We start from the raw sequence: 288,358 nt of genomic DNA on the forward strand, positions 1-288,358 counted from the left end.
GATGTCATGAAGTCCGCTAGGCATGCAACAAAGCATAGAAGAAAAGGAAGATGGTAATTGTGAGACAAGTCGTCTTCTATATTTGTGATAAAACTGAAGTCAGAAAACATAATAATAGTGATACCAAAAAACACAAGTTAAATTTTGAGTGCTTTACTGATACATACCTATGTCTCAGATGTCACCATTCCAGAATACAACCGACAGTGGCCTCTACAACAAACAGATGCCCGCTCAGCAGTGCCTTATAATGCCATCGGACCCCTTGTCTGATCACTGTGACAACAGCACAAGGTGTAGGGGAGGATGTTAGCCTTCTTCACAGGTGGCAAGTGTCTCTGGAATAGGATTTATGAGACCAAGAGTTGGATGTACTTTTGTGCAGAGAGATTAATGTGGTTGTAACCACAGACTGCCCTGAAGTGTTAGACCTATTTGTGTTATTCTACTTCCAGCATAGGTAAATGGAAGTTTTAAAAGTTGACTTTAATAGCTTGAAAATAAGCATTTATGAATAAGAGTTTCAGTTTAGGGAAGGGAGTGCAATGGGTCACTTGTTTCAGAGGAACTTATAATAAATTAATAATAATAAAAATATGAATTTTAAAATTGACTAATAAATGTATTCACAAAATAATTTCACATGATAAGTTTTCTCTTTCCTCCAAAGAAGTATTTATTTATTATTACACACATATGAGAACTTCCCTGGTGGCTCAGATGGTAATGAATCCACCTGCAATGTGGGAGATCCACATTTGATCTTTGGGTTGGGAAGATGCCCTAGAGAAGGGCATGGCTGCTCACTCTAGTATTCTTACCTGGAGAATCCCAGGGAGAGAGGAGCCTGGTGGGCTACAGTCAAAGGGGATCACACAGAGTTTGACATAACTGATAGACTAAGCACACACACATATAAATTGAACAATTATTATAGCTCAGCCTCTAGACTGGGTTTACATCTTGGCTTTTCCATTAATCCTGGGGAAGCACTGACTGGATTTTCTTGACTTTCTTATCTATACGCACAGATCATAATAATTCTTTATTCTTGTGTGTGCAGGGAGGATTCATTGCATTAGTGCATGTAAGCCAGTAAGCCATTCTATAAAAGTTAGCAATTATTATAATTAACATTGCCATCACTATTAGCCTTTTGTAAAAATTGTAATGTCCTCAAAATGCTCAACACAGAATATTATGTAAATACAAAATGAAAGCCAAAAGTCTATATGCATATCTATCATATAATTTGAGTTATTTTAAACATGTGCCTGCATAGAAAAATAAACAATTGCTTTACCTTAGGTGAAGGGATCTAGTAGAATCAGTATAGACTAGACTAGTGTTTTGATGAAATTATTCTGCATGTGATCTAGAAAATGGATTAGTAGGGATCAAATGTGGAGGGAAAAAGACCCGGATAGAAGGAAATATATTAGTTAAGGTCATAGTTATTTAAAAATTGAATTAAGATCATGATGGTCATGGAAATAGAGACTGTCAGTCTGCGAGATTATTTTGGAAGTACAATGGATGGGTTCAGGGATACATTGCTGTGGAGCCTGAGGTAAAAAACCAGTCATTTTCTGGCCAGCAGGATTGTGGAGTGTCTGGATTACTTCTAAAGATATTGAAAATTGGAAGAAAGACAGGTTTCGTGGGAGGAAAAGTCATAAGAAAATTTGGAGCTTGCTGAAATGGACCTAACTTTGTACATTCAAAGGGTAGTTATAAGGAGTGTGTATGGTTTAGTGATGAGGGGTTTGGGCTAAAGATAAAATGTAGAAGTCCTTGGTTTAATCCAATGTGGCACAGTAGTAAAGAATCCACCTGCCAATGCAGGAGACATGAGAGACACAGGTTTGATCCCTGGGTTGGAAAGATCCCTTGGAGGAGGAAATGGCAACCTGTTCCAGTATTCTTGCCTGGAAAATTCCATGGACAGAGGAGATGATGGGTTACAGTCCATGGGGTTGCAATGAGTCAGACACAACTAAAGTGACTTAGCATGGCGCATCACAGACTGTAGGCTGCTGGCTCCTTTGTCTATGTGATTTCCCGGGCAAGAATACTTCAGTGGGTTGCCGTTTCCTCCTCCAGGGGATCTTCCCAACCCAGGGATGAAACCCACATCTCCTGTGGATCCTGCATTGGCAGGTGGACTCTTTGCCACTGAGCTACTTGGGAAGCCTGGCAGGGGTTGATAAGGCCATCATATCCTTGGTGACTTGAAAATTCTGGCTCCTTCCCAAGATTATATCACCATGTGAACACATGGCTTTTAGTGTCAGTGTGGCAGGAAAGAGAGAAACTGAGGAGGCCCACGGCCCTTAACTACCTGAAACCCAAAGTGACATATCCCAGAAAAAATAGTCCACTGGCCAGAACCAATGAATGATGCTCAACCCACCTGCAAAAAAGGGTTGGCTGCACAAAGCGTCACCAGATGCTTAGTGAGCATTGTTATTGCCTCAACTTGTCTTCCTACTTTTATATTCACCCCCAACTTCTGGTTAATACTTTTAACAAGTTTCGTTAGCATTATGGAATTCACATTTAAGTTTTTGGACTTTTGGAATGATTGGCTTTGCTAGCATATTTAGGCATATTTTAATTGGTTGCATGTTTTCTTAACATTGTTAAAATTACTTTCAATACTTATTTAATTAGTGACAAAAATATTGAATGAGTCTTGAGTTTAAATTCCTTATTTAACATGTATCCCCTACATAATATATTAAACTACTATATAGTTTAATACAGGTCTTCTTGGCTATATGAAAAATGCAACAGAAATCTCTTCTATTTTTAAAAGTATTATATAGACTTAAGCATAAGAAAATATTTTAATCTACATATTGCAATACCTATATTTCAAGAAAAACATTATTAACAGATTATTAGGACCATGAATGCCTGATAATCTCTTTTTAAAATTCTAAACATTATGATTTTTTGCCTCCCTGGAATTGTATTTACAGGATTAGGCTTCTTCTGGTAAATCCTACTTAGTAATACATTTGCTTCTTTAATATGAATATATACCATTAAAATATTCTATTAACTTTAATAAGCTTGTTGAAGTAAAATTTTCAGTACTCTTGTAAGCTGTATGAGAAAAACATATAAGGAAAATATTCCTCTTGCATTTATACAATTATTAATGCAAGCTTTCAATTAATCTGTAATATTTGTGGTGGGAAATACTAATGACTAAACAAACCAACAAATGAGAATGTACAACTTACTTGTTTAAATAAATGAAATCTATTCTTGAATAAAAAGACATTTTAGAAAGAGCTCTTAAAAGTTAGCCTTTCTGCCCTTTCTTTTTGTCTCTCACACATGCTACAAACCTTTCTTCAACATCTATTAAATGTTGGGTTCTCTGTTGAGCTCTAGGTTCACACATACACACACACACACACAAACACACACATACATACATGATATAATCTCTGCCCCTAATCATGTAACAGTCTAAGAGGAAAATTTAGACTTGGTCACAGAGATACTAATTTAAAGCCATTACAAATTCTGCACCAGAGATACAGAGAGCCCATTAGAGTTAGTGCTTAAGAGACCCAAAATGATAAATGATGAATCACATTTTCTTTATGACTTGATTGCAATTTAAAGTTGCATTTTCACTTTTCTGCATTCAATGTCTTTATGAACTTTTCCATCACTTCAAAGAACTTGAAGTTTCGGGGCAATTCCAGAGACACTTTGAAATTCCTCCCATGCACTCTGCTTTTATTGCAAGTGTCTGTCAGTAGGTGATTAATGATTGTTCATTAAGTATAGTTACTCTGGCCAGACTTTTCATGCATAAATAAGAAAGGAGGAAATAGGAATATTACTATTTAAAATGCTCACTGGTTCCTTTTTATAAATTAAAACATATATTTTATATGTGACACAACTTATTTAGTGTTGTTTCTACATATAATATGTAAAAAGTGTACTATAAATGTTTAAAAAAGTAGCAAATAATTCTTAGAACAAATCATATATCTTGTTACTAATTTATACTGGGATCCATTGTTTCTAGAACTATTCAGATGCTTGTCTGTTGAATCTTTAGGCTTCCCAAGAATACATTTTATTTTTTTGCTTTTTAAATAATTAGTTTATCATTCAAGTTTCATTTTTAAAAACATTTTAGAAGTAATGTACTTATTGCGAGGCTTCCCCTGAGGCTCAGCTGTAAAAAATCTTCTTGCAATGCAGGAGACTCAGGAGATGCACTTTCAATCCCTGGGTCAGGAAGATCCCCTAGTGGGGAATGGCAATCCACTCCAGCATTCTGGCCTGGAGAATTCCATGGACGAGGAGCCTAACGGGCTACAGTCCATGGGGTTACAAAGAATTGGACACCACCAAAGCCAAAGCAACTGAGCACGCATGCACGTACATGTTGTTGTTATTCACTAGCTCAGTCGTGCCTGACTCTTTGTGACCCCATGGACTGCAGCATGCCAGACTTCCCTGTCCTTCACCATCTCCTGGAACTTTCTCAAGCTCATGTCCATTGAGTCAGTGATGCCATCCAACCATCTCATCCTCTGTTGTCCCCTTCTCCTGCCTTCAATCTTTCCCAGCATCAGGGTCTTTTTCAATGAGTCCGCTGTTTGCATCAGGTGGCCAAAATATTGGAGCTTCAGCTTCAGCATCAGTCCTTCCAATGAATTTTCAGGGTTGATTGTAGGACACTGCATATCCTTTCTCTTTGAATCTCTTTATTATTCACTATTTATATTCTTTCAGGAAATATGATCTTAATACTGGTTAAATGTTACTCTCCTCTAAGTTGCCTACTTAAGGATAGTTCAAGTTAGTTTGTGCCCCATTACCTCTTAAATCTCTCAACTTTTCCCATTTCCTTAACTTTTTCAGTGGGCTGAATCAGTAGACTTCAACCTTTGGTTTGCTGTGTGTTAAAATTCTGTAGGATTCTTGTTAAAATCCAGAATACTGGAACCTGTCTTCCAAGTTCTTTTTCCTTAAAGCTGGGTGTGATCCTAAGAACAGGACACACTACTGCTGATTTTTGATGCAGGTGACTTGCATGATACAGACCATACTTTAAGAAAACTGTAAAAAGCTAAGAATAGTCATGTGTATTGCATTTATTATTAAGCTAGCAATTTAAATATCATTATTTTAAAATTCACCTTAAGTACTAAAACTGTAGTAGACAAAATAGCAGCTTTCTCACAGATGCCCACATTTGATTCCCTTGTGACTAGTTAGTTAATATACAAAGGGTGAGTTAAGGCTGCTAACCACCTGGCTTTAAAATAAACAGATTAGCCCAGATTACCCAGGTGGATACAATGTACCATGAAAGCCCTTAAAAGTAGCAGAAGGAGAAGGGATTGAAGTGGCAGAAGGAATCACAACAGTAGAAGGGTAGTCGGAAGGGCACAACAGGGTAGGCTTGGAAGATGGAAGAAGGGAGCCTGAGTCAAAGAAGGTGGGTGGCCTTTAAAAGCTGGAAAAGGCAAGGAAAGAGATCCTCCCCTAGAACCTCTGGCAGAGACACAGCTCTGTCAGCATCTTGATTTTGGTCCCATGAGACATATGTCAGACTTCCACAGATGTAGAAGGTAAGAAGTTTGTGTTATTTTAGGTCCCTAAATTTGTGGCAATGTGTCCCAGTAGTGATAGAAAGGGCTTCTCTGGTGGCTTAGGGGTAAAGAATCTGCATGCCAGTGCAGGAGACCCAGCAAGAGCTGTGGGTTCGATCCCTGGGTCGGGAAGATTCCCTGGAGGAGGAAATGGCAGCCCACTCTAGTATTCTTGCCTGGAGAATCCCATGGACAGAGGAGCCTGGCAGGTTACAGTCCATAGGGATCATAGAGAATCAGACATGACTTAGTGACTAAGCACACATAGTGACAGAAAACTAATGCAAATACCTGGCAAAACTTTTTGAAAAATCACTACCCACGAAAATCAGGTCTCCTTTCCAATACTTTACTTTTCCAGCTCTGCTTCTAGAGTGACTCGTTTTTAATCAGTTTTCTCTTTAGTGTCACTGGTGTTCATTTTCAAAGTTGTAAATATTATTCTTATGCTTCTATTTTCTGATTTTCTTAAGTGAGGCAACATCAACCTCTGGCTAAAAATGGTGAGGATTAAAAGATATACACTTGCCTCCAGCTCCCATTATCTCTTCGGAGAAACAAAAAAACTTTATAATTCATTCTTTGTTTGTGAATGGGCTTCCCAGGCTGGTAAAGAACCAGCCTGCCAGTGCAGGAGATGTAAGACATACAAATTCGATCCCTGGATGGAGAAGATCCCCTGGAGGAGGGCATGGCCTCCAGTATTCTTGCCTGGACAGAGGAGCCTGGCAGGCTACAGTCCATAGGGTCACAGAGAGTCGGACACGACTGAAGCGACTTAGCACACGAGCATGCATGCATGTATGACAAAAAATAGCACAAAGTGTCAGAGAGTAAATGGAAATAGTGTTTTGTAAGGTACTTATATTTCAAATTAGTGGGTAAAAATTAACTCTAAAAAAAAGTTAACTCTAAAGTAGACTAAATTAGGAATGAAAATCCTAACACCTCATAGGGAAAAATGATGGAAAAGGGGTAGCTAAATTTCCTACAGAAGGAATAGAGTAATAAAGAATATTTCTTTAAAACAGTGAAGGCAGGAGAGGAGTTACACAGAAAGAAAAAAAAAAAAAGTAGTGAGTCAAGTATAAAGAAAATAGTGAAAAGATGTTTAACTGAACTCCAAACCTATCCATAGTTATTCCAGTAACTATGAATGGGTAAGTGAAGTTTTCAGATATTCCAAACATAGACAATTTTATTATACAATATAATATCACACCGACCACTTCTCAAAAGCTTTAAACTTTGGTAATCTGTCAAAATCGAGTGGTGGCTAGAAGTTGCCAACAATTTTAACATTTTCTTTAAAAGCTTGAATTGTATCATTGGCTACATGTGTAGCCAAATCCCTTAAAGTAACAAGTTCAATTCATTCATTTTTAAAGAAAATATATACCAAATTCCCAGGCCAGAAACACCATAGTTTGTTTGGCTATCATGTATTCTTCCATGCAAAACTGGTATTCCATAATGAAGCAGCTGGTCTTTTTTTTTTTTTTAATTTTTATTTTATTTTTAAACTTTACAAATTGTATTAGTTTTGCCAAATATCAAAATGAATCCACCACAGGTATACATGTGTTCCCCATCCTGAACCCTCCTCCCTCCTCCCTCCCCATACCATCCTTCTGGGTCATCCCAATGCACTAGCCCCAAGCATCCAGTATCGTGCATCAAACCCGGACTGGCAACGTGTTTCATACATGATATTATACATGTTTCAATGCCATTCTCCCAAATCATCCCACCCTCGCCCTCTGCAACAGAGTCCATAAGACTGTTCTATACATCAGTGTCTCTTTTGCTGTCTCGTACACAGGGTTATTGTTACCATCTTTCTAAATTCCATATATATGTGTTAGTATACTGTATTGGTGTTTTTCTTTCTGGCTTACTTCACTCTGTATAATAGGCTCCAGTTTCATCCACCTCATTAGAACTGATTCAAATGTATTCTTTTTCATGGCTGAGTAATACTCCATTGTGTATATGTACCACTGCTTTCTTATCCATTCATCTGCTGATGGACATCTAGGTTGCTTCCATGTCCTGGCTATTATAAACAGTGCTGCGATGAACATTGGGGTACACGTGTCTCTTTCCCTTCTGGTTTCCTCAGTGTGTATGCCCAGCAGTGGGATTGCTGGATCATAACTATTTCCAGTTTTTTAAGGAATCTCCACACTGTTCTCCATAGTGGCTGTACTAGTTTGCATTCCCACCAACAGTGTAAGAGGGTTCCCTTTTCTCCACACCCTCTCCAGCATTTATTGCTTGTAGACTTTTGGATCGCAGCCATTCTGACTGGTGTGAAATGGTACCTCATAGTGGTTTTGATTTGCATTTCTCTGATAATGAATGATGTTGAGCATCTTTTCATGTGTTTGTTAGCCATCTGTATGTCTTCTTTGGAGAAATGTCTATTTAGTTCTTTGGCCCATTTTTTGATTGGGTCATTTATTTTTCTGGAGTTGAGCTGTAGGAGTTGCTTGTATATTTTTGAGATTAGTTGTTTGTCAGTTGCTTCATTTGCTATTATTTTCTCCCATTCTGATGGCTGCCCTTTCACCTTGCTAATAGTCTCCTTTGATGTGCAGAAGCTTTTAAGTTTAATTAGGTCCCATTTGTTTATTTTTGCTTTTATTTCCAATATTCTGGGAGGTGGGTCATAGAGGATCCTGCTGTGATGTATGTTGGAGAGTGTTTTGCCTATGTTCTCCTCTAAGAGTTTTATAGTTTCTGGTCTTAGTTTAGATCTTTAATCCATTTTGAGCTTATTTTTGTGTATGGTGTTAGAAAGTGTTCTAGTTTCATTCTTTTACAAGTGGTTGACCAGTTTTCCCAGCACCACTTGTTAAAGAGATTGTCTTTAATCCATTGTATATTTTTGCCTCCTTTGTCAAAGATAAGGTATCCATATGTGCATGGATTTATTTCTGGGCTTTCTATTTTGTTCCATTGATTTATATTTCTGTCTTTGTGCCAGTACCATACTGTCTTGATGACTGTGGCTTTGTAGTAGAGCCTGAAGTCAGGCAGGTTGATTCCTCCAGTTCCATTCTTCTTTCTCAAGATAGCTTTGGCTATTCGAGGTTTTTTGTATTTCCATACAAATTGTGAAATTATTTGTTCTAGCTCTGTGAAGAATACCATTGGTAGCTTGATAGGGATTGCATTGAATCTATAAATTGCTTTGGGTAGTATACTCATTTTCACTATATTGATTCTTCCAATCCATGAATATGGTATATTTCTCCATCTATTAGTGTCCTCTTTGATTTCTTTCACCAGTGTTTTATAGTTTTCTATGTATAGGTCTTTAGTTTCTCTAGGTAAATATATTCCTAAGTATTTTATTCTTTCTGTTGCAATGGTGAATGGAATTGTTTCCTTAATATCTCTGTTTTCTCATTATTAGTGTATAGGAATGCAAGGGATTTCTGTGTGTTGATTTTGTATCCTGCAACTTTACTATAATCATTGATTAGTTCTAGTAATTTTCTGGAAGCAGCTGGTCTTTATGCTTCATTGAAATGTACAAATGTGTCTTCTTAGGACAATCATCTTCTATGTGCATCAGAAGAGCTTTATACCTATTCACACTTCATCAGATATTTTATTAAGAAGATGCATATTCAGAGGTTGAGATTCAGTGTCTACCAATTTTATTGCTTAATCAAGGATGGATTTGAATATATTTGGCTTTTTCTTCTGCACATTTGTGAGAGTGGAAAATGCAGTAATTAATTCCAGAGTTTAGTGCTATTTTCTTGATTCATGATGTACCAACAGTTTTACTACCATATCTTTTGAATCACTAGTGGAAATATCACCATGGTGAAAAAGATCACTTTTTCTTGTTATTAATAATATTGTTAATAGCATGATTTTGATTTCACCAAGTCTTAAAGGTATCCTGTGTCTTGACTGTATTTTGAGAATTACTGGATTAAATACTAGTATTGTACTAATCATAAAATGTCCAATCTTCATAATTATGTTGTAGTTATATCATGCATTATCCTTGAGTGTAGAGAGTACACAATAAATTACTTAGGGTATACTATATCACAGTCTCAGCAATTTTATAATATTTACATGCATATGTAAGTATGTACATACAAACATATAAAATATATATGTATGTGTGTCAAAAATCCAGAAAAAGAAAAAGGTAGACCATTAGATTAATAAAACAATTACTCAGGGTTTATTTGTTATGTGTGTGCACATAAAAACAGTTTGCTATCTGGCAGCTCTAAACCAACAGTGAAATGCAACTCAGAGGTAGATTATTATAGAACAACTTATACAGTGAAAACCCAAGGCTTTTTATTCTTATAATGATAGATTATAAAATAGAATTTTCATAATGATAGGGAATCAGTTAAAAATGTTGCCGAATGCCAATTTAGAGAAGAGCTTAAGTTTTATTTATGATTTTTAGACACATTTATAAGAAGCAACCCTAGTTTGACTTATTTTGCAGAATAAGGTAATTAACTTTTGCTTATGTGGTATAACTGGTTTTGCCTGCTCAGGGAATTTTCATGTCTGGTCTTCACTTTGTATTTAATTATAACATGTAATATAAATGAACTATATATGTGTATGTGTATAATATGTAAAGTGTATGTGCACTTATATACATATTTCATATTTCTACAGTGAAAAAACTGGGCAAAATATAAGTCTGGTTAAAGGGTATATAGGAGTTCCTTGTACCATTCTTATGCTTAAGACTTGAGATTATATCACAATTAAAAATGGACATCAGGGGTGGTGCTATAGCAAAGTGCCAGATTGTCATATCAGACACACCAGAATGAGAAATGAAACCAATTCTAAGCATTTTAATAATATTATGTGTATAAGTAAATATGCAGCAGAGGGAAAATACAAAGCAGTCCAAGATTTCAATGCTACCTCCCAGGTCCTTTCTTGCCTTGTGTAAATGGTTTCTGACCCAGATTCAACATCTTAAATTGCTGAGTGAGACAAGTGGTCCTTCTTTACATAAAAGGAATCTGTCTCAGTCATAATGCGTCCCTGGTAGCTCAGATGGTTAAGAATGCCCCCTGCAATGCAGGGGACATGAGCTTGATACCTGGGTTGGGAAGATCGCCTGGGGAAGGGAATATCATCTCAAGCCAGTATTCTTGCCTGGAGAATTCCATGGACAGAGGAGCCCAGTGGGCTACAGTCCATGGGGTTGCCAAGAGTTGGACACGACTGAGCAATTAACACTTTCACTTTCTCTACAACTCAGTCGTAAGACCCTTCCAATTTTTACTCCAACAATTACATCACTTACATGAAAATTTTAAGGAGCCATGCCCCTTAAATCCATAGACACTGGGTTAGTTTAACATAATCTAACTTAGACCAGATAAGGACTATCCACTAGTAAATAACTTTATATATTTTCCAGGAGAGGTATAATAAGCACTTATAAGGGGATTTGACTAGATCATCTTTGTTACTTTGACTGGCTGTCCCTGATAAAGGGTGAGAATGGATTGCAGGACAACTAATAATCATTTTGTTCCCAACTGGAAGGCACATATGTGTATGTGGGCTCAGTCCTGTCTAACTGTTTGCAACCCCAAGGACTGTAGCCCACCAGGCTCCTCTGTTCATGGGATTTCCCAGGCAAGAAGACTGGAGTGGGAAGGCAAATGGGGGAGTGCTACCTTATTTTTAACAATAAGTAATTCTATATTAATGAAACTAAAACAATTAGAGATACTCATGGAAAATTTCTTAATTGATTTTATGATGTGGTACTTTATATGAAACCAGAATTTAACAAAAGCTTCACATACACACAAAGGCTAAACATATGTGTATATAAACACATATGTTTAAGTGAATATGTGTGTTTATTCAGCATTTTGACTCACATAAGCATTGATTACTTTTATTTTTCTTGGGAAATATAAAGGAAATTATCAGCCTGTATACAGAGTTTTCCTACAGAGTATTTATAAGTAGATCTTGCTTCTTAAAAAAAAAAAAGTAATTATGAATGATTTTAACTACATTTTAGGTTTAAGTATGAACACAATTGTGTTTTAAATGTTGATGTTCATAAGGATTGTATTGTCCCTGATAATTTTGAATAGTTTATTAAAATAAATTTAGGAACTTATACCAAAAAAATGAAACTCCTATATTTTTAAGTAGACCATAAGAAAAATAAGTTCATAAGAAATAAATCCACTTCTCTGAGTCAAAAATTCTTTCAAGAAGCTGATCCCTGTATCAAATGCTGCAGTGCAGTTAGGGTGAGAACTAAGAATGACCATTGAATTAGGCAATGTATTGCTGACCTAGACAAAACAGAATTAGCCATCCATGGGAGAGAAAGCACAGATTTCTGTGTGTCTGGGGGTGAATAGATCAGAGAAATGCAAAAGTTTTAATAAAGGCCATCAGTGTTTTGCTATAAAGACAATCAGATTAGTAAATGGAAAATCACATGGATTTGTAGAATTTTATTTAAAATGGGAGATGGTATACTGTATTTCTATTCTGATAGGAAGGTTCCAGTAGAAAAGAATTTCATAATGTAGGAAAGAGTAGGATAAGTTGGAGGATCATAATCTTTGAGTAGATCAAGGAATACAATCCAGTAGAGGAAAGAAGAAACGTGAGCAGCAGAAAGAATCCATCCACTGTTATTGGCAGGAAGACAGAATATGGGTGCAGGACTTTTATGGAAATATTTTATGATAAAATGATACTGAGAATGCCTACTGAAAAACAATGAAAAGCTTGTGTTTTGTTTTCCAGTGAAATAGAAACCAATTTTGTGTTGCTCATTGCAGTTTTATTCATAAAATCAAAACAAAACAAAAAAACTGGACATAGTCCAGAAAACTAGAGAAATAAACTGTGAAGCAATGGAATAATACTCAGCAATAAAAAGAAAACAATTACTGATAAATGCAACCATGTAGGGGAACTAAGATTTTTGACTGAGGATTATGACTGGGAATCTTGAGGTTTTAAGAGAAGGTGTGACTAAACTAAGCATAAGAGAAAAATACTCAGCAAAGTGTAGGATAGTCAGGTAGGATTCTGGCCAGCAGTAGGTTTGTGTATTGAGAACAACGGAGATGAGTCAGCATGGTTGGCATGTCTCAGTTGCTGAAGGACAGCAACCTTGCCTAACTCATCTCTATATATTCAGGATCTATCATGGAACCAGACATACAGCAAACATTTTCTTGGAATGAATTAACTATATTTATCATATTGATAGGGCTTCCCTGGTGGCTCAGACAGTAAAGAATCTGCCTGCAATGCAGGAGACCTGGGTTCACTCCCTGGGCTGGGAAGATCCTCTGGAGGAGGGCATGTCAACCCAACTGCAGTATTCTTGCCTGGAGAATCCCCATGAACAGAGGAGCCTGGCAGGCTACAGTCCATGGGATCACAAAGAGTTGGACATGACTGAGTGACTAAACACAGCACAGTACATATCATTTTGACAAATGCTAATAAAATATGCATTCTAATTAAAAGAGATGAAATATTCAAGCAAACTAAAAATAGAATAAAATCCCCTCAATATTATGAAGAGTATTTATTCAAAGAAAAGAGCAAACAATCTTCTAAAATGCTAGAAGCTGTATTTTTTAAGTGTGACTCTCAGGAAAACCACCCCATCAAGAGGTGAAGTCTTTTCTTCTCTTGAATATGTATGAGCTTTTGATTGGTCAGCAAATAGAGTACTTTGGAAATTATGCATTCTAACTTTCATGGCTAGGTTGTAAAAGGTAATAAAGTTTCTGCCTTGCTCTCTGGAATATTTGCTCTTGAAGCCTTTGGGTGTCAAGTAAGCAAACTAAATGCTCTGAGCATAGGATGCCTTAGAGGAAGCCCAAACCAGCCTTTGCAGAGACAACAAGGAGAAGCCATAGGAAAAGAAAGCTATACCTGGTCAGCCACCATCCAAATGATCCCCCCATCACCCACCACTACTGTAGCTTCTGTTGGCCAATATCTGACTACAGCCATATTGGAGACCCCAAGCAAGAAACACCTAGCCAAGGACTTTTTGAATTCCCACCCAACAGATTATGAAAAGTAAATGATTTTTTAAACCACTGATTTGGGTGGAGAATTGTTAACAGAGCAATAAATAAACAGAATAAAATAATGTAGTCAGAAATGAAAGTATTTTATTTCTTATTTTTTAGTACATCTCAAGTTTTTTCAGTTTGTATTTTATTATGGAGTAAAGTTGATTAACAATGTTTAGTTTGAGGTATACAGCAAAGTGATTCAGTTAGACATTTACAAGTATCTATTCTTTTTGGAATTATGCTCCCATTTAGGTTACTACAGAATGTTGAGCAGAGTTGCCTGTGCTATACAGTAACTCACTGTTGGTTTTCTATTTTAAGTATAAGAGTACGTACTTGTCAAACTGAAACTCCTAATCTACCCTTCCTTCTTACCCTTTCTACCTGGTAACCGTAAATTCATTCTCTAAGTCTGTGAGTCATTGTGTTTTGTAAATTAGTTAATGTGTATATTATTTTTAGATACAAGTCATATCAAATATTATGTCTTTCTGTCTGACTTACATCTCCAGGTCCACCCATGCTGCTACAAATGATAATCTTTTAAAACTTAGTGGATACTGTTCTCTCATTTAAAAATCAGAAAAAATGTGTGTGTGTGTGTGTGTAGAGAGAGGGAAGATATGAACTTAAACTTACTGCTTTCAAAATTTGTTACATTATGACCTAGAAGGTAATAAAAAAAAAAAAGCAAAAGAAAATAAAAATATCAATAAAAAGTATTTTGACCTGATAAAAGAAACTAGGTAAATGCATATAAATCAGTTTTATTTTTCATAACTTAAAAATCCCATGACTAAATACAACAAGAAAATAATTTTTTAAAATAATACAATTAACAGTATTTAGAAATAAATTAACAGGTACCTAGGAATTGTATTGAAGAAATGTTAATGTATAAATGAGACATAAAATAAGACCTGACTCAATGGAAAAATTATGTTTTTCTAAACTTGAAGCTCTGAGATTCTGAATATTTCATTCTTAACACACTAATAGGTCAAAGTTAAGGTAATTTTTCAATGTAAACCAGTAAAGTGATGATAAATTTCATTAGGGTAAATAAACAGCAAAATACAAAATTTCTCTGTATTACCAGAACGGGCAAATTTAATTCAGATGGCCATTATATCTACTACTGTGGGTAAGAATCCATAAAAAGAAATGGAGTAGGTATTATAGTCAAGAAAAGAGTCTGAAATGCAGTATTTGGGTGCAATCTCAAAATTGACAGAATGATCTTTGTGGTTTCCAAGACAAACCATTCAATCACAGTAATCCAGGTCTATGCCCCAACCACGAATGCAAAAAAAGATGAAGTTGAATGGTTCTATGAAGACCTACAAGACCTTCTAGAGCTAACATTAAAAAAAAAAAAAAAAATGTTCTTTTCATCATAGGGGACTGGAATGCAAAAGAAGGAAATCAAGAGATACCTGGAGTCACAGGCAAGTTTGGCCTTGGAGTACAAAATGAAGCAGGGCAAAGTCTAACAGAGTTTTGCCAAGAGATCGCATTGGTTATAGCAAATACCCTCTTCCAACAACATAAGACAACTCCACACATGAACATCACCAGATGGTCAATACTGAAATCAGATTGACTATATTCTTCGCAGCCAGAGATAGAGAAACTATACAGTTAGCAAAAACAAGAGCAGGAGCTGACTGTGACTCAGATCATGAAACCCTTATTGCAAAATTCAGAATGAAATTGAAGAAAGTAGGGAAAACCACTAGACCATTCCGGTATAACCTAAATAAAATCCCCTGCTATTATACAGTGGAAGTGACAAATAGATTCAAGGGATTAGATCTGATAGAGTGTCTGAAGAACTATGGACAGAGGTTCATAACACTACACAGAAGGCAGAGATCAAAACCAGCCCCAAGAAAAAGAAATGCAAAAAGATAAAATGGCTGTCAGTGTGAGCCTTACAAATAGCTGAGAAAAGAAGTGAGAGACAAAGAGGAAAAGGGAAGATATAACTATCTGAATGCAGACTTCTAAAAAATAGCAAAGAGACATAAGAAAACCTTCCTAAGTGATCAATGTAAAGAAGTAGAGAAAAACAACAGAGTGGGAAAGACTAGAGGTCTCTTCAAGAAAATTAGAGCTACCAAGGGAACATTTCATGAAAGATAGGCACAATAAAGGACAGAAATGATATGGATCTAAAAACAGCACAGGATGTAAAGAAGAGGTGACAAGAATACACAGAACAATACAAAAAAGATCTTAATGACTGATATAATCAAACTGGTGTAATCACTAACCTAGAGTAAGATATCCTGGAGTGTGAAGTCAAGTGGGCATTAGGAGGCATCACTGTGAAGAAAGCTAATGGAAATGATGGAATTCCAGTTGAGCTATTTCAAATCCTAAAAATGATTCTGTGAAAGTGTTGCACTCAATATGCCAGCAAATCTGGAAAACACAGCAGTGGCCACCGGACTAGAAAAGGTCAGTTTTCATTCCAATCCCAAAGAAAGGCAATGCTAAAGAATGTTCAAACTACCTCACAGTTGCATTCATCTCACATGCTAGCAAAGAAATACTCAAAATTCTCCAAGCTAGGATTCAACAGTATGTCAACTGAGAAATTCCAGATGCTGAAGCTGGATTTAGAAAAGGCAGAGGAACCAGAGATCAAATTGGCAGCATCCACTGGATCATTGACAAAGCAAGAGAATTCCAGGAAAACATCTACTTCTGCTTCATTGACTATATTAAAACTTTTGATCGTGTGGATCACAACAAACTGTGGAAAATTCTTCAAGAGATGAGAATACCAGATCACCTGACCTGCCTCCTGAGAAATCTGTGTGCAGGTCAAGAAGCAGCAATTAGGACCAGTCATGGAACAACAGCCTGGTTCAAAATTGGGAAAGGAGTATGTGGAGTCTGGATATTGTCACACTGCTTGTTTAACTTATATGCAGAGTATATCATATGAAATGCCAGACTGGATGAAGCGAAAACAGAAATCAAGATTACTAGGAGAAGTGTCAATAACCTCAAATATGCACATGACACCACCCTTATGGCAGAAAGCAAGAGGAATTAAAGAGCCTCTTGATGAAAGTGAAAGAGGAGAGTGAAAAAGCTGGCTTAAAATTCAATATTCAAAAAACTAAGTTCATAGCATATGGTCCCATCACTCCATGAGTAGTAGATGGGGAAACAATGGGAACAGTGACAGACTTTATTTTATTGGGCTTCAAAATCACTGCAGATGGTGATTGCAGTGATGAAATTAAAAGATGTTTGTTACTTGGAAGAAAAGCTATGACCAACCTACACAGCAGACCCTACACATTCTATTAAAAAGCAGAGACATAACTTTGCCACAAGGTCTATCTTGTCTGAGCTATGGTTTTTCCAGTAGTCATATATGGATGTGAGAGTTGGACTATAAAGAAAGCTGAGCACCAATGAATTGATGCTTTTGAACTGGTGTTAGAGAAGACCTTTGAGAGTTCCTTGGACTGGAAGGAGATCCAACCAGTCCATCTAAAGGAAATCAGTCCTGAATATTCATTGGAAGGACTGATGCTGAAGCTGAAGCTCCAATGCTTTGGCCACCTGAATTGAAGAACTGACTCGTTAGAAAAGACTGTATCCTGGGGAAGATTGAAAGTAGGAGGAGAAGGGGATGACAGAGGATGAGGTGGTTGGATGGTGTCATTGACTCAATGGACATGAATTTGAGTAAACTCCAGGAGTTGGTGATGGACAGGGAGGCCTGGTGTGCTGCAGTCCATGGGGTTGCAAAGAGTCAGACACAACTGAGTGAATGAACTGAACTGAACAGGAGGCCATTGTCAAGACCACCCCCAAGAAAGAGAAATGCAAAAAAGGCAAAATGGTTGTCTGAGGAAGCCTTACAAGTAGCTGAGAAAAGAAGAAAAGCAAAAGGAAAAGGAGAAAAGGAAAATTATACTACTTGAATGCAGAGTTCCAAAGAATAGCAGGAGACATAAGAAAGCCTTCCTCAGTGATCAATGCAAAAAAATAGAGGAAAACAATAGAATGAGACAGACTAGAGATCTCTTCAAGAAAATTAGAGATATCAAGGGAACATTTCATGCAAAGATGGGCACAATAAAGGACAGACATGGTAAGGACCTAACAGAAGCAGAAGATACTAAGAAGAGGTGGCGAGAATACACAGAAGAACTATACAAAAAAGATCTTCATGGTCCAGATAACCACAATGGTGTGATAACTCACTTTTCTACTGTGGAACTATTAATATGTTCGGTTAAATTATATAAATGCAGCATGATAAACAGGTTTTAGTATTGATAGGAATTTTGTTTTTCTTTGAGATTAAAATTGAACCATAGAGGTGTGATTTCTTTAGTCTATAATGGAGTATGTGGGAAAAAGAACAATCAGAAATTCTTGGCACACGACAATTTCCATCCCTCCCAAATGCTACCTTCTATTTATTCAACCTCATAAATGTTTGGGAAGGAATTTATGACTCTAACTGCTGTGAAGTTGCATTTATGATGATGCTCCTGAGACCACTTTATCTGGTGCCTCATAAATGTCAGTGAAATGTTTATTTTTAAAACATGGGTTTTAAAAGTTAACACTGCATTTTTATTCGATTTAATCTTTCATTTTATGATGAAGAATTTGCATTGCCAATAACTTGGCATCATGGTGTATTAATGAGAAGCATGAAAAAAATTATATAGACCTTTCAGAAATTGTCAGTGGAATTGTATTTTGATCCACAAAGTATTGGCATTTAAAGTATTCCTAAGATCAGTATTCTATTTTGTGATCCATAAAAGCAGGTAAATTATTATACGGTACACTGTAGAAAAGAAATTCATTTTTTATTGGCTATTTCCTTTTATCCCAAAATTTGAGATTCCTGTTGGTGGGATAATAGTATAAAATTCTGCCTGTAAATTAGTCCTTAACCCCAATGTAATAGAGCAGGGATTCCCCAGCTTCTAGGATATAATGCTTGATGATCTGAAGTGGAACTGATGCAATAATAGGAATAAAGTACACAATAAATGTAATGTTGTTGAATCTTCCTAAAACCACACCACCCAACCATTCATGGAAAAGTTGTCTTCTACAAAATCAGTCCTGGTGCCAAAAAGGATGGGAACTGCTGGCATAGAATACTCTGCACACACTTTGTGCAGTGGATTTGGGGATGCACAAGTGACAATGACTAAGCCTTTAATTTTTATCTTCACTGTCATTTACATTAGATTATAAAACAGATATATACACACACACACACACATTATATCCAATAAATAGCACTGTATGCAATCTGAGTTTTCTACTTACTGTTAAATATGTGTATACATATACAAATATATAAAGAATCACAATGTGTGCAATATTTTATAATGTAAAATGTATAAAGAATTACGTGTGTAATATATATTATATATCATATATTATCAAAAGCTATAATATCATAGAGATTAATTCTCTGACTTATGGTTTACAAATGATATATTAACTTACTTAATCATTTAATTAATAATTGATGAATTTATGGAAAAAATTACACGAAGCTAACTCCATTGGCACAACACATTATTATATCCCAAACATGACAACTATTAGATTTATTTTATTCAATATAGAAATTAGTATCAACTAGTTTGATGACATAGTCTATCATTGTTGTTCAGTCACATCAGTTCAGTCGCTCAGTCATGTCCAGCTCTTTGTGATCCCATGAACCACAGAATTCCAGGCCTCCCTGTCCATCACCAACTCCCAGAGTCCACCCAAACCCATGTCCTTGAGTCGGTGATGCCATCCAACCATCTCATCCTCTATCATCCCCTTCTCCTCTTGCCCTCAATCTTTCCCAGCATCAGGGTCTTTTCAAATGACTCAGCTCTTTGCATCAGGTGGCCAGAGTATTGGAGTTTTAGCTTCAACATCAGTCCTTCCAATGAACACTCAGGACTGATCTTCTTTAGGATGGACTGGTTGGATCTTCTTGCAGTCCAAGGGACTCTCAAGAGTCTTCTCCAACACCATAGTTTAAAAGCATCAATTCTTCAGCACTCAGCTTTCTTATGGAGAAGGCAACGGCACCCCACTCCAGTACTCTTGCCTGGAAAATCCCATGGACAAAGGAGCCTGGTGGGCTGCAGTCCATGGGGTAGCTAAGAGTCGGACACGACTGAGCGAATTCACTTTCACTTTTCACTTTCATGCATTGGAGAAGACAATGGCAACCCTCTCCAGTGTTCTTGCCTGGAGAATCCCAGGGACCAGGGAGCCTGGTGGGCTGCCGTCTCTGGGGTCGCACAGAGTCGGACACGACTGAAGCGACTTAGCAGCAGCAGCAGTAGCAGCAGCTTTCTTAGTTTAGATTAAGTAGATCAATAGATAATAGACAACTGATGGATGGATAGATAAATGAACAGATAGAGTCATACAGAATGGATGGAGGATGAGAAGGAGGGAGGAAGAGAGACAGAGAAAGAGAAACACAGACAAAGGAGGAAAGGGGAGGGAAGAGAAAGGAGAACAATGATAGAAAAGAAAATGCTTAAAAGGAGTTAGAAGTGTTAGAGGCAAATAGATATAAAAAATACAGTAAGGAACACCAACATATGATAGGTTAGAGTCTCCAGTGGAAAAAAAGTAAGCTAGATTGAAATAATTTACCTAAAATAAAAGATAATCAGGTCTACATACTTAAAGAGCATACCATATAGTGTGGAACACTGAGGTATAACAATTAACACAAGGATACACTATCAAAGGTATTATTCTTCAAATATAAAGTAAGAGTTCTTGAACATGCAACAACAACAACAACAACAACAACAACAAAAACGAATCAAATTACAGAGAGAAAAATCATACTGATCACAGGTTTCTCCATCTAACACTGCAACACTGGAATACAAGAACATCTTATCCATCTCCTAAGAAACCTATAAATGATTTAAGAGGAAAAATTTAGAATTGGATATGTAACAACAAGCTGGCTCAACATATTATTATATCCCAAGCATGACAACTATTAGATTTATTTTATTTAATATAGAAATTAGTATCAACTGGTTTGATATCATTGTCTGTTGTTGTTGTTGTTCAGCCACATAGTCATGTCTAACTCACTGTGACCCCATGGACTGCAGCATGCCAGGTTTCCCTTTTCTTCACTACCTCCCAGAGTCTGCTCAAATTCATGTCCATTGGGTCAAGGATGCCATCCAGCCATCTCATCCTCTGTCGTCCCCTTTTCCTCTTGCCCCCAATCCCTCCCAGCATCAGAGTCTTTTCCAATGAGTCAACTCTTCGCATGAGGTGGCCAAAGTGCTGGAGTTTCAGTTTTAGCATCATTCCTTCCAAAGAAATCCCAGGGCTGATCTCCTTCAGAATGGCCTGGTTGGATCTCCTTGCAGTCCAAGGGACTCTCAAGAGTCTTCTCCAACACCACAGTTCAAAACCATCAATTCTTCAGTACTCAGCTTACTTCAGAGTCCAACTCTCACATCCATACATGACCACTGGAAAAACCATAGCCTTGACTAGATGGACCTTTGTTGGCAAAGTAATATCTCTGCTTTCCAATATGCTGTCTAGGTTGGTCATAACTTTGCTTCCAAGGAGTAAGCGTCTTTTAATTTCATGGCTGCAGTCACCATCTGCAGTGATTTTGGAGCCCCCAAAAATAAAGTCTGACACTGTTTCCACTGTTTCCCCATCTATTTCCCATGAAGTGATGGGACCGGATGCCATGATCTTCGTTTTCTGAATGTTGAGCTTTAAGCCAACTTTTTCACTCTCCTCTTTCACTTTCATCAAAAGGCTTTTTAGTTCCTCTTCACTTTCTGCATAAGGGTGATGTCATCTGCATATCTGAGCTTATTGATATTTCTCCTGGCAATCTTGATTCCACTTTGTGTTTCTACCAGCCCAGCGTTTCTCATTATGTACCCTGCATATAAGTTAAATAAGCAGGGTGACAACATACAGCCTTGACATACTCCTTTTCCTATTTGGAACCACTGTTGTTCCATGTCCAGTTCTAACTCTTACTTCCTGACGTGCATACATATAGTAAAATAAGATTCTGTGTTACTCTCTTGATACATCTCACCATCTCCTCCCCTCTCCGCATGTCTGTTAAGTCTTTCCTCTATGTCTTTTTTCCAGTGCTTCCCTGCAAATAAATTTTTCAGTAACATTTTTCTAGATCCTGTATATATGCATTAGTATATGATATTTATGTTTCTCTTTCTGACTTACTTCACTCTGTATAATAGTCTAGTTATCCACATCATCAGAACTGATTCAAATGTGTTCCTTTTTATGGCTAATATTCCATTGTGTATATGTACCACAACTTCTTTATTCATTCATCTGTCAATGGACATCTAGGTTGCTTCCATGTTCTATTGTAAATAGTGCTACAATGAACAATGGGATATATATGTCTTTTTCTATTTTGGTTTCCTAGGAGTCAAATTGCTGGGTCATATGGTGGTTTTATTCCTAGTTTGTAAGGAATCTCTATACTGTCTTCCATAGGGGCTCTATCAATTTACATTCCCACTAACAGTGCAAGAATGTTCATTTTCTCCACACCCTCTCCAGCATTTAATGTTTGTAGACATTTTGATGATGGACATTCTGACAGGTGTGAGGTGATACCTCATTGTAGTTTTGATTTGCATTTCTCTAATAATGAGCGATGTTGAGAATCTTTGCATGTGCTTGTTAGCCATCTGTATTTCTTCTTTAGAACAATGTCTGTTTAGGTGTTTTTCCCATTGTTTGATTGGGTTGTTTGTTTTTCTGGTATTGAGTTGTATGAGCTGCTTGTATATTTTGGAAATTAATCCTTTGTCAGTTTTTTCTTTTGCTATTATTTTCTCCCATTCTGAGGGTTGGCTTTTCACCTTGCTTATAGTTTCCTTTGCTGTACAAAAACTTTTAAGTTGAATTGGGTTCCGCTTGTTTACTTTTGTTTTTATTTCCATTACTCTAGGAGGTGGGTCATAGAGAATCTTGCTTTGATTTGTCATTGAGTGTTCTGCCTATGTTTTCCTCTAAGAGTTTTATATTTTCTAGTCAATGGCAGCCCACTCCAGTACTCTTGCCTGGAAAATCCCATGGACGGAGGAGCCTGGTAGGCTGCAGTCCATGGGGTCGCTAAGAGTTGGACACGACTGAGCGACTTCACTTTCACTTTTCACTTTCATGCATCGGAGAAGGAAATGGCAACCCGCTCCAGTGTTCTTGCCTGGAGAATCCCAGGGACAGTGGAGCCAGATGGGCTGCCGTCTCTGGTGTCGCACAGAGTCGGACACGACTGAAGTGACTTAGCAGCAGCAGCAGTCTTACATTTAGGTCTTTAATCCATTTTGAATTTATCATTTCATATGGTGTTAAGAAGTATTCTAATTTCATTCTTTTACATGTAGCTGTCCAGTTTTCCCAGCACCACTTATTAGAGAGACTGTATTTTCCCCATTGTATATTCTTGCCTCCTTTGTCAAAAATAAGCTACCAATATGTACATGGGTTTATATCTGGGCTTTGTATCTTGTTCCATTGGTCTGTATATCTGTTTTTGTGCCAGTACCATACTGTCTTGATGGCTATAGGTTTGTAGTATAATCTGAAGTCAAGAAGGTTGATTCCTCCAGCTCCATTCTTCTTTCTTAAGACTGGGCTATTTGGGGGTCTTTGTGTTTCCATTTGAATTTTGAAATTTTTCGTTCTAATTCTGTGAAAAATCCCATTGGTAATTTGATAGGGATCACATTGAATCTGCAGATTGCATTTGGTAATATAGTCATTTTCACAATATTGATTCTCCCTATCCAGGAACATGAAATATCTCTCCATCTTTTTGTCGTCTTGGATTTCTTTCATCAGTGTCTTATAATTTTCTGTATACAGTTCTTTTGTCCCCTCAGGTATGTTTATTCCTAGATATTTTGTTCTTTTTGTTGCAAAGGTGAATGGGATTGATTCCTTAATTTCTGTTTCTGATTTTTCATTGTTAGTGTATAGGAATGCAAGTGACTTCTGAGTATTGATTTTATATCCTGTAACTGCTAAATTCACTGATTACCTCTAGTAATTTTCTGATTGTATCTTTAGGGCTTTCTATGTATAGTATCATGTCATCTGCAAACAGTGAGAGCTTTACGTCTTTTCCGATCTGGATTCCTTTATTATTGGACCCTTATTATTATTGTGTTACTGCCAATTTCTCCTTTTATTTATGTTCATGTTTGTCTTATGTATTAAAGTGCTCTTATGTTGAATGCATAGATATTTACAATTGTATGACTTCCTCATGGATTGACCCCTTGATCATTATGTAGTGTTCTTCCTTATCTCTTGTAATCTTCTTTATTTCAAAGTCTATTTAGTCTGATATGAGGATTGCTGCTCCAGCTTTTTTTGTTTTAGATTTGCATGGAATATATTTTTCCATCCTCTCACTTTCAGTCTATATGGGTCTTTAGGTCTGAAGTAGGTTTCTTACAGACAGCATATATACAGGTCTTGTTTGTGTATCCATTCAGCCAGTCTGTATCTTTTGGTTGCAGCATTTAATCCATTTATATTTAAAGTAATTATTGATATATATGTTTTTATTGCTATTTTCTTAATTGTTTGGTGTTTGACTTTGTATATATTTCTGTTCCCTTGTATTTCCTGACTATATAAGTCCCCGTAACATTTGTTGTAAAGCTGGTTTGGTGGTACTGAATTCTCTTAACTTTTGCTTGTCTGAAAATCTTCTGATTTCTCCATAAATTTTGAGTGAGATCCTTACTGGGTAGAGTATTCTTGATTGTAGATTTTTGCCTTTCAGTATTTTAAATATATCCTGCAATTCCCTTCTGGACTGCAGAGTTTCTGCTGAAAGATCAGCTGTTAAATGTATGGGGTTTCTCTTGTATGTTACTTGTTGCTTTTCTCTTGCTGCTTTTAATATTCTTTCTTTGTGTTTAATCTTTGTTAGTTTCATTAGTATGTCTCTTGGCATATTTCTCCTTGGGTTTGTCCTATAGGGGACTCTTTGTACCTCTTGGACTTGGTTGACAATTTCCTTTTCCATGTCAGGGAAATTTTCAACTATAATCTCTTCATAAATTTTCTCATACCCTTTTTTTTCCAGTTTTTCTGGGACCGCTATAATTTGAATGTTGTTGAGTTTGATATTGTCCCAGAGGTCTTTGAGACTATTCTCAGTTCTTTTCATTCTTTTTTCGTTTATTCTGTTCTTCAAAGATAATTTACACCATTCTATCTTCCAGCTTACTGATTCATTCTTCTGCCTCAGATATTCTGCTATTGATTCCTTCTAGAGTATTTTTAATTTCAGTAATTGTATTGTTTGTCTCTGTATGTTTATTCTTTCATTCTTCTAGATCTTTGTTAATTGATCATCTTACTATCATTATTCTTAATTCTTTTTCAGGTAGTTTGCTATTTCTTCTTCATTTATTTGGACTTCTGTGTTTCTAGTTTGTTCTTTCATATGTGCAATATTTCTCTGCTTTTTCATTATGTTTGTAAAAAGCTTACTGTGTTTGGGTTCTCCTTTTCCCAGGCTTCAAGGTTGAATTCTTTCTTCCTTTTGTTTTCTTCCCTCCTGGGCTTCCCTGGTGGCTCAGAGGTTAAAGCATCTGCCTGAAATGCAGGAGACCTGGGTTCGATCCCTGGGTCAGGAAGATCCCCTGGAGAAGTAAATGGCAATGCACTCCAGTATTCTTGCCTGGAGAATCCCATGGATGGAGGAGCCTGGTGGGCTACAGTCCACAGGGTCACAAAGAGTTGGACCCGACTGAGCGAGATATATATATATATATATATATATATATATATATATGTGTGTGTGTGTATATATGTATGGTACAGTGTTTTGTGTAAGCTTCATATAGGGTGTACACAAACCATGGTACAGTGGTTTGTGTAAGCTTCATATAGGGTGAGATTTGTGCTGAGGGTTTTTTGTTTTTTTGGGGGGGGTTGCTGTTTGTTTGTTTGTTTTTCCTCTGATGGGCAAGGCTGAGTGAGGTAGCAATCCTGTCTGCTGATTATTGGGTTTGTATTTTTGCTTTGTTTATTGTTTGGATGGGGCGTCCTGCACAGGGTGCTAATGGTGTTTGGGTGATGCTGGGTCTTGTATTCAAGTGGTTTCTTGGGTGGTAGTCCTCACCATTAGATACTCTCTAGGGTTAGTTCTCTTGTAGTCTAGAGTCTTGGAGTCTGTGCTCCCACTCCAAAGGCTCATGGCTTGATCTCTGTCAGGAATGAAGATTCTGCAAGTGGTTTGTTATGGCATTAAACAAGATTAAAACAAGTACCGAAAAATGAGCAACCAAAGATGAACCCCAGACAGATGACAAAGTCAGGCAAATAAAAATTAAAATAGTGGAATACACACATATACATATACACCCATAAGCAACAGTCCAACAAAAATAAAGTATAATAGATTTATCTGGCAAACAAAGGAAACCAAAAAGTATATTTACCAGTTAAGAACAAAACTAACTAAAGCACAAATGGGAAAACAAAACTAAAGCAAGGTGCCAAGTGGGGATTAAAGCAATGAAAACAAAACTAACAAATATGTTGAGAGGAAAAGAAAGAAAGAAAAGAGAAAAAGAATAGATATTCAAGGTTAAATAGTTAATAAAGAAGATTTATATACATTAAAGATTAACTGCAAGGGGAAAAGAACAGTAGGAAATGCAAACAAATGAATAAGTGAGAAAAAATAATAATAGATTTAAAAAATTAAAATTAAAAAAAAAAAAGAGCAAAGAGGAAAGAAAAAAGAAAAAACTTCACAGAACTACAAAACCCAAAATAGAAGCAGAGGTTTATTACAACAATAAAAAGTGTGATTAAAAAAGACAAACCTCCAGGTTCAATGCACGATACTGGATGATTGGGGCTAGTGCACTGGGATGACCCAGAGGGATGGTATGAGGAGGGAGGAGGGAGGAGGGTTCAGGATGGGGAACACATGTATACCTGTGGCGGATTCATTTTGATATTTGGCAAAACTAATACAATTATGTAAAGTTTAAAAGTAAAATAAAATTAAAAAAAAAAGACAAAACTCAAAAATAAATGTTTCTCTTGAGTCACTGCTGTCAGGGTCCTTTCCCTCACTGGGAGTCACGGTCCACCTCACCTCCAAAGGATGCCCTCCCACACTGTGCTGGTCTCTGGACCTGCTGTGGGGGCAGCTAAAATTCTAATCTGGTCCTACTCCTGTGTTTTCTTACCTCCAATGTCCATAGCTCTCCGAACTAGTATGTTTTCTTTTTGGGGAGCTCTCAGTGTCCTTTTACATATTCTGTAGACACAGATTCTGTCTAGTTGCTCATGTGGATTTAATCTGCAGCTTGTACAGTTGGTGGGAAGGTTTTGGGTCTTCTTTTTTAGCCACACTGCCCCTGGGTTTCAATTGTGGTTTTATTTCCACGGCTCTACATGTGGGTGGTCCAGTGGGGTTTGCTCCTGAGGGTGCCTTGGAAGACTTGGGTCTGCCCCAGTGAGAACAAGTGCAGAGGTGGTGCAGCTGCTTGGGTCACAGGGGTTCTGGCAGCACCAGGTACTCAGGGGAGTTGGTGGTTAGGGCAGCAGGAGGTATAGTACTCTAGAAGGGTATGACAATCAGTATTGGCAAATACACTCCAGTACTCTTGTCTGGAGAATCCCCCTGACAGAAAAGCCTGGCGGGCCACAGTCTACAGCATCACAGTGAGTTGGGAACTGCCTAAATGACCCTGAATGCATAGATATAAAACTTTTTTTGCCTCTGGCTGCTCTGCCCCAGTGAGGGTTGAGCATGAAGGTGGCACAGCTTCTTGGGTCGCGGGGACTCTGGTGGCACCAAGTGTGCAGGGACCCACACTGTCTCAGCCACAGGAGTTATGGCCCTGTCAGAGTCTTTTTTTGAGTCTCTGGTAGCTGGTGATCAGAAGGTCTCTTTTGCTAGTCTTTCTCCATAGTCCACCCATTCAGGCACTTAGAGGTCTCCCTTGTCTGGGGTCCTTTTCTGTTGTTCAGCGTATCAGGCAGATAGAGGGCCCACACCCCCACCCTCAGCTGAGGTCTGGTGCATCAAGCACTTAAAGGGGCACCCTGGGTGGGGTCTTACTCTGTAGTTCATCAGGTGCTTGACGGGCCAGCCCCTTTATTGTTCAGCTGCTGATGCTGGCCTGAGGGGAGGGAGAGGCTATGGTGATGGCTCCATGGGCTATGCATGACTCAGCAGTATCGCCTTGCTTCCATGGCTGCCTGCCATTTCCACCACAGTCTCCTCCCTCACATCCCCTTGGTCCATCTCTCAGCAGTCAACAGCAGCCCTCACCCTGGGATTGTTCCACATACCTAAACTCCAGCTCCCAACTACGGCACCTTCTAAAGGACCAGCATCCCTGTTGGGGTACGTATGGCTGCGGCAAGGACTGCTTAATTTCAGTCCATTCAGGTTGCCACAAATCAACTATTTCACTCTCAGCCTTAAATGTTTCTCCTCTGATTCAGACAGTTGGCCTTGATGTGGGGATCAGACCCTTGTTTCAATTCCCCCACCCACCGAGGGTGGGTCCAGTCCTAGTAACACTCCTGTTTTTTCCCCTAGTTCCTTTGTCCTACTGAGTTTTTGCGTGGTTCTATACATTTTCTACTGGTCAGGTACTCCTGTCCACTCTCTGGTGTTGTACATGCACTTCTGGCTCTGAAGGTATATTCCTGATGTATCTGTGGAGAGAGATGTACTCCACGTCCACTACTCCTTTGCCATCTTGTTCTCCTCCTGGGCATAGATTTTCTACTTGCCATGGAGTGATGGGACTGGTTGCCTTGATCTTAGTTTTATGAATGTTGAGTTTTTAAGCCAGCTTTTTCACTCTCCTCTTTCACTTTCATCAAGAGTCCCTTTAGTTCTTCTTCACTTTCTGCCATAAACGTGGTGCCATCTGCTTATCTGAGGTAATTGATATTTCTCCCAGCAATCTTGATTCCAGCTTGTGCTTCATCCAGCCCAGCATTTCACATGATGTTCACTCATATAAGTTAAATAAACAGGGTGACAATATACAGCCTTGATGTACTCCTTTTCCTATTTGAAACTAGCCTGTTGTTCCATGTACAGTTCTAACCGTTGCTTCTTAAACTGCATACAGATTTCTCAGGAGGCAGATTAGGTGATCTGGTATTCTCATCTCTTGAAGAATTCTCCACAATTTGTTGTGATCCACACAGTCAAAGGCTTTGGCATACTCAATAAAGCAGAAGTAGATGTTTTTCTGAAACTCTGTTGCTTTTTCGACTATCCAACAGACGTTGGCAATTTGATCTCTGGTTCCTCTGTCTTTTCTAAATCCAGATTGAACACCTGGAAGTTCATAGTTACATACTTTTGAGGCCTGGCTTGGAAAATTTTGAGCTGTACTTTGCTAGTGTGTGAGATGAGTGCAATTGTGCAGTAGTTTGAACATTCTTTGGCATTGCCTTTCTTTGCGATTGGACTTCCCTGGTGGCTCAGACGATAAAAGCATCTGCCTACAATGCGGGAGACCTGGGTTCGATCCCTGGGTTGGGAAGATCCTCTGGAGAAGGAAATGGCAGTCCACTCCAGTATTGTTTCCTGGAAAATCCCATGGACAGAGGAGCTTGTCAGGCTGCAGTCCACGGGGTCGCAAAGAGTCGGACACAACTGAGCGACTTCACTTTCACTTTCTTTGGGATTGGAATGAAAACACCTTTTTGAGTCCTGTGACCACTGCTGAGTTTTCCAAATTTGCTGGCATATTGAGTGCAGCACATTCACAGCATCATCTTTAGGATTTGATATAGCTCAACTAGAATTCCATCACCTCCATTAGCTTTGTTCATGGTGATCCTTCCTAAGGCCCGCTTGAGCACATTCCAGGATGTTTTGCTCTATGTGAGTGATCACACCATCATAGTTATCTGGGTCTTGAAGATCTTTTTTGTATATTTCTTCTGTGTATTTTTGCCACCTCTTCTTAATATCTTCTGCTTCTGTTAGGTCCATGCCATTTCTGTCCTTTATTGTGCCCATCTTTGCATGAAATGTTCCCTTGGTATCTCTAATTGTCTTGAAGATATCTCTAGTCTTTCCCATTTTATTGTTTTTTTTCTATTTCTTTGCATTGACCATTGAGGAAGGCTTTCTTATCTCTCCTGTCTTTTCTTTGTAACTCTACATTCAGATGGGTATATCTTTCTTTTTCTCCTTTGCCTTTAGCTTCTCTTTTTTTCTCAGCTATTTGTAAGGCCTCTTCAGACAACCATTTAGCCTTTTTCCATTTATTTTTCTTGGAGATGCTCTTGTCACCACCTCCTGTATAGTGTTATGAACCTCAGTTCATATTTCCTCAGAAACATTATCAGATCTATTCCTTTGAATCTATTTGTCGCTTCCACTGTATAATCATAAGGGATTTTATTTAGGTCATACCTGAATGGTCTAGTGGTTTTCCCTACATTCTTCAATGTAAATCTGAATTTGACAATAAGGAGCTCATGATATGATTGACAGTTGGCTCCGAGTCTTGTTTTTTGCTCACTGTATAGAGTTTGTCCATCTTTGGCTGCAAAGAATTTAATCAATCTGATTTTGGTATTGACCATCTGGTGATGCCCATGTGAAGAGCCTTCTCTTGTGTTGTTATAAGGGTGTGTTTGCTATGATCAGTGCATTCTCTTGGCAAGAAAATGAAGGAAGGCAAAAGCTAACAGCATTTTGCCAAGGCTCTAAGATATACTTTAAATAATTCAAAACATTAATGAAGAAAGAAAAGGAAAAGCAGAAAGATATAAGAAAACACAATTTACAAGCTAAAAGAGAAAAATATCAAAGCTGAAAGAGTAGAATATTTTTAGATTCAGATATTTTGTAAGATCAATCAATATTCAGCATTACCAATGGAGAAAAAATATTTTTAAATACTAATACTGAAATCCATTAGGAGAAAAATGTATACATTGATTAAGATTCCAGGTAAATATTATGAGTCCTTATTAGAAAAATCATTCTTTATTACCAAAAACTTTTCATAAAATTTTCTACATTTAATTTTAAATGTTTTTTCTACAGATTTTGATACTTAAACTGTATTTATGAACATTTACATTCATATGGCATCTATTAATAGTTTTTGAAGTATAACTGGCCTCATTCTGTTTCTCAGAGCTGACTAACAATGAAACCACTTAGGGGCTTTTAAAAACTTGCATATGGGATCTATTCCAGAACAACTAGATAAGAATAGTTAGATGTATTCTTTAAAAGCTTCTCATCTGATGATCATATTCACCAGTGCTAGGATACTTAGCTGTGGCAACTCTGCAGATTCATCCCACCAGTGAACTCATGTCCTTCCAATACAACTTCATCTCATTCAGCAGCTCCTCCAACAGACATGCTACTCTCTTCCATCTAGTTGCATGAGCCAGCCTGGGAAGTCTTCATACTTACCTTTCATCTCCTGTATCAGATACATCATGGAATCAGCTTTACCTCCTAAAATGTTTTGTACATTTGTCATTTGTTATGTTTACATCTCTAACATGCCAGTCCACCCTCACAGCTAGCAGCTGATTTCTTCCTGCCCTCATTGTTCCATCTGTTATACATCAAGACAATTCTCCACAGTCAAGGTATTTCTATTAAGAAAAAAAATAGAATACCTAACTTTAGTGTAACTATTATCTACTATGTAACTTTCTTCCATACAATGTCTGCTGCTGCTCCTGCTGCTGCTAAGTCGCTTCAGTTGTGTCTGACTATGTGCGACCTCATAGATGGCAGCCCAACGGGCTCCCCAGTTCCTGGGATTCTCCAGGCAAGAATACTGGACTGGGTTGCCATTTCCTTCTCCAATGCATGAAAGTGAAAAGTGAAAGTGAAGTCGCTCAGTCGTGTCCGACTCTTAGCAACCCCATGGACTACAGCCTACCAGGCTCCTCCATCCATGGGATTTTCCAGGCAAGAGTACTGGAGTGGGGTGCCATTGCCTTCTCCGGTACAATGTCTATTAACATAAATTTCAAATGCATCATACAGAGATATTTTATTAAAATTAAATCATAATAACTTTCATGCTGTGAAGCTATTATTTTCTAGGAAAAATAGGCTTGTTTTACAATGACATGATCAGCTTTATGTAGCAAAATGTTCTTTTAATAGACATGGGAGGCTATTAAATTACACCCTACTGAACCAGAATTGGTACTGAAATAATGTGCAAGTACATATGTATACTAGGTTTCTATGTAGTTGAAGTGACTTGATTTTTAAATAATTTTAACAGTTTTTACAGTGTCATGAATAGTCATTTGGTAAAAATGAAATTAATAATCATTATAATCTTAAAATTAAATATTTTATACTGAAAGGACCCTTAGAATTCACAAAGAATCAACAGGACAGAAATACTTTTAGGTATATTCATAGTAGCTATTTTCTGTCTAGTTATTTTTATAACATACCTAATACTAAATGCAGTCTTTTAATTTAGCTGTTTTATTTTTATTTACTTTTAATAAATAATTCCTTAGTGATAAATATGCACTTGCTCCACCTAAAATATATGCTTTACACTCCACAGATAGTCATTTGCCCTTATCATCTTATAAGCCTCCTGGCTCTGGGATTTGGAAAAGGTAATTAAATATAAAGCAGAGCGTATTTTTGTGGAGAAAGCACCTAATAATAGAGGTTAATTAGCTGCTTGAAAAGCAATAGGGCTATAATGAGAAACCACAAAGGAACGCACAAGCAATTAAAAGCAGAAGAGGTACACTAGAATCCTAATGTATTTTATACGTACCTAATTTTATAAACACTGAACAAGTGTTTTCCAGGATTCACACATCTATTTCTAAAATACAACAGGATACCATATTTTAAAAATGAAAATTGTACATCTCACTTTGCAGCTTAGTTTTATTTTTTGATTATAATAATATGTTCTCTCTTTACTCAGTAATATCTAACATATTTCATAGGTTTTTGCCCTTTGAAACTTCATATCTTCTTGCTGTAAGTGCATACCTCTTTATATTCTCTGCTTAACAAAAGATGCAAAAAGGGTGGCAAAATTTCTGTGACACCTATAATTATAGAATTCAAATTAGAGTGTTTTAAAGTGGTACTGCTTGACCTCTTTTCATACCTCATTTCATACATTCACTGTTTTATGTTTCAGTTCATATTACTGCTCTATTACATCTCTCTATTTAGTTGGATATTTTACTAGCTTGAAACAAAGAGTATGATTATACAGAATGTTGATAGATACTACATAACAAGAGGTTGAAAAGAGTTCATCATTCCACTTTCAAACACAATAAAATAAGAGTTCTCAACTAAAAATGGAATAAGAGTTCTCAACTAAAAATGACGATAATGAAGTAAACATTGATTGCCTTTTTATTCCAGAAACTATGTCAAGAACCCTCAAGAGTTCTTGGGGAGACAGCCTTGCAACCCCAACACTTGGATGACAAAAGTTATTGTATTACTTAGTTTGTGAAACTGTGAATCCCTCAAGATAATGTTCCTCTATAACACTGTGCCCATCCACTGTGGTCCAGGAGGTTATCAGATAGGGAGGAAACCCTGTCTCCATAAGGTGGATCAGAGAACAGTGGATAAGAGAATTCCTCTAGAAAGTAGGGTCCAGTCTAATGAAAATCTTTCTTTTGCTTGAGGAAATGTTTCCTTAATGTTTCCAGCAGGATTTTATCATTGCATTTGACACCAAAATAGTGAAAACTATATCTCAGTGTGAAAAAATGCCCTAAGGTATTTCAATATTTCCCACTAATATTAGTTATTGATGAAGTTAGTTGAAAATATATTAATAAATTATCTTGTTGTTGTTTGGTCCACACTAAGTGTTGTTCACACTAAGTGTGGACACTTGCTGCTAAGTCGCTTCAGTCATGTCCGACTCTGTGCGACCCCATAGATGGCAGCCCACCAGGCTCCCCCGTCCCTGGGATTCTCCAGGCAAGAACACTGGAGTGGGTTGCCATTTCCTTCTCCAATGCATGAAAGTGAAAAGTGAAAGTGAAGTCGCTCAGTCGTGTCCGACTCTTAGCGACCCCATGGACTGCAGCCTACCAGGCTCCTCCACCCATGGGATTTTCCAGGCAAGAGTACTGGAGTGGGGTGCCATTGCCTTCTCCAAAGTGTGGACACTTAGTTCTGTCTAACTCTTTGCAACCCCATGGACTGTAGCCTGGCAGGCTCCTTGTCCATGGGATTTCCCAGGCAAGAATATTGAAGTGGATTGCCATTTCCTTCTCCAGGGGATCTTCCTGACCCAGGGAACAAACCTGTGTCTCTTGCATTGCAAGCAGATTCTTTACCACTGAATCACCTGGGGAGCCCCTTTTAAATTACCTAATTATGTTTATTGATTTAATTTTTCTCCCCCACCATTTTTTTTTGAGGAAGTAGATTCTGAAAGAATCCCGTTACTGCTCCTTGAGCTGTTTGACCCTTTATTGAGAAAGTCTAAAATCTCCCAACTTGTTCTTCATCTCCACTATAGATAAAAAGAGAATTGGAGCTGAGTACTTCCTGTGAGAGCCTTGCTAAGGGTTATTCATGAGTTTCTAAGAGATCGGTGCCCCAAAATTGCATCACCAAATTAACATCATGGGTATGAAGCAATGCAGGGGACAGTGGAGAAGAAAGTTCAGGCTTCTTAACAGTGAGGAAACAGGAAGCTTTATAATATCCAGACCCCTAATAGATGATGAGATACTATCCTAGAATTCTCTGACCATGCTATGCTTTTCATTAGCTGCAAAAATGCCGGCTTTGCTGCCATAGGAACATAAAGAATATGACTCTATATGAGACCCATGAACTACTAGCAAAGGAATTTTTCTTTTTTTTTTTCCAAAGGAAATTTTCTAACCTTAAAAGAGCGGTTGCCCGTTTTTTCAAGGGGTGTCTTTTGATGGAGAGTAACTCATCTTACATATATGCACCAAAATTGATGAGAGATGATAGTGCCTTTACAAAAAGAACTTTCAGTGTTGGCTGAATAGCAGGTGTCATCAACAAGAAAGTATTCTTTCCATGGGTAGTTGAAATTATTCCCTAGGGTAAGGTCATGCTAGTTTAGGATTATAAAGATAAATAGGCAATGATCCTGAAAGGTTTTTTGCCTTGTGTTTGAGGATGACCCTGAAGCAGTACCAAACCCACATCTAGTAACATGACACCAATTGTCACTACCAGTTCAGTTCAGCCACTCAATCGTATCTGACTCTTTGTGACCCCATAGACTGCAGCACACCAGGCTTTCCTGTCCATCATCAACTCCCGGAGCTTGCTCAAACTCACAGCCATCGAGTTGATGATGCCATCCAACCATCTCATCCTCTGTCATCCCCTTCTCCTCCTGCCTTCAATCTTTCCCAGCAGCAGAGTCTTTTCCTATGAGTCAGTTCTTCACATCAGGTGGCCAAAGTATTAGAGTTTCAGCTTCAGTATCAGTCCTTCCAGTGAATATTCAGGGTTGATCTCCTTGCACTCCAAGGGACTCTCAAAAGTCTTCTCCAAAACCACAGTTCAAAAGCATCAGTTCTTTGGTGCTCAGCTTTCTTTATAGTCCAACTCTCACATCACTTCCCTGTAGCTCAAATGGTAAAGAATCTGCCTCCAATGCAGGAGACTAGGGTTCAATCCCTGGGTTGGGAATTCCCTCTGGAGAAGGAAAAGGCAATCCACTCCCATATTCTTGAATGCAGAATTCCATGGACAGAGAAGCCTGGCAGGCTACAGTCCATGGGTTCGCAAAGAGCCAAACACGACTGAGCAACTAACATACACACTCATATCCATACATGACTATTGGAAAAACCATAGCTTTTACTAGATGGAATTTTGTCAGCAAAGTAATGTCTCTGCTTTTGAATATGCTGTCTAGGTTGGTCATAGCTTTTCTTCCAAGGAGTAAGCGTCTTTAAATTTCATGGCTGCAGTCACCATCTGCAGCGATTTTGGAGCCCAGGAAAATAAAGTCTGTTGCTGTTTCCCCATCTATTTGTCATGAAGTGAATTCACTACCAGAATTAGAGCTAAGAAGTGAAGGATGTTGTAATATACTGTCTCCAATTTTAAGGAAGTGACAAAGGAAGGGGAGCAAAAACTCTTGGCATGAGAATTTGAGTTCATTACTTTTTATTGATGGTTTGTGATAAGAAGTATATGATCTTTTCATTGATGAGTTTATTACTTTTAATATCCCAGATCTAGACCCCAAGTCTTTGAAAGAGGCAAGAAAACTTTCAGATTCAATCTTGCTGTATTGTTTTTCCTTCTCTAAGATTTAGGCCCAAGTCAGTTTATTCAAACTTCAATAGCATTGTTTCCTTTTTTCCCCCCAGAAATCCATAGATCACACATGCTGCTAAGTCGCCTCAGTCATGTCCGACTCTGTGTGACCCCAAAGATGGCAGCCCCCCAGGCTCCCCCATCCCTGGGATTCTCCAGGCAAGAACACTGGAGTGAGTTGCCATTTCCTTCTCCAATGCATGGAAGTGAAAAGTGAAAGTGAAGTCGCTCAGTTGTGTCTGACTCTTAGCGACCCCATGGACTGCAGCCTACCAGGCTTCTCTGTCCACGGGATTTTCCAGACAAGAGTACTGGAGTGGGGTGCCATTGCCTTCTCCGTGAGCCCCCTCCTATTTTCCTGTCCTTGAACTAAGGCTCTTCTCTACGTGAAGACTTTACCCACTTTATTGGAGGAAAGAGCTAGAGCTTGTGAGTTATAATCACTTGATCTTTCTAACCCTCTGTTTTTGTCTTTGCAGCTTCAGGAAAGTGAAAGTCACTCGATTGTGTTTGACTCTTTGCGACCCCATGGACTGCCTTCCATGGAATTCTCCAAACCAGAATAATGGAGTGGGTAACCTTTCCCTTCTCCAGGGGATCTTCCCAACCCAGGAATTGAACCAGGTCTTCTGCTTTGCACGTGGATTCTTTACCAGTTGAGCCATAAGCTTCTTTCAAATCATAGCATCATAAACGTCCCCCCCACCCAGCTCACTTTCAGAGAGATTTTACTTTTCCATAAGTTGGTTGTCTGAGCACAATAGACTGATGATAGATAAACATATATGCAGATAGATAGCATGCATATTACAGACTGTTTACATGTAAACACATATTTTATATGCATACACACCTGGTTTATATGAGTTTTCGTAATTTCTAGACATATATATTTTAAATATAAATGTATGATTCATGGACTAAATATAAACCTTATACATAAAATATATGTTATAAAATATTCTTCAAAAGCTACTAAAAAGGAAAAGTTAAGTTGCCTTGTTTTAGAAAATTTATTAAAGGTTTTTTAGTAAATATTCTAATATAATGAAAACATTTATAAAGAAAACAAAAACAGTTTGATAATTTTGTTCAATGTGAAATAAATGTTGCACAATCATATAAAGTCTGTACTAGTGAATCATATTAAATAACAGAAAAAATAAATTTCTATGTCTGATAACAAATATGATTACAGGTGTATTGTTTTTATCCATACAATGAGGTATTTCTTGGTATTTCATGAAACTTAACATAATTTTTCCTAAAAATTTGATGTGAATTAACAAAAAGTTTGTTTATTTCATGTAAGTATATTCAGACTTGAGTGGAAATGGCAAATAAAATACTAGATTTTCTCGTATTAGAGTTGTGCTTTAGAATATCATGGGCTCCCCTGGTGGCTCAGCAGGTAAAGAATCCGCCTGCAGTGTGGGAGACCTGGGTGCAATCCCTGCATTGGGAAGATCCCCTGCAGAAGGGAATGGTTACCCACTCCAGTATTCTGGCCTGGAGAATTCAGTCCATGGGGTTTCAAGAGTTGAACACAACTGAACAACTTTCATAGACATTTTATTATATTGTGAATTATTATGAAAGAAATATAGTGATGGCCTTGATTTTTAGAAGGTATTAGATAGAAAGATAGAAACTTTGCAAGGAAAAGTTCACTGGATTGGGAATTTCTAACTCTGGCACAATTCAAGTAGAAAATCTCTAATGCCTAAGAGGAAGACAGGTGCATTTTATAGTTGCAAATAATATTTCTCAAAAGTATAAAAATAAATAGACCTTTTGGGTGACCGATAGGATAAATGGAATAGTGATACCTTGTGGGATTTTTTTTTAAGAGATCTCAATCATTTATGGCCATAAAATGGTAGATTATATTTAGAACACTAAATTTATTTCTGTCAATTAGTAGTTTTTCAGTTTCATTGGGTGAGACAGAGGGAACGACATAATGCTTTTCTGAGAAGTTTGAGATATAGTGGGCTGTTCTATGCAGTTTTTAAAAGTTCTGATAAAAGTTCCAGGTCATGAATTCATGACTACCTTAACAAAAACAACTGAATAAAAATTAAGCAGATTTGTATTCAAAATATTCAAATCAGAAGGGATGGGAAAACATCTTTTCTTTACAATTTTTTATAAATAAAATTGATGGGAAAACAGCTTTTCTTTACAATTTTTTAAAAGTTGTCTTGTATAAAAGTAAGCACTGTTGGAAACTCAGGACTTAGGAAACAAAGAATAAAAATAAAATGAGAGACATAAAGAGCACATAAGTGATCATTAAGGTTTTTGCAATCTATTATCACAATTTTCTCTGATATTAAAACAGATTCACATAATTAATTTGAGGTAATATATCAGAGATATGATAAACATTTGTTGTTTTCTAATAACTTTTCAAACAATAGCTTCAAAGAAAATCTTAAAAGCTGTTTAGTTATTAGTATAGAAAAAAGGTGAATTAAAATTAATATAAACATTTATTCAAATACAGATTTATGAATTCGTATAAAGTTTATCTGAATTCTAGCAGTTGGATTGCAGTCTTCTCAAAATCCTGCTCATTTATAAAACCATTTTATGTAATTATATCTCTTTAAACTAAACAGTCTAAGTAGTGAATATTCTGTACCTATTTTTACATTTCCTGCTTATTTGATGAATTTTAGAAATTTATTGAGGGAAAATTTGTCAAATATAATTGTATATATTTCAAGTGCACAACATGATAATCTAATGTACACACACATTGTAGAATGATTACCATATTAACATAATTAACATCCATCATCTCTGTGTATGTGTGTGTGTGTGAATGTGTGTGTGAATGTGTGTGTGATGAGAACGCTTAACGTCTACTCTCAGGAACATTCAAGTTTATGATGGAGTATTATTAATCATTGTAGCTATGCTATGTGTTAGATCCTCAGAATTTACTCTTTCATAACTGAAAATTTACATTATTTGACCTATACTACCCTATTTCCTGCTCCCCCAGCCCCTTGGCAATCAGCATTCTTACCTCTTTTTGTTTGATAATTAGCTTTTTTAAAAAAAGATTTCACACATTAGTTATTCCATACAGTATCTGTCTTTCCATGTGTGACTTATTTCACTTAGCCTAATGACCTACAGATGCATATTCATCTTGCTTTGTTATGGCAAGTGGCAAGACTTCCTTACTTTTTATGGCTGAATAAATAATATTCAACTATATATACTTATATGTCACTTTTTCTTTATCCAATCATCCATTAAAAGACATTTAGGTCATTTCCATGTCTTAGCTATTTTTCATTGCTGCAATGAACATGGTATGAAGGTATCTTCTTAAGATACTGATTGTAATACCTTTGGATAAATAGCCAGACATGAAATTTTTGAATCATAAGGTAGTTTAATCTTTGAGAAATGATCCTATTGTTTTCTGTAATGGCTGGGCTGTTTTACATTCCCACCAACAGTGTGTAATAGTTGCCTTTTCTCCACATCCTCACCAGTGCTTTTCACTTGTCTTTTTGATAGTAGCCATCCTAAAATGTGTGATGTGATACCTCATTGTGGTTTTGACTTGCATTTTCCTGATGATTAGTGGAACTGAGCCCTTTTCATATATCTATTGGTCATTTGTATGTATTCTTTGGAAAAATTCCTACTCAGATCCTTTGTATATTTTTAAACTGCATTCTTTTTTCTATTTTGCTTTTGAGTTGTATGAGCTTTTTATGTACTTTGGATATTAATCTCTTACCAGATATAAGATTTGAGGGCATTGTCTTCATTCTGTAGATTGCCTTTTCAACTTTCTGATTATTTCCTTTACTACACAGAAGGATTTTTAGTTTGATACAGTCCCACTTTTTCTCTTTTGTTGCCTTTGCTTTCAGTGTCTTGTCCATGAAATCACTGCCAAGGCCAATATCAAGGATCTTTTTTCCCAGTGGTTTCCTCTAGAAGTTTTGTAGTTTCAAGTATTATTAATACATTGAAATCTTTTATCTATTTGGACTTAATTTTACGAGTGGCATAAGACTGGGGTCCAGTTTCATTCTTTTGCATGTGGAAATCAAGTTTTTTCCCAGCAGCATCATTTATTGAGGAGATTGTATTTCTCCATATTATGTTCTTATGTTCTTGTCAAATACTAGTTGACCACATATGTGGTGGCCTATATCTGAGCTCTGAAGTTTGATTCATTAGTCTGTGTGCCTGTTTTTAGCCCATACTTTATTGTTATGATAACATACCTTTGTGGTATAATTTGGAATCAGAGTATGACATCTCCTGATTTCTTCTTCCTCACAATTGTTTTAGCTATTCAAAGTCCTTTTGCTTCTGCACAAATATTTGAATAGCTTTATTTTCTACTTCTGTGAAAAATGCCACTTAAATTTAGATAGAAATTACATTGAACCTTTAGAATTTTTGAATACTTTGGACATTATCACAAATTAATTCAATTATTTCAATCCAAGAACATGGAATAGCCTGACGTTTATTTGTATATTTTTAATTTCCTTGCATCAATATATTTAGCTTTCAGTGTACAGGTCTTTCACCTCCTTCGTTAGATTTATTCCTAAGTATTTTACAGGTTTTAATATTGTTGTGAATAGGACTGTTCCTTAATTTCTCCTTAACATAATTCATTAGTGTATAAAATGCAAGCTTTTTGAAGTTAATTTTATATCTTGCAGTTTTATTATTTTATCCTAACAGACTGGCTCCAAATAGGAAAAGGAGTATGTCAAGGCTGTATATTGTCACTCTGCTTATTTAACTTATATGCAGAGTACATCATGAGAAACGCTGGGCTGGAGGAAGCACAAGCTGGAATCAAGATTGTCAGGAGAAATATCAATAACCTCAGATATGCAGATGATACCACCCTTATGGCAGAAAGTGAAGAGTAACTAAAAAGCCTCTTGATGAAAGTGAAAGAGGAGAGTGCAAAAGTTGTCTTAAAGCTCAGTATTCAGAAAACTAAGATCATGGCATCTGCTTCCATCACTTCATGGCAAATAGAGAGGGAAACGGTGGAAACAGTGTCAGACTTTATTTTTCTGGGCTCCAAAATCACTGAAGATGGTGATTGCAGCCATGAAATTAAAAGACACTTACTCCTTGGAAGGAAAGTTATGTCCAACCTAGACAGCATATTAAAAATCAGAGACATCACTTTGTCAACAAAGATCTGTCTAGTCAAGGCTATGGTTTTTCCAGTGGTCATGTATGGATATGAGATTTAACTATAAAGAAAGCTGAATGCTGAAGAATTGATGCTTTTGAACTGTGGTGTTGGAGAAGACTCTTGAGAGTCCCTTGGACTTCAAGGAGATCCAACCAGTCCATTCTAAAGGAGATCAGTCCTGGGTGTTCATTGGAAGGACTGCTGTTGAAGCTGAAACCCCAATACTTTGGCCACCTTATGTGAAGTGCTGACTTATTGGAAAAGTTCCTGATGCTGGGAAAGATTGAAGGCAGGAGGAGAAGGGGATGACAGAGGATGAGATGGTTGGATGGCATCACCAACTCGGTGGACATGAGTTTGAGTAAACTGCAGAAGTTGGTGATGGACAGGGAGGCCTGGCATGCTGCGGTTCATGGGGTTGCAAAGAGTTGGACACAACTGAGTGACTGAACTGAATTGAACAGTTTTGTTTGGTGATATTGTCAAGTTTTTTATGTATAAGATTATATCATCTGCAAATAGATAATTTTACATCTTCCTTTCTCATATGGATAGTTTTTTATTTCTATTTCTTGTTAACTTACTGTGGGTAGCATTTCCAGTATTGTGTTGAATAAAAATGGTAATGTGGTCCATCATATGTGACTTTTACTATGCCAAGGAGTTTCTTTCTATTACTTGTTTGTTGAGAATTTTTATTATGAATGGATATTGAAGTTTTTCAAATATTTTTCAATACCTATTGAAATAATCATATTATCTTTTTCCTTCATTCTGTTAATGTGGTGTATCGTCTTTGGTGATTTGCATATTTAGAATCATCTGTATATTGCAAAATTAAGTCTCATAATGTAGATCATTTTATAACATATTCTTGAACTCAGCTTGCTGGCAAGTTGTTGAGAATGGTTACACCTATGTTATTAGACATAATGACCTGTAATTTTCTTTTTCTTGCCATGTCCTTGACTGTAAGTCTTTGTCAGGATAGTAAAGTCCTTGTCAGTCTTTAGTCAGGATAATGCTCGTCTCATTAATGAGCTCTTTCCTCTTCAATTTTTTGTTAGAGTTTGAGAAATAGTTGTATTTATTCTTCTTTAAATGTTTGGTAGAATTCATCTGTGGAGCCATCTACTCTTGGGCTTTTATTTACTGCAAGATTTATAAATTATTGGTAAAATCTTCTTGCTAATTATCAATCTCTTAAAATTTCTGTTTCAGGGTTCAGTCTTGGTAACTTGTTTGTTTCTAGGAATTAATGCAGTTCTTTCAGGTTTTACATTTTCTTTGTATATACATGGTTATAGTAGTATCTTACAATCCTTTGTGTTTCTGTGATATCACAATGATTTCCTCATTCATTTATAATTTCATGAAATGGCATCACATCTGTTTTCTTCCTGGTGAGTCTAGCTAAAAATACTTATCAATTTTATTGACTTAGAAAAAACTTCATTTTGTTGGAATTTTCATTATCTTTCTAGTCTCTTTTTCAGTTATTTTGACATTGGTTTTCATAGTTTTTCTTTCTGTAAATGTTGAACTTGGTGTATTCTTACTATTTTTTTCCCTTGAGATTTAAGATCAGGATGAGATAATTTGAGATTTTTTAAAAATGTAACCCTATGTCACTATAATCATCCATCTTAAAACTGGTTTTACTCCACCATGTGAATTTTGGTATGTTGTGTTTTCACTGTTTTTTATCCCAAGATAATTTCTGATACTTATTTTGATTAATTCTTTGATCCATTAGTTGGTCAGAGATGTGTTGTCTCATTGTTACATATTTGTGAATTTTTAGCATTTGTCCTGCTTTTGACTTCTAGTTGTGTTAAGAAAAGATATTTCTTATATTTTAATTTTCTTAAATTTCTTGGGACTTGTTTTGTGATCTAACATATTGTCTGTTCAGAATATTCCATGTGCGCTTGAGAAAAATGTGTATTCTGGTGCTATTGGATGGGATGTTCTGTGTATGTCTATTCATTTGATATAAAGTATAATTCAAATCTATTATTTTCTTTGATTTTCTACCTGGATGATCTAGCAATGGTCAGCAGTGAGATATTGATATTCTTTACCATGATTATATTGCTATATATTTCTCTCTTCAAATCATTTAATAATTGTTTGATATATTTATTTGCACCATATCGAGTTTGTGTATGTCTACAAGTTTTCAGTCTTCTTTGGGCTTCTCTGGTGGCTCAGTGGTAAAGAATTCTCTTGCCAATGCAGGAGATGTGGGTTCAATCCCTGGATCAGGAATATTCCCTGCAGAAGGAAATGACAACCCACTCCAGTATTCTTGCCTAGAAATCTCATGGACAAAGGCATCTGGCATGCTACAGTCCGTGGGGTCACAAATGAGCCAGATATAACTTATTAGCTAAACAATAGCACATCCTTTTCAGGAACTGACCTTTGTGTTAATATATACTGACTTTCTGTGTCTTGTTACAGGTTTACACTTGTAGTCTATTTTGCCTGAAATAAGTATAATTACCCCCACTCTCAGTGAAGATCTCTTTGAGTTGAATACCTTTGGGGATATTTGAGCTTTTGGTACCTGAATGGCCATATTTTAACCACAGTTTAGGGGAAGATTTTAGCCATTATTTTTTGAAATAAATGGTTTGTCCCTTTCTCTCATTTTAATCTAAATTTCCATAACATGTTTAGTTTTGTTAGCTCGTGTCCCGTAATTCATTTAGATCTTATTTACTCTCTTCACTCTAATATCTTTTTTTCCCCTCCTTCGACTGGATAATATCTAGAGATCTTTCTTGAAGTTCCTAGGTTCTGTCTTCTGTCTAATTGTGTCTGCTGTTGAAGTTCTCTATTTCATGTTTTATTTTGCACACTGTATCCTTCATTTCAAGGATTTGTTTAGTTCTTTTTTATGGTTTCTTTTTGTTGAACTTCTCATTTTGTCCATGCATTATTTTCCTGAGTTTATTGAATGGTCTATCTGTAGCCTCTTGAAACTTGCTCAGCTTCCTTAAATCAATGATTTTGAATTCCTTTTAGATAACTTGCAGATCAACATTTTTTATGTAGAGTTACTGCAAAATTGTTTTCCTTTGGTGTAATGTTTCCTGGATTTTTGTGTTTTTCATGTCTTTGTTCTGATATCTACACAACTGAGGGCACAGTCACCTCTTTAAGTCTTTTTGAACTTAGTTGAGTGGGGAAAGACTTTCACCCAACGGTGGCAGTGAGGACACCAACTGGATGGGTTGCAGTAGCTTTGGTTCTTTGTAAGTCATGGTGGCCCAGCAGCTCTGTAGCTGTAGCTCTATTAGCTATGGTACATGACTTGTGGGGAGGGGTGTCTTCTGCAGCCAAGACTTCATTGGTCCTTGGGGCAGTTGTAATTAGGGTTCTGAGTATCTTTAAAAACAAGGCTTGGAGAAGGAAATGGAAACCCACTCCAGTATTTTTGCCTGGAGAATCCCATGGACGGAGGGACCTGGCAGGCTACTCTCCATGGGGTTAGCAAGAGTGTCGGACACGACTTAGTAACTAAACCACCACCAACAGAGACAAGGCTACTAGGGTCCTCTTGTTTTGTTTTGTTTTTGCCTTGGAAAGGAGGTTGTAGCCAAGGGGATCCCTCCTAGAATCTGGTCTTGGGTGCTGGCACTCAGAGCAACAGCAGAGCTAGAATCCTGAGATCAGGCACATGCAGAGCTAACATATCACCTGGATACTGAGGTACAAGTTGATCTGCTACAGAAGTAGTACTGCTGTCTAAGGTGTGGCCATGTGTAGATCTCCTGTGGAACCAAGGGTCTGTGTCTCTGGAGATCACCATGGTAACTATGGCTGAGGGGTCAGTGCAGCAGCGGCAGGGGTCCTGAAATGACAAGGACTAGTGGATTAGGCACAGAGAGCAGGGTGTGGTATCAACACAGACTGGAGATGGTGGATCTAAGTCCCAGCTGGAGCTGCAGGGAACAGCAGCAGGAGAGCAGCAGCATGTCAAGATCCATCAAAGCCTTGTTTTGGGAACCTGTACCAGAGCTCAGCAGAGGCTACCCAGATATCCTGGGACAAATCTATGACCTGGAACTGTGAACCGGTCTGAGTATTGATAGCTGTGGTCTATGTGTGCTGAGGCACTGGAGAACAGGGCCCAGCACTGACTGGGGCCCCTTGCCAGCAGGTCTCATCAGAGCAACACGCTATCCCCTGGAGTAGGTATAGCAGGGGTTGCGGGGGCGGGGGGGTGGGGGGAGGCTCTAGGCAGCCCCATCAGCTGGCGTCAGCTTTAATGAAGATTGAAGGAGATATTTTTATCAAAGAGTGCAATAATCCACGTGGCTAGGCTTCCAGGGATCCTCCTGCTCTCTGTTTCCTGTGGGCTATCTTTCTTCTAAGGCAGTCCCACCTGGCACTGTGCTGTTCTTGACTGGAGGATGGGGTGATAGGGTGATGCAGGCAAAATGTTCCCTGTGATTTTCTATGTGGCCATTCTCAGTTTTTTATCTTGGTGGAATTTTTGCTGCTGCTTTTCTGTAATCCAGAGCTTCCCCTGAGCTATTTTGGCTGAATTGCAGCTGTTCATTTGTTGCATTTTCTTTTTTTTTGGGGGGGGGGGGTGAGTGAGATAAGTGTTGGAATCTCCTAGCCCTCCATTTCACTGACCTCACCTCCCCTAATGCATTTTTAAAATTACACTAATCTATGGAGATTTGGGAACTTAGGCTAGGGACACACAGGTTCATTGCCTGGAAAACATCTTATGGTTAAGATTCCATTTGGATTTTCCTGTCTTATATATTTTGGTATTGAATTAAACACGCAGAGACACAGCACATATTGTGCCTCAACTCATTATTCATCAAATGTAGAAAGAGCCTTAGATCAGAAACATCAATATCCAAATTATTATCGCTATTTTAGTACATACGATGTTCAAGATACTGTTTCAAGAACTGCTTCAACTCTGAAGGTCTATAGTATGATCCCTTTTCCTCTTGAGATGCCTAGTGTCTAGCTATGATACTGAAAATATACATAGAAGATTACTATGACCCATATGAGCTTTTAAAGTGAAAAAGCATTTATAATAGGAAGGAAAGTCTGTTTTGTGAAGGCATAGTGATGGATTAGGGTTATTACAGAATAAGTTTGTATTATAGTTATTGAGGCTTTCCTCATATAAGCATTTTTTACAGTAAGGATACATAATCTTTTTCCTTTCACAAATGTTTCCAATCCAGATATATTTAGGAAACTCAAGAAAATTGTATTACTGAACTTCTTGCAACAAATATGCATGGTGAACATATAATCAAGGGTAATTGTATTCTGATTTCCCAAACTAACATGGCAGGAGAATTCATTTTTGGGCACAATATCTCAATATTCTGTATATGATAGACTGAAAATTGTTGCCATTGTTGAATGAAATTGAATAATACTTTCTTTCAAATGCAATATGAAGGGAAAGTTATGATATTAATTGCATTGATTAATAAAACATTAATATATACAGGACATGAACCTGGTACCTCTGTGTTACAGATGAGATGTTAATCAATCTCTACATTTTCCAAGATTACACAATGGTTAGCATTCTCTAATCTCATGTATATAGTGATTTGTAGCATTAATGTTAACTGAGCACCAGAATGATGAATTTTCATTCAGCTGGTTAGTTCATAAAACGTACTTAAAGCTTGTCCCAGAGATGCATCAGAAATTCATGAACGCTTGCAGATAGATGGTTTGCTGGCACTCTGTTTCATCAGGGCTCTCATCTCTTCAAATATTTAAGGATGGATTTTACTCAGTTAATATTCTTTTTATTCTAGGGAAACATTTATTTTTTTGGTTGAGGGAAATTTGATGTACAGTTTTACCAGTTAAAAAGTGAGCTATACATTTGATTTTAAATAGACATGACTCCACACCTTTTATTTTTTGTGTTGTCCCATGGACACACATTTGTTTGATTGAACTTCTGTGAGTCAAGAATTTGAAAATACCTAGTTTTTTATAATGCAGTCAGCTAATCTCTTTTAACCTCCTTTCTCTAGTTCATATCAAAATTCTGACATTTATGGGAAAAAAGCATATTTTAAATAGTGCCACTAGCATAATAAAGTACATTTTTACCATTTTGAGTTTTCCAATAACAGTTTTTACAGTAAAATCATGAGTTTTAATAAATCTTAAATAGTCAACTGCTTTAGGAGGTCATTCATTTAAAAAAATATTTACTGATCATTGTCAGTCGTTCAAAGATGGAAGGTAAATTTTTGTGTGTCATTTTTATTTTTTAATGTTCAATTGATGCATATGTAAAGACTATGTATTTTACATTGTCACCAATAAAATTTATCTTTAATTTTAGGGGTCTCTCAAACTAAAAACTATGGGAGAGGGAGAGGGTGGGATGATTTGGGAGGATGGCATTGAAATACGTATAATATCATATATGGAATGAGTCGCCAGTCCAGGTTCGATGCATGATACTGGATGCTTGGGGCTGGTGCACTGGGACGACCCAGAGGGATGGTATGGGGAGGGAGGAGGGTTCAGGATGGGGAACACATGTATACCTGTGGCGAATTCATTTTGATATATGGAAAAACCAATACAATATTGTAAAGTTAAAATGGAAAGCATTTCCTCTAAAGTCAGGAACAAGACAAGGGTACCCACTTTCACCATTACTATTCAACATAGTTTTGGAAGTTCTGGCCACAGCAGTCAGAGCAGAAAAAGAAATAAAAGGAATCCAACTTGGAAAAGAAGAAGTAAAACTCTCACTATTTGCAGATGACATGATCCTCTATATAGAAAGCCCTAAAGACTCCACCAGAAAATTACTAGAACTAATCAATGATTATAGTAAAGTTGTAGGATACAAAATCAACACACAGAAATCCCTTGCATTCCTATACACTAATAATGAGAAAACAGAAAGAGAAATTAAGGAAACAATTCCATTCACCATTGCAATGGAAAGAATAAAATACTTAGGGATATATCTACCTAAAGAAACTAAAGACCTATATATAGAAAACTATAAAAGACTGGTGAAAGAAATCAAAGAGGACACTAATAGATGGAGAAATATACCATATTCATGGATTGGAAGAATCAATATAGTGAAAATGAGTATACTACCCAAAGCAATTTATGGAATCAATGCAATCCCTATCAAACTACCAATGGTACTCTTCACAGAGCTAGAACAAATAATTTCACAATTTGTATGGAAATACAAAAAACCTCGAATAGCCAAAGCTATCTTGAGAAAGAAGAATGGAACTGGAGGAATCAACCTACCTGACTTCAGGCTCTACTACAAAGCCACAGTCATCAAGACAGTATGGTACTGGCACAAAGACAGAAATATAGATCAATGGAACAAAACAGAAAGCCCAGAGATAAATCCACGCACATATGAACACGTTATCTTTGACAAAGGAGGCAAAAATATACAATGGATTAAAGACAATTTCTTTAACAAGTGGTGCTGGGAAAACTGGTCAACCACTTGTAAAAGAATGAAACTAGAACACTTTCTAACACCATACACAAAAATAAACTCAAAATGGATTAAAGATCTAAACGTAAGACCAGGAACTATAAAACTCCTAGAGGAGAACATAGGCAAAACACTCTCCAACATACATCACAGCAGGATCCTCTATGACCCACCTCCCAGAATATTGGAAATAAAAGCAGAAATAAACAAATGGGACCTAATTAAACTTAAAAGCTTCTGCACAACAAAGGAAATGATTAGCAAGGTGAAAAGGCAGCCTTCAGAATGGGAGAAAATAATAGCAAATGAAACAACTGACAAACAACTAATCTCAAAAATATACAAGCAACTCCTACAGCTCAACTCCAGAAAAATAAATGACCCAATCAAAAAATGGGCCAAAGAACTAAATAGACATTTCTCCAAAGAAGACATACAGATGGCTAACAAACACATGAAAAGATGCTCAACATCACTCATTATCAGAGAAATGCAAATCAAAACCACTATGAGGTACCATTTCACACCAGTCAGAATGGCTGTGATCCAAAAGTCTACAAGCAATAAATGCTGGAGAGGGTGTGGAGAAAAGGAAACCCTCTTACACTCTTGGTGGGAATGCAAACTAGTACAGCCTCCATGGAGAACAGTGTGGAGATTCCTTAAGAATCTGGAAATAGAACTGCCTTATGATTCAGCAATCCCACTGCTGGGCATACACCCTGAGGAAACCAGAAGGGAAAGAGACATATGTACCCCAATGTTCATCACAGCACTATTTATAATAGCCAGGACATGGAAGCAACCTAGATGTCCATCAGCAGATGAATGGATAAGAAAGCAGTGGTACATATACACAATGGAGTATTACTCAGCCATGAAAAAGAATACATTTGAATCAGTTCTAATGAGGTGGATGAAACTGGAGCCTATTATACAGAGTGAAGTAAGCCAGAAAGAAAAACACCAATACAGTATACTAATGCATATATATGGAATTTAGGAAGATGGTAACAATAACCTGGTGTACGAGACAGCAAAAGAGACACTGATGTATAGAACAGTCTTATGGAGTCTGTGGGAGAGGGAGAGGGTGGGAAGATTTGGGAGAATGGCATTGAAACATGTATAATATCATGTATGAAAGGAGTCGCCAGTCCAGGTTCGATGCACGATACTGGATGCTTGGGGCTGGTACACTGGGACGACCCAGAGGGATGGTATGGGGAGGGAGGAGGGAGGAGGGTTCAGGATGGGCAACACAGGTATACCTGTGGCGGATTCATTTCGATATTTGGCAAAACTAATACAATATTGTAAAGTTTAAAAATAAAATAAAATTTAAAAAAATAAATAAAAATAAATAAAATAAAATAATAAAAAAATAAAATAACCTATATCTTGTGCACACATTAGCAAGAATGACTGAATTGACTATATAGATAAGTTCCTTATTTTAGTTTTATCAATTCTTTTGATACCTTCCCAAGCATGACTATTGTTTCACATATTTTGTTGTTTCTTTACACTTGGAAGTAAATATTAACTTTGTTTATACCAGACAATAGATATTTTCAGCAATAACATGACAAGCTATAGTATGCTTTCAAGTATCCATCAATCATTAAGAAATTATGTTCCATTATGTTTACATTTGTATAGCTTTTTGCCATGTACTTTCATGTATATAGTTTGGTTTCAAACTTTACTTTATGTTCTCTTAGTTTTCCAAATTAGATTAAATTCTCATATTGACTTTTTTGACAAATGTAATAGCATATGTGGTAATAAACTTTTTGCAAGGTGTATATTAATCATTCAGACTAAAAGCATTTTTATTAATTTTATAATGAGAAAGCAAGAAAACTTTTAGTTATATATTATAGTATGATTCAACAACACCTTTTAAAGGATTTTAACTCCATTTTGCCTTTTTATTACTTTTATCCTCTTATCATGTCTCTGTCTCAGAAACAATCACCAGATTTCTGTGATAACAATTCACAATTACTTCCAAATTTCCTCTGGTGCTGTTGCTGCTGGTGCTAAGTCGCTTCAGTCGTGTTTGACTCTGTGCGACCCCATAGACCGGCAGCCTGCCAGGCTTCCCGGTCCCTGGAATTCTCCAGGCAAGAACACTGGAGTGGATCGCCATTTCCTTCTCCAATGCATGAAAGTGAAAAGTGAAAGTGAAGGCGCTCAGTCGTGTCCGACTCTGTACGACCCGGTAGACGGCAGCCCACCAGGTTCCCTGGTCCATGGAATTTTCCAGGCAAGAGTACTGGAGTGGGGTGCCATTGCCTTCTCGGAAATTCCCTCTAGTGATACTTAATTAACAAATGCACATATAATTTATAAATATCAGTATAGCTCTGCTAAGTTGCTTCAGTTGTGTCAGACTCTGTGCGACCCCATAGATGACAACCCACCAGGCTCCCCTGTCCCTGGGATTCTCCAGGAAAGAACACTGGAGTGGGTTGCCATTTCCTTCTCCAATGCATGAAAGTGAAAAGTGAAAGTGAAGTCGCTCAGTCGTGTCCGACTCTTAGCGGCCCCATGGACTGCAGCCCACCAGGCTCCTCTGCTCATGGGATTTTCCAGGCAAGAGTACTGGAGTGGGGTGTCATTGCCTTCTCCGAGTATAGCTCTAGTGTTCCATATTAGAAGAAAGAGTATCTTTACATTACTTTTTTTTTCCCCATAGATTATCTACTTTGACAGCTTGAGAACTGTAAACAAAAGGGTATTGTACTCTAATTAAAGACATGATTTAACAGAAAAACAAATGTACAGGAGTATTTTGAAAGTAAATGCAAAAGAAAGACAAGCCTAATAAAACTTTCAAGAGGTTAAGTATTAAAATGAGAAGAAGTATAAAAACATTTTTATTTCTATTTTTAAATAAACTTTTTAGGATGCTTAGTTTCAGAAAAATTAAAAAAATAATACAGAGAAGTCCTATATAACTACCTCACACCTAGTCTCACTTATTATCATCTTACATAAGTTTGGAAACTGTTACAATTAATGAACAAATATTGATAATATTATTTTTAGCCAAAATCCATAATTCAGATTTCTTTGTTTATTTACTTTTTTACTTTTTATGTTCTTGAATCCTATTCAGGATCTTACATTTAGTTATTATATCTCCTAGGTTCTACTTGGCTCGGATATCTCAAACTTTCTTTGTTTCTCATAAAGAAAAGAAAAGGAACTTTCCTTGAAATACATATACCTATGACTGATTCATGTAGATATATGGTGGAAACCAACACAATGTTATAAGGCAATCATCCTCCAATTTAAAATAAATAATTTTCTTAAAAAAGGAAATTGCATGGAGTATGTGTCAGCCATTTGTAACATGTCCTTCAATTGGGAATATTCCTGATGCTTTTCTCATGATTAGACTGCTCCTGTGTCTTTTAGGGAGAAAGATGACAGAGGTAAAAAGCCACTTTGATTACATCGTATCAAGGTTACATGCTTATCCATCTGATTTATGTTGATATTGACCTTGATCATGTGACTGAGATTGTATTTGACAGTCACATTGTATTTGATTGTATTTGAGATTGTATTTTCTACACTGTAAATTTATTCTTTTTTTCTTCCTTTTCATGCTATAATCTTTGGAAATAGGCCACTACACCCACTGGTACATATACACAATGGAGTATTACTCAGCCATTAAAAAGAATACATTTGAATCAGTTCTAATGAGGTGGATGAAACTGGAGCTTATTATACAGAGTGAAGTAAGCCAGAAGGAAAAACATAAATACAGTATACTAATGCATATATATGGAATTTAGGAAGATGGTAACAATAACCTGGTGTACGAGACAGCAAAAGAGACACTGATGTATAGAACAGTCTTATGGAGTCTGTGGGAGAGGGAGAGGGTGGGAAGATTTGGGAGAATGACATTGAAACATGTAAAATATCATGTAAGAAACGAGTTGCCAGTCCAGGTTCGATACACGATACTGGATGCTTGGGGCTAGTGCACTGGGACGACCAAGAGGGATGGTATGGGGAGGGAGGAGGGAGGAGGGTTCAGGATGGGGAACACATGTATACCTGTGGCGGATTCATTTTGCTATTTGGCAAAACTAATACAATTATGTAAAGTTTAAAAATAAAATAAAATTTAAAAAATAAAAAATAAAATAAAATAAAATTAAAAAAAAAAAAAAGGGAAGTTATGCTCCCTTTCCTCAAGGGAGGATTATTTACATATTTAAAAAAAGTTCTCCCTGAGATTTAACTCCAAATCTCCATTTATTTATTTATTAAATTAGTTATATCTTCATGAACTCATGGATATTTTATACTTTTGAATATAATCTAATACTTTGTTGGTCAGATTATTCTAGCTTTGACCGGGTGGAGCTCTTTTGCTTGGTTTCTATGCACCTTTGAAATGCCCTTTCTTAATGGATTGTGCACTTGTGTGTGTTTTATTTTGCTTTTGAAGACTTCCATAAGCTGATTCTTGTGTATTTCCTGTTCCTGTCCTGGAATCAGTCACTTCTCCAAAAGTTCTAGCTTCTTTTAGTAGGGAATGATATGAAACCACAGTCTTAAGTGCTTGATACAGTCGATATTATTTTGGCTTTACCAGGTCTTTTGCCTTTCCATATAGAATTTACAGGCAATTTGAGCATATGTACAAAATAGTTTTCTTGGATACTGATTGAGGTTGCATTGTATCTATAGGTGGATTTGGGATATACTAACATCTTAGCAATATCAAATCTTCTATTCCATAAACATGAAATGTAGCTCCATTTATTTAGAACTTTGATTTCTTTTATTAGAGTATTCTATTTTTCCATAAATAAATTCCATACATATTTGATTAGATTTACACCCACATATTTCACTTTTTGGTGCAGTTTAAATTTTTACATTTCAAATACATATTATGCATTTTTTTGTATATAGGAAATTAATTGATTTTTTATGTGAATTTTGTATGCTACAGACTGGCTATACTCATTTTTAGTTTCAAGATATTTTTGGTGATTCTTCAGAATGTGTTACATAGGCAATCATATCATTTGTGAACAAGGATAGTTTTATTTATTTGTTTCTGATCTCTATATTTTCTCTTTTATGACATTCTGCACATTGTTGAATAGAAGTAGTCAGAAAGGACCTTGCTTTGTTCCTATCTTTGGGGTCAGAATGTCAACTTTCTCTCATTAGTATTCCTTTAGCTATAGAGTTTTTGTAGAAGTTCTGAAGTCGAGGAAGTGTCCCTCTATTTCTAGATTTCTGAGAATTTTATAATAAAAGAATGTTGGAATTTTTCAAATCGTAGATGTTGTTGTTGTTGTTTACATTGATCAATACAGTCATTTGTTTCTTCTTCTTTATCCTGTTGATGAACTGGATCACTTTGACTAATTTTCAAATAACAGCCGGAATTGATCCCAGTTGGGTATGGTGTAAAACTTCTTGTATGCATTTTTATGTTTAATTTGCTAATACATAGTTGAATTTTAGGTACATTTTAAGAAAGCAAAAACCCACATAATATTACATAACATGCCATTTTTTGATATATGTTACTTTTGCTACTTATGTTAGTGAAAAACTATCTTCAATTATTGCTTTTATTTACCTAAGAGAGCCATGTATTTTTGTCATAGTTGTAATGTTTTTAAACATTTTTATTTTTCAAACTTTCATTTAAAGAATAATTATCATTGGCATATAGATTTTTGTCTACTATAAATATTCATATCTCTGGTTTACTCTTTATTTTTAATATTATAGGCTTAATATTAATAACCAGATGACATACTTTTTACCTTACACATCATTTTTTCACTAGATCTATTCACATTTAATTTTTTTATAACAAGTAATGTTAAAGGTTAAAGAACATTTTATTGTATGTATAAAACATACATGTATGAAGATAATTTCATTTCTATCCTTTGTAATTGTACATAAAATTAATATTTTTCTACTTGGGTTTGAATGTAGACAATATTTGAAGATTATAATTTAGAAACACATAGTCTGTATTATGGAGCTTCCCTGGTGGCTCAGTGGTAAAGAACCCACCTGCTAATGCATAAGACATGAGTTTGATCCCTGATCCAGGAAGATCCCCTGGAGAAAGAAATGGAAACCCACTCCATTGCCTAGAAATTCCCATGGACAGAGGAGCCTGGTGGGCTGTAGTCCATTGGTTGCAAAGAGTTGGATATGGCCTAGTGATCGAAGAGCAACAGTCTCTTATTATATTTTCAGTACATACCTTTGGTAATGGTCAATATAAAGTATATAGTATATCATGACTTTTCTTATGTTTTTATATGTTAATTGCTGAGAACCATTCATGTGCAGTTCTGCTAGATAAATGATGCTTGCACTATGCAATCCAATCTAACTATTTTTCAATGGATAAAACACTCAAAAGTCAGAATTATACAGTTATTATAGGATATATTTGAAAGTATAGAAATAAAACAAAACGTTCTCTGGCTTCATGCTTGTCACATATTGCAGGATTTCCTTCTTTTAAGGCTGAATAATTATAAGAGCCATGTTTTCTGTATCCATTCATCCACCCATGAATTTTTAGTTTGTTTCCACATCTTGGCTATTGTGACTAAGGCTACAATGAATATAAAAGTGTACTAGTTATTTCAAGATTTGCATTTCAGTTCTTGTGGATAAATACTCAGAAGTAGGATTGTTGGATCATATCATAGATAAATTTTAATTTTTGAGGAATCTCCATATTGTTTTCCATAGTGACTTTACCATTATAACTTTCTACCAATAGTGTACAAGAGTTCCAACTGCTCCACATTTTCCGAGGCATCTGATATCTTGTTTTTTGGGGTTTTTTGATAATATTATTCTAATGGGTATTAGGTGACATCTCATTGTGATTTGATTTCCATTTTCTTGATGAATAGTGATGTTGAGCATCTTTTTATATACCTGTTTACTATTTGTTTGAACATTCTTTGGCATTGCCCTTCTTTGGGATTGGAATGAAAACTGACCTTTTCCAGTCCTGTGGCCACTGCTAAGTTTTCCAAATTTGCTGGCATATTAAGTGAAGCACTTTCACAGCATCATCTTTTAGAATTTGAAATAGCTCAACTGGGGATTCCATCACCTCCACTAGCTTTGTTCATAGTAATGCTTCTTAAGTCTCAGCTGATTTCACATTCCAGGATGTCTGGCTCTAGGTGAGTAATCACACCATGAAGATCTTTTTTGTATAGTTCTTCTGTGTATTCTTGCCACTTCTTCTTAATATCTTCTGCTTCTGTTAGGTCCATACCATTTCTGTTCTTTATTGAGCCCATTTTTGCATGAAATGTTCCCTTGGTATCTCTAATTTTCTTGAAGAGATCTCTAGTCTTTCCCATTCTATTGTTTTCCTCTATTTTTTTGTATTGATAACTGAAGAAGGCTTTCTTATCTCTCCTTGTTATTCTTTGTAACTCTGCATTCAAATGGATATATCTTTTCTTTTCTCCTTTGCCTTTAGATTCTCTTCTTTTCTCAGCTATTTGTAAGACCTCCTCAGAAAACCAGTTTACATTTTTTGCATTTACCCCCCTTATGGAAGAAAATGAAGAGGATCTAAAGCGCCTCTAGATGAAAGTGAAAGAGGAGGCTGAAAAAGCTGCCTTAAAACTCAACATTCAGAAAACAAAATCATGGCATCTGGTCCCATCACTTCATGCAAATAGATGGGGAAACAATGGAAACAGTGACAGACTTTATTTTCTTGGGCTCCAAAATCACTGCAGATGTTGACTACAGCCATGAAATTAAAAGATACTTACTTCTTGGAAGAAAAGCTATTACCAACCTAGCATATTAAGACTCAGAGACATTACTTTGTTGACAAAGGTCTGTCTCTTCAAAGCTATGGTTTTTCCAGTAGTCATGTATGAATGTGAGAGTTGGACTATAATGAAAGCAGAGCACTGAAGAATTGATGCTTTTGAACTGTGATGTTGGAGAAGACTCTTGAGAGTCCCTTGGACTGCAAGGAGATCCAACCAGTCCATTCTAAAGGAGATCAGTCCTGAATATTCATTGGAAGGACTGATGCTGAAGCTGAAACTCCAATGCTTTGGCCACCCGATCCAAAGAACTGACTCACTGGAAAAGACCCTGATGCTGGGGAAGAGTGAAGGCAGGAGGAGAAGGGGACGGTAGAGGATGAAATGTTTGGATGGCATCACCAACTTGACGGACATGAATTTGAGCATGGTCTGGGAGTTGGTGATGGACAGAGAAGCCTGGCATGCTGCAGTCCATGGGGTCACAAAGAGTTGGACATGACTGAGCGACTGAACTGAACTGAACTGTTTATATTCTTGGAGAAATGAATATTATAGTGTTTTCTGCATTTTTAAAGAAACTAAATGCATAATTGAGAACATTTTAAATGTCTGTTGTGTGCCAAAAATAGGAATAACAGAAATCTTCATCAAGAGGGCATTGGTTAAAAAACATTTTAGAAAAGGAGATTATAGAGAAGAATTGTTCTTCGGGGCCTATTGGAATTGTTCTGTATTAGAGTAAAATGGCTAATTCTTTATGTCTTCTCCATCATTGAAAATGGACCATCTCAAGTGTGAGCTTGGGGCAGGTTAGCCCTTTGAAGCTGAGATGTACCCTGAAGGGACTGACAGTTACAACACTGAAGGTCACACACTGATGACACTCCCAGAAGTTGTGCATGGATTTTTTTCTTGCATTTCCATGTCCATCAAGGCTCACCTGTGATGCTTGCATCCATTACCTTATATGCCTTAACAAAGAAGCTCCTCCAGCAACCACATGGGCGTCTATTCCTAGAGAAAACTTAAAAGAAAGGACTAGTGAGGAGAACCTCAGATTCTGTTGCCTCAGCTTCCCCTGGGACATAACTGATAATTATGTTTTTCATTGTCTACTTTTATTCTAAATTTTTCTCAGCCTCAGCTGGTCACGATGTTGGTCTTGGTGTCATACCTGTTGGGGGTAAATTAGATGCTTATTATTGAAGCTTCTGAGTCACTGGTCACCATTGTATGTCTCATTCTGGGATTACTGCTGTTTTTAAGGTATTATTAGAATTGGATAAGGGAGCAAATAAATGGGGAAACAATGGAAACAGTGACAAACTTAATTTTTTTAGGCTCCAAAAGCACTGCAGATGGTGATTGCAGCCATGAAATTAAAAGATACTTGCTACTTGGAAGAAAAGTTATGACCAACCCAGATAGCATATTAAAAAGCAGAGACGTTACTTTGCCAACAAAGGTCTGTCTAGTCCAGTCTGTGGTTTTTCCAGTAGTCATGTATGGATGTGAGAGTTGGACTATGAAGAAAGCTGAGCACCGAAGAATTAATGCTTTTGAACTGTGGTATTGGAGAAGACTCTTGAGAGTCCCTTGGACTGCAAGGAGATCCAACCAGTCCATCCTAAAGGAAATCAGTCATGAAAATTCATTGGAAGGACTGATGCTGAAGCTGAAACTCTAATACTTTGGCCACCTGATGGGAAGAACTGACTCACTGGAAAAGACCCTGATGCTGGGAAAGATTGAAGGTGGGAAGAGAAGGGGATGACAGGATGAGATGGTTGGATGGCATCACCAACTCAATGGACATGAGTTTGAGTAAACTCTGGGAGTTGGTGATGGACAGGAATGCCTGGCATGCTGCAGTCCATGGGGTCACAAATCTTTGGACATGACTGAGTGACTGAACTGAAGTGAACTGAAGGGTGTACTGAGCAGTATTACCATCCATTTCTTCCTGCACCCATTGGGTAACAGCAATGCAATCCTAGTTCCCCTTTCAGAAATAGGAAGTACAGATTTCCCAAGGGAGTCTTTGGGAGTGGTAATAAGTGGGACCACCCCTGCTCTTGGCATCAGTATCATATATACTTCCAATTGGTGACACAATACTAAATAAGGAACTTTGATTCAACTATTAACTGCAAGTTTTCAATTAGTATTGTCAATAGCTTACATGTAACCTCTATCAGTCCCTCCTGTGAATGCAGTATGATACAGCCAGTGGATCTCATGATCATTAGCTGGTCTTACACCCCCTTGGTCTGATGCTTTTTTCTGTGGGATTACATGCTGGTGGAGCAAACACTCTGTAAGACCCTGGGTGGTTGTGCTGACTAAGGTCTGGAATAAAGTAGGTAAACTTTTATCTGGGATACGTATCTACTTTAGTCAAAATGCATGAGTTGTTTTCAAAAGGATAAGCAACTACGCCTGGCTGATGGCATGACTTTCTCTGGAACACTAGGGGCCCATGAGGTAGTTTTCCCACTGAGACCTTTCATGAATGTAGCACTTTTGTACAAATACGACTAGGTTCTTTCATTTTCTTGAACATCGTAGGGTCTGCCAGGTTGTGTGGCCCAAACAGCAGGGCTATTGTGGAGTAGTCTGCACTACTTGCGGATACTTTTCAGCTCCATGTATCCCCTCCAAATTAAAACCCATTGTGTTATTCATCATAAGACCCTAAGTTCCTCATATACAGATTGTGCCTTTTCTGGGATTTGAAGACACCTCCAGCATTGTCCTTCTTTCTTTGTGGCGGGAGATGTAATTGACAGTCATTTTTCTTAAGATGGGATGTCCTTGATTATTATGTCCCTAAATTTTACTGATGTGACTGGCCTCTGATCATTCTTCCTAATGATGGTGTGAGTTTAGTAGATCCTTGCTATTCTTTTTCCTTTGAATTCTTTGTTTTATACTAACTATCTCCACAATTTGCTGAAGCCTGGCCTGCTAGGTAAGTGAGGCTATCTTAATACTTTTCATCCAGTCTAGCTATTCAGTGTCATGAAGCACGCAAGAAGTTGTTCAGTCCTTTATCATCAGAGAAATGCATATCAAAACCACAATGAGTTACCATTTCATACCTTTTAGAATAGCTCTCATTAAAACACACACACATACACATGTGTAAAACCACAAAATAACAAGTGTTTTCAAGGACATGGGAAAAATCAAACCCTCTTGCATAGCTGATGGTGATGTAAAATAGTGTAGCCCCTGTGGAAAACAGTTTGCAATCCCTCAAGAAACAAATAAACAGAATTATTGTATGATCCATCATTATACTTCTGAATATATACCCAGATAAAAGACTTTAACAGATATTTGTACACCTATGTTCATGACAGCATTATTCACAATAGCCAAATTAGGAAACAATCCAAGTGTCCACTGATGGATAGATGAATATATACATGTATACAAGTGACTATTATTCAGCCTCAAAAAGAATCAGATTCTGATGAATGCTGTAATATGGATAGATCTTGAAGGCATCATGCTAAGTGAAATAAACTAGTCACTAAAGAAAAAAAATATTGAATGAATCCACTTAAATAAGGTACCTAAAGTAGTCAAATTCATAGAAACACAAATTAGAATGGTGGTTTCCAGTGGTTGGGGGAGGGTGGAAAGGGGGTTTAATATTTAATAGGTATAGAGATCCTAACTGGGAAGATGAGAAAGTTCTGGACATGGATGCTAGTGATCGTTGCACAACCATGTAAATATAGTTAATTCCACCAATTTGTCCACTTAAATATGGTTAATTTCATGCTATGTATAGTTTCACTTCTTTGTTTGCATACTCAGTTGTTTCCAACTCTCTGTGACCCTACAGACTGTAGCGTACATGGCTCCTCTGTCCATGGGATTTCCCAGGCAAGAATACTAGAGTGGGTTGCCACTTCCTCCTCCAGGGGATCTTCCTGACCTAGAGATAAAATCCACATTTTCTGCATTGGCAAGGAGATTCTTAGTTTACTAAAATATATATATATTACTAACCTAGATAGCATATTCAAAAGCAGAGATATTACTTTGCCAACAAAGGTTCGTCTAGTCAAGGCTATGGTTTTTCCTGTGGTCATGTATGGATGTGAGAGTTGGACTGTGAAGAAGGCTGAGTGCCAAAGAATTGATGCTTTTGAACTGTGGTGTTGGAGAAGACTCTTGAGAGTCTCTTGGACTGCAAGGAGATCCAACCAGTCCATTCTGAAGGAGATCAGCCCTGGGATTTCTTTGGAAGGAATGATGCTAAAGCTGAAACTCCAGTACTTTGGCCACCTCATGCGAAGAGTTGACTCATTGGAAAAGACTCTGATGCTGGGAGGGATTGGGGGCAAGAGGAGAAGGGGACGATAGAGGATGAGATGGCTGGATGGCATCACTGACTTGATGGACGTGAGTCTGAGTGAACTCCGGGAGTTGGTGATGGACAGGGAGGCCTGGCATGCTGCGATTCATGGGGTTGCAAAGAGTAGGACACGATTGAGCGACTGATCTAATCTGATATGTGCTATATAGTTTACTAATATATATTATATATTTGTTCATTTTCTAAAAATAAAAAGTATATCAATATTTTCTGTTCCTTCATCTCAAATGATACCACGTAATATTGCATGCTCTCAACATTTTGTGAAATTTGCCTTTCTCAAGATATTAATCCTACATACCAATTCATGAAATAATAATCTAATAACTTAATAAATACAAATGAAACATTCATTCAGAATTGTATAAATATTTTTTCACTAAAACATAGTGTTATTAACATTTGAGGTTGATTAATAATCTTCCCCAAAATATTAGTAATATTTTCTCACATTCTCTACAGTCTCTGGACTAATTATAGCATGACAAACTTGATTTTTCAAGACATCTAAGTATCTTCTCTGTCCTTACTCTGTATCAGTCACTTCCTGCTGTCGTATTACTTATTTACTTCAATATTTTGTTATAACAGAGGGTAAACTCCATGAGGAGGAAGCTTGTCCATTTTATTCACTCAAATAATCCCATCCCACTCTCTGCAAGGGTGCTGAAAATATAATAGAGTTCCTAATAAAATGGTCAAACAATTAAATAAATGTAATTTTCTTACTCTTAATTTCAAGTGATTATATTACTAGATACCACTCACTGGATGCTATTCACCTGTTTGGGCTTCCCTGCTAACTTGGTTAGTAAAGAATCCACCTGCAGTGCAGAAGATCCCGGTTCGATTCCTGGGTTGGGAAGATCCCCTGGAGAAAGGAAAAGACTACCCACTCCAGTATTCTGGCCTAGAGAATTCCATGGACTGTATAGGTAGTGGGGTTGCAAAGAGTCAGACATTACTGAATGACTTTCACTCACTCATTTATTTACCTGTTAGGTAAAATGTGTTATGAATTTTAACTCAATACATGTAAGCAATTGCAATTACTACATGTATTTATGAATTTTGCTATTTAAAGTGCAATTGTTTTTTTTTTTTTTTGGTTGTGCAGTGAGGCTTATGGGATCTTAGTTCCCCAACCAGGGATTGGACCCAAGCCCTTAGCAATGAAATTGCAGAATCCTAATCACTGGACCAGCAGGGAATTAGCAATACATTTATTTTAAACAAACTTAAACTAATATTTTTTGTTCGTCTTCCTGTGTTATTGACTGTTCCTAGATTCTGTATGCTTTCTTGGATTATTTTCAGAAATTCTGTGTTTGTAGCCAGACTCTGTTCAGAAATCTGAATAAATTGTTCTTTGGAAATATTTAGTTATGGTAGCATTTCAGTTGTACTTGTTTTCTGTTTGTCTATTTGTTTCTGTCTATGGTGATTCTATTGGATAATTTTGTTACTTCTCTTGAAAAAATCTCTAGTACTATATGGGAATTGATTTGGATATCTGGATAGTTATGTAACTAGGTGGAAACATTGGTGTGCAAATGTTCTTATGCTCTCAGTCCTGCCATGTCATGAGTCTGTGTCTAGTTCATATTTACCTCATCTGCAGTTATAAAAGATCCAGGTTCCAATGAGGTGAATGGATAAATAAAATATAGTGAAAACTATTATATAGGAAGCATCGTATTAAACTTTTTCTTTGTTACTGAATATTATTAGCTCCTAATATTCTGGACCTGTAGAATAGCAGGAACTATAATAACCAACAGTGTTTGTCTCCAAGCCTTGTGTGTACTCTGTGAAGCAAATTCTTTAAAACAACAGCAACAACTTCAAATACCTACCACTTATTTTTCAACAATCAGGAGTTAGTGTTAGGTTTATTCCTTTATTTTATTTCATGTATAGCTTAAATGTTAATAATTTGTAAATCATCCTTCTCTTATCTGTTAAACTTACAAGTAATCCAGTTGTTATAAACCATTTTATCATTGTCTTAGATTATTTTAAATTTTAATATGAAGACTTGGCTAAATCACAAACAGCACAGTTGTTTTCTCTAGTCAGAGACTTGCAAACATTTATTCCACAAAAGTATACTACTTGTCACCAAAGAAGTTAGATGCATGGATAGAGATTGCTCAGGGAAAAACTTCCACTGTAACTGACAAAACAAGGAAATGTGCTTGCCCAGTTGAAGGCTGGTTAATAGTGTTATCTCTATATACAAAGGATAGCATATTAAACACAGAGCGAATTGGTATGACACAAATAAAAATACTTATTTTACCAACATAATAATACTTGCATAGATTTTAATATTAAAAATATATTTATATACTATTTGCAGAAAACTTAATTAAAATGGAAATTGGATTTACATTGAGAGTAGAAAAAAAAATAGCAATATTGAGTAAATTTATTATTGCATGTATCTATGACATGTGACCACAGCATAATTTTGGCTGTATAATTGGGTTTCTTACAAAAGTCAAAGACACCAATTTTACCTTCAGTTCAAAGCAGAAAGTAGACATATATTATTGTGAATTTTATATGAAAAACAAATGATAGAATTTTACTTATGTTTGTTTCATGCTAGCTACTGAAAAATATGAACAATATATTTTAAAACAGGCAATATAATTTGATTATATGTTTTGGAAGAAAGTAACAAACACATTTGGCTTTGAAGCAATCTCGACAATTTTTTATAGTAATTTTTCACAATTATATATGTTTTTATAGTAATTTTTCACAATTATATATGTTTACTTTGTTAACTAACTACCATAAAAATGTCTCAAGTTATCACAATGAGAAAAATAAACATGCTGTTATTTAGTATTAGCCTTTGATATATGCTTTATATAAAGTTCTGTCACCGATTTTAATAATTCTAAAGACAAGGAAATAGTAACTCCACTTTCATATTCAAAATACAAATGTACAGGCTTAGGTATTAAATACCTTTCTCTAGTAAATACTGGTAGTATCTGAGACTCAAATTTACTAGATATTCAGACATGCTTTAACTTTGTAATGTCCTGATGCTTTTTCCAAGATATAAAACTGCTCCAGATTTTGCCATATTTTCTGACATAGTTCTCTAAAAACTAATGTAGCTATATTAGCAATATAAATTATCAGACCATGAAATAAGCATTAAAGTCAATTTTTAACAATATCACTATGTTTTTGCTAATATACTTAAAAAAATACTCTGAGTAGATAAAGCATAGCCATGGGTCAAAATTCAAAAGTTCCAGGGACTAAACATTTACAGTGAATCCTTTTTATGCCCTGGCCCCTCATAACATTGTTCCCTTTCCTAGGGCAGCTTTTGTTATCAGTTCTTCCTGAGTGTAACTAGAGACAATTTATTCATAGAAAAACAAATAATTATATAGTCTTGACCAGAACTGTTACTTCTCTTGATAGAATCTTTACTAACTTAATTTATATGCATTGATTTATCTATGGATGGATAGATATGATTATCTATGGATAGGTATTAAAAATAAAACTATGTAACTAGACAGATGTTTCAGTTCAGTTCAGTCACTCAGTCATGTCCGACTCTTTCCAACCCCATGGACCAGAGAATGCCATGCCTCCCAGTCCATCACCAACTCCAGAGTTTGCCCAAACTCATATGTCTCTATAGGAGGTTTTCTGAGAGACTATTTTCTTGTATTTAAGGGAGTGTCTGATAAGGACTGCCAGGTTTATGTGTGTGTGTTTTAACTCTGTGTTCTGTGTTTTTGTGATTTTTGATGGCCATTTTGCTTTGTCTGGCCACCATTTGGAGAAGGCAATGGCACCCCACTCCAGTACTCTTGCCTGGAAAATCCCATGGACGGAGGAGCCTGGTGGGCTGCGGTCAATGGGGTCACTAACAGTCAGACACGACTGAGTGACTTCACTTTCATGTCCATTGAGTCAGTGATGCCATCCAACCATCTCATCCTCTGTTGTTCCCTTCTCTTCCTGTCTTCCTTCTTTCCCAGCATCAGAGTCTTTTCAAATGAGTCAGTTCTTTGCATCAGGTGGCCAAAGTATTGGCTTTTCAGCTTTAGCATCAGTCCTTCCAATGAATACTCGGGACTGATCTTCTTTAGTATTGACTGGTTAGATCTCCTTGCAGATAGATAGATATGCAGAATCTGGAGAAATTGTCCTTTTCAGATCATAATGCTGTGGTAGTAATTCAGTCATAGTTTCTTTTCTTGTGTTGATTGGTTTCCGTCTGTGGTAATTCTCTTGGATAAGCTTTACCAAGTGCTGCAGTGATATTCAAGGTTCCACAAAGCCTGTGATAGGAGAACCCAGCCAGTCAGTGATTTACCAAAGTCTTCCTCATTAAGTCCCTTTTTAATAGGACTTGTTGCTACTCTTGACATTGAGTAGAGCTTAGCTGGGCAAGCAATTGAGAGTGAGGCTAAGGTTTCAGCCACTTTGAAGATCTACAGTTAGGAAACATGTTCAGACACCTTAGAGGAAGCCAATATGGATAAAGAGAGAGGTTTGGAGGGTGAGGTGCAACTTAGAGAGTAAGAAGTAGTGTTTCCATGTGTTAACTGTGGAAGAGTTTAGTATCCAGATAATGCAGGCCTTTCTCAGTCATGTGAACTATTTAGATAGCACGTAAATATCATGCAAGATTTTTGAAGGAATGATGGGACCAAATTAAGGAGTTCAAAAGTTCATAAAATAGTGAATTAGCCTTAGTGTGAGAAGTGAGAGAGACAGACACAAAAGGATAAATAGGAAGATGGCATAGAAATTGAGGCAAGATTTGACATAAGCCTTTAGAAAGTGGCAGCATTTGACATGGAGGGCAAAGGTTTTCAGAGAAGATAGGAAATTAAAATTGGTAAAAACGGTGGTGATGTGGAAGACCAAGTGAGAGCCTCTGTCAGTGCCTTGTGCTTTTTATCTGGCATGCTTCCCTGTGTTCTGGAAGAGAACAGACCACCCTAGTTTATCTCATGAGTACAGAAAATGGGAAGACTGGATCTGGGGACCCAGTGTGTGGTCCAGTTTTCTGGACTTGACACAATTCCTTTACTTTTTTTAAGAAAACATTTACCTGTTTTTGTTTTTTGCTTGGAGATTAAATCCTAAAAACCAGATATAGGAAATGAGGTAGAATGTAGCAAAAGGTTGCTTATGCCATATACTGACTTCTGACTGCCAGAATCCTCCCCTGAAATCCTAGTTCTTATTTCTAGCAGCCACTGTTTCCAGAGCACAACCCTCTCCTGGATTCAGTAGGCAAATCAAATTCTTTCTTTGCTGTCTTTGTTGTTGCTGTTCAGTTATCGACACATATCCTACTCTTTGTGAACCCATGGACTGCAGCACACCAGGCCTCTTTGTCCCTCACCATCTCCTGGAGTTTGCTCAGACTCATGCCCATTGAATCAGTGATGCCACTCAACCATCTCATCCTCTGTCACCCTCTTCTCCTCCTCCCCTCTGTCTTTCCCAGCATTACAATCTTTTCCAATGAGTCAGCTCTTAGCATCAGGTGGCCAAACTATTGGAGTTTCAGCTTCAGCATCAGTCCTTCCAACGACTATTCAGGGTTTATTTCCTTTAGGGTTGACTTGTTTGATCTCCTTGCTGTCCAAGTGACTCTCAAGAGTCTTCTCCAGCACCACATTTTGGCAGCATCAGTTCTTTTGCACTCAGTCTTCTTTATGGTCCAACCATCACATCCATACATAACTACTGGAAAAAGCATAGCTTTGACCATGTGGATATTTGCCAGAAAAGTGACGTCTTAACTTTTTAAGATGCTTTTTAAGGTTTGTCGTAGCCTTCTTTCCAAGAAGTAAGTGTCTTCTAATTTCAAGGTTGCACTCAACATCCGTAGTAATTTTGGAGCTGAGAAAAGAAAATCTGTCACAGTTTCCATTGTTTCTCCATCTATTTGCATTGAAATAGATGCAAATCACACTGTTGGCAATTTGATCTCTGGTACTTCTGCCTTTCCTAAACCCAGCTGTACCTCTGGAAGTTCCTGATTCACAGACTTCTGAAATCTAGCTTGAAGAATGTTGAGCATAACCTTGCTAGCTTGGGAAGTGAGCAAAATTGTCTGATAGTTGGAACAATTTTTAGCACTGCCCTTCTTTGGAATTGGGATGAAAACTGACATTTTCCAGTCCTGGGGCCACTGCTGGGTTTTCCAGATTTGCTGACATATTGAATGCAGCACTTTAACACCATCAACTTTAGGCATTTTAAATAACTCAGCTGGAATTCAGTCACTTAGACTAGCTGTACTGATGGTAATGCTTCCCAAGGCCCACCTGACTTTACACTCCAGGATGTCTGGTTCTAGATGTGTGACCACACCATCATGGTTATCCTGGTTATCAAGACCATTTTTGCACAGTTCTATGTAGATGGTGTATGGCTGAGTTTTAAAGGGTGAACCACAAGCTTTTTTCTTCAACTATTCTAGACAATTCTTTTCTAGCATTTAATATCTGGATATGAAGTATGATGATTTTCATTTTTTTTTGATTTTCATTTTTAAAATTATTTTTCCATACATGGATGCTTGAATGACTTTGCTCTATTTAAATTCCCACACTTTTAATGTCTAATAAGGAAAATTCCTCTTGTCAGATATAATTGTTAAAATTATAGCAATTAATTTTGATAACTATTCTACTGAGAGTCACATGTACCCTTTATTTTTACATCATTTTCTGTAAATATATTTGAAATAATAGACTTAACTGGAGGAATACAAGAAATAGTATTTAATACTTAAATAAAGTTATTCTATAACACAAGATAATTGGAATCCCAGAGAATCTCTCTCTCTCCTTCTTCATGGTGAATTCCTACATTTATGGGGTTTCATCTTGAAGGTGAAAAGCAGATTCTATCACTAATTGTTGTTTCTGTCACTAATTTTTGGAACCCATTAGTGCCCGTCTCTCTTAAATGAATTCCATAGCAGGCCCTATGTGTGTGTGTGTGTGTGTGTGCTCAGTCACATCAGTCTTATCTGACTCTTTGTGACCCCATAGACTGTAGCCCCTCAGGCTCTTCTGACCTTGGGTCTTTTTCCCAGCAAGAACACTGGAATGGCTTGCCATGCCCTCCTCCAGGAGATCTTCCCAACCCAAGGGCAGAACCCAAGAGTCTCTTGTGTCTCCTGCATTGCTGGCAGATTCTTTACCTGCTGAGCCATCAGGAAGGCCAAAGCAGACCTTGGATTGTATGCAAATAAGCCTATTACTGCAGTGCCTGCTATCTGCAATTCCCAGAGCAGCAGTCTTCTTTTCTTGTACTGTGTACTTCAGTTGTTCTGCTAAAAAGTGATATGTTATCTATTAATATGCATAAAATATTATAAGATTTTTGATGAATTCATAGTACTATATATATGTGCCAGCAATCTTTTTCATTGCCAAAGACATTGCATTTTATGTTTAAAATATATCTGTCCTTTATTTTGCTGAAGTACTTAGTGGACATACACATGGCTCTGATTGGGGTTCTCAAACTAGCAAGGAGATCAAATCTGTCAGTCCTAAAGGAAATTGGGCTTCCCTCAAGGCTCAGATGGTAAAGAATCTGACTGCAATGTGGGAAACCTGTGTTTGATCCCTGGGTTGGAAAGATCCCCTGGAGGAGGGCATGGTAACCCACTATAGTATTCTTGTCTGGAGAATCCCCATGGACAGGGGAGCCTGGCTACTGGCCATCCTGAATATTCATTGGGAGGATTGATGCTGAAGCTGAAGCTCCAATAATTTGGCCACCTGATGCAAAGAGCCAACTCATTGAAAAAGACCCTTCTGCTAGGAAAGATAGAGGGCAAGAGGAAAAGTGGACGATAGAGGATGACATGGTTGGATGGCATCACTAATTCAATGGACTTGAGTTTGAACAAATTGCAGGAGATAGTGAAGGACAGAGAAGCCTGTCATGCTGCATTCCAGGGTGTTGCCAAGAGTCAGACATGACTGAGTGAACGAAAATGACAACATGGCTCTGATAGTTTGGTAGACAGACACTAGTGTTACTTCCAGTTACAGCTGCTTACTGGCACAATTGTTAATCCTTCTTGCCCTTAGTGTTTGCTAGACTTACTGATTCATTTCTTACAAAAACTATGGCAGAAATTATGGGATGTCAGACTGAAATTAAGTTATCAAAATTGATGGCCATCAAAGCTGTCTTTGGTGTTGTCTTATCTTTGTCTTGCATTGTCCTACGGAAGCCATTTGCTGTGACATTAGGAAAGCTCATTGAGATATCCACATGATGAGAAACTGTCCTACCATTAACCACAGGGCAACTCAGATGCAGACTCTTACTCTCAGTCAAGCCTTCAGATAAGACCACAGCTTTGGTTAACATCTTGCCTGCAAGCTCATGATGAACACTGAGCCCAATACATGTGCTGAATCGTGATGGGTTTCCTGCACTGAGCTAAAGGATTTTGGGTATTTAGACCTCCTAAGTGTTGATGTAATTTGTAGATTAAAAATACAGTGTTTTTCCTGTTTAAATTATTCTTCTCTCCAACTCACTAAGAGTAATATTCTCACATACTAGGGTGGGGGAATCTATTAGAATACAATTAATCATTGACAACTTTTGTAGTCAAAGTAATTACCCAAATTAATCAGGTCAGTAGATAATGTCCTATGTCATCTGGCCTGTAATTTGACAATCTGATTCAATCTGAACTGATTTTGTTTTTTCAAGACTTTTCCTTGGTTCTCCTTTACCAATGTAAATTCCCACATTATTTTTGTTTTTGTCATTTCTGTTGTTATTGTTATTAATTTTATAGAAATTCATCAAGAGCTAGGCTTTATTCAAATGAAGCCAAGAACTAAAGTTTGGAGATTTATACATACTCTTACTTCCCTATTTTAGACTAGTTTTAAAAACAATGAAAATTGCTGGAATATTTCAGGATATAGCTCCTTTATGTAAATAATAAAAGTAAAAAGATCTAATGCATGTATATTTTATATGTCATTTTTGGGAATTGAAAACATAGACTATATCCATCTCTTTTGAAAGTTACCTTAACATATTGAAGTCATTAGAAAAAAGATTATATAATGCCAATGCAAAAAAATACCAACTGATTTAGGGTAATTGTGTATTCCCAAATTTATTTTCATTAATATTCATCTATCCTAAATTGCCCTTGACAAGCATTTTTAAAATGTTTTTGGTGTTAACATTGCTGTTTTAAAGTACCTCAGAAAGCTGTCATAAAAACAGCCTTCAAATGTCATGAAATGTTAAAACACAGTGTCAAATAGGAAGTTCATTAAGTCAAGAGGTCAGGATTTTTTAAAATGCCAGAGACTATGTGATACATGCTGTTATGCTGAGTGAAAATTAATCCTTCAGTTCATTTCAGATCAGTCGCCCAGGCGTGTCCAACTCTTTCTGACCCCATGGACAGCAGAATACCAGGCTTCCCCATCCATCACCAACTCCCAGAGTTCACTCAAACTCATGTCCATCGAGTGGGTGATGCCATCCAACCATTCTCTCTTGTCCCCTTCTCTTTCCACCTTCAATCTTTCCCAGAATCAGGGTCGTTTAAATGAGTCAGTTCTTTGCATCAAGTGGCCAAAGTATTGGAGTTTCAGCTTCAACATCAGTCCTTCCAATGAATATTTAGGACTGTTTTCCTTTAGTATTGACTGGTTGGGTCTCCTTGCTGTCCAAGGGACTCTCAAGAGTCTTCTCCAACACCACAGTTCAAAAGCATCAATTCTTTGGCACTTAGCTTTCTTTATAGTCCAACTGTCACATCCATACATGACTACTGGAAAAACCATAGCTTTGGCTAGACAGACCTTGTTGGCAAAGTAATGTCTCTGCTTTTAAACATGCTGTCTAGGTGGGTCATAGTTTTTGTTCCAAGAAGCAAGAGTCTTTTAATTTTATGGCTGCGGTCACCATCTGCTGTGATTTTGGAGCCCAAGAAAATAAAGCCTCTTACTGTTTCCATAATTTCCCCATCTATATGACATGAAATGATGGGATTGGATGTCATGATCTTAGTTTCCTGAATATTGAGTTTAAGTTAACTTTTTCACTCTCCTCTTATACATTCATCAAGAGGCTCTTTAGTTCTTCACTTTCTGACATAAGAGTGGTGTCATCTGCATATCTCAGGTTGTTGATAGTTTTCCTAGTGATCTTGATTATATCTTGTGCTTCATCCAGCCTGGCATTTCACATGATATACTCTGCATATAAGTTAAATAAGCAGGGTGACAACATATATCCTTGACGTACTCCTTTTCCTATTTGGAACCAGTCTGGTGTTCCATGTGCAGTTCTAACTGTTGCTTCTTGACCTGCATACAGATTTCTCAAGAGGTAGGTCATGTGGTCTGGTATTCCCATCTCTTGAAAAATTTTCCAGTCTGTTGTGATCCACACAGTCAAAGGCTTTGTCATAGTCAATGAAGCAGAGTAGATATTTTTCTGGGACTCTCACTTTTTCAATGATACAGAGGATGTTGGCAATTTGATCTCTGGTTCCTCTGCCTTTTTAAAATCCTGCTTAAACATCTGGAATCACATACTGTTAAAGCGGGGCTTGGAGAATTTTGAGCATTATTTTTCTGATGTGTGAGATGAGTGCATTTCTGTGGTAGTTTGAACCTTCTTTAGCTTTGCCTTTCTTTGTGATTGGAATGAAAACTGACTTTTTCCAGTCCTGTGGCCACTGCTAAGTTTTCCAAATTTTCTGGCATATTGAGTGCAGCACTTTCACAGCATCATCTTTAAGGATTTGAAATAGCTCAACTGGAACTCCATCCCCTCCACTAGCTTTGTTCATATAGGGCCCACTTGATTTTGCATTCCAGCATGCCTGGCTCTAGGTAACTGACCATACCATTGTGGTTATCTGGGTGATGAAGATCTTTTTTTGTGTAGTTAACTGTGTATTCTTGCCACCTCTTCTTAATATCTTCTGTTTCTGTTAGGCCCATTCCATTTTTTTTTTCCCCCTTCCATTTTTGTCCTTTATTGTGCCCATCTTTGCATGAATATTCCCTTGGAATCTCTAATTTTCTTGAAAAGATCTCTAGTCTTTCCCATTCTATTGTTTTCCTCTATTTGTTTATGTTTATTACTGAGGAAGACTTCCTTATCTTTGCTATTCTTTTGATCTCTGTATCCAAATGGGTATATCTTTCCTTTTCTCCTTTGCCTTCAGCTTCTCTTCTTTTCTCAGCTATTTGTAAGGCCTCCTCAGACAACCAATTTGCCTTTTTACTTTTCTTTTTCTTGTGGATGGTCTTGATAACTGCTTCTTGTACAATATCATGAACCTCTGTCTGTAGTTCTTCAGGCAATCTATCAGATCTAATCCCTTGAATCTATTTGTTATTGCCACTGTATAATTTTAAGGGATTTTATTTAGGTCATATCTGAATTTCCCTACTTTCTTTAATTTAAGTCTGAATTTGGCAATAAGGAGTTCATGATCTGAGCCACAGTCAACTCCAGTCTTGTTTTTGCTGACTGTATAGAGCTTTTCCACCTTTGACTGCAAAGAATATAATCAATCTGATGTCAATATTGACCATCTGGTGATGTCCATGTGTAGGGTTTTCTCTTGTGTTGTTGGAAGAGAGTGTTTGCTATTACCAGTGCTTTCTCTTGGCAAAACTCTGTTAGCCTTTGCCCTGCTTCACTTTGTACTCCAATGCCAAATTTGCTTATTACTCCAGGTATTTCTTGACTTCCTACTTTTGTATTCCAGTCCCTTATCATGAAAAGGACATCTTTTTTAGGTGTTAGTTGTAAATGGTCTTGTAGGTCTTCATAGAACTGTTCAACTTCAGCTTCTTCGGCATTACTAGTTTGGGCATAGACTTGGATAACTGTGATGTCGAATGATTTGCCTACAAATCAAATAGAGATCTTTCTGTCATTTTTGACATTGAATCCAAGTACTGCATTTAGGACTCTTGTGTTTACTCTGATGGCTACTCCATTTCTTTTAAAAGATTCTTGCCCATAGTAGTAGATATAATGGTCATCTGCATTAAATTCACCCATTCAAGTCCATTTAAGTTCCCTGATTCCTAAAATGTGAATTCTCACTCCTACCATCACCTTTTTGACCACTTCCAATTAATCTTTACAACTTTTTATTTTAACTTGACTTAAAAATACTTCAAGAGGTTACTAGTCTTCAACTTCATTTGAACTGCAACAAGTTAGACTCAGCAATTCATATTTCTAACCACAGATTCAAAAAAGAAGGCAGGTCTTAATTTATGTGTGATGTTAAATCTTTTAATCCTCTATGTTCTATTGTCTTCTTTTAAAAATATTTAAGAAAAGTTTAGGTACCAAAGTGGTCTTCAAGTCTTGGTTACAAGCAATGGTATTATGACTTGTAGATCACTGTTGAATAATAATGTTTTCATGTGCAAAACAAAAATATAACAAATGTGAGTTAAAACTTTACCCAAGTCCCTCTTCTCACTATATACCAAATATGTTTTGGTCAATATTGAGCTAGTATATCATTTCTGGACAGAGTAGTACAAAGAGTTAAAAAGAGAGAAGATTGCTCTTCAACATCATTTTTTCCCCATTCTTGCTGCTCAAGCTTGTGATTGAAACTGTCATCCAAACTCCTTGATAAATTTTTAAACCACAGAAGTGAAGATGTTATCAACCCAGTATTAGTCCACTGCAGTCTTTCAGGCTCCCCTGTCCATGGGATTTTCCAGGCAACCAACTGGGTTGGTTGTCATTTCCTTCTCCTGGGGCTCTTCCTGACCCGGGGGTCAAACCTGTATCTCCCACATTGGAGGCAGGTTCTTTACCATCTGAGCCACCAAGGAAGCATGTTGTAATTTTTTCAAACCCCACTGAATAAATAGAAGAGGAAACATATTGACTTCTGTAAATGAGAGTGGTAGGTAGTGAGTGGGCAATGGGGTGGTAAGGTAGCCACATAGGAGGACACTTAGGTGCCCAGTCATGTGCATTTTGTTTTTTTCATCTTAAAGACTGAATGTTTTCTCAATTTCTCTTTAAAGCCTCCAGGCTCATTACTTTTTACTTTCTAGGAATTCTTCTTCAGCTTTACCTAATTCTAGTCACACATAGTTTTCAGCAAAGTGATTTTTGAATGGAAGAAATAAGTGATAAAACAGAACTAACCATAAACCTCAAAATAAGATAAAAAAATTAAATTCTTCCAGTTCTTATGGAAATATTTTCTTATTTCACTTTGGTGAACATTGAGTCTTCATTTCATTGAACTTTTATTACATATAAACTTTATTATTTAACCACCTTTTTCTTACTTTGATCTACATAGAGTTTCAGTTCAGTTCAGTTCAGTAGCTCAGTCGTGTCCTATTCTTTGTGACCCAATGGACTGTAGCATACCAGGCTTCCCTGTCCATCACCAACTCCTGGAGCTTGCTCAAACTCATGTCCATTGAGTTGGTGATGCCATCCAACCATCTTATCCTCTGTTGTCCCCTTCTCCTCCTACCTTCAATCTTTCCAAGCATCAGGATCTTTTCAAATGAGTCAGCTCTTCACATCATGTGGCCAAAATATTAGAGTTTCAACATCAGTCCTTCAAATGAATATTAAGGACTGATCTCCTTTAGGATTGACTGGTTGGATCTCCTTGCAGTCCAATGGACTCTCAAGAGTCTTCTCCAACACCACAGTTCAAAAGCATCACTTCTTTGGTGCTCAGCTTTCTTTATAGTCCAACTCTTACATCCATATATGACTACTGGAAAAGACATAGCTTTGATTGGATGGAAATTTGTTGGCAAAGTTATGTCTCTGCTTTTTAACATGCTGCCTAGGTTGGTCTTAGCTTTCTAAATGTAGAGTTTAGGGGATATAAAATGCTGATCTTGTATTACCCATGAAAGGGAAGAATATGGTAGAAATGTAGAGAAAGTACATAGATTTATGTTATGGATTGAATGTTTGTGTCCAGCCCCAATTCATACCTTGAAATTCTAATGTCTAACATAATGGTATTAGTAGATGGGGCCTTGGGAAGTAATTAGGGCTAGATGAATCACTCAAGTAGAATCCCCATGATGAGATAAGTGATCCGATAAGAGGAGAAAGACACCAGAGTCTCTCTCTGTACTATATGAGGATATAGCAGGAAAACAAACAAACAAACATCTGCAAGTCAGGAAGAGTGCTTGCACTGGAACTCAATCATGCTGATACCCTGATCTTGGACTACTCACTCTCCAGAACTGGGAGAGATAAATGTCTAAATTCTTAAGCCACAAATATATGGTATTTTATTATAGTAGTCCAAGCTAAGGCAGAGATTAATACTTTAAATATAAGTGTGTCACATGACCACTTAATCAAATACTGAAGAATGTTTCTGGGATATCCACTTGTTCACCACACTTAACAATTGTTTGAAAATTTTATGAAACAGCATGGAAACTGAACAGAGCTGAAGAGACTTTGATGACTTTAAAGTACTCTATTGGAAATAGCAACATACAGGGCACAGCATTTTGTTCAAAGACGCACACCTGGAATTGTTGGAACCATGGTCATTGCTTCGTGAAATCTTGTCCAATGAACTACAGTAATCTCTCATTTAATAATCTGAAATAAAAGTGTGATTACTTTTGTCATTTTCTAAAATTACAAAATAGATGAACTATGTAACCAGTTCTGATGAAAGAAGCATAATAGTGCTGCATTAGCAAGTGGAAGCCTAATTAACCAAATACAAGTAACAACTGAAAAATTACTTCTAATATTAAAATAATTATAATTATATAGCTTCAAAGAGACAAAAATGCATTGTATGAAGCCCATCAAAAAGTAAATGTCACATCTTACTGTGTATAATTAAAACCCTGTACAACACTTTCATTTTATTTATAGACAACTATATGTTAGTACTTTATTTTTTAACTGCATCCATCATACTTTATAGAACTAGCTTTTGGTGTCAACAGATGAAATCTCTAATGAATTATGATCAGAAAAAGGAATACAGATGTACTGTACATCAAATTTTCCTTTCCTAATTAGCACAGCAGCTGTTTGGCTGACAGTTTGAATGATGTTTTTTGTGTTTATTCTAAATTACCTGTATAATTTATGGACGTTTTGGTTGGAACTTGCCATATTCTTTTGATTTCTTTTCAAAAAAAGCAGGATAAACTAAGCTTAGGTGAATTGCCTATTCTATTATTAAACTACGGTTATATACACAATGACCAAATAACCAAATAGTATAAGTTGCATTATAAAAATGCAATCAAAAAACAAAAGACAAAAATATATTTCAATATATAAATTTTTGTGATTTGTGAAATCTGTATGACTATGTAACATCCTACATATAAATATAAAATAGACCTACATATAAAATATAAAATATAATATAAAAATATTTATATAAAATATAAAATAGAATATAAAGTAGACCTATGCATCTTAACTATTTTAAGAAATACATTATCTCAAGCATATTCCTGTACACAATAAAATTTAAATAAAAAGCTAACTGAGATTTACATGAGAAAGTGATTAAAAATTTGTAGGACTTATGTGTATGTTAAAAATGCAATAACAGTCTAGAAATATCTGGAATATAGAAAGAATATTGTGGACAAAAAAATACCACCCGCTATTTCAATAAGCCAGCAGTGTTGCATCTATCAAGCCATCAGCAACCACAGTTGCCCCCATGGCTATACCCTGATGGGAAATCAGGATGGAGAAAAACAGGATACTGGTCCTAGATAGTTGAGATGCATATCAAAGGAATAATTTTAATGAGCCCAGACTCTTGCATCTTCCTATATAGTAAAGCACTAAAATCATTAACTTGAGATGTCTGTTTTTTGTGATTAGCTGTAATCTTTGGATGTTCAGTACTTCCCTGGTGGCTCAGACAGTAAAGCTTCTGCCTACAATGGAGGAGACCAGGGTTCAATCCCTGGGTCAGGAAGATCTCCTGGAGAAGGAAATGGCAACCCACTCCAGTATTCTTGCCTGGAAAATCCCATGGATAGAGGAATCTGCTAGGCTACAGTCCATGGGGTCACAAAGAATCAGACATGACTGAGTGACTTCACTTTCTTTCTTTGGATGTTCAACTACCTGTTTTATTTTCAGCAAAAACTCCTATATATCCTAGCACCTGGCTTATCTCTTTAGAACAGTTCCTCAGAGCTATCTGAGAGCTGTATCCCAGGCTATAGTCCTTACTCATGCCCTGATTAAAACACAATTCTAAACTTTCAGGTTGTGTAATTTTTGTTTTTCACTTGATAATATACTACAGAATAATTTGTCTTAAAATGTTACATAAAATATATAACTAACAAGAACCTACTATAAAACACAGGAAATTCTATTCAATACTCTGTAATGATCTGCATGAGAATAAAATCTAAAAAAGAATTGATATATGCATAGGTATAACCAACTCACTTTGCTGTACAGAAGAAATTAATACAGCATTATTGATCAACTATACTGCAATAAAAATAATAAAAATGAAATATTACAAAATATTACTTATTGGTGCAGAGATGGGCATACATATTGTGAAAAGATAAAAGATGCAAATACAGTTTCAATTTCATATAAAATGTACTATATGATACAGTTATCACTATCAGTTCAGTCTCTCAGTTGTGTCCAACTCTTTGTGACCTCATGAACTGCAGCATGCCAGGCCTCCCTGTACATCACAACTCCCAGAGTTTATTCAAACTCATGTCCGTTGAATCGGTGATACCATCCAACCATATCATCCTCTGTTGCCTCCTTCTCCTCCTGCTATCAATCTTTCCCAGCATCGGGGGCTTTTCCAAGTCAGTTCTTTGCACCAGGTAGCCAAAGTATTGGAGTTTCAGCATCAGTCCTTCTAATGAATATTCAGGACTGATTTCCTCTAGGATTGACTGGTTGGATGGACTCTCAAGAGTCTTCTCCAATACCACAGTTCAAAAGCATCAATTCTTCGGTGCTCAGCTTTCTTTATGGTCCAACTCTCACATCCATACATGACTACTGGAAAAACCATAGCTTTGACTAGATGGACCTTTGTTGGCAAAGTATTGTCTCTGATACAAGTAGCACTTGAATGAGAAAATGACACTTTATATTAAATCTACATTTATTCCTGGTGTACTAAAGAGTTATTATTTCTTTTTAAATCAGCCATGAAATAATAGGAAAACACATGTAAACTTTTGCCTCCATAGATTGATTTAACATTAAAAGATAATTAGTACAAGTGACTGGCCAAGGGAACCTTAACATTACCCATAGCTTGACTTAATTTTAAAGAGGCTATTTCCTGACTCTAGACCCCTGACCTCCCTTTACTTTAGAAAACTTGTCACTATAAATCCTTTCTCTGCATCTTTGAAATGTAATCTTTTAAACAGCCTTTGCCTGTTTTACAACCCAGGAATGTCTTTCTCAAGGACTTGGGAGACATCCTTTTGATAGGTAATCATCAAGAAAGATAGCACCTCTATCTCCCATTTCCTGTGTGGGAAGGTAGGAGCCTAACTTCTCTAGACAAAGGTTCATTACTCCAAGCTGCAAAATTGCTTCTAAACATGAAGCTAAGAGAACACTGATTTTTTTTTTTCAGCAAATTAGTAAACACAGAGCAAAGTAACATTAGTAAAGTAGATTCATTCCAACTTTTAAAACCCTATCATATTTTTCTTTTTCTTTGATTTTCTTTATTTTCTCTGAAGTATAGTTGATTTACGATGTTGTGTTACTCTGCCCTACAGCATAATGATGTGGTTATATATATATAGATATTCTACTTTATACTATTTTCCAATAGGTTTTATCACAGGATATTGAATATAGTTCTCTGCGCTATACAGTAAGAACTTGTTTTTTATCCAACCTATAGGATGTTTTGCTTTTTATTTCAGTGGGAGTTGAGTTTAGACTCAGTTTTGGCAAGTGTTCCTTATTGCAGTAGTCTTAGATTAAGTCTTCCTTGTCTGTTTGTTGGGTGCAATTTTTGCATTGACACAAGACTTCAGACCAGTCCAAGGACGTTGTTGTTATGGTTGTAAAATTGGAGGAAAGATTACATAGCAACTGTTTAATTTACATCAGAACATGCATAGATAGTAGTAAAATATAGTAAAATAATTTGAAAGTGATGATTTTTTGAGTGTTTTTTATCTTTGCTTTTAATATAATGTATTTACTTGAGATTTGTTTGGCCTGAGAAGGAATTTATGCTCTCCTGTTTACTCCCATTGCTACGGATTCTCCAAGCATTTGCATACAAGGCACAAGTAATTGATGACATCTTCAGAACATTGTTGAGCACCTTCTTGAAATAACTAATGAAGAGTTAATTGAAGGTCATTTTCCAGGCTGACCAACACACTAGCAAGAATAAGTGACTTCTATGCCAGGTGCTGTGATTGAAAGAGTAATGGTGCAAATGAATTTATGTGATAAATATAGGTAATCTGCTACTAAGCTAAAAGAAATTTGAAACAGTTTGGGGCTAAGGGAAATTCAGTGTATAAATTGATATAAGGATTAAACACATAGTGTAGGGAGGATATAATAGACCTTGAATTGGGTATATAAATTCATTACAAAAAATAGTTTTAAAAATTCAAACAAACTCTTCTCCATATATATCATAATTATACCAAGCTTAAACACATGACTGGAAGAATTTTTCTGAAAAATGTTTTTACTGCCCAAATGCATTGATAAATCTGACTTCACTCTTAGAAATAGTGACAGTAGTTCTTGAATATATTTCTTTCACTATATTTCTCTAACAGGCAATGATAAGTATTCATGGTGACATATTAGAATCTTAGGTTAAAAAAGTCACTGCAAACCTGTTACAAACATGAGAAATTTATATTTAAATAAATACCTACAAACCTCATTCCATAGTTAATCAGGCACTCTATGTATCAGATCTAGGCCCTTAAATCTATTTCTCACTTCCACTATATAATCATAAGGGATTTGATTTAGGTCATACCTGAAGGGTCTAGTGATTTTGCTTTTGAACTGTGGTGTTGGAGAAGACTCTTGAGAGTCCCTTGGACTGCAAGGAGATCCAACCAGTCTATTCTGAAGGAGATCAGCCCTGGGATTTCTTTGGAAGGAATGATGCTAAAGCTGAAACTCCAGTACTTTGGCCACCTAATGCAAAGAGTTGACTCATTGGAAAAGACTCTGATGCTGGGAAGGATTGGGGGCAGGAGGAGAAGGGGACGACAGAGGATGAGGTGGCTGGATGGCATCACTGACTCGATGGACGTGAGTTTGAGTGAACTCCGGGAGTTGGTGATGGACAGGGAGGCCTGGCATGCTGTGATTCATGGGGTCGCAAAGAGTCAGACGTGACTGAGCAACTGAACTGAACTGAAATACTTATGAATGTAGTTCTTTTGTAAAGTGTTAGGATAGTGTTTTAAACAATTTTTGAACTTTATGTATTTTACCCATCTGAGCCTAAGATCCTTAATAGTTTTGTATACAGTAGAAGCAAATGAGTTGTTCGGTTGCTCAGTCATGTCCTACTGTTTGCGACCCATGGACCGCAGCACACCAGGCTTCATCATCTCCCGAAGTTTGCTCAAACTCATGTCCACTGAGTCGGTGATGCCATGCAACCAACTCATCCTCTGCTGCCCCTTCTCCTCCTGCCTTCAATCTTCCAAGGCAGCAGTAATTTTTCCAATGAATTGGCTCTTCACATCAGGGGGCCAAAGTATTGGAGCTTCAGCCTTATTCCTTCCAATGACTATTCAGAGTTGATTTCCTTTAGCCTTGACTAGTCTGATCTCCCAAGGGACACTCAGGAGTCTTCTCCAGCACCACAGTTTGAAGGTATCAATTCTTTGTTGCTCAGCCTTTTTTTATTGTCCATTTCTCACATCAGTACTTGACTACTGGAAAATCCATAGCTTTGACTATCTGGACATTTCTTGGCAAAGTAATATCTCTGCTTTTTGATATGCTGTCTAGGATTCCCTAGTGGTTCAGATGATAAAGAATCTGTCTGCAATGTGGGAGATCTGGGTTTGATCCCTGGGTCAGGAAGATCCCCTGGAGAAGGAAATGGCAACCCACTCCTGTATTCTTGCCTAGAAAATCCCATGGATGGAGGAGCCTGGCAGGCTACAGTCTATGGGATCACAAAGATTTGGACATGACTGAGTGACTTCATTTCCTTTCACTTCTAGGTTTGTCATTGCTTTTCTTCCAAGGAGCAAACATGTTTTAATTTCATGGCTGCAGTCACCACCCACAGTGATTTTGGAGCGCAAGAAAATAAAGTCTATCACTGTTTTCACTGTTTCCCTGTCTATTTGCCAGGAAGTGATGGGATCGGATGCCATTATCTAGTTTTTTTGAGTGTTGAATTTTAAGCCAGTTTTTTACTCTCCTCTTTTAACTTCATCAAGAAGAGTTTATGTATAATTATATTGAAATATTGAGCCATTGAGTTAGTTGTAGGAAATGTTGATTTGAGGTTGAACACACATGATAAATTATTAATTTTTAAATTTCAGATTCTGTCAATGGCAATCAAATTTCTATGCTGATTCAGGATGTTTTGCTTCATTCAGGTGAGTGATTTCATTTTAACACTGTTAATAAATATACATTTAAAGCTAGAAAATTACATTGGTTTAAAAATGTTAACTCTTACTAGAGACTTTACTTCAAAGTATAAAATGACAGAAACATTGCATCATATAATTTATCCTTATTTGCATACTAATTTAGTAACTTTCATTTTAAATAACCCTTAGACAACTTAAACTTTTAAGAAAAATGTGTTAGATTTTGTTTTAAAAAGTGTAACCCATAACAATTTTTAAAAAATTAGGAAAATGCAAAAAAGTATATATCAAAAAATTATGTGAGCTTATTACAATTCAATATGTTATACCTACTTAGCTTTTAAAATTTTTATATGACCATAGAGAACAAGATATTTACTCATTTCATAGTATTAAAACATTCATAAGCTTTCATTTTTACTTTTATTCATGTGACAAAATGTTTTCTTTATCATTAATGCATAGCCTAATATGGTTTTCTATGCATAATCCAGAACAAGTATCTACATTACATAGATACTTAATTTGTCAGTTTCCCTGATTACCTTACCATTGTTATGTCCTTGGGTTAAGTCATTTGTTTTCTTTAAAATGAGAGAATGAAGATTTCTTACAATCTCAGATACCTGATGCTGTCAGAGGAAGTCACTTCCTTTCTCTTGTACATAAAGCATCTTGTAATAAAAACAAGCAAAAAGAATAGTAAAAATTTCTTCTCCTGAACAACATTGCAGGAATAGTTTCATTAGAGCAAATACCTTCATGTTCTGGTGGCTCAGATGATAAAGAATCTGCCTGTAATGCAGGAGACCCGGATTCCATTTCTGCATCAGGAATATCCCCTGGAGAAGGGACTGTCAACCCATTCCAATATTGTTGCATGGAGAATTCAATGGATAGACTAGCGTGGTGGGCTACAGTCCAGGGGGTTGCAAACAGTTGGCCACGACTGAGTGAGTAAACACACACACATCCCTTCATTTTTATTTCTGTCTAGGTATTGTTAGAAATTGTGATTTAATTTACAGCACCTATGGTATAGAGAGTATTAAAATGTATTTACAATGTATGTGTATAATTATCATTTAAATAAAAGAACAAAAGGATAGTAAGGAAATGGAGTAGGAGAAAACTAAGATAGTTTAGAGTCAGTGAGAAATGTACTTATGAAGGATAATCATTTTCACATTCCTAAATTAATTTGTTTATATGAACAATATGTTTTTAATAGACCAGGCACATAATCCAAAGTTTGTGGAGCATAACACTCTAAATATACCAAATGTTTACTTTTGAAGAGTATTAGTTGTACTTCTTCAGATTGTCACATTTTTAGATTGATTTCACTTTTATGTGTCAATATTTGATCATGAAATTTTATGGACAAAATTATAAAAAAGAGTATGGGTAACAGATTCAGAGAAAGAAAAACATTTAAATGTCAATTGAGAGTACTTTGCTTCCGTTTTAAACCTATAGGAACCCAAGGAAAATATTCTGAATTGTAAATATGAAAGCAGCAAAATCTCAAAACACATAGCATCATTGAAATGCTAATATTTTTCTGGGTTAGAACATGATTTCCTAGCTTCTGCAACAACCCATTTTTTCCTAAAGATGTATCTGAAATATACACTGTGTTTTAAACATAAAATAGTTTTATGTTACTAGTTGATACATTTACTTTCATCTATTTTCTTTTCATTATTTTTATCTTTTTTACTCTTTGTATATGTTTGCTGTTCTTTGAATTGTAAAAACTCAGAATTATTAGTAGGTTTACTTAATTTTTCCCAAGTCAATTTACCACTGATGCTTTTGCTTCCTTTGCAATCTTTCTAGAAATTTAATTGCAGTCAAGTAGCAGCATATAAAATTGTCTTCTTAAAATAAATAGAGCATAACAATACAAAATGTCCTTAGAATCCACCGGCAGCCATAAACCTAATTTGGACACTCTGCTCTGGTTATTATTATTGTCATTTTCAATTCCTTGTTCAGTTGTTACATAGCCACTTACCATTTCTATAACTATATTTGATGACAGTAGATTTTTTTGTAACATACACAATTGTGAATATATTGCAAAATTAGGAAATGTAAGAATAAGAATTTTGACCATAGTATATTGTTCATTCAGTTACTACAATAAACACACTGTCTCATAATACATGCACTTTTTAATCATCAATTTCTTTGGTCATATAGTTTATAGAGTAGCAATAGTGTTCCCCAATCACCACTAGTGTGGATCTCTAAAATGCCAGACAGGTATTTGTGCCACAGAATAATGTTAGCGTATTTAATTTATGGGTCTATTATTTTTCTCATGAAAATCTTAAGTGGAAAATTTGTGTTAAAAAGTAGAATTCCTCAGGAACCATTGTTATGCAATGAATTCCTTGTGCCTGCAATGCCTGATGCTTTATTCCTTGAAATGGTCGGTGCATGATGTGATGCGGGTTCAGTTCCATATTGTGGCCTGTGCTTGTTGAACTCCGAGTTGGTACAATTTGAATGTGGAAAGCAGAAAGGATTTTCCCTTGGAATCATCCTCCCCTGATGTAGTCGACCTTCCCAGCACAGGTGTTTCTTTCACCTCCTTTCTTGTACTCTGAGTATTCTGCCTCCTCTGGGAGGCACTCAGGGGCTGTTGTCGCATTAGACAACCCTCTACATCAGTTGTCCCCAACCTTTTTGGCACCAAGAACCAGTTTCATGGAAGACAGTTTTTCCATGGAGTGGGGGTAGAGGGGAATGGTTTTGATAATTCAAGTGCCTTACATTTATTGTACAGTTTATTTCTGTTATTATTACATAAGCTCCACCTCAGGTCATAGCATTAGATCCTGGAGGTTGGGGACCTCAGAGTCTAAATAAAACGCAAAACCTACAGGAGTGGACACAGACTCAAAGCCAGAATGGTGCGGTGGGAGTCCTTTCCTGGTGTCTCATATCACTCTTCCTTTTAACAGTTACTAAGTTCTTCCTCTCTCTTTGCCTCCTTTTCCCCAGATAACTATGTCCTTTGGGGGTGGTGTCTCCAATATTCTTTTGGAATTTATTTCTCTTTTAGTTTCATCAGAATGCTTTTAGCCTGGTGACTTCCTAAATATCTTACTTTAATTTAATAGATAGACTTGCAGTAGAGAAGAAGACAAATATTAAAATTCCAGATAACATTTTTTACATATAAAGGAGAAGTAAAACATGTTGGGATAAGAAGTCACATACAGAGTTAGATAACTAAGAAAATAAAAATGAGATGTAATCATTTTATACCATTTTGATCGAAAAAGTTCTAGGTTATTGTAGATTATAAAATAAACTCCTGGGAATGATATGTTTTAGATATTATAGTAGATTTTCAGCAATGAGAGTGAATTAATAGACATTAGAATGCTTCCTCAAGGAATTATTTTAATGGTGAGATTTTTTATTTTATTTTATATCATCTGAAGACAGATTATATGCTTAAAATTACCTTTAAATCCAATGAATTTGTGTACAGAATTTGCATTTGTTAATTTCCCCTTTTAAGGACATAAGCCTCTTATGAATATGAATATGATTTAGACCTTTTCATGTGTGGGCCATTTTACATATAAACACATAAATAAACTTTCTATCAGTGTGAATAATATTTAGAGATTTTCATGTTTAAATTAGTTAATATTTGAGTGTCTTCTTTAACATCATAATATAATAAATAGGATTTAGAGTATATTAATGATTCTTTCATTGTTAGTAAGAAAAGCAGAGCCAGTCTTCAAAACTCCCTCTAAAATAATTAAAACAGTCTTTTGCATGTGAACACCTACATATAAATACACAAAGGTATATATGGGATAGTCCAAAGAATACATAGTAACATATAAATGGCAACAACTTCTATTCAAGATAAATGTGGAAAACAGGGATGCTTAGAATACCTATACTGGACAGGCAGGGGGAAAATGGCTCATTATTGAACTGGGAAATCAGAGAGGACTAGATGGAAGAAGCCACTTCTGATTGGGCTTGAGAATATGGGCAGTTTCATAATGTAATGTGTTATTTGTGAGGCAAATTAATTGCACTCTTTGAATCACACAGTAACCAGATGGTATAATGGATTAATAATATAAATTTGCTCACAAAAGCTCTGAAAGCTATTTGAGCTCAGTCAGTTCTGTTGAATCTCTCCACAAAGTGCTTTGCGATGAGAATGGCTCTATGCCTGGTGATATTAAATTAAGTTGCTTTTGAAAAAAAAATACTGCATATTTTGATTACGGTGAAAATGAACACATTTTAAAGAAGGCACCCTTATAGATGGTTGAAAATAACATCAGTGACCAAATATAGCTGACCTTTGAATGTCACAAAATGTCATTCTAATCTTGAAGCATAGAGTGAAAAAGTTCCATTTCCTATGGTTAGAAAATGATACATTTAGTTCCTGGCTTATATATTAACATGCCTAGAGCACCTAGTAAAAGTCTATTTCATGTTAAATGAAAAGAACCACAAGTGCTATCCTTTCAGTGCAAAGATTTTTTTGTTGTTGTTAAAAATTCTCATCATATTTTGAATGATCAAATATTAGATATAATAGAGGACATTATCATTTCCGTTTCTAGCATACCTTGTAGAGATACAGCCACTGTAACAAAATGGGAATCAGTCAATTTTTATGTAAGTATTGATTATATATTTTGTGCTGATAACATTTTACTTGGTAGGAATATGAACAAAGAATTGAAAAACATGGCTTGGGAAGAAGTAAAGTGCAATTGAAAAAGAGAACAAAATAAGACAAACCATGCATTGCATTTATGTAAAAGGATTCATAAGGATCTTACACTCTTGGAGAATAAGTAATTTAAGATGAAATCATTGTAAAAGTTAATAACTTGGGAATACTGCAAATTGTTAGACATAAATAGGCTGAGCCAGTAACCATAGAGAAAAGTTCAATAGAGGATATTTTATGAAAAATGGTACAAAATATAATTTTTATAAAAGGAAGGAGAAGCAAGCTGAACTTACTGAGTACTGCTATTACTGAGTACTACTATTACTACATCTATTAGTAGTAGTACTATTACTACTAGTACTACTATTACTACTGAGTACTACTATTACTACATCCCAGATAATGTGTTACCTTGGGGTTATTTATCATTATCACTAACATCTACAAACATTTTTAAAGCCCATACACCTAACAGGTAGCTGCCTGTACTGAAATTAAAATTCAGGTTCATCACTGACTTGTGATTCTACTGCTCTGGTCTTATCCCTGCCTCTCTAACTTGTGTGTAGTTTTAAATGGAATGGCTCTAATGATGAAGAAATTTATGCAATCTGACAGACCATTGTTTTGTTTTCAGACTTGGATTTATTCTATTTTTCTTTAATTTACTACAGTGTGACAATTCATATATTCTTATACACTCACCAATTGGCTCAATGTAGCAACAGATATCAGTGAGCATAATGGCCAAGTATACATAAATAATATAACTGTATTATGTAATAAAATTGTAAGCATACTTTAACTTGCAGTATAATCTTCGAGAAAAGTTATCCTTATATCTTGGTCATAAAAATAATTTGAGTCACTGGAGACAGAAATAAAATATAAAACATTAAAGGAATAAACTGAGTACAGGCACACACAGATTTCTGAGAAAAACTATGCTTCTCAGTAATTAGTTATTTGTAGTCATGTACAGACGTGAGGGTTGGGCCAAAAAGAAGGCTGAGTGCTGAAGAATTGATGCTTTTGAACTATGGTGTTGGAGAAGACTCTTGAGAGTCCCTTAGACTGCAAGGAGATCCAACCAGTCCATCCTAAAGGAAGTCAACCCTGAATATTCATTGGAAGGACTGATGCAGAATCTAAAGTTTCAATACTTTGGCCACCTGATGCAAAGAGCTGACTCATTGGAAAAGACCCTAATGCTGGGAAAGATTGAAAGCAGAAAGAGAAGGGGATGACAGAGGATAGGATGGTTGGATGGTATCATCATCTCAATGCACATGAGTTTGAGCAAACTCTAGGAGACAGGGAAGCCTGTCATGGTGCAATTCATGAGGTTGCAAAGAGTCAGACATGACTGAGTGACTGAACAACAAAAACAGTAAGTTATGAATTTTTGATAAATGAATTACCCCACTACTTAGCATCATAAAACACCAAATGCTTAACATATTTTAATTCCTGTGGATCAGAAATGTGATAATAGTTCAATTGGGTGGTTCTGCCTCAGGGTGAATGAAGCTGTTGGGTATGTGGTAATGTCAAGGTTCTACTGGGGCTAAAGAATTTGCTTCCTGCTTCACTACCTTGGTTGTTTGTGGCCTCAGTTCCTCACTGGAATCTGACAAAGGCTTCTCATCCCCACCATGTGAGTTTCTTCACAGGGCTGCTTACAACATCACAGCTTGCTTCCCTCCAGCAGGTGATCCAAGAAAGACAACTCATGGTGGAAACCATGGTCTCTTTAAAACCTAACGTTGGTTGGAACATACCATCATTTCTGCCAAATACTATTGGCTGCAAAGACTATAGTCTTGAGGTCATCCTAAAGATGACCTAAAAAAGAATGGCCTAAGGAAGTTGTGAATAGCAGGAGGCAGGGAGGTTTGGCTGCCCTTTAGGAGATTGGCTACTTACACAGACCAGGGAATTCTATACAACCAGGAGCAATACCACTCACTCTTCTCCAAGAAACATTTGCAACATCTGCAGGCAATTGAGTTTGTCAGAGCTTCTGGTTCCTAAAGGGTAGAGGCCTGAGTTTTTTTTTTCTTTTAAATTCTTTTCCATGGTGGTTTATCGTGGGATACTGGGTACAGTTCCCTGTGCTATACAATAGGACCTTGTTGTTTATCCATTCTGTATATAGTGGTTCCCATCTGCTAAGCCCAAACTAGCACTCCATCCCTCCTCCTAGCCTCCTTCCGCTTGCAACCACAAGTCTGTTTTCCCATCTGTGAGTCTGTTCCTGTTTCATAGGTAGGTTCCTTTGTGTCAGATTTTAGATTTCACATATAAGTGATATCATATGGTGTTTGTCTTTATCTTTCTGACTTACTTCACTTAGTTTGATAATCTCTGTGTTCATCCATGTTGCTGCAAATGGCATTATTTCATTCCTTTTTTGTTTGACTGGTATTTCATAGTATATATGTACTGCATCTTCTTTATCCATTCATCTATTGATGGATGTTTAGGTTGTTTCCATGTCTTTGCTGTTGTGAATAATGCAATGTTGGGGTGCATTAGCCATCCTACAGTGCATAGGACAGGCCGCCAAGCAAATTATCCATTTCAAAACATCAATTGTGCTAAGTTTAAGAAACACTGTTCAAGAAATCTAGAAAGTGTGAAAGAGGCCATAATAGAAATAATTTATGACATATGAATTCTCTAAATATTCTTTGTATGCACCATTCTGAGGGAATTAATGAAGGAGATACTCAGGTAAAACAAAAGAATTAAAAATAATACCAAAAATAAAGTGAATTAAAATGATCAAAAATAAAAAACATGTATGCTCAGGTAATATGATTTTACACACACACACACACACACACACACACACACACACATACATGTAGAACCAATTAAAAGCTTTTGACAAATTAACTAAACATTTTGAGTTGCAATATAAATTGCTTTTACATAAACTAAAATATATAACTTGCAAATAAATCTTTTCTTGCCTTTTTGATTTTCCTCTTTTATCCATGATTTAGGAATGTTCCTATCAAACCTGGAAGTAGGGTTATCATGTTTTTCTAATTTTTTAAATATTATTTAGATTTTCCCCTGCCTAGCAGAAATTGCCACCTGTGTATTTCTATATTTTTAAAGAAATAACTGAGCTTTTATTTGTTTTATAGTACACAGTAAATTTTGTAACCTTATATATATTTTTTGCATCATATTTTGCCAAGTTTTTCCAAAATTTCAACCAATTTAATTGATACGTTCCATTTCACTTTTGTGGGTATTATAATTAATAATAAATAGTTTAAAATATTAGTATTTTTTGAGACAATTCCTTATAAAAAATCTTTCTCATGTTAAAATGTTCTCCAAAATGGTAACTGAAATTTACAATTGTGCTTGAAATTAATGTCATTTAGAAAGATAAACACAAGAATGACAACTCTTTACCCACTCAGGAGGAAGTGCAAGTTTATCAGCAATGAATTCATAAAGAATCAACTGATAGTCAAAAATGAAGCATCAGTTGAGAATATTTTGGTAAAGAAATCAGCACTCTCCCAGAAAGTAGACTATGTACAGAGTAGTTCTCTTTCAATGCTAGTTACTCATATGTGGTCAAGATGCAGAAATATCTTTACAAGCTTTGTAAAACATCCCTTAGGTAGTTTATATGAATGATACGTTCTTGGGGGAACTTAATTTGTTAGTCCTTGAGATGAATTCAGGAGACCAGTATATTTTCTCTTCATCTGTCTCCTGCCTTGTGAATTTAGCTTAATAGACATTCACCATGGGAATGCTCTGAGGGGTAAGGGATAAGTCATTTGTATGTGTAAGAATCTGCCTACAACGCAGGAGATTCAGGTTTGATCCCTTGGTGGGGAAAATCTCCTGGAGAAGGTAGTGGTTACCCACTCCAGTATTCTTACCTGCAGAATTCCATGGACAGAGAAGCCTGGAGGGCTACAGTTCATGGGGTTGTAAAGAGTTGGACACTACTGACTAACATTTTCCTTTTCAGCTTTTGCTGTAACCAGGAGACAAGCAGATAGAAAAGTTAGCAACAAAGCCATGTTCTTATAGACATTCAGCAAAAAATAAATAAAGCATAATTCTGATTCTACACCCAAAGAGCCATGGGGGAATTTATTCCTAGGATAAAGTAAATAAACTCAGCCCTGCATGTATCAATGAGATATCAAAAACTTCTATGACTTAAAAACACACACCGTAAGAGTTGTGAGTTTATTCAGGGGCCTTTCTGAGGACTATAGCCCAGGAGACACCCTCTCAGTAGCTCTAAGGGAACTGCTCTGAGGGGTAAGGGACAAGTCATTTGTATGTGTATTTTTGGCTAGGGCATGCACGTAATTGAGCATACTTCTTGGTAAAAGATTGCTTGCCAATCACAAAGAACACGTATCTCAAGTTAATGATTTTAAGTACTTTTCTGTGAATGGGAAGATGCAAGAATCAGAGTTCATAAATTTTTTTCTGGGATATCTCTAATTATCAAAGAGGCCTGTTTTTCCAAACACAGGTGCCTCATTCTGCTTTGCATCCTAACTTCCTCTCGGGGAGCTTTTCAATCAGTGACTGCAGTGGCTAATGGTTTAATCCCTCTTTTCTTTGTTTATACTGTGATTTAGCTTAGAATCTTCGATGGACAAGTTAGTCTTGTGTGGGTTGAGATGCCTAGACTGTTATTTATATATTTGGCTGTGCCAGGTCTTAGTTGCAGCATGGAGGACTTTTTTTTTTTTTTTTTTTTAAGTTGAGTATACAGACTCTTAGTTGCAGCCTGTGGAATCCAGTTCCCTGCCCAGGAGTTGAACCTGGGCCTCCTGCATTGGCAGTGCAGAGCAGTCTTAGTCACTGGACCACCAGGGAATCTCCCTGAGTTGTTTTGTGCTGGTCTCAATGCCTATAATCACTCACCTGGGCTCCAGGTGAACTTCCCACAGACATCTCTCCTTTCCAAACCAGTGAGACCACTGGACTGACCCTTGGGGTTCTTATTATGATTTCAAGATGACTGGCAGTGATAACCAACAGGAAAATTTGATGAAAAAGAAAATGTATTACTTACAATGACTGGGGCATACGAGGGGCACTCAATGAGGTCATGGGTTTGGAAAGAAGAGTACACTTGGGTCTGGGGTTCTTCTTTTATTGGAGTTGAGAATGAGGGTCTAAGGTTTCCCAGGCTTAGTCTTTATTAGCAAATTTAAAACATCAGAACAGGTATTAAAGCCTAGGAAGAGAGATAAAGGAGGAAAGGGAATGCATGACCAGTTATCTAGATCAATCAGGGTCTTTCCATCAAAGGAAATTGCCTGAGGGAAAGGGGTCATGACTATCCAGTTGTCCTGGCTCTTTAGTCCTGTGTTGGGAGTGTGTTTTATGTTTATTAGAGATCCACTTTATTGAAGTGGATGCTCTGTAGAGTGGATACATTGGCAAAACACACACACACACACACAAAAACCCTTAAGTTGGGCACTCGGATTACAAAAAGAAGAAAAGTCACTTGTCAGGGCATCCACTACCTGAGTCCACAGGTGTGAGGATTTAGGCCAAATCTTGTAGAAACTTTCAATCCTTAGAAGCCCATTAGGCAATTGCTAACAGAAACACCTCTCTACTTAAACAGTTTGCCTAAATGCTTAGTCACCCAATAGGGAACATATAACAAAGAACAGGAGAGTGTCTCAGAAAGAAGTCTAAGACAAAGTACTTTAAAAAAAAAAAAATTGGGGAGACTAGAATCAGTCTTTCTTTGGTCTTGGCAAAGTGAGTCAGGTTGCAAAAAGAGGTGAGAGTTGCTTGAGCAGTAAGTAGAAGGCATGAGGCTGTGGAATTGCTGTTAAATCAGTTTGCCTATAATAGTCTAGAAAGATGAGTCTGAATGTGCTGCTTAAGTATTTGTCTTGCATATTAATTTTTTTGGAAGTCATGATACAATTTTGCAAGGTTTGGTTTCTATATCTGTTCTTAGGGACTTATTTTTATTTTATGCACCATTTCTGTGTGGCATGTAGTACATGTTTCTTTAAGATATCTCACATTCAATATTGATAGAAATGAAAATGTCACATTATTTTGAAAATGACAAAAGAAAAATATTTTAAATACATGAAAACCTTACATTTATCTTCAATCTCATGAATGGCTCTGATGTTGATTTCAGATGTATTCCTCTTTCCTTACATCAACACATACCTGAATAAGTAGGACTCTTAATTCAAGCATATCATTCAAAGGTAGATCACATCTAAGTAAACATAAAAACACTGAACAGCTGAATCACTGATGCCTGAAGTTAGGAAGGTTGTTTAATATTACACAGTGTCACTGATTTTGCATATTTAAACAAATTTTTACTGTGCACTCAACCTAAAAATTATTCTATTCTTGCCCAAGTTCAGTCAGGCATAATACATATTTTCTACTTCAAAAGAGCATAGAGAGAGGAATCATTTTCAGGCATGGCTAACAGATGAAATTTCAGAACATGTTTTCAAGAAAGGTAAATTTTATTGCATGAAACTGGTCAATTGTTGAATAGTTTTACAGCAGTTGGGGAATATACATAATATCTGAGATTTTATATTTTAGGCAAAGTTAATCAGATCAGATCAGATCAGTCGCTCAGTCATGTCCGACTCTTTGCGACCCCATGAATCACAGCACGCCAGGCCTCCCTGTCCATCACCATCCCCTGGAGTTCACTGAGACTCACATCCATTGAGTCAGTGATGCCATCCAGCCATCTCATCCTCTGTCGTCCCCTTCTCCTCTTTCCCCCAATCCCTCCCAGCATCAGAGTCTTTTCCAATGAGTCAGCTCTTCGCATGAGGTGGCCAAAGTACTGGAGTTTCAGCTTTAGCATCATTCCTTCCAAAGAAATCCTCAAATTTGGAATATCTATCCTTTAAAAGCCTTATTCATTTGGTCCTTCAATTATTGTAGCACGGAGGATTCTGGTGATCATTATACTTATACTCTGTAACAATCATCAGTAATAGAAGATGATTATTTCTACTTGAGGTGATCCAAGTTAAGAGTGCTAATAGGGAGTGAAGAGGAAGAGACTCGATGGATGGATTTATGTCTATGTCTGTGTGGGTAGAGTGTTTGCACTTTATGTAAGAATGTAAAGGGAGTTTTCTCTGGTAAAGCCATCTGCATTTGTAAGTTAGATACTTCTGTCAAACTCTGCTGCTGCTGTTGCTAAGTTGCTTCAGTCATGTCCAACTCTGTGTGACCCTGTAGAGTGCGGCAGCCCACCAGGCTCCCCCATCCCTGGGATTCTCCAGGCAAGAATACTGGAGTGGGTTGCCATTTCCTCCTCCAAAGAATGAAAGTGGAAAGTGAAAGTGAAGTCGCTCAGTCGTGTTCACTCTTAGCGATCCCATGGACTGCAGCCCACCAGGCTCCTCCGTCCATGGGATTTTCCAGGCAAGAGTACTGGAGTGGGGTGCCATTGCCTTCTCCGGTCAAACTCTATTATTCTATATATAAACAACATGGATAATATAGGTAAATAGTTGTTTGCAATCATTTGCAATCATAAATGAAAGCTAAAACCAAACTTTACTAATGTCCCAATGTAATTTAATCTTTTTCACTTTATTATTTTCATTTGTCTTCACTGGATCTTAGTCGGAGGATGTGGGATCTAGTTCCCCAACCAGAGATTGAACCCAGGCCCTTTGCATTGGGAGTGTGGAGTCTTAGCCACTACACAACCAGGGAAGTCCCTCATTGCAATTTAATTTATATGTGTGAATGAAATTTGAAATCCACATATATTAAAAATAAATATATTAAATGTATTTATAACAGCATTTTTCTAATCAGTGTGCTAGGGGATAAACTGCCATTTATTTATTAGAACAGTAAGAGAGACAAGTAAAAGTAGAGCCATTTATTGTGTACTGAAATATAATCTGACATATATTTCTTAAAAATTATTCTATTATGTATAAAAAAAATAAATTCTATAGAAGGAATCCTGGAGTTATAAGTCAACAATATTAGAGTCTGAAATAATTATCTTCCCAACAGTTATTGAGGCATTTTAAATATTGATGAACTTAAAAATATGTGTGACAAATTCATGTTTTATTTTATTAAAGTTAGTTATACCAAATAAAGAAAACAATTGTATTGCAGTAGCATGCCAAGAAAGAGAGAAAGCTGTATTGGTCGACATAAGCTCAAGAACAGAAGGAAAAATTAGTCTGGATCCCTTTGAACACTTGTTTCCCTTCAGTTTCAAATTGACACTTAGAGGTATATGTCACCAAACTGACTAGTGTGCTTCAGAACAGAAAGTAAAGTGCCAGAAAAATTCTTTTTCAGATTATGTCAAGATTAAAAATAGCAATTTTAAAAAATGGTCTGTGTGTATGCCAGTTTCAAAATGTCAGCTTCAATATGGCATGGTGGCTAAAAAGGAATGAAGAGTGGCATGGAGCAATGATTTCACAAATAGGAAAATAACTTGAAATAAATATAAATGTCTCTTTCTGATATGAAATGCCATTGTTCACAGCTAAAATACACAACATTATCCCTCCAATGTTAGTTTATTTCCATTCTAATTTTCAATATATCTATGAGATTTTCCAATTGAATATATAAAATAGATATTCTAAAGACAGGCATACTTATACTTAATACCTCCATGATTATTCAAAACATACTTCAAGGTATTTTCATATGGTTTAGTAAGCATTAGCTTGCATAAATTAAGTGATGGAGGGCATGATTAGAGATTGAGTTACAACTTTGCAATTTTTATATATCCAAGGGGAGAAGTTAATCAGTAACCAATATGATGTTTCATTTTACAATGATTTCACAGACACATTCTGTAGAAAGTGTATGCTCTTTTTCATTCATTTTCTGTTTTTATTATCTAAGTTAAAGTTATAAAATTGGGTTTACTATACATTAAGCCTTATTGGTTGCAAAAATCATCCACTGAACATTGGTTTCACATATTTGCCAAAGTAAAAGTTTTGGGTGGCTCATGACGGAAGTTTACTAATTACATATAACAGCTTCCTAGAGGAAATAAGGGTATTGCTCACATGTTGACTCCTGAAGCTTTTTAGCATTTTATATTTACACAACAGTGTTTGTAAAACTTGTGTCAATGAATAAATAAAATAAATGAAAAGTAAAAACTGGTGTCAGGAATAACAATATCAGATTGGTGTATTTTTATAGCTATTCTGGTAGATATCCTAATTAACCTTACTATGATGGTGATTTAGTCACTAAGTTATGTCTAACTATTGTGACCCCATGGACTATAGCCTGCCAGGCAGCTCTGTCCATGAAATTTCCCAGGAAAAAAGAGGGTGGGATGGTTTGAGAGAATAACACTGAAACATATACATTGCCATATGTAAAGTAGATGACCAGCCTGAGTTTGATGCATGAAGCAGGGTACCCACAGCTGGTGCTTTGTTACAATCTAGAGGGATGGGGTGGGATTGTATGTGGAAGTTCAGCATGGGAGAGCCCATGTGTAACTGTGGCTGATTCATGTTGCTGTATGGTGGGGACCATCACAATATTGTAAATTAATTATCCACCAATTAAAATAAATAACTAAATAAAGTTTAAAAAATACTGGAGTGGGTTGCCATTTCCTTCTCCAGGGGATCTTCCTGACCAGGGATGGAACCCGAGTCTCCTGCACTGCAGACAGATTCTTTACTGACTGAGCCACCAGGGAAGCCTAACCTTACTGTAATTATATTTATAAATAAAAATATGTGCTACAAAGTAGTCTCTCAAAGTTTATAGTAATATTCACTACCAAGGAGAGAGCCTCTCTGCCTTAGCCAATGATATACTCTTAGATTTTTTCTGCATCTTAGCTACATGGAATCTTCTTTGAACATGCTTCTATAAAACTCTTCCTCTCTGCCTTATTTGATTGCAATACCTAGTCTGTCTAGCTCATCACCAGATAATTTATTTATTTTCTCATGAATAAACTTGAATTTGATGCCTCAGACTTGTTTGACCTCATGCCAGGAAGTACCAAGTTGAGTAAGGGGTTGGTGGTGAGGAAGAATCACAGTAGACATTCATCTAAGTGAAAGCCAAACTGAAATCAAAATGTACCGAACTCAGGAGAGGCACTGGGGTTGGGTAGCAAAGCCTAGTCAGGACATATCAATAGACTTATGGGAAAGATCCATGGAAGCCAAGAGTTGCAAGGGTTCAATCAATAATTAGATGAATTAATACAAATATTAAAACCAGGACGTGGAAAATGAGGTTACATAGGTGAGGTTAAGCAGGAAGAAGAGGAGTAATGCCATGTATGCACAGGAGCCAAGATAAAATCCAGCCAGAGAACTACATGCTTTCTTATTATGTATTCCTTTAATTTCTGAATAGTACATATGCATTCTGAGTGAAAAGAAAGAAAAGTGAAGCTGCTCAGTCGTGTCTGACTCTTTGCGACCCCATGAACTGTAGTCACTAGGCTCCTCTGTCCATGAAATTTTTCAGGCAAGAATACTGGCGTGGGTTGCCATTTCATTCTCCAGGGGATCTTTCCAACCCAGGGATCAAACCTGGGTCTCCCACACTGTGGGCAGATGCCTTACCATCTGAGCCACCATGGAAGCCCTTGTGTATGAAGCAGCCAAAAATGACAGTTCAATGCCACCTCTTCAAATGATTGTCAGTAGTTTGATGAAAACTCTATTTGGAAAAGTGAGGATATATTCAAGTCTAGATCACATTCCCTACGTGCTAACATTCTACTGAAAGGAAGTTAGAATGAACAATTTATATAATACAGTTGGATATAATATGCTTCGGTATCGAGAAAGATACATTATTGACATGGTTAAGGACTGCATAAATGATTACTTTCACTAGGCACATTTGGAAGCACTTAACTCACATGAACACATACAAATATATATAATACATTCATACATATACCTATTTTTGCAGTAAATTTTCATAACAGCGATGTGGACATTTATTAGGTACATTTATTATCTTTATTTTAAAAATAAAGTGTTCTCATTTATTTTAAAAATAAAGTGTTCTTTATTTTAAAAATAAAGTGTTCTCATTTGAGATGCAGAGAGATCATAATACCCACCCAGTGGCAAACAATTCATTAATGTTGGATCTGTTATTTTAAGCACTGTTTGGTGCTGGGCTGGAAGAAGCACAAGCTGGAATCAAGATTTCTGGGAGAAATCTCAATAACCTCAGATATGCAGATGACACCACCCTTATGGCAGAAAGTGAAGAGGAACTCAAAAGCCTCTTGATGAAAGTGAAAGAGGAGAGTGAAAAAGTTGGCTTAAAGCTCAACATTCAGAAAACGAAGATCATGGCATCCGGTCCCACCACTTCATGGGAAATAGATGGGGAAACAGTGGAAACAGTGTCAGACTTTATTTTTCTGGGCTCCAAAATCACTACAGATGGTGACTGCAGCCATGAAATTAAAAGACATTTACTCCTTGGAAGGAAAGTTATGACCAATCTAGATAGCATATTGAAAAGCAGAGACATTACTTTGCCAACAAAGGTCCGTCTAGTAAAGGCTATGGTTTCTCCAGTGGTCATGTATGGATGTGAGAGTTGGACTGTGAAGAACGCTGAGCACCAAGGAATTGGTGCTTTTGAACTATGATGTCGGAGAAGACTCTTGAGAGTCCCTTGGACTGCAAGGAGATCCAACCAGTCCATTCTGAAGGTGATCAGCCCTGGGATTTCTTTGGAAGGAATGATGCTAAAGCTGAAACTCCAATACTTTGGCCACCTCATGCAGAGTTGACTCAGAAAAGACTGATGCTGGGAGGGATTGGGGACAGAAGGAGAAGGGGACGACAGAGGATGAGATGGCTGGATGGCATCACCACCTCAATGGATGTGAGTTTGAGTGAACTCTGGGAGTTGGCGATGGACAGGAAGGCCTGGCATGCTGTGATTCATGTGGTCGCAAAGAGTCGGACATGACTGAGTGATTGAACTGAACTGAACTGAACTGGCTCCATTAACCAGCTCTAAACCAACCCTTGATTGATTTTCCTTCAGTTCATTTCAGTCACTCAGTCCTGTCTGACTCTTGAGACCCCATGGACTGCAACATGCTAGGCTTCCATGTCCATCACCAACTCTTAGAGTTTACTTAAACTCATATCGGTCCATTTGAGTCAGTGATGCCATCCAACTGCCATCTGTCGTCCCCTTCTCCTTCCACTTTCAATTTTTCCAGCATCAGGGTCTTTTCTAAGGAGTCAGTTCTTCGCATCAGGTGGCCAAAGTACTGGAATTTCAGCATCAGTGCTTCCAATGAATATTCAGGACTGATTTCCTTTAGGATGGACTGCTTGGATCTCTTTGCAGTCCAAGGGAATCTCAAGAGTCTTCTCCAATACCACAGTTCAAAAGCATTAGTACTTCGGTGCTCAGCTTTAGTCCAACTCTCACATCCAAACATGATTACTGGAAAAGCCACAGCTTTAACTAGATGAACCTTTGCTGACAAAGTAATGTCTCTGCTTTTTAATATACTGTCTAGTTGGTCATAACTTTTCTTCCAAGGACCAAGCGATTCTTAGTTTCATGGCTGCAGTCACTATTGGCAGTAATTTTGCATCCCCCCCAAATAAACTCTGTCACTGTTTCCACTGTTTCCCCATCTATTGCCATGAAGTGGTGAGACCGGATGCCATGATCTTAGTATTCTGAATGTTGAGTTTTAAGCCAACATTTTCACTCCATTCTTTCACTTTCATCAAGAGACTCTTTAGTTCTTTGCTTTCTGCCGTAACTGTGGTGTCATGTGCATATCTGAGGTTATTGATATTTCTCCCGACAATCTTGATTCCTGTTTGTGCTTCATCCAGCCTGATATTTTGCATGATGTCTCTGCATATAAGTCAAATAAGTAGGATGAAAATACACAAAATTGACATATTCCTTTCCCAATTTGGAACCAGTCTGTCCTTCCATGTCTGGTTCTAACTGTTGATTCTTGACCTACATACAGGTTTCTCAGGGGGCAGGTAAGATGGTGTGATATTCACATCTCTTTAAGAATTTTTTGCAGTTTGTGTGATCCACACAGTCAAAGGCTTTGGCATAGTCAGTAAAGCAGAGTAGATGTTTTTCTGGAACTCTCTTGCTTTCTCGAAGATCCAACGGATGTTGACAATTTGATCTCTGGTGCCTCTACCTTTTCTAAATCCAGCTTGAACATCTGGAATTTATGGTACATGTACTGTTAAAGCCTTGCTTGGAGAATTTTGAGCATTACTTTGCTAGCATATGAGATGAGTGCAATTGTGTGGTAGTCTGAACATTCTTTGGCATTGCCTTTCTTAGGGATTGAATGAAAACTGACATTTTTCCAGTCCTGTGGCCACTGTTGAGCTTTCCAAATTTGCTGGCATATTGAGTGCAGCACTTTCACAGCATCATCTTTTAGGATTTGAAATAGCTCAACTGGAATTCCATCACCTCCACTAGCTTTGTTCATAGTGATGCTTCCTAAGGCTGACTTGACTTCACATTCCAGGGTGTGAGTGATCACACCATCATGATTATCTGGGTCGTGAAGATCTTTTTTGTATAGTTCTTCTGTGTATTCTTGCCACTTCTTCTCAATATTTTCTGCTTCTGCTTCCACACCATTTGTGTCCTTTATTGTGCCCATCTTTGTGTGAAAAGTTCCCTGGTTATGTCTAATTTTCCTGAAGAGATCTCTAGTCTTCCTCCTTCTATTGTTTACCTCTATTTCTTGGCGTTGTTCACTGAGGAAGGCTTTCTTATCTCTTCCTGCAATTCTTTGGATCTCTGCATTCAAATGGGAATATCTTCCTTTTTCTCCTTTGCCTTTTGCTTCTCTTCTTTTCATAGTTGTTTGTAAGGCCTCCTCAGACAACCATTTTGCCTTTTTGCATTAATTTTTCTTGTGGATGGTCTTGATCCCTGCCTCCTGTACAATGTCATGAACCTCTGTCCATAGTTTTTCAGGCACTCTGTCTATCAGATCTAATCCCTTGAATCTATTTGTCACTTCTACTGTATAGTCCTAAGTGATTTGGTTTAGGTCATACCTGAATGGTCTAGTGGTTTTCCCTACTTTCTTTAAGTCTGCATTTGGCAACAAAGAGTTCATGATCTGAGCTACAGTCAGCTCCCAGTCTTGTTTTTGCTGATTGTGTAGAGCTCGTCCAGCTTTAGCTGCAAAGAATATAATCAATCTGATTTTAGTATTGACCATCTGGTGATGTACATGTGTAGAGTCTTCTCTTGTGTTGTTGGAAGAGGGTGTTTGTTATGACCAGTGCATTCTCTTGGCAAAACTCTGTTAGCCTTTGCCTTGCTTCATTCTGTACTCCAAGGCCAAATTTTCCCATTGCTCCAGGTATTTCTTGACTTTCTACTTTTGCATTCCAATCCCCTATAATGAAAAGGACATCTTTTTTGGGTGTTAGTTCTAGAAGGTCTTGTAGGTCTTCATAGAACCGTTCAGCTTCTTCAGCATTACTGGTCAGGGCATAGACTTGGATTACTGTGATACTGAATTGTTTTCACAGATGTAGATATAAACATAGATAATGAAACTGAAATTATAAAGCATAAATGCACATACAAAACATATAGGCACCAATGCCTTTTGCTACATTATCTAGAATAGTCAAGAATGGTGTCTTCTCCTAAGACACCAAAGCAAACTCAAAAATAAATTGTAAAATGTGTGAGGGCTGAGAAAGAAGAAAGAAATAAAAACATTAAAAACTATGGAATAATGCAATTTCCCTCCATTTTATGAAAAAAATTTATTATGAGATATTTCCTGTCACTTTATAAAAAGATGATCTAAAATGTATATTTACCATAAAAACCTTCCCTTTTTTTTTTTTTTTTTGCAGATGGAATAATGTGAATACACTTATACTTTTCTAACTGCATAATTATTATTTTATATGCACTAGGAATGTGAGCAGTATTTTTTTTTTGGTATGTGTGTTCAGTAACAGTGATCCTGACAAGAAACATTGAATCAAGTAAACTCAAATATATTTTTAAGGAAAACCAAAATAATAAACAGCTTACCCAATTCCAAGAGTTCAACCAAGCTGTTAGGATCAGCTTAGGCTTATCCTTATTCATACTTACAAATAATCCTGGAGCCTGACAGACAATATTACAAAATAATTGCTTACTGATTTATTTATTCTCTAAATAAAAAGTAGGAAAAAAATTAAAAGTATTTGATAAATGAAGCCTTCTATGTACCCTGTCTTGTATGTGAGTGAGTGATAGTGACTCAGTTCTTTCTGGCTCTTTGTGACTCCATGGGCTGTAGCCTACCAGGCTCCCTTGTCCATGGAATTCTCTAGGCACAAATACTGGAGTGGGTCGCAATCCTATATCTTGTATAGAATGCCACAAAGGCCAGATCTCACTCATGAAATATTTATTTTAATGCATAATATAAATGTAAAAGGATGCATTTTATAAATGAACTTATAGGGAAACTGAAGGAAGTTAAAACAGCATAGGTTTGATTTTTAAATTGAAATATAATGAAGTATTATATTACTGTATATTTCAACCATTGTCATTAGAGTTTCTAGCTTTCCACTAAGTTTAAGGTACTGATGAGAAAAGAAAAGCCCTTCAGAGGAGCAAATGTTACTCAGTCGATAAAGAATCTTCCTGCATTGCAGGAGACCCAGATTTGATCCTTGGGTGGGAAAGATCCCCTGTAGGAGGAAATGGTTACTCTCTCAAGTATTCTTGCTTGGAAAATAACATGGACAGAGGAGGCTGGTGGGCTGCAGGCCATGGGGTTGCAAAGAGTTGGACATAACTGAGCAACTAAACCACTAACTTAAAATTCAAGGTAAAATTCAATTGGATTGTTAAAACATTTTAAAATACTCTGTCATATTTCATTATTAATAACAACATACTGAAATATAGAGAAGGCAATGGCACCCCACTCCAGTACTTTTGCCTAGAAAATCCCATGGATGGAGGAGCCTGGTGGGCTGCAGTCCATAGGGTCGCGAAGAGTCGGACACGACTGAGTGACTTCACTTTGACTTTTCACTTTCATGCGTTGGAGAAGAAAATGGCAACCCACTCCAGTGTTCTTGCCTGGAGAATCCCAGGGACGGGGAAGCCTGGTGAGCTGTCATCTATGGGGTCGCAGAGAGTCGGACACGACTGGAGAGACGCAGCAGCAGCAGCACTGAAATAAATTCCTCTATAGACAACAATATATGAGCAGTTTGATCACATACTTTCTCCTGATGAGAGTGGAGGCACACAAAAGTAGCTTTTGAATTAGAACTTCTAGAAGGCTGCTTTGTGTGGATTTTAGTCCCACTTAACAAGCTAATTCCAGCTCACAGCCCGCTCCCTGCCACCCTCCCATTAGCCTCCCATCTGGCAAGCTTCCCTCGTTTGTGCTGACTGGGTTCCTTTGATTGCTTCGTTTGGGATGAAATCAGGACAGTGCCGCTGACATCAGCCTGTCTCATCCAAACTGGGCTGATCAGGTAAAATCAGAGAAGAGGAAGCTGTGTGCCCTCCTGGGAGTTTGGACAGGAGTACATGTTGTCCTTGTTCCTCCTTCAGGTTTTACATCTCTCAACTGATAGATGAGAGGAAAATCTTTTGCAGAGAAGGTTTTCATAAAACGTACCTCAAAAGTGTTTCAAAATTATCTAATCTCACCCAAGCCTCCTCCTCCCATATTCTTATGATGTAGATATCCGTACCATTTAGCTAGTCTCCCAAGTTAGAACGTGTCTCTCCAGTGTCTTCCCACACTACCTCCCAACCAGATTATGCTCTGTGTTAAAATATTATTCTATTTACTGTAACTTATTAAAAGCAAGCTACCATCTTAGAATTCCTGTACTAGTCTGCACATTTTTCATGAAAAGCCTGTGGGACTTCTCTAGAGATGAAGGTTCTCAAACTTCAATATTTTCTGCCATGCATACTTATCATTTCTCTGGTTAAACGCCTAACTCTTGTCCCTGTAAATGAGAGTTCCTTTGTATTAATTTAAAGCTATTGCTCAGTAATGAATGTGAAATTTGTAATAAATGGAAGTTAGTCATAAACATAATATCTTCATTCTTAGCTGTAAAAATGCTCTGATTCTCTTCCCGACCTGGGGATCAAACTTGCACCTCCTGCATTGCAAGTGGATTCTTTACTGCTGACCCACGAGGGAAACAGCAGAGTTTTCATTTGTGTTCATCTATTTTGCACCCCCTACAGCCTGTGAAGGGAATGAGGGGGTCACCAAGGTGAATGATGTGCCCCTGGTGGTTCTACAGGCCAGCTGAGGAAACAAGAGTGTGGCAATCCTATGTCACTCACAGGGGATTCTAGCAAACTGCCCATTCTGTCGACCAGCATCTTTCTTGTTCTGGACAATAAATAAATCTGTCCTCTATTTTAGGGTAAGGCACTAGCCCTGTCTTCCAAGGTTGTTTGCTGTACAAACATCCTTGACATGATCACTCAGAACAAAAGATAAGATGCACAGAAACTGGGAAACCCATGAAGAATTGTTTCCTAATATGCGTTAATTACTGAATAGTGGTTTTAAAAAATTACAAAAGGCATTTGTAAGTTTCTATTCAAATAAAGGGAAATGCACAATTTAAATTAATGTTTGTGGTAGCTTGTACTGTATTTAAATTGTGTATCAAATTTTCCATAGTAACAGCATAAGCATTCATTATTATTTTCACTTAATACATGTGCATGTACATGTTCTTATCAATTGTCATCAAATTATTTGGCCTTTTGATCTGTTAAATGAAGTAATCTTTAAGAGCAGGGATGGCTAATAGGTGTAAACTCACATTATATGTTTACTATCTTGGTGTTTCAGTTCCCTGAAATGTATATATATTTGTGTGTATATATATATATATATATATATATGTATATATATATATAAATGAAATATATATATATATAAACACTTAATGACTGATTTAAACTGTTTTTTTTTTAATTTTTATACTAGCTTAAAAACAAAGCAAACAAAATACCAATTCATTAAAACAACTTGCTGAGATTCACACAGCTATTGATTTTATGAAGCATTTTATTTAATGTAAAATACAGAATACAAATATTATTTATAACTCTTTTCTTTTTCCTACGTGTTTAATTACCCTCAGCAAGAGATAGTTCTAAAGCTAAGACAAAGATTGAGCTATTTCATTAGCATGCACATAGAGTATTTTGATGAAAACAAAAATATTTAGCAGTTGAAACAGGCTGGACAAAGCAATCTGTCTCTGAGAACACTGAAAATATGCAGTGAATTCCTTAGTTGATGAAAGAAAGAAAAACAGATGATTCAGAATGAGCTGAATAAAGAAGATTTGAATCCTGTTCTTGGTGTAGAGTTAATGTGAGTCATCATTGAGCCTTGCCTAATGGTTCCCTTAATTTCCCTGAATTTAGTTCTAGTCTCCACTCAGTTCTGGGTGATCTGCTCACTTATTTGATAAATGTATGCTTTATTTTTTTAATTATTATATCTGTCCTTACTCTTCCATACTCTTGATGTAGCTTTCAAGTTGTATATGTTTAGTAATAGCACATATTTGAAATAAGCTCTGTGCCATTAGTAGAGTGGCTTGGGAAATACCATGTATCCCAAAAGAGAATTTGCTTATAGATATGACTGTCTAGCCAAGGCTATGGTTTTTCCAGTGGTCATGTATGGATGTGAGAGTTGGACTGTGAAGAAAGCTGAGTGCCGAAGAATTGATGCTTTTGAACTGTGGTGTTGAAGAAGACTCTTGAGAGTCCCTTGGACTGCAAGGAGATCCAACCAGTCCATTCTAAAGGAGATAGGTCCTGGGTGTTCTTTGGAAGGAATGATGCTAAAGCTGAAACTCCAGTACTTTGGCCACCTCATGTGAAGAGTTGACTCATTGGAAAAGACTCTGATGTTGGGAGGGATTGGGGGCAGGAGGAGAAGGAGACGACAGGATGAGATGGCTGGATGGCATCACCAACTCAATGGACATGAGTTTGGGTGAACTCCTGGAGTTGGTGATGGACAGGGAGGCCTGGTGTGCTGCAATTCATGGGGTCCCAAAGAGTCGGACATGACTGAGTGACTGAACTGAACTGAATTGATGATGGACTTCCCAGGTGGCTAAGTGGTAAAAGAATCCACCTGCAATGCAAAAGATGCATGTAGGAGATGTGAGTTCAATCCACAGATTGGGAAGATCCCCTGGAGATGGAAGGAAATGGCAACCCACTCCAGTATGCTTGCTTGGCAATCCCATGGACAGTGGAGCCTGGTAGGCTTCAGTCTGTGGATCACAAGAGTTGTACACAGCTTAGCAACTAAACAACAACAAACACGGCAGTACTATAAGGTGGAATATAAAATCTCTACACCCACCAGGAGGAGGGGATGCTGTATGAAAGAGTTACAGTAGGCATTAGCAAAGCAACTATATATATATATATATATACACACACAATTTTTTTTCTTAACAGTCTGGTGTGTATTTACTAAACTAAAAAGTGCCAAAGTGCAAAAACTCTACCTTAGAAAATAGGGTGAAATAATTCAAAATTGACTTCTGTGTGTCCTTCCTGAGGGCTCTTAACAGAGCTTGGAATGGAACATTGTAGATTTTAGCCCCTAGTTGTCGGGGCGAGGGGAGGAGGGTGGCTAAACTTTTGGCAACGGTACTGTTGGCCTGGAGACTCATATGTAGCAAAACAAACAGTAGTACATCAATTGAGTGATGCAAAGGATTGTAAGATTCACTAGTCCTGTCACAGAACCCATCATACAAAATTGTTTGGTTTTAAAGTGACAGCCAGCATCACTACATTAAGAAGCTGCAATGCTGCCTGGAAGTATTTCTGATAATTTGATCTTTCCAATAGAAATGACACTGCCAGTGTTCTGTTTGTACCATTGATTTTATATAGGCTCTGTTGGTAGCAATTAAATATAACATTTATTCCCTAGACTGAAGAATCCTAGAGAGTAAAACTAGATAGGTTTGGGAATAAAATTAGAAGAGAACTGGAAAACTGAATGTTCTGAATTCTGAACTAATCAAAAATAAAATAAATTTGGCCCTATCTACACCTTGGAATGAATTATACTGAATTGACATTGGATTACTCTCTGGATTGGGAGTAAATTAATGAACCTGTTGGTTCATCATTGCTTAGGTCATATTAGTGGGAAATATTTCAAAGTATATGCTTTGAATGAAGAATGTGTTGATAGTTTCCAACCAAGAGAGTGTATAATGTACAATATTAAGAACAATTGCACTGTGGTTTACTGCATAGATTATTTGTAAAACACTGTTATTTACAGAGGAGCATGTAAATTTTTGTTTGTTTTGGTTGACTGTATTCTATTTATCTCCTGTGATTCTAACTCCAAAAGACACAAATAGTTGGTCTAAATATAGGCCCCTGAGGCAAAAACCAGAACCCATCTGTTGGCCAGCAAATTAGGACTTGACCTAGTAGAGTAGGAAAATGGCAACCCACTCCAATATTCTTGCCTGGAAAATTCCATGGACAGAGGAGCCTGGCAGGCTATAGTTCATGGGGTCCCAAAGAGTTGAACACAATTGAACACACACACACACAGATACACACACATACTAGTGTGAACCCATTTTTCAACAACAAGGACTAAAGTTATTTGTAAATATGGATAGGGTTCATTATCTGTGTAAATTAGGCTTTCTTAGGAATTTCAACAGAGAATACAGTGAAACCTTTAAACTTTTGATGACAATGCGTGTTTGAGTGCTCAGTCATTTCAGTTGTGTCCAACTCTTTGCGACCCTTTGGGCTGTAGCCCACCAGGCTGTTCTGTCCATGGAATTCTCCAGGCAAGAATACTGGAGTGGGTTGCTGTGCTCTCCTCCAGGGGATCTTCCCAACCCAGGGGTCAGACCTGCGTCTTCTGCATTGCAAGCATATTCTTTACAGCTGAACCACTGGGGAAGCCCCTTTGATGACACCAACAATGGTCAAAGCAGAAAAAAGCAGGTTTACAGGGAGTTCTTCAGCCCGGGTTAAAAGTGATGCACTCGAGGGCTGATTCTCAGCCCTTGTGGTGATTGCAGAGTCACGTAGAAAGATTTTAAGAACTGCCAATGCCCGCCCCCCTTTCCAGAGTCCTTTGGTCTTGGCTGTTACCTACATGTCAGAATATTTTTTAAAAACTCTCCAGTTTTGATGTGCAGTGCACGTTGAGAATAACTGCACTAAACTCCAATTCCTGCAACAAAACTCCCTAGATCAGTAGGCTTGCATTTGCTTTTAGTTCAGAAAGCCTGCTGGATCAGGGTGAGTTTCAGCTCTCAGGAACAGAAAAGTCCCCAAACCAAAACACAAACACACAATACCTTACCCTCATCTAGAAACCCAGTCAGGCATTTGAAAAGGTGACTGTTCTTATCAGGGACCAGCTCTCTCTACTGGGATCTCTTTCATGAGGCAGAAGGAGAGAACACACAGGGAGGGGGGACCAGCATTTCCACAGACTGAAAAGGGCTGTTTTACTGCTCTTTGATTCCCTCTCAACTCTGTTTAGGAAATATTGTGGAGAACAAAGTAAAACACTTTCCTTTGTGGCTGAACTCCTCCATCTCAAATATACAGAAAACGTTTCTGAATTGCCAAGAGAAATAGAATGTTTGGCATTTTCTAAATTTATTTGAAGAGTCTTTAAAATCTCACTTGACTCTTTCTCTTTCATTCTTTCTCTTTCTCTTCTCTCTTTCTCTCTTTCCATCCCTCCCTCCCTTCTTCCCTCCCCCCATCCCTTTCTCTGTCTGTCTTTGGAAGGCAGTTTAAATAGGCAGAAATCAATTTGAGAAACACAGTAATACACATTTCCATCATGGTTACAAATATACAATAACTATTCATTTCTTCCTCTTTCCTTTCAGTATAGGAGTTTTACTGGATTTAAACATTTTAAGGTATCAGAAATAAGTTTTATAATTATTCAGGTTATTTTATATGCAGTTATAATTTTATAGGAACCTATATTAAACTTGCTCCATTTTCATATAACCCCAGGGAAAATTTTGCAGATAGTCCTGGATCACACTGGGCTTTGTTCACTCTTTTTACTGCAGTTTGAGCAGAGAGTCCTGGTTAATACATGAAATAGAGATCATGATATACTGTTCTAAGAAATTAATTTTCATGTTATGCATCAAAGGAATAATAACATCCCATGGAGAAGAACTTAAAATACCTCTTCTTTTATAAGATTCAGCCTCATGGTGCTTATTCCAGTGTAAATCTTCCTAACATTATGACAGACATGCAGGATCAGTGTATATTTAAGAAGACTAAAGGCTTGGACTTTCACATTCAAGTCAATTCAGAAACTACCTCATTTAAATAACAGTTATTGATACTAACATGAATGGTTATTGACTTTTTAACAAATGATGATTTCTGCATCTAATGAATATTTCATTTTTCTATTTATTCTGTTAGAGGGATAAACAGAATAGATTGATTTTTATATGTTAAGTTGATCTTAATTTCCTGGAATAAATCAAATTTGGCCATCTTGCCAGTTTTAAATTTGCAGAATCAGTTTGTTAATATTTCTTTAGGATTTTGCACCTGCATTAATGAACAAGTTTGACAAATAAACTTTCCTTCATTTTTTAATTCTTTCTCTCTATTTCAAGCACTACTGAGATATAATTGACAAACAAAATTTATATATATTTAAGGTGTACATCTGCTGGTTTAATAGACATATACATTTTAAAATAATTACTATAAATAAACAGCACATTAATTTCCTCATATAGTGAACATTTTTTAAAAGCTCAAATTATTCACTTATCAGAATTCACCTATACAATAGACTATTATTAGCTATAGTCATTATTAACTATAATCCATCTAATAATGTACATTAGGTTCCCAGAACTTGTTCATCTTGTAACTGAATTCTTTTTTTGTTGTTGTTTTTTTTTTTTTCTAATTTTATTTTGTTTTTAAACTTTACATAATTGTATTAGTTTTCCCAAATATCAAAATGAATCCGCCACAGGTATACATGTGTTCCCCATCCTGAACCCTCATCCCTCCTCCCTCCCCATACCATCCCTCTGGGTTGTCCCAGTGCACTAGCCCCAAGCATCCAGTATCGTGCATCGAACCTGGACTGGCAACTCGTTTCTTACCTGATATTTTACATGTTTCAATGCCATTCTCCCAAATCTTCCCACCCTCTCCCTCTCCCACAGAGTCCATAAGACTGTTCTATACATCAGTGTCTCTTTTGCTGTCTCGTACACCGGGTTATTGTTTCCATCTTTCTAAATTCCATATATATGCGTTAGTATACTGTATTTATGTTTTTCCTTCTGGCTTACTTCACTCTGTATAATAGGCTCCAGTTTCATCCACCTCATTAGAACTGATTCAAATGTATTCTTTTTAATGGCTGAGTAATACTCCATTGTATATATGTACCACTGCTTTCTTATCCATTCATCTGCTGATGGACATCTAGGTTGCTTCCATGTCCTGGCTATTATAAACAGTGCTGCGATGAACATTGGGGTACATGTGTCTCTTTCCCTTCTGGTTTCCTCAGTGTGTATGCCCAGCAGTGGGATTGCTGGATCATAAGGCATTTCTATTTCCAGTTTTTTAAGGAATCTCCACACTGTTCTCCATAGTGGCTGTACTAGTTTGCATTTCCACCAACAGTGTAAGAGGGTTCCCTTTTCTCCACACCCTCTCCAGCATTTATTATTTGTAGACTTTTGGATCGCAGCCATTCTGACTGGTGTGAAATGGTACCTCATAGTGGTTTTGATTTGCATTTTCTGATAATGAGTGATGTTGAGCATCTTTTCATGTGTTTGTTAGCCATCTGTATGTCTTCTTTGGAGAAATGTCTATTTAGTTCTTTGGCCCATTTTTTGATTGGGTCATTTATTTTTCTGGAGTTGAGCTGTAGGAGTTGCTTGTATATTTTTGAGATTAGTTGTTTGTCGGTTGCTTCATTTGCCATTATTTTCTCCCATTCTGAAGGCTGTCTTTTCACCTTGCTAATAGTTTCCTTTGAATTCTTGTATTGTTTGACCAATATTTCTCCATTACCCCTATCCCCAAGTCCACAGTAACTTCAGTGGTAGAAGTTCAACAGTTTTAGAATCCACATATTAAGAGTTAATACAGTATATGCTTTCTTTGTCTGGCTTACTTCACTTAGAATAATGTCTTCCATGTTCATACATGCTGACAAAAATAGCAAGATTTTCTTATTTTCTATGACTGAATAATATCTCCTATGTGCACAATTTATCCATCACATTTTCCCATATCTTGGCTATTTTTAATAATGCTGCAATAAGTATGAGAATGCAGATATCACTTTGAGACAGTGAGTTTATTTTCTTTATATAATTACCAATAAATTACTTGCTAGATCATATGGTAATTCTATTTTTAATACTTTGAGGCACTTTCATACTGTTTTCATAGTGGCTGTCTCAGTTTACATTTCCATCAACAATATATTAAGATTCATTTTTTTTTCTGCACTCTTACCAGCACCTGTTATCTCTTATATTTTTAAGGACATAACCATCTTAATAGGTGTGAGGAGAAATTTCATTGTGGTTTTAATTTACATTTCCTGATGACTAATGATGTTGAGAAACTTTCATCTATCTGTTGCCTATTTGTATGTCTTCTTGAAAAAATGTCCATAGATACTTTGCTAAATTTAAAATAAGGTTTCTTGTTTTTTTTTGGCTTGTGAGTTGTATGAGATCCTCATATATTTTTCATATTAACCCCTTATGAGATATGAATTTATAAATGTTTTCTCCAACTCTGAAGGTTGACCCTCCATTTGCTGATTATTTCCTTTGCTGGGCAGAGGTTTTTGGTGAGTTGTAATTCTACTTGTTGATTGCTTTTGGTGTTTTACACAAAAATTCATTGCCACACCAATTCCAAGGAGGTTTTTCCTATGTTTTCTTCTTGGAGTTTTATGGTTTTATGTCTTAAATTTAAGTCTTTAACTAATTTTAATTTGATTTTTATATTTTGTGCAAGATAAGGAGTCCGATTTTACTCTATGGCATATAGTTATCCACTTTTCCAAAAGCTATTTGTTGAAAAGGCTACCTATTCCCTATGTGTTTCCTAGACATTCTTGTAATAGGTTATGTATACATGTATAGATTTATTTCAGGACTCTGTTTCTATTCCATTGTGTCAATTTTTAACATGCATACCATTAGTTCAGTTCAGTCGCTCAGTAGTGTCTGACTCTTTGTGACCCCATGAATCGCAGCACGCCAGGCCTCCCTGTCCATCACCAACTCCTGGAGTTCACTCAAACTCATGTCCATCAAGGTGGTGTTGCCATCCAGCCACCTCATCCTCTGGGGTCGCAAGAGTCGGACACGACTGAGCAACTGAACTGAACTGAACACAGTCAAAGGCTTTATACAGTCTTTATTACTATAGCTTTGTGAAATAAGGCAATGTGACAGCTCCAGTTTTGTTCATTTTTCTCAAAATTGGTGTGATTATTCAGGGTCTTTAGTAGTTCCACGTAAGTTTTATGATAGTTTTTTTTTTTTTTTTAACCATTCCTGAGAAAAAATACCATTGGAGTTTTGGTGGTCATTTTATTCATTATGAAATTATCTGTGAGCCTTTATTCAGTTCAGTTCAGTTCAGTTCAGTGGCTCAGTCGTGTCCGACTCTTTGCGACCCCATGAATCGCAGCACGCCAGGCCTCCCTGTCCATCACCAACTCCCGGAGTTCACTCAGACTCACATCCATCGAGTCAGTGATGCCATCCAGCCATCTCATCCTCTGGCGTCCCCTTCTCCTCTTGCCCCCAATCCCTCTCAGCATCAGAGTCTTTTCCAATGAGTCAACTCTTCGCATGAAGTGGCCAAAGTACTGGAGTTTCAGCTTTAGCATCATTCCTTCCAAAGAAATCCCAGGGCTGATCTCCTTCAGAATGGACTGGTTGGATCTCCTTGCAGTCCAAGGGACTCTCAAGAGTCTTCTCCAACACCACAGTTCAAAAGCATCAATTCTTTGGCACTCAGCTTTCTTCATAGTCCAACTCTCACATCGATACATGACCACTGGAAAAACCATAGCCTTAACTAGATGGACCTTTGTTGCAAAGTAATGTCTCTGCTTTCCAATATGCTATCTAGGTTGGTCATAACTTTTCTTCCAAGGAGTAAATGTCTTCTAATTTCCTGGCTGCAGTCACCATCTGCAGTGATTTGAGAGCCCAGAAAAATAAAGTCTGACACTGTTTCCCCATCTATTTCCTGTGAAGTGATGGGACCGATGCCATGCTCTTCATTTTCTGAATGTTGAGTTTTAAGCCAACTTTTTTACTCTCTTTCACCTTCATCAAGAGGCTTTTTAGTTCCTCTTCACTTTCTGCCATAAGGGTGGTGTCATCTGCATATCGGAGGTTATTGATATTTCTCTTGGCAATCTTGATTCCAGCTTGTGCTTCTTCCAGCCCAGCATTGCTCATGATGTACTCTGCATATAAGTTAAATAAGCAGGGTGACAATATACAGCCTTGACATACTCCTTTTCCTGTTATTAGATTTCCTATTATTAGATATTAGAGCCTTTATTAGATTGAGGTATATTCTTTGTATTCCTAATTTATAAACAGTTTTTATCATGGAAGGGTATTGAATTTTTTCAGTTGTTTTTATGCATCTATTGAGAAGGTCACATATTTTAATCCTTTATTTTGTTAGTGTTTTGTATCATATTTATTGATTTGAGTATGTTGAACTATAATTGCATCTCAGGGATAAATACTACTTGATTGTGGTGTATATTTTAATGTGTTGTTGAATTTGAATTGCTAGTATTTTTTTGAAGATTTTTACATCTATGTTTTTTTTTTTTTTTCAGTATATTGGCCTGTAATTTTCTTTTCTTATAGTATCTTTGTTTGGCTTTGGTATCAGGGTAATGCTGATCTTTTAAAATAGATTTGAGAGTGTTTTTATGAGAGTTTGAAAAAGATTGACATTAATTCTTTAAATATTTAGTAGAATTGCCTGAGCTTTGCAGTACTGGGAGATTTGGAGTTAGTGATTTAATTTCCTTACTTCTTACTGGTCTGTTCAGATTTTCTATTTCTTCCTGATTCTGTCTTGGTATTTTTTCATCTCAGGAAATGTATTCATCTAGGTTATCCAATTTAATGCATGCAGTTGCTCAGAATAGTCTATTATGATCTTTTGTATCTTTGTTGCATCAGTTGTAAGGTTTCATCTTTCATTTGTAATTTCAAATTTGAATCCCCTCTGTTTTTCTTGGATTGTCTACCTAGCAGTTTTTTATTTTTCTATATTAAATACAATTATTGAGTTGTATTCCATTGACTTTCTGGTCACTACATCATCTATTTCTGCTCAGTTATTTTTTAGTATTTCCTTTCACCTGCTAAATTCTGCACTTAATTTATTCTCTTACCAGTTCCTCAAGGTATGAAGTTAGGTTGTTTATTTGAGAATTTTTTCTAACTGTAGTAATTTTTCACTATAAACTTCTCTTTTAGAATGTTTTGGCTGCATTCCATAAATTTTTACATGTGTGATTTAATTTTTATCTGTTTCAAGGTACTTTTTGCTTTCTCTTTTATTTCTCCTTTGACTTATTGGTTATTGAGTAACATTTGTTTAATTTCAATATGATGGTTAATTTTTCAAATTTGATTTCTAGTTTCATATTATTATGGTAGTAAAATGCTTGATATGTTTTTAATCTTCTTGTATTTTTACAACTTTCTTGTGACCCAACATATTATCTATTATGAAAACAGATGATCCTTCCAATGATCCATCCATTGTTAAAAGTAGGAATAGAAATATATTTCTATTTCCGCCTTCAGTTCTGTTAATACTGTTAATATTTAGATAGTCTAATGTTGGATTCAACTATATTTAGGATTGTTATATGCTCTTGATAAAACAATCTCTTTAACACTATTTAGCAGCCTTCTTTTTCTCTTCTGACTAATTTTGACTGAATATATATGCATTTTGTTTGATGTAAGTATTGACAATTTGCTTCTCTTTCTGTTAACATTTGCATGAAAATTCCTTTTCCATTCCTTCATTTCAGCCTTTGTGTGGTTAAAGCTAATGTGAATCATGTAGGCAGCACATTGTCGGATCTTATTTGCTGTAAATTCAGTTGCTTTGTTTCTTTTGATTGGAGAATTTAATCCATGTACATTTAAAGTAATTATTGATAGGTAACAATAAACTGTGGAAAATCCTGAAAGACATGGGAATACCAGACCACCTGACCTGCCTCTTGAGAAACCTGTATGCAGGTCAGGAAGCAACAGTTAAAACTGGACATGGAACAACAGACTGGTTCCAAATAGGAAAAGGAGTATGTCAAGGCTGTATATTGTCACCCTGTTTATTTAACTTCTATGCAGGGTACATCATGAGAAACGCTGGGCTGGTAGAAGCACAATCTGGAATCAAGATTGCCTGGAGAAATATCAATAACCTCAGATATGCAGATTACACCACCCTTATGGCAGAAAGTGAAGAGGAACTAAAAAGCCTCTTGATGAAAGTGAAAGTGGAGAGTGAAAAAGTTGGCTTAAAGCTCAACACTCAGAAGACTGAGATCATGGCATCTGGTCCCAACACTTCATGGGAAATAAATGGGGAAACAGTGGAAACAGTATCAGACTTTATTTTTCTGGGCTCTCAAATCACTGCAGATGGTGATTACAGCCATGAAATTAAAAGACACTTACTCCTTGGAAGAAAAGTTATGACCAACCTAGATGGCATATTGAAAAGCAGAGACATTACTTTGCCAACAAAGGTCTGTCTAGTCAAGGCTGTGGTTTTTCCAGTGGTCATGTATGGAGGTGAGAGTTGGACTGTGAAGAAGGCTGAGCACCAAAGAACTGATGCTTTTGAACTGTGGTGTTGGGGAAGACTCTTGAGAGTCCCTTGGACTGCAAGGAGATCCAACCAGTCCATTCTGAAGGAGATCAGCCCTGGGATTTCTTTGGAAGGAATGATGCTAAAGCTGAAACTCCAGTACTTTGGACACTTCATGTGAAGTGTTGACTCATTGGAAAAGACTCTGATGCTGGGAGGGATTGGGGGCAGGAGGAGAAGGGTACAACAGAGGATGAGATGGCTGGATGGCATCACTGACTTGATGGACGTGAGTCTGAGTGAACTCCGGGAGTTGGTGATGGACAGGGAGGCCTGTCGTGCTGCGATTCATGGGGTTGCAAAGAGTCGGACACTACTGAGCAACTGAACTGAACTGAACTCAACTGAAGGACTTATTATTTTCACTTTATTGATTAATTTCTGACATTTTATAGTTTCTTTGATCCATTCTTCCTTTATTTGTATTTGTATGCTTTAATTCCTTTCTCATTAATTTTTTGTATCTACTATAGGTTTTTTCCTTTTTTGTGTGTTTATGGTGAAGCTTACATAAAAATCTTAGACCTAACAGTCTATTTTAAGACAGCAACAATTTACTTTCAATTGCATTTAAAAGCTCTAGACTTCTCTTCTCCACATATTTTATGCCAGTGATGTCATGCTTCACATCTTTTTATATTATGCATCCATTAAAATTTACTGAAGCTATACTTATTTTAATGCTATCACTTTAAACTTATATTCTGGAGTTAAAAACATACCATAATTATATTACAACAATCTGACTTTATATATTTACCATTACCAGTGAGTTTTATATTTTCATATATTTTCATATATTTTCATATGGTTACTTAGTTTCCTTTACTTTCAATTTAAAAGGTTCCCATTTTAGCATTTATTTTCTTGTAAGACAGTTAAAGACTCTGTTTGCAATGCAGGAGTTGCAGGAGATGCGGATTTGATCCCTGAGTGAGGAAGATCCTCTGGAAGAGAGCACGACAATCCACTCTAGTATGCTTGCCCAGAGAATTGCATGGAAAAAGAACCCTGGCAGGCTACAGTCCATAGTGTCACAAAGAGTCAGACACACCTGAAATGACTTAGCATGCAAAACGGTTCTAATAGTGATGAACTTCCCCAGCTTTTCTTTGTCTAGGAACATCTTTACTAAGCCTTCATTTCTAAAGCACATCTTTTTCCAAATACACTGTATATTTTTTGTTGGCAGGTATTTGTTGTTTGTTTTCAAAGATGCAGGCAGACACTGATTTGTCTGGTCCCTTCCTGGATGAAACTTCCTGCAGACCTTATTTGATATCAAGGTAATGGTGAGATTTGTTTTTTTTTTTTAATTCCCTATGAGTCTCTTGTATTTCTGAATATTTATTACATAAGGCTGGAGAAGGCAATGGCACCCCACTCCAGTACTCTTGCCTGGAAAATCCGATGGATGAAGGAGCCTGGTGGGCTGCAGTCCATGGGGTTGCTAAGAGTCGGACATGACTGAGCGACTTCACTTTCACTTTCCTCTTTCATGCATTGGAGAAGGAAATGGCAACCCACTCCAGTGTTCTTGCCTGGAGAATCCCAGGGACGGGGGAGCCTGGTGGGCTGCCATCTATGGGGTCGCACAGAGTCGGACACGACTGAAGTGACTTAGCATAGCATTACATAAGGCCCAGACTGTCCATTGTTTCAGACAATTTTTCAAATTGTAACTGAAAAGCCTTTGAAAATAGAAATATCGTCTCACTTTGGCACAGGAAAGAGGCTATTACTGTCCAGTATATACAGATAATGGGACTTCCCTGGTGGCTCAGTGGTAAAGAATCTGCCTGCCAATGCAAGAGACAAGGGTTTGATCCCTGGATCGGTAAGATACCCTGGGAGAGAAAAATGCAACCACCCGAATATTCTTGCCTGGGAAGTCCCATGGACCAAGAAGCCTGGTGTGGTACAGTCCATGGGGTTACAAAAACAATTGAATAAGAGTTAATGACTAAACAACAACAATAAAGATAATTTATCTCTCTAAATCAAAGATTAGGCAAACTTCCAAAAGACTTGGATTCTCTAAGCCTGATATTCCTATCCTATAATAAAACTCATTGCATGTACAGATGTCAAGCAGCCCTCTTTAGGTTACACTGTCATAATGACCTCAGTTCAGTTCAGTTGCTCAGTTGTGTCCAACTTTTTGTGACCCCATGGACTGAAGCATGCCAAGCTTCCCTGTCCAGCACCAACTCCCAGAACTGGCACAAACTCATGTCCATTGAGTCAGTGATGCTATCCAACCATCTTATCCTCTGTTGCCTCCTTCTCCTCCTGCTATCAGTCTTCCCCTGTATCAGTATCTTTTCCAGTGAGTCAGGTCTTCACATCAGGTGGCCAAAGTATTGGAGCTTAAGCTTCAGCATCAGTCCTTCCAATGAATATCCAGGACTGATTTCCTTTAGGATTGATTGGTTTGATCTCCTTGCAGCCCAAGGGACTTTCAAAGAGTCGTCTCCAACACTGCAATTCAAAAGCATCAATTCTTTGGTGCTTAGGTTTCTTTATAGTCCAACTCTCACATCCATATATGGCTTTGAAAAACCATAGCTTTGACTAGATGGACCTTTGTTGACAAAGTAATGTCTCTGCTTTTTAATATGCTGTCTAGGTTGGTCATAGCTTTTCTTCCAAGGAGCAATTATTTTTTAATTTCATGGCTTCAGTTACCATCTGCAGTGATTTTGGAGCCCAAGAAAATAAAGTCTCACACTGTTTCCATTGTTCCTCCATCTATTTGTCATGAAATGATGGTTCCAGATGTTACGATCTTAGTTTTTTGAATGTTGAGTTTTAAGCCAACTTTTTCACTAGCCTACCTTAAAATATGTATAAAATTAAAATGCATGATAACAGTAAGTAAAAGGTACACAGGATATAAATGGAGTTGTATCTATATGTCTTACAATTTAAAGGAATTTATAAAATGATTTTTTGTAAAGATATATATATAATTTTATTATATAAAATTATTAATTTTGTAACTCATATAAACACAAAAAGAATTTTAAGTCAATATACAGTTAACAAGAAAACAGAAAGGAAAATGAAATAATAAAAAGATATCATTCATTCAAAAATGTTTAGAGAGAGAAGTAACAAATAGATGGCAGAATTATTAAACATGTAATAAAATGGCAGACTTAGCCAAAATATGATAGTTATATTAAATGTATATACACTAATATACATAGCTTAAAATCTGTTAGTCTATATCAAGGTCGACAAATATTTTCTGCAAAAAGCCAGATAGTATTTTAGACTTCGTTGGCCATGTGGTTTTTATCACTACCTGCTCAACTCTGAAGTTAATGCATGAAAACAGCCACAGACAATACATGACTGTATGAGCATCATTGTGTTTTAATAAAATTGAATTTTAAAAATAATGGCAAGCAAGACTTAGTCAGTTGAACATAGTCTGCTGACCTCAGTCAAGAGTTTAATAAGCTGTTTACTAATGACTTCATAATCATTCATAAGAAATACCTTAAATATAAGCATATGAAAGCTTGAAACTTGCAGGATAAAAATGGTAAGTATTAAGCATACAAATGTTTAGCTGTGCTAATAGCATATAAAGGGAATTCCTCCATGGTACTAGCTATGAAGAACCCACCTGCCAATACAGCAGACATGAGAGACATGAGTTTGATCCCTGGGTCAGGAAGATCCCCTGAAAGAGGGCATGGCAATCACTATAGTATTCTTTCCTGGAGAATCCCATGAACAGAGGAGCCCGGTGGGCTACAGTCCATAGGGTCACAAAAATCAGACACAACTGAAGTGACTTAGCATGTATGCACATAGCATGTAAAGTATGATCACAGATAAAACTCATTATTTGAGATGAAAAATAATCTCACAACTGTTGTTATCAAATATCAGCAAAAATAAAATGCTAAATTGCTATAAACCTAAATATATATCCTGAAAATATTTTGATCAAAGTGATAGGACAAAAATAGTAGAAAGAGACAAATTTGGAAAGTAAGAGATTGACTAAGTAAGAGATTGATTATTGTTTTGGAAAAAGGCCAAAATTCAATAAATATATGAAAGAATTAGAATACCTGAAAATAATAGAATATATGAAAATAAAAATTGTCTTAAATGACATTTATAGAATACTGTATACAACTACTGTTATCATGAATTTTATTGAGTATATATTTTAAATTTATTAAGACATTATCATTGCTAATAGATATTAGATTTGTTTGGTTAGTCTTTTATTGCTTTCTATTTTTTTTCCCTGAATACCTGTATTCAATCTGTTAATCTATATCAAGATTGACAAGTATTTTCTGCAAAAAGCTAGATAGATAGTATTTTAGACTTTGTTGGCCATGTGGTTTTTATCAATACCTGATCAACTCTGAAGTTAAAGCATGAAAACAGCCATAGACAATACATGACTGCATGAGCATCATTGTGTTTTAATAAAATTTAATTTAATTTAAATTTAATCTAATAAAATTGAATACAAAATTCAATGTCAGCATGCATCTGCCAAAAGAATGCCTTCATTGCATTCTCCACCACAGTTTTTTTGGTGACAGTCTTTCAGATTTAGTTTATTAGAAAGTTTATTTTTTACCATCACTTTTGAAGGGCAGCAGTTTGTAATACATCAAATTCTTAGTTAGTAGCTGCTTTGTTTGGGTACTTTAAAGATATAATTCCATGTTCTTTGTGACCCAGTTTTCTCTTAAGAAGCCAGATGTAAATGTTATGTCTGTTTCCTTTAAAGGAATATGTTTCCTGCTCACCTATTTGTATGCTTTTAAGGTTTCTACTTTATCTTTGTTTGTCAGTGTTTTATGATTTGCCCCCATGTTGTTTGATTTGTATTCATCATGAATTTGGTTCACAGAACTTCTTAAAACCATGTCTTTGTGTCTTTTAACAAATATAGTTTTGGTTATCTTGGGAAGTAATTTTAATATATTAGAACTTTGTCACCATGTTCCATATATATTTTTATTTCATTTTTTTCCAGTCATCTTTCTCTGCTTATACAAATCAGCATATTTTCTACTGTGGTATTTTTCAGTTCACTGTTTTTTTTTTTTTTTCAACTGTATCTCATCTAATATTAAATCTATCCAATTTGTTCTTTCTGTTATTGTTTGTGTTCTTAAATTACCATTTGAGAATGTTATATATGTTCCAAGCATCTCATGCTCTCCAGGTTGCTGTTTATGTATTAAATTTGTTGATCACAGAGATTGAGCTTGTTTAAAAGCAAGTTTGAGTTTTAATTGTTTTATAATTTCTTTGTATGCCTGTGTTACAGCCTTTGGGAGTTCCAAGTGAAAACTCAAGCTGTTTTTTTCAGTGATTCTCCTTCTTGCTGGTGTTTGAACTGCAGTTTTGTCTGCCCATCCTCATGTGCATGTCTAAATCTTTATCCAGCATCATAGCCTCTCCTAGTGTCTTCTCATATCCTCAGCCTTAGCTTTACAACTGTCCAATGCCACATTATTTCCCCTTCTCTCTAAGGTCCAGGCATCCCAATTCCTTATACTTTACTGGCACTTTGACACTTTCATATAGATTTTATTTTCCAGTTGTGTCTACTTTTTCTAGGTGCTCACAGTGGGAGTATATTCATATCAAGCTTATTCATCTTCCCTCAAAGCAGAATACTCCTAACTCAGGGTTTTGGTACTGACTTTACTGAGATGGGAAAAAATAGAAAACTCTTAGTTTGATGTTTATAGTTATTTCCATCTTGAGCAAAATAAAGGTGAGGCACTAGTGGGATACACTAATAGAAGTTTCCAGATGGAAGATGTTGTTGTTCAGTCATTCAGTCATGTCTGACCGTTTGTGACCCTATGGACTACAGCACACCAGGATTTCCTGTCCTTCACAATCTCCAGGAGCTTGCTCAAACTCATTTCCATTGAATCGGTGATATCATCCAACAGTCTCATCCTCTATCACCTGCTTCTCCTCCTGCCTTCAGTCTTTACCAGCATTAAGGGTCTTTTCCAGTGAGTTGGCTCTTTCCATCAGGTGGCCAAATAGTGGACCTTCAATATCAGTCCTTCCAATGAATATTCAGGATTTTAGGATTGACTGGTTTGATCACCTTATGGTCCAAGGGACTCTCAAAAGTATTCTCCAGTACCACAGTCCAAAAGCATCAGTTCTTCGGCACTCAGACTTTTTTAATGAACTCTCACATCCATACATGACTACTGGGAAAACCATAGCTTTGACTGTTAAGAGGATAACAGGCAGGAAGGCTAGGGATCTCCAAATAAAGGAAATAGACTGCAAAGTGTCAGACATTTTTTATCTTTCTTAAACGGCAGGAGGAAACAAACTACAAGTGTCAGATTTTTTTTTCCCCTTCTCTTAAATGAAGTGAGTGAAAGTTGCTCAGCCTTGTTCAATTCTTTGCGACCCCATGGACTCCAGAATCCCAGTCTCCCACATTGCAGGCGGATTCTTTACCAGCTGAACCACAAGGGAAGCCCAAGAACACTGGAGTGGGTAGCATATCCCTTCTCCAGGGGATCTTCCCTACTCAGGAATCGAACCAGGATCTCCTGCATTGTAGGCGGATTCTTTACCAACTGAGCTATCAGCGAAGATGTGCCTTCTTTATACAAATTTAAATGGAGGTTTCTCTTAAAATTCTGTGTTGCCATGATGACACCTGGTTCCACCTGAACTTTCCTTAAACCTTGAGCTACACAATGTGTTTTTCTTATGGAAATGTTTTTTTTCTTAAGCTATGCTCATGAACTAAGTACTTACCCCTAGACTCTGTCTTTCTTCAAGTCCATTCCACTTAAGACTCAGAACCAGAACTGTTAAGGGCTCAACAAACCAGTATGGTTTTCTCATATATTGTTCTCCTAATCTATGTTAATGAAACTATATATTTACTTGGAAACCTGCCTTTCTTCAAGATTTATGTTAATTGATTTATGGTCCAGGATGACTCACCTTGTGCCAATGTTATCTCAAAATGCATGTTGTGGATAAGGGGCCTGGTGCCAGTCTCTGAGTTTTGAGACATTCCCTTTCTCTAATTAGCAGCCTGCTGAAGCTAGTGGAGGTGATGGAATTCCAGTTGAGCTATTTCAAATCCTAAAAGATGATGCTGTGGAATTCCTGCACTCAATATGCCAGTAAATTTGGAAAACTCAGCAGTGGCCACAGGACTGGAAAAGGTCAGTTTTTATTCCAATCTCAAAGAAAGGAAATGCCAAAGAATGCTCAAACTACCGCACAATTGAACTCATCTCACACGCAAGCGAAGTAATGCTCAAAATTCTCCAAGCCAGGCTTCAGCAATACGAGAACCATGAACTTCCACTTGTTCAAGCTGGTTTTAGAAAAGGCAGAGGAACCAGAGATCAAATTGCCAACATCTGCTGGATCATGGAAAAAGCAAGAGAGTTCCAGAAAAACATCTGTGTCTGCTTTATTGACTATGCCAAAGCCTTTGACTGTGTGGATCACAAGAAACTGTGGAAAATTCTGAAAGAGATGGGAATACCAGACCACCGGACCTGCCTCTTGAGAAACTTGTATGCAGGTCAGGAAGCAATAGTTAGAACTGGACATGGAACAACAGACTGGTTCCAAAAAGGAAAAGGAGTACATTAAGGCTGCATATTTTCACCCTGCTTATTTAACTTATAAGCAGAGTACATCATGAGAAATGCTGGACTGGAAGAAGCTCAAGCTGGAATCGAGATTGCTGGGAGAAATATCAATAATTTCAGATATGCAGATGACACCACACTTATGGCAGAAAGTGAAGCAATTTTGAGAACTAAAGAAACTTAAAAATTTCCCACTTTAAAAACACCAAGTAAAACTATACAGAATATAACTGGCATTATTTCAAATGCATAAATGAATTTGTTGGAATATAAAAAATTCCTAGAGGCTAGAAAGAGCAATGGACTTAAAACAAGACTTCAAGTTGAAACAGAAATCCCTTTGTCCATCTCTGTAATAAAAGACTTGGGTTTTTAACACTGAATAATACTATTACAAAATATAATACATGTTAGACAATTCTTGAAAATAAAATTACATACAAAATGTATTAGGTTGAGTAATATCAGAATGAAATGTTTCAAAATGCTTTAGACAGAAGACTAAAAATAATGAGCTAAACTTACATATAGAAAATAAGAAAAAGATAAACAGAATAAGTCAAAAGGATTAAGAAGAGGAAAAGATAAAGTTCAAAGAAAAATTAATAAATTAATAGAGAGAAACGACATAGCTAAAAATTAGCTCTTTTAAAAGATGAATGCAAACTTCTCAGTTTTGGCAAAACAATTAAATAAAAGCAAATGAGTGAGAGGGAAGAAAAAAACACTTAAAAATACAGCATGTGAACTATTTACTGGATTTGGCATGTTGATTATTAAATAAATTCTCAACTTTAATTTTATCATAGAAAGAAAAAAAGTGAAGTTGCTCAGTCATGTCCGACTTTGCGACCCCGTGGCCTGTAGCCCACCAGGCTCCTCCATCCATGGAATTTTCCAGGCAAGAGTACTGGAATGAGATGCCATTTCCTTCTCCAGAGGATCTTCCAGACCTTGGGATTGAATACAGTTGTCCCTCATTGAAGGCAGAATTTATCAAATTTTATCATAAGCTGCTAATTAACTATGAATATTTCAAAAGGAATAGAAAACCTGAATAAACTTGCATTGACTAGAAAACTGGGTTCAGTTATAAAACTATCCACAAATATAAAATGAGGAAACAAAGTATTCAACAATGAAAATCAGATAGTAATTTCATAGGAGGCTTTATCAAACATTCTAAGGCCATATTATTTTGAACCTGTACACACCCTAAGATGATAGATATTAATTTTTTTATGATTATATAAGCTAGATTGCAAAACTACCTACTCAAATTACATCCACTTTTTCCTTATTATATTAGCAGTTATGTGAATATGCAAAATGAAAAATAAACTCTAACCCATCTAAGTATAAAATAAAGTATATATTGATTAAATTTGGTTCTTACAAGGAATAAAAGACTGTTTTGACACTTAAAAAAATCTATCAGTGTAATTTACCACATTAACATAATAAGCATGAAAAAATGATAAATGATTCATATCAATAGACATAAAAATGACCTCAATAAAATTAAAGTCATATATAATTTAAAATATTTGATCAAGTGAGTTAATTTCTAATTTTAATGAGAAATATTGATCAAAATTCTATACAAACTACATATGTTATGATCAAATATTAAAAACACTTCCTTTAAAAAAATAAGATAGTTAAATTAGCACTTTTATTCAGTATTGCCCTACCAGTTCTCCAAATACTGTAAAATGAAGAAGACATAAATTAATAAGAAGGAAGCAAGACAATCATTATTTCCAGGTTATCTGTCTAACAAACACATGAATAGATGCTCAACGTATCTCATTATCAGAGAAATGCAAATCAAAACCACAATGAGGTACCATCTCACACTGGTCTGAATGGCTGCTATCAAAAAGTCTAAAGCAATAAATGCTGGAGAGGGTGCTTAAAAACGGAACCCTCTTACACTGCTGGTGGGAATGCAAACTAGTACAGCCACTATGGAGAACAGTGTGGAGATTCCTTAAAAACTGGAAATAGAACTGCCCTATAACCCAGCAATCCCACTGCTGGGCATACACACCAAGGAAACCAGAATTGAAAGAGACACATGTACCCCAATGTTCATAACAGCACTGTTTACAATAGCTAGGACATGGAAGCAACCTAGATGTCCATTGGCAGACAAATGGATAAGAAAGCTGTGGTACATATACACAATGGAATATTACTCAGCTATTAAAAAGAACTTATTTGAATCAGTTCTAATGAGGTGGATGAAACTGGAGCCTATTATACAGAGTGAAATAAGTCAGGGAAAAAAAAACTAATATAGTATATTAATGCATATATATGGAATTTAGAAAGATGCTAATGATGACCCTATTTGCGAGACAGTGAAAGAGACACAGATATAAACAGATTTTTGGACTCTGTGGGAGAAGGCAAGAGTGGGATGATTTGAGAGAATAGCATAGAAACATGAATATTACCATATGTGAAATAGATCGCCAGTCCTGGTTCGATGCATGAAACAGGGCACTCAAAGCTAGTGCACTGGGACAACATGGGGAGGGATGTGGGAGAGGGGTTCAGGATGCGAGACACATGTGCACCTGTGGCTGATTCATGTCAATGTATGGCAAAAACCACTATAATATTGTAAAGTAATTAGCCTCCCATTAAAAATAATTAATTTGAAAAAAGCATGAGATAATAATGACAAAATTTTGGGGTCTCTCTGAAAGTAAGATTACATAAAATATACTTCCTTTTGAAACGTTGCTACTGCTGCTAAGTCACTTCAGTCGCTTCTGACTCTGTGCGACCCCATAGACAGCAGCCCACCAGGCTCCCCCGTCCCTGGGATTCTCCAGGCAAGAACACTGGAGTGGGTTTCCATTTCCTTCTCCAATGCATAAAAGTGAAAGTGAAGTCGCTCAGTCCTATTCGACTCCTAGCGACCCCATGGACTGCAGCCTACCAGGCTCCTCCGTCCATTGGATTTTCCAGGCAAGAGTACTGGAGTGGGGTGCCATTGCCTTCTCCGTTTGATACACTAATATCACCTAATTATGAAAATAGGCGTATATTAAATATTTATAATAGCAGCATAAACAACCATTGTTGCAGCCTAGTGGAGCAGAGACCAGAACCTGCCCCCTGACTGGAGGGTGCAGCAAACTGAGCCCTCCTGATTTTCCTAGGAAGCATGCTGAGCGCACGTTCTTGGGCAGGACGTGCTCTCTTGCTCAGCTTTACTACCTGCACCTGCCTCCCTCCCCATAGAAAGAACACAAAATGTTCCTGATCAACAGCAGAGCCTTAACTACTCCCATTTTATGGTGCGCTGATCAAACTCCCCAGTCTAGATATTTCCTAGTGATCTCATGTTTTTATTCTGCCAATAAAAGCGTGAGCTGAAAGGAGCCATTTTGTCGTCCTGGCATGGAGAGCAGGAAGGCCCCCAGATGCTCCGCTTGGCAAATTATATGTGTCTGTCTTTTCATTATGTGCTGGCCCCATTTCAGGTCTTTCTCATCCGCTGTGTTGGACGTGACAAACAATGATAAAAATTAAGTCTATCAGAATATAGTTTTATAGGCATAATTATAAAGAATTGGGAACCTCTAGATTGCCTAATGCACATATGGAAACTTGAAAAATAACAAAGTTAGCATTTCAGATCATGGTGAATATTCAGTAAATAGTTTGGCACAACTGACTGTATTCCTAGCAATTTAACAGCATATAAAAATTAGTCTAGAATTAAATGTATACCTGTGGTGGATTCATTTTGATATTTGGCAAAACTAATACAATTATGTAAGGTTTAAAAATTTAAAATTAAAAATTAAAAAAAATAAGTGTATCCATATGTATAATATTTATGTTTTTTAATATATATTATGCATTATATATATATATAAATGACATGTGCAAATATATTTATATAATTATAAATGACATGTACAAATATATTTGTAGTTCCCCTGGAACGAAAATTTTCTCCAACAGCACATGAATTGTAAACAACAAGAAAATGATTGATACATTTTATTACATTTGTATTAAAGTTATAAAAACAGTCCTGAGGGATATGAAAATGCCAGTTTCAGTCTTGGAAAAGTCATTGGACACATATACATATTAATGTTTAGAATTCACATGTGTAAGGAGAGTCCAATTAAAGTATCATTCTTTTAGTCAGCTATTGCTGAGTAACAAAAACCCTCCAGTAAAGAAGCATACAACAAAAACAAAATGAAAAATGTCTCTGAATGATTTCTGCTGTTATATACTGGCTCTCTAGAGGTGAATTCTGGTAAATTATTTAATTGGCAGCTACTCAGCAACCATTTTATCCCCCCTTCTTCTTGATCCCTATCCAGCAAAGTATTTGGGTTCCCCGAATATCCTGTGAGGAACCTGAATTCTATTTTTGGTACAGGTAGCACATATAAACAGAATTATATACTGTGGTGGCAAGGACATGCATTTCATTCCTACCATAATTGATTAACTAAAATATAAAATTGAACAAGCAGAAAGTCTTGTCCTTTGTGCCTTCTCCCTCATGAATAACATGAATAACACAGTGGTATTTTTAGTGCCTCATGTACCCGCTATGAATTCTGGCTTTAAAAATAGATGCAGAGTATAATGCCATTCGGGGTCAATTGTTCCTAAAGAATCCACCTGCCAGTGCAGGAGATGTAGGAGATGCGGGTTCGATCCCTGGGTTGGGAGGGTCCCCTGAATGAGGAAATGGCGATCAACTGCAGTATGCTGGCCTGGAAAATTACATGGACAGTGGAGCCTTGTGGACTGCAATGCATGGGGTTACAAAGAGTCAGGCGGGATTGAGTGAGCACCCATGCACACACAACATTATTGGGAAAACAAAGATTAAATTTAAAATGTTGAATACTGTGAGAGTAATGAAATTTATAGACATTCTTAAAATTAAGATAAAGATGGAAACATTTCTGCAATCTCTCAAAGTCCATTTAATAAAAAATAAATATAGCACTAAGTTTTGGAAATCAACTGCTATTGATTTTCATCAGTATTCAACATGAGTTTACACTGAAGAAAGCTGTAGTCTAGAATGGCATTGCAAGTTGATATATGTGAAGATTACACAGATTTTTGATGTATAACACAATTGTGATAAGTATTATGCAATAATTTGTGGCCTTTAGGCTTAATATGATATTATAACAATAGAGATAGCAATAAAAGCTTACAGCCACCCAGAAACAAAAGGAAAAAAAAAGTTTAAAATGGGAAAATACATAAAAGGTAATTGTGGGAAATAATATCAGCAATTCAAAACCTCAGAATTTTCTGAGGAAGTAGATTGAGCAGAAAAAGATTTCAATCTAAAATTTGAGCATTTATTTTGTCTAAGGACTATATAACCCCCCAAAAGCACACATGTGTGTATTAGTCGCTCAGTCATGTCTGACTCCTTGCGATCCCATGGACTGTAGCCTGCCAGGTTACTCCATCCATGGGATTTCACAGGCAAGAATTCTGGAGTGGATTGCCATTTCCTTCTCCAAAAGCACACATAAATGTATAGAAATGAAAATATCATCTTTAAAATATAAAGATCTGAGAACTATCTATGAAATACAATAAGATTTTTTAAAAAGTTCTCAAATACACAATCTGCATAATCAGAAGATAAGTATAACAAATAGTTGTAAACATTGAGACTAAAAATATTGTGTTCTGGGGTTTATACTAAATACTAAAATCATCTTTGTGCATGTATGCTTGCAAACATTGAGGCCAAAATAGAATGCTCTTTCACAGGCAAGTGTAATACTGTTCAAATACTTGTTTAAAGAAAACACTTAAGTGATTTTTAACAGCCTTTTAAAAAATAATTACAAAAATAATATTCTCAGGATGTCAAGAGTTCTACAGTGGATGTTCTAAAAACCAATATGTTCCTTATTTTATATATTATTCTAACAAACCAAAAAAGTAGTTATTTTCTCTATAAATTTAAAAAACCAGTACAAGTCAGGTTAAAAATAAGTATGTGACGTGAAAGTGCTCAGTCGTGTCCGACTCTTTGTGACCCCATGGCCTATACTGTCCGTGGAATTTTCCAGACCAGAATACTGGAGTGGGTAGCCTTTCCCTTCTACAGGCGATCTTTCCAACCCAGGGATTGATCAGTTGAACCACAAGAGAAGCCCAAGAATACTGGAGTGGGTAGCCTATCCCTTAGCCAGAGGTTCTTCCTGACCCAAGAATCAAACTGGGGTCTCCTGCTTTGCAGGCAGATTCTTTACCAACTGACCTATTAGAGAAGCCCTATAAATAAGTATACAGTATATAAAATACAAACACAAAAGTGTTCATTTACAGTACTTCACCCAAAATTTGTAGTAAATATAGTGAATTCAGTAACTTACTAATGATATGAAAACTGAAGTGGCCAAATAAAGTCAGTTTTAGCATAGGAACTTAATATTGTGTTCAACACCTTATGTCACAGTATAAAAACAATTAAATGACACACAGAGAAAACAAATTTCATAAAACCCATATACTCCAAGTTGAAAATACATTTAAAGCTGGAAAGAAAATTATTCTTTTTAATATGAAAAGAAATAGTATCTACTTTAAAACATATATGGTGAAGTTTGAAGAAAATGTGAGGTAGTCCCATTGTTTTAAACAATGATTTAAAATGTTACTCTGCATGCATGCTTATATTTGCTTCAATTGTGTCCAACTTTTCCAACACTATGGACTGTAGCCTGCTAGGCTCCTCTGTTCTTGGGATTCTCCAGGCAAGAATACTGGAGTGGATTGCCATGTCGTCCTCTAGGGGATCTTCCCAACACAGGGATCAAACCTGCATCATCTTACTGGTCGTTGGGTTCTTTTTTTTGTTTGTTTTAATTTAATTTTATTTTTTAAACTTTACAATATTGTATTAGTTTTGCCAGATCTCGAAATGAATCCGCCACAGGTATACCTGTGTTCCCCATCCTGAACCCTCCTCCCTCCTCCCTCCCCATACCATCCCTCTGGGTCGTCCCAGCGCACCAGCCCCAAGCATCCCGTATCGTGCATCGAACCTGGACTGGTGACTCGTTTCATACATGATATTATACATGTTTCAATGCCATTCTCCATGCCAGTCAGAATGGCTACGATCCAAAAGTCTACAAGCAATAAATGCTGGAGAGGGTGTGGAGAAAAGGGAACCCTCTTACACTGTTGGTGGGAATGCAAACTAGTACAGCCACTATGGAGAACAGTGTGGAGATTCCTTTAAAAACTGGAAATAGAACTGCCTTATGATCCAGCAATCCCACTGCTGGGCATACACACTGAGGTCGTTGGGTTCTTTACCACTAGTGCTACCCGGGAAGCCCAAATGTTACACTAAAAATGTTTTAATTCTTTTCTTTTCTTTTTATGTCCAACTCCTCTTGCTCTTCGCTGTTATTTCATCCACACTCTCTCCCTGGGCAACTCATGCTCATAACTTGATGTATGTCCTTTCAAACAGTCTTAAACTGATTATGTGTATGGATCTAGCTCAACCTCTGTGTTTATCTCTATGTCAAAATTACCTATCTAAATACTTGTCTAGATAACCATCTTAAAAGAGACAGAAACCATACTCACTATTTTCACAGAGAGGAATTTAGTATCAATAATTGTCAACTAGATATATAGAATTAGGAAGTTAATACAAAAACTTGCAATAGAAAGAGAATATTAGTATATCACAGAGGTGGCAGCCACAGAAAACAGCCAGCACCCTCCTAAAACATGAAAAATGGTGCAACTAGTAAAGAACAGGTCTTTGGCAGAGGAATTCAATGGAAGGGATTTTTTTGCCAAGATAAAATTACCTTTAAATTACCTAGAGGAAGAGCTACTGGGCATCCAGGACTGTCCAGATTTGCCCATTCTTACTCATCCTATTCCAAATGCATGATATTCTTTAATATAAAAAAAGAAGTCATAAAGGATATAAGAAAAAAAAAAGTATAAATTACGATGTTACCTTGGGTGGAAATGATCTTCGTATCACACACCAGGCATATAGTTATGTGAAAAAGCAGATGTGAAATCAGCAGACACCTTCTTTATTAAAATGAAACATTGTTAGGATATAGAAACACGGAAACCTGTAATAGCCTTTTGTCTTTCTAATCCAGTTTCTAAGACTAGCATAGACTTTGCTTGTTATGGTGAAAAATAAAATAAACATTTTTTATGTTTATAAGTGCTATGTATAAATTACTTGTCAGCCAACTATTTTCTTCAGACTTTGAGAGAACAAATGATTCCTAGGTTGCATACACTAAGCATAATATTGTGTTTAAAAATAATCAGAATAATCCAAAAATGGCAATTTTATAGGATGGAAGCATTAGAAGAAATTTAAATTTTTTTAATTTTTATAATCAATCAATTATTTTTAAATGTGGCCAGCACAAATTGGAATGGGACTCATTCCTTTGAAGACTGTTCCTGTTTCCACCCACTCCAGCCATATGGAGAAGCATATGGCTGTAATTGCCTTCAAGTCTTTTCTTAAGTGTAGCCTTATCAGAGAAGTCTTCCCTGACCTGGAAATTGGACATATTGGACATGATATCTCTCCTTTGTTATGGCTTTATGGTTGTTATGGCTTTATCTTTTGTGCTATCATAACCTGATACATTAATTTTATTTGTTTATTGTCTTTGTGTCCCATCAGATTATAAATTATAGTAGGAATTATGTGAGTTTTATTAGCTATCATATGCCAAATGAGTAGAACAGAGCAATGGATGCGATACGAATTCAACACTTTTGAATGATTAAATAAATGTAAAAATTGAATACTTATTGATCACATTTTACTTTGGGAGAGGTCTCTTGACTCTTTCAAAGTACTTTTCCAAGGGTTTTACACTTCCTGTTAAGTAAAGAAGGCTATTTTGTCTCATGATGGCAACAGTGTGAGACATTAAGCTACTGACAGTTGGCAGCTCTTTGAAATATTATGGTAGAGGATGGTCTAAAATAATGAGACTGACATAAGGAAAAAACAAAGATAATCTAAGAGATAGCCCACATAAGAACAGAGCTGCTTATCCCAGTCATACTTAAATTTGAGCTGCGTGTGCCCTTGCCATGGTTTATTTATATGAGCAATATATTCTTCTTTTACCTACATTTGTAACATTTGGGTTTCTGTCACTTTCTAATAATATATTCCTGACCGATGCTATTAGAAGTATGTAATACGCTATAAGGATATAAAACTATAAGGCTTTGAATAATTCTTAGTAGATTTGAAAAGTAAAATTTAAAAACCCACCAGGCTCCTCTGTCCAGGTGATTCTTTTTTTTTTTTTTAATTTTATTTTATTTTTAAACTTTACATAATTGTATTAGTTTTGCCAAATATCAAAATGAATCCGCCACAGGTATACATGTGTTCCCCATTCTGAACCCTCCTCCCTCCTCCCTCCCCATACCATCCCTCTGGGTCGTCCCAGTGCACCAGCCCCAAGCATCCAGTATCGTGCATCGAACCTGGACTGGCAACTCGTTTCTTACATGATATTTTACATGTTTCAATGTCATTCTCCCAAATCTTCCCACCCTCTCCCTCTCCCACAGAGTCCATAAGACTGTTCTATATATCAGTGTCTCTTTTGCTGTCTCGTACACTGGGTTATTGTTACCATCTTTCTAAATTCCATATATATGCGTTAGTATACTGTATTGGTGTTTTTCCTTCTGGCTTACTTCACTCTGTATAATAGGCTCCAGTTTCATCCACCTCATTAGAACTGATTCAAATGTATTCTTTTTAATGGCTGAGTAATACTCCATTGTGTATATGTACCACTGCTTTCTTATCCATTCATCTGCTGATGGACATCTAGGTTGCTTCCATGTCCTGGCTATTATAAACAGTGCTGCGATGAACATTGGGGTACATGTGTCTCTTTCCCTTCTGGTTTCCTCAGTGTGTATGCCCAGCAGTGGGATTGCTGGATCATAAGGCATTTCTATTTCCAGTTTTTTAAGGAATCTCCACACTGTTCTCCATAGTGGCTGTACTAGTTTGCATTTCCACCAACAGTGTAAGAGGGTTCCCTTTTCTCCACACCCTCTCCAGCATTTATTATTTGTAGACTTTTGGATCGCAGCCATTCTGACTGGTATGAAATGGTACCTCATAGTGGTTTTGATTTGCATTTCTCTGATAATGAGTGATGTTGAGCATCTTTTCATGTGTTTGTTAGCCATCTGTATGTCTTCTTTGGAGAAATGTCTATTTAGTTTTTTGGCCCATTTTTTGATTGGGTCATTTATTTTTCTGGAGTTGAGCTGTAGGAATTGCTTGTATATTTTTGAGATTAGTTGTTTGTCAGTTGCTTCATTTGCTATTATTTTCTCCCATTCTAAAGGCTGTTTTCACCTTGCTAATAATTTCCTTTGATATGCAGAAGCTTTTAAGGTTAATTAGGTCCCATTTGTTTATTTTTGCTTTTATTTCCCCCACAAAAAAAAGAAAACTACAGGCCAATATCACTGATGAACATAGATGCAAAAATCCTTAACAAAATTCTAGCAATCAGAATCCAACAACACATTAAAAAGATCATACACCATGATCAAGTGGGCTTTATCCCAGGGATGCAAGGATTCTTCAATATCTGCAAATCAATCAATGTAATACACCACATTAACAAATTGGAAAATAAAAACCATATGATTATCTCAATAGATGCAGAGAAAGCCTTTGACAAAATTCAACATCCATTTATGATAAAAACTCTCCAGAAAGCAGGAATAGAAGGAACATACCTCAACATAATAAAAGTTATATATGACAAACCCACAGCAAACATTATCCTCAATGGAGAAAAATTGAAAGCATTTCCTCTAAAGTCAGGAACAAGACAAGGGTGCCCACTTTCACCATTACTATTCAACATAGTTTTGGAAGTTTTGGCCACAGCAATCAGAGCAGAAAAATAAATAAAAGGAATCCAAATTGGAAAAGAAGAAGTAAAACTCTTTTTGCAGATGACATGATCCTCTACATAGAAAACCCTAAAGACTCCACCAGAAAATTACTAGAACTAATTAATGAATATAGTAAAGTTGCAGGATATAAAATCAACACACAGAAATCCCTTGCATTCCTATATACTAATAATGAGAAAATAGAAAGAGAAATTAAGAAAACAATTCCATTCACCACTGCAACGAAAAGAATAAAATACTTAGGAATATATCTACCTAAAGAAACTAAAGACCTATATATAGAAAACTATAAAACACTGGTGAAAGAAATCAAAGAGGACACTAATAGATGGAGAAATATACCATGTTCATGGATTGAAAGAATCAATATAGTGAAAATGAGTATACTACCCAAAGCAATTTATAGATTCAATGCAATCCCTATCAAGCTACAAACGGTATTCTTCACAGAGCTACAACAAATAATTTCACAATTTGTATGGAAATACAAAAAACCTCGAATAGCCAAAGCGATCTTGAGAAAGAAGAATGGAACTGGAGGAGTCAACCTGCCTGACTTCAGGCTCTATTACAAAGCCACAGTCATCAAGACAGTATGGTACTGGCACAAAGACAGAAATATAGATCAATGGAACAAAATAGAAAGCCCAGAGATAAATCCACGCACATATGGACACCTTATCTTTGACAAAGGAGGCAAGAATATACAATGGATTAAAGACAAATTCTTTAACAAGTGGTGCTGGGAAAACTGGTCAACCACTTGTAAAAGAATGAAACTAGAACACTTTCTAACACCATACACAAAAATAAACTCAAAATGGATTAAAGATCTAAACGTAAGACCAGAAACTATAAAACTCCTAGAGGAGAACATAGGCAAAACACTCTCCAACATACATCACAGCAGGATCCTCTATGACCCACCTCCCAGAATATTGGAAATAAAAGCAGGTGGTTCTCTTTTAGCAAGAATACTAACTGGCTTGCCATTCCCTCCTCCAGGGGATCTTCCAAACCCAGGGATTGAACCAATGTCTCTTTACATCTCCCGCAATCACAGATGAGTTCCTTACTACTAATGCCACCTGGGAAACCCTATAAAATTAAGTAAAATGTATAATTAATGAATCCTATTGGACTGAAGAAATGAGGAAGACAGTTGAATTTATGAGAGACAAAATTATGTTACTCTGATGTTTGATTTTATTATCAACTTCTAGCTCCTCATTATTAGAGAAAATGTGTAACTCCAAAACAACTTCGGCTAAGGTCTTGTAAATATCTCAATCCTTTCCAAACTTGCTCATGCAAAGTACACAGGAAGAGCTAAACAAATGTTATTTATTGTTATCAACCACAGTATTTTCATTGTTTATCAATATATTTTCTTTAAATATAGCATGTGATTGTTGAATACTTATTTATTTTATTAAAAATACTGCTGTTTTTCTATTTTCTTTGCAAAATATCAGCTGTTAGTATTATTTTTTAGGAGAAATATCTGTGTAATGGTACTTCTCTCTCTCCCTACTTCAATTTGTAATTAGAATACAGAAAAATGGAGGGCATGCACTCTCTCTACTAGATATAAAAAGAAGAGCATTTTAAATCCTTTATAGCAAATAATCTTTGCCTCATAAAATTAGAAGTGAAAAGAGCCTCTTCATTGATCAGCACTAGTGTATTTTGTCGGACCATTAAATATACCAATTATCAGCAATAAAAGCAGAGATTTCCTGATTACACATTTAATGCTAACTACAATTTACTCTCAAAACATCTCTCATAATTAAACTAATAATCTTTCTAATCATAAGAATTTGATTTACCTTTGTAACTTTGAGGTATACGTAGAGCATGGCACACAGTAGGCATTTGGGAAATATTTCTCATGACTATCTTTGGGCTGAATTGATCATTAACAAACTAGAAATTTTCCTAAACTTTTTACAAAAAATTTATTTATATTTGGCTATACTGGGTCTGGAGAAGGCAATGGCAGCCTACTCCAGTACTCTTGCCTGGAAAATCCCATGGACAGAGGAACCTGGTAGGCTGCAGTCCATGGGGTTGCTAAGAGTTGGACACAACTGAGAGACTTCACTTTCACTTTTCACTTGCATGCATTGGAGAAGGAAATGGCAACCCACTCCAGTGTTCTTGCCTGGAGAATCCCAGGGACAGGGGAGCCTGGTGGGCTGCTGTCTCTGGGGTCGCACAGAGTCGGACATGAATGAAGCGACTTAGCAGCAGCAGTCTTGGTTGCTATATAGCCTTTTCTCTAGGAGCAGCAAGTGGTGGCTACTCTCTAGCCGTGTTGCACAGACTTCTCTTTGCAGTGGCTTCTTATTGTGGAGCATGGGCTCTAGGTGCACAAGCTTCAGTAGTTATGGCATGTAGGCTCAGTAGGTGTGGTTTCCAGGCTCTAGAGCTCAGGCTCAGTAGTTACGGCTCCTGGGCTTAGTTGCTTCATGGCATATGGAATCCTCTCAGACCAGGGATCAAACTGGTGTCTCCTGCATTGGCAGGTGGACTCTACACCACTGAGCCACCAGGGAACCCCTAAACTTTCAGTTTTAGAAGAGTTTTTGATTTACAGAAAAATTTCAAAGATACTACAAAGTGTTCCTGTGTAACACACCTGCTTTTCCCTGTTAACATATTAGATTTTCTTAATATCTTTTTCTATTCTAAGATCCTATTATGGGTACATTTTGTTTGACCATCAGGTCAGGCTAAGAAAATAAGTAGTAACTGGAACTTGGGAGACTTTAAATGTCATGGTTTTTCCAGTAGTCATGTATGGATGTGAGAGTTGGACTATAAAGAAAGCTGAGCACTGAAGAATTGATGCTTTTGAACTGTGATGTTAGAGAAGACTCTTGAGAGTCCCTTGGACTGCAAGGAGATCCAACCAGTCCATCCTAAAGGAGATCAGTCCTGAATATTCATTGGAAGGACTGGTGCTGAAGCTGAAACTCCAATACTTTGGCCACCTTATGTGAATAACTGACTCATTGGTAAAGAATCTGATGGTGGGAAAGATTGAAGGAGGGAGGAAAAGGGGATGACAGGATGAGATGGTTGGATGACATCACCGATTCAATGGACATGAGTTTGAGTAAACTCCGGTAGTTGATGATGGACAGGGAGGCCTGGCATGCTGCAGGCAATGGGATCTCAGAGTCAGACATGACTGAGCGACTGAACAGAACTTGTGATTGCTTTGCTTAATAGAATCCCATGGTTCATATAGGATTTATTGATTCTTTTTTATTCTTTTTCTTTTGTTCTCTGAATAGATAATTTCAAAGGTCCCATCTTTGACTTCATAGACTCTTTCTTTGGCTTGACAGAGTTTGCTATTGACACTGTTGCATTTTTCATTTCATTCATTAAATCTTCATCGCCAAATTTTTTTTTAGGTTCGTCCTTATGATTTCTAAGCATTCTGATAAATTTCTCATTTTGTTCATGTATTGTTTTCCTAATTTCCTTGGACTGTGTTTCTGTGTTTTCTTACAGCTCACCGAGCTTGCTTAAATCAGGTTTTTTGATTCCTGCATTGGATAAACTACAGTCTCCATTTCTTTTGTATTAATTACTGAAAAACTTTTTGTGTTCCTTCAGTGTTGTTAACTTTTCCTGGTATTTTATATACCTCAAAGTCTTGTGTTGCTGTTTTCACATTTGGGGGAAAAAAAAAAAAAAGTCATGCCTCTAGTCTTCATTCATTGGTTTTGATGAAGAAAAATCTTCTTTTGTCTTGATAGGGGCTATGACATTTTCTATGAGTCCATCTGCTCCACATATCTTATTTCCTTTTGTGGCAGAATTCATGGGCTTCTGTGCTTTGTTTTAATCCTGCCAAACCAGGCCCTGTGCTGAAAACCACCTTTTTGCTAACTCTCAGGCAGTGATACATGCTCAACTTTGCTATTTCTTCCAGTCCTGAAGAATTGGCCTCTATGTGTGCTTACTAGTTATTTGTAAAAGCTGCAATTGGAAACACACACAGGGAGGTGTCCAGGGTATGAGGGTGTGTGTGTGTGAGGCCCACTGAGCACTGAGGGTGCCTTTGGGTCAGCTGGAGGGATTTGTAGGTGAGGCATCCCAGCAGCTCATGGGCTGGCTTTCTGGTAGTGTCCAAGATGTCACTAGTAGGATCTAGCTGTCTTGATATGCTCCATTCGGATCCCTGGCCACCATTCTCCCAGGAACTCACTGCCCTCTGACAGTGCAATTTCTCAGTATTCTTGATGACATGAGATAGAAATGGGCCTCTTTGGTGATGTCGCATACAACTAGGGAAGCCAGATGCTCACCCACATTATTTCACCATTCTCATGGGAGAAATCAGGGCTAAGAAGGTTGGCTTTGGCAGTGAACACTGTCATCTTGCTTCCCTGATGGTTCAGATGGTAAATAGTGTGCCTGCAGTGCAGGAGACCTGGGTTTGATCCCTGGTCTGGAATATCCCCTGGAGAAAGGAATTGCTACCCTCTCCAGTATTCTTGCTGGAGAATTCCATGGACAGAGGAGCCTGGCAAACTACAGTCCATGAGGTTTCAAAGATTTGGACATGACTGAGTGACTCACACTTTCACATTACTTTATTGCCACCTTGCAGGAAGGGTGATGTGGGCAAAGTAAAACTTCCTCTTACCACCGTCAGTGTGTCTATCCTCAGATTTTATATGCTCCTAAAGTATGCTGGACTCCTGGACTTCCAGAAAGACACTTTCATTGTAGTGATTGTTAAAATAGAAATCAATGTTCTTTGGGAGAAGATGGTATAAAACTCTTTTTCTGCCATGCTGAGAATGTCATTCCCTGCAATTGAGTTGTGTGTGAGTGAATCTTGTACCCTATGACTCCAATATAGTGATTTAATATTTCCAGATTTTTTTTTGTTGATACTTTAGAAATTTCTATATATTCAATCATGTAATCAGTAGAGTTTTATCTCCTTTTTTCCCAATCTGTGTGCCTTTCTAGCCCTTGAATACTGTAAGGTTTTAAGTCAGTATTGAATATGCTAAGAGAAAAAGAGGAATGCTTGATGTTTTTCTGATCTTAGGAGAAAAGCATCTAGTTACTCACCACTAAGTACAATATTAGCTTATAGGCTTATGAGTACTCTTTGTTAACTTAAGATCTGTTTTACTACTAAATTGCTGAGAGCTTCTATCATGAGTAAATATTGGTAAATTATTTTTGTTTATCAATTGATACGATTATATGAGTTTTATTCTAAAGTTACTGTAGTGTAATACACTGATTTATTTCTAACTGAATTATCTTTGAACATCTGGTGTAAATCTCACTTGGGCACGCATATAATGCATTTTTATACCTGCTAATATTTTCTTGAGAATTTTTGTGTATATCATCATGAGAAATTTTAGTCTATAGTTTTTCTTTCTTGTAATGTCTTTATTTTATTTTGATATTAAGGTAATGCTGTCTTACTAAATTAGGAAGTGTTCCCCTGCTTATAATTTCTGCAAACAGTTGTAGACAATTAATATAATTTCTTTCTAAAATGGTAAAAGTTATCAGTAAGCTGTCTGTGTTTTTGCTCTATTTTTAAGAATATTACTAATTATTGGTTGGATTAATCTAGGGTTTTATCTATATATCCTTATGTGAGATTGGTTACATGTGTCTTTCAAGGTATTAGTTCATATCATCCATGCTTTAAAATTTGTGGACATAGTTGATCATAGTATTCCTTCATGATCATGTGTTCATGAGATGAGATTTGGGAAATGTTACCTCCTGTTCTATAATTTAGAAGGTTTTGTGTGAATTGATGTGTCTTCTTTTAAATATTTTGTGGAATTCACCAGTTAGGCATGTAGGACTTTTTTTTTTCTTCTTATGAGAACTTTTAAGAACAAACTTACTTTCTTTAATAAATATACAGTACTAATGTTTTCTTCTTCTGTAGACAAATAGACAAGTTGTGGGTCTCTCTTCCTCTCTCTTCAGTCTGATGACAATTATTAATGTTATCAATCATCTCATTGAACCAATGTATGGTTTTAAATTTTCTCCATTATTTTTTATTTCTTCTTGTTTTTATGTTACAGTTGTTATTTCCTTATGCTTATGGCTGATTTTATTTGCTCTTATATCACACAGACATATAAGTGTAAGCTTGGGTCAAAAATTTGAGACCTTTAACTTTTCTAGCATGAGTTACCATATTATAAGATGTCATATATATTCTAATCACAACTTTAGTTGCATTCAATGAGATTTGATATGTTCCTCTCTTGCTTTCATTTAATTCAAATTATTTTCTAAATTTCCTCAAATTTCTCCTTTGGATTATGAATTATTTGCCCCCAGTTTCTTGGGTCACTCAGTCAATGCCAACATCTTGTTATGTATATTTTAAATATTTGGATATACTCCTTAAATACTTTTGATCTTGGATTTGAATTTAGTATTTATGTAGTCAGTAGCATTGTCTCAGTTCAGTTCAGTCACTCACTCATGTCTGACTCCCTGTGACCCCACGGACTGCAGCAAGTCAAGCTTCCTGTCCATCACCAATGACCAGAGCCTCCCCAAACTCACCTCCATCAGGTCGGTGACTCCATCCAACCATCTCATCCTCTGTCATCCCCTTCTCCTCCTGCCTTCAATCTTTCCCAGCATCAGGGTCTTTTCCAACGAGTCAGTTCTTCACATCAGGTGGCCAAAGTATTGGAATTTCAGCTTCAGCATCAGGTCTTCCAATGAATATCCAGGACTGACTTCCTTTAGGATGGACAGGTTGGATGTCCTTGATGTCCAAGGGACTCTCAAGAGTCTTTGCCAACACCACAGTTCAAAAGCATCAATTCTTTTTTTTTTTTTTTTTTTAGTGTCACAGCTCCATTTTTATTTATAAGATAGCAGGAGAATCCAAGACTCTAAGAGAAGAGAGTGGAGGAGTGCGTGGGGAGGGAGAAAGAGAGAAAAGAGAGAGAGCGAGCACGCATGCACTCAGGAGAGAGAGTCCGTGAGAAACCGCTTTGGCTCCTCTTTTATATGTTTTTTTTCCTCCACCTGGGCCTGCCCTATGCAAATTGGGCTTAGCCAGGAGTGCTGTTTGTTCTGTTTGTTCTGCCTGAAGTCTTCACTCTGGTCCTCGGACCTTCCTTGTCTTTTAGCCACCGCCATTTTGGAGTCCAAAAAAAGCATCAATTCTTCAGAGCTCAGCTTTCTTTATAGTCCAACTCTCACATCCATACATGACTACTGGAAAAACCATAGCTTTGAGGAGACGTAACTTTGTTGGCAAAGAAATGACTCTGCTTTTTAATATGCTGTCTAGGTTGGTCATAGCTTTTCTTCCAAGGAGCAAGTGTCTTTTAATTTCATGGCTACAGTCACCATCTGCAGTGATTTTGGAGAAAAAAAAAAAGTCTCTCACTGTTTCCATTGTTTCCCCATCTATTTGCCATGAAGTGATGGGACCAGATGCCATGATTTTAGCTTTCTGAATGTTGTACTTTAGGTCAACTTTTTCACTCTCCTCTTTCACTTTCATCAAGAGGCTCTTTAGTTCTTCACTTTCTGACATAAGGGTGGTGTCACGTGTGTATCTGCGGTTATTGATATTTCTCCAATCAATCTCGATTACAGCTTGTGCTTCATCCAGGCCGACATTTCACACAATGTATTCTGCATATCGGAGAAGGCAATGGCACCCCACTCCAGTACTCTTGCCTGGAAAATCCCATGGATGGAGGAGCCCGGTAGGCTGCAGTCCACGGGGTCGCTAAGAGTCAGACACGACAGAGCGATTTCACTTTCACTTTTCACTTTCATGCACTGGAGAAGGAAATGGCACCCCACTCCAGTATTCTTGCCTGGAGAATCCCAGGGACGGGGGAGCCTCGTGGGCTGCCATCTATGGGGTTGCACAGAGTCAGACACGACTGAAGCGACTTAGCAGCAGCAGCAGCAGCGTTCTGCATATAAGTTAAATAAGCAGGGTGACAATATACAGCCTTGATGTACTCCTTTCCTGATTTGCAACCAGTCTGTTTCATGTCCAGTTCTAACTGTTGCTTCTTTACCGGCATACAGATTTCTCAAGAGGCAGGTCAGGTGATCTGGTATTCCCATCTCTTTCAGAACTTTCCATAGTTTGTTTTGATCCACATAGTCAAAGGTTTGGCATAGTCAATAAAGCAGAAATAGATATTTTTCAGGAACTTTTTTGCTTTTTTGATGTTTGCAATTTGATCTCTGGTTCCTCTGCCTTTTCTAAATCCTGCTTGAACATCTGGAAGTTCATGGTTCATGTACTGTTGAAGCCTGGCTTGGAGAATTTTGATCATTGCTTTGCTAGCTTTGTCTACATAATTTCAATTATTTAAAATTTGGTAAAGCTTGAATTTTTTGGTCACAATATAGTCTATCTTGATGAATGCTCCATATGCATTTCAAAATAATGTGTATTTGCTTGCTTTCTATATATACAATTTTTAAATATATGTATGATTTGGTTTATATTTAGTATAAATATTCATTAAGGTCATTTTTCTTAATGCTGCAATGAACATAGGGGTGCATATGTGTTTCCAAAATAGTATTTTTTTTCTTTGAAAAATACTCAAATATTGAATTGCTGGATCATATATAGTTATGTATTTCATTTTTTGAGGACCTTCCATTCTGTTTTTAATAGTTGTAATAGATTTGGTGCAATGTTGGAAAGAAGACTTGTTCCTTAATCATATTCTGTGACTATTTGGTGCCAGTGGTGGATTCTTCTGTTTTCATTTTTCTTTCTCCAGACCCATGGTGAACAAGCTTCCACTATGTACAGCTTTTCTGGTCTCAGTTCTATTTTTCACCTAAACATATGATTTTTTAACATAACCCTTGCCAGGAATAATAAAATTCTGGTGTTAAGGAAGTTAAAATTGCATTATTTTTAAAAGAACATGGGAAGATTTCTTTATAAAAACTAATAAGCAACTAATTTTTACAATGTAGAACAAAAATTGTGTCTATAACTTAACAAATTTAATTTTAATAAAAGCTTTAAAAGAAAATTGTATATAATTTGTAATTTAAAAATAGAAGATTCAGTTGCAGAAAGGAAATCATGACATTGAAGGAGATTATAGGCCCAGATTTTGGAGAGAGACATTATATGATAAACCAAAAACAGCTATTTTGAGGTACTAAAACAAAATCATGAAATTCACTTAGTATCAGTGATCTAATTTAAGGAGAGTTAGCAGATATCATCTTTATCAGAAATCGTGCTTTTGCTCAGTCACTCAGTTGTGTCCGACTCTTTTTAATCCTCTGGACTGTAGCCCACTAGGCTCCTTGGACCATGAGATTTGCCAGGCAAGAATACTGGAGTGGGTTGCCATTTCCTCCTCCAGAGGATTTTCCCAATTCAGGGATCAAACCCACATCTCCTGCATTGCAGGTGGATTCTTTACCACTGAGCCACCAAGATAGCCCATAGGGGTATTGTATAAGTTAAATAAGTATATTGTATCAGTATAAATTTAATACAACCTTGAGGAGAAAAAGCTTGATAAGAAAATCTCAGTATTATTCAGTTCAGTTCAGTTCAGTTCAGTTGCTCAGTCGTGTCAGACTCTTTGCGACCCCGTGAATCGCAGCACGCCAGGCCTCCCTGTCCATCACCAACTCCCGGAGTTCACTCAAGCTCACGTCCATTGAGTCGGTGATGCCATCCAGCCATCTCATCCTCTGTCGTCCCCTTCTCCTCCTGCCCCCAATCCCTCCCAGCATCAGACTCTTTTCCAATGAGTCAGCTCTTCGCATGGGGTGGCCAAAGTACTGGAGTTTCAGCTTTATTTCATTCCCTCCAAAGAAATCCCAGGGCTGATCTCCTTCAGAATGGACTGGTTGGATCTCCTTGCAGTCCAAGGGACTCTCAGGAGTCTTCTCCAATGCCACAGTTCAAAAGCATCAATTCTTTGGCGCTCAGTTTTCTTCACAGTCCAACTCTCACATCCATACATGACCACTGGAAAAACCTTAGCCTTGACTAGACAGACCTTTGTTGACAAAGTAATGTCTCTGCTTTTCAATATGCTATCTAGGTTGGTCATAACTTTTCTTCCAAGGAGTAAGCGTCTTTTAATTTTATGGCTGCAGTTACCATCTGCAGTGAATTAGGCCATTAATACAGAGGGGTTTAAGAGAGTGTCTAAAATATTAAATGTTCTTAGTACTAAAGAGAGTGAATGTCACTCAGTCGTGTCTGACTCTTTGTGACCCCACAGACTGCAGCCTGCCAGGCTACTCTATCCATGGAATTCTCCAGGCAAGAATACTGGAGTGGGTTGCCATTTTCTTCTCCAATTGCTAAAACATGTAAATTTTTAAAAGATCTATCATTCTTCTCTCAACCTTATTTGATACTTGAAACTAAGTTTTAAAGGGAGAAAAGTTATTTTAAAATCAACATTGTAATTTTACTTATTTATGTACTTTAAAGGAACTTTTAGAATCCTGCTTATCCAATTGCTTTGTAAAAACAAAATAACTTTGCATTATGAATAGAGTACAACATACTTTGCCAAATACATTATTTCCTAAAGAACTAGTTCATGCCAATAAGAGAAAAAGGTTTTAATTCAAAGCAAACCATTTATTTCTCTGAAAATTATTTTTACTTGTAGGATAGAAAACTGTCTCAGTGAAAGATCATGATTCCTTGGATGCAGTAATTATATGACTTTGAATCATATGTTAGTTTGAAAATATGCTCTATTACTTAAAAATGCACAGTTTTCATTTTATCTCATTGTCATGGCTAGGCTCTTTGTAAATTATAGGATGTCCTAGTGTATCTGTTGAATTTGCAGATGTTAAGAATTGCGTCGATTCATAGTAAGCATTTTCATCAAGCTGAACAAATGTGCCGTACACTTTTCTGTGTAATATAGAGCATGCTGGCCCCCATTACTGGCTCATTACTGTGCTGAACATTTTATTTCATGAACACATATACTGGCAACTCTTACCATTCATTCTGTAGGTTGCATAAAAAATAGAAGTGATTAAAAATATGGACCAAGTTAAAATCACTGCCTTGCACATTGCCTAGCATTGGTAGACATTCAGTAAATGTTGAATATTTAATAAGTCAACAGCATTGCAAATCCATTCTTAGTCACATTGTGGAACTGTAATGCATTTGCTTTCTAGAAAATAGTCCCTTAATTAGAGTTGTAATGTTTCAGCTCTTTGTGCCATTTAATCTTTACAAATATATTATATGAAAGCAAAGATAAATAAGCAAAAATAATTTTTTGTATGTGCTATGCCTAAAACATAATCACATACTGTTTCATATTCTGAGAGGCAGTTTTTCATCCTTTGTTTTATAGCAAGGTTCTAAAGTAATTATTTGCTTATAAAGGTTCACCCAGTTATTTTCAGTGAAAGAGGTTACATTTGAGCCTATTATATCTCCAATGGGTCTTACACTTTTTTTTTTTTTTTTTTTGCTTGTTTTGTTTTGTCTGTGCTGCATGACATGTGAAATCTTAATTCCCTAACCAGAGATTGAATCCATGCCTTTGGCAGTGACAGCACACAGTTCTAACCTAACCACTGGATCACCAGAGAATTCCCAATACTTCTTACTCTTTATAAAATAAGTTATTTATATAAGAATAGAAGGAACAGTTTATCCCAACTCCTTTATAGTATGAAGAAATGTATTTAAGTAAAATATAGGCAAAAAAAAAAAAAAAATCAAGGAACTCCTGGAAATTCTAAGACTACACTGTAATAGACTTTCAAATTGATTTTTAAATAATTATGAATTTCTATAATGTTGTTGTCAGTTGCTAAGTTGTGTCTGGCTTTGAGACCCCATGGACTGCAGTTAAGTCAGACTCCTTCACTATCTCCTAGAGTTTACTCAGATTCATGTCCATTGAGTTGATGATGCTATTTAACCATCTCATCCTCTGCCACCCCTTCTCCTCTTGCCCTCAATCTTTCCCAGGATCAGGGTCTTTTCCAATGAGTCAGCTCTTTGTGTCAGGTGGCCTAAGTATTGGAGCTTCAGCATCAGTCCTTCCAATAAATATCCAGGGTTTATTTCCTTTAGGATTGACTGATTTGGTCTTGCAGTCCAAGGGACTCTCAAGAGTCTTCTCCAGGACCATAGTTCCAAAGCATCAGTTCTTCAGTGCTCAGCCTTCTTTATGATCAAGCTCTCACATCAGTACATATTGTAGTTACATTCATTATTATAAATGCATGTGTTGTTCAATGTTTTTATTTTTAAGTTCTTTATTTTCTCAGTTAACTTCCCTCTGCTTCTGTCTGTAAAAGGATTTTTCACTTTATGAAGTAGGAACAGGTGAATTACATTTAGTTGTAACATTAAGGGAAAAGAAGCACCTAGGCTTATGGTGCCTTTTGGGAGTGACTTAGCTGGCATGACCCACTTATCATTACACATGCAGTTAACTCTAAATATAAGCTGGCATTTCAGTCCACCAGCTTATATCACACTCTTGGGTAGAATTAGCGGTTCTCACTTCCTCCATCTCTCTCTACCTTCAGCCCATGTGATATTCACTACACCTTCCATCCACCACTGATGGTGGTGGTGGTTGTTCAGTTCCTGAGTCATGTCCAACTCTTTGCAGTGCATGGACTGAAGAACACCAGGCTCCTCTTTCCTCCTGAAATTTGCTCAAGTTCATGTCTGTTGAGTTGGTGATGCTATCTAACCATCTCATCCTCTGCCACCCTCTTCTCCTTTTGCCTTCAATCTTTCCCAACATCAGGGTCTTTTCCAATGAGTCACCTCTTTGCATCAGTATTGAATCTGAAACTCCAATACTTTGGTCACCTGATGCAAAGAACTAACCACTGATGGGCCACACCACAATTTCTCTCCTCTTTCCTGGCATCAGAATTCATCTCAATGACCACCATGGAGAGAACGCTGGTTCTCTGTAGGAAACACTAGGAAGTCAATGATATGAAAAGAAGAAATCACCCTTGTAATCTAATCCAATCTAATCTAATGTAACAACTCTAATTCTAATCTGATCTAATGGATTGGATATGGATCTGAGTTTAGTATCAGAGATATATTAGCACTAAAGAAAATAAAGTGTAAAAGAATTTGGCAAAGAAAAAAAAAAGAGATGGATTTTAGGGATAAAGATTAAAATTATGCTCCTTGGAAGGTGCAGGATGGTGATGAACTCTAATAACAGTATGAGGAAAGCCTATTAGATAATTTTTAATTTTATTTGGGTATAGTTAATTTACAGCATTGTGTTAGTTTCAGGTATACAGCAAAATGACTCAGTTATACATATCCATATATTCATTTTCTTTTACCTTCTTTTGTCATATAAGTTGTCCTAGAATATTGAATATAGTTTCTGTGCTATACAGCAGTAGGCCCTTTTTGGTTACTTATATATAGTAGTGTGTGTATGTTCATCCCTAGCTTCTAATTTATTCTGCCCCTTCATGTTTCTCTTTTGGTAACTATAACTTTGTTTTTAATATTTGTAAGTCTGATTTTATTATGTAAATAGGTTATTTCATTTTTTTAAAGTTCCACATATGAGTGATACCATGTGACATTTGTCTTTCTCTGTTGGAGTCTCTAGGTCATCCATGTTGCTGCAAATGGCATTCTTTCTTTATTTGTGGCTGAGTAATATTTCATTGTATACATATGTGACTGTTAAAAATATAGAAACATATTATCTCACTATTGCCCTAACTCAGAACCTGATGATCTCTTTCATTTTCCATTGTTACTTTCTATTTTCCATTGTATTATATTTCTATGTGTGTATCCATGCTATTAAAATATAATCATTTATCTGTAGAGCTTCCTTGGTAAAATATTTTCATATTATACCTTCTTCAAAAGTATGTAATATAAACTCTTTAATTCTATTACTCAGCCATTAAAAAGAATACATTTGATTCAGTTCTAATGAGGTGGATGAAACTGGAGCCTATTATACAGAGTGAAGTAAGCCAGAAGAAAAAACACCAATACAGTATACTAACGCATATATATGGAATTTAGAAAGATGGTAACAATAGCCCTGTGTATGAGACAGCAAAAGAGACACTGATGTATAGAACAGTCTTATGGACTCTATGGGAGAGGGAGAGGGTGGGAAGATTTGGGAGAATGGCATTGAAACATGTAAAATATCATATATGAAACAAGATGCCAGTCCAGGTTCGATGCACGATACTGGATGCTTGGGGCTAGAGCACTGGGACAACCCAGAGGGATGGTATGGGGAGGGAGGAGGGAGGAGGGTTCAGGATGGGGAACACATGTATACCAGTGGCAGATTCATTTTGATATTTGGCAAAACTAATACAATTATGTAAAGTTTAAAAATAAAATAAAATTAAAAAATATATATATATAAATTAAATATAGAAACAGGTACTGTGAATAATTTAAACATTACTAGATTTTTTAATATTTCCACCTCCTTATTTACTTAGCAAAATTTATTTAATGTCCTTTGGCACAAAGATATTTCAACTAATAGTATATGTGAAACACCTTATAAAAACACTACTCTGAAAGGGACATTGCTATTATGATTATTTACTTGAGAATAGGAAAAATAAAAGCACATTTCACTGTCATGTCTGTTTCAACATGTCCAATTAAAGTTGGAATTAATGTCTTTTTTCTGAATATTATCCACAGTCTATTTATAATTTGATTATTCCACATCTACTGTAATGTGTTTTGGAAATTTTATATTCACATGGTGGAATACTGTACAGCAATAAAAATAAATTAACTTCAAATATGCACAAAATAAAAATCAATCTGATAACTGTAGTAATGAGCAAAAGAAGACAGTCACAAAAGAATATATTATTATATGATTTCATTACATAAAGTTAACTAAAACTACCATGCTGCTGCTGCTGCTAAGTCACTTCAGTCATGTCTGACTCTGTGCGACCCCATAGATGGCAGCCCACCAGGCTCCCCCATCCCTGGGATTCTCCAGGCAAGAACACTGGAGTGGGGTGCCAGTTCCTTTTCCAATGCAGGAAAGTGAAAAGTGAAAGCGAAGTCGCTCAATTGTGTCTGACTCTTAGCGACCCCACAGACTGCAGCCCACCATGCGCCTCCATCCATGAGATTTTCCAGGCAGGAGTACTGGAGTGGGGTGCCATTGCCTTCTCCCATAGGTTACCAGAAATCAGAGTAGATATAATCCTGCATGGAGGAGGGGTGGTACACAGGAAATGGAAGGGAACTTGAGAGGTGTTTCTGGAACACTCATATATTATTTGATCTGGTTACTGCATTTTGTGAGATTGCAGCAAACTGCATACTTTGATATATGTACCATTCTGTATATAAAAGATTGAGAAGGGAAAGTAGACTGATCAGCTAGTCACTTAAGGGTGTGATTTTTAAGGTGGATATATAATTTTACTTCTATTCCTTCTGGCCAATCTAGTATCATGGCCATAATTAGCTGGAAGAAAGATTGGTAATGTGGTCAGTTTTCTGACAATGAGGTACTGGGCTAAAACTCTGGTGTTCCATTACTCTCACTCCTTGAGGGACAGCTAGGAGTTTCTGCTGCTCTGAGTCAGGTTTTGTTTTCAGAAATGAAGTTAAAATGATATTTCAGTAGTGCCTTTGCTCAGCATTAAGAAAGCATATTATAAATTGAAGTGAAATTCAAGGGATAATGAGGGAGTAATTTTCTCAAAAGAAAAAAAATCTTGATGAAATATTATTAATAGAAGGTTACTTATCTCTTTATAAAAATAATCACAATAATGTCCCACAGCATTTTACCCACCTATTGCTTATATTGTATAAAAAAGTAGATTATATTTGAACTGTTTTTTGTGGGTACATACAACTCATCTGGAAAATTGTTTTGTGTGGATCATTTAAAATCAACACCATCTGTACAGTCAGCTAAACAACAGCTATCACTGAATGAGGATTTTATTTAACTTGATGGAAAAATCATCATTTATACTAAATGTTTTTACATTTCCATAATAGTTTGTAGCACCAGCTTCTCAAACAAAGTTTGTTTTTATAGCTTTTATATCATTTTTATTTATTTATTTTTTTGGCTGATGAATCTCCTACACCTTGTCTCATCTAAAAGTTAGTCTAATAAATATAAACTATAAGATTAAGCATCTTATTATAATTTTTCAGTTTTAATAATTAGTGAATGTCTTAAATGTCTTTTATTGTGTGACCATGGCATATGTCAATCAAAAAAAAAGTTATGAATGATGCTGAAATAATGTATATGAAGAACAAGGACTAATTTATCTTTATCATTTGAAAGAGTAAAGCTATGTAGGAAAAATGTGTAGGTTATTATCTGGCTTTATGTCATTCATACCAGCCTTTCCTCATAGTTCAGATGGTAAAGAGTCTGCCTGCAATACAGGAGACCCAGATTCCAGATTTGACCCCTGAGCCAGGAAGATCCCCTGGAGAAGGGAATGGCAACCCACTCCAATATTCTTGCCTGGAGAATTCCATGGACAGACCTTGGGGTTGCCAAGAGTTGAACATGACTGAGCGACTAACACTCATTCATATTAGATAGTATTAAATCTGAAATATTTCCAGAATCATTTCTCGTAAGTTAACATAATCTATTAACTGTTTGGCCAAATAAGTTATATAAAGGAAAATAAGAAGTCTAATTTGATACAGGGAAATGGGGGAGGGGGTGGAGTGTGGGAATCCAAGAGTACCTGGCTAGGGAGATGGGCATCTTCCCTCCTAGTCAACTGCCAGTATGTGATGAAATGTGAGCTTCGAGGTTCTAAAAACGAAACAGCAACCAAAACAAACTTCCTCACCAATTGTGAGATACCTTGCTATAAAAAATACCAATTATTAATACCTAATAATTAATTTGATTTTAAAATGGCTAAAGTGTATCTAACAATTTTGTGACAGAACTGATCTATGGACCATCACATTGCAAATGCTGCATTAGATTTTGAAGTTTGTACGAATGTATTTCAGGTTAAATAGGTCACTCCAACAAATGTTTACTGATTTTCATTATGATTTCTTAATCTTGTTAATGTTGATCCTTCATATTTGAAGTACATTTTGGAGAATTTTTTATAGGAAAACTAAAATAAATAATTATTGAATAAGAAGTGGATAAGAGATAGTAAGAGGGCTTCCCCAGGTGATTAAGTGGTAAAAAAAAATTTGCCTGCCAAGCAGGAGATGGGGGTTCAATCCCTGAGTCAGGAAGATCCCCTGGAGAAAGAAATGGCAACCCACTCCAGTATTCTTGCTGGGGAAATCCCATGGATAGGGGAGCCTGGCAGGTTATAGTCCATGGGGTTGCATTCATGGGGTGCATGGTCAGTCATGTTTGACTGACCAAGAGGCACCACCAAGAGGCAGTAAATTCATACACTTAAAGAAATTAAAAGGATGTAGACATCACATTGATGAATTTTCACACACAGAAAACAGATTTGCACTATACAGCAATAGGATAATTTGTAAGCAAGATGCCATATTACTAATGTCTCATTTGTATCTAATTAGGTTTTCTAGATTTAAGCACATTTAAAACCTCAGGGTTAAATGTAGATATAATAAATTTATTTATACCATTCAGTCAATAAAACTTTTCAGAAGGCACCTTCATAAATAGTACATTTCCATAACCTTATTTTTCTTCTAAAGGTATGTAAGATACTTACATACATAAACTATGTAGGTAAGGGAGAAAACAAATTTCTATGTATATGCATAATTTTGCAGTTCTGAAATTCTGTACACTTAACTATGTATTTTCTATAAGTGATCTATTAAAGTCCCCTTTTCATCTTAAGTGTGTTGTTAAAATTTAGAATTCTTCAGTTCAGTTCAGTCACTCAGTCGTGTCCGACTCTTTGTGACCCCATGAAGCGCAGCACGCCAGGCCTCCCTGTCCATTACCATCTCCCAGAGTTCACTCAGACTCACGTCCATCGAGTCAGTGATGCCATCCAGCCATCTCATCCTCTGTCATCCCCTTCTCCTCCTGCCCCCAGTCCCTCCCAACATCAGAGTCTTTTCCAATGAGTCAACTCTTCGCATGAGGTGGCCAAAGTACTGGAGTTTCAGCTTTAGCATCATTCCTTCCAAAGAAACCCTAGGGCTGATCTCCTTCAGAATGGACTGGTTGGATCTCCTTGCAGTGAATTCTTAGGTAACTTTATCCTCACTCTAAATTTCATCTTCAGAATCAACCGAATTTTCAGGCATGGCAACGTGTTTTGGAGTTAGGGTATTGAACTGATTTTAAACCATTACTTTCTGAAAGATTACTAATTGTTTTACTTTCATATTTCTTTTTTTTTTTTCTTCACACACTGAAAAGTAGCTGTGTGTGCATATGTTTGTGCATGTGCTTGTATGCTCTCAGCTGTATCTTACTCTGCAGGCCCGTGTACTGTAGCCCACCAAGCTCCTCTGTCCATGGGATTTCCTAGGCAAGAATACTGGAGTGAGTTGCCCTCTCCTACTCCAGGAATAAATGTAAGAAGTAACAAATCATGGAGAAATGTGAAAGGCCTGGAACTTTGCAAATGGAATATGGAAAATTAAGCAGGAAATGAAGAAAGAGTGGGACTCAGCTAGTCCAAAGCAGTGGTTGTAATAAATCACAGAGCAAGAGCTAGAATGAAAAACAGAGTCAGAAGAACATAGAGTAGAAGGCAGAGTTTAGGAACACCTGATAAATAGAGGCCTGAGAGGAATTCCAGAAAAAAAACCAAACAGACATGAGATTAGTGCATCAGGATATACAACAGGTCCAAAAGACAGTTGATTCAGTCAGGCACATCATGAAGTTTTGGGAAGGTATTAAAACCCAGTTAAGTAAGGGGTCTGTAATGGAGAAGGAAAATCTTCACAGATCAGATCCCCAAATGCAAGGTTCAATAACAGATTCAAAACCAATAATGCTTGCTAATTACAAAAAAGTAAAATTTAAAAAGTTTGACATATGAATTCATACATAATCTTATTTAGCATGATATTTCTGAAAGGTCAAGATTATTATACCTATTTTGTCATTGAACAACCAGTTTTAGGAATCATGCATGCTGCTGCTGCTGCTGCTGCTAATGCTAAGTTGCTTCAGTCCTGTCTGACTTTGTGCGACCCCATAAATGGCAGCCCACCAGGCTCCCCCATCCCTGGGATTCTCCAGGCAAGAATACTGGAGTGGGTTGCCATTTCCTCCTCCAATGCATGAAAGTGAAAGATGAAAGTGAAGTCGCTCAGTTGTGTCTGACTCGTAGCAACCCCATGGACTGCAGCCTACCAGGCTCCTCTGTCCGTGAGATTTTCCAGGCAAGAGTATTGGAGAGGGGTGCCATTGCCTTCTCCAATCATGCATGGTAGTACTAAATAAATAGCAAAGCTGAGAACTGAGTCCCTGTTCCATAGGACAGTGTATTAACTTCTATCTACTCTGTATGGGACTTCCTGCATGAAGCGCTGGTAAAGAATCTATCTGCCAATGCAGGAGACTCTGGCTAGATTCCCTGGGTCAGGAAGATCTCCTGGAGAAGGAAATGGCAATCCACTCCAGTATCCTTGCCTGGGAAATCCCATGGAGAGAGAAGTCTGGCAGGCTACTGTCCATGGGGTCACAAAAGAGTTGGACACAACTTAGCTACTAAACAACAAGGAATCTACTCTGTCTACTATTCACTGTAGATTTCTATTTCCACTAATTTGTTCCTGTAGCAGATTGCTACCAATAGTGGCTTCCAGTAATACAGATCTGTTACCTTCGAGTTCTAAGGTCAGAAGTCAGAAATGGGTCTCCTGGACAAACATCAGGATGTCAGCAGAGCTGCATTCATTCTGGAAGGTTCTGATAGATGGTCTAGTTATGTGGAATGTCTTGTCCAGTTTCCAGAGGGTGTCCATATTTCTTGGCTTGTGACCCTGTTCCCACATTTTCAAAGCCAGTGACTCTGGACTAAGGCCTTCTCACGTTGTCACCTTTCTGGTTCTCCTTAGTCACAGCTTCCTCTGCATCTTCTTAGGACTCTTTGATTACATTGGGTCCCTTTGCATAATCCAGGATAATCTTTTTATAGTAATAGCAGCTGACTGGCTAATTTACTTCCACTGCCTGCACACTTAATTCAGCATTGCCATGTAATATAAGATACTGACAAGCTTCAGGTATCAAGGTGTTGAGCATTTTTTAGGGAGGCAGGGCATTGTCTGCTGAGCCCAGATGTAGAAGCCTTTGTGTATTCTCAGCTCTAAGGCCTGAGCAAGCTCTTAGGACATGATCAAACTCCAGGACATGTTAGAGGACAGATGAGCCCATGGGGTTGCAAAGAGTTGGACATGACTTAGTGACTAAATAACAACAACAAAAGGCCTCACTCAGTTAAGGGACATTCACATGGGTAACAAAGCTACCAACAGAATGTAAAGGTTTCACCTCACTTTTTCTAACAATTTTTCTAGCTTAAACTTTCAACCTCTGGACTAATCTTAAAAAATGTCTAAATCAGAAGAAAGTGCTAAAGTATAAAGCCCTGGTCAAAAATGAGGATGCACGTGTGTGTGTGTATTCTGATGAAGAAAAAATGATGAGTATAATATATAAGGACTTCAGTCTGAAAAATGAAAAGAATAATTTCATATGTACCTGCTCATATAATATCTTTTTTAGAAAATAAGAAAGATAATGAAAAGACATATAGGGGAGCAATTTTTTTTAAGTAAGCTCTAAAGAGCTAAGAGGACATTGTGTTGAATATAAATATGTCATCATTTCTGATCTCAGATTTATCTTTAGTGAATTCTAGCATAAATTATGAAAATAATAGCATGATAGGGTATTTTAAGATAATTGAGCAAAATAGAATTTTTAAGAATAAAGAACAAATGTATAATAAGAAAATGACATTAAATATAAAATATAGAATCCTACTGTTAGAATGAAGACTCCAAGATTCTTACATTTTTTGCAAATAACAAATTTAAGTAAAATGAAGATGTTTCCAATCTTGTCCAAGAGCTATGCTGAGTTGGAAGTAAATAGATATAAGGTTTAGCAGTATATAATAGGCCATGTAGAAAAAAGAGTTTTTCTGTTACTCTGTTGACAAAACTAGAAATATAGGAAGTGAAATTCGCTGATCATGGGACCAGAGGGAGAGAAAAGTATGTGATAAGGTGGGAGGAATGCCATGTGGAAGTGGCATCTTACACTCAGATCCAGTGGGCTTTAAAAGTGCAGTGCAACATGTGTTTTATAAAAGAAATATGGTTGCCACCATAGGCCACAGTGATACCCAAAATGTTCTGTATTCCCTAAAATAAAAAAAAATAAAATAAAAAGCATGTTTAATTAACAAATCAATCATTTCAAAGAACTGCTTTATGAGTGTGTGCAATGAGAGCACCTGAGTTCTTCTATCTTAGCAAATATCCAATATATGATAAAGTAATAATGCCTAGAGTCATCATAATGTATATTAGGCTCTGGAGAACTTATTCATCCTATGTAATTACCACTTTGTATCCTTTGACCAGTGTCTCCTTACCTCCCCACATCTTTTCCCCTGGTAACTACCTGTCTAATTTCTGCTTTTATGTATCTCACTTTTTTAGATTCTGCATATAAGTGAGGTGGCTCAGATGGTCAAGAATCCGCTTGCACTGCAGGAGATCTGGGTATGATCCCTGTGTTGGGAAGATACTTGCAGGGAGGAAATGGCTACAGACTCCAGTATTTTTGTCTGGAGAATTCCACAGACAGAGGAGTCTGCTGGGCTCCAGTCCATGGGGTTGCAAAGAATCAGATATGACTGAGCAACTAACAGACAAACATACGTCATTTCTGTTCAGTTCAGTCACTCAGTCATGTCTGATTCTTTGCAACCCCATGGACTGCAGCATGCCAGGCCTCCCTGTCCATCACCAACTCCAGGAGCTTATTCAAACTCATGTCCCTGGAGTAGATGATACCATTCAACCATCTCATCCTCTGTCATCCCCTTCTCCTCCTGCCTTCAATCTTTCCCAGTATCAGGGTCTTTTCAAATGATTCAGTTCTTCGCACCAGGTGGCCAAAGTATTAGAATTTCAGCTTCAGAATCAGGCCTTCCAATGAATATTCAGGACTGATTTGCTTTAGGATGGACTGGCTGGATCTCCTTGCAGTCCAAGGGACTCTTAAGAGTTTTCTCCAACACCACAGTTCAAAAGCAACAATTCTTTGGTGCTCAGTTTTCTTTATAGTCCAACTCTCACATCAATACATGACAAGTGAAAAAACATAGCTTTTACTAGATGGCCCTTTGTTGGCAAAATAATGTCTCTGATTTTTAATATGCTGTCTAGTTTGGTCATAACTTTTCTTCCAAGCAGCAAGTGTCTTTTAATTTTATGGCAGCAGTCACTGTCTGCAGTGATTTTGGAGCCCCCTAAAATAAAGTGTCTCACTGTTGTTGTTTCTGCATCTATTTACCATGAAGTGATGGGACCAGATGCCATGATCTTAGTTTTCTGAATGTTGAGCTTTAAGCCAAATTTTCACTATTCTCTTTCACTTTCATCAAGAGGCTCTTAGTTCTTCTTTGCTTTCTGCCATAAGGGTGGTGTCATCAGCATATCTGAGGTTATTGATATTTCTCCTGGCAATCTTCATTCCAGCATGTGCTTCATCCAGCCCAGCATTTCACACGATGTAGTCTGCATATAAGTTAAATAAACAGGGTGACAATATACAGCCTTGGGATACTCATTTCCTGATTTGAAACCAATCTGTTGTTCCATGTCCAGTTCTTACTGTTGCTTCTTGACCTGCATACAGATTTCTCAGGAGGCAGGTCAGGTGATCTGTGCCTTTATCCAATTCCTCCTGCTTCTTTAAATTCATAGACTTAATACTTTATTGCTATTAAAGCAATGTTATCAATGTTGTAATGACTTCAAAAAGATGTAATTAACATCAGGAAGCAGATAGGAAGATAGATCATAGTTAAATTTGAAAAAAATTCAGAATGTTTGTATTTGGAAATTCATTAAGCCCATAATTTAGTTGTAAACAATTGTCATTGCTGCCATTCACTGTTTTATATTTTTTATTTGGGTACATATAGAAAATGTACCCAGTGTCCTTCTCAGTCTATCAAGTCAAAGGTTTTGACAACTTTTTGTTTCTTATAGATTTTGAATATATGCTATCAATATTGTGACTAAATTGTTAATTTCTTGATGTTTCTTACATGGCATGCTTTTCTATAGACTGTTTAAAATTGCTATTTATAATAGACTGGAAAGCTATGGAACTGTAATTGTTTAGTTACATAATTATGTTTCACTGGATTGGGGGGATTTCTTTATACACCACAAGATTTTCTGTGGATAATTAAATTCTGCCACTGTTGTCAGGCCCTTGAAATTGTACATCTATGAAAAGCATGAAATCTTCTCTGAATAAAATTAAAGGTAATTTAGCAATTTTTAAAATATACTGTCCTCATCATAACATGGATAATTGAAGGCTGACATGTGACTAGGTAGCGATCTGCTAATCCTTTCGTTTATATTTCTATTAAGGATGTGCATTGTTCAGTCACTAAGTTGTGTCTGACTCTGACTCATGTGTGACCCCATGGACTGTAGCACACCAGGCTTCCCTGTCCTTCTCTATATCCAAGACATAAAAATATTAAAACAAACTATTTTAGATCATTGTGAATGTGAAATAAGTTGGGTAAGGGTTAAAGAAAATAAATAGCCCTGACTATATGTTATTTTATGAAGATTTTTTAATGCTTGAATAGTTGTTTAAATGATTCAATGGGAAGTCTTATGTTTTGGTAAATTAATCTCATGGGGTGAAACATAAAGTGGACATGGAGTACTAAGGTGGAACTTGTGAGACTAAATGGGGCTTGTGACATAGTTAATTTATTCTCACTTGAGTTATGTACAGATTATTTGTCACCAAATTAAACAGTGATTCAGGGTGATAATTATGAACCTCAAGATAATATTTTCATCGAACTTCCTATTTTAAAAGCTTAGCAACATATGCAAATCTACTACTACTACTATTACCAATTATAGTTTGTAGATGTAGAAGCTAACTTCATCTTGAACTAGTAGCAAGGGAAATCTGGGATAAATTGAAGAAGCTACATGGAATGTCCAAGGATAGTAGCCTTCCTTTCACAGATCTACCGAGTCCCAATTAAAACTTGTATAAAAGCTTTTTAACATAAAGGAAAGTTGGTGGTTCTATCTTTGAAATGTAAGTATTTGTAAGTATGTATGAAGTTCAAAGGTGGTAACTCTAAATTATTTTAATAATAAATGAAAATAAGAAAACTATGTTCACGAGGACACTGTGAGAAAATAATTAAAGTAGTCATTCATCAGGCTTTTGAAGTTACTGTCTACATCCATCCATCCATCTGTTCATCCATCTATTATATCTATTTATAATATCAGTATAGCTGTATCATTAGGTGAATTAACCTTTGGTTTTGTGGATTTCATCTAAGAATTATGTTGATTCATATTCCCAAGCATGTTTTAGAGCATTCCAAATATCAGTATTCCACATCATTTGTTAATATGAATGACTGACACAAATAGCCACTGTCATTTGAGAATCTGTATATCTTTTGAAAATGATAGAATAGATAGAATATAAATCAAATATTTTATGAAGAAATTCTGAGCACATTTGATTGGTCATTATTCATATTCCTGCTCTTGCACATTGTTGTACAAATTTCTTAGATGTACATAGCTAACAATATTCTTCTTGATTAGCAAAGAATTGTTCTATGTTAAATGTATTATTTTCATTCTGTATTGTACTGTCTCACTTTCTCTCTGGGATTCTCTCTGTTCTTCTTCTTCTCTCTCTCTCTCTCTCTCCAATCCCCAGCCATCTTGGCAGAAATATGTTCAACTCAAAGTATAACCCTGATAAGTAAGAAATGAACAATAAGCTTTCAATTATAAATGCTATATAGTTTACAAATACTTATTTCCCTGGTGATTATGAGTTTTATTAATTAAATCCATGAGTAAATATTATTTCTTTTAAACTGTATAAGTAATTACATGGGATTATATTTTTTATAGTTTTCATTGTCCAATGGAAATGATAGTCAAGACTAATCAATAGTAGGAGGTAACTATAGGAACAATGAGCCAGTTTGTTTAGTCATGGAAAACCCAACTGTATCATCAGCCCATTTAGCCATGTGTAAAACAAATATCTTTCATTTCTTGAAAAAAAGATAAGTGCATATCCAAGAATAAAAATATTCTTTAGGTGAAGGCAATCCCTCATAATATTTTTTTCACATTGAGTGGTGAAACTGATTAGGGAAATATTTGTATACCTTACTTAAAGACAGATCCTTTATTTCCAAACGTTTTATGATCAAAGGTTTTGACTGAAGTTACTAAGGCAGCATTGATTTGTTTTATTTTCCATGCTTTAGTCAGCAATATCAATGTCTGAAAAGTAAACAAATTGATTATTTATAAACATGCTTGATGGCAAAATATATAGAAGCTTGGATGCTGGATATTAGCTGGTGGGAACTAATATAAAGAACTTCCTTTCTAGTCATTAAAGACTCCCTTTCTAGTCATGTACCCATTTATTTCAGATGCTAAGGATTTGGTTCCTAAGTAATACATTGACCATTCAGTAATGTAACTACCCCTCTAGAAAATTTCAAATGTATTTTGAATGTCAAAGTTGACTAGAGATATTTTCTGGTAGATCAACCACTCAGATAATTGAAATTATTCTCCCTAAAGAAGGCAATTCTAGTTCACAGGCTTAGAAGATAAAATGCACAGTCAATAAACAGTAAATAGCATAATGCTGATAAGTGGCATATGGTGCTAAACATCTAAGAAGTTGACAATTGATCATAAATCATTATATCTATTATTATGTCTATTAACTGATATTTTAGTTAGGAGAATATTTAATGTCTCTTGAGTATTTTATAAAATGAAAATCTCTGACAATACTTTTTCTAATTATTATGGATGCCTACAAACAATTACAAAAGTAATGTATAGTCACACACAAGCACAAACTTAGTGACAAATTAAAGGTAAGTGTAATTGTTGATTCAGATGGTAAAGAATCTGCCTGAAATGCAGAAAACCCAGATTTGATTCCTGGGTCAGGAAGATCCCCAGGAGAAGGGAATGGCACCTGACTCCAGTATTCTTGCCTGAAGAATTCCATGGACAGAGGCACCTGGCGGCCCATGGTCCATGGGATCACAAAGAGTTGGACACAACTGAGTGAATAACACACACACATTTTTTTTTAATTTTATTTATTTACATTTATTTTTGGCTGTGCTGGGTCTTCATTGCTATGCAGGCTTTTCTCTAGTGACAGCAAAGGTGGGTAGTGTGCAGGCTTCTCATTGTTGTGGCGAGCAAGCTCTAGGACATGTAGACTTCAGTGGCTGTGGCTCCAGGCTTCGGAGCATGGGCTCAGTAGTTGTGGAGCATGGGCTTAGTTGTCCCATGGCAAGTGGGGTCTTCACGGAACAGGGATTGAACCCATGTCTCCTACATTGGCAGGTGGATTCTTTATCACCAAGCCAACATGGAAGACTCAAGTGAAGGATAATTTACTGTAAATACCAGGCTTTGTGTGGCAATGATCAGATTTTAAAATGTATGTTGAGCAGGCACAGAGAGAAGCCAGGAGAAAAGAATTAAGTCTTTTCTGGAAGGATGATGAGATTCTGTAGATCCAGGCCCAGTGGCTTATCTGACAGAACATGTAAAGCCTCTGAAACCTGTTCTATCTCAGGTTTGAACCTGAACCTGGAGAGAAGAAATCCAGGTCCACCCACCAGAACACCGACACAAGCTTCCATAACCAAGAAACCTTGACAAGCCACCTGTACAAACCCACACACAGCGAGGAAATGCCACAATAAAGAGAACTCCACAAACTGCCAGAATACAGAAAGGACACCCCAAACTCAGCAATTTAAACAAGATAAAGAGACAGAGAAATACACAGCAGGTAAAGGAACAGGGTAAATGCCCACCAAACCAAACAAAAGAGGAAGAGATAGGGAATCTACCTGATAAAGAATTCCAAATAATGATAGTGAAATTGATCCAAAATCTTGAAATCAAAATGGAATCACAGATAAATAGCCTGGAGACAAGGATTGAGAAGATGCAAGAAAGGTTTAACAAGGACCTAGAAGAAATAAAAAAGAGTCAATATATAATGAATAATGCAATAAATGAAATAAAAAACACTCTGGAGGCAACAAATAGTAGAATAACAGAGGCAGAAGATAGGATTAGTGAAGTAGAAGATTGAATGGTAGAAATAAATGAATCAGAGAGGAAAAAAGAAAAACGAATTAAAAGAAATGAGGACAATCTCAGAGACCTCCAGGACAATATTAAACACTACAACATTCGAATCATAGGGGTCCCAGAAGAAGAAGACAAAAAGAAAGACCATGAGAAAATACTTGAGGAGATAATAGTTGAAAACTTCCTTAAAATGGGGAAGGAAATAATCACTCAAGTCCAAGAAACCCAGAGAGTCCCAAACAGGATAAACCCAAGGCGAAACACCCCAAGACACATATTAATCAAATTAACAAAGATCAAACACAAAGAACAACTATTAAAAGCAGCAAGGGAAAAACAACAAATAACACACAAGGGAATTCCCATAAGGATAACAGCTGATCTTTCAGTAGAAACTCTCCAAGCCAGGAGGGAATGGCAAGACATACTTAAAGTGATGAAAGAAAATAACCTACAGCCGAGATTATTGTACCCAGCAAGGATCTCACTCAAATATGAAGGAGAAATCAAAAGCTTTACAGACAAGCAAAAGCTGAGAGAATTCAGCACCACCAAACCAGCTCTCCAACAAATACTAAAGGATATTCTCTAGACAGGAAACACAAAAAGGGTGTATAATTTCAAACGCAAAACAATAAAGTAAATGGCAACGGGATCATACTTATCAATAATTACCTTAAACGTAAGTGGGTTGAATGCCTCAACCAAAAGACAAAGACTGGCTGAATGGATACAAAAACAAGACCCCTACATATGTTGTCTACAAGAGACCCACCTCAAAACAGGGGACACATACAGACTGAAAGTGAAGGGCTGGAAAAAGATTTTCCATGCAAATAGGGACCAAAAGAAAGCAGGAGTAGCAATACTCATATCAGATAAAATAGACTTTAAAACAAAGGCTGTGAAAAGAGACAAAGAAGGTCACTACATAATGATCAAAGGATCAATCCAAGAAGAAGATATAACAATTATAAATATATATGCACCCAACATAGGAGCACCACAATATGTAAGACAAATGCTAACAAGTGTGAAAGGAGAAGTTAACAATAACACAATAATAGTGGGAGACTTTAATACCCCACTCACACCTATGGATAGATCAACTAAACAGAAAATTAGCAAGGAAACACAAACGTTAAATGATACAATAGACCAGTTAGACCTAATTGATATCTATTGGACATTTCATCCCAAAACAATAAATTTCGCCTTTTTCTCAAGCACACACGGAACCTTCTCCAGGGTCTAGCCTTGGTAAATTCAAATAAATTGAAATCATTCCAAGCATCTTTTCTGACCACAATGCAGTAAGATTAGATCTCAATTACAGGAGAAAAGCTATTAAAAATTCCAACATATGGAGGCTGAACAACACACTGCTGAATAACCAACAAATCACAGAAGAAATCAAAAAAGAAATAAAAATTTGCATAGAAACAAATGAAAATGAAAACACAACAACCCAAAACCTGTGGGACACTGTAAAAGCAGTCCTAAGGGGAAAGTTCATAGCAATACAGGCATACCTCAAGAAACAAGAAAAAAGTCAAATAAATAATCTAACTCTACACCTAAAGCAACTAGAAAAGAAAGAAATGAAGAACCCCAGGGTTAGTAGAAGGAAAGAAATCTTAAAAATTAGGGCAGAAATAAATGCAAAAGAAACAAAAGAGACCATAGCAAAAAATCAACAAAGCCAAAACCTGGTTCTTTGAAAGGATAAATAAAATTGACAAACCATTAGCCAGACTCATCAAGAAACAAAGGGAGAAAAATCAAATCAATAAAATTAGAAATGAAAATGGAGAGATCACAACAGACAACACAGAAATACAAAGGATCATAAGAGACTACTATCAGCAATTATATGCCAATAAAATGGACAACGTGGAAGAAATGGACAAATTCTTAGAAAAGTACAACTTTCCAAAACTGGACTAGGAAGAAATAGAAAATCTTAACAGACCCATCACAAGCACGGAAATTGAAGCTGTAATCAGAAATCTTCCAGCAAACAAAAGCCCAGGTCCAGACAGCTTCACAGCTGAATTCTACCCAAAATTTAGGGAAGAGCTAACACCTATCCTGCTCAAACTCTTCCAGAAAATTGCAGAGGAAGGCAAACTTCCAAACTCATTATATGAGGCCACCATCACCCTACTACCAAAACCTGACAAAGATGCCAAAAAAAAAAAGAAAACTACAGGCCAATATCACTGATGAACATTGATGCAAAAATCCTTAACAAAATTCTAGAAATCAGAATCCAACAACACATTAAAGGATCATACACCATGACCAAGTGGGCTTTATCCCAGGGATGCAAGGATTCTTCAATATCTGCAAATCAATAAATGTAATACACCACATTAACAAATTGGAAAATAAAAACCATATGATTATCTCAATAGATGCAGAGAAAGCCTTTGACAAAATTCAACACTCATTTATGATAAAAACTCTCTAGAAAGCAGGAATAGAAGGAACATACCTCAACATAATAAAGGCTATATATGACAAACCCACAGGAAACATTATCCACAATGGTGAAAAATTGAAAGCATTACCTCTAAAGTCAGGAACAAGACAAGGGTGCCCACTTTCACCATTACTATTCAACATAGTTTTGGAAGTTTTGGCCACAGCAATCAGAGCAGAAAAAGAAATAAAAGGAATCCAAATTGGAAAAGAAGAAGTAAAACTCTCACTGTTTGCAGATGACATGATCCTCTACATAGAAAACCCTAAAGACTCCACCAGAAAATTACTAGAACTAATCAATGAATATAGTAAAGTTGCAGGATATAAAATCAACACACAGAAATCCCTTGCATTCCTATGCACTAATAATGAGAAAATAGAAAGAGAAATTAAGGAAACAATTCCATTCACCATTGCAACGAAAAGAATAAAATATTTAGGAATATATCTACCTAAAGAAACTAAAGACCTATATATAGAAATCTATAAAAGACTGGTGAAAGAAATCAAAGAGGACACTAATAGATGGAGAAATATACCATGTTCATGGATTGAAAGAATCAATATAGTGAAAATGAGTATACTACCCAAAGCAATTTATAGATTCAATGCAATCCCTATCAAGCTACCAATGGTGTTCTTCACAGAGCTAGAACAAATAATTTCACAATTTGTATGGAAATACAAAAAACCTTGAATAGCCAAAGCTATCTTGAGAAAGAAAAATGGAACTGGAGGAATCAACCTGCCTGACTTCAGGCTCTACTACAAAGCCACAGTCATCAAGACAGTATGGTACTGGCACAAAGACAGAAATATGGGTCAATGGAACAAAATAGAAAGCCCAGAGATAAGTCCACGCACATATGGACACCTTATCTTTGACAAAGGAGGCAAGAATATACAATGGATTAAAGACAATCTCTTTAACAAGTGGTGCTGGGAAAACTGGTCAACCACTTGTAAAAGAATGAAACTAGAGCACTTTCTAACACTTTCTACACAAAAATAAACTCAAAATGAATTAAAGATCTAAATGTAAGACCAAAAACTATAAAACTCCTAGAGGAGAACATAGGCAAAACACTCTCCGACATACATCACAGCAGGATCCTCTATGACCCACCTCTCAGAATATTGGAAATAAAAGCAAAAATAAACAAATGGGACCTAATTAACCTTAAAAGCTTCTGCACAACAAAGGGAACTATAAGCAAGGTGAAAAGACAGCCTTCAGAATGGGAGAAAATAATAGCAAATGAAGCAACTGACAAACAACTAATCTCAAAAATATACAAGCAACTCCTACAGCTCAATTCCAGAAAAACAAATGACCCAATCAAAAAATGGGCCAAAAAACTAAATAGACATTTCTCCAAAGAAGACATACAGATGGCTAACAAACACATGAAAAGATGCTCAACATCACTCATTATCAGAGAAATGCAAATCAAAACCACTATGAGGTACCATTTCACGCCAGTCAGAATGGCTGCAATCCAAAAGTCTACAAGCAATAAATGCTGGAGAGGGTGTGGAGAAAAGGGAACCCTCTTACACTGTTGGTGAGAATGCAAACTAGTACAGCCGCTATGGAGAACAGTGTGGAGATTCCTTAAAAAACTGGAAAGAGAACTGCCTTATGATCCAGCAATCCCACTGCTAGGCATACACACTGAGGAAACCAGAAGGGAAAGAGACACGTGTACCCCAATGTTCATCGCAGCACGGTTTATAATAGCCAGGACATGGAAGCAACCTAGATGCCCATCAGCAGATGAATGGATAAGAAAGCTGTGGTACGTACACACAATGGAGTATTACTCAGCCATTAAAAAGAATACATTTGAACCCATACTAATGAGGTGGATGAAACTGGAGCCTATTATACAGAGTGAAGTAAGCCAGAAAGAAAAACACCAATACAGTATACTAGCATATATATGGAATTTAGAAAGATGGTAACAATAACCCTGTATACTAGACAGCAAAAGAGACACTGATGTATAGAACAGTCTTTTGGACTCCATGGGAGAGGGAGAGGGTGGGATGATTTGGGAGAATGACGTTGAAATATGTATAAAATCATATATGAAACGAGTTGCCAGTCCAGGTTCAATGCATGATACTGGATGCTTGGGGCTGGTGTACCGGGATGACCCAGAGGGATAGTATGGGGAGGGAGGAGGGAGGAAGGTTCAGGATGGGGAACACATGTAGACCTGTGACAGGTTCATTTTGATATATGGCAAAACCAATACAATATTGTAAAGTTAAAAACAAACAAACAAACAAAAAACACTACCACCAGGGAACGAAGATCTGCATGCCTCGTGGCCAAAACCCCCCCCCAAAAAAAAAAAAAAAGTATGTTGATGGCTGTGTTTGTATAGTTTGTGAATAATGAACAATTGCAATGTTTGTTTTTGATAACTGTTTAGATTATCTAACTTAGATTTATTTTTGAAACATACTATCACTATTCTCAGTAATAGTAAGAAGTATAAAGTTGAAATATCTACATGTAATGCTATTTTATTATAATACGAAATAATTCAAGAGTCAAAGTATCAGAAACAGGTGGTTTTTGGGTCAAGAATTCCCAGTAGATAGACATTTTGAAGCCTATACTTCCCTTTAACATTAGGAATTAGTATGCCTTTAATCTGGTAAATACTTGATGTATGTCAAAGAATCCTGTATTTTCTATTATTTTATCTTTGTCCAGTCTCAACATTTTGTTTTGACTGCCTGATCCTTGTAGGCATTTGATTTTCCTACAGGAAAATTTTTTCTATGATCTCTGAGAATCAGTTACTTAGTATTTCCTCCTCATGTCTGATACAGAAGGTGTGCAATATCACAGGCCAGGTAGCATTTGAAATTAATCCTTGGCTGGTACCCAGCCAGTCATATAAAGACATGTTTGTTTCTAATACTAAGAGGGTGACATCAATAGAATTAATGGGAAACATTATAGAATTTACATGGACTTAAATGTTTTCAAACTAGCTCAAAAGAATTGTATCATTGACTTTCTCAGTGTCATTCTTCCTCTTCTAGTCCAAGATGCTATAAATGCCTCTACTTAATTAAAAGAAGGATTATTGCTGGTCATTTTGTTTCTCCTAGCTGAATCATGATACTCTTATTACCCTAACCAAAAGGTGACTTTTTTTTTTTCCATGAAAAAATGTTATATCACCTTATGTTATAGTAAGTATGATTTCTTCTCAGATATACTCCCTTTTTAATTTTGCAACTAGATATAATTTCACTTGGATTTACTTTCTCAACAATATTTCTGTGTGAGGCAAAGACAAATTTCAGCAAGGTCAGTTCACTCAGGTGTGTCTGACTCTTTGCGACCCCATGAAGTACAGCATTCAAGGCTTCCCTGTTCATCATCAACTCCTGGAGTCCACCCAAACCCATGTCTATTGAGTTGGTGATGCCATCCAACCATCTCATCCTCTTCTTTCCCCTTCTTCTCCTGCCCTCAATGTTTTCCAGCATCAGCGTCTTTTCCAGTGAGTCAGCTCTTTGCATCAGGTGGCCAAAGTACTGGAGTTTCAGCTTCAACATCAGTCCTTCCAATGAACACCCAGGACTGATCTCCTTTAGAATGGACTGGTTGGATCTCCTTGCAGTCCAAGGGAATCTCAAGAGTCTTCTCCAACACCACAGTTGAAAAGCATCAGTTCTTTGGCTCTCAGCTTTCTTTATAGTCCAACCCTCACATCCATACATGACCACTGGAAAAACCATAGCCTTAACTAGATGGACCTTTGTTGACAAAGTAATGTCTCTGCTTTTCAATATGCTATCTAGGTTGGTCATAAATTTCCTTCCAAGGAGTAAGAGTCTTTTAATTTCATGGCTGCAGTCACCATCTGCAGTGATTTTGGAGAACCCAAAAATAAAGTCTGACACTGTTTCCACTGTTCCCCCATACATTTCCCATGAAGTGATGGGACCAGATGCCATGATCTTGGTTTTCTGAATGTTGAGCTTTAAGCCAACTTTTTCACTCTCCTGTTTCACCTTCATCAAGAGGTTCTTTAGTTCTTCACTTTCTGCCATAAGGGTGGTGTCGTCTGCATATCTGAGGTTATTGATATTCTCCCAGCAATCTTGATTCCAGCTTGGGCTTCCTCCAGCCCAGCGTTTCTCATGATGTAATCTGTATATAAGTTAAGTAAGCAGGGTGACAATATACAGTCTTGACATACTCCTTTTCCTATTTGGAACCAGTCTGTTGTTCCATGTCCAGTTCTAACTGTTGCTTCCTGACCTGTATATAGGTTTCTCAAGAGGCAGGTCAGGTGGTCTGGTATTCCCATTTCTTGAGGAATTTTCCAGTTTGTTGTGATCCACACAGTCAAAGGCTTTGTATAGTAAATAAAACAGAAATAGATGTTTTTCGAAACTCGCTCGCTTTTTTGTTGATCCAGCAGATGTTAGCAATTTGATCTCTGTTTCCTCTACCTTTTCTAAAACCAGCTTAACATCTGGAAGTTCACTGTTCACGTACTGCTGAAGCCTGGATTGAAGAATTTTAAGCATCACTTTACTAGCGTGTGAGATCAGTGCAATTATGTGGTAGTTTGAGCGTTCTTTGGCTTTGCCTTTCTTTGGGATTGGAATAAAAACTGACATTTTCCAGTCTTGTGGCCACTGCTGAGTTTTCCAAATTTGCTCTCATATTGAGTGCAGCACTTTCACAGCATCATCTTTCAGGATTTGGAATAGCTCAACTCAAATTCCATCACTTCCACTAGCTTTGTTCATAGTGATGCTTCCTAAGGCCCACTTGACTTCACATTCCAGGATGTCTGGCTCTAGGTGAGTGATCACACCATTGTGATTATCTGGGTCATGATCTTTTTTGTACAGTTCTTCCATGTATTCTTGCCATCTCTTCTTAATATTTTCTGCTTCTGTTAGGTTCCTGCCACTTCTGTCCTTTATTGAGCCCATCTTTGCATGAAATGTTCCCTTGATATCTCTAAAGAGTCTGAAATGCAGTACTTGGATGCAATCTCAAAAACAACAGAATGATCTGTTTCCAAGGCCAACCATTCAATATCATGGTAATCCAAGTCTATGCCCCAACCAGTAATGCTGAAGAAGCTGAAGTTGAACAGTTCTATGAAGAGCTACAAGACCTTCTAGAACTAACACCCAAAAAAGATGTCCTTTTCATTTTAGGGGATTGGAATGCAAAAGTAGGAAGTAAAAAAACACCTGTAGTAATAGACAAATTTGGCCTTGGAGTACAGAATGAAGCAGGGCAAAGGTTAACAGAGTTTTACCAAGAGACCGCACTGGTCATAGCAAACACCCTCTTCCAACAACACAAGAGAAGACTCTACACATGGACATCAGCAGATGGTCAACACCGAAATCAGATTGATTATATTCTTTGCAGCCAAAGATGGAGAAGCTCTATACAGTCAGCAAAAACAAGACTGGGAGCCGACTGTGGCTCAGTTTATGAACTTCTTATTGCCAAATTCAGACTTAAATGGAAGAAGTGGAGAAAACCACTAAACTATTAGGTCATTAAGGTATGACCTAAATCAAATTCCTTATGACTATACAATGGAAGTGAGAAATAGATTTAAGGGACTGGATCTGATAGACAGAGTGCCTGACGAACTATGGACTGAGGTTCGTGACATTGTAGAGGAGACAGGAATCAAGACCATCCCCAAGAAAAAGAAATGCAAAAAACCAAATGGTTATCTGAGGAGGCCTTACAAATAGCTGTCAAAGAAGGGAAGTGAAAAGCAAAGGAGAAAAGGAAAGATATACCCATTTGAATGCAGAGTTCCAAAGAATAGCAAGGAGAGATAAGAAAGCCTTCCTCAGTGATCAATGCAAAAAAATAGAGGAAAACAATAGAATGGGAAGACTAGAGATCTCTTCAAGAAATTCAGCAAAATTTCATCCAAATAATTGTAGAAAGATATTTGACATGTTGTAAAATTTCTATACAGCTCTAATTATTTGTGATAATTTTATAAATAGGAAATCATTAGCTAGACCTATAAATATAACCATGTCTTTGAATCAGTAATTTCACAATTCCTAGAGAAATCTTGAAGAATTGAGTTTAAAAAGTGCTATGAATCAAAGTGCACACTGAAAAGGTATCAATGATATTAACAATTAAAATGGATTAGAATTGTGAGAAAACACACTCACCAGCTGAACCAAGGGATATGTGTGTGTGTGTGTGTGTGTGTGTGTGTGTGTGTGTGTGTGTGTGAGTCACTCAGTCGTGTCCGACTCCTTGTGACCTCATGGACTGTAGCCCACCAGGTTCCTCTCTATATGATTTTCTCCAGGCAAGAATGCTGGAATGGGTTGCCTTTTCCTTCTCCAGAGAATCGCCCTTCCTGACCCAGGGATTGAACCCATGGTCTCCCGCATTGCAGGCAGACTATTTATGGACTGAGCTACCAGGGAAGAGAACAAAGGGATGGGCTCAGAGAAACGAAGCACAGCAAAAATGACGCTTTTAATGATGGTTTTGAAAGATTGGGTGTCTAGCCGGCAGGCACACCCAGGGCGGTTACAACAAGCAATTTATTCCCTAAACACAGGTCCCACCCCCTGGTTTCTCATTGGTTGAGTACTATGGTGTGCACAATCTTCCTGGACTTTGCCTAAGTTTCATCATTTCTTTACAGGGTATCCTTTTTTCTCCTTTTCCAACTTAACATCTGCATTTTTCTTTCTTTTTTTTTTTTTTTAAATTTTAAGGCAAAGAGCCCGGCCTCCTTTTATTATTCTGATGGCTTCTTTGAGGCGCTCCCCCTCCTCTTCCACCTCCTGCTGCATTTTTCAACAAAGAGTTTCTTGTTAGTTTATCCCTTCTGCCAACATCCTGTTTGCTTAGGAACCTTCCAGGTACATGAACTATGTCACATCCGTAAGTCCTTAGGCAAGTTTACAGTCAGGGCACAGGCATTGGATGGAGTCCTATCTCTTTAGGATCCAGGCTAATCTCTCACCCTGAACTTGAAATTTTCTAGAGTCCAGGCCTCAACTTTCTCATGTCTACAAATGCAATAAACAATATTTGATCTTTGCTACACTAATCATAAAGACTACAAAAATATGAAAATATAAAGACCTAAATGAAAGACCAGAAACTATAAAACTCTTAGAAGAAAACACAGGCAGAACACTCTGACATAAATCAGAGAAAGATCCTCTATGACCCACCTCCCAGAGTAATGGAAATAAGAACCAAAATAAATGGGACCTATTAAACTTTAAAACTTTCCTTTGCACACCAAAGGAAACTACAAACAAGGTGAAAAGACAACCCTCAGAATGGGAGAAATTAATAGTAAATGAAAGAACTAACAAAGATGTAATCTCCAAAATATGCAAGAACTCATGCAGCTCAATATCAGAAAAACAAACAACCCAATGAAAAATTGGGCAGAAGACCTAAACAGACATTTCTCCAAAGAAGACATATTACAGATGGCTAATAAACACATGAAAAGATGCTCAGCATTGCTCATTTTTAGAAAAATGAAAATCAAAATTACAATGCGGTATCAACTAACACTGGTCATAATGGCCATCATCAAAAAATCTACAAACGATATAGTCCTAGAGAAGGTGTGGAGAGAAGGGAATTCTCTTGCACTGTTGGTGAGGTAGATTGATACAGCTACTATGGAGAACAGTATGCTGCTGCTGCTGCTGCTAAGTCTCTTCAGTCGTGTCCGACTCTGTGCGACCACATAGACAGCAGCCCAGGCTCCGCTGTCCCTGGGATTCTCCAGGCAAGAACACTGGAGTGGGTTGCCATTTCCTTCTCCAATGGATGAAAGTGAAAAGTGAATGTGAAGTCGCTCAGTCGTGTCCAACTCTAGCAACCCCATGGACTGCAGCCTACCAGGCTTCTCTGTCCATGGGATTTTCCAGGCAAGAGTACTGGACTGGGGTGCCACTTCCTTCTTCAGGAGAACAGTAAAGAGATCCCTTAAAAACTAGAAATAAAACTACCCTGTGACTTAACAATCCCACTACTGGGCATATACCCTGAGAAATCCATAACTGAAAAAGATACATTTCCACCAAAGTACAAGGACGTGGAAACAATCTAGATGTCCATCCACAGATGAGTGGATATAGAAGTAGTGGTACATATATACAATGGAATATTACTAAGCCACAGAAAGGAACACATTTGAGTCAGTTCTAGTGAAGTGGATCAACCTAGAGCCTATTATACAGAGTGAAGTAAGTCAGAAAGAGAAAACCAAATATAGCATATTAGCACATATATAAGGAATCTAGAAAGATGGTACTCATGAACCTATTTGGAGGGCAGCAGTGGAGACCCAGACATAGAGAACAGACTTGTGGATACAGTGGGGGAAGCAGAGGGTCAGATGAATTGAGAGAGTAGCTTTGAAACATGTACATGTACAAAAGAGATGGCCAGTGGGAATTTGACACAGGAAGCTCAAATTTGATGCTCTGTGACAACCTAGATGGGTGAGAGGTATGAGGGAAGTTCCAGAGGGTAAGGACATGTGTAGCTATGGCCGATTCATGTTGATTGTATGGCAGAAACCAACAGAATATTATAAAGGCCTTATATTCTGATTAAAATTAAATATATAAAAATATTTTAAGAGAATATAAAAATTTAAGCACATTAAAATTCATATAAGCAATGTTAGTAATTGCATCATCTATTACAGTAACATATAGTAAATAGTATAGCTACTAAGTAATAAATAGTTGGGTAATTAACATGTTTATTAACATAACTATTACTAATTACTTTGAGAAGAAGAAGTAAACAGAAACAGTTATGAAATCATTGCTACTTATGAAATAAGAATTCCTGGAAAGAATTTCCCCTATTATGAGGCTCTGAATTTTACTATTTTTTTTAATAATACTCTTGATTTTCAAGGGAGGATGTTTTAAATTACTCTTTTAAATTGCATAGTATTCAAATATATAATTTAACAACAGAATAAGGAAACATTAAAAATGCCATTTTTTGTCAACAATAATTAGATAAAGTACAAGGAAAGTAAGAGCTATATAATTTTTGTGTCATTGTTCAAACTGCAATCAACAACTGTGATGTGTAGAATCAAAGTCACCACTCACCTCATTTGCCATATAAAATAGAATATTGAATTTTCTTTTTTACTTCTTACTTTCTTTCGATTTGTAAAGAGTTGTTATTTTTAAGTGTAAGACATATATGATTCGCATTAATTTGGTCTTCAGGAAATTTTTAAGAGCAAAGCCTTTGTGTTAATGCTTTAAATTACTTTTTTGCTACTATTAATAATAAAATGATAAACGTTTTGATCAAGGAAATAATGATGGTATAACTTACATTTTAAAACTTTTTTGATTTTATTATAAAACATTATGAGTTATTTAATTCTGGTCACCTTGTAGAAAAAATCTAAAAAAAAAACCACAGATAAAACTTAATAAACATAATAAAATCTACTGACACTCATAGAGCATTTTTACATACTGATAAAATTTACAGGTACAATCCACATATAATTTTTTTAAAGTCAGGTTTATTGAGTTAAATTTTACATGATGTAGGTACATCATTTGCACCTAGTTCTCTGAATTTTAACAAAAGTGTGGTAATTGCTACTGTGGTGAAGATGCATGTGGTCTTTAATACCACAAAAATCTTGCTCCATGAAGTTCCTCTCCTTCCTCTTTTACCTTATGTTCTGGCCACAACCGATATGTTTCTTATACCACTGTTTTTGCCTATTCAAGTATGATTTAGGAATTAAATCTTCTAATATCTAATCCTTTGAGTCTAGCACCTCTCACTTAATCTACTTGGATCTCATTTCTGTTGTTGAATGTATCAGCAGTTCATTCATTTGTTGATAATTAACTGTCCATTACATGTCTGTATCATAGATTGTTCAAACATTAGAGTCATACACATTTGGGTAGTCTTCATGTTGTGTTTAAACCACTGTAACCTTTATATATAGATTTTTATTTGGACATATATTCTTATATTGCTTGGGAAAATAGCTAATCGAAATGTAGGGCTGTATGAATAAGTTTTAGTATAGGAGGAACATTGCAATTAATGTAATTTTCTATATTCACTTGTTATTCCTCTGTCTTTTCTAACTTTTAACACTCCAGATTAAAACTGGGTCAATTATGTATACCTGTGATGGATTCATTTTGATATTTGGCAAAACTAATACAATTATGTAAAGTTTAAAAATAAAATAAAATTTAAAAAAAAAAGAAAAAAAATAAAACTGATTTATAGTTCTTTAAGTATCTACGTATAAGTACTTTGTTGTGAATATTTTATTTTTTCAAGTTTTTGAATGATGTTTTGATAAACATTTTTTTTTAATTTAATGAGATCCAATATATCAATGGGGCCCAGGTGGTGACTGTGGTAAAGAACCCACCTGCCAATGCAGGAGACTTAAGAGACACCAGTTCAATCCTTGCATGGGGAAGACTCCCTGGAGAAGGAAATGGTAACCCACTCTGGTATTCTTGCAGGGAGAATCCCATGGACAGAGGGCCCTGGCAGGCTACAGTCCATTGGGTCCTCACAAAGAGTCAGACATGACTGAAGCAACTTAGGGCACAGCACAATATATCAACGGGCTTTCCTGGTAGCGTAGATGATAGAGAATCTACCTGCAATGTGGGAGACCTGGGTTCAATCCCTGGGTCAGGAAGATCCTGTGGAGAAAGGAATAGCAACCCACTCCAGTTTTCTTGCTTGGGGAATTCCATGGGCAGATGAGCCTGGCTGTCTATAGCCCAAAGAGTCAGACACAACCGAGCAACTAATACTAACTAACACTAATATATCAATGATTTTTAATCCTAGACACTGTATATTGCTAATTTATGTGCTTAGTTACTCAGTCGTGTCTGAATCTTTGTGACCCTAAGGACTGGAGCCTGCTAGGCTCTCTGTCCATGGGATTCTCCAGGTAAGAATACTGGGGTGGGTTGCCATGCCCTCCTCCAGAGCTTCTCAACCTTTGGATCAAACCCAGGTCTCCCACATTACAGGTGGATTCTTTACTATCTGAGCCAGCAGGAAAGCCTAATTTATGTATTTAGCTAATTGTACTGTATATCTATGTCTGTATCTGTATTTATCTACAATTATTTATCCATATGTCTAATTAACATCTTCACTGGTTGTCTCATAGACATTACAGAGTATTTTACAATGTTTGAGCTCATTAATCAACCTCTTAATTTTTATCCTTTCCAGACTCAGTAAATTACATCTTAATCCATGCAGTGGATCAATCTAGACTACCTTGGTTTCATACTTTATGTATTTTTTTTTTCTCACACGGCACATCCCATTCATCATCAGCACTGTGAATTAGGACCACAAGTTCTGTCTTGGCTCCTTGTATTTCCTTCCACATCAGACCTGAGCTCCATCATCCAACTTCCACCACCTCTCCTCCCGATGTTTGATAAATTTCCTGTTGACTATTACAGTGCATTTTATTGTTGTTGTTGTTCCTCATCAGCTTTCTATACAGAACCTAGAGAGATACTTAAGTGTTAATTGGGCATCCATTTCACTTGGAGTCAACTAAAATTCATTAACTCTATCAAGTAGTCCAACCTCAAGTTTTGTGTAATCCTTTTCATTTTTTTCAACTAGAGTCTTGATGGATCATTAGTTCCTGAAAAATCCCAGGTTTGTTTCTATCTGTGGTCTTAACATGTATTGTTATGTCTCATTAGACATTCTGTTTTGATCTTGCAGACTCTTTCAAGTAGCAGGTCACTTATCTTGTCCTCACCAGAAACTTGACAGCCTCCACTGTTAAAATTTTGATGACAGTTTGTATCCTAATGTGCCCTGTATAGCTTGGTCACAGCAGCTTTACCTAACATTGTTTATCCCTAATATACCTTCAGAGTAACTTAAAAGATGTCTTATCAGGGATGTTCTTAAAAAAGAAGACTCATTAACCATAAAAAATATTCTTAATGAAAAAGTTTGAACTTATTCTTTCTTTTCATACCTTGGAAAGCAAGCTGAATCTCCCACTAATAAAATTGCCAAGGACAATAGTACCAAAAGATAAAATAATGGAATGTGGAAAATATAGGAACTTGTAAAATATTGAAACCAATAACAATAATAAAAATGAAATATATATATTCTTTTGTTTATTCTTTCATTGGTTGTTTCCTCATTGGTCTCATCAATTTTTATCAGTCACACAAATCAAAAAAATGTTTTATCAATCACACAAATAAAGTAAGACTACTTTATACCCATATTGTGATTTACTAACAGCCAAGGGGATAAACATTTTAATTAACTTGTGAGCAGTCTATTGGATTTATTACAGCATAGTAGTAAAATTTTATGTTTTCACCACAAACAGCAATGACCTTTATATAATTTCCTTTGGGAAGAAACTGTTGAACAGATAAAAGAAATAAAAAATCATTACCACATATTAATAATTTTAGGGAAGATTAATATTCTTAATGTAACTTGCTTTATCCATCTATTGATTATAGCTCTTCATTCACAAAAAATTTTTTAATAAATTTCATTTATAAAATCTATTTGGAAATTTTGGCAATAGTGATAGATATTTAACAAAAATTCATCATATAGAAATTCAAAACCTATGATTCTTCATAAGATGTTTTCAAAAAAACATGAAGATGATAATTAATAGATGGTTAATCTATTAAATATCTGTGTATATGTGTAAATATAAAATGTTCAAGTAAGAGGCACTTGTTTAACAACCTGTAGTAAATGTTCATAGAAATATTTTAATGTACTTGTATTTGAATTTACTAAAGAACACACACATTTAAGTTTAATATCTCTAATCTCTCTACTGGTCTGTTTTGCATGAAGTCTTTAAGGGAGATGTGAATCATCACAAAAGGACAAAAGTATTTTCACTGAATTGCTTTGGCCTTCTCTTCTTGATTTCATCTTTTCCGCCTCCTTCTTCCTTTGGTTCTGAGTCTGTGACCATCTGCTCCTAGAACTTTACCATTTTTTTTTTCATCCTAATGTTGCATGTTCTCATTTTACTCTACTTTTGACCTGTACTTTTTCTTGAACATCATTTGGTAAATGGCTTACCCTCTATTTAGGCTGTCTGGGACAAACAGCAGGTAACTCAGTTTTCTGAAAGGGACTAGAAAATATTCTAAACATCTCAACACAGAAGAAATTGAATGAGCACATAGTGTGCCATCATCATGCCTCTTACTGATGGCAAGAAAGCATATAAGAAGCATTTGTCATCAGTCTCTTTTTTTTTTAAACCTGGGATTTAAAAAATAGTTTTAGAGTATAGATGATTTACAATTTTGTGTTAATTTATGCCATACAACAAAAAATCAGTTATACATATATCTGCTTTTTTAGATTTTTTTCCCATATAGATCATTACAGAGTATTGAGTAGAGTTCCTTATGCTATACAGTAGGGCTTTACTAGTTATCTATTTTATGTATGAAGTGAAAGGGAAAGTTGCTCAGTTGTGTCTGACTCTTTGCAACCCCATGGACTATACAGTCCATGGAATTCTCCAGGCCAGAATACTGGGGTAGATAGCCTTTCCATTCTCCAGGGGATTTTCCCAACCCAGGGATCAAACCCAGGTCTTTTGCATTTCAGGCAGATTCTTTACCAGTTGAGCCACAAGGGAAGCCCATTTTACATATAGTAGTGTCTATATGTCAATCCCAGTCTCTCAATTTATCTCCCCCCTGACCCCCTTCCTGGTAACTGTAAGTTGGTTCTCTATATCTGTGACTATTTTGGTTTTGTAAATAAGTTCATTTTTACCATTAAAAAATAATAGATTCCACATGTAAGTGACATCATATTTGTCTTTCTCTGAGTTATTTCACTCAGTAGGAGAGTCTCTGTGTCCATCCATGTTGTTGCTATTGATACTGTGTTCAGTCTTGGAGACCAGTGCTATGTGCCACTCAGGGTGATCATGAGAATGGTGAGATGGTATTATCTTCTTTTGCTGAAGAGATAGAGCTAATGTCAAATTCACAACAGGAGGAAAGGAAAACTGGAATTCTTCTTCCAGGCATATCTTCATCCCCATTAATTTTTACATAAAAGCAATTTGAAGCCCAAGGTATCTTTTCTTCCCAAGCAACTCAGTGTTTCTCAATATACTGCAAATTTAGCTATAGATCAACTCCTCCATAATTTAAACCATTTAAATAACTTTCATATAGTACACAAGAATACACATAATCAAAAAATAATCTGCTTCTATATATTTAATAATACTGTCTATAAAAGAACAAAACTAGACAATTGTGAATAGTTTAAAACTAAAACCTGGTCATTCTATTCATGGTAAAATAAGTCAGAGTGAGCCAGAGGAGAGTAACATTGAAAAAAAAAACCATGGCAGAGAAAGTCAGATTCACAGAATTTTAGTACCAAAAGTAAAATACATTCTTATCTATTCTAAACTTCTTTTAGAGATGAGGGTACTAACACATAGACCATTACACAATTTGCTGTAATAGAAAATGTAATTACAGAGTCAAGATACTCCTGATAAAACAAGAGCAATCACAAAGAACAACATAAAAGCAATGAACAGTATTCTGTTTTTTGGCATTAAGAGACAGCTGCATTATAAGATTTCTGTTTTACAGTGAAGGAAAATAATTGTCCATTGGGTGTTACTAAAAAGAAAATATTCACTTTTTTCTCTGAAAGGGTATTAAATGATATCATGGTAACTTGATCAATAACAAACTCATAGATGTGAAAAATAATTTCATACATATGAAAGCCATCACTGGAAAATATATGGAGAGAAAATCAAAACTGTAGCCCTACAGAAGTTTTCAGTAAAATATGTGAATCTGGTGCCCCACACTGTTTGGCTGATTCTGAACTTACCACCGTGTAAGCAACTCTCAGAAGCAACTCTCTATCATCTCAACCTTCAGCGTATTCCTCAAAGTTGTTGGCAATGCACTTGTTTACAAGAATATTTGTAGAATTATGCGGGCTTTTTCTATATGCTTTCTCCATTAATGATTATCATGCAGCTCTTGGACTCCATAATTAATTTGAGCTCTTAGCTTTTTTTGTCAAGGTTGATTAATCTTCATTGTTCTTCAGTGTGCCTGAAGAACTATGGACATTGGTCCATAATATTGTACTGCTGCTGCTGCTGCTTAGTCGCTTCAGTCATCTCCGACTCTGTGTGACCCCAGAGACGGCAGCCCACCAGGCTCCCCCGTCCCTGGGATTCTCCAGACAAGAACACTGGAGTGGGTTGCCATTTCCTTCTCCAATGCAGGAAAGTGAAAAGTAAAAGTGAAAGTGAAGTCGCTCAGTCGTGTCCACCTCTTAGCGACCCCATGGACTGCAGCCCACCAGGCTCCTCCGTCCATGGGATTCTCCAGGCAAGAATACTGGAGTGGGGCGCCATTGCCTGCTCCGATAATATTGTACAGGAGGCAGCAAACAAATCATCCCAAAGAAAAAGAAAAACAAGAAGGCCAAGTGGTAATCTGAGGAGGCTTTACAAATAGCAGAAGAATGAAGAGAAGTGAAAATCAAGGGAGAAAATGAAAGGTACATCCAATTAAGTGCAGAGTCCCAAAAAACAGCTAGAAAATACAAGAAGGACTTCTTCAATGAACAATGCTTAATAATAGAAGAAAACAACAAAAGGGGAAAGACTAGAGATCTCTTCAGGAAAACCGGAAACATCAAGGGAGGATTCCGCCCAAAGATGGGCACAATAAAGGATAAAAATGGTAGAGTCCTAGTATATGCTGAAGAGATCAAGAAGTGATGGAAAGAATACACAGAACTGTATAAAATAGATCTTAATGAACCAAATTACTACAATGATGTGTTTAGTCACCCAGAGCCAGACATTCTGGAGTGCAAAGTCAAGTGGGCCTTAAGAAGCACTGCTGTTAACAAAGCTAGTGGATGTGACGAAATTCCAGTAAAGCTATTCAAATCCCTGAAAAGGTTTTGCATTCATTATGTCAGCAAATCTGAAAGACCCAGCAGTGGTCACAGGACTGGAAAAAGTCAACCCTCATCCCAATATCCAAGAAGGGTAGTACCAAAGAATGCGCTAACCATCAGACAATTGCACTCATCTCCCATGCTAGTAGGGTCATGCTTAAAATCTCGCATGCTAGGTTTTAATATTATGTGAACCAAGAACTTTCAGATGTCCACACTTGGTTTAGAAAAGGAAGAGCAACTAGAGATCAAATTGCCAGCATTCACTGGATTATAGAGAAAGCAAGGGAATTGCAGAAAATCATCTATCTTTATTTTATCAACTACGCTAAAGCCTTTGACTGTGTGGATCATGGCAAAGTGTGGAAAGCTCTTAGAGAGATGGGACTACCAAACCATCTTACCTGTCTCCTGAGAAACCTGTGTGCAGGTCAAAAAACAAAGATCATGGCACCCGGTCCCATCACTTCATGGGAAATAGATGGGGAAACCGTGGAAACAGTGTCAGACTTTATTTTTCTGGGCTCCAAAATCACTGCAGATGGTGACTGCAGCCATGAAATTAAAAGACACTTACTGCTTGGAAGTAAAGTTATGACCAACCTAGATAGCATATTCAAAAGCAGAGACATTACTTTGTCAACAAAGTTTCGTCTAGTCAAGGCTATGGTTTTTCCGGTGGTCATGTATGGATGTGAAAGTTGGACTGTGAAGAAGGCTGAGAGCCGAAGAATTGATGCTTTTGAACTGTGGTGTTGGAGAAGACTCTTGAGAGTCCCTTGGACTGTAAGGAGATCCAACCAGTCCATTCTGAAGGACATCAGCCCTGGGATTTCTTTGGAAGGAATGATGCTAAAGCTGAAACTCCAGTACTTTGGCCACCTCATGCGAAGAGTTGACTCATTGGAAAAGACTCTGATGCTGGGAGGGATTGGGGGCAAGAGGAGAAGGGGACGACAGAGGATGAGATGGCTGGATGGCATCACTGACTCGATGGACGTGAGTCTGAGTGAACTCCGGGAGTTGGTGATGGACAGGGAGGCCTGGCATGCTGCGATTCATGGGGTCACAAAAAGTTGGACACGACTGAGAGACTGATCTGATCTGATCTGATAGAACAACTGATTGGTTCAAGATCGAGAAAGGTGTACAACAGGGCTGCCTGCTGTCACCCTGTTTGTTTAACCTATACACTGAGTGCATCATGAGAAAAGCTGTGCTGAGTGAGTAACAAGCTGGAATCAAGACAGGAAAGAGAAACATCAATGACTTCAGATATGTAGATGATACCACTCTAGTGGCAGAAAGTGATGCATCACAGATGCAATGAACAAGAACTTGGGCAAACTCCAAGAGATGGTGAAAGACAGGGAGGGCTGGCATGCTGCAGTCCACGGGGTCACAAAGAGTTGGACATGACTGGGTGACTGAACAACAACAACATTAAAGTATTTTTGTCAAGATTGGTTAATGTTTTTGCAGATTTAGTGAAATATGAACTTTGCTTTTCTCTTCAGCTTCTTTTAATGTACTTAGGTTCAGACACACCCTTCATTATTTGGAGAGTCAGCTAACTGGGGTGAGGATCTTACTTCCCGTCTCTGGACTGTGTCCTTACTGGAATCACCTCTAACCCATCCCATCCCACAGTCTGGTTCTAGATATCTAGAAGGAGGAATCTTGAGATCACAAGCTTCTGAGAAGGCCACAATTGAGAGTTTAGTATTATTTCAAGTTATCTTTTGGTTTAAAATTTTATGATTCATATTAAAATGTAACAGTAATAATAAAATAACACATATAAACTTATTAAATGATAATGAGTATCTAGTACTAAATCATCTGAGTTTTACTAGTATACTTTAACCTTTTACACAGGAGAAAGTAATGTGTTAAGTGAAATTAAGATTAATTGTTGCAGTTAATTTTAATGTTAATTTGTATCACTGATTTCCAAAATACCCATGTAAAACAAGACACATAATCCTGAGCATAGATTTAAATTACAAAATGGACATATTTAGATAAACATTTTCTTTCCTATGTTTATATGCATGTATGTATGTAAGTTTGTATATATACATGACTGTTTATTATTATTATTTTTGCAATAAAAGAAAAATGGAAAAATTGCAAATTTTGAATAGTAAAATAATGGGCCAAGAGAAAATAATTTTACTTTAAAAATTTATAATAATTATAAAGCACAGAAAAATCTTTTTTCTATCAGACAACTTGGTATGCATATGATGTTTTCCTTCATATAGTAGTTCAAAATGGTACTTTCCTGAATAAATGATTTTCTCATTTCAAATATTATTTCAGATGAAGACATTAGCCATAAACTGCATGATTCTGAATTTCAATATTTAATTCTGGCAACTTTTTTTTTTTCCTTTCTCCCCTGCTGAACTTTTTTTCTAAATAGTCTGGGTGTAAACATGCCAGCTACAAGAAAATATTTGTGCTTTATTTCATTGTGAGATTTAAGAAACATTTCTGTAAGCGCATTAAAGTTATTCAGCAGTGAAATTAATGCTCTATATACAATATCAACATTTTCCAGACTGCCTTTCTGATTGGCATGACTCAGATTTGGCTTAAGCTGAAAGTTTCAATTCTGGCAGGATCTTGATTCATTCTTAAGAAAATAATTCAAACTAAATAACAATGCATGTGTAAGCATCTAACATCAGATATAATTATCTTAAACATACATATTTTGTATACTGAGAAAGAAATAATCTAGACAACCAGTTGAATTAAGTTTCCTATCTTTAATTGCATTTATATATAATGAGTGTTTAGTTGCTAAGTTGTGGCCAACTTTTTGTAGCCCTTTGGACTGTAACCCATCAGGTTCCTCTGTCCATTTGATTTCCCAAGCAAAAAGACTGGAATGTATTGCTACTTCTTTCTCCAGGGGATCTTCCTGACCCACGGTTCAAACTCTCATCTCCTGTGTCTCCTGCATTGCAGGCAAATTCTTTACCCACTGAGCCATCAGTGATTCGACTGAAATAATAAATCCACGGATATATATTTATATATATGTAAATAGTTGAGAATATACACAAAGCATAACAATGAAGATAGATACCCATCTATTTCTGCACTATGTTTCTCATCAAAATTTCAGTTTTAGCATCTACTATATATTATAAATAAAGTGCAATCAGTTCAGTTCAGTTCAGTTGCTCAGTCATGCCTGACTTACTGTGACCCCATGAACTGCAGCATACCAGACTTCCCTGCCCATCACCAACTCCCGGAGCTGCTCAAAACTCATGTCCATCGAGATGGTGATGTCATCTAACCATCTCATCATCTGTCATCCTTTTCTCCTCCTGCCTTCAACCTTTCCCAGCATCAGGGTCTTTTCCAATGAGTCAGTTCTTCACATCAGGTGGCCAAAGTATTGGAGTTTCAGTTTCAGCATCAGTCCTTCCAATGGATATTTAGGACTTATATGTTTAAGGATGGACTGGTTTGATCTTGCAGTCCAGGGGACTCTCAAGAGTCTTCTCCAACATCACAGTTCAAAAGCATTAATTCCTCAGCACTCAGCCTTCTTTATGGTTCAACTCTCATATCCATACTTGACTAATGGAAAAACTATAGCCTTGACTGGACAGACCTTTGTTGGCAAAGCAATGTCTCTGCTTTTTAATATGCTGTCTAGGCTAATCATAGTTTTTCTTCTAAGGAGCAAACTTCTTTTAATTTCATGGCTGCACTCAACATCTGCAGTGATTTTGAGGCCCAAGAAAATAAAGTCTGTCACTGTTTCCATTGTTTCCCCATCTCTTTGCCATATAGTGATGGGACCAGATGCCATGATCTTTATTTTATGAATGCTGAGTTTTAAGCCAGGTTTTACACTCTCCTCTTTCACCTTCATCAAGAGACTCTTTAGTTCTTTGCTTTCTACCATAAGGGTGGTGTCATCTGCATATCTGAGGTTATTGATATTTCTCCCAGTGACCTTTTTTTTAAAATTTATTTACTTTTTAACTGAAGGATGATTGGTTTACATAATTTTCTTCCAGCTATCTTTATTCCAATGTATGCTTCATCCAGCCCAGTCTTTCACTTGATATACTCTGCATAGAAGTTAAATAAGCTGGGTGAAAATATACAGCCTTCACATACTCCTTTCCCCATTTTGGACCAGTCCATTGTTCCATGTCTGGTTCTAACTGTTACTTCTTGACCTGCATACAGATTTCTCAGGAGGCAGGTCAGGTGGTCTGGTATTCCCATCTCTTGGAAAAATTTCCACAGTCTTTTGATCCACATAATCAAAGGCTTATTGTATTTTATGAAGCAGAAGTATATGTTTTTCTGGAGTTCTCTTGTTCAGTGTGCTCAGTGAGATAATAAAATGCACTATTCCTTCTTTAGTAGTTTTCACTTAGCTTCTATCCCATTCATCTATTCTTTCATGTGTATATCTATAGTTAAATATCCTCATTTCTCTCTCTCTGTCTCTGTTTTTTTCTCTCTTTCTGTCTCTCTGTTTCTATGTATAATATATATAATATAAAATATATATATATATACATGACGTTTGTTTGCCATGTTAGGAAATACGTCATATATGTCATTACAGAATTATAGAATATTTTTTTTTCATTTAAGGAAACAAAAGTCACTCAATTGTATCTGATTTTTTGCAACCTCATGGACTATAACCCATCAGACTTCTCTGTCCATGGAATTCTCCAGGCAAGAATATTACAGTGGGTTGCCATTCACTTCTCCAGGGGATCTTCTTGACCCAGGGATCAAACCCAGGTCTCCCACATTGCAGGCAGGTTCTTTACCATCTGAACTACCAGATGTCATATAATTCACTGCTATCACGTATGACACACACACAGAGCTAGTTCTACCACCAGTGTCCACTGGAGCTGTTGGTTTGCTCAGATCTATTTCCAGTCCAGCATCATGCTTTTCTGTCAGTTGTCACATCTTTTTATTTTCTCATAATATATAGCAGTGTCTCACATCATTTCTTTGGTATTCCTAACCATGTTAATTTTGAAACGTACAGGCCAGTTTATTTGTAAAATGCCTTTGCAAGGTGGGGTTACACAGTCATTAGATTCAGAGTATTTAATTTTCAGGAATATCTGTGAACTGATTTGTCCTTCATCGTGCTGTCTTTTTAGGATGAATGTGCTTTTTTTTTTGGCTTGACACCATAACAGTGATATTAGTTTTGATGACTTAAGGTAGTGGCTAATAGTTTTCCATGCTGGAAAGTTACTCTTTTTTCATTTATAATTAATGGTCTGTTGGAAGATATTTTGTGTCTCTTTATAACTTATAACTCTTTATAACTTTATAACACTTTGTAACCCTTCAAAATTTAACTCATTAGTTTTAACATATATTTAATTTTGAAATACATTATTTCTTTTTTATTTACTAGTTGGCATTTTGGTTCTATCTCATTTACTTATTTCATATATATATATATTTATATATATATATATATATTAGAATATATAACAATGGGTGCCATGTTAGGAAATTCCCAGGTGAAATTTGAAACTCACACCAGTATATGGAGAGCAAAGAGAGACCAATAAATGAAGCAGACCACTCTAGGTTGGTAAGTGGTTAATTTAATAAACAAACAAACTTACATAGGAGGCTTGTCTTTAGTGCTGCAGGACAAGAAGATCTCTGCACCCACCCCTTGCAACTCTTAAGTTTAGAGGGGCATTAACTGGGTTCAGTCATATATTCAGTCCACATCAGATCAGATCAGTTGCTCAGTGGTGTCTGACTCTTTGTGATGCCATGAATCGCAGCATACCAGGCCTCCCTGTCCATCACCAACTCCCGGAGTTCACTGAGACTCACGTCCAGCGAGTCAGTGACGCCATCCAGCCATCTCATCCTCTGTTGTCCTCTTCTCCTCCTGCCCCCAATCCCTCCCAGCATCAGGGTCTTTTCCAATGAGTCAACTCTTCGCATGAGGTGGCCAAAGTACTGGAGTTTCAACTTTAGCATCATTCCTTCCAAAGAAATCCCAGGGCTGATCTCCTTCAGAATGGACTGGTTGGATCTTCTTGCAGTCCAAGGGACTCTCAAGAGTCTTCTCCAACACCACAGTTCAAAAGCATCAATTCTTCGGCGCTCAGCCTTCATCACAGTCCAACTATCACATCCATACATGACCACAGGAAAAACCATAGCCTGGACTAGATGAAACTTTATTGGCAAAGTAATGTCTCTGCTTTTGAATATGTTATCTAGGTTGGTCATAACTTTCCTTCCAAGGAGTAAGCGTCTTTTAATTTCATGGCTGCAGTCACCATCTGCAGTGATTTTGGAGCCCAAAAAAATAAAGTCTGACACTGTTTCCACGGTTTCCCCATCTATTTCCCATGAAGTGATGGGACTGGATGCCATGATCTTCGTTTTCTGAATGTTGAGCTTTAAGCCAACTTTTTCACTCTCCTCTTTCACTTTCATCAAGAGGCTTTTTAGTTCCTCTTCACTTTCTGCCATAAGGGTGGTGTCATCTGCATATCTGAGGTTATTGATATTCCTCCCGGCAATCTTGATTCCAGCTTATGTTTCTTCCAGTCCAGCGTTTCTCATGATGTACTCTGCATAGAAGTTAAATAAACAGGGTGACAATATACAGCTTTGATGTACTCCTTTTCCTATTTGGAATCAGTCTGTTGTTCCATGTCCCATTCTAACTGTTGCTTCCTGACCTGCATACAAATTTCTCAAGAGGCAGATCAGGTGGTCTGGTATTCCCATCTATTTCAGTCAGAATTTTCCACAGTTTATTGTGATCCACACAGTCAAAGGCTTTGGCATAGTCAATAAAGCAGAAATAGATGTTTTTCTGGAACTCTCTTGCTTTTTCCATGATCCAGCGGATGTTGGCAATTTGATCTCTGATTCCTCTGCCTTTTCTAAAACCAGCTTGAACATCAGGAAGTTCACGGTTCACATATTGCTGAAGCCTGGCTTGGAGAACTTTGAGCATTACTTTACTAGCGTGTGAGATGAGTGCAATTGTGGGGTAGTTTGAGCATTCTTTGGCATTGCCTTTCTTTGGGATTGGAATGAAAACTGATCTTTTCCAGTCCTGTGACCAGTGCTGAGTTTTCCAAATTTGCTGGCATATTGAGTGCAGCACTTTCACAGCATCATCTTTCAGGATTTGGAATAGTTCAACTGGAATTCTATCACCTCCACTAGCTTTGTTTGTAGTGATGCTTTATAAGGCCCATTTGATTTCACATTCCAGGATATCTGGCTCTAGGTCAGTGATCACACCATCATGATTATCTGGGTCATGAAAATCTTTTTTGTACAGTTCTTCTGTGTATTCTTGCCATCTCTTCTTATTATCTTCTGCTTCTGTTAGGTCCATACCATTTCTGTCCTTTATCAAGCCCATCTTTGCATGAAATATTCCTTTGGTCTCAAATACACCTCACTGTATCAAGGCTGTGAACTTGAAAGGGCTCTTAGTATGGGAACAATGCTTTTTGTTCAGCCTCTCAGTCATGTCCAACTCTTTGTGACCCCATGGACTGCAGCATGCCAGGCTTTTCTGTCCTTCACTATCTCCCAGAGTTTGCTTAAACTTATGTCCACTGAGTCACAAACAGTAGGCTGAGCCAAGGACAGGAGAGGGGTTAAGGAGCCTCAGATAGCCTAGATCTAGCCAGGGATCAACCTGCAGTCAGGTCATGTCCTTTCCACCTCCTCCAACAAGGTATCCTCCTTTTATTCAAAGTTACAGTCTCTGAAGATTTTTATTCATTTTCATATTCAAGATGTCACAGATTTAGCTGCAAAGGCTCTTCCTCATGGGCCTTCATGTCCTTTTGACATAACCCATGGCTCTTTGAGCCTTTTCTTGCTTCCAGTTCAAACAAAATATTTCAGGTTCTTCTTGTAATTATACTATCCAAACCCTAAATTAGACATAAGTTCAGGAGTCCTTGTTTCATTAAGTGAAGAATTTTAGAGATAAGAATGAGACATGACTTAGAGGCCAAGAGCAAGGTTCTAGGTCCTCAGGGACCTGAGATTTTTCTTCTGGCTCTGCTGTGGCTTCTAGTGCTAAGATCTTGGGAAACTTCCTTACTATGTTCTTATGTTTCCTCACTTATAAAATGGGGATAATAATAGTATCAAGCTTCTAAGATTATTGTTATAATTAAATAAAGTTTAATTACATCTAGGACATGGCCCTTATTTCGAGTTCAATTAATGTTAACTGTTGCTTTTCTATGTGCCCAACATTCTATCTTTTGATTTGATTTCAGTTTTCCAAATAAGTGTACATCCAGGAAAAGAGGGGCCATCTAGTCATATTTTTGTACTATTTTAGCTATTTGTTGTTGTTGTCGTTTTCTTGTTTAGTCACTAAGTTGTGTCTGAATCTTTGTGACCCCATGGATTTGCAGCCTGCCAGGCTTATCTCTCCATAGGATTTCCCAGGCAAGAATGTTGGAATGGATTGCCATTTCCTTCTTTAGGGCATATTCCTGAGCTGGGGATCAAATCTGCATCTCCTGCATTGTAGGCAGATTCTTTACCACTGAGTCACATGGGAAGTCCATTTTGGTTATATATTAGAATGTGATTTCAATGAGAGTTTCACCAATCAGTAGCATTGCCAGGCACTTATTCTTTCTTGTCGCTTTTATATCTTTTTTATTGAAATATTGTGCTTATTTAAAAAATATATTTTATTTTGAGTTAATAGATGCTCTCATCTAGTTAATTATTCTATGTCACTTCAAATGTGTACTTTTTTTATGAATGTATGGGAACTTTTAAGTTCTACTTTCCTAGCAAATTTCAATCATAGAACACAGTATTATTAACTACAGTTGTCATATTACATATGAGAGCCTTAGAACTTAGTCATCTTATAATTAAAACTTTGTACCCTTTTATCAACTTCATCATATTACTCTAAATGCCCAGGCCCTGGCAACCAGTTTTCTGTTCTCTATTTATATGAGTTCTTTTTTTTGATTCTACATATAATGATTTGTCTTTCTCTGTGTGGCTACTTATTTAGCATAATTCCTTACAGTTTAACCCATGTAATTGCAGATGGCAAAATTTTCCTTTTTCATTTTGACTGAGTAATATTCCATATATGGTATATATGTATATACACACCAATATATAGCTGAGAATGTTTTATATTTTGATTGTTGTATTAGTTACACATGAACATATTGCCAAGATTCAGAATTTACACTTAAAGTTTATGCATTTCACTAGAATTTGACTTAAAAAATAATAATATATAAAACTGAACTAGTGCACACAATTCAGGCTTGTATTCATGTTGCTATTTGACAGAAGCCAATAAAATTCTGTAAAGCAATTATCCTTCAATTAAAAAAATAAATAAATTAGAAAAAGAATTGAACCAATGCACACAATTGAGATTTGGAAGTAGTCATTTACATCTTCATCTACCATCTGGTGGAATTTGGAAATTTTTTAAAAATCGCAACGTATATTCAATCTAGAATACTTAGTCCAAAAAACTTGTTGTATTTCATTCTTTGAATCACTTAAGTGTGAGAAATTTACATATGTCTCTTGTTATAATGCCTATATCAGAAAAAAATGGATTCTTTGCCAAATTGTATCTCCACAATAATTTTCCATGACACGCTATCCATTTGGCTATCCATAGTTTTGTATCTAAGAAAACTTTGTTTCTCATTATCTCATTGCTTTCTGATAAGTTTACATCTAAAAAAATGAAACATTAATCTTCAGTCAGATTATTCTGTCATATCTTTGGTATAGCTGATCTTTTCATATTCACAGAAATCATAATAATGGTTTCTAAATTAAATTCCAGTATATTTTCTGTGTTTGAGATTTCCTCAAAAATGATTCTTCAGAATAAAGGACATACTAAAATTCTAAGCAACAACTTCCCCCACAGTTTGAAATTATGTTAGCTTGGACTCAGGATATATCCTATTATAGCAATTCTTTCATTACAGGGAAAGTAATATCTCCCTTCCCTTGAGATACTAATGGAACACCACATTTTATTCAGTATTAAATTTGGGGTAATATCTGTGGTCTTAATGCTATTGTTTCCACAGTTAAGATTATTGTTCAAGCCTACGTGTCCCATACAAATAAAGGCATATTTAACAAAACCCTGATCTAAGGATCAAACCTATGTCTTTTACATTTACTGCATTGGCAAGCACTTTCTGTACCACTGGCACCACCTGGGAAGCCCCCGTTTATCAGAATAACAAAGCTAAATGTCACTTCAAACAAGTCCTGTAATCTGGGTAGATTAATTTATTGATATTTCATTTCTTGGTGGTCCTGATATGAGTCTGGCAGCCCTTCTTCAATTAGTAATTGCACCATGGTTGCATCATGTGGAACCCTTGCTCTCTGAAGTCTCAGTACATGCAAGGATTGATATATATATATATATATGTGTGTGTGTGTGTGTGTGTGTGTGTGTATGTGTTTGAAGGACAATAGCTCTGAACAGCTTCACAAGTGGTACAAGCAACTTTCCCTCAAAGTCATGGAATAACAGCTCTGCTGCTTCAACCTAACTGCAAGGGAGACTAGGAAGTGGAGGAGAGCTCAGGAAATACTGTAAGCACTATCCTTGCCAACAAGTAACCCCCAGATGCCCTGCAGATGAAACAGGTCAGTCTGGACACACATCCAGTCAGTTTTTGCACAGGTCCTCCAGCTCAGGGCACTCTGTTGACACAAGGTAGAAGCTCCACATCTGCTGTTGGAGACTCCACCAGGTGGGAATCCAGGATTTCTGGGTTAGAAGAATTTCATTGTTTTTGGTTTTTTGCTCTTCCCCACAAGATTTGAATTTTCTGTTGTTCACTCACAATGCTACATCACACCACAGTCCCCAGGGATATAATACAACAGGGAATGAAATGAACCAAACTATACCAAAGGCATTTAAATGATAAATGTGTGCAAAGTATGTCCACAAAATTTTATATGTGTGTATGTATGTGTGTGTATAAAGAGAAAGGAAATGCAGAGAAGGAAAGATATACCCATTTGAATGCAGAGTTCCAAAGAATAACAAAGAAAGATAAGAAAGCCTTCCTCAGTGATCAATGCAAAAAAATAGAGGAAAACAATAGAATGGGAAAGACTAGGGATCTCCTCAAGAAAATTACAGATACCAAGGGAACATTTCATGATAAGATGGGCACAATAAAGGACAGAAGTGGGATGGACCTAACAGAAACAGAAGATATTAAGAAGAGATGACAACAATACACAGAAGAACTGTACAAAAAGACCTTTATGACCCAGATAATCATGATGGTGTGATTACTCACTTAGAGCCAGACATCCTGGAATGAGAGGTCAAGTGGGCCTTAGGAAACATCACTACAAACAAAGCTAGTGGAGGTGATGATATTCCAGTTGAGCTATTTCAAATCCTAAAAGATAATGCTGTGGAAGTGTTGCACTCAATATGTCAGCAAATTTGGAAATCTCAGCAGTGGCCACAGGACTGGAAAAACTCAGTTTTCATTCCAATCCTAAAGACAGGCAATGTCAAAGAATGCTCAAACTACTGCCCAGTTGTACTCATCTCCCACACTAGCAAAGAAATACTTAAAATTCTCCAAGCCAGGCTTCAACAATACGTGAACCATGAAATTCCAAGAAGTTCAAGCTGGATTTAGAAAAGGCAGAAGAACCAGAGATCAAATTGCCAACATCTGTTTGATCATTGAAAAAGGGAGAGAGTTTCAGAAAAACATCTACTCCTTTATTGTGTATGCCAATGTTTTGACTGTGTGGATAACAACAAACTGTGGAAAATTCTTAAAGAGATGGGAATACCAGACCACCTGACCTGCCTCTTGAGAAATCTGTATGCAGGTCAAGAAGCAACAGTTAGAACTGGACATGGAACAACAGACTGGTTCCAAATTGGGAAAGCAGTATGTCAAGGCTGTACATTGTCACCCTGCTTATTTAACTTCTATGCAGACTACATCATGAGAAATGCTAGACCAGATGAAGCACAAGCTGGAATCAAGATTACTGGGAGAAATATGAATAATCTCAGTTATGCAGATGACAGCCCCCTTATGGCAGAAAGCAAAGAAGAACTAAAGAGCCTCTTGATGAAAGTGAAAGAGGACAGTGAAAAAGTTGGCTTAAAGCTCAACATTCAGAAAACGAAGATCATGGCATCTGGTTCCATCACTTCATGGCAAATAAATGGGGAAACAATGGAAACAGTGACAGACTAATTTTTGGGCTCCAAAATCACTGCAGATGGTGACTGCAGCCATGAAATTAAAAAACACTTGCTCCTTGCAAGAAAATTTATGACCAATCTAGACAGCATATTAAAAAGCAGAGACATTACTTTGCCAACAAAGATGCTTCTAGTCAAAGCTTTGATTTTTCCAGCAGTCATGTATGGATGTGAGAGTTGGACTTTAAAAAGCTGAGTACTGAAAAATTGATGCTTTTGAACAGTGGTGTTAGATAAGACTTGTGAGAGTCGCTTGGACTACAAGGAGATCCAACCAATCCATTCTAAAGGAAATCAGTCCTGAATATCCTTTGGAAGAAATGATGCTAAAGCTGAAAATCCAATATTTTGGCCACCTGATGAAAAGAAGTGACTCATGAGAAAAGACCCTGATTCTGGGAAAGATTGAAGGCGGGAGGACAGAGCATGAGATGGCTGGATGACATCACAGACTCTCTGGACATGAGTTTGAGTAAGCTCCGGGAGTTCACGATGGACAGGGAAACCTGGTGTACTGCAGTCCATGGGGTTGCAAAGTCGGACAGCACTCTGCGACTGAACTGAACTGATACATAAATATATTTCCTTTTAAAGTTTGAAAATTCTAGCTTAGATCATAAAGAAAAAAAATGCTTTTTAAAATTTCCCTGATGCATGAAGTCAGGAAAAAAGAATTTTAGGATGTGGTACCTTGGCTATTCTCTTGTGAGAGGGAGAAATTTTTATCTCTCATCGATTCCCATAAATTGATATGTATGAAAATACATCAGTGTTATTTTTCAATCTGATTAATCTGTCACATTAATTTGGGGAAAATCTGTTATATTCTAAAGAGCTAGGACTGAGCTCAAGGCAACCAGAAAGCACTGATGTTTAACTCATTTTCTTAAGACAGAGGCATGTTGTTAGATTTTTTTAAAAATTTCACCCTTAGCAGAGTTTATAGAAAAGACACCATAAATGCTTAGTCTTAAAATATTCTATTTAAAAGTTGACCCATAGTATTATCTTTCCACTGACTTGGTCTCTTTGTGTGTATTCAGTAATAATTTTCCCTTAAGAGAATTATTTTCAATTTATATGACAATTATGTATTTAAGACAACACATTAAAATATTGTAGGAAGATATACAATAAATTTAAAATACCAAATTTTCCACACCCCAGAGTTAGCTACTTGCTCAGTAAAACCTTCTTTAAACTTTTTCTTTGTAGCACAATGGAAGTATTCTCTAAGCCTTTTCTTAATTTATGTTCTTAAATTGATACATATAAAACTAATACATATATATTAATTATGTAAGTGTCTTTATCCTCCATTAATGCATATGGATAGGTTTAATTCTAGTTTTTAATCTTACAATGTTGAAATTATTATAATTTAAAAAGTGACTACAGTAAGCTCTTCATATCTCATCTCTTTGTAAGCCAGTCACTGGGCAATAGTTATAATCTTTCTAGAATGCCCTCTACTTGAAGCACACCATCCTGGAAGAGTTTCAGAAGAGCAAAAGAGGTGTTTTATTATTACATTGGAGATTTGCCTGCTGGTTGGGAAGGGAAGGTTTTATCTTCTGCTGTGTCATCCAGGTGATGGGACCAGATGCCATGATCTTAGTTTTCTGAATGTTGAGCTTTAAGCCAACTTTTTCACTCTCCTCTTTCACTTTCATCAAGAGGCTTTTTAGTTCTTCTTCACTTTCTGCCATAAAGGTGGTGTCATCTGCATATCTGAGGTTATTGATATTTCTCCCAGCAATCTTGATTCCAGCTTGTGCTTCTTCCAGCCCAGAGTTTTACATGATGTAGTCTGCATATAAGTTAAATAAGCAGGGAGACAATATGAAGCCTTGACGTATTCCTTTTCCTATTTGGAACCACTCTGTTGTTCCATGTTCAGCTCAAAATTCAGAAAACTAAGATCATGGCATCTGGTCCCATCACTTCATGGGAAATAGATGGGGAAACAGTAGAAACAGTGTCAGACTTTATTTTTGGGTGCTCCAAAATCACTGCAGATGGTGATTGCAGCCATGAAATTAAAAGACACTTACTACATTATAGGGGACTGGAATGCAAAAGTAGAAAATCAAGAAACACCTGGAGTAACAGGCAAATTTAGCCTTGGAATACGGAATGAAGCAGGGCAAAGACTAATAGAGTTTTGCCAAGAAAATGCACTGGTCATAGCAAACACACTCTTCCAACAACACAAGAGAAGACTCTGTACATGGACATCACCAGATGGTCAACACTGAAATCATTGATTATATTCTTTGCAGCCAAAGATGGAGAAGCTCTATACAATCAGCAAAAACAAGACCAGGAGCTGACTGTGGCTCAGACCATGAACTCCTTATTTCCAAATTCAGACTTAAATTGAAGAAAGTAGGGAAAACCGCTAGAACATTCAGGTATGACCTAAATCGAATCCCTTATGATTATACAGTGGAAGTGAGAAATAGATTTAAGGGCCTAGATCTGATAGATAGAGTGCCTGATGAACTATGAAATGAGGTTCATGACACTGTACAGGAAACAGGGATCAAGACCATCCCCATGGAAAAGAAATGCAAAAAAGCAAAATGGCTGTCTAGGGAGGCCTTACAAATAGCTGTGAAAAGAAGAGAAGTGAAAAGCAAAGGAGAAAAGGACAGATATAAACATCTGAATGCAGAGTTCCAAAGAATAGCAAGAAGAGATAAGAAAGCCTTCCTCAGCGATCAGTACAAAGAAATAGAGGAAAACAACAGAATGGGAAAGACTAGAGATCTCTTCAAGAAAATCAGAGATACCAAGGAACATTTCATGCAAAGATGGGCTCGATAAAGGACAGAAATGGTATGGACCTAACAGAAGCAGAAGATATTAAGAAGAGATGGCAAGAATACATGGAAGAACTGTACAAAGAAGATCTTCACGACCCGGATAATCACGATGGTGTGATCACTGACCTAGAGCCAGACATCCTGGAATGTAAAGTCAAATGGGCCTTAGAAAGCATCACTATGAACAAAGCTAGTGGAGGTGACAGAATTCCAGTTGAACTATTCCAAATCCTGAAAGATGATTCTGTGAAAGTACTGCACTCAATATGCCAGCAAATATGGAAAACTCAGCACTGGCCACAGTACTGGAAAAGATCAGTTTTCATTCCAATCCCAAAGAAAGGCAATGCCAAAGAATGCTCAAACTACCACAAAATTGCACTCATCTCACACCCTAGTAAAGTAATGCTCAAAATTCTCCAAGCCAGGCTTTAGCAATATGTGAATCGTGAAATTCCTGATGTTCAAGCTGGTTTTAGAAAAGGCAGAGGAACCAGAGATCAAATTGCCAACATCTGCTGGATCATGGAAAAAGCAAGAGAGTTCCAGAAAAACATCTATTTCTGCTTTCTTGACTATGCCAAAACCTTTGTGTGGATCACAATAAACTGTGGAAAAATCTGAAAGAGATGGGAATATCAGACCACCTGATCTGCGTCTTGAGAAATTTGTATGCAGATCAGGAAGCAACAGTTAGAATTGGACATGGAACAACAGACTGGTTCCAAATAGGAAAAGGAGTACGTCAAGGCTGTATATTGTCACCCTGTTTACTTAACTTCTATGCAGAGTACATCATGAGAAATGCTGGACTGGAAGAAACATAAGCTGGAATCAAGATTGCTGGGAGAAATATCAATAACCTCAGATATGCAGATGACACCACCCTTATGCAGAAAGTGAAGAGGAACTCAAAAGCCTCTTGATGAAAGTGAAAGTAGAGAGTGAAAATGTTGGCTTAAAGCTCAACATTCAGAAAACGAAGATCATGGCATCCGGTCCCATCACTTCATGGGAAATAGATGGGGAAACCGTGGAAACAGTGGCTGACTTTATTTTTTTGGGCTCCAAAATCACTGCAGATGGTGACTGCAGTCATGAAATTAAAAGATGCCACTTACTCCTTGGAAGGAAAGTTATGACCAATCTAGATAGCATACAAAGTAGAGACATTACTTTTCCAACAAAGGTCCATCTAGTCAAGGCTATGGTTTTTCCAGTGGTCATGTATGGATGTGAGAGTTGAACTGTGAAGAAAGCTGAGCACTGAAGAATTGATGCTTGTGAACTGTGGTGTTGGAGAAGACTCTTTGAGAGTCCCTTGGACTGCAAGGAGATCCAACCAGTCCATCCTAAAGATCAGCCCTGGGTGTTCATTGGAAGGACTGATGCTGAAGCTGAAACTCCAGTACTTTGGCCACCTCATGCGAAGTGTTGACTAATTGGAAAAGACTCTGATGCTGGGAGGAATTGAGGGCAGGAGGAGAAGGGGATGACAGAGTATGAGATGGCTGGATGACATTACCAACTCGATGGACATGTGTTTGAGTGAACTCAGGGAGTTGGTGATGGACAGGGAGGCCTGCGTGCTGAGATTCATGGGGTCACAAAGAGTCAGACACGACTTAGCGCCTGAGTTGAACTGAACTGATGTCATCCAGAGAATGTTTCATATCACTGGGCTCCCTATTGACTACATTCTTGGTCTTTCACTGTTTATTTGTAACAGTAATACTTCTGCAAGTTTATCTTAGGCTATAATTAGTTAGTTCATTTATGGTCTTATTCTAACTGGTATGATAACTTAATTTTTTTTTTAATTATCTGAACAATATTTAGTTGTTCCATGGTGTCACTATCATCAATTGACAGGCAAGATAAGGAAGTACTTGAAATCTTTGGTAGCTCTCTTTCAAATCCATTACTTCCAAAAAAAAGAAAATGTGATGCACTTGAACTCTGTTCAGATTCATTTAATAGCATTAATAGGTCAAGATAGAATGTCAGTTTCTCTCTGTCTCTCCTTTTGGAGGGAGAAGTAGTGAACTGATATAAGAAATCTTAAACAGAGAATCTTCAAAAGAATGTGAAAAAATGTCTTCTTCCCCATACATTAGGATAATAATATATTGATTGATAATTATTTCATTTAACTCAAAAGACTTACTAAGTATGTATTTTGTCATAGAAATAAAGATAACCTATTTTAACAAATACTGACTTCATTATCAGAGATGTTTTAAGCTGTCTATTTATGACCGCTTAAAAATGTGTAAGAAGAAATAGAATTATCATATGAGTGATTTAGATCCCTTTGAACTTGGAATTTTAAGTAATAAAAATGATAGGGACTAAGAGGGATAAAGTATAAAGCTACTACATAATGCCTGACTTCCAGGAGCCAACTTCTAAAGGAGATACTACTCTGCAGAAAAATGTATTCTATTTTTTTAATTACCTTCTGTTAAAAACATTGGTTAGTTCCATAACATCATTATTCTTAATTTTGCATATAAACCAGTAAAATATTTGTTATTAACTTTGCACAAATAAGAAAAATATGAGCTATATATAGGATCTGCATAATGGTGCATTTTAGTTAAATTTTTGTAAGAGGCATAAGGTTACACATGGTGAACAAAGGTTATCAGATTATTTTTAAAGACCCTGCCCTGAAATATTCCTTGAATTTCACTTTGGCATGATTATCAAAAAATAACCTATCCACCCAGAACCACAAACTGCATCAAGAATAACAACAAAATGTTCATTAACATTAATCTAATTTAGATCCTTTATCAACAGTATCTTTCCATATCCATATTAAAAAATCCACAATTATTAGACAGTCTTTTAAATGTCAATTAGATGTTGTCAGTTTTTTACATGTCATCAGATTTAAGACAGAAAAGATAACACTTAAATTTTAGTTTGAAGAAAAAATAGCAATTGGAATGATTTTGTTTTGGTGGTGGTAGTGGTAATGTGGTGTTTTTTTTGTTTTGTTTTTTTGTACAACTTAAATGTGAGCTGCAAGAAACTTTGTTTGAAACCAGGCAAGCTTTATAACTGTCCCAATGAGAAAAGTTATCTTTATATTTTAAGAGGATTTACAAATCAAGTCAAAAATTATCCATTATTCAAATAGGATATATGTGTATATATCCAGATATTACCATTTCAGCCTTAACAAATATAGATTACAGGTGAATGATTAAGAGATTATACTAAGAATGCAGATTTGTATGATTACTATTCTGAAATCAGTCTCCAATCACTATTGTAGGTTTATGTTTATTAATTAAATTATTGTTGAAAATCAATGTCATGAAATTCTGGTCTCTTCATTTTAAAAAAAAGTTTGCTTGACAAATTAATATTCAGAATTCTTCATTAGTATTTAGGAGTGCTGATTGAGTTATAATTATTGTAGTTTAATTTGCTATTAAATAGACGTGATCCACAATGAAATATTTTATTTTAAATAACTGTTTTGTTTATTTATTGAAGATTAATCTAGCCTCAACTTTGCTGTAGTTCCCATTAAAATTATAGAAAGTTATTTAATATCTAGTAGAAAAAGGAAGGGTCATATTAAACCCTTGACATAACCATATTTTGGAGTTAAGGTCACTTCACTTTTAACTGCAAGTTGAAACGTTTCAAATTATTTTAAAATATATTATGCATTTACCCTCTCCAATATTTTCTCTGTGTGCTGAAAATGCAAAATGAAGAGAAGACAAAATGTCATGCACATTTCACTGGGAACTGAACAAAAAGATCACCTGGTTCAATTCTATAAATTTATTTACTAAATTACACCACTACTTATATTGGATGAACTTTCTTAGCTTAAAAAGGAAAACAGAGAAAAGGGAACCCTCTTACACTGTTGGTGGGAATGCAAACTAGTACAGCCACTATGGAAAACAGTGTGGAGATTCCTTAAAAAACTGGAAATAGAACTGCCTTATGACCCAGCAATCCCACTGCTGGGCATACACACTGAGGAAACCAGAATTGAAAGAGACACGTGTACCCCAATGTTCATCACAGCACTGTTTATAATAGCCAGGACATGGAAGCAACCTAGATGTCCATCAGCAGATGAATGGATAAGAAAGCAGTGGTACATATACACCATGGAGTATTACTCAGCCATTAAAAAGAATACATTTGAATCAGTTCTTATGAGGTGGATGAAACTGGAGCCTATTATATAGACTGAAGTAAGCCAGAAAGAAAAACACCCATACAGTATACTAATGCATATATATGGAATTTAAAAAGATGGTAACAATAACCCTGTATACGAGACAGCAAAAGAGACACTAATGTATAGAATAGTCTTTTGGACTCTTTGGGAGAGAGAGAGGGTGGGATGATTTGGGAGAATGGCATTGAAACATGTATAATATCATATATGAAATGAGTCGCCAGTCCAGGTTCGATGCACAATACTGGATGCTTGGGGCTGGTGCACTGGGACGACCCAGAGGGATGGTATGGGGAGCGAGGAGGGAGGAGGGTTCAGGATGGGAAACACATGTATACCTGTGGCAGATTCATGTCAATATATGGCAAAACCAATACAATATTTTCAAGTTAAAAAATAAAATAAAACATATATATAAAAAAAGGAAAACAATGTTTTATACATTCTGCCATTTAATTAGAAATATAAAAGCAAAATGTTTTGGGCTTTAATCTTCATTCATATAGTTTTATTAGTAGATCATCTTTCAAAAGTTATGGTAAAAATAAATAACTTCAGGCAAAATAATATTTGAAAAATATTAATTTTATAAATATTTCTTCTTTGTGTTTTTATGTTAAAAAGAGATTGAAAACTCATAATAAGGGTTGTTTGATTTAGTAAAACATATAGCACTAGAAAACAGAAGATGGTTTCCAAGGTTATTTTTCCTCTTATTCCTTATTCCTTCTTATCTAAATGCATACAGCTTTCAGCCTGAACAAGCACTGAATTCACTCTTCAAATTATGTATGTACACTTGACTTAGCTCCAATGCAGGAATGGAACATAAACAAGAAAATCTGCACAGCAAACAGCCATCAGAAAAAATCTTTGTGGTGTCCTATGTGGTCTGAAAATCATAATAAAAGTTAGCAATATATATTTGAAGAATTTTTCAAATATATTAAAAACATGTATTTCCTCTAAACAAGTTTGCATCTGCTACCAATGGATGATGTATTTTAAGGAGACCATGATTTTTAATGAGGTAGATTTTAGAAACTCATAATTATATCAATAAGAACCCCAAGTAGATTCCTATAAAAATAAAGTTTTATTCAACATAAATCAGAGAAATAGTTCAATTTGAAAACTCTTCTCACTGTGTGAGTACTATTTTAAGGTAATTTCATATGTACATGAAAGTATTTTGTAATAACTTCCAAAGTCACAAAGTGATGATTTAATTGGTAAGAGATGTTTCTAAAGGTCATGAAGATGTTGTTGATTACATAATTTCTAAACTTTCTCTGACTGCTCATCTGTTCACTCACATCTGTTAAAGGACACTCCTCCAGGTCCATGTTAGCAATTCATTTGTTACACTTGATCAGATTGAAATAGAACAGAAGTAAACAGCAGATATTTGCCCAAGGCAGGTTGATTTTAAATTATTTTGGGGAAAGTTGGTCAGTTCATAAAGTTTTGGAGAAAACAATTTCATTTGCTTAGAGAAACGTTATCTTTATATAAGGTCAAATTCTTTCCTAGCAAAAAAGTAGAGAGAAGTGAAATAATTAAAGTTACTCTATTGTTAATAGCAATAATGATTGCCTTTAACAAAAATACTGATAATGCAATATTTTACAAAAAAATTATTATAACATCAGTGTAACAGTGACTGTAAGGAAATAAAAATGTTTGACATTGAAATTGACATGCAGCTAAATATGTATACTTTCACAGAATGTAAATACATCTTAAACTCATCCTCACACATTTAGATATAGAGAGTAAAGCAGAAGGTGACTAGGTGTCTTGGAGCATGCTTTGAAACAAAATTGAATTCAACACATGGGAAACTTGCCTTACTTACACTTAAAATTCAAAACTTTCTATAAATCTGTGTATATATAACTGTGCTAAAATGTGTTATAGAACATATAAGGATAAGTCAAATGACAAAGCCAGAAATCAGCCCCACTTTAGGCACAGAATATTGTGCCCCTGGTTCTCCACCCACTTTCTTCTCCTTGGGTCTAACCACTAACCTTTGTTTACCCAGATGGAAGAGGAATCCATGAAATTCTCACAGTAATCCATTGTTGTGCTAAGATATATGTGTTCCTATTTATTTTTGTATCTTAAAAAAAATGATAACTTTGCTTATATTGAATATGTGGATTGACAGTAGAAACCCTTTCCCATCAGTTAAGTCATATGTCCAGACAGCCCTAAGTGGCTTCCTAGATATGGGGTATCCTGAAAGAGGGGTGAGATTTTCCCAGTACTGGGAAGTGAAGGTAGGGAGACAGAGAATGAAAGGTGTCAATGAGTGGAAGGAAAAGGAAGATGCTTAACTTACAATCTGAATCATGATATGTCTGAGTAAAAGGAGTCCAGTTAATAATTGGCCAGGACATTGGTATAAACCAGCACCATTCTGGGCAAGTGCTTGGTGTTATTAAAAAGGGGTAGAAAGTTTTGTGTTCAATGCCAGCTTATTGGGACATATGAAAATGCACATTCACTAAGGCAAATGCAGTTAAATATCATGTTATAGGGACAATTAGTTTTTTTTTTTTATTAAATAAGCCATTGCAAAATAGACAGAAGGTATATAAATTAATGGTTCTCAATGTTCATATACATATTTGCTTAGGAAACCTCTCAGGGGCAGATGTCCTGCAGAATTTAGAATTTTCAGATTTATAAAATTGATGAGTAATACCATCCCAGCAGGTTTGGAGAAAACTCTAAATTTGCATATTTTCACATATGTTAACATATTTTCAACAAGACATGCATACAATCACAGCAAAATACATAAAGGTCATTAATAACTTCATGCTAATTCACACAAGGTTTCCATTAATGGACCATATAATTATGCTTGCTACTAGAGCTTTTGAGATATACGAGGTGTGGAAAAGGAGTTGTGGACATGTACTGTATATGTACTCCAGTATGCTACTGGAGATTAGTGGAGAAATAACTCCAGAAAGAATGAAGGGACAGAGCAAAAGCAAAACCAATACCCAGTTGTGGATGTGACTGGTGATAGAAGCAAGGTCTGATGCTGCAAAGAGCAATATTGCATAGGAACCTGGAATGCTAGGTCCATGAATCAAGGCAAATTGGAAATGGTCAAACAGGAGATAGCAAGAGTGAACGTCGACATTCTAGGAATCAGCGAACTAAAATGGACTGGAATGGGTGAATTTAACTCAGATGACCATTATATCTGCTACTGTGGGCAGGAATCCCTTAGAAGAAATGGAGTAGCCATCATGGGCAACAAAAGAGTCCGAAATGCAGTACTTGGATGCAATCTCAAAAACGACAGAGTGATCTCTGTTTATTTCCAAGGAAAACCATTCAATATTACCGTAATCCAAGCCTATGCCCCAACCAGTAACGCTGAAGAAGCTGAAGTTGAACGGTTCTGTGAAGACCTACAAGACCTTTTAGAACTAATACCCAAAAAAGATGTCATTTTCATTATAGGGGACTGGAATGCAAAAGTAGGAAGTCAAGAAACACCTGGAGTAAAGGGAAATTTGGCCTTGGAGTACAAAATGAAGCAGGGCAAAGGTAATAGAGTTTTGCCAAGAGAACACACTGGTCATAGCAAACACCTTCTTCCAACAAGACAAGAGAAGACTCTACGCATAGACATCAGTAGATGGTCAGTACTGAAATCAGATTGATTATGTTCTTTGCAGCCAAAGATGGAGAAGTTCTATACAGTCAGCAAAAACAAGACCGGAAGCTGACTGTGGCTCAGATCATGAACTCCTTGTTGCCAAATTCAGACTTAAATTGAAAAAAGTAGGGAAAACTACTAGACATTCAAGTATGACCTAAATCAAATCCCTTATGATTATACAATGGAAGTGAGAAATAGATTTAAGGGACTAGATTTGATAGAGTACCTGATGAACTATGGACAGAGTTTCGTGACATTGTACGGAGACAGGGATCAAGACCATCCCCATGAAAAAGAAATTCAGAAAAGCAAAATGGTTCTCTGAGGAGGCCTTACAAATAATCTGAAAGGAAGAGAAGTGAAAAGCAAAGAAGAAAAGGAAAGATATTCCCATTTGAATGCAGAGTTCCAAAGAATAGCAAGGAGAGATGAGAAAGCCTTCCTCGGCAATCAATGCAAAGAAATAGAGGAAAACAACAGAAAGAGGAAGACTAGAGATTTCTTCAAGAAAATTAAAGATACCAAGGGAACATTTCATGCAAAGATGGGCTTGATAAAGGACAGAAATTGTATGGACCTAACAGAAGCAGAAGATATTAAGAAGAGGTGGCACAAAAACACAGAAGAACTGTACAAAAAAGAGCTTCATGACTCAGATAATCATGATGGTGTGATCACTCACATAAAGCCAGACATCCTGGAATGTGAAGTCAAGTGGGCCTTAGAAAATATTACTACGAACAAAGGTAGTGGAGGTGTTGGAATTCCAGTGGAGCTATTTCAAATCCTGAAAATGATGCTGTGAAAGTGCTGCACTCAATATGCCAGCAAATTTGGAAAACTCAGCATTGGCCACAGGACTGGAAAAGGTCAGTTTGCATTCCAATCCCAAAGAAAGGCAATGCCAAAGAATACTCAAACGACCACACAATTGCACTGATCTGACATGCTGGTAAAGTAATGCTCAAAATTCTCCAAGCCAGACTTCGGCAATACATGAACCATGAACTTCAAGATGTTCGACCTGGTTTTAGAAAAGGCAGAGGAATCAGAGATCGAATTGCCAACATCCACTGGATCATCAAAAAAGCAAGAAAGTTCCATAAAAACATCTATTTCTGCTTTATTGACTATGCCAAAGCCTTTGACTGTGTGGATCACGATAAACTGTGGAAAATTCTGACTGAAATAGATGGGAATACCAGACCACCTGACCTGCCTCTTGAGAAATTTGTATGCAGGTCAGGAAGCAACAGTTAGAACTCGACATGGAACAATAGACTGGTTCCAAATAGGAAAAGGAGTTCGTCAAGGCTGTATATTGTCACCCTGCTTATTTAACTTATATGCAGAGTACATCATGAGAAACACTGGGCTGGAGAAGCACAAGCTGGAATCAAGATTGCCAGGAGAAATATCAATAACCTTAGATATGCAGATGACACCACCTTTATGGCAGAAAGGGGAACTAAAAAGCTTCTTGATGAAAGTGAAAGAGGAGAGTGAAAAAGTTGGCTTAAAGCTCAACATTCAGAAAACTAAGATCACAGCATCTGGTCCCATCACTTCATGGGAAATAGATAGGGAAACAGTGGAAACAGTGTCAGACTTTACTTTTGGGGCTCCTAAATCACTGCAGATGGTGACTGCAGCCATGAAATTAAAAGACACTTACTCCTTGGAAGGAAAATTATGACCAACCTAGATAGCATATTAAAAAGCAGAGATATTACTTTGTCAACAAAGGTCTGTCTAGTCAAGGCTATTGTTGTTCCAGTGGTCATGTATGGATGTGAAAGTTGGACTGTGAAGAAAGCTGAGTGCCAAAGAATCGGTGCTTTTGAACTGTGGTGTTGGAAGAGACTCTTGAGAGTCTCTTGGACTACAAGAAGGTCCAACCAGTCTATCCTAAAGGCGATCAGCCCAGGTGTTCATTGGAAGGATTGATGCTAAAGCTCAAACTCCAATACTTTGGCCACCTCATGCAAAGAGTTGACTCATTGGAAAAGACTCTGATGCTGGGAGGGATTGAGGGCAGGAGGAGAAGGGGACGACAGAGGATGAGATGGCTGAATGGCATCACCAACACAATGGACATGAGGATGAGTAAACTTCAGGGGTTGGTGATGGACAGGGAGGCATATCGTGCTATGATTCATGGGGTTGCAAAGAGTCAGACATGACTGAGCTACTGAACTGAACTGAACTGTATATAAAAGGTCTTTCTTGGTAAAACTTTATATTTTTTACATTTAAAAAATAAAATAATTGATTTGTTCCTTAGTTCACTAATTGGAGATAAATCTTTACAAAACTTTTACTTTTCTTGGTTTTGTGCTTAAATCTGAAAAGAAAATGTTTTTTTTTTTTTTTATCTTAATGGCTCACACTATAAATTTATGCATGACCACCAACCTTCTTTGAGTTCCCAATAATAAAATGTGTATATTATCTAGTAATTATTGACATTGAGAGATGATATCTAATATTGCTTATATCTTTAAGCATATCAAACAGAATAAGTCTGTCAAATCTGAATTTCTCAATAGAACAATATTAAAAGTCTCATCCCATTTAAGTGCAAGTTATTGCCAAGGTGATTAGTATGTTTTCCACACCCATCTACAGTATTGTTCAAAACAGATTTTCCACCATTTATTGTCAATCATGATGCATAATGTAATTAAAGGCTAATAAATAACAACCACATATTAAGAGGACTCATTGGAATGACAATTTCTCTTATTTTACTCCATCATTTTTCAACTCCAAAATAATGCCATTGGATAGCTTCCCTAAATCATAGTGTTTTATTTGATATATATGTATAATATCCCCTATGGGAAGAAATGGTAACCTACTCCGATATTCTTGCCTGCAGAATTTCATGGACAGAGGAGCCTGGCAGGATGTATAGCCCATGGGGTCGCAAGGAGTCAGACATGACTCAGTGACTAACACACACACACACGTGTGTGTATAGATACGCATATATGTATATATATATATATGTTTATATTTTTTAACCTTCCACTGAAGAATTGTTTAGCAGATTTCAAATACAATAGTTGGAATTAAATAATGCCTTATAATTTTCTATTTATATAGAAGACAGAAAAATGAAATAATTTGCACTATTAAAAGATAGAACAAATACTTAAAGTAATTTATGTATTGGTGGTTAAACTCAAGAATAAAGGTATCAGCATTTCAAATCAACTGATAAATGAGTTAAGAAATTCTTCTATAATGTTTTAAAAATCCTAACGCTTTCTTTCTGAGCTAAATTTAATGTGCTTTAAAGCTTTACCCCTCCTCCCCCCAACAGTATAATTTTGTCAACGAATTTGTCAGTAACTAAAGGAGAAATGGTTTCAACACATTTTGGCAAAACACATAACTGCAAAACTGGTACTTTAATTTTATATTTGTCAATATGGAAGATCTGATAGATTATGAGTTTTAAATTTGAAAGATAAGGATTTAGGTTTATATATAATAAATATGAGCCATGCATGTATTTATAAATTGACTAGTAGCTCTATTATAATGAATACAAATAAAGGAGTCTTCTGGACTAAAATAGTGCTGAATTAATCTTCCATGATCAGTTGCAAATTCTTATAAAAATGGACATGAAACACCCTTAAAAGAGAATTATGTGTAATAATCAGCCATTTGCTAGAGTTTTCAAGGAATGTGAAATAAGATGCTGAAAGGAGTAAAAAGAAATGATCAGATACTGTGTTTTAGTCTCTGTGATAGAACAGCAGGCACAATAAAATAAAAGACATTCAGAATCCAGGCCCTGAGATGAGTTGAAAGAGGTTTTATGAAACAAAACAGATATTTCAGGATATCCATAGCTTGGTCCAAGTTTCTATTATTAAAAAAACCCTTCATTTGTTATATCTAAGCTTAAATTCGTCTTATGTTTATGGGGTTTACCATATATAATGTGAAGCCATCCTAAACCAAAATGATTATAACCATAAAGAATCACTACCAATTCAGTATCTTTTACTACTGTTACTGCCATACATGTTTATAATTCCTGCCATGAATAGACTGTTTAAGTAACACTGAAATAAAAATAACTGAAAAACTATCCAATATTCTGTTTATTAAAAATGAAAAACAAAACAAAAAAACAAAACTAAAAACCAAGACAATGGAAAATTCAGTAAAGTAAGTGGAATTTCAAAGAACTAGAAAGATAGAAGTATAATATAGATAGTTTGTCTTATTTTATGGTTTTCCAGATGATATAGAAAGAGCTTAAATTTTTATATCAATAGATAAGGAATACTGTAGACACATAAACAGTATTAATAATATTTTGTAGTTTTTATCACTAATTTATGAAATGAGAGTTTAATTGATATGAATTTTAAATTGTATTTGGGAATTTGAGTCCTATGCCTTTATAATTAAGTTTTATGGAAATTCCTCTGTGTCTTGTCACTCATATTGCCTTCAAACAGGGAGATCAATCCCAGGAAATTAGCTAAAATGAGGTTATAGTCTCCCTCTTCTATGAAGTTACCTATGATAATAACATGACACCAAGATACCATTTATTCTGATATATGTTTGGGAAAATTCAATGTTCATTGGATGAAATCAAGAAGGTATTAAATATAACTTTGTTCTTACTCTTAAAAAGATGCCGGAAGGCAAAAGTGCCATTTTCTGTCAAGTACGACTCAATTGATAGTTCACTCTTCATTCTGCACAAATGCCTCCTTTAAAACGATTCAATTCCTCTTCTCCCTCATCTTCTCTGGTCAGGCAAGAGTCATCAAGAAGGAAGATTGGCCTATTAGCTTCCCACCCTGTCAGAAGCTGCAGCAAGAACGGGCATGATTTTCTCATATGCTACCAGTTCAGTGCCTCATAAAACACATGAACTGTGCTATCTAGACTTAATTGTGCCTAGAGTAAAATGAAATGGAATGAAGTGGGCACTGAAATAATATGCTGGTATTACACTGTCTCTCTATGTACATATCTTAATACTATAAAAGCTAAATTAGCATGTGGACTGAATTTCTTAATAGGCTTTCCCATATTTAAAAATGGAATTTGCATCATATCTAAAATTTGAGTTGGTTATTTTTACAATAACGAACAGAAACAGTGAGAAAAATACATTCTGTTCACTTTGTCAGCCCCCTTATAAGTAGAAAAAGATTATTACCAGGTGTTATTATCTCTTAGATCAATTAATCTTTGGACAAAGCCTGGGAGATAATTGAACACAGGTCTCCCCCGCTCTTTTCTTCTTTAGGCTTTGAGAATGTGATTTTATGTATGCAAGCATATGACTGTGTGTCTGCACGAGTGCAGAAACCAGCTGAAGTAGAAAATATACTGTACGACAGTCTACTTTTCATGGCATTTCTGATCTTGCCAGTTAGAGAGTGAAAAAATTATGTGAAAGTTTATTCTTGTCAGATTTCCAGACTGTTTTCCAAGTAAAATTCTCAAAGCGATATAAGTGAACTACAGAGATTTCTTTTAAATCATATACTAAAAATAATCTGGGGACCCATCAGATCTCTTACTTTTTCATGTTAACGATTAGCTTCAGTAAAATATTAATCCCTTAAGGAAAACTTATCAATAATTGGGTGTTGATAAATCCAAACCCCAGTTGTGTGGACAGATATGAGTAGAAGGAAGAGTGTACACACACACACACACACACATTCATACACAAAATATAAGATGGGATAAACCAATAGAGAGATGGCATGATGGGTCACATCTCTGTAAAGAACTCTGAAAAATGCAAAATGTCCAGGAAAAAAAGCAAAGACCAAGCACTAGATGAGGAAAACAAAGGCGATGTCAAATAGGAGCAGGGACGAGGAGCTGGGGACACCATAGCAGGAGGAATGAATTTGCCAGCTTGCCCATCTTCTAACCTATTATAGCTTCTTGAGGACAGTGAAAGAGAGTGAAAAATCTGGCTTTAAGCTCAATATTAAAAGAAATAAGATAATGGCATCTTGTCCCACCATTTCATGGCAAACAGAATGGGAAAAATGTGGGACCAGTGACAGATTTTACTTTCTTGGGCTCCAAAATCACTGCAGATGGTGACTGCAGCCATGAAATTAAAAGACACTTGCTCCTTGGAAGAAAAGCTGTGACAAACCTAGACAGTGTGTTAAAAAGCAGAGATATCACTTTGCAATCAAAGGTCCTTCTAGTCAAAGCTACGGTTTTTCCAGTAGTCACGTATGGATGTAAGAATTGTACCATAAAGAAGCCTGAGCACCAAAGATGCTTTTGAACTGTGGTGCTGGAGAAGACTCTTGAGAATCCCTTGGACAGCAAGGAGATCAAACCAGTTCATCCTAAGGGAAATCAACCCTGAATATTCATTGGAAGTATTGATGCTGAAGCTGCAATATGTTGGCCATGTGATGCAAAGAGCCAACTCATTTGAAAAGACCCTGATGATGGGAAAGATTGAAGGCAAAAGAGAAAGGGGCAGCAGAAGATGAAATGGTTAGATAGCATCATTAACTCAGAGGACATGAATTTGAGCAAACTCTGGGGGATAGTGGAGGACAGAGGAGCCTGATGTGCTGCAGACCATGGAATTGTAAAGAGTCACACAAAACTAGCTACTGAAGGACAAAAAATACATTTTGTGAATCAGTCGGAAGTTAAAGGCTCTTGGAAAGGAGCAACACATGAGAACTTGTTAATAGAACTTTTATGGATTCAGGCTGAGCAATTTGGGGTATGTAACAGTTAACTGCGGTTTCAATGGAGATCCTACCCCCTGGAAAAACTACCTGAAAATTTAAACAACACATGTGGTCACAAGTTAGAATATCACCATTATTTATTCCTCCAAGGATATGTTACTACCTAAGGTTTCTGAATTCTTCAACATATGAATAATAAACAAATATTTAATTTGAAAAGTTGGGTTGGCCAAAAAATTAATTTGGGTTTTTCTCTAAGATGTATGGAAAAGCCTGAATTAACTTTTTGGTCAATGTGATAACTTCCTGCACAAAAATGTTCTAGATCCAGATGGTGAGTAAAATTCCAAGAATTAGAAAATATTTTAAGAGATAAATGAGAAACATAACATGAAGTTGCCCTACTCATTCTGTAACCATGATCATTAAGTGAATTTAAACAGCACAAGAAAAGAATAATATAGGAAAATGTCAATTAGAAGCATACCTATGGAATTCTTAATAATAAAAATTACCTAATAGAACCTCTTCAGTTCAGTTCAGTCACTAAGTCATGTCCGACTCTTTGTGACCCCATGAATCACAGCACGCCAGGCCTCCCTGTCCATCTCCAACTCCTGGAGTTCACTCATCCTCATGTCCATTGATTCGGTGATGCCATCCAGCCATCTCATCCTCTGTCGTCCCCATCTCCTCCTGCCCCCAATCCCTCCCAGCATCAGAGTCTTTTCCAATGAGTCAACTCTTCGCATGAGGTGGCCAAAGTATTGGAGTTTCAGCTTCAGCATCAGTCCTTCCAATGAACACCCAGGACTGATCTCCTTTAGAATGGACTGGTTGGATCTCCTTGCAGTCCAAGGGACAGTTCAAAAGCATCAATTCTTTGGCACTCAGCTTTCTTCACAGTCCAACTCTCACATCCATACATGACCACAGGAAAAACCATAGCCTTGACTAGACGGACCTTTGTTGGCAAAGTAATGTCTCTGCTTTTCAATATGCTATCTAGGTTGGTCATAACTTTCCTTCCGAGCAGTAAGAGTCTTTTAATTTCATGGCTGCAATCACCATCTGCAGTGATTTTGGAGCCCCCCAAAATAAAGTCTGACACTGTTTCCACTGTTTCCCCGTCTATTTCCCATGAAGTGATGGGACCAGATGCCATGATCTTAGTTTTCTGAATGTTGAGCTTTAAGCCAACTTTTTAATTCTCCTCTTTCACTTTCATTAAGAGGCTTTAGTGTCCTAATAAAACAATATGAGTTTTTATTCTGGAAAAAGCAGACTGTATTTTCTAAAACTCATAAGATACAAATTAATAATAATCTAGAAATCTATTTCTTCAACCAAAAGGCCAGTGCATAACCTTATAATGCTGCTCTCTGTCCTAACTATACAATCAGTGAAAGTTCCTGCCTGCCTTCATGTTATGATTTATCAACAAAGTCATAGAATTCACTGTCTTGGTATACAACTGAAACCTTCTTGGAGTATTGCTGCCATCCACTGGGATTCACTGTGCTCCCAGGCAGAGGCATGAGAGAATGGCTCTCTTTCAATAGCAGCTCAAATGTCATTCAACCAGGAGATGACAGCCTGCACCCCTGTAAATAAGTGTATCCCCTGGGAGGCTTTTCTTTGGTTGTCATGACAGTTAGTGTTCCCTTCCTTCTATGGAAAAAAAAAAGTAAAGTGTTCCCTACAAGAAAGGTACTGTTAAGCTGCAGCTTGGTGAACAAGTGAGATCATTCACTCTAATGCCTACAGAAATATGACAACAGAAAAAAAGGAAAGTTTAAGCAGAGGAGAAGTGTGAACATAAGAAGGTCTTGATTTATTCAGAAAACTGAGGTAATAATAATGACAACAAGGAATTAATGGCATATAATAATTGAATTGCTATAATGAAAAAGAAGCTGGAGGAAAAATAATTTCAATGAGGAGTTTCTAAATAGACTTTTATGAGGACATTGGTTCATTTAATTGAACATATATCTATATATTTGTCTTTTTTCATGTTCTTGTTTTTTATTTAGTAGCTATGACTAGAATATGCTTCTGTGTACTAAGAATTATTGACAAAAACATATGACAATTACACATGAATTTTAATTGTGTATTTTAAAAATGAATTAGGCATATATGCCATAATGATTTATATGTGGTTGTGCATAAATATAGGAATTCCCTGGTGGCTCAGAGGGTAAAGCATCTGCCTACAATGCAGGAGACCTGGGTTCAATTCCTGGGTTGGAAAGATCCTCTGGAGAAGGAAATGGCAACCCACTCCAGTTCTCTTGCCTGGAAAATCCCATGGACGGAGGAACGTACATATGGGCTTTTCTGGTGGCTCAGTAGCAAAGAATCCTCCTGCCAATGCAGGACATGAGGGTTTTATTCCAGGGTCAGGAATATCCCCCAGAGAAGGAAATGGCAATTCACTCCAGGGTTCTTGCTGGGGAAATCCCATGGGCAAAGGAGCCTAGTGGTTACTGTCCAGAGGGTCACAAATAGTCAGACATTGCATAGTGACTAAAAAACAACAAATGCATATTGAAATAACAGAATATTGAAATAACATATGTATATGCTTCTTTAGAATTTTAAAAGTAATTTTAAATTTGGATATTCAATTTCATGTTGAAGCCATAGGAATTGATAAAAACATAAGAAGAAATATCAGTATTAGGAAATGTTGTATGTACTTCTTTTATTCAAGCACTTTAAGATACTTGAGTAAAAAGTTGTAAATACAGTTGTAAACACAGCTCATATTAAGCAAGCTTAATTTATTTGTTATTGTATCAAAGAATTAGGTACATCCAAAGGTTATAATGCCATGCTGTCTTCCTTTCATAAGAATAAGGAACAGTAGAATAAATGACATTTAAGGAAGAGGATATCTTTGCTAAATTATCAGTACATGATAACTAGAAGAATCTATTGATATAGAAACCAATTTAATAATTTGTATAAGGTTCCTGTTTTTAAGTAAAATACATAAATTTTAAGACTAAACAAGAAGGCATATAGCAAAATTTTGGATCTAATTATTGAATCATGTTTATGGTATTCCAGATTTTATATTCAAATCATTCTTTCCTAAAACAAGAACAGCAAGGATAGGAATAACATTGACTCAAACTTTCTCCAGTATATAGAGAGACGTTCAGTCATTTGGTCATGTCTGACTCTTTGCAACCCTATGGACTGCAACACACCAGGATTCCCTGTCCTTCACTATCTCTCAGAGTTTGCTCAAACATATGCCCTTTGAGTCAGTGATACCATCCAACCATCTTATCTTGTGTCATCCACTTCTCCTATCCTCGATCTTTCCCAGCATCCAAGTCTTTTAGAGTGAATTGGTTCTTCATATCAGATGGCTAATGTATTGGAGCTTCAGCTTTAGCATCAGTCTTCCAAAAAATATTCATAGTTGATGTCCTTTAGGAATGACTGGTTTAATCTCCTTGCTGTCCAAGGGATTCTCAAGTCTTCTCCAGTATCACATTTGGAATTTTTAAAGGATATTAGTATAAATTCAGTTTAGTTGTCTGACGTTTTGTGACCTCATGGACTGCAGCACACCAGGCCTCCCTGTCCATCACCAACTCCAGAATGTACTCAAACTCATGTCCATTGAGCCGGTGAAGCCATCCAACAATCTCATCCTCTATCATCCCCTTGTCCTACTGCCTTCAATCTTTCCCAGCATCTGGGTTTTTCCAAATGAGTCAGTTCTTCATATCAGGTGGCCAAAGTATTCTAGTTTCAGTTTCAGCATCAGTCCTTCCAATGAACACCCAGGACTGATCTCCTTTAGGATGGACTGGTTGGATCTCCTTGCTGTCCAAGGGACTCTCAAGAGTCTTCTCCAACAAACACAGTTCAAAAGCATCAATTCTTTGGCACTCAGCTTTCTTTATAGTCCAACTCTCACCTCCACACAGGACTACTGGAAAACCAGAGCTTTGACTAGATAGACCTTTGTTGGCAAAGTAATATCTCTGCTTTTAATATGCTGTCTAGGTTGGTCATAACTTTTCTTCCAAGGAGCATGTGTCTTTTAATTTCATTGCTGCAGTCACCATCTGCAGTAATTTTGGAGCCCAAGAAAAATAAATTCAGCCACTGTTTCCACTGTTTCACCATCTATTTGCCATGAAATGATGGAGCAAGTTGCCATGATCTTAAGTTTTCTGAATGTTGAGTTTTAAGCCAACTTTTTCACTCTTCTCTTTTACTTTCATCAAGAGGCTCTTTAGTTCTTTGCTTTCTGCCATAAGGGTGGTGTCATCTGCATATCTAAGGTTATTGATATTTCTCCTGGCAGTCTTGATTCCAACTTGTGCTTCATCCAGTCCAGCGTTTCTCATGATGTACTCTGCATATAAGTTAAAGAAGCAGAGTGACAATATACAGCCTTGACATACTCCTTTCCCAATTTGGAACCAGTCTGTTGTTCCATGTCCAGTTCTAACTGATGCTTCTTGACCTGCATACAGATTTCTCAAGAGGCAGGTCAGGTGGTCTGGTATTCCCTTCTCTTTAAGAATTTTCCAGAGTTTGTTGTGGTCCATACAGCCAAAGTCTTTGGCATAGTCAATAAAGCAGAAGTAGATGTTATAAATTAAAGACAGAAAATTTATTTTTTTCTAATCAAGTAGAATACCCTAAGCAGTAAATTATCACTAAGCGGACAATGTGTATTAAACACTTGCATCATTTATTCCACACCCATACAAATTTTGATTGCTTGTAGATTTATTATTATTTTGTATTATCATTCAGTTCAGTTCAGTCGCTCAGTCATGTCTGACTCTTTGTGACCCCATGGACTGCAGCATGTCAGTCTTCCCTGTCCATCACCAACTCCCAGTGCTTGCTCAAACTCATGTCCAAGTCAGTGATGTCATCCAAACATCTCATTCTCTGATGTCCCTTTCTCCTCCTGCCTTCAATCTTTCCTAGCATCAGGGTCTTTTCCAATGAGTCTACTCTTTGCCTCAGGTAGTTGGAGCTTCAGCTTCAGCATCAGTTCTTCCAATGAATATTCAGGGTTGATTTTCTTTAGGATTGACTGATTTGATCTCCTTGCTGTTCAAGAATCTTCTCTAACACCACAGTTCAAAAGCATCAATTCTTTGGTGTTCAGCTTTCTTTACAGTCCAACTGTAACATCCATACATGACTACTGGAAAAACCATAGCTTTGACTAGACAGACTTTTGTCGGGAAAGTAATGTCTCTGTTTTTTAATAATGTATCATCATTAAAATGCTCTGCAATTTATATACTAAAGCTGTTTAAAAAGCCTTGAGAGTATAAATGGTCTTTATAGTTAATAGAAAGAACTTAGGGGATCTAGCAGTTCATAAAAGATGAATTAAGGAGGTGTGAACTGAGAATATCAGTAGGATTAAAAGAGTAAGCATGATTTCCAGGTCTTAATTGTGTAACCTATAAGAAAATGTTTGCACACTGTAGTAGTTTCAATGTGATGGTCTTGTTGCTTTATTGTGTATAAAGTCATATATAATGCTATTATACATTCTTAGACATTTTAAAATGAAAAATCTAAATATTGTTAAATAATAACAAAGCTATTATTCAGTTAGAGGCTGCTAGATGGAGGCGACTGTGGTTACCCGAAAAATGAGATAGAATTAGACTATGTTTGGCCTAAAAACAATTTTTCACACTAATGAATTAAACTTAGGTGCCCTGAGTATTTTACTGCAAACAAATGCCTTATCTAATCATAAAAGAAAATTCAAAACAGTTGTCACTTTGACAGAGCTATAAATTTGCAATAAGCTGATATTTTTAAATGGGACATTAAATTACTTTGTTAAAAATTATAGTTTCAGTGGTTAAAAATGCAATTTATTAGATCTTTGGTTAGCATCAGATATAGCACCTCATATACAAACTATTATCTATTATATAATAAAAACACCATTTCAAATGAGTGGTAATAAATAATTTAATAAATGGTGCTGGAATAGTTATGAAGAACTCATTTTTAATTGAGATACAGAAATTATAATAAAACTAATCTTCAAATAAATTTACATGGCACCTCTAAATTATGTCATAGAAAAGAAGAAATAGCTATGTTTTTCAGATACACTGGCTAGTTTCAACATTTCAAAACAAAACAGTTAAAAACAAAACAAAATACAAACTAAAATAGAACAACTTAAAACATACAGTGAAGCTATGTTTGGCCAGAAGAGGTAATTTTAACTACAAAAAATAATTTATGTCCAGGAAACAAATGATTGCAAACTCAAAAGGGAAATGATATTTGGAAAATTATTTGCAAAACAAAAAAATGTTTAGAGAAGGGTTATTATATTTAATCAATTAAAATGTTTTAAATTAATTTAAAAGATAAAATTGAGCAAAGAACGTGAGCCAATGATTGACAAAGAAACCAATACTGAAGAGTCATGAAAAAATATTGTAACTAGTAGATTAATAAATTCTGATGAAGATTTCTTCAAATTTCAACTTGACAAATACAGAAAAATTCAGAGAAGATTGTACAATGCTAATTAAAGTACAGAGTTGCAATACAGACACTACTTTAATTCATCCAACTCATTAGAAATTTGGGTGTTTTCATAAACAGTCTATCAAAATTAACAGCCTAAAAAGTTCTCAGTGATCTGATGCCAGATCACCATCTGATCACCACTACAACCTTTGCTTGTAATGTTAGCACTAAATAGTTGAAATATATCTGTATACAAATTGCCTTTTAGTCATGAAGTTATTACAGGAGTCAAGGAGAAATTTGTTTTCTTAAAAAATTAATACACACATGTTACATATATACAAACCTAAGCAATGATTTGAATGTACCAGATAAGTGGTGGTATTATCTTCATATTAAACAGGCAACTGAAGCCAAGAGAGCTAAGAAACGCACACAAAGACACACTAAATTGAACTAAGAGTTAAATATAGATTATTTTTTTTGTAAGTAAACTATGTGTGTGTGTCTGTGTGTGTGTGAAGTTATAAAGCTTAATTAAAAGTTTATTCAACCAATTTTGTTATGAAGAAATGTCATATATTTATCAAACTTACCTCACTGAATATTTAAATATGAATTTTGGATGCAAAAGCAACAGATTGTGACATTATATTCTTCATTTTATAATTTGTTTCACATTTAAATGTTTAAACATTTTTGTTGTATTTTAAAAATTACATTTTAAAAATATTTTATATTTTAAAAATATTAGCTTATTCAAAATATGTTCTCCTATTCCCCAAGTCAGGAAAATCAGATGATCTGCTATTACAGTAGACTTTATTGCTGATGGATGTATTAAAACAGAAGAGTCTGAAGACAAAATTTCTCTTCAAATATTGTGAGTCTAGACTTGAAAGAGCTTGTGAATTATTTTAATTGGTTTTTACTCTCTAGTGAAATCGAATGCCTGTTTTTATGAAACAGGAAAGCTGAGCTAGTAAATTATTGAAGCTACAAAACTAGAATCTGGTTCAAAATTCAAAATTTTAAGCACACCACTATAATTCTGTCAATAATTAAAGGGCAGATTATGATTTCCTCAAATATAAAAAATAATAATAATCAGACCCTAAATATACATATTCCTTCAGTTCAGTTCAGTCGCTCAGTCATGTCCAACTCTTTGTAACCCCATGAATCGCAGCACGCCAGGGCTCCCTGTCACCACCAACTCCCAGAGTTCACTCAGACTCACATCCACTGAGTCAGTGATGCCATCCAGCCATCTCATCCTCTGTCGTCCCCTTCTCCTCCTGCCCCCAAACCCTCCTAGCATCAGAGTCTTTTCCAATGAGTCAATTCTTCTCATGAGGTGGCCAAAATACTGGAGTTTCAGCTTTAGCATCATTCCTTCCAAAGAAATCCCAGGGCTGATCTCCTTCAGAATGGACTGGTTGGATCTCCTTGCAGTCCAAGGGACTCTCAAGAGTCTTCTCCAACACCACAGTTCAAAAGCATCAATTCTTTGGTGCTCAACCTTCTTCACAGTCTGCGCTCTCACATCCATACATGACCACTGGAAAAACAATAGCCTTGTCTAGACGGGCCTTAGTTGGCAAAGTAATGTCTCTGCTTTTTAATATGCGATCTAAGTTGGTCATAACTTTTCTTCCAAGGAGTAAGAGTCTTTTAATTTCATGGCTGCAGTCACCATCTGCAGTGATTTTGGAGCCCAAAATAATAAAGTCTGACACTGTTTCCCCATCTATTTTCCATGAAGTGATGGGACCAGATGCCATGATCTTCGTTTTCTGAATGTTGAGCGTTAAGCCAACTTTTTCACTATCCTCTTTCATCTTCATCAAGAGGCTTCTCAATTCCTCTTCACTTTCTGCCATAAGGGTGGTATCATCTGCATATCTGAGGTTATTGATATTTCTCCCAGCCATCTTGATTCCAGCTTCTGCTTCTTCCAGCCCAGCGTTTCTCATAACGTACTCAACATATAAATTAAACAAGCAGGGTGACAATATACAGCCTTGACGTACTCCTTTTCCTATTTGGAACCAGTCTTTTGTTCCATGTCCAGTTCTAACTGTTGCTTCCTGACCTGCATACAGATTTCTCAAGAGGCAGGTCAGGTGGTCTGGTATTTCCATGTCTTTCAGAAGTTTCCACAGTTTATTGTGATCCACACAGTCAAAGGCTTTGACATAGTCAAGAAAGCAGAAACAGATGTTTTTCTGGAATTATCTTGCTTTTTCCATGGTCCAGCGGATGTTGGCAATTAGATCTCTGGTTCCTCTGCCTTTTCTAAAACCAGCTTGAACATCAGGAAGTTCACGGTTCACGAATTGCTGAAGCCTGACTTGGAGAATTTTGAGCATTACTTTACTAGCGTGTGAGATGAGTGCAATTGTGCGGTAGTTTGAGCATTCTTTGGCATTGCCTTTCTTTGGGATTGGAATGAAAACTGACCTTTTCCAGTCCTGTGGCCACTGCTGAGTTTTCCAAATTTGCTGGCATATTGAGTGCAGCACTTTCAGAAATCATCTTTCATGATTTGAAATAGCTCAACTGGAATTCCATCACCTCCACTAGCTTTGTTCGTAGTGATGCTTTCTAAGGCCCACTTGACTTCACTTTCCAGGATGTCTGGCTCTAGGTGAGTGATCACACCATCGTGATTATCTGGGTCGTGAAGATCTTTTTTGTACAGTTCTTCTGTGTATTTTTTCCAACCCTTCTTAATATCTTCTGCTTCTCTTAGGTCCATATCATTTCTGTCCTTTATCAAGCCCATCTTTGTATGAAATGTTCCCTTGGTATCTCTAATTTTCTTGAAGAGATCTCTAGTCTTTCCCATTCTGTTGTTTTCCTCTATTTCTTTGCACTGATTGCTGAGGAAGGCTTTATCTTTTCTTGCTATTCTTTGGAACTATGCATTTAGATGCTTATATCTTTCCTTTTCTCCTTTGCTTTTCACTTCTCTTCTTTTCACAGCTATTTGTAAGGCCTCCCCAGATAGCCATTTTTTTTTTTTTTTTTTTTTGCATTTCTTTTCTATAGGAATGTTCTTGATCCCTGTCTCCTATACAATGTCACGAACCTCATTCCATAGTTCATCAGGCACTCTATCGATCAGATCTAGGCCCTTAAATCTATTTCTCACTTCCACTGTATAATCATAAGGGATTTGATTTAGGTCATACCTAAATGGTCTACTGGTTTTCCCTACTTTCTTCAATTTATGTCTGAATTTGCTAATAAGGAGTTCATGATCTGAGCCACAGTCAGCTCCTGGTCTTGTTTTTGCTGACTGTATAGAGCTTCTCCATCTTTGGCTGCAAAGAATATAATCAATCTGATTTCGGTGTTTACCATCTGGTGATGTTCATGTGTAGAGTCTTCTCTTGTGTTGTTGGAAGAGGGTGTTTGCTATGACCAGTGCATTTTCTTGGCAAAACTCTCTTAGTCTTTGCTCTACTTCATTCCATAATCCAAGGCCAAATTTGCCTGTTATGCCAGGTGTTTCTTGACTTCCTACTTTTGCATTCCAGTCCCCTATAATGAAAACGACATCTTTTTTGTGTGTTAGCTCTAAAAGGTCTTGAAGGTCTTCATAGAACCGTTCAACTTCAGCTTCTTCAGCGTTACTGGTTGGGCATAGGCTTGGATTACTGTGATATTGAAAAGTTCACCTTGGAAATGAACAGAGATCATTGTGTCATTTTTGAGATTGCATCCAAGTACTGCATTTTGGACTCTTTTGTTGACCATGATGGCTACTCCATTTCTTCTGAGGGATTCCTGCCCACAATAGTAGATACAATGGTCATCTGAGTTAAATTCACCCATTCCAGTCCATTTTAGTTTGCTGATTTCTAGAATGTCGATGTTCACTCTTGCCACCTCTTGTTTGACCATTTCCAATTTGCCTTGATTCATGGACCTGACATTCCAGGTTCCTATGCAATATTGCTCTTTACAGCATTGGACCTTGCTTCTATCACCAGTCACATCCACAGCTGGGTACTGTTTTTCCTTTGGCTCCATCCCTTCATTCTTTCTGGAGTTATTTATCCACTGATCACCAGTAGCATATTGGGCACCTACTGACCTGGGGAAATCCTCTTTCAGTATCCTATCATTTTGCCTTTTCATACTGTTCATGGGGTTCTCAAGGCAAGAATACTGAAGTGGTTTGCCATACCCTTCTCCAATGTATTCTTTAGGCACTAAATAAATGCTTCTCAGCTTTTTGAAGTGCCAGTTTTGGAAGGAGATGATCACTGTGATTGACCGCAGTGTATGAAAATATATTCATTACTCACAGAACTGTTTTATTGAATAACTACCAATGTAGCTATGAGATGTAAGAGATGTGAGTTCAAAATCCCTGGGTGGGGAAGATCCCCTGGAGGAGGGCAATGGCAACCCACTCCAGTATTCTTGCCTGGAGAATCCTATGGACAGAGGAGCCTAGCAGGCTACAGTCCCTAGGGTAGCAAAGAGTCTAACATGGCTGAAGCAGCTTAGCATGCACACACACTGCAACAGATTCTCTCTCTGTCCCTGACACACTAATATAATGACAAAGTAATGTTGATGTGATTTCTACCCATATGGAGAATATATGCCTCTGAAAAAGAAAGAAAGGACTGAAATGATTGCAAAATATGAGGAAAGTGACCACTTTAGAAAACCACATGCGATGAAGCTGCTTGGCAATATAATAGGACAGAGCTTGGGCATAAATAGCACAGAATATAGGTCCTTAGATCTGGAGAAAATGCAAAAGGAATTAGGGTGTGGGATGTATGGGCTATGATTTGGGAATGTAGAGATCGTCCAGGGGTATCCCCTTTTAAGGTATTAAAGCAAGTTTATAGTTACTTGTCTTCAAAATGACAAATTCAAATTAATCAAGTATAGAAAGTCTGTCATTTGGAAACTGGTATGATTCATTTTCCATCTTCAAACTATCACTTGAATGGGAAGGGTCGATTGGAGGATTTCCATTGACAGAAGATTGGTAGGCCTGAGAATCTGTCCAAATGTGCTGGACACAGAAAGGCACATACTTTCCTTAAAAAATTCTTTAAAATGGCATGGATGTTTCCAACTTCACTCTAAGTACAGGGAGGTGGAGTTTGCTGGTGGAATCAGGTTTTTCTTTAGCTGTCGCCAATCTGATGAGAAAATGAAAACTATCAGTGTCTAGAGGATGTTTCTGCTACAAGTGAAGACACACACGTGATTTGCTGAGCTAAGGAGTGTGACTTGTACTCTGCTAGACATGGGAAGAAAAACTGAGTTGGATGGACATGACTAACCCAGCTTGTGCCAGGGCAGTCTGAGGAATATGCACTTGTCAAGTATTAATGAAAATTGAACAAAACAATATCATCAGAAGGTAGTATTAAATTTAATGTAATTTATTTCCCTTCTTGTCAAAATTTAATGGGTGTTTTCTCAGACTTCAAAGTTCTTACATTTCTGTTGAAAAAGTTCTTTCATGTATGTGAAAATTTTTGAAGTATTTTATCTGACAATAGATAGACATTAATGAGTAAAATTTTCAGGGCTTCATTTTGTTTGGATGTTTTTCTATGAGGAAAAGGACCTGTTTATATAATTGTTTGTTAGGATGTTGTCCCATCCTAACAAAGGTATACTAAAAATGCTGTCCTTGAAAAGAGGGTCAGTTTATAAAAAGAAAAAAAAAAACAAACAAGGATCCTTTATTAAGCCAAGGAATGTGTCTATAAATTACAAAAACAAAGTAAAGATGATATAAGGCAATGCAAAAAAAAAAAAGTCACAAAAATACTCATAAGAAATTGCACCTTAATTAACATTAATAATAAATGACTCACACTTATGATTATTTCTTTGATGAAAAGTCTGCATAATATAATAAACTAAATATCCACAGAGAAAATATAAAAGATAATAAATACATGGCATGTGAAAACATCGAAGCAGTATCTATTTTCAGAAGTGATTTCCTCTAATTTGTAAAATTTAGAGCAAATGGAATATCTGTCAAAGAAATAAATACAAAACTAAAATGTTTTGTTGGGTATCATTGTCCAGTTTTTTAAACCTTTACCAGATGTATCAGGTATATTGCAGAGACTGCTGTGGGTAGAGAATTAGATACATGTGCCTGTTTATTTCTTTTCTATTGGCTTTATCCAGTTTTAAAATCAATCTTCTACCATCACTATAAAATGCATTCAATAGCCTTCAATCATCTCTTCTTTAGAATGATCTGTATCAGAGAGGAGTTATATTTTCCTTCTTCAAAGTTAGAACTTTCTATGATGGTATTTTAGGTAAGAGTTTTTATAGCAATCAAATTAGTTTCTTTAGCCATTGTCTGTATATTAGAGTTTTCTGTTTCTTTAGTCAAATCTAACATTCTGTAAAAATTAAATTTTTAACTGTGTTTTAAAATTTTTGTTGGTATATGTTTGTTTATATTTCACTTTAAGTACATCATACCCATTATGTCTGAACTTTTGTAATTTTACACCATGTTTTATTTATTGGAAGTCTCTTCTTTTTACTTGGGAGGTTCTCTGAGAGTTCTATTATTATTATTAGTGTTTTACTTATTTTCAAAGAGAGAGATTTTGTCTGTATTAATTTTTGATATTGATTTATAGTTCTTTGTTCTATTAATCCTTTCCTCATCTCTAACTTTACTTTCTTTCTTTGAGAAGCAGTGCAGAGGCATTAATTTGATTGTGTTTAGCTAATTTCTTTAATAGCATAGCATGAATGCTTATTTCTTGTATTGTTTTTATTAGGCATATTTAAACATCTTTGTTTTAATTGCAATAAGTATTGCATTACTTTGTCCAAGATCTGTTATTGTAATTATTGTACTTTATTATTTACTATCACTCTGATTTCTGTTTTAACCTAAAGGTTATACACAGATATATTTTATGAATTTTTAAACATTTTTTTCTAATTGTCATCAGTGATTTTTAATCATATTAGGCTTCATTCAGAGAATTTGGTTAATATTCACTGATTTTTCAGGATGGTTAAGACTTTGTTGTAGTTTACTACATAAAGTTTATGTTCTGTTCCACAAAGAAATATACGCTCTTAGTTCTGAATTAATGTTTGTATTATTTAGATTATTTTTAAGAAGTTACTTTGCTTTTCTCTCTCTACAGTCAAACTGATTACACTATTTTCTGCATATATATTTTTTTCAGTTTGTGCCTTATTTATTTTGGATTTATACTTTAGTAATCATTATGTTTCTTGTTTCTCCTTAACTTATTAAATTTTACAAATATATTTGTCTCTTCCTTAATTTAAAAGAGTTTGATTACTATTTTTTATTAAAATTACCTAGGCTTTCTTTTCAGAGAAAGCAATGGCAATCCACTCCAGTACTCTTGCCTGGAAAATCCCATGGAGGGAGGAGCCTGGTAGGCTGCAGTCCATGGGGTCGCGAAGAGTCGGACACAACTGAGCGACTTCACTTTCACTTTTCACTTTCAAGCATTGGAGAAGGAAATGGCAACCCACTCCAGTGTTCTTGCCTGGAGAATCCCAGGGACAGGGGAGCCTGGTGGGCTGCCGTCTATGGGGTCGCACAGAGTCAGACACGACTGAAGCGACTTAGCAGCAGCAGCAGCAGGCTTTCTTTCATTTTGTGTTCTTCTTTTAAAAAATTTTGTCCTACATTATCTTATTTTCAACATCACTGCATTATTTAAATAGAAGTGCTTAACTTTAAACAATACCTTGGTAAATCATTGAGTGACTTCAGACAGCCATCTCCTGATGGTAGGGTGCAGCAGCTACCCTCTCGGCTGCTTTACCTGAGGTGTCCCAGCAGTGGAACCCACAGGTTGTTCAGTGGGTCAAGTCTTGGTGCCAAAAGGAGGACCTTCACGAGAGCTCACCCCAGTGAATATTCCCTGGAGCTTCTGCTACCAGTATCCTTCCCCCACCGTGAGCTACATGTGACCCCTGCCTCCCCAAGAGATCCTCCGTGACCCACCAGCAGTTTAGCCCAGGCTACTCTGGAGTCACCGCTTTGGGCTGGGTCCCAGTGCACGTGAAAACTTGTGTGTGTCCTCCAAGAGCAGAGTCTCTGTTTCTCCCAGTCCTGTGGATGTCCTGAGCTCAAACTCTCCTGGCCTTCAAAGCCAAGTGCTCTGGGGGCTCTTCCTCCCAATATCAGACCCTCAGGCTGAGGAACCTGAGGCAGGGCTCAGAAGTGTCACTTCTGTGGAAGAATCTCTCCAATAGAATTAATTTCCTGTCTATGGGTCACCCACCTGGCAGGTTTGGGATTTTATTATCTCACAAAAGTGCCTCTCCTACCTTCCCAATGTGGCTTTTTATTTGTCTTTGGATATAAAATACCTTTTTTTACACAGATTCCAGGCATTTCTGTAGATGGTTATTCAGCAGGTAGTTGTGATTTTGGTGTTTTCCTGAGATGAAGTAATCTCAAATCCTTCTACTCTGCCATCTTGTCCCCTCCCCCCCTCAACACACACACACACACTGTAGCTCTAATTCAGTATAAGGGCATCTGTTTTTTGATTGGTGGATTTAAAGTAGTTATTATAGCCATATATTATTAAGTAATCTCAGACCTAGAATTAATCAGCTAGTTTAACATTGAAATGAAGTGAAGTGAAGTGAAGTGAAGTGAAGTCGTTCAGTCGTGTCTGACTCTTTGCGACCCCATGGACTGTAGCCCACTAGGCTTCTCCTTCCATGGGATTCTCCAGGCAAGAATACTGGAGTGGGCTGTCATTTCCTTCTCCAGGGGATCTTCCTGACCCAGGGATCGAACCCAGGTCTCCCACATTGCAGGCAGATGCTTTAACCTCTGAGCTACCAGGGAAGCACATAATTCATATGAATCAATTCATATGTACTATATTTTTCTATTGTGTATTGTCATAATCTTCTAGATTCTAATTTATTCCTCTATGTTCCCTTCGAATTTGAGAAACAATATATTAAAATGTGTTAAATTATCAGTAACCTTATATTATCCCAGACCAAAAAAAAAAAAAAATCAACTTTGGTCTTCTAAATTGTTAACAGATAAACTGAGGCAAATAAAAACTTTTTAAGATTTTTTTTTTTTTTTTGAGTGACATATATTCAAATCTGAAAGTACTCCACCTGCAGGAACTAGGAGAAAGAGTTTTATAGAACAGATGCAGAAGCAAAGCAAGGGAATTATTTGATTGGGTATGGCTCATGTAAATACACTATATGTGAAAACTAGTTGACCATTTGTGATTTGCTGTTTTTAAATATCTTTTTTATATGGATAACAGTGCATTTACAAGTGACTGGGGCACCCGGCTCCAGTACTCTTGCCTGGAAAATCTCATGGACGGAGAAGCCGGTAGGCTGCATTCCATGGGGTCGCTAAGAGTCGCACACGACTGAGCGGCTTCACTTTCACTTTTCACTTTCATGCATTGGAGGAGGAAATGTCAACCCACTCCAGTGTTCTTGCCTGGAGAATCCCAGGGCCAGAGGAGCCTGGTAGGAGGCCGTCTATAGGGTCGCACAGAGTCGGACACGATTGAAGTGACTTGGCAGCAGCAGCAGCAGGGGCTTAGGTTTTCATTTGCTATGTAGTCTTCCAGACACTAAGTCATCTCAGTCTAATGGCCTCCTCATTTAGTTACTTTAATGCTACTGTGCCCCAGTCAGTCTTATGCTTTAATGTTTTTTGTACAAATGTACCTTTTTTATGGCATTGATTATCCCCCCCAAAAATACATTATAAAACTGCAAGTTACCCATCAACCCATATTTGTCCTTGAGTTATTAATAACCCATCTTATTTATGATGCCTTCAGTATCTTCAGTGTGTGTTCAATATAAGCTGTTGTTGAAACCAATATACTTTTTCTAGTTTGATTTTATGACTTCAAACATAGAAAGCAGTATCCACCCCCCCCCCAGTTTTTTTTTTTTTCCCTTAGAGTTTTGCTATTAGAGTCTGACATCAATATCAAGGAGAGATTGCATTAATTGTATAAATGAGTGTGTTTATTCAGTACTTAGATACTAGTTTCTAGAATTGGTCTGCCTAGATGTAAATCTCTTTCCTGGATTTTCTTATATCTACCTGGGGATAATGATAGCATTGTAGAATTGTTTTATTACATTACTCAATCACTTAAAGCTCAGGAGTCTTGCACCATATCCACACTCAAATTCATTTTAGCTTCATTATTAAAAATATTAAAATTTTCTCAGATCATTATAGACAGCATATTAAATACCCTCAGTAATAAGTTTGACTCCATACAAGAAGCAGGAAGTTCAATATATTGAGAATAAAAAATATATATAATATTGTCAAAGCTACCTAAGAAAAGAACATTTAATTATGCCTCCTATTATATAAAAAGCTAATTTTAGATAGGTTAATGAATTAACTAATAAAATAAAAATAAATATTAAAATAAATTATTTTGCAGGCATGTTAAACTCAGAAGTCCTTTGTAAAAAAGATACAAAACATAACAGGTGTAAAATAATTAACCCACTCAACAGAAACACATACCTCCAAGACTATCAGAGAGAGTAGAGATTTGTGGATTATTCATGGCAAATGATATTACATAAATAGGGGGGAAATAATGGTTGCAAGTTTATAAGAGCTAAAGGGCTTCCCTGGTGGGTCAGATGGTAATGAGTCTGCCTGCAATGTGGGAGACCTGGGTTTGATCCATGGTTTGGAAGGTCCCCTGGAGAAGAGAATGGCAACCCACTCCAGTATTCTTGCCTGGAGAATCCCATGAACAGAAGATCCTGGTGAGTACACTCTGGTTGCAAAGAGTCAGACACGACTAACACACACAAAGGGTCAGTATATGTAATAAAAACAAATCAATAAAGGAAGATTAATAATAAAATAGTAAAAATATCCAATGTACATCAGTAGCTAATTCAAAGAAATGCTAAAACAAATGAACACATTAAAAGATCCCAAACTTAACTAGCAGTCAAGGACATATATATATATCAAGAATCTGTCAATAAAACTATATCTGTTATATAGCCAAAAAATTAAACTATAATAATTCTTATTGCTGAGATATTAGGGGAAATTATAGTATTATATTGCAAGTGACCACATGGATGTATTGACTTTTAGACAATTAAACTGTCTTTTAGATAGTTAAACTCGTAGTTTTAAGCCCTGTCTTTCCCTCTCTCTCATCCTGCCACTGGCAGTATCAAATTAATATTGGAAATATTATTACTGAATAATCAAAAAGATAATTGCATATTATTTATATTGAAGTATTTTTCTTGATGTTATTCAGGAGTTGAAACTAAGTGCATATGGTGTTTTCAGCAAGGTAGACCATCTGCCAAGGATTATAAAGAAAAGAATATAAAAGAGTTGAAATTATGAGGAATATGTACTCTACTTCAGTGGCTTTGCACTACAGATCTGTTACAAGATGAGTAGAGAATTTTTAAATAAAGCACTCTAAAAGTACAAAGGAGTTAAAGAAAAAAAACTAAAGAAATTGGAAAATATAATTTAAAAATACCAAAATCTATGGAAAGAAATTAAAGCAGTGATTAAGTGAAGTTTACATGATAAATGTTTATGTTAGAAGAAAAAATGCCTAAAATGAATGATCTAAGATTCCACCTTAAAAGCTAGAAAATAGAAATGAAACTGTGTTAAAAGAATGAAATAAGGACAGAATTCAATGAAATAGTAAATAGGCAAATAACAACAAAAAATGTGCTAAACTAAAACTGTCTCTCTTTTCATTTCTTTTTCCTGTGATAAAATACACAAAATATAATATTTACAATCTTAACCATTTTAAGTGTTTTAAGTGCATCCATACTGTTGTGTAAACATCACCACCATCTATTCTGAAATGTTTTTCTTCTTGCAAAACTAAAACTTTATATCCATTAAACAATAATTCCCCATTTTTCCCTACCCCTAGTCCTTGGAAACTACCTCTCTACTTTTTATCTATGAATGAGGCTATTGTAGGTATCTCAAATAGAGAGAACTAGTGAGATATTCCGTAATGAATAAGTGATATAAACCCTGGATGCTTTAACTTTCGAGCTATAGGAAAGGTAATGCCAGTATTACGGATAATAATTAAGGTTTTTTATTGGTTTATTTCACCTATGTCCTCAAGGTTTGTCCATATCAGAATTTCCTTCCTTTTCTAGGCTGCTGCTGCTGCTGCTAAGTTGCTTTAGTCGTGTCCAACTCTGTGTGATCCCATAGATGGCAGCCCACCAGGCCCCACCATCCCTGGGATTCTCCAGGCAAGAACACTGGAGTGGGTTGCCATTTCCTCCTCCAATGCATGAAAGTAAAAAGTGAAAGTGAAGTCACCCAGTCGTGTCCGACTCTTAGCGACCCCATGGACTGCAGCTTACCAGGCTCTTCCATCCATGGGATTTTCCAGGCAAGAGTACTGGAGTGGGTTGCCATTGCCTTCTCCATTTTCTAGGCTAATACCCCATTATACATAAATACCACATTTTGTTTGCTTATTCAACCTGTCAGTGGATACTTGAGCTGCTTCCACATTTTTGCTACTATGACTAATACTGCTATGGACCTGAGTGTACACATATCTTTTTTAAGATATGATTTGAATTTTTTTGATTATATACCCTGAAGTGAAATTGTTGCATCATGTGGTAATTCTAATTTTTTGAGGAATTACTTTACAGTGTTGGCAACAGCTATACCAAGTACATTTCACAACAATGCAAAAGGGTTCCAAAATTCTTCACATCTTCACCAACAGTTGTTATTTTCTATGTCTGTTTTGTTTTAATATTAGCCATCCTAATGGTTATGAGTTGATATCACATTGTGATTTGATTTTTCATTTCCGTCAGGAAGAGCAATGGTGATCATCGTTTCATGAGCTTATAAATCATTCATATATTTTTTGGAGAACTGTCATTTCAGGTTCTTTGCACATTTTTTGAACCAAGTTGTTTTCTTACTGTGGAGTTTTAGGAGTCCTCCATATATTCTATATATTAAAAACCTCATTAAGTCTATGATTTGTGAATATTTTCTCTCATCTTGTGGGTTTTCTTTTTCCTTTACTCATAGTGTCTTTTGATTCACAATTGAAATAATATAATAAAATCCAGTTTGTCCATTTTTTCTTTTGTTTTCTATGCACTGATGTCATAGTCAAGAAATCACTGACAAAGACAGCATCATAACATTTTTGCCTTATGTTTTCTTCTGAGAGTTTTATAGTTTTAGGTCCAACATATATGTCACAAATTCATTTTGAGAATTTTTTGTATATAATCTTCAGTAAAGTTCCAAATTCATTAATTTTCCCAGCACTATTTGTTGAAAAGACTGTCTCATTCATTGAATGATCATGAAAGCCTTGTCGAAAATAATGTGAACATTCATTATTTCTTAACTTTTTATTTTAATCCATTGGTCTCTATATCTATCTTTATGTCAGGACCACATGTTTGGTTCTTCTAACTTTGTAGCATGCTTTGAAATCAGGAAATGTGAGTCCTCCAGATTTGTTCTTTTTCAGGATTGTTTTGGCTATGTGAGGTAATTTGAGATTGCATATGAATTTTAGGATTAATTTTTTCTCTTCAAGAATGTCATTGGGGCTTTGATAACAATAGCATTAAATATATAGGTTGATTTGAATTATATCAGCATATTGAGCGGAGAAGACAATGGCAACCCACTCCAGTACTCTTGCCTGGAAAATCCCATGGATGGAGGAGCCTGGTAGGCTGCAGTCCATGGGGTCGCTAAGAGTCGGACATGACTGGGTGACTTCACTTTCACTTTTCACTTTCATGCATTGGAGGAGGAAATGGCAACCCACTCCAGTGTTCTTGCCTGGAGAATCCTGGGACGGTGGAGCCTGGTGGGCTGCCGTCTATGGGGTTGCACAGAGTCGGACACGACCGAAGTGACTTAGCAGCAGCAGCAGCAGCATATTGAGAGGGTAGCAGGTAGGAAGGTTGCTGCTGCTGCTAAGTTGCTTCAGTCATGTCCAACTCTGTGCCACCCATAGATGGAGCCCCACCAAGCTCCCCCATACCTGGGATTCTCCAGGGAAGAACACTGGAGTGGGTTGCCATTTCCTTCTCTAATGCATGAAAGTGAAAAGTGAAAGTGATGGACTGCAGCCTACCAGGCTCCTCTGTCCATGGGATTTTCCAGGCAAGAGTACTGGAGTGGGGTGCCATCACCTTCTCCGGTAGGAAGGCTAGAGGCCACAAATGGAAGAAATAGGCTGCAAGTGTCAGACATCTTCATCTCTCCCTTAAGCAGCAGGAGGAAACAAACTACAAGAGTCAGATTTTTTTCCCTTCTCTATATAAAATTAAAAGGTTTCTTTTAAAATTCTGTGTTGCCATGACAACACTTGGTTCCACCTGAACTTAACTTTTCTCAAACCTTGAGGTAACCAATCAGATTTTCTTATGAAAATGTTTTTCCTAATCTATGTTAATGAACTAAGTATTTGCCCTAGACTCTTGTCTTTCTTCAAGTGGGTTCTGCCTAAGACTCAGAACCCATAATCACTCAACAAGCCAGTAGGTTTTACTCATACAATTGTTCTCCTAATCTATGTTAATGAAACAATGCAGTTGCTTGGAAACCTGCCTCTCTTCAAGATTCATGTCAATTGTTTTATGGTCCTGGATGACTCACCTTGTGCCAATATTATCTCAAAATGCGTGTTGTAGGTGAGAGGCCACTCTCTTAGTTTTGAGACATTTCCATTCTCTAATTAGCAACCTGCTAGTAGGTATATAACTTTCCCTTAAAGACTAGCAGGGGGGCACTCTTTCTGTCCCCTTCTTATGTCTATGTCAGAAGCTTTCTCTATTTCTTTTATACTTTAATAAAACTTTATTACACAAAAGCTCTGAGTGATCAAACCTCATCGCTGGCCCCAGATTGAATTCCTCTCCTCCAGAGGCCAAGAATCCTGGTGTCTTTCATGGTTCAGCAGCAATCTTTCAATATTAATAATATTAAGGTTTCTAATCTATGAGCATGAGACGTCTTTTTGTTAGGGGAAGCACACTGACTGAAACCGCCCACCCTGGTCAGGCCCTTTACTAACAATTCGCATGAGTTGGCAGGAGACCCTGGTAAGGAATATGGAACTAATCAGCCACCACCAATCAGAAGAGTTCGGGAAAAGTCAAAAGGAGACACCTCTTGTCTATCCACTTCCCAGAATCCCTCTCGGTAGCATCTACCTGGCTGAGCTATGCATGTGCCACCAGGAAAGACTCTGAATTAGAATGATTGGCCATAGATAACCCAGAAACTAATCTCATCACCATAAAACCCTAGACTGTGAGCCACGTGGCAGAGCAGTTCTCCTGGGTTCCCTTACCCTACTGCTGTCTATGGGGGTGCCCTTTCCCAATAAAATAAATCTCTTGCTTTGTCAGCACATGTGTCTCCTTGGACAATTCATTTCTGAGTGTTGGACAAGAGCCCAGTTTTGGGCCCTGGAAGGGGTTCCCCTTCCTGCAACATTTTCATTTATTTATATCTTCTGTAATTATTTTAAACAGTGTTTTTTTTTATTTTCAGTGTGAAAATCATTTAACTCCTTGGTTAATTCCTAAGTATTCTTTCTTCATTTCATTGTAAGTAAATTATTTTCTCAATGTTCATTCCAGATTGTTCATTGTTTGTATACAGAAATGCAACTTGTTTTTGTGTATTGACTCTGTGTCTTCCCACCTTGATTAATTTATTAGTTCTAACTTTTGTGTGTGTGTGTGTGTGTGTGTGTAATCTCTAGAGTTTTCTACATATAACGTCATTTCATTTGCAGCAGAGATGATTTTACTTCTTCCTTTCCAATTTGATGCCTTTTATTTCTTCTTGCTAATTGTTTTGTCTAGGACTTCTAGTACTCTGTTGATTACAAGTGGCCAAAACAGGCATCCTTACCTTGTTTTAGATCTTAGAAGAAAAGTCTTCAGTTTTTCATCATTAAGTATGACGTTTGCTATGGGTTACTCAACATGGCTTTTATTATATTGAATAGTTTATGGTCTAGTTTGTTGAATGATTTTATCATGAAAGGATGTTGAATTTTTTTCATTATTTTTCTTAATCAACTGTTAATGACAATTTGGTTTTTTCCTTCATTCTGCTAATGTAACAGATGCAAACTTATTTGTGTAGCTAAGACCCAGAGTTTACCCATTTTCATTTGGATGTTTTATAGGAAGCCAATAAGAACATATCCAAATGCAAACTAATAACTTCTACTGTTTCTCAAGGTAGAAAATGCTGTTGATATATATTGGAACAAACAATAAATCTTAATTGCTTCCCCTTCACAAACATTTCTCTAAACAACTTACTTCTGTCCATTTTTACCAACACCGACTCAGCCAAATCTCCTACTGTGATTCATTCTCCATTCTGAGTCAGAGTAATGATTTTTAAATAGAAATTATCATGGCACTATTCTGATAAAACTTCTCAATATATTACCATTATGTTTAGTATAGTGTTAGTCGCTCAGTTGTTTTCAAATCTTTGCGACCCCATGGATTGTAACCCACCAGGCTCCTGTGTCCATGGGATTCTCCAGGCAAGAATAATGGAATGGGTTGCCATTATCTTCTCCATTCACAATATATTGCCATTATTCTTAGTTAAAGAAAAGAAAAAAAAGTGTAATGTGGTCAATGACAGAATAAACTTGCTCAGCTTATCTCCCCAAACTCACCCATGCCACTCTCCCTCTGGGTCCTTGACCCTCTATTGATCAGTATTTTCTGTTATCCAGATGTCAAAATTTATCTGATTATTATGATGTATCCAGGCCCTCACACATTCAAGTCTAACTTCCTGAAATGTTCTCTATTAGCATTATCACATAGCTAATTCTTATAACTAGTCTCACATTCAGTGCTATTGAAGATATTATTTCCCAAAAAACAAAAGTCAGGACCACTGTTATATGCTCCAATAACATCTACACATTAGTATTATCCTTAATACTAGCATTACCTTCCCTATAGCTCTCTCTTTCAAGACTGAAAGGTAAAGCATTCAGGGTTTATATCGCTCATTCATCACTGAATATCTCAGAATTCATCATGGTTTTCACAATACAGTAGTTTTAAAATTATCATTTGCTGAATGAATCAGTGATTGGATTAGACAAAATATATATTGTAAAATAGATAACAAAAGGATTTATTTAATGTAGCTTAATGTTTTGACTTGTATTAAAGCTCTATTTTGTGATTTTCATAAAACTAATATATTCTGTATTCTTTGTGCCACAGAAATCTAAAATTTGTAGAAATGTAGCATTTAAAGATTTTCTCACATGAGAGCAGATTGCCTAGCAGGATAAACAGGGAAGTAAGGTTTACACATCATAAAAAAGTCAACATTATTTCTGTTTCCTATATTTTGTTGGGGATTTTTGCATTTATGTCATAAAGGATATTGGCCTATAATTGTTTTTCTTTCCTTCTTTCTTTCTTTTTTTTTTTTTTTTGCATTATATTTGTTTACAATGTTGTGTTAGCTTCTGCTGTACAACAAAGTGTATCAGCTATATGTATATATATGTCCCCCCTCTCTTGGACCTCCCTCCTACCCCAACCCTCCCCACCCATTTAGGTTATCACAGAACACTGAGCTGAGCTCCCTGTGCTATACAGCTGGTTCCCACTAGCTATCTATTTTACAGATGAGGTGGCTCAGTGGTAAATAAACTGTTTGCCACTGTAAGAGATGCCAGAGATGCAGGTTCCATTCCTGGGTCAAGAAGATCCCCTGGAGAAGGGAATGGCAACTCACTCCTGTGTTCTTGCCTCGAAACTCCCACGGACACCAGAGCCTGGAGGGCTACAGTCCAGGGGGTCACAAAGAATGGGACATGACTGAGCACACAGTGTATCTATGTCCATCCTAACCTCTCAGTTCATCCTGCCCTCCACATCTGCCCTGTGTCCTCATGTCCATTCTCTATGTCTACCTATTCCTGCCCTGCAGATAGGTGCATATATACCATTTTTCTAGATTCCACATATATGCATTAATACATGATATCTGTTTCTCTCTTTCTGACAATTCTGTATGACACATTCTAGGTCCATTCATGTCTCCACAAATGATAAAATTTTACTTATACAATAATTCTATTTTCTTATAGTGTCCTTGTCTGACTTTAGTATCAGAGATTACTATCAGAGATTACATTAGCAAACCAAATTTAAAAACATTAAATAACATTAAAATGATCATATACTATGCTCAAATGATATTATCCCTGGGATTGTCAAGATGGTTTAATTTAGCAAATCAATACATGGGTATACAATGTTAGCAAAAAGGAGGATAAAAATCATATGATCATATCAATAGATGCAGAAAAAGCATTTGTCAAAATTTACATTCATTTTCTGACAAAAATTCTCAACAGATTAAGTATAGAAAGAGTTAAGTTCATCATCATAAAGGCCATGAATGACAATCATACACCTAATATCATACTTGATGATATGGCAGAAAGATTTTTCTTCAAGATCAGAAATAATATTAAAATCCCCACTGTTGCCACTTCTATTCAACATAGTAATAGAAGTCTTAAGAATAATTAGGTCAGAAAAAGAAGTAAGACATCTAAATAATAAATAAATGAATAATACTTTTTCTGTTTGCAGATGACATGATCTTATGCATGGAAACATCTAAAAACTCCACCAAAACCTATTAGAACGAAAAACAAATATACTAAAGTTGCAGGATACAAAATATCATATATTTATCAGAAGGATTTCTATACATCAACCACAAAGTATCTGAAATTTTTTGAAAAAACTAATTTCTGAAAAAATAATCCCATTTATAATAGCATCAAAAATAGGAATAAACTTAATCAAGGAGGTGAAAGGTACATATACTGATAAAAGTATAAAATATTGATAAGATGAATAAAGAAAATACAAATATATAAAATTACTTCCTGTCTTCATGGATTAAATAATTAATATTAATAAAATGGACATACTACCCAAATCAATGTACAGATACATCTGTAATCCCTATCAAAATTCTGATGGCATTTATCACAGAAACAGAACAAAAATCTTAAAGTTTGTATGGAAACCGCCCCGCCCAAAAAAAAGACCTCAAGGTACCTAAAACATCTTGAGAAAGAACAGAGTAGAATGATTCACACTTTCTGATTTCAAATTATAATACAAAGCTATAATAAAAGCATGATAAAAACAGACATGTAGACCAATGGAACAGAATGAAGAGTTGAGAAATAACCAATGCATATAAGGTCAATTAATTTACACCAAGCAGCTAAGAATATAAAATAGGAAATAAAGAAATGGTGTTAAAAAACTTGGTCATCACATACAGAAGAATTAACTGGATGCTCTATCTCATATCACACACAAAAAGCAACTCAAAATGCATTAAATACTTTAACGTAAGACTTGAAAATGTGAGACTCCTAGAAGAAACAAAGGGGTCAATCACCTTGATTGGTCTTGACAGTGATTTTTTTTTTTTTTAATTTGACACCGAAGGCAGAGACAACAAAATAAAAAATAAACAAGTGGGACTGCATCAAACTAAAAAGCTTCTTCACATCAAAAGAAATCATGAACAAAATAAAAAGGCAACTTATGAAATGAGAAAGTAAAATATCAGCAAATCACATATCCAAAAAGGAATTTATATCCAAGATACACAAGAAGCTTAAACAGCTCAAAAGCCAAAAATAAATAGGCCACTTAATGAATGGACAAAAGATCTGAAGAGACATTTTTCCAAAGACATAAAAATGGTCAACAGGTACAGGAGAAAAATACTCAATATACCCAAACACAAAGGCAGTGCAAGCCAAAACCACAATAAGATGTTATCTCATATGTGTTAGGACAGCTGTTAACAAAAGCACAAGCGGTAAGAAAAGCTGAGGAGGAGGTAAAGAAAAGAGAATATTTTAGCATTATTGGTAGGAATGTAAATTGGTACAGCCTTTACTGAAAATAATATGGATGTTCCTCAAAAAATTAAAAATAGAACACTTCTGGAAATTTATTTAAGGAAATACTGTGCTGTGCTTCCACGGTCAGTTGTGTCCAACCCTTTGCGACCCCATGGACTGTAGCCCGCCAGGCTCTTCTGTCCGTGGGGATTCTCCAGGCAAGAATACTGGAATGGATTGTCATGCCCTCCTCCAGCGGATCGTCCCAAGCCAGGGATCGAATCCAGGTCTCCCACATAGCAGACGGATTCTTTATTATATGAGCCACCAGGGAAGAGTCAGACATGACTTAGTGACTAAACAAACCAACATCATCTATCTATTAAATATCTATCTACGTAAATATATGTACACATACATTTATATTTGTGTATATATGTGTGTATACACATATGCATATATTATTTTTGTTTAGTCGCTAAGTCGTGTCAGACTCTTGAGACCCCAGGAACTGTAGCCCGCCATGCTTCCCTGGCCATGGGATTTCTCAGGTAAGAATACTGGAGTGGGTTGTCATTTCCTTCTCAAGGGGATCTTCCCAACCCAGGGATTGAACCCATGTCTCCAGCATTGGCAGGTGGATTCTGTACCACCTACCCTCCAGGGAGAAACTCATGCATATACATACATACATACATACACACACACATACACACACACACACACACACACATACACACACACACACACACACATATATTTATATATTTTTTCTTCTGTACCACAAACCCACTTCATTAGCCTCTCTGAATATGTATCACAAATAGGGCTAGTTTTCTCTATACCACCTTTATTGCTACCAGTGTATAATTGATCTCTTAGTTAAAAGTGTGAACTCTGATTTCCTGAATTCAAATCTCAGTTCTAACACATACTAGCTTGATTAGGAATGCAACTCAGACACTTAAGTTTCAAATCTGAAATATGGAGACAATAATAACTTTGAAGCCAGTTACTTCTTAATGAGGTAAGCTCCCAGGTGTTCTCTTTGTTTCTAAACCTGTCTTCCCTCCCTGCCATATTTGCCCTCCAATCCATAAAACATAATTCTTTAAAACACAAATCTTCTTATCATTCTGGTCAAATGCTCCTACCACTGAAATCAGGTATAGAATAAAATCTAAGGTTCATACTCTAGCAGATAATCAAAACTCTGTCTACCTCTATTCAGAATATTTTTTTAATTTTTATTGGAATATAATTGCTTTATAATATTGTATTCATTTCTTCTGTACAGTAAAGTGAATCAGCCATAAGTGTGTGTGTATATATCCCCTCTTTAGTGGATTTCCTTCCGATTTAGGTCACCACAGAGCACTAAGTAGATAGAGCTCCCTAAGCTGTATAGTAGTTTCCCATTAATAATAGAGGCCAGGTCTCCTGCATTACAGGCAGGATTTTTTTTTTTTTAACCATCTGAACCATCAGGGATATCCATCTACTTTATACATAGTATCAGTAGTGTATATATGTCAATCTAATCTCCCAATTCATTCCATCTCCCCTCCCCATCTCGGTGCCCAAAAGTTTGTTCTCCACCTCTGTGTCTCTTATTTCTGCTTTGCAAATAAGATCTGTACCATCTTCCTCAGTTCCATGGATATGCATTAATATACAATATCTGTTTTTCTCTTTCTGACTTACTTCACTCTGTATGACAGTCTCTAGGTCTATCCACTCCTGTCATTACAAATGACCCAATTTCATTTCTTTTTATGCCTGAGTAACCTCCCATTGTGAATATGTACCACATCTTCTTTACCCATTCTTCTTAAGTTGCTTCCGTGTCCTGGCTACTATAAATGGTGATGCTACTATGAACATGAAATAAACTCTAAATGGATTAAAGACCTAAATTAAAGGCCATAAACCACTATAAATCTCTTAAGGGAAACCATAAGCAGAACACTCTGACATAAATCATGGAAAGATTTTTGACCCACCTCCTAGAGTAATGGACATAAAAACAAAAATAATCAAATCAGACCTAATTAAACTTAAAAGCTTCTGCATAGCAAAAGAAACCATAAATGAGGCAAAAAGACAACCCTCAGGATAGGAGACGGTATTTACAAATGAAGCAACAGACAATACATTAATCTCCAAAATAATATAAATAAATCATTCAGCTCAATATCAAAAAACAAAACAACTCAATCAAAAAATGGTTGGAAGACCAAAATAGGTATTTCTCCAAAGAAGACATACAGATGGGCTTCTCAGAACATATGGTTGCCTACTTTCCCACTTGTTTTTTTTTTTCCTCCACAAAACCACATCTAGGATGCCTTAACCATCTCAAGCTTAACCCCACCTCAGAGTCTGTGTACTCAGTATCCTTCATGTCTAAACACTTTTTGGTCCCTTGTTTCATTTAGGATAATCTTTGAGTAGAATGTCCTAAGTGAGGCTTACTCTTACCTACAGAAATCTCAGCTGATTTCTTTGTATTCAATAGCATTTTTCACTAACTAGCACTTGTATTTTTTATATGTTCATTTGGATAATAGTCATGTACACTTAGGACAAAGATATTTGTGTTTTATTTGCTATATTGCCAGTACAATAATAACAAGTGTGCAATTCCATTGATTGGACCTAACAGAAGAGAAGATATTAAGAAGAGCTGGCAAGAATACACAGAACTGTACAAAAGAGATCTTCATGACCCAGATAATCACGATGGCATGATCACTCACCTAGAGCCAGACATCCTGGAATGTGAAGTCAAGTGGGCTTTAGGAAGCATCACTTCAAGCAAACCTAGTGGAGATGATGGAATTCCAGTTGAGCTATTTCAAATCCTAAAAGATGATACTGTGAAAGTGCTGCACTCAATATGCCAGCAAATTTGGAAAGCTCAGCAGTGCCCACAGGGCTGGAAAAGGTGTTTTCATTCCAATCCCTAATAAAGGCAATGTCAAAAAATGCTCAAACTACTGCACAATTGCACTCATCTCTAACACACTAGTAAAGTAATGCTGAAAATTCTCCAATCCAAGTTTCAACAATACATGAACCGTGAATTTCCAGATGTTCAAGATGGATTTAGAAAAGGCAGAGGAACCAGAGGTCAAATTGCCAACATCTGTAGGTCATCAAAAAAGCAAGAGAGTTCCAGAAAAACATCTATTTCTGCTTTATTGACTATGCCAAAGCCTTTGACTGTGTGGTTCACAATAAACTGTGGAAAATTCTTCAAGAAATGGGAATACCAGACCACCTGACCTGCCTCCTGAGAAATCTCTATGTAGGTCAGGAAGCAACCGTTAGAACTGGACATGGAACAACAAACTGGTTCCAAATAGGAAAAGAAGTACGTCAAGGGTGCATATTGTCACGCTGCTTATTTAACTTAAATGCAGAGTACATCATGAAAAATACTGGGCTAGGCTGTGAAAAGAGACAAAGAAGGTCACTACATAATGATCAAAGGATCAATCCAAGAAGAAGATATAACAATTATAAATATATATGCACCCAACACGGGAGCACCACAGTACGTAAGACAAATGCTAACAAGTATGAAAGGAGAAATTAACAATAACACAATAATAGTGGGAGACTTTAATACCCCACTTACACCTATGGATAGATCAGCTAAACAGAAAATCAACAAGGAAACACAAACTTTAAACGATACAATAGACCAGTTAGACCTAATTGATATCTACAGGACATTTCATCCCAAAACAATAAATTTCACCTTTTTCTCAAGCGCACATGGAACCTTCTCCAGGATAGATCACATCCTGGGTCATAAAGCTAGCCTTGGTAAATTCAAAAAAATAGAAATCATTCCAAGCATTTTTTCTGACCACAATGCAGTAAGATTAGATCTCAATTACAGGAGAAAAACTATTAAAAATTCCAACATATGGAGGCTGAACAACACGCTGCTGAATAACCAACAAATCACAGAAGAAATAAAAAAAGAAATCAAAATTTGCATAGAAACGAATGAAAATGAAAACACAACAACTCAAAACCTGTGGGACACGGTAAAAGCAGTCCTAAGGGGAAAGTTCATAGCAATACAGGCACACCTCAAGAAACAAGAAAAAAGTCAAATAAATAACCTAACTCTACACCTAAAGCAACTAGAAAAGGAAGAAATGAAGAACCCCAGGGTTAGTAGAAGGAAAGAAATCTTAAAAATTAGAGCAGAAATAAATGCAAAAGAAACAAAAGAGACCATAGCAAAAATCAACAAAACCAAAAGCTGGTTCTTTGAAAGGATAAATAAAATTGACAAACCATTAGCCAGACTCATCAAGAAACAAAGGGAGAAAAATCAAATCAACAAAATTAGAAACGAAAATGGGGAGATACAGAAATACAAAGGATCATAAGAGACTACTATCAACAATTATATGCCAATAAAATGGACAACGTGGAAGAAATGGACAAATTCTTAGAAAAGTACAACTTTCCAAAACTGGACCAGGAAGAAATAGAAAATCTTAACAGACCCATCACAAGCACGGAAATTGAAACTATAATCAAAAATCTTCCAGCAAACAAAAGCCCCGGTCCAGACGGCTTCACAGCTAAATTCTACCAAAAATTTAGAGAAGAGCTAACACCTATCCTGCTCAAACTCTTCCAGAAAATTGCAGAGGAAGGTAAACTTCCAAACTCATTCTATGAGGCCACCATCACCCTAATACCAAAACCTGACACAGATGCCACAAAAAAAGAAAACTACGGGCCAATATCACTGATGAACATAGATGCAAAAATCCTTAACAAAATTCTAGCAATCAGAATCCAACAACACATTAAAAAGATCATACACCATAATAAAGTGGGCTTTATCCCAGGGATGCAAGGATTCTTCAATATCCGAAAATCAAACAATGTAATACACTACATTAACAAATTGAAAAATAAAAACCATATGATTATCTCAATAGATGCAAAGAAAGCCTTTGACAAAATTCAACATCCATTTATGATAAAAACTCTCCAGAAAGCAGGAATAGAAGGAACATACCTCAACATAATAAAAGCTATATATGACAAACCCACAGCAAACATTATCCTCAATGGTGAAAAATTGAAAGCATTTCCTCTAAAGTCAGGAATAAGACAAGGGTGCCCACTTTCACCATTACTATTCAACATAGTTTTGGAAGTTTTGGCCACAGCAATCAGAGCAGAAAAAGAAATAAAAGGAATCCAAATTGGAAAAGAAGAAGTAAAACTCTCACTATTTGCAGATGACATGATCCTCTACATAGAAAACCCTAAAGATTCCACCAGAAAATTAGTAGAACTAATCAATGACTATAGTAAAGTTGCAGGATATAAAATCAACACACAGAAATCCCTTGCATTCCTATACACTAATAATGAGAAAACAGAAAGAAAAATTAAGGAAACAATTCCATTCACCATTGCAAGGAAAGAATAAAATAGGAATATATCTACCTAAAGAAACTAAAGACCTATATATAGAAAACTATAAAACACTGGTGAAAGAAATCAAAGAGGACACTAATAGATGGAGAAATATACCATATTCATGGATTGGAAGACTCAATATAGTGAAAATGAGTATACTACCCAAAGCAATTTATAGATTCAACGCAATCCCTATCAAGCTACCAACAGTATTCTTCACAGAGCTAGAACAAATAATTTCACAATTTGTATGGAAATACAAAAAACCTCGAATAGCCAAAGCTATCTTGAGAAAGAGGAATGGAACTGGAGGAATCAACCTACCTGACTTCAGGCTCTACTACAAAGCCACAGTTATCAAGACAGTATGGTACTGGCACAAAAAAAGAAATATTGATCAATGGAATAAAATAGAAAGCCCAGAGATAAATCCACGCACATATGGACACCTTATCTTTGACAAAGCAGGCAAGAATATACAATGGATTAAAGACAATCTCTTTAACAAGTGGTGCTGGGAAATCTGGTCAACCACTTGTAAAAGAATGAGACTAGACCACTTTCTAACACCATACACAAAAATAAACTCAAAATGGATTAAAGATCTAAACGTAAGACCAGAAACTATAAAACTCCTAGAGGAGAACATAGGCAAAACACTCTCCGACATACATCACAGCAGGATTCTCTATGACCCACCTCCCAGAACATTGGAAATAAAAACAAAAATAAACAAATGGGACCTAATTAACCTTAAAAGCTTCTGCACATCAAAGGAAACTATTAGCAAGGTGAAAAGACAGCCTTCAGAATGGGAGAAAATAATAGCAAATGAAGCAACTGACAAACAACTAGTCTCAAAAATATACAAGCAACTCCTACAGCTCAACTCCAGAAAAATAAACGACCCAATCAAAAAATGGGACAAAGAACTAAATAGACATTTCTCCAAAGAAGACATACAGATGGCTAACAAACACATGAAAAGATGCTCAACATCACTCATTATCAGAGAAATGCAAATCAAAACCACTATGAGGTACCATTTCACACCAGTCAGAATGGCTGCGATCCAAAAGTCTACAAATAATAAATGCTGGAGAGGGTGTGGAGAAAAGGGAACCCTCTTACACTGTTGGTGGGAATGCAAACTAGTACAGCCATTATGGAGAACAGTGTGGAGATTCCTTAAAAAACTGGAAATAGAACTGCCTTATGATCCAGCAATCCCACTGCTGGGCATACACACTGAGGAAACCAGAAGGGAAAGAGACACGTGTACCCCAATGTTCATCGCAGCACTGTTTATAATAGCCAGGACATGGAAGCAACCTAGATGTCCATCAGCAGATGAATGGATAAGAAAGCAGTGGTACATATACACAATGGAGTATTACTCAGCCATTAAAAAGAATACATTTGAATCAGTTCTAATGAGGTGGATGAAACTGGAGCCTATTATACAGAGTGAAGTAAGCCAGAAGGAAAAACATAAATACAGTATACTAACGCATATATATGGAATTTAGAAAGATGGTAACAATAACCCGGTGTACGAGACAGCAAAAGAGACACTGATGTATAGAACAGTCTTATGGACTCTGTGGGAGAGGGAGAGGGTGGGAAGATTTGGGAGAATGGCATTGAAACATGTAAAATATCATGTAAGAAACGAGTTGCCAGTCCAGGTTCAATGCACGATACTGGATGCTTGGGGCTAGTGCACTGGGACGACCCAGAGGGATGGTATGGGGAGGGAGGAGGGAGGAGGGTTCAGGTTGGGGAACACATGTATACCTGTGGCGGATTCATTTTGATATTTGGCAAAACTAATACAATTATGTAAAGTTTAAAAATAAAATAAAATTTAAAAAATAAAATAAAATAAAATTACTTGCAGAAAATAAAATAAAATTTAAAAGTCAAAAAAAAAAAAAAGAAAGAAAAATACTGGGCTGAATGAAGCACAAGCTGGAATCGAAATTGCTGGGAGAAATATCAATAACCTTAGATATGCAGATGACACCACCCGTATGGCAGAAAATGAGGAAGAACTAAAGAGCCTCTTGATGAAAGTGAAAGAGGAGAGTGAAAAAGTTGGCCTAAAACTCAACATTCAGAAAACTAAGATTATGGCATCCAGTCCCATCACTTCATGGCAAATAGAGGAGGAAACAGTGGAGACAGTGGCTGACTTTATTTTTCTCGGCTCCAAAATCACTGCAAATTGTGATTGCAGCCATGAAATTAAAAGACACTTACTCCTTGGAAGGAAAGTTATGACCAACCTAGACAGCATATTAAAAAGTAGCAACATTACTTTGCCAACAAACGTCCATCTAGTCAAGGCTATGGTTTTTCCAGTAGTCATGTATGGATGTGAGAGTTGTACTCTAAAGAAATCTGAGTGCCAAAGACTGATGCTTTTGAACTGTGATATTGGAGAAGACTCTTGAGAGTCCCTTGGACTGCAAGGAGATCCAACTAGTCCATCCTAAAGATCAGTCTAGGTGTTCATTGGAAGGACTGATGTTGAAGCTGAAACTTCAATACTTTGGCCATCTTATGTGAAGAGCTGACTCATTTGAAAAGACTCTGATGCTGGGAAAGACTGAAGGTAGGAGGAGAAGGGGATGACAGAAGATGAGATGGTTGGATGGCATCACAAACTCAATGGAGATGAGTTTGGGTAAATCCGGGAGTTGGTGATGGACAGGTAGGCCTGGTATGCTGTAGTCCATGGGGTTGCAAAGGGTCAAATACAACTGAGTGACTGAACTGAACTGAACTGAATGCCATTGATTAAATAAACTAAAACAGAACAATCTTTGCATGATCTCTCTGTTAAAGACAGAGAACTTTGTACAAAACTCTTGTAGGTTGGAAGGCTTTAATGGTAAATCATGCAATTTTATCAGATATGTGTATATACTTAAATAACCCAATATGTTTGTACTTATATTTATGTATATGTGTATATATGTATGTGTGTGTATATATATATATATATATATAGTATTGTACAGAAACTCTCTACCCCCCTTTTTTTCTGTTGAGTTTTATTTCAAACAAAGAGGCAGAATAGTGTGAATATTTCTTATTTGATTCAAGACTATTTTAAACAAAAGGAAAATGCCAGTTAAGTGGTGAATTTAGAATTCAGTGACTCAGTGCAAAAGCTATCAAAGTGTGTTATTTTATTGTGTAAGTTTTTTTTTTTTTTTTTTCCTGGTACAATCTAGATTTATATGTCACATAGGAGAATTGAAAAAGAGACATTCTGTATTTAAGGAATTTGGTTTATTCCTATAGGAACCTTTTGGCAATGAGTTGTGTGAGAGAAAATGACTAAGAATTTCAGATTCTAATGCTCTGCTATTTGTTCTCTTCTTTTCTTTTCAATGTTCCAGTGTCTTGAACAATTTAAATGATTGAGATTTCAACTATGTGATTAAAAGGCCTGACAAACTACATTTCTACTTTCAAATGTTAAGAAAGAAAAAGCAACACACAAAACAGTATCTGATTAATTCCAGTTTCATTTTGAGGTACTTTGAAAAAAGTTAATGCTGAAACTTCTCTCCATGCAATTTTTTTTTTAATTTTGTAATGTCCACATTTTATTCTTGCTATTTATATTTATGAACAGTATCTTTCTGAAGTTTAGGATTTTTCTTTTAGGTCTATAGCTTTTACAATTTAAAAGGAGAATTCATAACCTATAATTTAGGCCTAATATTACAAAAGATAATTTCTGCTGAGAGAATTATTATTAAAAAAAGAAACTTCAATTTAGCATGTTTCCTTTGGAAGGAAATCTTTACTTTACAGAAAACAAAGGAGAAAAGACAATAGTTCCTGTGGTCCCTTTAATTTCTGTGGCATTAAATGCAATGGGTTCTTTTTCAGCTCCAATTTATTTACTTGAACCTTCTACTTTACTTAATATAGCTAAAGTTTTCTTAATTTTATTTTTTTTTTCCAAAAAGCCAACTCACTGTTTTGTCAATTCTGTTTTGATTCTCTATTTTATTATTCCCATCCTTTTGCTAACTTTAAACTTGTTTTTATTCTAACTTAGTATGATAAATTAGGTTTCTTTCAAATCATTCTTCTTTTTAATGTAGATATGTATTGCTAAAATAAATATCTTAGTCCACTTAGGACTGCTTTTATTACGTCTTACTGACTCTAGCAGTCTTGGGAGGTGCAACATGTTTTGGAGGGGGTCACCATTACCCAAGGAGGGAACACAGCCCCACCCATTAGCAGACAATAGGATTAAAGATTTACTGAGCATGCTCTTGCCCACGAGGGCAAGCCCCAGTTTTCCCTACAACCAGTCCCTCCTATCAGGAAGCTTTCACAAGCCTCTTATCCTCATCCATTAGAGGGCAGACAGAAGGAAATACAGTCACAGGAAACTAACCAAAGTGATCATATGGACCACAGCCTTGTGTAACTCGGCGAAACTAGGAGCCATGGCGCGTACAGCCACCCAAGAAGGAGGGGCCATGGTAGAGATTTCTACAAAATGTAGTCCACTGGTGAGGAGGATGGCAAGCCACTTCAGCATTAATGTCTTCAGAACTCTGTGAATGGTATGAAAAGGCAAAGATATGACACTGAAAGATTAATTCCTCAGGTTCGTAGCTGCCTGATAGGCTACTGGAGAAGAACAGAGAAATAGCTCCAGAAGGAATGAGGAGGCTGAGTCAAAGATGAAACAACACACAGCTGTGGCTGTGTCTGGCATTGAAAGTAAACTACAATGCTGTGAAAAACAATATTTCATAGGAACCTGGAATGTTAGGTCCATGAATCAAGGTAAACTGGAAGTGATCAAACAGGAGATGGCAAGAGTAAACATCAACATTTTAGGAATCAGTGAACTTAAATGGACAAGATTGGGTGAATTTAATTCAGATGACAATTATATCTACTTCTGTGGGGGAAAATCCCTGAAAAGAAATGCAGTAGCACTCAGAGTCAACAGAAGAGTCCAAAATACAGCACTTGGATGCAATTTCAAAAACAGAATGATCTCAGTTCATTTCCAAGGCAAACCATTCAATATCACAATAATCCAAGTCCATGCCCCAACCATTAATGCTGAAGAAGCTGAGGTTGAGTGATTCTATGATAACTTATAAGGCCTTCTAGCACTAACACCCCAAAAAGATGGTCTTTTCAGAAACATAGTGGATTGGAATGAAGAAAAATGAAGTCAAGAGATACCTGGAGTAACAGGCAAGTGTGGCCTTGGAGTTCAAAATGAGGCAGGGTAAAGGCTAACACAGTTTTGCCAAGAGAACTCATTTCTCATAGCAAACACCCTCTTCCAACAACACAAGAGAAGACTTTACACAAGGACATCACCACATGGACAATACTGAAATCAGGTTGATTATATTCTTTGCAGCCAAAGATGGAGAAGCTCTATAGAGTCAGCAGAATCAAGACTGGAAACCGACTGTGGCTCAGATCATGAACTCCTTATTGCAAAATTCAGACTTAAATGGAAGAAAGTAGGGAAAACAACAAGCAATTCAGATATGAATGAAATCAAACCCCTTATGATTATATAGTGGAAGTGACACAAAATTTCAAGGGATTAAATCTGATAGAGCACCTGAATATCTATGGACAGAGGTTGATAATATTATACAGAAGGCAGTCAATCAAGACCATCCCCAAGAAAAAGAAATGCAGAAAGGCAAAACAGTTGTCTGAGGAGACCTTACAAATAGCTGAGAAAAGAAGAGAAGTGAAAGGCAAAGAAGAAAAGGAAAGATATACCTATCTGAATACAGAGTTCCAAAGAATAGCAAGGAGAGATAAGAAAGCCTCCCTAAGTTAATAATGCAAAGAAATAGAGGAAAAGAATAGAATGGGGAAGACTAGAGATCTCTTCAAGAAAATTAGAAATACCAAGGGAAAAGCTTCAAGCAAAGATGGGCACAATAAAGAACAGAAACAATATGGACCTAAAAGAAGCAAAAAATATTAAGAAGAGTTAGCAAGAATACACAGAGAAAAAATACAAAAAAGATGTCAATGACCCAGATAACCATGATGGTGTAACCACTCACCTAGAGACAGACGTTTTGGAGTGCAAAGTCAAGTAGGGCTTAGGAAGCATCACTTCAAATAAAGCTAGTGGAGGTCATGGGATTCCAGCTGAGCTATTTCAAATCCTAAAAGGTGATGCTGTTACAGTTCTTCACTCAATATGCAAGCAAAGTAGGAAAACTCAGCAATGGCCACAGAATTGGAAAAGGTCCGTTTTCTTTCCAGTCCCAAAGACCAGTTCCAACGAATGTTCAAACTACCACACAATTGCCCTCATTTCACATGCTAGCAAAGTAATGCTCAAAATTCTCCAAGCTAGGCTTCAACATTACACAAACTGAAAACTTCCAGATGTACAAGCTGGATTTAGAAAAGGAAGAGGGACCAGAAATCAAATTGCCAGAATGTGTTGGATCACAGGAAAGCAAGGGAATTACAGAAAACAATATCCACTTCTGCCTCATTGACTATGCTAAAAGCTTTGACTCCACATTCCAGGATGTCTGGCTCTAGCTGAGTGATCACACCATAATGGTTATCTGGGTCATGAAGATCTTTTTTGTATATGTATTCTGTGTATTCTTTCACCTCTTCTTAATATTTTCTGCTTCTGTTAGGTCCATACCATTTCTGCCCTTTATTGTGCTCATCTTTCCATGAAATGTTCCCTTGGTATCTCTAATTTTCTTGTAGAGATCTCTAGTCTTTCCCATTCTATTGTTTTCCTCTATTTCTTCGCATTGATCACTGAGGAATGCTTTCTTATCTCTGCTTGCTATTCTTTGGAACTCTGCATCCAAATGGGTATATCTTTCCTTTTCTCCTTTGCCTTTAGCTTCTCTTCTTTTCTCAGCTATTTGTAAGGCCTCCTCAGACAACTGTTTTGCTTTTTTGCATTTCTTTTCCATGGGGATGGTCTTGATCACTGGCTCCTGTACAATGTCATGAACATCTGTCCATAGTTCTTCAGGCACTCTAATCAGATCGAATCCCTGGAATCTATTTGTCACTTCCACTGTATAATCATAAGGATTTGATTAGGTCATACCTGAATGGTCTAGTGGTTTTCCCTATTTTCTCCCATTTCAGTCTGAATTTTTCAATAAGTGTTGATGATCTGAGCCACAGTCAGCTCCCAGTCTTATTTTTGCTGACTATATAGATCTTTTCCATCTTTGGCTGCAAAGTATATAATCAATATGATTTTAGTATTGTCCATCTGGTGATGTCCATGTGTAGAGTCTTCTCTTGTATTGTTGCAAGAGGGTGTTTGCTATGACAAGTGAGTTCTCTTTGCAAAACTCTGTTAGACTTTGCCCTGCTTCATTTTGAACTCCAAGGCCACACTTGCCTGTTACTCCAGATATCACTTGACTTCCTACTTTTGCATTCCAGTCCCCTATGATGAAAAGGATTTTTTTTTTTTTTGGGGGGGGGGGGTTAGTTCTAGAAGGTCTTGTAGGTTTTCATAGAACCATTCAAATTCAGCTTCTTCAGCATTAGTGGTTGGGGCATAGACTTGGATTATTGTGATATTGAATGGTTTGCCTTGGAAATGGACAGAGCTCATTCTGTCATTTTTGAGTTTGTACCCACATACTGCATTTTTGGCTCTTTTGTTGACTCTGAGTGCTACTGCCTTTCTTCTAAGGGATTATTCCCCACAGTAGCAGATGTAATAGTCATCTGAATTAAACTCACCCATTCCCATCCATTTTAGTTTACTGATTCCTAAAATGTCGATGTTCACTCTTGCCAACATCTGTTTGACCACTTCTAATTTACCTTGATTCATGGACATAACATTCCATGTTCGTATGCAATACTGCTATTTACAGCATTAGACTTTACTTCCACCACCAGTCACATCCACAACTGGGTGTTGTTTTTGCTTTGGCTCCATTTCTTCATTCTTTCTGGAGTTATTTCTCCACTCTTCTCCAGTAGCATATTAGGCATCTACCAACCTGGGAAATTCATCTTTCAGTGTCATATCTTTTGGCCTTTTTATACTGTTCATGGGGTTCTGAAGGCAATAATATTGAAGTGGTTTGCCATTCCCTTCTCCAGTGGACCACATTTTGTCAGGACTCCCCACCACGATCCATCCATCTTGGGTGGTCCTACAGCATGGCTCGCAGTTTCATTGAATTAGACAAGGCTGTGGTCCATGTGATCAGTTTGACTAGTTTTCTTTAATTTTGGTTTTCCTGTGAAATGCTGGGCAGGATGAACCGCAACTTGCAATGCCAGGCTGGGTGAAGTGCAAGCTGGAATCAAGAATGCCAGGAGAAATATCAGTAACTTCATATAGTCATATGACATCACCCTTATGGCAGAAAGTGGGGAGGAATTAAAGAGCCTCTTGATGAAAGTGAACGAGGAGAGTGAAAATGCTGGCCTAAAACTCAACATTCAGAAAATGAAATCATGGCATCTGGTCCCATCACTTTATGGCAAATAGATGGGGAAAGTGTGGAAACAGTGACAGACTATTTTCTTGGTCTCTAAAACCACTACAAATGGTGACTACAGTCATGAAATTAAAAGACGTTTACTCCTTGGAAGAAAAGCTATGACCCACCTAGACAGCATATTAAAAAGCAGAGACATGACTTTGCTGACAAAGTTCCATCTATTCAAAACTATGGTTTTTCCAGTAGTCATGATGGATGTGAGAGTTGGACTATAAAGAAAGCTGAGCACTGAAGAATTGATGCTTTTAAACAGTGGTGTTGGAGAAGACTCTTGACAGTCCCTTGGACAGTAAGGAGATCAAACCAATCAATCCTAAAGAAAATCACTCCTGAATGTCCATTAGAATGACTGCTGCTGAAGCTGAAACTCCAATACCTTGGCCACCTGATGCGAAAGAATTGACTTTTTGGATAAGACCCAGATGCTAGGAAATATTGAAGGCTGGTGAAGAAGGGACAACAGAGGATGAGATGGTTGGATGGCATCACCATCTTGATGCATGTGAATTTGAGTAAGCTCTGGGAGTTGGTGATGGACATGAAAACCTGGCATGCTGCAGTCCATGAGGTCGCAAAGAGTTGGACATGACTGAGTGTCTGAACTGGACTGAAAGGCTTTGACTCTATGGATCATTACAAACTGTGGAATACTCTTCAAGAGATGGGAATACCATACCACCTTACTTGCCTCCTGAGAAACCTAATTACATGTTAAGAAACATAGTTAGAAATGGACATGGAACAACAGACTGGTTCAAATTTGGGAAAGGTGTACTTCAAGGTTGTACATTGTCACCCTGCTTATTTAACTTCTATACAGAGTATATCACGTGAAATGCCAGGCTGAATGAAGCACAAGGTGGAATCAAGATTGTTGGGAAAATTATCAACAACCTTTAATGTACAGATGACATCACCATAATAGCAGAAAGAGGAAAACAAACAAACAACTAAAGAGCCTCATGATGAAGGTGAAAGAGAGGAATGAAAAAGCTGGCTTAAAACTCAGCATTCCAAAATGAAGTTCATGGCAAATAGATGAGGAAACAATGAAAACAGCGACAGACTATTTTCTTGAGCTCCAAACCACTGCAGATGGTGACTGCAGCCATGAAATTAAAAGATGCTTGCTCTTTAGAAGAAAAGCTATGACAAACCTAGACAGTGTATTGAAAAGCAGAGACAACACTTTGCTGATAAACATCCATATAGTTAAAGCTATGGTTTTTCCACTAGTCATGTGTGAATGTGAGAGTTGGACCATAAGGAAGTCTGAATGCCAAAGAACTGATCATTTCAAACTGTGATGTTGGAGAAGAACTCAATGTACATGAGTTTGAGCAAGCTCCAGGAGATGAAGGACAAGGAAGCCTGGTGTGCTGTAGTCCATGGGTTTGCAAAGAGTTGAATGCAACTGAATGACTGAACAACAGCAGTATGAATTTTAGTATGTTGTGTGTTTATTTTTATGTCTCTAAATATATTTTCTGATTTTCTTTTGATTTTTTCTTGAGCCATTATTTGCATAGGAATGTATTTTTTGCTTTTCATGAGTCTCTGAATTTTCCACTTTTCCTTCTTATTGGTTAATAATTATTGACTTCAGTTTCATATAATGAGTTGTAAAACTTACTTGATATGATTTCACTATGAAAAATTGTCAGAATTTGGATAACCTAGAAAATTGAATATGATTTTAGAATCATGCAACATATCAATTATGTACTATAAAGAAATAGTAAATTTGAAAAGAGCAATGACTATGGATATTGAAATAATGATAATAATAAAATTTTCCAACAAATATAAGCATAGGCACAGATCGCTTCTCTGGTAAATTTTATCAAGCACATAAAGAAGAATGAATGCCAGTCTTTCTCAAACCATTCCTAAATTTTGAAGAAAAAGGAAAGCTGTACACAGGGTTATTGTTACTCATTTTATGAGGCCACTGTTACCTGGATACATGCCAGAGTCCAGCTCCAGCAGCCAGGGAATCAGCCTGAAGGGGTGAGCGGTGTCGGTGGATGATGATGTAGTCTCTGACTCAAAGTACGGAACTACATGTTTATTTCAAGCTTCAGGTTCTCTTTTATACTTTGACCAAAGCATTAGGTCAGAGGTTTGACATTTTCAGTTTCCCCCATCCAGGTTTACTGTCTCCACAAATCATTGTTGTCCTAGGAACAGAGTTCCTGCTTCAGTGATTCTCTCAGAATCAGCTTTACTGTCTGTTATCTACTTTCTCTTATGTGTCCTATACTTAACTTGTGATTACATTGTAACTCATGCTACATTCCTCAGTTTATTTCTTATCTTTCTAAATCCTGTTTGCCCCTAGCATCTTAAGATCACTATCTCCTAAAAAGGCTTCTAGCTATTCTTAATTATTCCTAAGTCCTAAACTCAACAAACTTCTTTTGCCATAAATATTTCCCTCACAAACAGGCCTCAGAAAACAATCCTTCCCACGGCCTCAAGCTGCGGCCTACGTGCTCATCCTAGGATATTCTTTGTAAAGATCCTTGAACAAATTTCAATGGTTACTTTATAGATTATTTTCTGGGCACAACTATAGAAGGCTTTATGCTTTCTCATGCTTCTCTCAAGCACCTTAACATTCTTTCCAGCAAACTCAACCGAAGAAAGGAAAGAACAAGTCAGAATCACAAGAGCTAACTCCTTCATCCTGGGTCCGTGCCTGCGGGATGAGGAGAGGGGGTTGGGGGCTGTGCCTCCATTTTGTCAGTAATATCTAATACGGCTCCCAACAGATACTAAAATCAAACAAAGACCTTGCACTAAAAGAAATTACAGATCAATAGCCTGTAATGCAAAAATCCTCACACATATATAGTCAACTGACCTCAACAAAGATGCCAAGAATACAGAATGATGAAAGGAAATCTCTTCAACAGATTGTATCAGGAAAACTGGATATTCATATGCAAAATACTGAAATTGTATCTCTTACACCTGTCAAAGATCAACTCAGAATGGACCAAGAACTTAAATGAAAGACCTAAAACTGTAAAACTCCTAGAAGAAAACATAAACAGGTTCTAGACATCTGTTTTTACAATGTCTTGAACATACACCAAAAAAGTAGGACAGAAGTTAAATAGACAAAGAACTATATTAAATTAAAAAGCTTCTACCCATCACAGGAAAAAAAAAAAACAAATCAAGAGTGAAAGGCAACCTATGGAGTGGGAGGAAATATTTACAAACCATTTATCTGAGAAGGAGTTTATATAAAAAATGTGTAAGACACAACTCAACAACAACAAAAGCAGAGACACATAACTCAAAAATGGTCAAACGACTTGAACAGATAAATGGCCAACAATTATTTGAAAAAGTGTTCAAATTCTAGAGATCTGTGTAGTAGCTGTAGTTAAGGACATGGTACTGCATACTTCAATTTGTTTTTAGAAAGTAGATCTCATGTTAAGCATTCTAACTATACATACAAAGATAATAATAAAAGGACAAAGACTCATACTGAGACAATGAATATATTTGTTATCTTGATTTAGGGACAGCAGCATAGATGTACACATACGCCCAAACCCATCTAGTTGTATATGAAACATTTCTGTATTAAATATTTTGTGTATCAGTTATACCTCAATAAAGCGGTTAATAGGAGAAAGTATAATTTATGAACAATACACAAATTTGCCCTATCACTTCTTAGGTCTCTACTGAAAAGTTAAACTCTGCAAAATCTAGAAATACTCTTAAAGTGTCCTAATTGAAGTTCTAATTGAAAAAAAAACATCCAACAAATACTTTGGTTTCAGAAATCAAAGGAAACTACTTTTGCGTGCCCAATGGTGAATGAAGATTTTATTACATATAGACTTCACTTTTGTTCCTTGTTCCTCTGCCCAGCTTAGTGACTACATACTTCAGAAATTAAACCTTGCCCATAGTATTTTCCTGGAAGAATTTCAAAGTTTGAGGAAAATACTCCCTATATCTTTTTATTTCTCTTCTTTCACCCTCCTGTTTATTGCAGCAGATAGACACACAAATACACACACACCTCCATACCATTACTCCTTCTGGGAATTAATGTCCCTAAATATAAAAGAAGACATCATATATTTTTCTTCTTCTATATTGTTCTTACCCCCATTGCTATAATTGGCAAAGACACAACTCTTAATTATGCTAATCTGTAATCCTCTCCTTTTCTCTCTCTTCCTCTCCATGTGTTTTAATTGTTCATAAGAAAAATATGTCATGAATTCAATGATTTAAGTTTGGAAGGATATAAACCTTAAAAGAAAAATCCAAGTTAAATCCAGATACTACAAGAAGAAACCTAAGAGACTCCAAAATGAAAAGATAACATGAAATGACAATTAAAAGACCAGTTCACTTTCGTAGATGGATCTGGTAAGCAAGTAACTACACAGATGACAAAGTAGTCGATCTTTCACACTGTGTCATCAGTAGTGTCAATTCTATTCATTATGAAGACACAATTATTGGCCTAATTAATCAAGCAAAAACTCACATGTGCAGCGTAGATGTAAATGTGAATCTGTCCCTTTTCCCTTGTTCAGGAGAACAAAGTTCCTAATAAGGAGTATAAGATAAAATTTTGATGTCATTTTCTTTTGATCATTCCTCAAAAAAAGAGATGAGATTTTGAAGATGCTCACTTCAGTGCCCTCAGCTAAAAATGAGATGCTGTGAAGTCTGTAGGGAAAAGACCTTTTATAACTTCTCTAAAATGACTTTGAACACAAAGTTGCCTAAAACTCAAAAGTGGCATGAAGGGCTCATGTTGTTACTTAATTGCAAAAATCACATTTTACTGTATTATACACAATTAGTGGGTTATGATAAAAAGTTAGTGATATTTTTAAGCTGAAGAATTCTATTTCAGGTAGGCAAAGACTGTCAAGGACTGGAACACAACAACAGAGTGTCTCCTAATTTTCCTTAATTTTGTCCTAGGATCATCAATTACTAATACTTAAAAAAAAATGATTTTTTTAGGAACAGGATTAATCATTCCAAAAGTATTAAATATTTCATTTTTAACCAGTTAATATTTTAAAGAATATCTTGTTTCCAATTTTTATAATGTCAGATTATAATTGTGGCGGCTGCTGCTGCTGCTAAGTCGCTTCAGTCATGTCCAGCTCTGTGCGACCCCATAGACAGCAGCCCACCAGGCTCCCCCATCCCTGGGATTCTCCAGGCAAGAACACTGGAGTGGGTTGCCATTTCCTTCTCCAATGCTTGAAAGTGAAAAGTGAAAGTGAAGTCGTTCAATTGTGTCTGACTCTTCACGACCCCATGGACGGCAGCCTACCAGGCTCCTCCGTCCACGGGATTTTCCAGGCAAGAGTACTGGAGTGGGGTGCCATTGCCTTCTCCGATAATTGTGGCTATTCATCTTAAAACAAACAAACCAAAAGAATCATACGTAATAGTCTCTAATATTGGTATCGTTGATTGAATGACTATGAAATATGCTTTTTTTTTAGTTCAGTTCAGTTCAATCGCTCAGTAGTGTCTGATTCTTTGCAACCCCATGGACGGCAGCATGCCAGGTTTCCCTGTCCATCACCAACTCCCAGAGCTTACTCAAACTCAGGTCCATATAGTGAGTGATGCCATCCAGCCATATCATCCTCTGTCTTCCCCTTCTTCTCCTGCCTTCAATCGTTCCCAGCTTCAGGGTGTTTGCCAGTGAGTCAGTTTTTCACATCAGGTGGCCAAAGTACTAGAGTTTCCGCTTTAGCATCAGTCCTAGTAATGAATATTCAGGACTGATTTCTTTTAGGATGACTGGTTGGATCTCCTTGCAGTCCAAGGGACTCTCAAGAGTCTTCTCCAAAATTTTTGAGAATTGATTTATTATACATCATTTGTGAATAGATATGAATTAGAATTAGGTTTTAGTATACAGAGTAAAATTAAAGGCCATGGCAAATGTATATAATATATGTAATGTATATGCTATATAATATGTAAACTATTAAGGCTTACTTTTATAATTTTTAAATTATTTGTATCATGACTTTAAAACTTTTTGGGCACATTTTAACACAATATAATTGGTGAGTGAGCTTTTAAATGTCAATTCCACTAGTCCCTGTCTCCAAGGCCTTGAGCAAGTAACTGAAACTCTCAGAGCTTCAGTTTTGTCATTGTCAAATAAATGATTAATAATACCTTCCTCATAAAAATGCTATTAAAGAGAAATGAGAAGAGTACACAAGAAATCAGGACCTTTTCCTAGCTCATAGTTAGCATTTAATGAATGAGAACTACTATTTTATATTTTTTAAGAAACCTTGATCTACTCTGTGTCATCTGGTTCACTTTTGAGTCTCAGAGCTCAGCTGCAATCCTGGCAAACATTAGATATTCAATAATTATTTATAGACACTTGAAAAAACCTTGAGTTACTGTTTTGCCAAAAGTTTTTGCTTTCGTCTCGGGTTCAAAGGATGTTTTAACAAAATAAGCCGCTCGTTATATCCAAATAAATATTTATTAGTGAATTATCTAGCTTACTTTCAACATACTAACATTAAAAGAAAAGAGAAATAGAAAGAGCAGAAGATATATCACCAAATTGGGCTTTGACCAACATCCAGACTTAATCAGTGCTGGGAAGTCCCAAGTCACAGCACATCAGGAGTCCCAGTTGGGAAAAGTCCCAGGCAGTGTGTCAGCTCCATGGATGAGACTTCAAAGATAGCAGTTCAGAGTTCCTGCTTATAATCCCAGTTCAGTTCAGTTCAGTTCAGTCACTCAGTCATGTCCGACTCTTTGCAACTCCACGGACTGTAGCACACCAGGTTTCCCTGTCTATCACCAACTCCCAGAGCTTATTCAAACTCATGTCCGTACAGTCAGTGATGCCATCCAACCATCTCATCCTCTGTTGTCCACTTCTCCTCTTGCCTTCTACCTCTCGCAGTATCAGGATCTTTTCCAATGAACCAGTTCTTCACATCAGGTGGCCAAAGTATTGGAATTTCAGCTTTAGCATCAGTCCTTCCAATGAATAATCCCAGGATGGAAGCAGACTGATATCACCATCAATCTGTGACCAAATTGCAAGCTTGTTTTCATGTTAATGCTGTTTGTTTTGTCTTGTAAAACTTGAAATTTTGCTAACCCTGGGGCTTGTTTGGGCCCTCCAGGGGCTCAACAATCTCAAGATTTCTCCCCCATCTTATCTATGATGATGCAAGTCTTGCGCTCACAGCAGGCAGTCTCTCGGGGCAGTGTCCAGGCAGAAGCAAGGTCAGAGGCCTGCTCTGCTTTGTCTCTGAAGGCTAAACAAGACTATTCATTTAATTTCCCTAAGAGTTACACAGATCATCTTTTATATGTATTTCTGAGTAATGGGATTTAGAAACAATAATCAGTATAGAATAGAAAGAAAGAAAATTATAACCTAAGGCAACATTTCATTTTGAAGATCAATAAATAAAATAAGCAATCTTTCATACTAAAGGAAGAAAAGACCTACTACTGAGTATAGTAGATTGCAATGAGATGTCATTGTTTTAGTTAGAGTATCATTTTAAAGCACTTTTTTGAACTCATACAATTTCTGAATCTCTTTTACATTTATCATCCAATGCTCTGCTTGTTCAAATCAACTCTGTGAGATGGATATTATGATTATTCTTATGTTAGGTAGTTAGAATAGGAAAAAAGGAGTCAAAAATGGCCATGGCTAAAAGGCAAAGAAGGGAAAAGCCCACACAAATAGAACAAAGGTAGGTCAAAGGACTGGAGTGAGGACCTCAAGTAAAACAAACAGCACTCCTGGCTAGCCCAGTTTACATAGGGCAGGCCCTGGGGGAGGAAAAAACATGTTAAAAAAGGAGCCAAAATTGGGCCGGGCCTCTCTTCTCTTTGCGTCTTTTGGGTCTGCATTCCCTCACACCTTGAGGATGTATTTCCCTTTACTTTGTAAATAAAACTGAACTGTAACACTCACTGGCCCATCCAAGAACTGTAACACTGGTCCATTCGTTGTTTCAAATTTTTGTTGTGACGAGACAGAACCGAGGAAATTATACACTCCCTCAACATCTATGGTGCTGTTTCTCAGATTTTACCTGGCTGAAACAACCTCTGCACGGCCCCAGCGAGGAGAAAGCCAAGTAAAGCAGGAGCCCAACAAAAATTCATGGTGCCTGGCTTCAGGACCCAGCGAAGCTCAGGCTCTGATGTCTCATTGCAAAAATTCAGTTAGAGACACAGCGATAGGTAAGAGGTGGATATGTTCGGATTCAGAGAGAAGCACACTCCAAAGGGAGTGGGCCATCACAGAGGGCAAATGCTGTGACCATGGATGTGGTGTGGTTAGGTTTTGCAAGCTGGGTGAATTCATATGCTAGTGAGTGGGAGGATCATCCCAACTATTGGGGAACAACCCATCTGTCTTTTGACAGTCTGCCTTGGAACTGTCCTGCCACTTCTGGGTGTGTCATTTAGCCTACAGATTGGGGATCAAGGTTTAGTTGAATTTGCTTGGTCATCTTGGACCCATTTGATTTTAATTGGTTTATGTTATGCCCTCGTGCAATGTCATTCTTTCAAAAGTTGTGCCCTGCCCCCTTCCCTCCTGTTTCATGCTCTTTTCTTGAGCCCCATCCAGACCCGCAATGTTGCCTCTACAATCTTCTGGAGGGACAACCAGAAAATAGCTGGCATTTGGGAGAAAATACTGTATAATATCCAATCCCTCTAGATGTTCACACCTTCATCTTCCATGTTTCCTACAACATGTGCAACATCAGCATCTCTCAGTGAACCTGCTAGGGCGGGAGACAGGCACACAATGGCTGCTAGAAGTCCATCTGTTGGCATCTCTTCAAAGGCAATTGGGTTTCCAGGGATAATGTTTGCCATTTTGGGAATTAGCCCTGCAGGCCGTTTGGGCCCAAACCGTTACCACCCTTCTCCTAAAGTTGCAAACATATCCCCGGATCAAATCTCCACTCCACTTTTATGGAACATCTGGTTTGTTGTCTCTTATCAATTTATTCTTAAGCCACTTATTAACCCCTACAACCAGGACCCTGCCCCCTTACTGCTCTTATGGAGGACTAGGGGAGGAAATAAATGACTTATATTCTGTCGTAGCAATAAGAAGATAAGAGTTATGGCTGTTTCACCAGGTTCCCAGCCTCAGGACACAGGTTGGATTGCTTTACATCATGATATCTGTACCCATCTGTGGTGAACAAACTGGCAATAAATTAAAAGTGTAACCCCTTAATCCTACCCAGCACTGGTCATACTGGAGACCTTGAGGACGCCCAATTGCAGCCTGGGAGTCCCCGGAAGTCGACCTGCCTCGACCTACCTAGGGATCCAGTTCCTGGGAGGTTGTCACACCTCAACCTGATTGAGGATCCATCAGCCTGGGATCCCAGAAAGTCCACCTGCCTAATGATCTGGTGTCCAAGAGGTTGTCATGCCTCAACCTGCTCAGGGATCTGCCAGTCTGGGAGATCCCACGAGGTTAACCTGCCTTGACCTGCCTAGGGATCTGGTCCTTGAAAGGTTTTCATGCCTCAACCTGCTCAGGGATCTGCCAGTCCAGGGGTCCCAGGAGGTCAACATGCCTTGACCTGCCCAGGGACCCAATTCTCAGGAAGCCGACCTGCCTAAACCTGCCTGGAATTCACCCTCCAGGAGGCTGTCATGCCTCAGCTTGCTGGGGGATCTGCACCTGACATGGGGACTCCTGGCTCTCAGATTGCAACAGTACTGGGTAGGATAAGCTTCAGAAAGACTCACCCCTAGGGAAGTCCACCCATGGAAATAGTAGGAAGCTTATTACTTTTGGGACTGTGCTCAGTCTCAGCAGTAACTCAGGAGCCCAATGAGAACCCCATTGCCTTTCTGGAAAGACTAAAAGAGGCTCTCTGAAAGTTTACCAATCTGAACTTAGACTCTTACTAGGGACAGGTGATTTTAAAGGAAAATTCCTGTCCCAATGTGCATCAGATATTGGGATAAAGTTACAACAGCTACAGCAGCAGAACCCTGCTGCCTTTTTAGGTGAGATGGTCCAGAAATTCACCAAAACCTTTTATAACAGAGAACAGGAAAGGGAGGCCAAGGTCCAGGAAAGGGAGAAAAGGAAAGAGAAAAGGGAAGCCCAGATGCTGGCTGCCCTCCAGGGAACCCGTAAGGCAAACCCTGAGTCTTTAAAGGACAAGGCATGAGGCAAATGCCTAATCTGTAGGCAGGTGAGGCATTGGCCAAAGAGTGTCCAAACCTTGATAAGTCTCCTAAAATGGCTTGCTACAAATGCCATCAGTTGAGACATTGGTCAGCACTCTGCCCTGGGGACCCAAGAGCCTCAAGGTCCAGCACCAAGCCTTCCCTCATGATGGTTCAACAGGACAGAAGCAGCCAACTCCAGCCAGCCCTCCTGTCACAGATAACCATCATGGGGCTGGAGCCAAGGGTGCAACTGGATGTGGCAGGTAGGTCCGAGAATTTCTTGGTTGACACAGGGGCTACCTATTCTGTCCTGACCTCCTACTCCAGAGCCTTCTCCTCCCAAACTTGTACCATTTTGGGTGCTACAGGAAAAACAAATACAAAAGATTCATCTGAGCTCTTCATAATTGCTGGGATGGACACATATTTTCCCACCAGTTTCTGGTGGTCCCTGAATATCCTACTCCCTTATTGGGGAAAAATCTTTCCTGCCTTTGAAGTCTTCCAGCTGTTGCAGTCTTGATAGAAGGTGCTTTAAAACCCTCTTGGGGGGAAAATATTTTTACCAGCCACCAAGTGAAACAACTCCTGAATAGAAGAGGCCATTTATGGATGTCTGATCAAAGGATCCTCAGATATCAAGTGGCGCTGATGGAAAATCCAGGCCTAACTCTATTCCCTTATGAGCTTCTTAACACTGCTACCCTCCTGCCTACCCTTGAGGGCTCTCTTCCCCCTTCACTCTTGCCTAGAAACTTTGGACCACTGGACAAATCCCTGAGAGGGATTGTTGGAAGATCCTCTGGCCAATCCTGAGGAAATCTGGTACACTGATGGAAGATTTGTCTTGGATGGAAAAAGAAGACCTGGACATGCAGTACTCTCCAATTTTGAGACCATAGAGGCTAAACCTTTGCCACCAGATACTTCAGTCCAATTGGCTGAACTCATAGCCCTGACTCAAGCTTTAGAGCTGGGAAAATGAAAAAAGATTAGACATTTACACTGACTCCATGTATGCCTTTCTGGTGCTACATGCACATGCTGCTATTTGAAAAGAAAGAGGCCACTTGACCACCCGAGGGTCCCCAATCAAATATGATGAAAAAATCCTTAGGCTCTTGGAGGCAGTCCACCTGCTGCTGAGGTTTCCGTCTCCCACTGTAAAGGACACCAAACTGGGAGCATAGTAGTAGCCCAAGGGAACTAAGCAGCCAGTCAGGCAGCTAAGAGAGCTGCATTACAGAATAATGACCTAATAGGGGTTACCACCTTAGTTCCACAGACTAATTTGCCAGAAACTCCTTCATATACCAAAGGTGAGACTCTTAAAGCTAAGAGTGGGGCTTTCAAGAAGATCATATGGGGTGGTTCCAAAGGAGGGACTCCTTTTTCTTTCTGGGAACCTCCAACATAAGTTAGTTAACTGCTTACATGCTACCACTGATTTAGCGAAAAAGGCTCTCCAAAGATTATTAGAATGGTCCTTCAGAGGAACAAGCCTCCAAATGACTATAATGCAAGTGGTCTGCTCTTGTCCCACTTGCCAATTAAACAACCCCCAAGGAGCTTGAAGACCCCAGCTGGCCCAGCCCATCTAATGATGTGGGAACTACCCAGGAGAGGACTGGCAGATGGACTTCACCCAGATGCCAGTTTCTCAAGGGTATAAATACCTATTGGTCATGATTAGATACATTCACAGGATGGATTGAAGGCTTTCCCCTCTGGACTGAGAAGGTTGAGGAGGTGGTAAAAAAAAAAAAAAAAAAAAAAAACTGCTCCATGAAATCATTCTGAGATTTGGTCTGCCCAGGTCATTACAAAGTGACAATGGGACATTATTTACTTGTAAGATCGCCCAAGGGGTCTCTATAGCATTGCTGCTGCTGCTGCTAAGTATCTTCAGTCATGTCCACCTCTGTGCAACACCATAGACGGCAACCCACCAGGCTCCACCGTCCCTGGGGTTCTCCAGGCAAGAACACTGAAGTGGGTTGCCATTTCCTTCTCCAATGCATGAAAGTGAAAAGTAAAAGTGAAGTCGCTCAGTCGTGTCCAACTCTTCAAGCCTGCATGGACTGCAGTCTACCAGGCTCCTCCGTCCATGGGATTTTCCAGGCAAGAGTACTGGAGTGGGTTGCTATTACCTTCTCTGCTCTAAAGCATTGGACATTATTTATTATCACCATTGTGCCTGGAGGCCTCAGTCTTCAGGAAAAATAGAAAGAACCAACCAATTCTTAAAATCAGCAATAAAAATAATAACCCAGGAGACCTTCCTGGAATGGAAGAAGGCTTTACCAATAGCTCTCCTCTGCACCAGTATTGCCTCTAAGGAACAGGTTGGTCTTAGTCCTTATGAAATGCTATATGGGAGACCTTTTGTTTATGTCAATGACCTCTTCCTTGATCCAGAGGCTCTGACCCTCCGGTCTTATACCATGGCCACTGGGCAATTCCAACAAGATATATGCTTGTGGGGTGTCAACCAGGACCCTAAAGAGTCACCACCATATGCTCAGGGACTCAAGTCCTAATTAAAGTATGGAAAGATGGGTCCCCAAAGGCTGAACTCCAGCCCACATGGAAGGGCCCCTACACTCTAATACTTTCTACCCCCGCAGCAGTCAAGGTACCAGGACACAACTCCTGGATTCACTACTCAGGAGTCAAGCTGTGGAAGAAAACAGAAGAGGACACTCAATAAACCTGTGTGCCCCTGGGAGATCTCAGACACATATTCAGAACTACAAATGAGTAACATTCTAATGAACACCCCAAAATTAAGTTTCTGGGCTAAGATTTCTCAGGACAGCTCTAAAGAGCCACCATAGTTTGGTAGGGATTGTACTTCAAAAGAGACTGGAGATAGATCTCCTGATCCCTGGACAAGGAGGGACTTGAGCCATCTTGAATGAAATGTGTTGTTTCTGGGTAAATACCTCCAACTAAGTTAAAGAAAATCTCAAAGTCCTCAAGAAAAACATTCAGACCCTACAGGATCTCAAAGAACCAGTTGGAGAGTTCTCAGCGTGGCTGCTGATCTTCCTGGTGATGGGAAATTTGGAGTTAGCTAATGCCCCTACTAGTCCCTGTCATCGCCATATGGATGCTGCTTATGATTGTTCCATGTATTATCAATTGCCTAAACTATTTTGTCTCTGCCCAGGTCAACAAGCTACAACATGCAATGCCAGTTCAACAATGATATATAAAACTGCAGCCAACCACAGAAAATAGCACTCACCCTTAGATGGGCACTGCTACAAGGACTCTGAGGCTTGAGACTAGCAATAGGGGGAGGCCCAATGCCCCTCGCCATCCCAGTTCAGCAGGAAGTAGCCATAGAGACCACGACGTCCCTATTCCCAAAGAATTGAGTCTCCCATCTCTTGAGGGGGGAATGTTAAGTAGTGAGAATAGGAAAAAAGAGCCCAAAATGGCTGTGGCTAAAGGATAAAGAAGGGCAAAGCCCAGACAAATAGAGCAAAAGAAGGTCTGAGGACCTCAGGTAAAGCAAAGAGCACTCCTGGCTAGCCCAATTTACACAGGGCAGGCCCAGGGAAAGGAGAAAAAAACATATAAAAAGAGAAGCCAAAATTGGGGCGGGGCCTCTCTTCTCTTCACGTCTTTTGGGTCGGCATACCCTTACTCCTTGAGGATGTATTTTCCTTTACTTTTTAAATAAAACTGAGCTGTAACACGGGACTGTAACACTGGCCCATCCAAGAGCTGTAACACTGGTCTGTCTGAAGGTTGTAATACCGACCCATCTGTCACTTCAAATTTTGTTATGATGAGACAGAACCGAGGAAATTATACACTCTCTGACACTTATTTTATAACAAAGGGAGATTGATGAGGTTAAGATATTCTCTCATGGTCACTCAGCTGATATGTGTCAGTTTGAATGTTTAATATTTGAATTGTATATGAGTATGTATGTGTGTATGTATAAAGCAACTGCAGTTTGTGTGTGTATATTGGAATTTAATTTATTAACCATATACATATGAAAACTTAAATTATTTTAAGCTTACAGTTTAAAATTGCAAATACTATTTTTTCCCTCATGACTTGATTAATACATCATGGAACAAGTTAAAAGATTAAATTTCCTTAAACAATCATATTCCATTTATAAATTTGGCTAATTAAATTATAATAAATTCTATATTTCACAGTTAACATGATATTCTTAAGCACTCTCAATACCTCATAGAATACTATTAGAATTTATCAAGCAAACTATTTTTAAGCATTTAAAGAAATCATAAATATAATAAGCCAAAATAATAAATGCAGTAAATTAAGTTCTCATATATTCCAATATCATTTAGAAACCTTAACAAATGTGATTGTGCTATGCGACTTAGCCTCACACACGCAAAAGTTCCAATTTCCTCTTTCAAATTATAATCATGCCTAATGTTCCAGGTTCTCTCATATTTCATATTCTCTTAAATATTAATCTTCAATAACAAACTCAACAACTATATTGCAATAAAACAACTTTCTAGGCAAAAAGGACAGTTATGCTGTGGGTTGAAATTCTTTGTCTTACTTCTAAGATATCTCAGTTATTAAGTCATTTACCCACCACATGAGGCAGTTTCTATTGTTCTAAAATTACTGGGTCAAAGTATCATAGGCAAGATACAGCTCAGTTATACATCAGTATTAAATATTGAAAATTTGTACCAGTGTATCACAGACTATTACACTGATTTACCTGAACAACTATGAAACTGTCAAGAATTGGTCTTCCTTGGTGACTCAGATGGTAAAGAATTTGCCTGCCATACAGGAGACATGGGTTCGATCCCTGGGTTGGGACAATCCCCTGGAGGAGGGCATGGCAACCCACTCCACTATTCGTACCTGGAGAATCTCCATGGACAGAGGAACCTGGCAGGCTATGGGGTTACAAAGAGTCAGACACAACTGAGCAACTAAGAACAAGCACATCAAAATACTTCTCACTGTCAAGCTCTCTGTTCTGTCTGCAAAGTCAACAAAAAACTTTGAAGCAAAAACATTTTATTTAGAATTTATTTTCACAACCTAGTGCAGCATTTATATACTGAACAATTTTTAAATTACAGATTACTCAATTTTTATATCTTTCCTAATTGAACACCTAACTAGGATAGTCATGGAATTTTGCACATCACTCCACACTGACCCATGTCCATAGCCACCCATACACACACACACGTAGGTATGCATATGCACAAAATGCATAAATATTTGCATACAGTTAACCACCTCTCATAGTCACTTATTATGTTGTAATAATTGTATTCATTTTTCTTTATGAAAATATTATGTATATTATCTCATTGCAATTTTTATAAAACTTCCAGTACATAGAGATACACAATAAGCAGAGTATCAGATAATAAAATTAGTAAAATATTTATGAAATGCCAACGTGATTCAGATCACCATTTTGTATACAACTGAAGAAATGTTTTTATTAATAAATAATTCTTTATATATTTTTTTAGATTCCATATATAAATGATATTGTATAATATTTCTTTGTCTGACTTACTCTTTCTCTGTCTGACTTACTTTACTCAGTATGACAAACTCTAGGTCCATCCATGTTGCTGAAAATAGCATTATTTCATTCTTTTTAATGTCAAGTAATATTCCATTTTATGTATGCGCCACATCTTCTATAACATGGTCCTAAAGGACACATCCACCTTAATGTTCATTGCAGCACTATTTGGAATAGTCAAGACTTGGAAGCTACCTAAATGTCCACTGACTATAGAAAATTCATCAATGTGATAAGTGATCTTTATTTCAAAGCATGCTTCTACCTATTTGTCATGTTTACAGGAATTTGTCTCATAGATCAGAGATTGTATTGTATCTGTGTTTTCTTTAGGAAGCTTTCTTTTAGTCCAAAATTGAGATATATATTAATACCTTTTCAGTGGCCTTTCTGCTAGTTCTATCATACTTACATACATTCTGCAACTCTCTGCATTGGTTGTGTCTACTTAGCTTATTTCTGCTGATGCAACAGGGACTACTTGAAGACAGAGTTATTGATTGACCATCACTATCTGTAGAAGCCAATGTAAATACTGTAAGATTATTTAATAATAAGGAAATAAATGTAATGGTACAGAAGGTATATTTAGTTATATTCTTTACCTCAATTAAACAATTATCAAACATTTTATACAGTAACAGCAGAAATCTACTGATAATGGGAAATGAGTAACTTTTAATAATGAGATTTTTTAATACACTTCAAAACCCCTCCTAAATTTGCTAATGCCTATTCATGTTTAAGATCAATGTACTAATATGCTGACCATCCTAGCTGAAACTTCTGATTCACAGAGTCTTTAGAATGAACTACAAGAAGTGTCTCCAAGGTTAAAAGAGAGAACATGGATAGTGTTATAAAAATAAATTTCCATATGTATAATCTCCCTATGGTCTCTTTACTAAAATTGATTTGCCTGAAAACTGACCTATATGTCTCTCTAGGTTCTCTTTTTCCATATCCTGTTTTGTGAAATATCCTACCTAAAGAAATACATCCTTTTACTGTCCAGAACTTTATTCTGATATATTGCTCCTGGGTGTGAAATCACCTGGGATGCAAAAGTAAGTGTCAATTAGAATTATTAGTTCTTGAGAAAGCCCCTTTTATGGTTTATTATATCATAAAACATGTGTGCATTTTCCATATATATTTTTGTTGAGTTAATGAAGCTTTGGAAACAAAGTATTTTGGCACTTGTTGAGATATTTAAAATTCAGAGATAGCATAGAAAAGTCGGTGAAAGTGACTTTTCTCTTTAATCTTTCAAGAGTTATTGTCAAATAGTTCATGGCTCCTCAGGAAGAGATTTTTAAAAGCAAATCAAAGAAAATATTGAAAGATAAAAATTATTCATTAGCCCATGGGGTCACAAAGAGTCTAACATGACTTAGTGACTAAACAACAAATTAAGAATAAGCAGTGTTTCTACATTTTCTTGTGACTAATCATTAGGAAGAGTGAGCATCTATACAGGAAAGTCCTAAAAAAAAAAAAAAGTTAAATTTGTTTATGTTGCCAAATCTTTTAAATGTCACTGCAGTGCTTCCGAGGATGATCAAAAGTTTTAGGATACACTGAAGGGGAAAATGTGTGTGTGTTTTTGTTTTTTGTTTTTTTTACATACATTCTTCATGATTCTATGAAGTAGGCAATACATTATTAGAATGAAATATATATTACAGTTATGGTCAATTATTATTTTTTTCTTTAAAGTATTTCTAAACATCTATTTCTGCTTTATTGACTATGCCAAAGCCTTTGACTGTGTGGATCACAATAAACTGTGGAAAATTCTGAAAGAGATGAGAATACCACACCACTTGACCTGTCTCTTGAGAAACCTGTATGCAGGTCAGGAAGCAACAGTTAGAATTGGACATGGAACAACAAACTGATTCCAAGTAGGAAAAGGAGTACGTCAAGGCTGTATATTGTTACCCTGCTTATTTAACTCATATGCTGAGTGAAAGTGAAAGTGAAGTCGCTCAGTCATGTCCAACTCTTTGCAACCCCATGGACTGTAGCCTACCAGCCTACTTTGTCCATGGGATTTTCCAGGCAAGAATACTGGACTGGGTTGCGAGCAGAGTACATCATGAGAAATGCTGGGCTGGAGGAAGCACAAGCTGGAATCAAGATTGCCAGGAGAAATATCAAAAACCTCGTATATGCAGATGACACCACCCTTATGGCAGAAAGTGATGAAGAACTAAAGACCCTCTTGATGAAAGTGAAAGAGGAAAGTGAAAAAGTTGGCTTAAAGCTCAACATTCAGAAAACTAAGATCATGGCATCCGGTCCCATCACTTCATGGCAAATAGATGAGGAAACAGTGGAAACAGTGGCTGACTTTATTTTTCTGGGCTCCAAAATCACTGCAGATGGTGATTGCAGCCATGAAATTAAAAGACGCTTACTCCTTAGAAGGAAAGTTATGACCAACCTAGACAGCATATTAAAAAGCAGAGATATTACTGTGCAACAAAGGTCTGTCTAGTCAAGGCTATGGTTTTTCCAGTGGTCATGTATGGATGTGAGAGTTGGACTATAAAGAAGGCTGAGCGCTGAAGAATTGATGCTTTTGAACTGTGCTGTTGGAGAAGACTCTTGAGAGTCCCTTGGACTGCAAGGAGCTCCAACCAGTCCATCCTAAAGGAGATCAGTCCTGGGTGTTTATTGGAAGGACTGATGTTGAAGCTGAAACTCCAGTACTTTGGCCATCTGACGCAAAGTGCTGACTCATTTGAAAAGACCCTGATGCTGTGAAAGATTGAGGGCAGGAGGAGAAGGGAACAACAGAGGATGAGATGGTTGGATGGCATCACCAACTCAATGGACATAGGTTTGGGTGGACTCCAGGAGTTGGTGATGGACAGTGAGTCCTGGCGTGCTATGATTCATGGGGTCACAAAGAGTCAGACACAACTGAGTGACTGAACTTAACTGATTTACTATTACTATAGTAGATGTTGGTTTATTTGATTTTAGCATGATGTAATTTTCTTTTTCATTAAATAGAAAGCAAATTATAATGGAAATTGGTTTGACAATGGAAATTGCTTTTGCTAAATTTTTAAATTATTTAAGAACTTCAGTATAGTAGAAAATAAATAAAATTCAATTTTAAAATTTTGACAAGAACCACTTAAATATATGAGAGATTTTAAAAAACTATTTCATTTCAATACTTAGTAGCATGTGCTGTGCTTAGTCACTTAGTCATGTCTGAGTGTTTATGACCCCATGGGCTGTAGCCCATCAGGCTCCTCTGTACATGGGGATTCTCCAGGCAAGAATACTGGAGTGGGTTGCCACACAGGCCTCCAGGGGATCTTCCCAATCCAGGAATGGAACCCAGGTCTTCTGCATTGCAGACAGATTCTTTACCATCTGAGCCACCAGGGAAGCCCACTTAAGAAGATGTGTAATGATATTATAATTCCTGTTTTTTCCCGAATTGTTTGTAAATCTGATAAAATAATAATCTTATTAGGTGTTTTAGTGTATTAGGTAGGATTATGAATCTTATGACTTGTTAAAAGCATTTTACAATTTGATAAAACTGAAAAAGTTAACATGCATCTAATGACAAATAAGCAAGTCCTATTACATGTTTTCTGTTCCTTGATTTCAACAAAATTGATAAGGGACTGAGCTTAGTTATCAATTGACAGGTCATTAATTATATTTTATGATGATAGAATCATATAAATTTTGACTTATAACTTTAAAGGAGCTAGAATAATGGTATGCTATAAACATACTGAAATTCCTTCCATTTACATCTACTATTTTATTTGACCAAGGTTCCTTAGAGGTTATACCTATGAAAACAAAACACTGATTCTAACAAAAGCAATAATCCTTGGGGGATATAGAAACTACTTGAAGCAAAAAAAAAAAAAAAGAAAGAAATCTTCATTCATCTCCATAAGAAATATATTTCTAAAGAAATTATTTTTGACTTTGAAATTGCAGATCATTAACTAACATTAATTATATGATGAAAAGAATTGCAACAATATAAAAAGTAAATAAAATATTTGGGATCTCCATATATTGGTGATAAATATGACAGTGATTAATAAAGGACTTACAAACTAGAAATATAAAACATTAAGATAAAAATTAAAGTCATAAATTCTTAAACGGAAGTTCAATATAATTTCTTAGAACCAGCAACCATGTAACATTTCTGGTGATTAAAGACTTTTTCTAATGTATCTTAAGTAATTGGTGTGGGTGTCAGGTTGCTTGGTTATTTTAATTCCCTAGGAAAGTAATATCATGATTATATTTTAAATATTAAAATCTGAGTAGATTGAGAATATATGGAGAACTGAGGTCATATGTCACAGATTATTAAAGGTCATGATAAGCTGATGTGAAACTTGCTGCTTCAAGAATAATATTCATAATTCATTTGATTTAGCTAGTATACAAAGACTCTTGTGTAAATATTTCAGATCATCAATGAAGAAGCAGCAGGTAAGAAAACACTGAATTTTTGTTTTAGGATTTTTACCAAAGCAGTGCTTCAGCTAAATCTTTTTTTTTTTTTTTTTAACAAATATCTACTGAATACTATATATATATATATATTTTTTCTCCAAATACCAGGTAAGCACTAGAAATGCAAATATAAAAAACAAAAGATGATTTTTTTAAAAAAAGTATTTATTGGGGGAGTGGGAGGAGACAGATTGGAGACAGATTGTAAATTGTATAAATATAACCATGTAACCACAATTTGCTTACTTTAAACATGAGTTTGCATTCAAAGAAATGTTGATCCAAAAATCCAAGAATAATTGAAATTGTTATATTTTTCTGACTCCTAGCAGTAAACAACCAATAAAAAAAGAGGGTTTCTGCCTCCTTTATCTCATGGTGGTGCACAAAGATGAAGAATGTTAATTCTAAATCTCTGTAATTACATAGCAACTGTTACACCAGATAACCACCCTGGGCAGAAGATAAGATTTGGCCTATATGTCTAAACAACTTGCTGCTTAATAACCATGAGGAGCTCATGAATTGGTGAACTAGGAGTTCAGAAAAAAACAAGTTAGAGTGGATAACATTTGAGCTTAGTTCAACATTTGAGATGAAGAAAGGATAGGATTTAAGTATTTCCAGGTAAGAAGAAAAACTGTCAAAGGAAGCATGTATGTAACATTGTGGGAACATTCCAAGAAAGAAAAATAAGTCAATCTTAGTAATGGTGAAGTGAAAGTTAGGATATAGAAGGAAATCCCATTCAAAGGGCACCAAGATACCCAGGCATCAGTTATCTTTTCTGCTCAGCTGACCTCTCTAAAGTTTATGTTCCTGCCAAAATAAAGATCCCAGTACAGCAGAAAAAGGGCAGGAGTCAATATAGCTGATTTTGCTATGTGGACTTGAGTTGTCATAACCCTTGTCCATTCCTTTAGTGCTCTCATTAGGACGGCTGCAATATTCTTCTGTTTGGTTTTCATCTTTATCATGTTTCCCATTCCTCATTCCTCACCAATAAAGTTTCACGTAGTAGTCGGTGTAGTCTTTACTTGAATTAGGTCACGTCTGTACATTATTAACTTTCAAAAAGGTTTAAGTTAGTTTGTGTGTGCATGCTAAGTCACTTTGGTTGTGTCTGACTCTATGTGATCACATGAACTGTAGCCCACCAAGCTCCTCTGTCCATGGAATTCTCCAGGCAGGAGTACTGGAGTGGGTTTCCATGACTCCTCCAGGGGATCTTACTGACTTAGGGATCGAACCCGTGTCTCTTAAGTCCCCTGCATTGGCAGGCCAGTTCTTTACCACTAGCGCCACCTGGCAAGCCCTAGGTTAACTTAGTGTACATATTATATGCCAGTTTTGTTTTGTTTTGTTTTGTTTTATTTTTAACTGTGTAAGGTCTTACTGCAGCATGCAGGATCTTTGTTGTGGCATGCGGGCTCTTAGCAGCGTGCAGGTTTCTCTCTGGTTGTGGTTTGTGGGCTTAATTTGCCTCATTGTACATGAGATCTTTGTTCCCTGCATTGGAAAGTGGATTCTTAACCACTGGACCACTGGGGAAGTCCCTATAGGCCAATCTTTTAACATATTCTGCAAGTAGAATGATCATATAATTCTTTGTGTAAAAGTGTCTGAGGGTGAACATTCTTGTTCGTTGTTCTGTTGTTAAGTCATGTCTGACTCTTTGTTACCCCATGAACTGCAGCACACCAGACTTCCCTGGTGAACATTAGGAAACTTATTAATAATTACACTAAAAAGATTTCATGATCTTACTTAGGGCATGATTGAATGCACAGTCCTTCTCCACAATGGCATGTGAGATCTGACTCCTGACTATTTAGCCAACCTCATCACATTGCAGTCTCTGGACAACTTACTTCTCGAGTTTATCTGTGATGGTCTTCTATCTGTTCAATACAAATGCTGTTATAATTGCTCTTCTATTTTCACCACCATCCCATCCAAATTTGCTTTCTCAGTTGCTGCCTCCCATATACTATTTCTCAATTGCTGCCTACCATTGGAGAAGGAAATGGCAACCCACTCCAGTGTTCTTGCCTGGAGAATCCCAAGGATGGGGGAACCTGGTGGGCTGCCATCTATGGGGTCGCACAGAGTTGGACATGACTGAAGCGACTTAGAAGCAGCAGCAGCAGCATACTATCTATATTTTTACACATTATTTTTGCTCTCTGATTTTGTTGTTGAATTTAATTTCATGTTGTCTACTTTCACAAGAATGTAGATATTTAAAATAGTATATTTGCCTAGCTTATTCATTACTCTGTCACCAGTGCCTAGAAAAATGTTTGTCATATTTAAGGAACTTAATGATTGTTGAGTAAATAGATGAGCTATTCAGTTCACATAACATATCAGAAAATATTTCAGGAGAATAGTCAGGGTCTTATGAGACATTGAAACAGCAATTGGTATTAGAGATAAAAAAAATAAGAAATAAGTGTAAAAAACTTTGCAGCAGTAAAAGGATTTTGGATTGGCACACTGTGGATAGCACATTGTTTTTAAAACAGGCAATATTGACATTTTGGAAGGATAATTCTTTGTTATTATCTAGTGTACTGAAGAATTTAGGGTTATCTGGCTTTAGTCTGCTAAAAAAGTGATACTTTTGTCTTTGTGACAGTACAGTGTGTTCTTACATATTTTAAATATACTTTACAGAGTGGTAAAGATTGAAAATCATTGCTCTGCACCAACCCCCCAAAAATATAGAATGATCTTAAGATTTGTGGTGTGAAGGTGAGGTAGAAGTTGATGAAAACCTAAAATAAGAACACTGGAGAAGTAGCGACAAGTTTTAAGTCTTTCACATGCCGCACACGTGCAAGCATTTTTAAAGTAGGTCCAAGACTAAGCTATAAATGTAGATTTGATTATTGCTCATATAATAACTTTTGTGAGCACATTGCCTTCTTCAGTAATGACAGAAAAGAAAGAAGAAGTCTACTGAAGATTGAACACCCAGAAAGCAGGACAGAGTTCACAAAAAAGCTCAGCAGAAATAGTCAAACTTGGGGGGAAATCTATGAGTTAATCACTGACAAACCCAGATTTTTTTTGACAATAAAAAGTGATTTCAATATTATTCTGAATTAGTTTTGACTTAGAAACTAATGGAAGCAAAACTTATTTGATATCTGATCCTTTCCTCTATGAATTTTAATAACGATTGATGATGAGATCTTAATGTCAGATGACTTTCTCTATTAAAGACTGCTATGGATAAATTGGAATTTGGAATGAAGCAGGGCAAAGACTAATAGAGTTTTGCCAAGAAAATGCACTGGTCATAACAAACACCTTCCAACAACACAAGAGAAGACTCTATACATGGACATCACCAGATGGTCAACACCAAAATCAGATTGATTATATTCTTTGCAGCCAAAGATGGAGAAGCTCTATACAGTCAGCAAAAACAAGACCAGGAGCTGACTGTGGCTCAGACCATGAACTCCTTATTGCCAAATTCAGACTGAAATTGAATAAAGTAGGGAAAACCACCAGACCATTCAGGTATGACCTAAATCAAATCCCTTATGATTATACAGTGGAAGTGAGAAATAGATTTAAGGGCCTAGATCTGATAGATAGAGTGCCTGATGAACTATGGAATGAGGTTCATGACATTGTACAGGAGACAGGGATCAAGACCATCCCCATAGAAAAGAAATGCAAAAAAGCAAAATGGCTGTCTGGGGAGGCCTTACAAATAGCTGTGAAAAGAAGGGAAGTGAAAAGCAAAGGAGAAAAGGAAAGATATAAACATCTGAATGCAGAGTTCCAAAGAATAGCAAGCAGAGATAAGAAAGCCTTCCTCAGCAATCAATGCAAAGAAATAGAGGAAAACAACAGAATGGGAAAGACTAGGGATCTCTTCAAGAAAATCAGAGATACCAAAGGAACATTTCATGCAAAGATGGGCTCGATAAAGGACAGAAATGGTATGGACCTAACAGAAGCAGAAGATATTAAGAAGAGATGGCAAGAATACACAGAAGAACTGTACAAAAAAGATCTTCACAACCCAGATAATCATGATGGTGTGATCACTGACCTAGAGCCAGACATCCTGGAATGTGAAGTCAAGTGGGCCTTAGAAAGCATCACTACGAACAAAGCTAGTGGAGGTGATGGAATTCTAGTTGAGCTATATCAAATCCTAAAAGATGATTCTGTGAAAGTGCTGCACTCAATATGCCAGCAAATTTGGAAAACTCAGCAGTGGCCACAGGACTGAAAAAGGTCAGTTTTCATTCCAATCCCAAAGAAAGGCAATGCCAAAGAATTCTCAAACTACCTCACAATTGCACTCATCTCACACGCTAGTAAAGTAATGCTCAAAGTTCTCCAAGCCAGGCTTCAGCAATATGTGAACCGTGAACTTCCTGATGTTCAAGCTGGTTTTAGAAAAGGCAGAGGAACCAGAGATCAAATTGTCAACATCCACTGAGAGAGTTCTGGAAAAACATCTATTTCTGCTTTATTGACTATGCCAAAGCCTTTGACTGTGTGGATCACAATCAACTGTGGAAAATTCTGAAAGAGATGGGAATACCAGACCACCTGATCTGCCTCTTGAGAAATTTGTATGCAGGTCAGGAAGCAACAGTTAGAACTGGACATGGAACAACAGACTGGTTTCAAATAGGAAAAGGAGTTCGTCAAGGCTGTATATTGTCACCCTCTTTATTTAACTTATATGCAGAGTACATCAAGAGAAACGCTGGATTGGAAGAAACACAAGCTGGAATCAAGATTGCCAGGAGAAATCTCAGTAACCTCAGATATGCAGATGACACCACCCTTATGGCAGAAAGTGAAGAGGAACTCAAAAGCCTCTTCATGAAAGTGAAAGAGGAGAGTGAAAAAGTTGGCTTAAAGCTCAACATTCAGAAAAGGAAGATCATGGCATCCGGTCCCACCACTTCATGGGAAATAAATGGGGAAACAGTGTCAGACTTTTTTTTTTTCTGGGCCCCAAAATCACTACAGATGGTGACTGCAGCCATGAAATTAAAAGTCACTTACTCCTTGGAAGGAAAGTTATGACCAACCTAGATAGCATATTCAAAAGCAGAGACATTACTTTGCCAACAAAGGTTTGTCTAGTCAAGGCCATGGTTTTTCCTGTGGTCATGTATGGATGTGAGAGTTGGACTGTGAAGAAGGCTGAGCACCGAAGAATTGATGCTTTTGAACTGTGGTGTTGGAGAAGACTCTTGAGAGTCCCTTGGAGTGCAAGGAGATCCAACCAGTGCATTCTGAAGGAGATCAGCCCTGGGATTTCTTTGGAAGGAATGATGCTAAAGCTGAAACTCCAGCACTTTGGCCACCTCATGCAAAGAACTGACTCATTGGAAAAGACCCTGATGCTGGGAGGGATTGGGGGCAGGAGGAGAAGGGGACGACAGAGGATGAGATGGCTGGATGGCATCACTGACTCGACAGACATGAGTCTGAGTGAACTCCGGGAATTGGTGATGGACAGGGAGGCCTGGCGTGCTGCGATTCATGGGGTCGCAAAGAGTCGGACACGACTGAGTGACTGAACTGAACTGAGGTCCCATTTGTTTGTTTTTGTTTTTTATTTCCACTACTCTAGGAGGTGGGTCAAAGAGGATCTTGTGATGATGTATGTCAAAGAGTGTACTACTGCCTTTGTTTCCTCCAAGAGCTTTATAGTTTTTGGCTTTACATCTAAGTCTTTAATCCATTTTGAGTTTTATGTTTCTGTTTAGTGTTAGGAAGTGTTCTAGTTTCATTCTTTTACATGTAGCTATCCAGTTTTCCCAGCACCACTTAATGAAGAGACCATCTCTCTCCATTGTATATTCTTACCTCCTTTTTCAAAGCTATGTGGATTCATCTCAGGGCTTTCTGTCTTGTTCCACTGGTCTATATTTCTGTTTTTGTGCCAATAGCATACTGTCTTGATGACTATAGCTTTAGATGACATGATACTATGCATAGAAAACCCTAAGTATGCCACCAGAAAATTACTAGACCTAATCAATGAATATAGTAAAGTTGAAGAATACAAAATTTATACACAGAAATCCCTTTCTTTCCTATACACTAACAATAAAAAAGCAGAAAGAGAAATTAAGGTAACAATCCCATTCTCCATTACAACAAAAAGAATGAAATACCTTAGAATAAATTTACCTAAAGAGACAAAAGACCTATATGTAGAAAACTATAGGACACTGATGAAAGAAATCAAAGATGACAGAAACAGGTAGATATACCATGTTCTTGGATTGGAAGAATCAATATTGTAAAAATAACTGTACTACCCAACGTAATCTACAGATCAAATGCAATCCCTATCCAAGTGCCAATGGTATTTTTCACAGAAGTAGAACAAAAATTTCACAATTTGTATGAAAACAATAAAGATCCTGAATAGCCAAAGCAATCTTGAGAAAGAAAAATGGAGCTGGAGGAATCACCCTTCCTGACTTCAAGCTACAGTGTCCTTTTAATGAACTTACTGTCTGCTTGGGGTGTCCCAGCAGTAAAGAATCCAGTGGTAAAGAATCCACCTGCAATGCAGCAAATGCATGTTCAGTCCTTGGGTCAGGAAGATGCTCTGAAAGAGGAAATGGCAACCCAGTCCAGTATTCTTGACACAGAAATTCCATGGACATGGGTGCCACGTGTTAGTGGATTCATGTTGATGTATGGCAAAACCAATACCATACTGTAATTAGCCTCTAATCAAAATAAATAAATTTAATTAAAAAAAAAGAAATTCCATGGACAGAGGAGCCTGGTGGGCTATAGTTCATAGGGTTGTAAAGACTTGGGCACAACTGAGCAACTGAGTGCGTGCACACACACGCACACACACACACACTGTCAGCTTAAAGGAGCTGCATCCAGCCCATCTTGTGACTAGGAATTCTGTCACAATGATTATGCAGACAGATGGCAAGAAATCCAGTAACAGAATCCAGAGGAATACAGTTTTTTTTTTTTTTTTTCCTAAGAAAAATTAGGAACTAGGGATAGAAATCCATGTGAAGTAATGTGAGCTAATATTTTTAAAAGACATTGAGAAAATGTAAGGACTCCAACTTTAGAAAGGTCAACTGTAGGAGTTTTTGGACTCTCCTATACCATTTTGCAGGTACACGCCACACATTTTCTCTTATGCTAAGTGGTTTAGATGATCAGTGTCCAACTTCCAAGTTTCTTGCAGAAAAATCTGTATTTCCCACTTGCAACAAGTCTGAGAAAAATAGTCTTTGTCAGATGGCTCTCTCTGTTACTTTTTCCAAGTGATAAACTCAATGATTTATACTTCTTCCGTTTTATGTCTAGATTAACATGACATCATTAATTTCCATTTATATAGAGCAGGATAGAGAGAGTAGGAAAGATCATGATCAATATCACTTTTCCCTACAGTCTTTTGACTAGAACTCAGTCACAAGAACTCACATGGGTGGAAGAAAGGCTAAGAAATATATCTATATTCAAAGAAAAATAAAAGTCATTTTAAGGACATACATCACTCTCTCTGCCACATTGTGAAATGATTGAACTTAAGTGGGATCAGGTTCTCTGAGAAAGGCAAATAAATAACACCCTACAAAGCACTTAGATATGATTACTATGAATGAACATGGTTAGAAATGGAATGTATTCACAAAATTTAGGAGAGAAGATATTAAGGTTATTCTTTGTGTGTTTTTTTCTAAAGTCGATTTTTTTAAGCATAAGTAACCTCTGTTTTTCATTTAAAAAATAGTAAATACTGGAAAAGCAGTATTCTTTCCCCAGCACATATAGAAATAATGTGGCCCCAAAACAGATCAATTAGGATTTATATAAAATAAAAAGCTAGAAATAGAATTTGTTTTCCTTTGACACTACACAGAGAAGCTGGACATGAGAGAATGGGATATGAAAGATAAAGAAAGAAGCAAACTGCAAAGAAAAACCCAATAAGACATTCTTAAAAGTATATAATAGTTGCTTAAAGTCTTTTCATACATTCTTAATATGATAAAAAAATAAGAAATTTAACAAAGGTGTCTCATACTGAAAAATGTTTTAAATTTTGTTGAAATATAATTTATATACAGGTTTGTGTTAGTTTCACAAACACAGGCTTCAGGTATACAACAAAGGTACAGATAAATTAGATATTATATACATCATATTATATATATATAATATGACAATATTATATATATTATAAATTATATATATATATTATATATATATTTACATTCTCTTCTATTAAAGGTTATTACAAGACATTGAATATATTTCCCTGAATTATATCTTGTTGGTTATATATTTTGTATATAGTAGTGTACATATTTTAATCCCAAATCCTAATTTATTCCTCCCCTCACTGCTCCTTGGTAATAACAAGTATGTTTTCTATGTCTGTGAGTCTATGAAATATAAAAAGACCACAGGGATCAAAGATAAAAAAAAAAATTAGAACTAAAGAGACATTGAAGATAACTTTAGTTGTGTTTGAGAATCACTTTGGTAAAAATGAATCAATACAGCAGACAAGCAAATCCCTGATATGGATAATTGGTTTAAAATACTCACTCAGAATGAAGAGTTGACAAGAAAAAGATAAAATTGCATTGCATAAAAGAGAAGTATGAGGCATACAGAATGAGGTCTACTTAACATCTCTAAAATAAATAAAATATGCTATGTCTGCTTAATATACATACATGTTAAAATATTAAACATATAAAACCTGACCTTAAACCTACAAATCAGATGCATATGAAATAATTTTCATTCAGCCATTATTTCTCAAGATTTTTTGTGTTCATCAATATTAATTTGGATCAAGAGGGAGAAATAAATATCAACCATACATTAATACAGTGAATGATGAGAATTATAGTGCTATCTTTTGGAAACGGGGAAAAGCATGTTGTTAATTATTTTGTGGTCTAGGTCTATTTTAGGGAAAATAGACTTCAATTAGTGATTTTATTGTTTAGAGTTTATAAATTTAAAAAAATCTATATTCAATATCATTCAAGGGATAAAACAAGGGATAAAACATAATCTGGCTTAAAGTCTTTCCAATCACCTTTATTCATTGCAGATTTTAAAAGTAAATTTCTCAGACTTCTTTCTCACTGAGGTACTGACTGACTTTTCACCCAGAATCACCTAACCAGATATACAGAGAAGATCTGAAAATTAAGAGTAAATATAAAGACATAGATATGCAATTTGGCTTTGCAGACTATTTTTTCAGTGTTCTAGAATTTATTCTCTGCATAGCTGCTGTTCCAAAGCAGGTTGAAGCACCATCAATGTTTCCAGGAAAAAGCTTCATGATATCATTTTCCTTCCTTTCCCAGAGGAAGAACATTAGTTTTCATAATCCCCAAGGGGTTCTGTGAACTCTCTTACACACTTATATTCATCCTTTTCTGCTTAACTTAGCAAGACTGGTTCATCTTACTTGTTCCTATAATTCTTTATTTAAACAGGGTAAAAGTTTTAAGAAAGTATGTCTTAATGTATATCTATTAAGACACACTATCTTTTAAAGAGCAGCTGAAAGTTTTACTTTCAATGTAGTTCAATTCTTCAATATTATCTTCTATATTTGTGCTATGTGCTTTTTAAGAAATTTTTGCCTCTTCCAAAGTTGTGAATATATTCTTGGATGTGTTACTCTAGAAAAATTTTGTACCATTTAATTTAGGCCTATGGTACATCTCAATTTGACTTTTTTCCTCTATGGTGTGAGACTAGGGTTAAGTTTCTTCTCTTTTCAGTATGGATAATAAGCTGTTTCAGTTTTATTTTGTTTTCCCATGAAAATGCTTAGTGCTCTCATCAAAAACCATTTGGCTTGTTCAACCCATAAAGAGCCTGGAAGTCATCACCCCAACCATACAAAAAAAAAAAGAAGAAAAAAAGCTGACACACTGAAAAATAAACAATTTTTAGACCCATTAGAGAATTGGGATCTCAGTGAAAATTGAGGCACTGAAAAGCTTACAAAACACAAGCAGGTATAGAAAACTTCAGCTTATCAGGAGCAGAAGCATAGAATCAAACCATCATAACTAGAGCTGGTATCCGAAGGAAGATTTTAAACTGTAACTGATGAAATGCTGGAGGCTAAGTGTAGACTAACTTGAGAGGTAAAAACTCTAAGGGACTCAGTCTCAGGAGACCACCACATTGTAATGAGCCCTACCAGATTCTCCTTTTGAAGATAGCAGAAAAAGGCTATCTTATGCAGAATGAGGGGAAAGAAGCCATGCTTTTGTAGTTTTATTGAGAAATAATTGACATGTGTGTGGATGCCAAGTTGTTTCAATTGTGTCTGATTCTTTGTGACTTATGGACTGTGGCCCACCAGGCTCCTCTGTCCATAGGGATTCTGCAGGCAAGAATACCGGAATAGGTTGTCATGCCCTCCTCCAGGGGATCTTCCCAACCCAGGGATCAAACCCACATCTCTAATGTCTCCTGAATTGATAGGCAGGTTCTTTACCATTAATGCCACCTGGGAAGCCAACGGACATACACCACTGTATGTAAGCTTAAAGCATTAAGCATAGTGGTTTTATTTACATATATTGTGAAATGATTACCCCAGTATTTTCACCTAACATTCATCTTCTCATACAGATACGTTAAAAAGAAAACAGAAAAAAAATTTTGCAATAATAACTCTAAGAATTTACTCTTAGCAATTTTCTGATATATCATGCAGCAGTATCAACAAAAATCATCATGTTGTTATGACATCCCTAGTCTCTATCTTGTAACAGGAAATTTGTTCCTTTTGACTACATTACCCAGCTTCCCTCTTCTCTCCCCTTGCCCTGGTAACCACAAATCTGATCGCTTCTTTTTCTATGAAATTTTGTTTGCTTTTTTTAAGCTTCCCTCATCCCTTGGACTGCAAGGAGATCCAACCAGTCCATTCTGGAGGAGATCAGCCCTGGGATTTCTTTGGAAGGAATGATGCTAAAACTGAAACTCCAGTACTTTGGCCACCTCATGCGAAGAGTTGACTCATTGGAAAAGACTCTGATGCTGGGAGGGATTGGGGGCAAGAGGAGAAGGGGAGGACAGAGGACAGAGGATGAGATGGCTGGATGGCATCACTGACTCGATGGACGTGAGTCTGAGTGAACTCCGGGAGTGGGTGATGGACAGGGAGGCCTGGCGTGCTGCGATTCATGGGGTCGCAGAGAGTCAGACACGACTGAGGGACTGACCTGAAATGAACAGAACTGATACCTAAGTAAAGTTATTCAATATGTGTCTTTTTCTGTCTGACTTATTTAACTTAGCATAATGCCTTCCAGGTCCATCCATGTTGTCTCAAATGATTTCTCTCATTTTTGACTGAATAATATTACAGTGTTTCTGTATCACAACTTCCTTTTCCTTTTGTTCATTGGTGGACACTTGGGTTGTTTTCGTCTTCCACTACTGTAAACAAGGCTTCTAAAAACATCACGGTGCAGACATTGTTTTGAGTTAGTGTTTTCATTATTTTGGATATATTCCCAGAAGTAAAATTGCTGGATGGTATGGTGGTTCTGGAGAAGGCAATGGCACCCCACTCCAGTACTCTTTCCTGGAGAGTCCCATGAAGAGAGGAGCCTGGTGGGCTGTAGTCCATGGGGTCGCTAAGAGTTGGACACGGCTGAACGACTTCACTTTCACTTTTCACTTTCATGCCCTGGAGAAGGAAATGGCAACCCACTCCAATGTTCTTGCCTGGAGAAACCCAGGGACGGGGGAGCCTGGTGGGCTGCCATCTATGGGGTTGCACAGAGTCGGACAGGACTGAAGCGACTTAGCAGTAGCAGCAGCACCATGGTGGTTCTACCTAGATAGCATATTCAAAAGCAGAGACATTACTTTGCCAACAAAGGTCCATGTAGTCAAGGCTATGGTTTTTCCTGTGGTCATGTATGGATGTGAGAGTTGGACAGTGAAGAAGGCTAAGTGCCAAAGAATTGATGCTTTGAACTGTGGTGTTGGAGAAGACTCTTGAGAGTCCCTTGGACTGCAAGGAGATCCACCCAGTCCATTCTGAAGGAGATCAGCCCTGGGATTTCTTTGGAGGGAATGGTGCTAAAGCTTAAACTCCAGTACTTTGGCCACCTCATGGGAAGAGTTGACTCATTGGAAAAGACTCTGATGCTGGGAGGGTTTGGGGGCAGGAGGAGAAGGGGACGACAGAGGATGAGATGGCTGGATGGCATCACTGACTCAATGGATGTGAGTCTGAGTGAACTCTGGGAGCTAGTGATGGACAAGGAGGCCTGGCGTGCTGGGATTTATGGGGTCGCAAAGAGTCTGACACAACTGAGTGACTGAACTGAACTGAACTGATGGTGGTTCTATTCTTAATTTTAACAGGATCCTCCATACTGTTTTCCATAGTGACTGTACCCGTTTACAAACTCACCAGCAGTTCACGGGTTTCTTTTCTCCACATCCACACCTGCATTTGTTATTGTTTTGATGCCTTTTTGATTATAGTCATTCTAACAGGTATGGAAGACAATTCATTTGTATTTTCTTAAAGACTTATGATGTTGAGCATATTTTCATGTACCTGTTGGTCTTTCCTATACCTTATTTGGGGGAAAGTTTTTTCAGGTTCTTTGCTCATTTTTAATTGAGGTATTTTGTTTTATTTTTATTGAGTTGTAATTTATTTATTTTTCATACCAATCCTTTATCAAGTAAAGGATTTACAAATATTCTTTTTATATCAGGATAATCCTCACATTGTAAAATGAGTTTGGAAGTGCTATCTTCAATTTTTTGGAAGAGTTTGAGAAATATTGATGCTAATTCTTCTTTAAATGTTTTGCAATTATTCTGTAGGTTTCCTTTTCATTTTGTTGATGATTTCTTTTGCTCTGTAGAAGCTTTTTAATTTGATGTAGTCCATATGTTAATTTTGTTTCTTGTCCTTTCATTGTCATAGGGAAAATTCATTAAAAGACCTGTGTCAAGAAGTTTTATTCATATGTTTCTTTTAGGATTTTTTTTGTGATTTGGGGTCTTACCTTTAAATGCATTTTGAGTTAATTTTTATAAGTAATATAAGATATAACTCCAGTTTCTTTTACATGTGAATAACCAATTATCCAAGCATAATTTATTAGAGAGATGTCTATTCTACATCATGTATTCTTGGGTGTCTTGTCAAATATCAATTGACCATATATTCTCAGGCTTATTCCTATACTTTTGATTCATCTCATTGGTCTATTTATCTGTTTTTATGCCAATACTATACTTTTTTTTTGATATTTATTGCTTTATAGTGTAACTTGAAATTAGGAAGTGTGATGCTTCCTGCTTTATTCTTTTTTTCTCAGGATTTTTATTTATTTATTTGTTTTGGTTATTTGGGCATATTTAGTTTCTAGATAAATTTTGTTTTTTTCTACTTATGTAAGAATGTCATGGGAATCTTGATGGAAATTGCATTGAATCTATAGATGACTTTTTGGGCAACATTGACATTTTAACACTAATTCTTCTAATACATGAATGTGAAACTCCTTTCCATATATTCAATTTATTTCATCAGTGTCTCATGGTTTTCAGAGTTGAGAACTTTTACCTCTTTAGTTCAATTGATCCTAAGCAACTTATTGTTTTTGATGTTATTGTAAATGGAATAAAACAACTTCATTTCTTTAAAAAACAGTCATTGTTCAGGTATAGAAATGTTACTGATTATTGTGTTAATTTAAATATTGCAAGTTTACCAAATTTTAATTGACTGGATCCAGTGATTTTTTGGTGATCTTTAAGATTCTCTTTCTATAAGATCATGTTACCTACAAATAGAGACAATTTTAGTTTTCTCTTTCCAATTTTCATACATGCATGCATATATTTGTTTCAGTTACCTGATTGCTCTAGCCCGGACTTCTGGTATTATGTTAAGTGAAAGTGGTGAGAACTTGTCTTATTCCTGATATTAGAAGAAAAACTTTCAAATTTGCATGACTGATAATAATGTTAGCTGTGGATCTGTTATATACAAACTTTATTATGCTGAGATATGTTTCTTCTATACCTAATTTGTTCAGAGGTTTTATCATGAATGGATGTTGAATTCTTTTGAATACTTTTTTTTTTGCATTTTTGAGATGATCCTATGATTTTCTTTCATTTTATTAATTTGATATATAACACTGATGTATTTATATATATTGAACCATTCCAGCATTTTTGCTTTCTGTCATTCCAGGGATAAATCCCACTTGATAAAGGTACATTTTTTAGTAAGTTGATGAATTCAGTTTACTAGTATTTTGAGCAGTTTTGCATCTTTATTCATCAGGGATATTACCCTGTAATTTTCTTTTCTAGTAGTATCCTTTTCTGATTTTTGTATCTGGGTAATGCTCACATTGTAAAATGAGTTTGGAAGTGTTTATTCTCTTCAATTTTGGGGAAGAGTTTGAGAAATATTGATGTTAAATCTTCTTTAAAAGTTTGATAAAATTTACCAGTGAATTCATCAGGTTTTAGGCTTTTCTCCATTGTAGACAACAATGTTTTCCTTATAATGAGAGATTTTAAACTTTTTACTAGAGTTATGAGTGATTTATGTGCCACTATTGCCATAGCCTCAGAATCTAACTGTTACTATATATTTGCCATTACCAGTGAGATTTACACTGCCTTGTTATCTTTTTATAATGTTAATTAGTAAAGTTCTGCTTCCACTCAAAGAACACCCTTTAGTGTTTCTTGTAAGGCATATCTGGTGGTAATAAGCTCCTTCAGTTTTTGTCTACTTGGGAAAAGCCAAAGACAACAAGAAACACAAAAACCAGGACACCAGAGGACATTTTAGCCTCTAATACCATAGCTGAAGCTCATAGTAAATGTGGCCTGTCAACTCACACTAAAGGTCTGTCTATCTGAGTTCTTTTTATCTGATACATCAGGTTCAACTTTCAAACAGAACTATCAAAAGACAACCTACAAAGGCAAACAACACTGTTTAATGAATCAAAGAGAATATTAAAGCTAAAAGCAGATATTTCAGAGACTTTTGTGTTTTCAAATAAATTTATTTAAATAGCATGAATAATATGTTAAGAGGTCAAATAGAAAAAGTGGAAGCCGTGCAAGAACAATATGAATAATGCAAGCAGAGAGATGTAAAGTCAAAAAACTCAAAAACTCAAAAAAGAATATAAAGGAAATGCTAGAAATCAAAAACACGAAGAGAAGTAAAGAATGCCTCTGATGGCTCATCAGCAGACTAGATGTGGAGAGGAAAGAATCCGTGAGCTTGAGGATATACCAGTAGAAACTTTCAAAATTTAAATGCAAAGAGAAAGAAAGAATCAAAATTTTGAATAAAATATTTAAGAACTAAGGGGAAATCACAAAAAGTGTAACGTATGTCATGAGAATACAAGAAGACATGAAAGAGAGAAATGGGTAGAAGTATTTGAAGTAATAAAGGCTAAAATTCTTCCAAAAGCAATGACAGAAAACTCATTCAGGAAGTCAGAGAAAACAAGCAAGATAAATACCCTCAGATTCAGAACTGAATCAACAAATTGGGTTCAAACTACTTAAAATCCAGACAAAAAGAAAAACTTATACAATGCTAGGGGGAAAACAAAAACAAAAAACCTGACATACAGAAGAAGAATAAGAATTACATTGGATTTCTATTCAAAGGAATGGTACTCTTGTGTATGGAATACACATCTTATTTATCCAATCAGTTGTTGATGTACATTTAGGCTGTATCCATTTCTTGACAACTGTAAATAGTGCTGTTGTGAATGTTGGATTGTATATATTTTGAATTAGTGTTTTCCTTTGAATTGTTGGATCATATGGTAATTCTATATTTAGCTTTGGGGAGCATCCTTACTGTTTTCCATAGTGGATGCACCAACCTACATTTCCACCAACAATGTACATGGGTTCCCTTTTCCCCATATTGTTGACAATGTTTGTTATTTGTGATCTTTTGGATGATAACCATTCTGACAGGTGTGAGGCAATATCTTATGGTTAAGACTTGAATTTCACTGATTGTGATCAATGTTGAGAATTTTTTCATGTGTCTTTTGACCGTCTTCATTTTCTCACTAAAAAATATCTGTTCAATTATTCTGTTCATTTTCTAATAGAGTTGTATTTTTTTAGATGTTGAGTTGTATTTTTTTAGATGTTGTAGAAGTTATTTATGGGGAAATTATAATTATGTGGTATTGTTGTTGTTTAGTAACTCAGTTATGTCTGACTCTTTGCAACCCCATGGACTGCAGCACACCATATATGTGGTATGCTGCTACTGCTAAGTCACTTCAGTCATGTCTCCCACTCTGTGCGACCCCATAGATGGCAGCCCACCAGGTTCCCCATCCCTGGGATTCTCCAGGCAAGAACACTGGAGTGGATTGCCATTGCCTTCTCCAATGCATGAAAATGAAAAGTGAAAGTGAAGTTGCTCAGTCGTGTCCGACTCTTAGCGACCCCATGGATGTGATCAGTGCATGATCAGCCACGTGATCAGTGCAAGATAGCCACGTGATCAGTGCATGATCAGTCTAGTGATCAGTGTATGATCAGCCATGTGACCAGTGCATGATAACAACGTGATCAGTATATGATCATCCACATCATCAGTGCATGCATAGTCACGTGATCAGTACATGATAGCCACGTGATCAGTTCATGATCCGACACGTGATCAGCCACTTAATCAGTGCATGATCAGCCAAGTGATCAGTGCATGATCAGTCACGTGATCAGTGTATGATCATCCACATGATCAGTGCATGCACAGTCAAGTGATCAGTGAATGATAGCCATGAGATCAGTGCATGATCTGTCACGTGATCAGTGTATGATCAGCCACATTAACAGTGCGTGCTGAGTCACATGATGAGGGCCTACTGAGCTGCGTTATTCCTGTGCCTACCAGGCCTCCGTCTATGGGATTTTCCAGGCAAGAATACTGGAGTTGGGTGCCATTGCCTTCCCTTATTGGGAATAATGATAGTCATATCATTTGTAAATATTTTCTCCCATTCAATAGGTGGTGCTTTTGTTTTGTTAATAGTTTACTTTGCTGTGCAAATCTTTTCAGTTAGATTAGGTCCCATTTACTTTTGCTTTCATGTCCTTTCCCTTGAAAGAGTGTTCTGCCTACTTTTTTTTTTCCCCTCTGATAGTTTTATGGTATCTGTTCTATATTTAGTTCTTTAATCCAATATGACTTTATTTTTACATATAGTGTTAGAGAATATTCTAATATAATTTTTTAATTTTTAGTGAAGTGTAGTTGATCTACAATGTTGTGTTAATTTTGCTGTACAGAAAAAGTGTATATACACACACACATTCTTTTAACATTCTTTTTCATTATGGTTTATCTCAGGATATTGAATGTAGTTTCATGTGCTATGCAGTAGACTCTTGTTGTTTATATATAATATTTTGGATCTGCTAACCCCAAA

At 36.7% G+C, this 288,358-nt stretch overlaps 1 long non-coding RNA gene across 3 annotated transcripts; it reads left to right on the top strand.

Annotated features, from left to right (window-relative positions):
- The first annotated feature begins 5,392 nt into the window (after window positions 1-5,392).
- LOC147356981 (uncharacterized) lies at window positions 5,393-182,249 on the top strand. 3 transcript variants are annotated; one of them, XR_015142842.1, is made up of 4 exons: window positions 5,393-5,615; window positions 81,688-81,744; window positions 82,476-82,694; window positions 181,718-182,249. It is a non-coding gene; the product is annotated as an uncharacterized LOC147356981 (long non-coding RNA). The 3 variants fall into 3 exon arrangements; XR_015142841.1 differs by having other exon boundaries at window positions 82,548-82,694; XR_015142843.1 differs by having other exon boundaries at window positions 5,393-5,482; window positions 82,548-82,694.
- The last annotated feature ends 106,109 nt before the right edge of the window (window positions 182,250-288,358 follow it).

Source organism: Bos grunniens, chromosome 16 (genome assembly GCF_055505025.1).
Source record: "Bos grunniens cultivar Pamir isolate PY7600 chromosome 16, Bosgru_T2T1.0, whole genome shotgun sequence".
Taxonomy (NCBI): Eukaryota; Metazoa; Chordata; class Mammalia; order Artiodactyla; family Bovidae; genus Bos; species Bos grunniens.